This window comes from Marmota flaviventris, chromosome 7 (assembly GCF_047511675.1).
Source record: "Marmota flaviventris isolate mMarFla1 chromosome 7, mMarFla1.hap1, whole genome shotgun sequence".
Taxonomy (NCBI): Eukaryota; Metazoa; Chordata; class Mammalia; order Rodentia; family Sciuridae; genus Marmota; species Marmota flaviventris.
In genome coordinates this window covers 43,764,237-44,052,594 of record NC_092504.1, presented here as the reverse complement: position 1 = coordinate 44,052,594, position 288,358 = coordinate 43,764,237, and the positions used below count along the sequence as shown (strand labels likewise).

Genomic DNA, 288,358 nt, shown 5'->3' with positions numbered 1-288,358 from the left:
GGGACTTTTACTGCGCTAAGCCTAAAGGGGGATTGTTCTGTTCCTGTTGCTTTGTTTCCTGCTTTTGCTACTGTGTTATCTTTTACAGGTACCTGTTAGCCACTGCAGCCCTCTATGGTTAAATGTCAGCAAGCAGAGCTGCTGTGCGTCAGCATGCAAAACCACAGCCTGTCAGCTCTTACACTGCTAAAGTTCTCATTGTTCTCTACCACAGTTCGTCTTCTGGAAGTGAATGGAATGGACAGAACAGTAAACAATACACTGTACATAGTAAGAGCATGAACTAATTCCTAAAATTTGTGGGGTTTTTTGGGGGGGAGGGAGGACATGTGTGTGTCAGGTAGTAAAATACTACTTACTGACAGTCATGACCAATGAGTTTCAAAGCCATCAGCATAAATTAGAAAATCTCAATATTTCTCTCCCTCTCTCATTCTGTCTGTCTGCATGTCTCCCCCTATCTATTCCTCTCTTCCTCCTCCTCTCCCTCCCTCTCTCTTTCCTTTTCCCTTTTTCCCACCTCTTCCTCTCTCCCAGGCTCACCCAAATGCTTTTAATACAAGAAAATCAAAATAGAAGAGCTATCTATTATAAATAGATCTATATAAATTCATGAAAATGTTACCACAGATGGAGCTTAGAAAACTCAAGTAAAGCCAAACCACTAAGCCAAGGGGCTTAGTCTGCTGGTCAGGGCTGGGAACACAGCTTAGGTCAAAGGCCTTCTAAGCTCGTACCCATGCAGCCCCCACCTGAGAACCTCCTGGCTTCTGCTTTTTCTAAATAGAGCTGCTGAGGCTGCAATCCAGGCCACAGATGATTGGGGCTCAGCCATAAAGTAAGTGCCAGGCATTATATTTCATACGTTTCTCTTTTTAATCCTAACAACCACCCTAGAATATCAATTCTATTGAATCCATGGTAAAACTGAGATTAGGGAAGGTATTATTGTTACAGTCTGGGGCCTTTTGAGAAACTGAGGCAGTACAAAGGTCTCCCCCACACCCACACACACTCCATTCCTTAAAACCCTGATTCTAGTGATCAAGCCAGAAAGATTTCAGACATGTTGCTGAGAGTAACAGGCATGAGTTCATAGGAAAGGGGAAAAGGGGATACTCTCAGAGGAGTAGACACACTGTCCCTCTCCTGCACACTAGTTTTATTGGGGGTCCCAAGGAAGTTTTCAGAGATTCCCTAGGTCCACCTCTTGACTTTTGACTGACAGCAGGATGACATAAGGCTTTCAAGTCCCCATTGCCATAACAACTCTAGGTCACTTTGACCATGTTGACTGGTTTTAATTAGAACCTGTTCTTACAGGTTTTATAGTCAGGGGGAATTATCCTTATCTTCCTGATTTCTGGGATCTGGTCTGTGTAAGGATCACAAAAGTCTCCCCCTTCTGGGTAACTTGTGTTCTTATCAACATTTCAGGCCTGCATTTCACCTGCAGATAACAGGTTGTTTGCTGAGGAATGTAACATATCCCGTGGATTTAATCTAGGCAGGGCTGCAGGTAAATTGCTTTTTTAAAAGTGAAAGCATGTGGGGTGGGGGTCGACACAGTGGGCCCAGTTTATAGAACTATTCCCTTAATTTTGTATTCCCACCACTGATGTGTGACTATCCCCTATCGATATAATGTACTCAGGGTCCATGGCCCAAGGAGGAGGTGTTGGAGCCACTTCAAGTCTCCTGACTGAAGCCAGGTGGTTTTCACTATGCTGGATGTCTTAGTTCAGAGCTGGAGATGAGCCTGCAGAAGATCCCCCGGTGCCTGTGGAGGAGATAAAGAAGTGTGGTCAGACTCCAGAGATGAACTGGTCTTGCAGAATTGGCAGGCTTTAGGACAAGGTGGTCAGGCCCTCCGTATCACACTCTCCCCATAGACATGTCTATGACCCTCGCTCCCTGAGGAAAGAGCATGACCTTGGGTGAAGTGGCTCTTTCTGTTGAGGGCAATGGCCAGAGAAGAGCTCAGCTGAGAGTCGTCTGCTGCCAACATTCCCAGGAGCTGGGGGAATGAGCATCATCTCCTCCAGGATACTGGCAAAGTCCTACAGCATCCGCCACACCCACGACACAGTACCCCTTAGGAATCCACTGGGCCTTTACCATCCCAGCTCTCCTGACTCTGCTACTAGCAGAAGAAACGGTTGTCTGTTTGGGCTCCACCACTGGCTGTGTGACCTTGAATTGGAAACTTCATCTCTTGGTGCTTTGGTTTCCTCATCTGAACAGTGAAAACAGTCACCACATCATGGGATTTTTTTCAAGATTAACATAGTTCTTGCACTTGGCAGATGTTTCTTGTTGTTAAGGGGATTGTTGCTATAATTTTACTCTGCTCCCTACTTAACCAGAGGCATAAGAGAATACTTCAAAGTTAGATAGCACAGGACACAGGCTACAGAATTGACCCCAAGAGCACAAATCTACCAGGAGCCTCTGTTCAGGTCTTTGGCCCAATGTTTATTTGGACCTGAAGCTGCTACTGCCACTTCCCTTCACTCACTACCTCTAAGAGTATGATTCCCCACTCTTTAGGGCCCTTCTTTATGAATACTTGAAGCACTACTGGGCTCACTCCAGGACAGCAGGAGCTTAAATAATTCATAAGGGTTGTACCTGCAATTGACAAGAACAAGGCCAATTGCAGGAGAGTCGCTTATTCCTTACACACCATGATGTGTGCTCTGAGAACACAGGCAGCTGGCACGCAACTCAGTAGTGGGGAAAAAAATCTCTAAAAGAGGTGCAAGACAAACATTTAAAGGATGGTTAAGTCCAAAAGGATTATGAAGGAGACAGTCATCAGGATCCTAAAAATAAAAGGATACTATATTTTTAGTCTCCTTTGGAAGTAGTTCCTTTGAGAACCAGAGCTTTCTCGTGTTCAAGAGGACATCTGAACAGAGAATGGTCTTCGTCACATAGAGGCTTGCAGCTTTAATGCTACTACGTGACCCTTGGATGGTGCCTGATGGTATTGGGTAACAGAGATGTTAGACATTCTCTAATGCAGCTAGAAAGCATTGCATTACACAGAGGTCGTGCAACTACACTGGATCCGCGCAGAAGACAAGCTATTGTGGCAGTGACCTTCGTGTCCTTAAAATGCATCCTGTTGGCATAAAGACGAAAATGAGTTTGTTCCGGAGGGACAGTATGCCACATCAGCTAGGACGCCCCAGCCACATAACTACCTGGGCTGCAGTCACTCTGTAGCTCATGAATTCTGAGCTCATCGCCTGCTTTTTTTTACCACAATTACCCACTGTCCAACCAAATGGCATGCTGTCATTTTATTCCCAAAGCCCACATTTTCCCATCCCCACGCCATAGCTCATCCATCTCCCTCTGCCTAAAGCTCCCTCGCCTCCTTCTCATCGGGTACACTCCTCCCCATCCTTTAAGGTCCACTCCGTGTGTCATCTTTTAATGAAAGCTTTTCTGGGCCCATCCTTTCCAAACCAGATATGATTGTTCCATGTACACTTTAATAACCACAGGTCTGAATCTTCCTTGTGGCCGTAATCGTACCCCTGTCTTGACTTAGGTTGTTTTATTTATTTATCAACTCTTATTTTTCCTCCATCCTGTGGGCCTTTTTAAGGCAGAAACTATGTCTTAATCCTATTTGCCCATCTCCTGCAATACCTGGCAGTGTGCCCTGCGTTTGAAAATGTTCAATAAAGGTGGCTGAATTTATCACTAACACTTTCCCTCTGATGGTTGGGGACTCACTATTCATCTCTGTATCATCCCGGTTCCTCCTCTCTCACCCCTGCTCAGAGGAGTCAACCCAGTGACCTCAGAGATCCCTTGAAAATACCAGAAGATCAGAGGTTAGAAATTTGACACTCTTGTTTATAAAAGGGCGCCACCTCTTTGTGTCCCCAAGAGTTATGAGATTCTAGATCTGAAAAGCCCTTTATATGATGTTTGCGTCTGGGGTTGAGTGAACTTCCCAAGGTCACCTATCAAGTTAAGGGCAGACCTAGGACAACAATCTAATGCGAGGATGAGCTCTTTTGTTGTTCAGTTCTGTGGTTAGGGGTAGTGCTAGAGTTTTTCTCTTTTGGGGTCTTGAGCTGACTTATTCCAGGATTGTGATTTTTTTTTAAGCACGAGCCTGAAAATATTAATCTGCCGATACAATAACATTTAGGAGAAACCTCATATTTACTTATAAATTCATTTGTACATCTAGCACACTGTGAGTGTCAATGATGAGTATATCAGATTTCAATACAAATAAGCCTATATTTGCTTGTGACAAAAATTCTCCAGGCCCTGTTGATGCTATCAAGAACATGCAAAGAAAAATGAAGTTCAAGGAGAAACGTTTTGCTGATTTTATTCTCAGTGGAATTCAGCCACAAACCAAAGTCATAGATGAATAATGCTTCAAATGAGGTGAACATAATGAATCAATAACATGACAGCAAATCCTGGGGAATGGATCAGAGTTTTGAAAAAACTTCACTGAAGATTTTCTTCCAGGGAGTTATCTCAGCATCCAAATGCACTTATTATTGGCTCACTGCGATTTCTATGAAGTAGAAACTAAGCAAGACCCTTCCAACTCACTTCCATTTTTCATGTTAGCTATAATCTCACACTCTCCAGAAAAATCTGTGTTCATCGAACTGAATTAAGAGATTTTTGTGCTCTGTGATCTGTCGATTTGATAGCATCCAAAGTTAAGATGACCTTATGCCCTCGGACTATTTGTGGAGGGGTACTTATCAAGTTTGGGTGTCCTTCTGCTCAAGTTGATTATCTCACACAGGTGAGCATGACACTGCTCTATACAAACTTATTCCACCTTGTGAGGTTCAATGCCAAGTGCCTGGTGATTGTATTTGATTATAATGAAGCCACCAGAGGTACTTAACAGCAACTCCCACAGCCCTCCACAGCCAAGGCAAAGTGAATACTTAACACTATTATGTGGTAAATTCAGAACTCCGAACACACAAAGACATTTAAATACAGGCAGGTTTGTCTTTTCAGATCTCTTTAGATAATGAGAGGTCATAGAAAACTCCCTCTAGTTTGGGAATAGAAGAAATTTGATGATGAAATAATATAACTGGCCACAAAAACCTGATGTGATATAAATTCTTGTAGAAATGGGCATTGCTCCCTCAAAGAGGTCATCTTGGGACACTACACATATTCTAACCATGCTGCTTTTTTTTTTTCTTCTTAAAATGGCATCTTTTAAAATTGGTTTCAGGAGCACATTCTGTCAAAACCTTGACCTTAAAGTTTTGGCTTAAATTTTTGGAAACAACCTGTGTCAGGAGATGCTAAGGTGCCCCCCCCCCCCCCGTGTGTCTCTGTCTCCTGGTGTTCACATCCTCATGTGACACCCTTCGCTTGAGTGTGGGTGGCTCTGAAAAGCAGAATATGGCAAAGACGATGGGATGTATGTGAGCACACACACGATGAGGTCACAGAAGACTGTAGCCTGTCTTTCTGGAAGACGCTTTATTCCTGAAACCATCCGCAAAGATCTGAATGCTGCCAACAACTACGTGAGCTCGGAAGTAAACCCTTCCCCAGCCAAGCATTCAGATGAGACCTCAGCACCAGCTGAATTTTGCAAGGTTACAGAGGACCAAAGTAAGCCAGGTGCAAACTCCTGACCCCCAGAAACCATGAGATACCAAGTGTGCACGGTGTTCAGCTGGTAAGTTTGTTGTCCTATTATTACACAGAAATGCCACATTTTGGTCATTCTAGTCCACATTTAGTCATTATCATTTGCAATATTATGTGTAAATTTTTATTTGACCCAAGAAATCATTCTCATCTCTTGTCCTTTTAATTGTCTTTTCCTTGCTTTCCCACCTATTTACCCTTAGCAAAATCAAAAGTTCTTTCAAAAGGGAACCATTTTCAAGTCTGTGTTTTTTATTTTACTAGTTAGACAGGGGATTGCACCTGGAACTTATAGGACATTTATTATGCATCAGACACCACTAAGCACTTTACAAATACTATTTTGTTAATCCACACAACTCTAGAAGTTATGTTCTGTGTTGGTATGATTTCTGTCCCTAAAACAAATGCCTGAGCTAATCAACTTGTAAAAAGAAAAAGGTTCTTTAAGCTCAAAGTTTCACAGGTGCAGTCCACATGTGATTGGCCCTGTTGCCTGGGTGATGCAGCACATCGTGGCAGGGGAAGACGGCAAAGCAAAACACTTACTTCATGGCCAGGGAGCAAAAGAGCAAGAGAGGAAGAGACCATAGTTCCACAAAACCCTTCCAGACCATGCCTCCAGGGACCAAAGACCTCCCTCAGGGCCCCAGCTCTTAAAGTTTCACCCCCTCCCAATAGCATGCAGCTAGAGACCAAGTCTTTAATACATGAGCCTCTGAGGGACACTTAAGATCCAAACTATAGCATGTTCCTATTCTGAAAAGGAAGAGACAGTGTAAAAAAATTTCCCCACAGTGTAAAAGCTCATAAACCATAGAGCTGAAACCACAGTGCAAGCAGAGAGGACCCATCCCATAAGGATGACCACATGTGACTTTAGGACATAGGTAGTCTAATGACCAGATTTTCAGGGACAGGAGCTGGGGCTCTAAGAGTTTAAAAGTAAAGCTATGTCACTTGTTAATGATTGAAGGGAACTAGCAGAGCCAGTCTCTGATTAGCTGTCTGAGTTCCTTTCTACTACAACAGCCCCAGTCAGACGTTGCTCCCAGTGTCAGGCTGAAGTCTCCTGTGGCAGCCTGACAGCCCGAGCATGGCAACACCCAAGAGAAGCTCTAGAAGGTTTAGAAGGACTCCACGTAAACACACTCCAGGGTCCCCTTATGAAAGATGACACTCATGTCCAAGCGATATTTCTGTGTTCATAAAATTAAAACTGTATCATTTTACAGGTACACCTTCTAGGCAGACACAGAAATAAGATATTGAATATAAGGTACATAAACTCTGTGAAACTCGATTTCCTAAACTATAAAATAAAGAGGGTTGGAGAAGATCAATATTTTCTAAAGTATATTCCAGAGAACTCTATTCCCCACAGATGGTTTGAAAAGAGTTCCAGTGGGTGGGGGAGAAAGCATAGGGGATTTTTTTTTTACCCAAATAATTTTATGCTATTTTCCACCCTCTGGGAGGCTCATAGTCCACGTCAGCACATTAGCGACTCTGAGAAAATTCTGCATTAGGGAAGTCTAAGGAGCTCTGCCAAACTAGCGGCTTCAAAACTTGTACAATCCTTTTTTCTGAGAACGCTTACTAATGTCTGCTATGGCTCTAATCTCTACTTGGGAAATTCTGTGAATTTATCTCAAGGTTAATTTTCATTTTACAAGAGGTTAAAAATTAAGTTTGACCTATAAAGTGACTTAGAAGTAGTTTGTTTAAATTATAAAGAACATAGAAGGCGACTGCAAATGTCCCCAAGAGCACACATTTTCTCCAGGCTTCTAATCCATCAAATTTAGTTGCCCATTATCTACTCATTCTTCTCAAGGCACCTTGAGTCGAAAAGTCTGATGAACCCGAGAACATAAAATAACATTTACAGATAATCAACCCATTTCCAGAACACCACCTCACGGTAGTTCCATTTATTCTACCAACTTGCCTCATGTAATCACACATTCACTATAAAGGAAGAGGAAAAGGGCAAATACATTACATTTCTATTATACAAGTAGTCTGTGAAGTTTCCCCCATGTTGTTTCCTTATTTCAGCTAAAATAACCATGTTCAAAGGGTATATTAATCCCATTGACCTTTGCAGAGCTATTTAGAGGGATCTCGCCTTTTTCCATTTTTTCTTTCTTTCCATGTTAAAGTTTTTGGTGGAATTTCCTTGCCCAAGTCAGTTCTGCAATCTATAAAGTGCAGACGATAAAGTGGAGGCTTAATGATTCAGTTCGTTTTCCTTTATCATGTGGCTGCCCACACAGCCGACTCATTATTATCAAATATAACAACAACCAAAAAAAAAGCCTCAGGAAAATCGTGGGTGCTAGTTTCAAGCAGTTCTTTTGATCTATGAGTCATCCTGGCTCCAGTTCCGACTTCAGGCAACTTTTCTTAGGCTTTGTATTTTTTAAGTCTCTGTTTCCCCCTCTACAGAATGGGCTGCTAAGAGCTCCCACCTCATAGAGTTGCTGAGAGGGATATGTAAAATAATGTGCATAAATATCACTCAGTCTGTTTATTCAAAAAAAAAATCCATATGCCTGGAACCCTGTATTTGAAGTATGCTACTACACTTCATTGCTACATACAGTAAAGCTGTATGGTGTCTTCTGTCACGGGATTTCCATAAATGAAGGAACAGAGAAGTGAAGGGATTGGTCAAGGATCCCCCAGCTCATGTGGAGAATCACGGATATTAACTTTCTGAGATTTGATTCTTTGTTCTTTCCTTTGCACTACAGTGATACTCAACAAAATGTGGCATTTGCATTTGCCAAGATACTGAAGCAGGTGCAAAACTTTGAAATAAATGAAAGGAAGGAAGGGAGAGAAAGTGGGGGGAAGATAGGAAGGAAAGGAGGAAGGGAGAGAGAGAAGGAGGGAGGGAGGGAGGGAGGGAACCTTCAGTTAACCCTTGTCTTTAGGCACTGCTGTAAACAAAACCAACTCGTCTGTCCTTCCGACCCACGTCCAGGAACAGTTGCCCCAGAAGCCCTGGATCTCCTCCACTGTCTGGACTTAGCTACCTACCCTGGCAGTGGCCCATCTTCTAGATCAATGTATGTAGCTCTTCCCTGGGCTCCTGTTGCAGGCAGTGATAGAACAAGGATCTTGCACTAGGATGGAAATGAGCATCTGCTTCCCTCAGTGAGAAAGCCTAGATGCCAGGGCGGGGGGTGATTTTAGCTTAATTAAGAAGAAGGCTTAGTGACTGTGAAGTTATTTACCTGGTGCAGGAACAGAAGCTATTCCCAGATCACACCTTGAGTAGCAATGTTCTAGAACATTCTCAGCCCTCTCTCCTCTCTCCTTTGTCGATGGAATGTAACCGTTTTATGTTCATTTCCTGAGTGTTCTGTTCTATCTGTGACCTGAAAAAACTAATTCACGTGAAGGTATTGGTGTTGCTAATAGCTCATGTTTTAACATTTATAGATGAAATATTTATCATTAAATATGATACATGTTCCTTAACCCAGAGATCCTTCCTGTAGTGGGGATTTTAGCTACTATGCAAGGCTGTGAGAAATGTGTATGAAGGGGAACAGATGACACTTCACACTGATGCCAGATGTGAGTGAGTGTGTGTGTGTGTTGCCACATGTGTGGCCCATGAGGTGGTGAGGCATGGCACACAATGTGCAAGTTAAAGACGAGAGTGCCTCTGAGTCTGCCAGTGACAGGCAGGTGCAGTTTCTCTCTCCTCTTGTCCCTATTCATGGTACAAACGAGACTACACTCCTGGGGGCCAAGAGGAATGCCTGGCACATAGTAGGCACTCAGTCAGTTCCCAGCAAGTACCTACTGAGCGCCCATTTTTCCAGGCACTTGTCAGACATCAGCGAATGATGAAGACCCACCCTCCTGGCACCAACACTCCAGTGGGAGGGACATCAACAGGGGGCCATGGAGGGAAGATCCGAGGAGACTTAGGAAGTTCAAGTTGGAGGCAAATGGAGGAATAAAGAATGTGCCATGGGCACTGCGTTTTCTTCTTCTTGGCCACATTCAGCATGTTCCAGAGCCATGATAATTCCGTGGCAGGCCTGAGTTTGGGTAACAAAATTGTTCTAGGAGGGAATTGGGTTATGTTTAAGGAAAAGCTACCATACTGAGATAGACTTCCACGGAAAAGAACAAATTTCATTCCCAGAGTTTTTAAGAAAAAAATAAATAGTTTTTAAAAAAAAGAATGGCAATTGAAATCCATTCCTAACCAGGATCCATGCATGGGTTGAAGGCAGTCTGAGTCCCTGCTGCCACACATAAGCTGAGTGGCCTTGGATGAGTCACTCACTCACCTCTGTCTGCCTCTATGTCCTCAGCTGCAGAAGGAGAAGGACGCATTGGATGGCCTCTCCAGTCCCTTCCAATCCTGTGATCTCAATGACACTGAACTCTTGTGGTCCCCTGAAGTGCTCTACTTCTGTATTTTCATTTTGTTCAAGTGTTTCAATGGAAAAATCAAATGCATCACTTCTTAGAATACAGTGTGATTCTCAAAACTTTTTAGCAATTCTACCCAGTGCTGGGGTCACCATGTCCCGGAGTCTGGGAGAGGAGTAGGGCACAGGGAGCACCACGGTGTCTGCACATAGACAGGAAGCTTTGGGTACATTCCCTGCTGTCACGTGGGACATCACCCTCACTGTCACAGCACAGGTAAGCCAAGCTCTATGCAAGCTAGCTGCTGAAAAGCAGTGTGTAAACCCAATTCAGATCATTTAAGGCATAACATAAATATACTAGAGAAATTGTTATTAAGAGAATCTTTTAGTATCTATTGCAAAGCAAATGAAAACCTCATATTTCATTTTTGTGACATTCTAGGTTTGTATGAATTTATATTATAAAATCACAGTCCATACTTACCAAGGACTCACTCTGTGTTGGGCTCTAAGCCAAAAGCTTCTGTATAGGATCGCACCTAACAACAGCTTCACAAAATCAGAACTGCGATTATCACCGTTTTATGGATGGGAAAACACAGTTCAGAGAGGCTGAGTGATTCACCCAAAGTCACACAGTTAATAGAAAGGAGAACTAGAAGGCAACCCTATAGGAACTGGGCTGAAAGCCCAAGTTCTTCACCGCTCCTCGATACTGCCCTTGAAAACTGAGGCAAGGTCTGCTCTGAGAACCTTCGAAATCCAGCGGCTCACTTAGTCCTGTGCCTTCTATTTCCCACATCCCAGAGTGCCTTTCCCCACTCCTCAGCTACTGGGACTTGCTTCCAGGCCTGAAAAATGACAGACCATTTCCAAGCACTGCTGCTTCTCTCAAAGCCCAAGACTGAGCAGAAATAGACGGAGGAGGCTCAGGACAGAGTGGCCAGAACAGTCCCTTAGGGAGAAAAGGAAGGAAGAGTGAGAGAAAGAAACAGGAAGAGAAAAGAGGCATATGCCTTATTTTTACTTAAATTCAAAAATATGAAGGAGAAACTGGGCACAGGGACGCGACACTTATAATCCCAGCTACTCCGGAGGTGGAGCCAGGGGGAATCACAAGTTCAAGACCAACCTGGGGTAACAATAGCAAGACCCCATCTCGAAAAACAAAAAAAGACAGACATAGGAAAGAGGACCACATGGTTAAATGAGCCCCAGAAGGTAACACCAGGGTCCTCGGGTGAGACCAATCGGAAGCAGTGCAGAACCCACCCCCTTAACCTCCAAGACACCATCATCTTTGGCCTAAACTCCCTCAACAGCATATTAGTTCCCAGTTCAACACATTCCAGTGACTCCTCACTTTATTCAGAGTAAAAACCAGTGTCCCCATGTGGCCTGGTTCCTAATTGCTTTCTAACCTCATATCCTACCACTCTCCTGGGGAAACCCCCACCCACCTGGCTCCTATCACACTGGCTCCCTGGCTAAAGACACCAGGCACACTCCTGCCTCAGGGCCTTTGCACTTACTGTGTCCACGATGGGGGGCGGGGGAGAGGGGGATGCTATTCCCTCAGATATTCCACTGGAAAAATCACTGTCAGTGAGACCTTTTCTGACCACACAAGCTAAAGTTGTGAGTACTTTCCCTGCTGGAGTCTTTCCATGGGGACTTCTTTTTATTTAGTCCATAGCTTGCTCACCACAGCTTAAACAACATCTTTGCACTCAAAAACTGGGAATGGAACCACCATTTGACCCAGCTATCCCATTCCTTGGTCTATACCCAAAGGACTTAAAAACAGCAAACAGGGACACAGCCACATCAATGTTCATAGCAGCACAATTCACAATAGCTAAACTGTGGAGCCAACCTAGATGCCCTTCAGTAGATGAATGGATAAAGAGACTGTGGCATGTATACACAATGGAATATTACTCAGCAATAAAAGAAAACAAAATTATGGCATTTGCAGGTAAATGGATGGAGTTGGAGAATATTATGCTAAGCTAAGTAAGCCCTCCCAAATACCAAAAGCCGAATGTTTTTTCTGATAAGTGGATGCTGATCCATAATGAGAAGGAGGGACATGAGAAGGAGGAACTCTGGATTGGGCAAAGGGGAAGGAGGGAAAGAGAGGGTATGGAGGTAGGTGGTGGAATGAGACGGACATCATTACCCTAGGTACATGTATAATTGCACAAATGGTGTGATTCTACTTTGTGTACAACCAGAGAAAAAATGTGCTCCCTTTGTATACAATGAATCAAAGTGTGTTCTGCTCTCATGTATAACCAATTAGAGCAAATTTAAAAATTTTTTTAAAAGACTGAACCCACACACACAAATAAAAGCATTTGAATTGATTTTTGAACAACATAAAAAACTTCCTTAAGTTTTCTATAGATGAAATGAGACACCCCGTGAGCTAGAGAAGCCCCACCCCCACCCCTGTCCCTGGAGGTATTCAAGCAGATGTCAAGGGACCTTTTGGTAGAGCACTGGAGATTTGAGCACTGGAGATTTGCATGGACTATATTTGTCCAAGCTTCTGCCGACCCTGAAACACCATATTCTAGGAATCAGCTCTAAGTTGGTAAGACACCAGAAACTAGACCTGGGGTCACGTGCCCCATCATCTCTGCCTAGTGAACTGAACACAGGTAGCTTTTGTTTAGGGGAGGATTTTTTGTTTGATTTTCATTTCTAATGTAAGTCTTTTAAACCCCATGAGTCTATTTGGAAACATTTTCTCCTGAATACAAAAAAAAGCACCATACATCTAATTGCAAATGAGAAATTTCAAGACCAGCTAGCGTTATCAAATAACTGTATTATCTGAAAAAAAAATTCATCATCTCACGTAATTTAAATTCTTGCCCTTTGCTCCCTTGTGTATATTTTTGCCTTAAAAAGTCTGCTTAAAATTAGTTCAGTTCTTTCCTTTAGGGTAGATTTTTAAAACAAAAACATGGGAGGATTATAAGGATGTAGAGAATGACTGATCATTGAGATTCCTTTTATAGAGTGTCTTGATTTATATGTGATAAAGTTGTATGGGAAAACCAAAGAGAAGACCAAAGCATGCTCCGAGTATACACAAATCAGTGGTCCACTGCCCTCCAGAGAGGAAAAGACTTTGATTTTTTTTTTTTTTACAGTAATAAAATTGCAAGACCCTAGAGATAGAGACTCGGTCTTATTAAATGTGGGATAAAGTAAGATCCAGATATTTCCTGCACTCCCCTGCCCGAGGCTGGAAGGTGGGGTTCTTAGTTGTTTGAACAGCAGAAAGGGTGGTCAGTTCTCTGCTCCCTGGAGAAAGGCCAACTGGAAACCATCCAGAGCAGAGGTGCTGCTCCCTCGCTGTTTATGACTTGCCTGAGCACAGAGATCAGAGCCCAGGGGAACGTTCAGTTCCAATGCTTTTATTCAACACAGCAAGAACCAGGTTCCTCGACACACACTTTTATAGAAGTCTCTCCTTTCTAAACAAAGAAGGAGCTGTTTGTTTGAAATGTTCCATGGATGTCCCACGTCCTCCTGTTGCTGTGATGTAGCGCCTTCTGGACGGGGATCTACAGGTGCGCCAAGCCCAGGAATAACACTGCCACCTGGGACCCTTGGCTCACCCCATTCCCTGCCTGCCAGTGTGGAACTGTCTCAGGGATTCTCTTTTGTTGTTGTTGTTCTTATTAGTTATCCATGATGTTAGGATGCATTTTGACCTACATTAAGGAGTATAACTTCTGGTTGTACGTGATGTGGAATTGCATTGGCTGTGTATTCACACAGGCACATAGGAAATAAATATCTGATCCAACTATCTTTCCTATTCCCATCTCCTCTCCCGTCCCTTCATTCCCCTTTCTAAGTACTTCTAATCATTTCTACCCACTCCCATTGATTTAGCATCTGCATCTCAGAGAAAACATTTGGCCTTTTGTTCTTTAGGACTGGCTTATTTCACTTAGCATGAGAGTCTCCAGTTCCATACATAAAGTATAACTTAGTCTATCAGGTTCCCACTCTTGTGGTCGTGCATGGTGTGGAGTCACCCTGGTCATGTATACAAATACAAGGCAAGGAAAGTTATGACCAGTTAATTCTACTGTCTTTCCTACTCCCCTCCTGCCTCCCTTCCCTCTGCCACCCTTTGTCTGGTCTAACCTATTTCTATTTCCCTTGTCTGGGGTTAGCATCTGCAAATCAGAAAGAACATTTGGGCTTTTGTTCTTTGGAATTGGCTTATTTCACTTAGCATGAGAGTCTCTAGTTCCATCCATTTACCGGCAAATGCCATAATTTCATTCTTCTTTATGTCTGAGTAATATTTCATTGTGTATATGTACCACATTTTCCTGATCCATTCATCAAAGGCAGCTAGGCTGGTTCCATAGTTTAGCTATTGTGAATGAGCTGCTATAAACATTAATGTGGCTATGTCCCTGTAGTATGCTGATTTTAAGTCCTTTGGGTATATGCCAAAGAGTGTGATAGCTAGGTCAAATGGTGGTTCCATTCCAACTTTTCTGGGGAATCTCCATACTGCTTTCCAGAGTGGTTGCACCTGCTTGCAGTCCCACCATCATTCCTTAAGGGAAGTCCCCATGTCGGTCCAAATGGTGTTCTTCAGTGGTGTCCCTCTTCCTCACGTCATTTCTTTCATGCTGCACACACCCACCTCATCCTCAACGATGAAGCAGTTCTTCATTCTGCAGAACTTTATTATATAAATTGAGCTTAGTGAAGACTTTCCACAGAACACTCGCAGCATCTCTGTGGGTCCAGAACTGTAATCAGTGCAAGGTGAAGACGGGAGTGGGGTGGGGAAAGCAGGTGCCATGGAGCAAGACGTGGAGGTAGCCACGCAGAGCCCAGAGCCAATCATCAGGCAGGAGATTATGACAAGATAAACAGCAACACCATCAGGTGCTTCATGCCATGGAAACAATTGTATTGGACACGATAATTGAGTGATTTAACCTGCACTGAGTCTTGGATAACAGAAGGGAGGAAGAGAGGGGAGGAAGGAAGGGAGCTGGTAAGGTCAGCCCCTGTAGAAACCTGGCCAACGTCAGCTGGACAGACCACGCTCTCTGTCCTGGGGACCTCCCCTCCATGATGTAGCCATAGGGTGCAGAGGGGCCACAAATAACCTCAGGGGATCAAACAGTCCGAATATGTGAATCTCACTTCTATGTCCCCCACTGGACAGTTTAATGCTCAGAAAGCAATCCTCAGAAAACACAAAATTAAAATGCTGCAACTAGGCCACCAAATTCCCCTTTTTCTGCAGAGAATCAAAGACTCTATGAGTGTATTTGTGAGCAGCTTCTCCTTCAAAGGAAAATTTGGTGGGATGGGTACCAGGAATTGAACTCAGGGGCACTTGACCACCGAGCCACATCCTCAGCCCTATTTTGTATTTTATTTTATTTTATTGGTCTCACTGAGTTGCTCAGAGCCTCACTTTGGCTGAGGCTGGCTTTGAACTGGTGATCCTCCAGCCTCAGCATCCCAAGCCGCTGGGATTACAAGTGTGCGCCACCGTGCCTGGCTCAAAGGAAAAATTTTAAGCAGGAAAAAATTAGCAAGAAATTTTGAAAGCAGGTATGAGATAAGGCCCAAAAGGCACAGCCACAGAAAAGTCCAGAAGGGTTGGTGCTCAAATCCCGGAGAGAAGGAACCAAGTCTCCCAGGCTGGTGCAGCCCCATCCCAGGGATGACTCTGACAGTCCCCTCCTGTTATGGGCCTTACAGTCCACCCTGAATGTGACCTTCAGGCCCCAGGAGACAGGCCCTGGCTACATAACTGAGAGCACCCTTGGCCTCATGGTATGACTTGGATATGGCATGAATATTGGACTGAAACCTCATCCCCATTGTTGTGTTACTAAGAGGGTGGAAACTCGATCCCTCTATGGTGTGTAGAAGTGGGACTTGTGGGAGGTGGTCAGGATCAGATAAGGCCATCAGAGTGGAGCTTCCATGATTGAATCCTGGTGGCCTTAGAAGAAGAAGGAGAGAGACTCAAAGAGACATATATGTACCTGCACCCTTGGGACTCTGCCAGCAAGGCTATCACTAGATGTGGCCCCCTGACTTTGTACCTCCAGAACCCTGAGCCACATAAACCTCCTTTCTTTGTAACTCTCCCAGTCTGTGGTATCATGTGTTTCAGCAACAGAAAATGAACCAATACACCATGTAGGTAAGAGCCACCATCCTGCCTGCCTGGAAGGGTTCGAATATTAAAGATAATAAATCAAGGGTTCAGTGTAGAGCCTGGGACAGCAATTACTCAGGTGGTATCTATTATTACCATTGTTAATCATAATAATTTTAATATCACCTTTCCTCTCTATCAAAGCTTATTTCTTTCTTACTTTTTTTTTTCTCTACTTCAATAACTAGAAAGTTACCTACTCAGATCCCCACAGGGCTTTCTTCTCCTGTTAGTGCTCTGGGTCATCCTGGTTTAATCAGTCCTCTTAAAGAATCACCAGCCATTCTTCTGGCTGACATTTTAATCAGGTTTTCCCAAGAATCCCAAAGGAGGGGGGAAATGGAATTGCAATGGAAAAAAAAAATCTACTTTTCTCTATATGCCAGTAAATTATAACTCCGCAGCCACCTCAGAAAAAGAACAAAAGACGCATGCTGGAACATTTTTCTGACTGAGAAAATTGACAAAGCAGTAGAGCGAAATTCTCTGCAATATTGATGGGGGAGAGGGGGGCGGGCAGGGGCAGGGAACAAGGCGGATCTGCAGAGTCGTGTCCTCACAGTCCCTCTAACTCAACACTGAGGGCACTCAGAGGACGCATCCCCTTACAGAGACAGGAAAGGAGAGCACCCTTAATACCCAAAATGGAAGACTTTTTAAGAAAACAATACATACAGGACTTGGTGCTGTGATGCACCTATTATTCGGCTGTTCACAGCATTTGTCCTTGGAAATTCTCTCTGGCCCTGAGCTCAGGTCTCCCCCTTGCAGCATCTTCAACTGGTCCTGAAGATCTCTCCAAAACAGACCTCTGTTCTGAGATCATGGCTCAGTCTGCTGCTACAAAGGAGGACCTGGCACAGCATGAGCCAGACCACGTGGGGTTGCATCTTGGCTCACCACTGAACTACTCTGCACCCTTGGGCAAGTTACTCAGCCTCTCTGAGTCCACAGTCACCTTATTGGTAAGACAGGTACCTATATACCTTCCATTCACGCTGCGTGGGGTTGAAGTGGAGTGGTGTCCGTCAAGAGCTCAGCCCACATTCTGTTGCATAGGACACAACCAATAAATGTCTAGCACTGAGAACAAGAAGTGGGAGGAGACAGGACGGAGGAAACAAGAGTGACTCTGATGTCCTAACTATGCCACCAGCTCCCATCCTCCTCCCCGTCCTCACACCGTGTTCCTTGCACCCATGAATCAGAGCTGGCAGTGGGAACCAACAAGGAGCAATTGCCACACGTGTTAGTTTGCTAGGGCTGCCAAACTAGGTACCATAAACCGGGTGGCTTCAACAGAGGCTGCAAGTCCAAGATCAAGGACTGGCTCCTTCTGGAGGCTATGAGAGACTCTCCCCATGCCTCTCTCCCGTCTTCTGGTCAATCTTTAGTGTTCCCTGGCTGGTAGATGCGCCCCCCCATCGCTGCCTTCATTTTCACATCGCATTCCCCCTGTGTGCACACATCTATGTCCAAATTTCCCCTTTTCATAAGGACACAGGTTATACCGGAGCCAGATCCACCTAAATGGCCTCATCTTAACTGATTACATCTACAACGACTCTATCTCCAAAGAAGGTCAAATTCTGAGGTTCAGGGGTGGGGGACGTGGGAAGGTCTTCAACCCATGAACTAGGGCAGAAGGAACCCCAATTCTAACATAACACCACTTCCTTGCCACGTGACACTGGGCAAGTTACTCAGCCTCTGTGCTTTAGGTTCCTAAGAGCTAGTGTGAGGACCCGGGCAGAGCTGTTGGGACACTCCACACGTCCCCCGGGGCCCTGCCACTGTGGTTCTGGAAGTCCGAATCTTAATACCCTGAGGGCTTTCTGTGGCAGCCCAGTCATTCTGCCTGTGCCATCTGAAGTTCCAGAGAGCTAATAGTCACAGGGAGAGGCCCTCGACCACCAACATCGCACAAGTGGGTATATAAATACCCCAGTCCCCTCACCTCTAGGGTGAGATAGCTCGGAGCTACCTGGTCCACTCTGCAGGGACTACAATCTTAGTCTCCATGTAGCCTTCTGAAGAACCCAAACTAACACCTGGCACTTCCTATTGTGAAGACTAAATAAATTAATATTTAGAATAGAAGCTAGCACATAGTGCTGCCTGAGTGTTGTCTGTTTGTATTCCTAAAGATTAACATCACATCGTAATCAGCATGGTTGGATCAGGATAAAGCATGGGGAGGCTATACTAAGAGCTCAATAAAAGTTAGTTATGGTTTGTATTCATGAATTCTTTCTTTCTTTTTTTTTCCTATGGTGGAGACGGGTCTGCGCATCCCTATGATATTTTTCTCTTCCCCAAGGCCTCTCGCTGTCCCCTCTACTCTCCCCCCTGTGCCTGGTGTGTGTCAATGCTTCCAATTCTGACTGCATACATGAACTTTTAAGCTATTAACATTCACTTTTTGTATTTGGCTCTTTCCAGAAAGGATTTCTGAGGAGGTGGAGGAATAATGTAGGTCTCAGTTTATGTGTCCTGACGAGCACCATGGAAAATAAAACATACAAGCGAAGATTCCAAAGAGCCCAAGATTGGAAGCCCTCATTAACTAACGCTAACTCCCCCTGCCCGAGCAGAGACTGCAGGCTAATAACATTCTGAAATTGCTTAAAAGCAGTTATGGCCACAAAACCGAGGTACAGCAGGAGTCCACTGGGAGCTTTAATAGTATTACACCTGAGTTCTTTGTGTCAGGGAGAGCTCTAGAGACTGTTCATAGGCTGCAGCAAGTTGGGAAAAGCCTCACTCAGCAAATAGCATGCCATTAACCTGGTGTGTGTGGATGGTACCCAGGGAAGCAGTGATTGAGTCAATAAAAAACCAGAGTGGATAAACAGGCCCAGACGAGGGGAGGGGCCTGGGAAACGGCCATCGCCCAAGGAGATTCAAAGCAAGGCCACTTGGAATATGTGGGCTACTTTAGATGCAAGTTTTAGACAATACACATTGAATAAATGGTGACAGTAATATGAAAATGATGTCATTTAATAAAAATACTGAAGTGTATCGGGTGCTTCTTCTATTCACAGCACTGTCCTAAGAACCTTGCCTGAAGTTAACACTCGTTGTATCCTCACAAGGGCCCCATGGGGCAGGCTGCACGATCACCCCTGTTTATCTTGAAGGATACTAAGACATAGAGATTTGTTCATGTATTTCTCATTTAATCTTCACCACCGTGTTCTGAAGGAACGAGCTACCCTGACTTGTCCCCATTTCATAGATAAGAAGACTGAAACCCAGAGAGGTGGATCCTTTGTCCAAGGTCACACACCTAATTAGTACTAAACCAGGGTTCAGAACTGGCCAACTGACCATGGTACCAACATGCTGATTGCTACACAAAATATGTTTAGGTTCACCTCCAAGAATAGCTAGCATGGAATTGGGGCTGTGTATTAATAATAATAGTAAACCTTCTGGAGAGCTCAATATGAGCCAGGAAGCATTTTTCTGCATTTTTAATAATTAGCTCTTCCTTATCACAGATCTTGAGGCAAATGGTATATTAAACCCATTTTACAGAACAAAAGACTGAAGAGAGTTGAAGGCCCAGTTATGGAGTCACTTGGTACACAGTGGAGCCAGAGCACTTGGCTGCAAGCCTCTGGGTGCAGAGCCTGTGTTTCTAACCACTTGAATCAATTCAAATGGTGTTTCAAATGCATGCGGGATAGTGTGGGGATCCACAATGTAAGGACAAAATCAGCAACTGCAGTGAATTCCCTTTAAGCCTCTTCACAGAGGAGTTTTCACATGTCCTGATGTTTCCATTCCAATAAGTTCTTTTGAAACTGTCGGTCTAATCCAGGAGAAGACTTTCTTGTTCCCAAGAAAAAGAAAACACACAAACGGAATGAGGCAAGGACATGGCACATCACACAGCTGTCATCAATGACTGTCAATGCCACCCAGGAGGAACTAGAACCTCAGATCCACCCCTGGATTCCCCCTGCAGTGTAGAGCAGGCCACTGCTTTGCCATCTCTATATGCTGCCATTTTTTCTGTAAGCATTACTATAAGGACAAACTCACATGGAGGTGACACTGGCCTGTTGAAATGATTTTGTTTCGCTCCACAAAAAGTGAATCTACTGGCCACTGCTCACTGCACTGATGGGGGTAAGCACTGCTCGCTCGCTCTGCTGCTAAGAAACCTCCATCTGCTGTATGTGGCACGGAGAGGCAGTAAAAGGTCAAACAAAATACTAGAAAAGATGAGTCTTCTTTTTTGTTAATATTCTAAGTTCCAGGAAGGCTGGCTGGTCCATAGGCCATTGTGCTCCAGCAGTGGCATCTGGCCTGAAGGCAAGGGTTTCGACCGACTGGTGAGGTGGGGCCATAGTGTTGAGACCATCCTATTCAGCTACTCCAGTCCATTCAGCCTGGTAAGATGGAAGTCTTGTGTGGGAAGTGACTAGGGTGTGTAAATCAGAGGAGCATCGCCAGGTCTACTTTAGGGGGAGTCTTGGCTAGATGCACCATCTTGGTATGACCTTCCCATACCACCCTGCCTTGACACCACCTCAACACACATCAGTCACACCATACTGAAATGACAGAGGAACATGACAGCTTGTGTCACCCCACAGGCATTGTGATCAGACAACAGGTTTCACTGACTTTTGTTTCTGTAGAAACTGGCACCTAGCTAATTAAAGAATTCAGAAAATATCCCTTGATTCCAGGCAGTGACCCAGGAGGCAGCTCATCCAGCTAATGTTAAAAACAAAATAAATTGGGGTTTGTTTTCATCATCGTTCATTGAATACTTGCTTCACTGTACTAGATATTTTGATAGGGACAGGCTCCTTTTACACTCACGAGCAACCCTATTGCATTACAGATGAGGATGTGGAGGCTGGGAGAAGTTAAGTAACTTGCCCAAGATCACACAGTTTGTTTATGATCTTAGCTGGGATCTGAAATATTTGATTCCAGCTTCCATGAAATTAAACACTCCCTTCCACATAGCCCTGCATTCCATTTGCCATTGTGGGGCTCCTTCCTCTTCCTCTTACCCAACCCTCTCTCCCGCTTGGTGTTCTCCTTGCTTTCTCTAAGATAAGGAAGAAGGCACAGAGTCTGTGGTCCTGACACTAGGCCTGGTCCCAGCTCTTCTATTTCAGACCACACCAACTGGGCCCTCGTGGGAAATCTTAGTCCTGATGAGGATCTATCCTGGGGGGCTTCAGGGAAGGGTCCCTCTTGTTGGGGTGTATGCTTTGGCTTCAACAAGGCCACCAGCCCACTGACCGGTGGAGCTCGGACAAGCCTCCAACTCTCTGAGACTTCCCTATTTAAAACATGAGGATGATCACTCCTGCCCCACATTTCTTCAGGTTGAATTTCTATGTAGACTGATGAAAGCCAATAAAACAGCGAGAGCTTTGAGCATCAAGAAATACTCTGCCAACGAGAGACGATGGTCTCTGGGTTCCAGCAATTCTGATTTATGAAATGGGAGTCGATGGCTTTTATTCACTTAATTTTTTAAATCTAATAAAGAGAACTGATGGAGTAGGAAGGTAGCTCAGTGGTAGAGTATTTACCTGGCACGTATGTGGCCCTGGGTTCAGTCCTCAGTACTGAGAGACAAAGGAATCAGAACACTTCCTTTCTCTAAGAAAGAGAGAGGGAGATGCAGAGGTAGAGGAGAAAAGATAAAGGGAAGGAGAAACAGAAGAAAAGAAAGAAAGCAGACAGATGGAACACAGGCAAAGAGACAGGGAGGGAAGGACAGACAAAGAAGCAGAGACAAAGACAGAAGGCTAAAGATGAAGCTAGAGGAATAAGAAAGGACCTCAACGCCAAGCACAAGTTTCACTCCTGTTCTGTCAGGTGCAACTTCAAGTAAATGACCTCCAAGACTGGGGTCAAATCTAGTTTTAATGACTCAACTTCTGTCTTCCTCCAACTGGTTGACCTGTGGCTGTCTCTTCCTTGACTGTCACTGTGCTGCACTGTATTACTCACCCCACAGAACTAATCACTGGCGCGTGTCAGCAAAAGGGACTTCTGCTGCCAGTAAAGAAGACATTTTGGTTGCACACACCCACCGGCTGCTTCCACATGGTTTGAGACTAGCATTTTCCCACGCTGGGTCTCCTGGAGCACTTCGCTGCTCAGCATCTTACCCTCCCTGGTACCTCTAGCCCCTGGGTAAAGACTGTTGGTTGCTCACTGAATGGGCTAGATGCGGGACTACTCCAGGTAAACAGACATGAGAGCCCAAAGACCACCCTCAGTGTTCAGAGGAGGTAGGGCCTGTAGAGAAAACCTTTTTATTACATACAACACTTCATTATTTTTCCAAAACCTTTGAAATGCACAATTTTGTCTGTGTGGGGCCTCATATAGGCCAGGCAAGTGCTCTACCACTGAGCTACATCCCCAGCCCCATGAATAACTCTTGACACCAAGTACATTGGGTGTTTTGTTTTGTTTGTGGTGCTGGGAATAGAATCCAGGACCTCACACACATTAGGCAAGTGCTCTACCACTGAGCCACATCATCAGCCCTGTGCTAGTTATCTGTACCAGGCAATTCTCCAACTCTCTGCAGGCACCAACTGGGTGTCCTGATGATTTAATTTTGACAATGACTACCCAGGATTGGTGAAGACCCCACAGGTTAAGAGTTCCATCCCATAAGACCACCCCCACTTCAGATGCCAATTGCCAGACTAGGCCTCCCATTCATCTGAGTGTCTTATTTAAATGGGTTATTCCCGCCCTTGGGCCTGATAATTGGCTAGAACAGCTCATAGAACTCAGAGAAACAGTTTACTTACTAAAGCTGATTCATAATAAAGGCTACAACTCAGAAAAAAAAAAACTGCAGAGCAAGGTATAGGGGAGGAACAGGGAGTTTCCACGCCATCTTTGGGCACACCTACCCCCAGCACCTCCACACTCTCACCAGTCCAGAAATCTCCACACTTCATTGTTGGGGATGTTGTGAAGGCTTCCTTGCAGTCATGATCAATTAATCCTTGACCATTGGTAATCAAGTTAATCTTCAGCTCCTCCCCCCTCCCCTGGCCAGGGAGTAGGGTAAAAAATCCCAACCTCTAATCATACAGTTGGGTCCTCTGGCCCTCATCCTCCAAGAGATACTATGCTAGCATATACTCGGGTTTGGTGGAAAGGAGCGTACCCAATCACTCAGGAAATTCCAAGGGTTTTAGAAGCTTTGTGCCGGGGTCCTGAGATGCAAACAAAATAGATATTTCTTATTTTATTACACTATCCCAATTACCAGCCTGCTATAGGTCCAAGAAATAAACCCACTTCTGAGAAATCACAGTGATGTTCCCTTCTGCTTTTAGGATTAAAGGTAGCCCACATCAGTAATGAGAACATTGGTCCTTAACCCTTGACCACCTGATGACCCTCCCAATAAACACTTAAAATCATGCAGATCATCCAAAGGCTGCTTAATCAAAGCACCCCCACTTATCCTTGCAGATGCCCCTCTTGAGGGCCACATAACTTAGATCTGTCTCTTGCATTACAGTCTCTCTGTCATAAACTTCTGATGCTCACAGCACTCCTGTCATGCTGATAAGAAAGGTAAGCCTCAGAGTAGCCCATGAGGTACTAATTAATACTCAGAGAACATCTATTATTCACCAGGTACTGTCTGAAGGCAGCAAACCGCTTCATGTAATCCTCTGGTCCTACCTGCAAATAATGTGGAAACTGAGATGCGATAGGGTTAGTGGCTCAGGCACGGTCACTTGCTAGCACACAGCCCAGGATGGGACTGGGATTTTGACTCCACATCCAGGTATGTCAGGCAGATCTTCCTACACTCATTCCTAAAAGGTTTTAGACGTAGATTCATCATGAAAGGAAAAGGCTCATAGTGGGTAAAGGAGGTATGTGTTGGACAGCAAAAACTTGAAAAACAAAATACTGGAGTCCTCCATTTGTCTACAACGAGCAATTCCTTTGATTTGGCACTGCCACTCTCTGTGCCCTCAATAAGATGCAAGTGCTGACTGCATCCCTCAGAAGTGCCGGCTACTTACAGAAGAGGTTTCAAGAGAGCCAAAATCTACTTGTAGGAGTATCCTTACCAGGAGCGTCTTGAACAATGAAAATTGCTTTCCTAAGTGAAACTGGACTCGAGTGGTTTGTTCTGCACTGTTACAGTCGTCCAGTTAGTGGAAGTGTTTGTGTAATTTTTTTCAAAGTTCCAAAAACAACCCAAGGAGATAATAAAATACCATCCTCTTTATTGAAGTCTGAGATTCCCTGAAGCTGAAGACTACAGATTGTGGTGTTTGATTGCCCTAAATGAAAATGTTGCAAGATAACGAATCCCCTTGGCTCTAACCTTCAAGGAGAAAACCATGCCCAGAAGCAAGGAGAGGCAGTCAGTCTAATACATTCTCCCTCTGCTAAATTCCAACATTCTGCAAAAATTCTCTCTTCTCCCTACCTACATTAGTGAAGAAAGCAATCAATATGAAAACTCCAGGTTCATCCTAAGGGGACCTCGGTGGCTAAACAAAAACTCCAAACAGTTCAGTTCCCAAACTTAAATAGATGACCCCTTATCCTCTATGTGGTACCCTCTCTAAGTTACATACACATCTTGATGTTCAAAGTTAAAAACTCAATTCTAATAAACCATGGATTGTGTTGTTAGTTTGATGTCAGGCAAGGCCTTTGTAATCACATCTGATTGGAGGGCCTCTGTTTCAGGAATGTTCATGAGGGCTTCTTAGGTTTGAAGTACGCTCTGATAGGATTTTCATCTCCCTACACCACCTAAATACAACAATGATCCTTCATGTCCTTCTTCTTCCTCAAAATCAATTTACTGTCAATGCTTTGGGTTGATTATAACATGGCCTATACTTTCTCCTGAGTTCACCAGAAGAAAACTGTACCAGAATCATAATGAATAGAATTCCTCATTGATCCTGTTCCATTTCCCATCACTGCTATAGGATGTCCTGAGAAAATAGGTAGATGGGAAAAAGTAGATTAATGTGCCTAGGAAACAAATTTGGGGTATAAATCATGGTGAGCATGAAGGATTTGATGAGGACTCTACCTACAAAAATGAAAGTATGAATTCATAGAATGTGTGTATTATGCCTTATACTTACCAAAAGGTAGGAGCTAAACATCTTTAAATATTGTCTTAATATAGAATTATGGTACTTTTTTTTTTCATTTATCCACCCCCCCCCAAAATTGAATGGCAATCCAGTTTACCATTCATCATTTTCCATTTGATTTTAAGGGAATGATTATGAAGAGAGTTGTTTCTGTAAAATTATTCAAAAATTCTTCTATCTTCTTTTTTCGTGGTTAGTCTGAGGTTGGGCAACACCTTTGCCTATCTTCCTCATTGAGGCAGCTTTCCAATTATGGCTACATCCCCGATTCCCCTCAAACTTAGTGTCTTAAAATAACAACACCTATTTTGCTCACAATTGGACGATTTGAGCAGGGCACAGGGGCAAGAGCTCATCTCTGCTCCACTTGTCATCACATGGAGGGGTCAGACTGAGGGCTGGGATAATGTGCCAGTGCATTCACTCATATTGAGACAGTCAGGGACCACCATGGTGGGACAAAGATTGGAACAAAAATGAAATAAACCCTGGGCATCATAAACTATGACCCTCGGTAGCATGGCATATTGCTCCTCCGGCCTGTGTTCTTTTCAGCAGACCTGTTGTGAGGCCCTGATAAAACCACAGAAGCAGAATGTTTGCACAAGAAGAAACTGTCACCAGGGGAAAATGGAAATAAAATCTCCATCTTCACTTGTTCTTAGTCAACTTAAAAATCACTAATTTTGGAGGTCACCGAGCTGAGCAATACATTATTTATTGCCCACTAGCTTTGTTGTGGATAACAACCCTGGTGTGTTGGTTACAAAAATAATGGTTGCCTAGGTTACTTTTCAGGGACTTGAAGGTTGCTTTTGCTGAAAACACTGACTCTTCACTCAGGTCTGCAGACATCAGGCGGGTGATTGGAATGGTATCTCTGTCTTTATATTATGGGAGCCCCCTTTGCTGCCTTAAATTTGGGGGTCAGATTCTGCTCATCCCTGCATGTAGACAAGCTGCTTGCCTGTTGGAGCTGGTATGTGTTTTCTTCTACCCCACAACTGTGCTTCTTCAGCAGCTATGGCAGCCCAAGCATCCCCAGTCCTTCAAACCTACCGTAAGGCCCAGATTGAGCCACAAGGCTCAGTGTTCACACAGGATGAGAGCAACAGCAGCAGCAGCAAGAGCACAGGTTGACCAGGACGGTCCAGTGGTCAAAGTCCTCCCCAGCAAATCAATAAAAACTTGCCTTTCAGGGCTGGGGATGTGGCTCAAGCGGTATCGCGCTCGCCTGGCATGCGTGCGGCCCGGGTTCGATCCTCAGCACCACATACAAACAAAGATGTTGTGTCCGCCAATAACTAAAAGAAATAAATATTAAAAAAAAAAAAAAACTTGCCTTTCCCTTTGTTTGGAGAGCAGCCTGGTCCCTTGATCAGACAGCAGTGCTATCTCCCTTTAGCTGAGGCCCCATTTTCCCACGTTGGCTGATGACCTAGTTAACGCCTTGACTGTGAGCATTCATGCTCACTTGACTTAGCTTTATTTCTATGTCATCAAATCAGAAGTTCCCATCTCAATACGTCTGGCAAGGGAGATATCAACAGCGAGGGGTCCAAACGGCAAGGGCCCTTCATGCTTCTTTCTCTGTCCTGCTCTGATCTCACCACGTGGTCACTCCAGCCTGACAGTTTCAAGGTGCCTGGATTTTTTAACATGGTCACTTGAGGAGGCAGAGCCCTGTCACTTTCTACAACCTAGCCTGTAAAGTCCCACAATATCACCTCTGACACATTCTCTTTAGAAGAAAACCTCTAAAGCCAGTCCATTTTTATTGGTAGAAGAATTAGGCTCATGGAGGTACGTCACAGAACCTAAAACCACCAGAAGCACCTACCACATCATCTCCCTCGTGATTTTTCTCTTCAGGTTGTTAATTGGCTCAGCTTCACCAGATTCATTCACTAGTGGTTCTGTGTATGTTTGGCATGTTGGGCTCATGAGGGCTGGGATTTTTATCTGATGTATTTGGGGGCTTACATGGTAAGTGCTCAATAAATATCTGTTGAAGTAATAACTGATTCAGTATCACTTTAGTTCTCCAACATCTCTGTAGCCACCTTCACGAAATCCAGTGCACTTTACAAAGTCCGCGATTTTACTTTGCAATCAGTTTTTCTTGTCTTTTTATTACATTGTCTGAAGTCAACAACTTGCAGCAATCAACAGGAAACTAGTAAAAAGGATGTTAATGAGACGAGCATAGATAGAAGCTAATTATAACCAAGGAGGAACACTGAAAAGGGGATTCAGACTGTAAGCAGCCACTTCATTTTGGGATGAGTATAATATGAAGCTCGGGTCCCTCGTGAAAGCTTGAAACTTACAAGAGTGCAGATAATGAAGACTTAGATAATAAGGACTCCCAGAATACCTTTGAGCAAATCAACATCTCTCCTAGATTCAACTTTTTTTTTTAGCTATGAAAGGGCAGTATCTCACAAGTTCTAATTTCTTGGTGGTTTTAGAACTGAAAACTTCAGATCAGTGTCATAGATGAGCAGACAGACATTTAACATCCATGATAACAAACTTACAATCCATAATAAATAATGGAAATGTTTAAAATAACTGTTCTCTAAGGATTATTCACTCCATAGCAGATGCTGTGGTAAGGGTATTTGTTATCCCATGTAGTCTCTTGAGATAAGTGTTATTGCTATAATTTGGGTCTGGAATGTTCCCCCAAAGCCCTATGTGTTGAAGGCTTTGTTCCCAAGGCTGTTGGAAGGAGGTGAAAACTTTAGGAGTTATGGCCCAGTTGGACAAAAAGGTCATGGGGCTGTGTCCTTGAAGGGTGCTTCTTGTGCCTGCTCCTTCCTCCTTTCTCTTTATCTGCTTTCTGGCTGTCGAGAGGTGAACAGCTTTGCTCTGCACACCCTCCCCACCGTGATGTCCTCCCTCACCACAGGCCCGGAAGCAATCGAGCCAAGTAACCACGGACTAAAACCTCTGAGACCGTCAGCCAAAATAATCTTCCCCCACTTTAAGTTGTTTTTCTTTGGTATGTTGCCACAGTGACAGGAAGCTAACACACACATTAATATATCTTCAAATGCTCAAATGAATTACAGAATTTCCCCAGGTAATGGGACAGAAACAGGACCAAACTCCAATCTCCTAGGGAGCACAACTGATCTGTGGTGTAGAGTGACTCCATTGAGTCTGGCTATGACACGATGCTGGAACTTGCTGGAACAGGGGACCCATGGAACGGGTTTGTCTCAGGCTTAGCAAAGGACCTTTAATTACAGGAAGGCCTGAAGGACCAAGTGGTAACCCAGCTTCACAGACAGCTTTTCTCTCCTAACAGGCTTCTGGATAACTCTAACTTAGACATCTTTCTTCCCCATGAATCAGAGCACATTTTTTTCCTTGGTGGATAAGTCATTGCTTCCATGTTGTCCTACGATCACACATTTTCAAAGAGCAAGCTAGAAATTAAAGAGAGCAAAAGCCTTTGTCCCTAAAACTGATCTCTAAAGACTGAAAACAATTTACAGACATTATCTAACTCACTGTAACAACAAAGCTGGCATTATTATCCCCCATTTTACTCATGGAGAAACTGAAATAAGAAAATCATGGCTTGACTTTGACACTGAACAGAGGAGCTCTGTTAACTCTGCTACGGGAGCTGCCTGGGGGAGGTCAGGGGAGGTAGATTGGCCATGGCCTAGGCCCGTTTTCAAACTGACTTCATCAAATACATTTTAACATTCTGAAGATAAAAGAGTGGCTTGATGTGCCTGACCCTCCTCGACTAGGGGAGGTCAGCTCTGTAGAGATTTTGTCTTCTTTCTAGATTTGGATTTTGTGAAAGAATTCCTTTTGACAGAGGGATCATCGACTTCTAAAAACTAAAACCTGATAAAACTACTGGCCTGGAGATATTTAGAATACGGCACCTTTAAATTTTACTTAGAAATATTCAATAACTATTCTAGAATCCAAAGCAGTCACGAATGGCAAACCCTGAGCTTCTGGGTGCCCAAAATTGTGCTAAACATCGTGACAGACAAGAGTAGATTTCACCATGATAAGCTTCCGCTTCATTGAGGAGGAAGTTGAGCTTAGAGAGGTTAAGTCCCCTTCCCAAGACCATCGAGCTAGTAAGTGGTAGAACCAGGATAAAACCAGGCATCCTAAACTCCAAGCCCAAGTTGTTACCATGTGTCTATATCAATTTGCAACCTCGATTCACCCTAAAGTCCCTGTAAGAGAAAGACAGAATAAGCAGCTTGTTAGTTGTACTCCTTATAAAGACTCCAGAATAGACCAAAGCCAGAAGCAACACAAAAGAATTTAACTGGACTTTGTCACTAATTCTTGGAAAGGAGCCTCTAAATTTTTGGAATTTCCAGAGTGAGGAGAGGGACTTAGTTATTCATGATGGGCCCTAGTAATATGCTGAAGAGGTGACTCATATTTGTCCCCTGAAGAGGTTAAGCCAATGAAATGACACAGGATGGGGGCTGGTTGTGCCAGAATGACCAAGCACATGATTAGAGGGTTGGGGCTTTGGGTCTCTGGCAAGGGGCTGGTTAGGACAAGTTCAACCTTTTGGGCAATAATTCATAATTCAATAATCCTGTCTATATAATAAACTCTCAAAAATAAAAAATAAAAAACTCTGGACACAGAAGTTTGGGTGAGTCTCCCTGGTTGGCAATACACCAGGTGTTTTGTGTCACATTTGGATGTTGGGAAAGAGGTGCACCTTGACTCTCTGGGGACAAGACACCAAAAGCTTTGCATTTTGGATTTTCCCTGACCTCATGCTCTGCCTCTTTTTTGGGGGGTGGTTCTGGTTTTCAACCTTACTACTATAATACACCTGTAACCATGTCATGATTACAGGTAAAAAAAACATATAATCTTGTAAAAAAGCATCTAAACGTGCTTTTTCACCAAGATGGCACCAAAAGCTAAGAAGGAAGCTCCTGCCCCTTCCAAAGCTAAAGCAAAAGCTTTGAAGGCCAAGAAGGCAGGATTGAAAGGCATCCAGAGTCAGAAGAAGAAGATCTGAAGGTCACCTATCTTCTGGCAGCCCAAGACATTGTGGCTCCAGAGGCAGCCCACATATCCTCAAAGAGCAGCCCTTGAGAAACAAGCTTGACCATTCTGCCATTCCCAGGTTCCCCCTGACCACTGAGGCAGCCATGAAGAAGACTGAAGATGGAAGACACTAACACACTAGTGTTCCTCGTCAATGTCAAGACCAAACACCAGACAAACAGGCTGTAAAGCTCTATGACATTGATGTGGCTGAGGTCAACACCCTGATCAGGCCTGACAGAGTGAAGGCTTCCATTGGACAGGGTCCTGATTATGATGCTTTGGATGTTGCCAACACAATTGGGGTCATGTAAACAGAGTCCAGCTGGCTATTCTAAATACATATTTTTTCAATATAAAAAAACTGTAATCATGAGTATAGCATTTTCCTAAGTTCTATGAATCGTTTTAGTGAATTATTGAAACTGAGGGAGGAGTAAAAATTCCCAAATTGGTCATAAGTGAGCATGACCTTGGAAGCCCCAGCCGATGGCTGGTGTCTGAGACAAGGGCAGTCTCATGGCATGCTGTGCCCTCCACCTGTGAAGTCTGGTCTACATCTGGGGAGTTAGCATCAGAAGCCATTGCACAGGCTATGTGGAGAGCCCTGCGCTCATGTCCACTTGGTTAAAAGGCGTTTTCAGGATTCAGAGCTGACCATCACACAACTTTCATAAAAAATAATTGGACATAACTTTCATCCACTCATAAATGAATACATAACCAGTGTGACTCCACACTATGTACAACCACAAGAATGGGATCCTCATTGGAATGGGTTGTACTCCATGTATGTATAATATGTCAAAATACACTCTACTGTCATGTCTATCTAAAAACAACACATATTACTATACTAGAAAATAGAAATAGATGGAAAATACTAGAAAAAAAGAAATAGATGAAATATAATAAATGTTATTTTAGATTGAAAAAAATACTCCTTTAAGGACCTGTCCTAGTTGGGCTCATCAAAGCAGAGTGCCATAGACTGGATGGCTTATAAACAACAGAAATTTACTGCTCAGAGTTCTGGTAACTGGAAGGTCTAAGTTCATGGTACAATCTGGTATCTGGTGAGGACCTTTTCCTCATAGATGACACCTTCTGTGTGTCTTCATATGTCAGAGAGGGGCTAACTAGCAACCCTAAGCCTCTTACAAGGACCTTAATCCCATTCATGAGGACTCTGTCCTCATGACCTAACCTCCCTCAAACCCCCCACCTCCTGACACCATCATTTTGGAGATTAGATTTCAACCTGTGAATTTGGGGGACACAAACATTTAGTCCAAAACCAGGCTATTGCTTCCACAACTAGGTTTCATTCTCCCAGTTAAGCCCAGGATCGTCCCTTAATCCATCAGGCCCAAGGCATATTCAGGATGAGTGAACCACCATGTCTGCTTTAAGACCCTCAACAGAGAGGTAGCCCTGCCCATGGGCTCTGTGAGTTTTTTCCCCCCAGACTTTTATCCTTTTTCACATCTCTGCTATGTAACAATCTAAGACTTTACCCCTCATTAAAATGTTTATAAAGAAGAAGAACAGTATATAGGTATACTTAACATTCTTTTGCACTATTTTTCAAACCTCCAAGTAACTATGAATCTGAATAGGGCTTTAAAAACACTAAACATATTTATAAAATGAGAAGATAAAGCAAAGATCAGATCAGTCTGTGGCTTGGTGCGGTATTTGAATTCAGCAAAGGAAGAGGTGGAATCTTAGAATCATAGGATTTATGTTACTCTTATAAGGAACTAAGAAGCAAATTTGGGGATCATAAAAGGACCCAGAAACGTAGCTGGGTGACACACTCCTGTAATCCAAGTCTCAGAAGCCTGAGGTGGTATATCACAAGTTCCAGACCAGCCTCAGCAACTTAGGCCTAACCCTAAGAAATTTAGCAAGACCCTGTTTCACAATAGAAAATAACCAGGGCTGGGGACATGGCGCAGTGGTAGAGTACCCCTGGTTTCAATCTCCAGTAATTAGGGATGGTGTAGACAGCACTAGAGATTATCTAGTTCAAAGGCTTCATTTTGAAGGTGAGAAAACTAAAGCCCAGAAAGGTTAAAATGAAACATATTCCACTAAAGTGATAAATTAGAGAATCTAAAGACAGAAAATTCTTGGAATATATTTTATATTTAGAAGTTAAACAGATTAAAAATATTTTTTCCAAAGCCAAAAACTTGAATCAGCATGCTATCTTATTCTCAACATAGTATGAAAATGTCACCGCCTACAATAGAATGACCTTATAATTATGACACTACTTGGTGTGGCAGTCTTCCAGGATCCCAAAAAAAAGGGTCCCAGTATGTATAGCTATGGAAGCCACTCTCTTTCTAGAAGAGTAAAGGAATGATCCTTTGCTCCTGGATCCTCTTCCTAGAGCCTCACAATGTTTCTGGGACTTGTTCCTGAATGATTCTCAGTTCTTCAGTTATATATTGGACGACAGGGAAGCAACTCAAGAAAATAGAAGGGAGACCAGTAGAGGAGAGGAGGAGGACAAAGGAGAAGAAGAAGAGAGGAAAGGAAGGTACAGGGAATAAAACTGACCAAATTATACTTTCTTCTTGTGTGCCTGTATGAACCTGTGATCGTGAATGGATCCCACTGTTATGTATAATTATAATGTGCCAATAAAAAGAAAAAATAAAAATGATAAAATAAAATTGGATGGCATGAAACACAGCTCATTTTAAGTAACAGAAACATTTCTGAAAGAGAGTTTCCATCTTATTTTCATCCAGTAAGGAACTTCACTATTTAAAGAAATTCTAATGTGAATCCTTTTGTGAAGCCAAAAAGACAATCCTTTGCTAATGTAAGTAGCTTCCAATTTTTGTTTTGTAAATTCAGATCTTTGCATGTAGACATTTCTTTCAAATAAGTTTCCCCTGTATTCTGAGCCTTCACTTTCTCTGGGATGGCATGAGAAAAAGACAGACAAGTGTGGTAAACTGCTTAAATATCCTCAGGGAAAAGGAAAAAAGACTTCCTGACTTAGGTAGAGTGGCCCAAAACACAAAAGCTGTATTTCCTTTATCCTGAGTGAGCAAAGCTGTTTTTCAAGATCCAGTCAGAATGTATTGCAGCAAATAGCTCACGAATGTTTAATACATGATCAAGTGCACCTCACACTTCCACCCAAACACCTAATGTATTATTCCAGCAGGCTTTGAGACGAGCATCAATCAACATTGAAGCCACCTCACCCTTCCTCAAGGTGAAAGAACTAAAACAACTGCATTATCTGCGCGACAATCACTCCTGCTTTATTTGGAGCTGCATTCCACTCTGACCATCAGAGAAGCAATGACATAGTTTTACTGCTGCTCTTATTAAATATTATTACTGTGGTGCAAGCTTGACGGTCGAGAGAGGAGACAAAGAAGGCAGCTTCATTGCCCAGAGGAGATCCAGTCATCAGAGGGCCCGCAGCCTGGACAGTACATCAATCTTCGGAATCCAATTCTGACTCTGCTGCGCTGTAGCGGGGACTCTGGTCTTGGTATAAGATGTTAACAGTATCAAGGCAGCTGCGAGCCTGAAAAGTATGTATTTAAGAAGGGACAAAAGGGAGGAATTCAGAGATTAAGAACAGTGTTAAGAATACTAATTGGGATCTTAAAATTAAAAATTAAAAAAAAAAACATGCTGAAGGAGTACATCGGACCGACTGGCCATCCAATATTTTTAAGATGTCAGTCTAGTGGCATTCAGCCTGCCCTGCTCCTGGATTTGAGGAATCCGTATCTCCTTGAGCATGTTCCTGGAGGCTTTCCACAGGCTCCTGTAGAGGAGCCACTGGGTCTCCATCCTTCCTATCCTCAGGCCTTGATGGACAGTGCTGGGACAAGATCAAGGTCAACTGACAGAGGCTCTCACTCACCTGAATTTTGAGCCAGTGAAACAAAGGCAAAAGGGTAGATTAAATGTACTCCCAACAGCAATGTGACCACCACATGCCATAGCCAGATTTATAAGCTTCTTGACTCTGGTTCATGTTCATTTTTCAGACGTGATCCCCTAGCGTCCAATGCATCTTCCATACGTCCCTTCTGTGCCTTAGAATCAAGTTGATCTCATTTACTTGCAACCCAAAACATCATAACTGGTATCCATCCTTATGAGAGTTCCATGAATGTGAGACTGAGACCCAGAATGGGAACATTCTGAGGGAATAAAGTATATTTCCCTTAAAGCTCGTCAACAGTCGAAGTTCCTATTTTATGTCTCATAAAAATATGAGGGAGGCACATAGAAAACAAATGCTTTCTTTCATACATCTATTATTGTCACTATGGATGTGAGATAGTTTTCCACCGTTACTCATTCCCCTGGTTGGGTGAGTCCCCATAGAGAAAATAAAGGGAACTAGCATGACTGGTAATAAGCAGAGTTATTTCATTAACTCCAGACCTACCAACAAGCCCTTAAAACCGAAGGGGGATAGTAAGAAGTCCAACAGGGAATGCAAAGTTTTGAAACTAGAAGAAAAGCAAGCTTTTGCCTTCCATGGCAGAAACCAGCACTGGAGTTAAGAGGTTCCCAAGATGGAGGCTTCAACTATTGTGTCTCTGGAACCTTTAGAAAAACAAGTCTAGCCACTCTTTAGGCCAAGGAGTGAAAATGTTAATCTATGCAGGTTGCAAATGGAGGACTTAAAACAAGGAAAGGAAAGTCAGAGAATCAGAGGGCCTCTTTTCCAGGGAGGGACCATGGAACTACAGAAGGAACTGCCTTCTAGATTCAGGGAAGATATGCCCCAGAACAGAGTGTCCATCCAGTGAAGGAAAGCCCATCCAGACCAAAGGTAATGATAATAAAGCTTGTAATGGTTAATCTGAATTGTCAACTTGAGAGGATAAGGAGATGGGGAAGATGAAGAGGCTTCTGGGTGTGTCGATGAGAGTGTGTCTTGGAATGATTGGCATGTGGGATAGCGAATTGAAGGGAAGACACTCCCTAAGATTGGGCAGCACCGTCAGAGAGGTTGGAGGCTTGGATGGAAGAAGAAGGAGGCTGCCGCAGATGCAAGATCAATTCTCCTTGAATGGGTTCTAAATTGCTGCTGCAACCAACTGGGTTATCAGACTCCAGTTCCTTCACCCTTCCAAAAGCAGACTCTGCCAGTGATTCTCCAGGGAACTTCCAGAAGCCTTCAGTCTCTGACTGGGGCAGCATCATTGATCCCTCTTTTTCTAAGACTTCAGACCCTTGGACTGCACAGCTACTGGTTCCTTCCACTCTCCAGCCTGCAGACAGTCATTGTGGATATCCAGCTTCTGGTCGTGTAAACCTCTCTAATAAATCCCCTTTTTATAATCATACCTCCTATTGGTTCTGTTCCTCTAGAGAATCCTGAGTAATCCAGAGCTCATATCCAGAATTAATGCCTTGGAATTCTCACAATATGGAGACCATCAGCCTTTTTCAGATAATCAGTCCACCCAGAAACAGCAATCCCATCTGTATTGCACATTTTTTTTCACATGTATGTATGCGGGTTTTTCAGCAATTTATGTGGATTGTTTTCCCTTTGTTTTCTTCTAATATGTTCCATCATCTTTATTAAAATAAGAGGAAGGACTGTCTGGGAGAACTACTGTATTCAACTTGACCTTGGCATAAAGGGACAAAAGGAATAAGAAAAATCCTGATCAGTAATTGCTGAGTCTCCAAGACAGAAACACACACACACTCACACACACACACACACACACACACACACACACACACCAGGAGATCTGGGGCAAGTCAATACTCACTGAAACCAGATTGGTTACATGAAAACTGAGCTCACCAATTCCTAGGAAGCAAACAACACAATTATGTTCCCAAGACCCTTCAACAACCCATCTTCAGGATGGTCCATCTTTAAGGACCGCAGAATAGGTCCGACTCCAGAAGACAATAGACAATTAAATAATGTCTTCCTAACTGGACAGTCTAGAGCATTCTGATTAGAAACATGGGCACTAGAGTCAGGCAGATCTGAGTGTGCCGCCTATATGGGTGACCTCAGCAAGTCACTCATACCTAGTGTTATCAGGTCTGGGTAATAACACCCACATGTAGGATCCTTTTGAGTTTAAATAAGGTATGCAGTATGTCAGGCTTTTTGCCCACATCTGGTATAAACAAACATCCACAAAAATAAGAAAAACATATAAATGAGGATGTAGATAAAAAAAATAAGTAAGTCAAGTCACCAATGAGGCAAGTCTGGATATCAATGATATTCAGAAAAGATTTAATCTAATTCCCTCGGGAACACAGCTAGGGAGATGAACTAGGATAGACACACTTCTTAAATATACTTATTTGCAGGTTTGATTTTGAAGAAGCAGGAGCTGCTGCTGCCACTATCCCCATGACAAGCCAGACAGTTGACAGGTACTGGAGGAGACCACAGAGGGCTCCTCCAGGGGAGCAGGGACTCTCTGGCCAGTTTCATGTGGGAAATCAGGAGGACAGACTTTCTTAGGTGATTTTTCTCATTCATTCTGGTTTCTGCTTGGCTAGAAAGAGAACACAAGCTGTTTGTCTCAAATGAACGCTCCAGTAGATAAAACACCAAAAGGGATTTGGGAAACATAACAAAATCAACCGTCTGACAAGAGCACCAAGAAATATTCTTTTAGCAAAGAGAATATTTCATGGTTCTTTCATAACCATGCCTCAGAAGCTCAAGAGCATCTCTTAGACGTCCTTAAATTCTCATTAACGTTCTATCAGCCACTATGTTACCTAACCACTCCTTGAGTCCTTTCATCTGATGTTTCCAATTAATATCTCATTTAGGGCAGTGAGTTTATTCATTTAACTGGCTTTGATTGCTCTGTCTCTATTCTTCTTGACGGTAGCCTTGATTGTGTATATAGCCTGGAACAAGTCCCCCAAGTTATCTATCTTCGTTATTTCCATCTATAAAATGGAAAAATCAAAACAGCTCCTCCTTGGGTTCAGAAATAAAAAGAGATTCCTGGAGTTACGTGTTTCTCTGCCATGAGCTCTATGAAGGAGGAAAGGGGCTTAAAGACAAACAATTGGTTTCCATTTTCTGTGCTAATTCATATAAATCCCACAAGAATCAACAGATGGCATAATGGAAGAGAGAGATGGAAGAGGAAAGGGAAAATCTCAGGATCAAATGGAATTGTAAACCCTTGAACCAGCAAAACTGCATGTGCCCACCCCCAATCACAGGGAGCTAGAACTAGATTACCCACCTTGATGAAAAGATTGCACAATGTGGCTTTTCTACCAGATGGTCACTTACAAATAAAAGTGTTTGGTAGGGTAAACTAAGCATGCTAGAAAAAAAACCCATAGATATGCAGTGTTCTATTATCAAAATAGGAAAATCAATAACAGGCTACGTATATAGCTAGATCACTTGGAAGGTATTGAAATTAAATGAGTTTTTATTGTCATATGTCAAATTGGTTCTAGAGATGAGTTACTTTAATCACTGTTTGTGTCCGTTAGGAGTAATAATCACAAGGAAGATTTGGAGAGCAGAGTTGGTGTTTTGTACAAAGGAAGGAGCTCAGGACAGCACAGTTATGGAGAAATTGTATGCCAGGCAGGACAGAATGAGGAACAGAACAATAAGAGAGATTTTTAATGTAGTCACTTCCACAAAGCCAAAATGAGTCTAGTGTGAAACATTTATATGTAACTGCATCATCTTAGTTTCTTTGGTATTAAATTTTAGAATTTATTGAGAAAATTATAATTAAAAGTAAATATCTCCTAAATAATTTATTACCATCTTATGATGCTCACATTTGTTGACTATGTAAAGAGGCCAGATTTCACTGCTGGAAGAACATATATTACAGCTAAGGTACTTGTTCTATTTGTTATAATGCTGAAAAATGTTTTTAATTAAGCGATATTAATATGAGTGCAAATAGAATTCTTTGGGGCTGCCTCCCTTATAAAGAGGTTTTAAATATTAAATGAAGCAAACTGCAAGCTGCCTTAGTTTGTCCATCTTAAAGATGAAAGTTATATGACCTTGTATCAAGGGAACACAGTGTGGATTAATTAGCTAATTAGATCTTTGTTATAGCCAGTGTTATCAGAGACAAAGTATGCTGTGGCCCTGGCTCAAACTGGCCTTTTTTTAAAATTTTTTCTTCCATCTTTCCCTCTCTCTCTCCCTCCTTCCCTTTCTTAACCCAACTTTAATAAGATATAATTGACAAATATACATAAACAAATTGTGTACATATATGGAATACAACATGATGTTTCAAAATATGGGTTCATTGTTAAACAATTAAATTAAATCCAGCTAATTAGCATATCCATCACCTCACATTGTTATCTTTGGGGGGGGAAGGTAAGGAGAACACTTAAAATCTATGCTCTTAGCAATTTTCAAGAATGAAATACATTAAATATAGTCACTATATTGTACAATAGCCCTCCAAAATTTATTCATCCTGTGTAACTGAACCTGTGTACCTTTGACCAACATTCCCCAGTCCCCCCAACCCCACAGCCCCCCACTGTTTTACTCTCTGCTTCTATGAGTTCAACTCTCCTAGATTCCACAAACAAATAAGGTCATGCAGTATCTGTCTTCCTGTGCCTGTCTTACTTTCAATTAACATAGTATTCTCCAGATTCAATTTGCTGCAAATGTCAAGTTTTTTCTTCTTTTTTTAAGGTGGAATGGGATTGTCATGTCTACATATCGCATTGTATTTACCCATTCATCCACTGATGTACACGTCTGTGATTCCATGTTTGGGCTTATTGAAAATAATGCTACAGTGAACATGGAAGGGCAGATATCTCTTTAAAATACTGATTTTTGTTTCCTTTGCCTGCAAGCCCAGAAGTGGGATTGCCAGAGCATAAGATGGTTCCATTTTTAATTTTTCAAGGAAGCTCTGTATGTACTGTTTTCCATAACAGCGGTACCAGCGTGCCCCATGCTCTCTTTTCTCCACATCCTTGCCCACACTTGTTATCTCTCATCTTCTTTCACCTTATACTTGCCAAAATGGCTACTATTAAAAAGCCAAGTCAATCTCTTTATCTGAAACACCAACGCATTTAAAGTAGTACAAGAGACTTGTCACCAGATCAGAGCGAACAAAGGAGAAAACCTAATTAAACATGTCATATAAGGCCTGGAGAATCAGGGAAACTTGACCTTCTCCGGTATCACAGCTTTGTCAAATCACTTGACCCCTTGGAAGGCTTCCTAATCAGTAAAATTAAAAGAATTAGATTTTAAGGAGTTTACCAGCACTCAAATTCTAAATTTGACACACAATTTTATTTCCTGCAAAAAGCAAACAGATCACTGCCCACATCAGAAAAAGATGCTGTAGAAGATGGAACTACATCATGAGCCACACCAGGATGGGCCAAGGAGCGGTCCCACTCCCACCTGAACTGCCTCCCACTTCCCGATCACCAGCAGGCCCAGGAGACCCAGGAAAATCCTTAGAGTGTGAAATCCTCAAGACGAATCCCTCAAGCTCCGGCACACTGGGTCTCTATGCATGTACCTCCTCATCGATTTCTTCTGGACCTCCCTGACTCCCCTGCTGGTCTCTTCCTGCCAAGAACTGGAGTTGCCCTTCAGTTGAGAACACTCATAAGGACTACTCCTTTCTTTACTCACAAATCACAAATTAGGTTACTCTCATTATTCCTCGAGTTGTTTATCTGTTAATTTACCAGTCTAGAATTTACTGAGCAGCTACTAGTCTTGGCCAAAATGATAAGTACAATAAAGCCAGGTGTTGGTAGGTTTATGGCCAGCAGTGTCTTTTCTGGAATTAACACTGCTCTTCCACTTGCTGTATTGTCTTGAACAAGTATCTTAAATTCTCTGTGTCTTGGTTTTCTCATTTGTAAAATGAGATTGATGACAGTAACTGGCTCAGAGTTTCATGGAGTGACAAATAAGTCAATCCGTGTTAAGTGCTTAGAACAGCACTTGATAAAATATGATAAGCCCTCAAATGAACGTTAATTCTTCTTGCTATCCCAAAAATATCTGAATCAGTCCAAGATCAGCAGTCCCTGTGGCTGAGCTGCTGGTGACATTTGACACAGTACCTTCTATTTAAAACATGATATTTTATGGCTGTGGAGTTGTTTGTCCACTTCAAAGGGCCATTGGGGAATGGATTTGAGGAGCATTTGTCACCGACAGGGATTAGTGAAGCAAGCCGAGTTGCTACCTCTGAGAGCTCCCGGGCAGTCACAGCTACTTTGTCCAAACCTGAGTAGTAGCCAAAGGATAGCAGCAGCCCAGAGAAAAAACCCAGAGGAGGAACTTTTGCCAGGCAGATCCAGGGTGGCCTGAGGATCTGCTCCAGCCCCACCTCTTTGAAGGCTGAAGTCTGCTGCATGTTTATTACAGTAGAAGCATTTGGCAAACCAGATAGTGACAACAGCAGTGGTGGTGGTAGTAACTGTCATGGTAACAGCAGCATTAATGGTAACAGTAATGGTGGTGGTTGACATAATATAGTGATGATAGCAGAGATAGTCCATGGAAATGACAGCGAGAGTAATTTGATCGAGGTAGCAATTTTAGCAACGGTGCAGTCGTAATCAGAGCAGAGGGAGGAGCAAGACCAGGGCAGGGGGAGCGCAATGGTGTACAGCAGTAGCCATTGGAGCAGAACTGCAGGAGCAAGAGTCGCAGGGGTGCCATGGCAAAGCTGCTCCATTCCTACAGCACTGTCGAAAGTACTTCAGAATAGGGATTATTGTAAGTGCCCCTTTTGCAGTAATACCTATAATTCTCTAAATTATTTCAGGTCTGACTGATACTAAGCACGGTTGTCAGTTCCAGCCATGTCTCTTTAAGACCTGGGTCCTCCCATCTCTATCCATCCTGACCTCACTCACCCCACCCCTCCTTCCTTGTGGAAGCTGAAGCAGCCCCAGTACCCCTGCAGCCCTGGACTTTCATTGAGCAATGTGAAACTGCTGGTTTTCTTTCACAAAAGGTGTCAGTCATGGCAAAAAAAAAAAAAAAGAGTAAAGGAAAGGCATTGCCCTCTGATGGCAGTGGCTATAGTGAGCAGAAAAGGGAAGTCCCTCACCTCGCCTGGCCAAGGCAGAGTCGAGGCACCTCCTCAAGGCCCGTCGAACTGCCTGTGTGTGTCTGCCTTCACACACGACACGTTCCTCTCCTTCAATGAAAGAAGAACTCTCTAGAAGAACTCTTCCCAGTAGTGGCTGAGAGTCAGGTATCCTCGGTGCCTATGCCAGTTCCAGCACTAGCTGATGGCTTTCTCTGACTCCATCTCCTCCCCTGTAGCAAAAAGATGGTTAACTCTGTTAGAGCTGTTAGAAGATACTAGAGAAAAGGCACACCAAGACCCTGTCCTCGCACTGGGCCTACATTAAGCCCAAGCTCTATTATTTATGACTATTGCTGTTGTTACTACCATTACTCTTTTTCTTCAACCCATTAATCCATTGTTTTTATTAACACACACCCAGGCTGTTCTTTCAAGGGAAAAAAAAAATCCTCTGTAATTGCTACCCAAAAAACTCAGAAAGTGGAAGTTTGTGTTTGGAGTGTCCAGGAGCCATGGAGCCCTCCAATCCACAAAGATGCTGTATGAGTTTCCTACAGCTACTGTACCAAATAACCACAAACTCAGCAGTTTAAAACAACACAAGGTTGTTAGCTTACAGTTCTGGAATTCAGAAGTCTGAAGTGGGTTTTCAGAAGGCTCTAGGGAAGAAGGTGCTTCCTGATCCCTTCCAGCTTCTAAAGGCTGCCCCCATTTCTGGACTCATGGTGCCTCACCATCCCAAGCTGTGCTTCTGACTCTCCTACCTCCCAAGGCCCATGAGTCCTTGGAATGCGGGCAGTCTCTGGAAACTGAACCATCTTCTCTCCTAAAGCCTCTAATCACTCCTTTTAGAAAATTCCAGAACTGTAAGGCAATGACTATTCTGGGTCCGCCCATATAATCCAAGATAACTGCAAATCCTCAATTGCATCCACAAAGTCCTTTCTGCTGTTCAAGATACACATACTCACAGATTCTACAGATTAGATTGTGGACATCTTTGGGAACCAGGATACTGCTCACCAGAGATGTCATGAAGAACCAGCAGCAGTAAAGACTGAGCTGCCCGTGGTAGAGTTCCCCATTCCTTACTGAGGGTTCATTTCTTAGCCTCTGCCTTCTCCTGATCCTTCATATGTCACCCAACTTCTCTGAGGGTCAGTTTCCACGTGTCCCAAACAGGAATGGCCACACTGCAACCTTCAGGTTGTTTGGGGAATAACTAAGGTACTTGGGTTGTAAAATGCTTAGCAAATTTCAGAATACAATGCCACATAAAAATGAGTAATAATTTAACTGTCTCACGAGTCAATTAATAGACTCAAACTGCTTCGCGATCTTTGGATAAAAGGCATTCTTCTGATGCCAAGTATACACTGATGTTTTGCCTTTATTCTCACTTCTAGCCATACGTCAAACACACCCTCGTGCTCATTTTTCCCTTTTTCAGATAAACTATCTAATTTTCTGCCCCTGTGGTTTTCCTGAATATCTTCTCCCCCCAGGCCTTCCAGTGGGAGAAGTGTAGCTCATTTTCTTCACTGAGTTTTCTGTGGGTGGGTAGATATGGTCTCTTTGACGAGTCTCTTTCTTTCCCTTTGTTCTCAAGCTACAGCTCTTTCTGTCTCTGACTTGGTTTGCGCTGTGTGGTGGTGAGTTTGCCATCTCTCTTTGGAGCCTCATCAAGGGCTGCTCTGGCCTGAGGTGGAGGTTTCTTTCTAGTTCTAAAGTCTCCAGAGAGAATGAAGTCGATGTGCTGGTTCACCTGCCGAGCTAGGAGCTTGGCCTTATCCACACACCATAATATGTTATGCTAGTTACAGGGAGCACACAGCGATTGTACTTCCTTGGACTCCCACATGAAAACGAGAAGAAACCTCTGTGTGTCTGTCAGAATCCCTTCTGATTGCCTGTATTGCTTGCAGGTGGCAGAGAGAGATACCCAACCACACCCAAGGAGGAAAGCACAGATGACTCCATCTTTTGAAGTTGACCTTTCCCCAGAAACCAGGACCTGCACAGAGGCAAACGCTTATTCACTTTAAAAAAAAAAAAAGTTGCATCTCATTTCTTTAATACTTAAAAAGAACAACTGTATTGAGAATACTGCAGCGCTGCTGAATAGGAGAAATAACTTCCAGTGTTCTGTAATTCAGTAGAATAACTGTGGTTGAAAACAATTGTATATTTTAAAATAGAGAGGATTTTGAATGTTCTTAGCACAAAGAAAACATAAATGTTTGAGGTGATGGCTATGCCAGTTACCCGAATCTCATCATTATACATTGTATGTGGATATTGAAATGTCACGTCATACCCCATACTTGTTTATAATTATTATCTGTCAATTAAAAATATTAATAATAAAAGGAATGAACAACAAATATTTTATTTTATTTAAATAAAATGATTATGTAGATGTGTCAGTCACTGTTCAGATATTTCACACCTCGGGGATGTAATATAAGAAAATGGCAACAGACCAGGTGCAGTGGCACACACCTGTAATCCCAGTGGCTCAGGAGGCTGAGGCAGGAAGACCAAGAGTTCAAAGCCAGCTTCAACAACTTAGTGAGGCCCTAAGCAATTCAGCGAGAACCTATCTCTAAATAAAATGCAAAAAGGGCTGGGGATGTGGCTCAGTGGTTAAGCACCCCTGGGTTCAATCTCCAATGCCAAAAAAATAAAATAAAATGGCAACAAAGGTATTGGAAACTCTGGCTACAGGGAAAGTGGCAGGAATTGCAGGCAGCTGCTGTAGCCCTGAGAGGAAGGAAAGCAAAGGGAGGAGCATGCAGCTATCCAGAGCCCATGAGCACACACTTGTTGGAACTGAGAGCCCTGCCATCTGTTGCTGTTGTAAAACAAGTTATCTCCAAACTCGATGGCTTAAAACAACACACATTTAGAACTGCGTAGTTTCTGTGGGTCAGGAGTCTAGCCATGGCTTCCCAGGGTCCTTCCACTTCTTCAGGTGTCTCAGAGGTTACAAGCAAGGTAGGTGTTACTCTGAAGGCTCAAGGGCAGAGGGATACCCTTTCAGGAGCATGCAGCTGTTGGCAGGATGCAGCTCCTTGTGGGCTCTTGGACAGAGTCATCCCTGTTTCTTGCCACATGGTTCTCATGAGCATGACAGCTTGCTTCAACAGAGCATGCAAGCCAAAAAGCATAGAATCTGCTGGCAAGACGGGAGTCAAAACCCTTCCACCCTAGTTCCAGAAGGGCATCCCTCCACACCTCCATATTCTAACGGTGGCGGGTTACTTAAGAACAGGGAATTACACAAGACCATGAACACCAAGAGGTGAGGATCAATGGTGGCATTTGGGAGGCTACTGGCCACAGGTGCTTGGCAGGAACCCAAGTTGCCACGGACGATGCTGGAAGCAGCACAAATGCTGTTGGAGTGCCAGTCACCCATGGCACCAGCCCCTGCTGCCTATATATCGATGACAAATGGCCTTTCCAACCTGTCACCAGTGCTTCCACTGGCAAACAGAAACTGAAGTCCAACTACCAAGGGAGCCAGAAATGCATTTCCTGTTGTGTCCAGCTGCTTGCAATTCCAAAGACAGGAAATGAAGGAGGGAAAAGGACAAACCACAGGCAAAGCTGGCCCAGTGGGAAATGGCCATTTCCAGTTGGTTCTGGACTGTTCTTTTGGAGCCTAACCCATCCCTTCTCAGTCTAATCAGCTCATGCCTAGTACCGCCTGCTCTCTGTGAAGGCCCCACTCACCACCCCTTCATGGGACTCCCGTGGACCCGCTTTCACAGACTACGGCTCCATGTTCCCATCCTTTCCTGTTTCTTGCCTTTTCACTCCCTTCAAAGCTCAGCTGTTCCCTGCCCTTGCCTTCTCGGGGTCTTATCTTTGCCCAGTTAGCACCAGATGACAACAGAGAGCCTTTAAATTGATTCAATTCGACAAAGTCTATGACATAGATGCTCTGTTTCAGACATTATGCTGGATGCCAGGGGTGCAGAGGTAGAAAAGAAACAGTTCCTGCCCTTGAAGAGGATGCAGTTATGCCAGGGACACTGATGTCTGTTACACTGCGTGATAAGTGCTCCAACAGAGGCACATTCTGACAGATTGATTGACAAGCCATCCAGATCTTTCCTCAATTGGCTGCAGGCTATCTGTACTCTTGGTTCTTGCTGGGGGGAAAAAATGCAAGTTTTCTCAGCCATACAATCCTTATCAAATATATTAACAAAAAATAATTTATGGAGGTTCTAAAAGATAAGCAGCCCATTTATTACTGTAGATATTCTGAAATTATGCTTCATGCACAATTCAACCGAAAAAAATCTAAAAAAAAAAAAAAAAAAACTTAATGTGATATAGAACTTTGGTTTCACACCTCGATGGAACTGCTTTATTTCAGCTGTGCTTGGGTTTCTCATCTTAAGTAACATTCAGAAACAGCTCAATGAAATTAAACACGTCCTCCCTACATCATCCATGATCCCAGATTTGGGAAGAGCTTTCTCAGAACAGTTCATTTATTTTTATCTTATGACACACCCAAATCTTACCACTCACTGTTTCCATTTGGGCTTTAGCTCCAGAAACTTAGAGCAAAATGTGTAGCTCTCTCCTTGCAACTGTACACAAGTAGGTGGTGGACATTTATTTTATTGCCCTTGTTTTCCCCCTGAATCCAAGTCCTCTTTATTCTTTTGTTGGTAAGATATTTTGAGTTCTCTGTAGAATAAGGAAGTTTTGTCAATTACAAGTAAATTATACAGGTGTACTTAACGGTGCTATTTCAACTTGAAAGGAAAGATCAAGAAAATCATAGAAAGAAGCAATATTTGGTCTGAGCTTTGGAGAATGACATTTATCCAGTCATAGAAGGTCTTTGCATGTCAGCAAAGACTTGGAGACACAAAAATGCATGTGAGTTTATGCACCAGACATAAAGGAAAGGAGACGTAGCAACTGTACATTTATTTATTATTCATGCATTATCCCTCCAAGTTGGAAGAGGACTTTACCTGTTAAAATGCATCCTTATGCTGATAAGCACTTAAGGAGTAATGCTAATAATAGCAGTTTCCAACAAGAGAGAAAGAACATTTGTTGATCAAATAAACCTTTTTCTGTTTATCCATATTATAGGGGCTTCCTACTCTGTGTTAAGTTGGCTAACCTAGACACTTGGCCATCAAGAATAATAAGATGGGCTCTATATGTATAATTTGTGCTCTATATGTGTAATAAGAATTGTAATGCATTCCTGCCGCAGTCTGGCTGGGGGGTCTGTTTATGTGTTTCCACAGGGAGAACAGCAGCCGATTTGGATTCCAGAAAGATTAACTAAAGCGATTTCTACAGACCAAAACTGATTTAATGAGCCATTCGCAGTTTCACTGTACCGGCCACCAAATGCCGCAGTCTGGCTGGGCACAATCAGGAGCCACTTGTCAAAAGAAACTAACTTTATTTTTAGAACCAAACACGCCAAACAAACAGCCTCTCAGGAAAAATCCTCAGAGCCTCAACTGCCACCACCGGCTTTCCACAAGCCTGTCTCTCCCCCTGGTAGCTTCTTTCCACCTCCCACAATCCTCCTGCTCTTGAGGCCGATTGGCTGGGTCACGTGGGCAGAGCCAAAAAGTCCCCCAATGAGCAGCTCCATGGTCTGAAAGGGCAGGGAAACAGTCCAATGAGCATCACCGCAGAGGAGCCAATCAGCTAGATGTTGCTGGGGCCGCTGTGAGCCAATCATCAGCCGGCAGCTGGATTGCTGGCAGCTGGAAGTTTGCTGGGGCCCCTTCGGCTGTGGCTCTCAACACATTCCACTTTTGTAGTGTATTTTTTAAAATAATAATTTTAAAAAAGAATGATATGAAAGGTCACAGGCCTCTCCCAGAGTGGGAATAGCCAAGGTAAAACCAGAGAGCCAGTTCCCAAAGCCAGTTCACCATCCTCTGCTCTTGCAAAGCCACCTTCTGGCCTGACCAAGGCTGATTTAAAGAAAAGACTATGAGCTGTTGCACATGGAGAGAACACAGTGGCCCTAGTGTTTGGTGCCCATAAGATGTTAGTAGATCACCTGCCCCTCTCCAATCCTCATTTCCCCCTTATAATTTGGATCTCTGAGAGCTGCTGTTTTTAGCTGATCCCATTATTTTATAATCACACCTGCTATTTTGACAATCTGTTACATTCATTAATTTTTACCATCTACAAACCATCTATATACATCATCATAGACTCTCAGTAGCTAGAGATGATTTTAAAAATGAGTAATTCATCATGTTTCAGACAGGAAATTAAGGCTTGAAATGTAGAGGTATGAATAATTTTAGGTACTTGATTTCTTTTTTTCTGGTAGGTATCACAATTATTCAGGCAGCTCAAAATGTCATGTGAAAATGTCAGTCAACACAGTAACAAATCTAGCTTTTAAGTGAGTCCCCACCAAGGCAACATGCAAACAGCAATTTGCTGGAATCAACATGTGAAAAACATAAGGCTATTTGAGGATTTGGGTGATTTCCAGTCTGAAAAGTGGCCTATTTGAGAAGAAAGAATCATCGCCAGGAAGAAATTAACTGAGCAATGGCTTTTGGTCTTGAATAGGTAAATTTCAAGGATTTTAAGGATTGCTTTTTACAAGTACAAAGGAGAAAAATTGGGTTAACTCTGGTGGTGGTTTTACCATTAGTTTTTGGTGTGGTTTGGTTTAGTTTGGTTTTGGTATTGGTCACTTAACCACTGAGCCACATCCCCAGCCCCTTTTTTTATATTTTTATTTATAGACAGAGTCATGCTGAGTTGCTTAGGGCCTTACTAACTTGCTGAGGTTGGCTTTGAACTTGTGATCCTCCTGCCTCAGCCTCCTAAACTGCTGGGATCACAGGTGTACACCACTGTGCCCAACTTATCGTTAGTTTTAACAGAGATCTTTAGGCCAACTTGGGACCCAACATAAAAGAAAGTGCCACGCGGGAACCACAGAGAGTACTGACGATAAAATGTGCCTCTTACCCCCAAAAGAGTCTGGTACTGGCCTAAACAAGCAGCGCTCTAAGTGTGAGCAAGGCGCCAGCCTAGAAAGGTAGGGTGGCATAAGGGAGCCGCAAGATACTAATTATTCTCTGCCCACAAGAAGCAGTGAGGCAAATAGCTATCGTGAAATAAGAATAAAAATGAGCCCTGTCATCAGAGTTCCATCCCTCAGATGCCTGAATTTTTGTATATTATTTTCACAAATCCCACATGGGACAGCACTGATTTCCCACCGCCCCTACGTTCACCAGCCACCTCCAACCACCATCACTAGTAAATCGCTTCCATGGGATCCCATGACCACGCCTTCCTGTATAGGTGTGCAGGTGAGAGGTAGGTCTTCCCCGACTGTGCCCTGTGCCTAAGAGTCATGCGCCTTTCAGTGTGGCCATTGGTGTGTTTGGCTGAGATGACGAATACTTAGAACGTGAATCAGTCACTGACTTTTTTATGCCAATCTTTGTGTGACAAAAATCCAAAAGGAGAGTTTTTACAATAAATAAAAACAAAATGCCAACATTTAGAAGAGTGAAGTAAATGAAGAAAGATTTCACTGAAAAAGAAACAGAATTGTCTTTAACATGTATTAAGGGGTGTTCAAAGTTTCCTACAATGAAAGAAAAACTTTAGAACAATGAAATACTATTTTCCCCCATAAGATTGGAAAGATTAGAAAATGTATATTACATAGTAAGGAAGAGGAAAAAACTAGTAGTTCATTAATTATTGGAGGGAATATAAGTTGTTATAATCTCTTTGTAGGGACTATACTTAAAAGTAATAACTATTAAAATTTTAAATCTATATATACTTCAGCCCTTTAGTCTTCCATGAAGATACTTGTTCTTCAAAAACACTATACATGAGGCCTTGGGATGTGGCTCTGTGGTAGGGAACTTGCCCAGCATGTGTGAAGCCCTGGGTGCCATCCCAGCATCACCAAAAAATTTTTTTAAAAACTATACATGAAAGCAAAAAATCAATTGCAAAGGATATTGATTGCAATATCATCATAACATAAACAGGATATATTACAAATGACAAGCAATATTTGGAGAACACTATGTCCAAGATTCTATACTATTACTAAAAGGGACAGAGTATCTCTCTATGAAAAGATGTCCAAGTTAAGTGAAAAAAAGGCTTAATAGTGTCATGGCAACACTTCATTATTTGTTCCCATTACCAGGTAAGCAAGACCACCTCTAGGGCCCAGAACTCTTTACACAATCAAAGAAACCCACCTTCAGGCAGCCGGTCAAGGCACTATAGGTAATATGAGGATGTCTGATAAGGATTAAAAGGAAAGTCAAATTCCTCAGGCAAGTATCTTAGTGTTCTAAAATTTCTATCTCATTGTGCCAAAAATACACTAAGGTTTGATCTTGCTCAGAAAGAAGAGATGGCTTGTTGGATAGGCCCTAAAACAGTGTCTTGTTTTATAATAAAAAATAAATGAAATGAAATAAAATGTAAAAGTCTTTCTTACTAATTGGTAGAAATATGCAACCAAATACTAACTATCAATAGTTCTTCAATAAATTGAACCAAAGATACAATTTAAATAACCAGTCCTTTTCAAAAAACTTCAACTGTCTTCTCTCATTACTTAATACAATCTTTTTTTTTTCTTCCTGCTTTAAGAAAATGCTTTAACTTTCCTTCACTAAAACTCAGGTATCAAATAGCTTGTCCACAGCTCCCTGGGTGCTAGCTTAGGGCAGCAGCTATCAGAGTTCATTGATTTGCTGCTAGCAAATTGGAAGATTTAATGGTGTGACTTCTGTGTGTTGCTAGTTGATCAGGTCTCACTGGGGTCTCTCCAAATGGGAAAAGAATTGCTTCCTGCTAATCTCAGGCAGCAGCACTGCATTCACCTCCATTTCCTCGCTGATCTTAAACAGAAAGAAGACTGAGAAAGATTATGTTTCATTCCCCCACTGCGTCGACATAAAACCCAATTGCGGTCCCTTTCTGATCAACAAGACGTTACCTTGGCAACTACTTTGTACAGATCTGATTCTCCCCTCTTTGAAACTCATCATTTGTGTAAAAGTTATTTTGCCTCTTAATGACAACAAGGAGATGTTAGCCAGGCTGACTGCTTCCCTGGTACCTCCAAACAAAAGTTGTAAAGCTGGCAGCCCCAGGACCAAATTCAACACTCAGAAATGTTTGGTCCACACAAAACTTTTGGTTTTGTTGATTTTTTATATTTTATTTTATTTATTTATTTTTGGTGTGGTATTGAGGATAGGACTAGGCAAGTACTCAATTACTGAGGCACACCCCAGCCCTTGTTGATTATTTTTTTTGTTAATGTGGGACAACATTTGCAAATCAGAAGATTTGACATAAAAATCTAAATTTCTAGGTCTCTTTAAAATCGTTGAGAACTGAAGTCACAAGGCACACATTCTTGACAACCATCTATAGCTTAGAATTGGTTGCTGCCCTCCACTCAACCTCCTTTTGTTGATTAGACTACCTGGTGGGCATTTGGGCAGTGACTGCAGTTCTCAAATACATGCCATTTTTTAAAAATGAAAATACTTAGAACCAAACAATAGTTGTTTTCAAGCTATTTAAATTTTTAAAGAAGTCTCATTTCTTCAAAATTCAGCAGAATTTCAATTCACCAAGTGTATTCTCAGGTACATAAGATTTTCCAACATTATTTTTAACTCTCAGAAAAGGCAAAGTTAGGGAGGGAAGTGACTCATGTCTTTTGATCAGTTAAGGTGGCAGGAGTGGGGAAATTGGTAGGGAAGAGAGTAGTCCACAAACTTGAGTACGCTTCAGAACTACATAGAGGGATGGCTGAACACCAAATTCTGGATTAGACTTTCAGATTTAGTAGGTTTGGGAAGCAGGTTGTAGGTGTGCTGAGAATTTGCATTTCTAACACTTTACAGTCACACGGAGGCTACTGATCTGAAAACCCCACATGGAGAATCATTGAGTTCTCACTGCATCAAATATATCTGTAAATAGACTGAAGCCAAACACAGCAGAATTTTACATAGACTTTCACAAAACAGCCCATAGTAAGTTTTCTTCCACTCCATGTTTCATAGACCCAAGCTTTTTTGAGTTGATGCTCCTGGTAATCACTAAGAGAACCAAACACAGATGGAAGAAGGGAAAGGTTTAAGAAAGTGGACCACTTTTTTAAAGCTTTAGCACAAATAGAACGCACATCATTTCCACTCACATTTCATTGGTGAGAGTGAGTCACATGACCATATCTAGACACAAAGGATGCTGGGAAATGTAGTCCCTGGCTGGGCAGCTACTTCCCAGTAAAAATTCTATAAGATGGAAGGGAAAAGAGGAAACAAACTTTTATATATATATATATATATATATATATATATATATATATATATATATATATATAGTGTTTTGGGGTTTTTTTTATTGATTGTTCAAAACATTACAAAGCTCTTGACATATCATATTTCATACATTTGATTCAACACACATTTTTGTGGACAACTATCCGTGTCCACATCAGAAGCCATGAGTGTGGCTTACTCTTCAGTGATTTCCTTTCCTTTACAGAAGACCTTCTTCCTTCCTGTTGCCCATCCAAACCCCAATATTCTTCTAGTTATCTTTCAACTACATCAAAATTCTCAATAAAAATGTCAGTCTTTTATCTTAGTATGTAACTAAAATAATTTTTACCAAATAGTTGGTTATTTCCTTGGGAATATTTTTAATAATCATTATAATTTTAAAGAATCAGATTTGTTCTTTTCTAGTTAATCAAAAGAAAAAAATGAACTGAAGGCATTTTGAAAGTTTTGAATAAAAGGCTTACTAGAGTCAAGTATCACATCAGATTTGTTTCCAAAAACTAACAAGTAAATAAGTAATGAAAGACACATAAAATAATTAATATCTCAACACTATAATCTCACTATCCACGTTGTGGTGAATTAATACTGTGTAAAGTCCGCTTTAGCTCCTGGGATCTAAGTGAGCTATAGAGATGGTTTATGGGCTTCTAAAATTAATTAAAATTGAGAGTGTGCAATAATATGAAGAGTGACTCATTTACCATTGCAAGTAACAGAAAACTGACCCATACTAGCTTAAGCAAAAAGGGAATTTATTGTCTCACCTAAGAAGAAAGATTCAGAGGCAGACATGGCCAAATCCTGAGTTCATCCAAGGTCAACAGGAATATTTTTCTACACTTCTTGATTTTGCATCTTAAGAGAATGGCAGCAATGGTTTTAATACCTAAACCTTTTAGGTCTGGCAAATAAAATCGGGAGTCCCTCCATGAAAGAAACATCACTGTGGCTCACTGGATCTGATTGGGCCATATGTTCATCCTTACACTAATCAATGCAGTCAAGAGGAACTAATCATAGGTCTCATGTGTGGAGTCACTTAATCCAAACTGACTATGAGTTCGAAAAAGTGGCTCCTAGAGGGGATTTGGGATACAGTTACTGTTACAGTTTGCATAAGTGTTATGGTTTGGATAAGTGTAACACAAAGGTCCATGTGTTATGGGCTTGGTCCCAGGTAGCACATTGGGAAGCATGGTGAAACCTCCATCATACCGGGCCTAACAGGAAATCTTAGGTCTTTGGAGGCATGCCATCAAGGGGGATTGTGGGACCCCAGTATGGTCCTCTTCTGTTTTGCTTCCTGTCCCTGAGGTGAGGGCTTTGCTCCACTATATGCCTCCACACAATGTGCTTCCTTTGTCAGAGTCCCAAAGCCATAGTCACTCCATCTTGGACTGGAACCTGCAGAAACATGAGTCTTTTCTCTTTGTAATTTAATTGTCTCAGGTATTTCCTTATAGTGATGGAAAACTCACCAACACTGTTACTATTAAGGTTTGAAGAGGATCCATGCCCCACCCTCGTTGAGAGAAAGGCACAGGAACCAAGTAGAGAAGGCTAACCAAGTAGATGTCAGGCTTCAGATCTTTTAACAAAGCTTGCCAATTCTTAAATTAGATGAGCCTACCCTACAACAGACATGCAGACTTCCATGGGAGCCTGGTCCTATAAGATTTAGAGACTGCAGAAACAGAAAATGAGCTCCACAAACTGATAGATGACCAAGAGAAAATAGCAGCTTGCTGAGTCTTCATGCCTGAGCCGTTGATTCAGAAACCAGAGGAGGAGTGATGGGAGGTGAAGAAAAGACAAACAGATATACATAGAGAGTAAAAGGTGGGGTCAGGTGGTTCACCCAATCCCTGATGGGGGAAGACTGACCCAGAGCTAGCTCATCCCATTTATTATACAGGTTTCATCAAAAGGTTATTTGTGGGAAAGTTTCAGCAAAGCAGGCACTCTGAAGGACACAGGACTGGCAAACCAATAGGGTCATCTTGTTTTGCTCAGAAACCTATATCCCTGGGAGTTGCTGTCTGAACTCAAGTCCTCAACTGATAACTCTGGTCTTTGCACAGAGTTTTCTCAGGCTGGCATCACCAGAGAAATTGGATCATCTTGACCTGCACTTTTGCACATCCAGCTCCCAACACAAACACAGCCACAAAAGAGTCAAAGGCCATGATTTGATTTAAATCACCACTCTCCACAGCAGCTGAGTTTAATATGCTCAGCCACTGCACCTAAACTCATGCATAGGTAATCACTTTTCCTCCCTTGGGGAGATAAGAAAAGAGGGCACAGGAAACAGAGGAGCTACAAGTGCTGTGTCATGATGAAGTCCAACACACAAAAATAGAGCTCTGAGGAATGTCTCCTCTCAACATTTAACAGGACAGTATAAGAGTGGTGATAGAAACAACAGATACCCACTACAAATACAAAGTGAGGCTTACTTTAAGACAGATATGGTGGTGCATGCCTGTAATCCCAGCTACTGGGGAGGCTGAGACAGGAGGATCACAAGTTTGAGGCCATCCTAGGCAACTTAGGAAGGCTATGTCTCAAAATGAAATTTTAAAATATGGCTATTGGAATCTAGCTGAGAGGTGGAGTGCTTGCCTTGCATATGTGAAGCCATGGGCTCAATCCCCAATATAAAATAAAGAAGAAAAAGAAAAGGAGACTCATTTTGAAATACATAGAGTAAAACATAGACATCTAAATGGTTATATTCCTCAACCTTTTTAGTTATAAAACTAAGTTAATCCAACCTGCTATGAAGATGCCATGATTCCTTTTAGATATTGGGCTGCATAATGGTTGCTCTTTTCTGATTTAGTATTTTTCTATAGATGAAGAATCACCAAGTGTCGTAGTTCAGGTGGTTATAACACAGTACCAAGGTCCAGGTGGCTCATAAACAACAGAAGCTCATTTCTCATGAATCATGGTGCCATAGTAATTAGTAAGTGGTGGGGGTCCTCTTCCTAGTTGCAGATTGCAAAAGCCTTGTATTCTCATATGGAAAAGGAGGGTAAGCTAGTTCTCTGGACTTTTTATAAGGGCACTAATTAATTCCATTCATGAGGACTCCACCCTCATTATTAGCTCCCAAAGGCTAATGATCAGCTATCATGACACAGTGCTTAGGATTTCAACATAAGGGGGAGGGGGAGGGGACTCAAACATTCAGTCCAGAGCACCAAGTTTAAAAGTATACTTTCTTTTTGTTGATTCCCTGTGATGAAGGAAGAATGAGTAGCTAGAAGAATTCAGTTGCAAGCTAGGGGAAGAGACTCAAACAAGGTAAAGAAGAGATTCATATGAACCTGGACCTGGTTCTGAAATATAAGCTCCATGAAAAGAGGGTCCTTTCTCCCTGCTCACAAATGTATCTTTCCCCAGTGCTTGAATGGGGCCTTTGGCATTATTCTCAATAAACATTTGTAAGATGAACTAGGAGAGATAATTTTTTGAATCAGAAGACAAATCTCTTTGGGGATTATAGTGGCTACAGAAGTACAGAGTCAATTAGGATCTAAAATTTAACTTGACCCTTATTAAAACAACCCTAATTCAGGCTGGTTAAGGGTTATCCCACTGACCTAGAAGAGATCAAGAATTAGGGAACCAAAAATTATCCAAAATGATGAGAACCTTGAGGAATTTAATAATTCCCAGTAATAGCTGTCCATTGACACCACCTGAAAAAAATTTTGAATAACCTCATACCCAGACCCTACTTTTGCAGATTCTGTCCTAGGTATCCATACTTTGCAATAACAATGTAGTAGTCAGCTTTGCATTTACTACAAGAAAATACATGAGGCAACTAACTTTATGAGGAAAAAATACATTTAGCCCACAGTGTTGGAGGTTCAAATTCCAAACAGTGACTCAGGCCTGGGTAGGGCCGCTTCTTCCCTGCATCACCTCAGGGTACAGGATGTCAATGGGGCAGAGCCAGTAACCCAAGGAAGCAGAAAGAGACTGCCAGAGTTGGATCCCACCATGCCTTTCCAGGGCCTGGTCCCCAGTCCTGTGACCTAAGGACCTCCTCATTCACCCACAGAACTTCCCAATACCAACTCTGGAAACCAAGCCTTTATATGTGGGGCTTTGGGAGACACTCATCTAAACTTTTGCAAGGAAAAATGCAAAATTGTAAAGCCCTGGAGGTGGAGGCCCAATCTAATTCACTTTGTCTCCCTAGGGTGCCTAACATACTGCCGATGTTTTGTGACTAGAATCAAATAAAGAAAACAAAATCTCAGACAGATGTACAGGACAAGCCACTTCCTGGTCACCAACGTTCCCTAGAACGCCTGGACAGTCAAGGAGAGGTAGTAGAGTGACACCTTCTACTTGTACCCAAACCTGTTTTATCACCATGTTTGCCAAAGAACCTGGGCTAGATGAGTTGCACTGTCAACCTCAACTAAGACTCTCAAAAAGGCTTTGCCCAACCAGACCACATAAATTTTGTTTTCAGAATGTTTCCTATTGGACCCAACAGTCCCTCGCAGCCCTGGGGCTGGAATGCATTGGGTGGATTTGCGGCCATGGGCACAAACTGCACCTTCCCTTTGCAGAGGCAGAACACTCCACACAGTGGACTCATCCAGCTGAAAAAGCTTTTCTTAAGTGGCCCTTCCAACAGCACTGAGGGGTAGGGGTCCAAGCAATTACCCTCTAAGCTGCATCTCGCAGGAGCCCCTGGCTCTTAGAAGGAGCAACGCGGTTCTGAGCAGCCCCTCCTCCAAGTGTTAACTAACGGCCCCTTAAATGCCTCCGGTAATGGGTCTCTCGGAACTTCCCTTAGGAGGCGATGCCAGGGGCTAATAGACATCGCTGTCAGGGAGGTTTTGATGCTGCTGCGCGCTTACATTTTCTTTTCTGCAGTTTCAGCTCCTTGCTCCTAATTACCTCCCCCTGGATTGCCCCGCGCAGGATCCCATCCTGGCCTGCCTCTCTGACCCAGGTTCATCCTTCGCAACAGCCGCTGAAAATGCAGCCTCAAGCAACCCGACCTTCCTGGGAAAGAAGCCATCAGAGGTAGGCGGACTCCGACTCCAGGACAAGTCCCTGGAGCTGGCCCACTGCCTTGCCTGGGTCTCCTACAGATCACGTTGGGGAGCTCCAGCCTGTCACCACCAACCTCCTGCTCCTCCCGCCTCCTCTACCTGCCTGGACTTTGGGATGTGGCTGTTCCTCCAGCATCTGGGGCCCTGCTGAGAAAGCGGAGCTCTGGTACCACACCAAGGGGCCATGAGATTAATTACTCTCCCTTGCACCAAGGAAAGCGTGAGGGCTGTGCCCCGCAATGCACGTGGAAATGGAGTCCAGTCATCCCCAGAGCTCCAGGCTGCAAACCAGGGGGAGTTCTCACTCAATTCCCTTGCTCCTCCTGTGCCTTTTAACTAACTTTGAAATTCCTCTGGCTGCTGGTGGTGTCTCCGTGCTGTTTCCAAGGGCTGGAGCCCCACACTGATTTATTTGGTAACCATTGCAGGAATTTCAGAAAATGAGAACCAGAGGAGGAAGCAGGCTTGGAGTAATTAAGATGATTTGTTACACATGATTCAGATAGGCACAAAGGGGTACCTGAATGCCCAGAGAATATAAGATCAAAGGAAGGCAATCCCCAAAGTGGGAGCTTGGCTCCAAAGGAAAGCAGGCAGTCTGAAGGTGGCTGCATAACTGACAGATTAAAATACCTCTCCCTATTTTTATCTTCTCCCGGAGATAAAACAGAGGGAGATAATTTTTTTTTTAACTCTCAGCAGTCAGCTTACAGAATAAAAAATTCAAATATGCATGCTGTATTTACAAGTTCACAAGATCTCCCCACCTGAAATAATTTTTCAGGGGAGAGCAGTGCTATTTAAGCTCCAGGAAACCAGTGGAGAGAGTGCATAGTCCTAAGAAAGCACATGCTCTTTTCGAGCTTGTTAGTGGCTCTTAAAAATCCTCTTTGTGATGGGAGCTCCCTAGCCTCCTCCCAGGTGTGGAATGTGAAATCAGGTAGGAGAGGGTCAGAGCCAAGCACATGGGTTTCAGTGAGCGTGAATCCCCAACCACCTTTCAAATCCCCGGATGATATTTTGCTGTGTGTTTCTCTTTCCCAGCGATATTGAACATAAAGGACACACCGTGGTATTATTTTCCTACACTATTGATGCCGCAGAACTTCTTCTCTTTTGCCTCAATAAATACATTCATCTATCATTCCCACTAACTTAGTGGTCCTCAACGAACCTGCAGCACAACATTCCGGCTCCTGGCTATGTCATCCAGAGTTCCTCAGAAGCTCAAGTTCCACTGATTTGGGAACTTGGTGATGTAGGGACAGTCCTAGAACTAGAATCCATGGGTCTGGAAACATGAAAACAGAAGAAGCCTTTGTCACCTCCTTGTTCAGCCCCTTTCTGAAAAGTGACTTCAAGACGGATTCCCCTCCTCAAATAGAATTCTTCCTTCCTGTAAAGAAAACTTGAAGTCTGAGTAATACAGAGAATACAGAGGGGATACTATGGTTGGCATCTACAGCACACCCAAAAGATCAATGACATCCTGATAATCAATTTTTAAATGGAGAAGCTAAGGGTTGGGGAGGGTAAGTCACTTGCGTCTCCTGTCACAGATCTAGCAAGTGAGGGACAGAGGGTTCTCTCTAGTTTCTGTGAATAAATGCCTGATCTCCTTCAATGCCTGAGCCTGCATTTATGCACGACTTCAGAGTTGCTGTGAAGATTAAACCAAGCAATCAAGCACCCAGTAGGAATTGTCTCATGAAATGGACTTCTTGCAGAATCGCGTAGCCTGCATATTTGCGTTGTCTGGGAGACTTTGCCTCTGCTTTGAATAGAGTCTTTATCTAGGGAACTGTTTCTTGGATGCTGACTTTACGCCAGGCCCCTGGAGGCCTACACATCACAGATAGGAATGCGGCAGAGATACTGACCATGATTATGAAGATAAGCAAGTTTAACTTGCACCCCTTTGTTCTGAGCAGAACATCTCTAACATTCCTTCTCCCATCAATCATTTTCAGACATTCAAAAGTCCCCAGCCATTCTCCCATCCTCCAGAAAAGGAGGCCATGATGACTTCTTAGCTGCCAGGGATAGAGACATCAAGGGACTTTTCCCTGAGCCAACTTAAATGGAGTGTTCCTTGTGGTGGGGTGAGAGGGTGTGGACAAAATGGCTGCCCCCACATTGTGCCAGCACTTCTCAGGCTGTGTAGGGTGTACACAGTGTACCTGGGGAGCCTGGGGCATGCAGATGGCCTCAGCAGTTTGGGAGGACCTGAGATTCTGCATTTCTAACAAGCTCCCAGGGGAGGGGCATGCCACTGGTCCTGGTATTACATGGATCTCTTTTTCATTGTAAACTCCTTGATTTTGTATTTGGACAAAGAAATTCTGTAGAGAGTAGAGGCCCTGGCCTCACTGCACTGTTGTGAACCCTGCCAAATTCAGTCACCTGGGAAAGAGACCTTCAGACCCCAGAGAGAAAGCGCCTCATCCTCTGTGGAACTGGCCCTTCTGCAGGTGTCACATGAGTAGTCTCCTAGACATCAGGGACCGGCCAGCTGGAAACGCCATGAACAAGGCAGACATAGGGGGCATCAGCTGACATAGGGAAACTCCTCCCTATGACCCCACCTGCAGGCATTTCTTTTTGACTCAGCTACGAATCCAAGGAATTCAAAGAAGGGTCAAGTGTCCTCTTCATATCTAGCAAGTGGGGGACACTGGGGTCTCTGTAGCATTCATAATGAATCAGTGGCCCTCACCCTGAAACCAGCTTGGTGGGCCTGTTAGAAATCAGCCAGAGACTTTCAAGGGGAAGATAAATCTTGAGGAATAAGAGTTGGATCTTCAAGGTCCCGTGGCTCTTCTTTCAAGAAGTTTCCCCTCCACTGAAAATATGGAGGATCTAGGAAGAGATAACGTTTCTGGTGCCTGGTGTGAACATGGAGCTTAAAAAAAGAAAGAGAGTTAGTTCTCAGAAATCTGGTTCCTCAGTGTTGCTGGTGGACCTGAGTTTGCCAGTGTTCTGGCTAAAGAGTGGGACAACCCAACTTAAGAAAGCACAAAACCAGGCGAGGTGGCGCGTGCCTGTCATCCCAGCTGCACTGGAGACACACAGAAGGATGGAGGGCAGCCTCGGCAGCCTAGAGGGACCCTGTCTCAAAACAGAAAATAAGAAATGGCTGGGGATGTAGCCCAGTAGTAGAGTGCCTCTGGGTTCAATCCTCAGTACAGGGTGGAAAAACAGAGAGAGAGAAGCTGTTAAAAAAAAAAAAGTATAAATGTGGGTTCAGCCAGATACCCTGAGTTAGCACCCCCAACAGAGGAGAGGGCAATGTCCACCGTCCCTGCCTTGAGCCATTGGGATTCCTCAAGGTCATCTCCCTAAATGGAAATCAACTCAAGCCCCGATCCTCCCTAATAGCATAACTATTTAGCACACATTTAGCCAACTATTAATTAATGCCGCCTCCATGGAGAAAGAGGCCATGGTCAGACCAGTCTTTAATGAGCATCCTAGTGCCTGGCCAGACTTTGAGGGAACACACATATTGAGATATTAGTTGAAGCTCAAAAACAATAGATGCCTGCGCCCTCTAAGTAGCTCATGTGTTACAGATCTGACAAGTCTCATTGATTTAAATGGCTAGAGCACTGCTTGGATTTTAATCTCCTTCACCCTTATACCAAGGAGGTCGCTGTTTAAACGCTTTTACTTAATAATGTAAACACCTGTCACACGCCAGGGGCAAAGCTATTAAGGAGAAGGATTATTTAAAGCAACACTCCTGAATACAACATTGCTATTATTGTCTTCTCCTCAGTTGTCAGGGTCTGAGCAGGACCTGCTTTCTTAGGAGCACAAGCAGTGGCCCAGTCACCTAGTGCTCTCCTCCCCATTGAGGTCTGCAGAGCTTTCTCTGCAAACAGGATGGCCATCTGCTCACTGCTGTCATCTGAATGTCCCCAAATATCTGAATTGCCATGACTGTTGTAATCAAAGCTCGTGTCTGCCAAAGTCCCTTGTTAAAATGGAAAGCTGTTTCTGTGAAGGAATAACCTTTATCCTGGTAGCTACAAGACACAGTATTGTCTGCAAGTATTGTCTCATATACCTACAATGATCCTATAAATCAGTGCCATTGTTAACCTCATAACCTGAAGCACAGAATGGTTAAGTAACTTTCTCAAGGACACATAGTATTTTGCAGGAAAAAGATTCAAATCTAGGACTGACTTCAGAGCTTGTAGTTTTAAGCACTGTGCCCTTGCCATATGTCTCTCGCTGCATGTGTGTGTGTGTCATAAGGACCATTAGTTCACTGCCTAACGTTGTCACCTGGCAAGGTGAAAGCCCAGAAGAATGGCACAGAAGAGAGTAAAAGGGGGGGGTGGTGGTGGTGGGGAAGAAACCTACTACACTGCTAGACAGGAAGGGTCTGAGGGTGTGCCCTCGTCCAGGGCTGAAGCCTTGGGAACAGAATATGGGCATCAAGAGGACCAGGAGTTAAGCCAGTCATAATGTTGCATGCTTGTAATCCCAGCATCTTAGGAGGCTGAGGCAGGAGTATTGCGAGTTCAAAGCCAGCCTCAGCAACCTAGGAGCCCTAAGAAACCTATAAAGACCCTTTTTATAAATAAAATATTTAAAAGGGCTGAAGATGTGGCTTTGTGGTTAAGCACCCCTGGGTTCAATCCCAGGTACCAAAAAAAGGTAGGGGGCTGGACCAGGAGTTAGACCCAGAAAGGCACATAAGATGTCAAGCCCAGAGACGTGGGAGCACTGCCCATAACCTCGTTTAGTGGAAAGTGTCTTCTACCTCCTGTTCTCTTCTTTCACTCAAGCTGCATCATGGCCTGTAGCAGGGGACACAAGATGCCAAAGCACAGCCCCTCCCCCACCTTGCCTGCCATGTCTTCTGAATGTCACTGCAACTTTTGGTCTTAGCCAAACCCAGGTCAGCTTGGGCCTTCCACAGCATGCAACCTAATGTCAACTAACCAGCTGTTGGTTACTTCTTTGACCCTAGGGAGGAAGGCACACTCATGGACCCCACATGTCCCAATAGTCACGGTCCTTATCCAAGTTACTGATCAGATATTGGTGTGGTTTATTAAGACCATTCTTCTGGTCTAGGAACATAAGTCAGTGGTAGCATACTTGTCTAGCATGCTCAAGGCCCTAGATTTGATCCTCAGTACCAAAAAAAAAAAAAAAAAAAAAACAAACAAACACTCCTCCTCTATTAGCCTATTTTAATGATGAAAGTCAATCTCTTTGGCTTGGTCTCAGTTCCTTAATTCAAGAGCACTTTAATAAATAAGCCCTTTGTGACAATACAGAACAAGAAGAGAGAAAATGGTTCATTTATTTGACAAATATTTACTCACCATCTTTTCTATACCAGACACTGCCCTTGGTACTCTGGATGAAGTGGAGAATAGGCACTTCACTGTTCCTGCCCATATGGAACTTGCAGTTGCAGGAGAGAAAGAAATAAGTTCAGTCTTTAAGGAAAGAAGCAAAGAGTCAAGGTTGGAAAGGGAAAAAGTCCAGGCAGTGTTTCTCCAAGAGCGGTGCCCAAACCAGCCCAGCATCCCCAAGATGTTGTTAACAACAGCGGCCTTCATGCCTCTTCCTGACCTACTGAATCCAAGACTCTGGTTATGGGCCCCCAGAAATCTGTGTTTCAACAAGGCCTTCCAGATGGTTGTCATCTGTGCTAAGGTTTAAGAACCACTGAGGCAGAAAGTGAGGGTGGACCTACTTCTCGCCATATGCAAAAAATAACAAAATGGATCAAAGACCTAAGTGTAAAGTGCAGAACTATGAAATTACTAGAGGAAAACATGGGAGAGCCCTTCAAGGCACTGGTTTTTTTTAGATAAGACCCCCAAAGTACAAGCAAATAAAGCAAAAAATAAGGGCTATGTCACACTAAGGAACTTGTGCACAGCCAGGAGAACAGAGTGAAGAGAAAACCAGCACAACTCGAGAAACACGTGCAGACTTCATCCAACAAGGGCCTGATTTCCAAGATGAATATGGAACTCGCACAACTCAACAGCAAAAATGTAGAAACAACTCTATTTTTAAATGGGCAAATGCTTTGGGGTAGAATAGACATATCTCAAAAGAGGATATATAAATGGCCAACAAGTACATGAAAAAAACGCTCAGTATCACTAATCATCCAGGAAATGAAAACCAAAACAATGAGATATTATCTCACCCCGGTTACAATGGGCCTAATTGAAAAAAACAAAAAAATACCAAATGCTGGTTCAGATGCAGGGAAGGAAACCCATATACACTGTTAGTGGGAATGCAAATTAGCACAGCCACTATGGAGAACAGTACAGAGGTTCTTCAAAATAGAACTACCATATGATTCAGCTATCCCATGACCCGGTACTCATCCAAAGGAAACGAAATCGATATATCAAAGAGATACCTGCATTCCCATGTTTCTTGTGGCACTATTCACAGTTGCAAAGATATGGAAAAACCAAAGTGTCCATCGACAGATGAGTGGACAAAGACAGTGTGGTGCTATTCAAAGTGGAATATTATTCTGTTGTTAAAAAAGAAGGAAATCCTGTTTGTTTGTTTTTTTGTTTTGGTTTTTTTGTAGCAGCATGGGTGTAACCCAAGGACAATATGTCAAGTTAAATAATCCAGGCACAGAAATACAAATATTGCATGTTTCCACTCATGTGGGACAATTAAAAAGTTAATTTCAATGAAACAGAGAGTAGAAGAGTGGTTACTAGAGGCTAGAGAGGGGAGGGGGATAGAAGGATGTAGTGTAACAGGTTCCAAACTGCAGGAGTAGCTCTCGTGTTCTACCACACAGTGTGATGACTACAGTTTACATCTTATTAGATGTTGATTAAAGAGCTAGAAGAGGTGAATTCAAAGGTTCCCAACACAAAGAAATGATAAAGGTTTAAGGAGCAAAAAATGATAATTATCCCTGATTAGATCATCATGCATTATACTCATATATTAAATTATAACACTGTATTCCATAAATATGTACAGTTATTATGTGACTAAAGTTTTTTAAAAAGAAAGAAAGTGGGGGAGGGGGGCAAGAAGGAGCTTTTTCTTTTTTCTTTTTTTTTTGGTACTGGAGATTGTACCCAAGTCCACCTCTGAGCACATCCCCAGCACTATTTTGTATTTAATTTAGAAACAGGGTCTCACTGAGTTGCTTAGAGCCTCACTTTTGCTGAGGCTGGCTTTGAATGCAAGATCCTCCTGCTCAGCCTCCGCAGCCGCCAGAATTACAGGTATGCGCCACTGTGCCCAACAGGAAGAAGCATCTTTACGTAAAAGATCAGAAGAGGCCTTTCTGATATTCAAACTGAGAACTGAGGAATGAAAAGAGATACATCAAGCAAAGCCAAGAGAAAAACATTCCAGGTACTGGGAAGAACAGGTACAAAATTCCTGAAGTGAAATTTATGGTCCAGGAATAAAAAGGAGAAAAGTTGGCTGGCGCATAGTTGTTGAAGAAGCTATTGCCAACAGAGACCAGATCATGCAAGGACTTATAGACCTCAGTGAGAAGCATGAATTATTAATTCACATAAATGCTCTAATGAAATAAACATGATCCTATGAGAATTTATAACACAAAACCCTGACCTAGATTGAAGGTGAAGGAGGTCTTCCAGAGATATTGATGTTTGAGGTAAGATATGAAGGGCAATACAAATCAACTGAAGGGATAGAGAAGCCATCATGTGCCAAGGCCCTGAGGCAGCAAAGAGCATGACACATCAGGAAATTTGTCAAAGACTTTAAAATGGCAAAAAAATGATTACTAAATGTTCTAATGCATCTTTTATGGTTGTCTGTGCCTTTCATTGTCTTTGACCTATTTTTCAACTATTTCAAGTTGTAGAAAGCTAAGAGTAATGCAAATGATTTTTGTCCTTAGAAATACAAGCTAATTTTTCCTAGTGAAATGCAACTGATTATTGCCTGTAACTATATCTAGTTTTACATGTCTTAACAAATTCAGTTCAGCATTTCCTAATGTGTGTGTGTGTGTGTGTGTGTGTGTGTATGCACACATATTTGAACCAGTTATGTCATCTTATTGGTTCTCTCATTAATCAGTGAGTAAAAAAAAATCTTTGGAAACATGTTCATTTAATATTTTTCTGATGGTTCTTGATTTTACCTTTTCAACAAATTTTCTTTAGCAACTTATACAAGAAATTGCAAACAGGATCGTAATAGTCTGCCAGATAATACAATACCCCCGAGTTAAACTTGAACTCAGACACACAATATTTTTATAAATGTCCCAAATATCAGAAGGACATATTCATACTACAAAGTATTTGTTTTTTAACAGAAACCCAAACTTAGCTAGGCAGCCTGTACTTTTATCTGTTCAATGTGGCAATGCCATAGCATGGTCACGGCTGACTCTGCTCCCAACACAGCCCCAGGCTTGAGAACAGAGGAAAGCACTTTCATTCAGACTTCGACCTCTTCTCAGGGGTTACTTTAATGTATCCTTCCCACACTCCAATGCAAAATTTCATCTTTTGTTTTTCATTTAAAAATCGGCTTAAATCACCCCTGCCATCAAACTGCGGGGAGCCGGTGTCTTCCCAGTGGCTCTCCTTCCACCCTCTGCTACTGCACCACGCAGATGGAGAGGTGTCCGCCAACCCCACCAGCCTGGAAACTGTTGGTTTAGAAGCACAAGCAGTTCCATTGTTTCTATGGAATTGCTGAACTACATGAACAGAACCAAGTGACCAATTTATTTTTTAACCCAACAGACCAATTGGCTTGAGGCATTCAGTACTCTGGGAAAAACCGCTGTCTTATTTCCTACCTGCCTATGAATGGTTTCCCCTCTGCCCCACAGAGTGTGTGAGGAGCCATATAATCTGGGGTCTCTGGAAAAAGGAAAAGAGGGACAAAAAGACAAATTCCATGGAATTCACACTGTAGGAGTTGACATACGTCTCAGAGAAGCTGCCCGCTGTTGTGACCCCTTACCCCTTCCACCAGCTTAAATCGTCTTTCCACCAGTGAGAGTTTGCTGCTTCTGTTTCTTTTTTGACAGCCAAATTTTTTATTTGTTCATTACTTTCCTTTGAAGTTTTCCTTCAAGGACATCCATGGCCTGAGATTATTTGCCATAGTCCTTAACTACGACACAACTGTGACCAATCACTGTATGAGCATGTTAGTCATCCTTCATCACTACAACCAAAATATCTGGCCAGAACAATGTCAAGAAGGAAATGTTCACTGGGGGCTCATGGTTTTAGAGATTTCAGTCCACAGTCAGCCAGTTTCATTCCTCTGTGCCCGAGGTGAGGCAGAAGGGTGTGGCACAGGAAAGTGGCCCAGCTCTTGGCAGTTAAAGAGCAGAGAGAGACAGAGGAAAGGATCAGGGACAATATATTATTCCCAAGGGCATGGCCCCAGTGACCTCCTTCCTCCAACCATGCCCCACCTGTCTATGGTTTCCACCTCCTCACAGTATTCCATTCAAATTATTAATCCATCAAATGAATTAATCCACTGATGAGGTTGGAGCCCTCATGATTCAATCCCTTCCCCAAAGCCCCATCACTGCACTGGGGACCAAGTCTTGGACACATGAACTTTGGGGGGACATTCCAGATTCAAACAATAACAATGGGGTTTTCCCTCTCCGACGATTTTGTAGAGGTCTACCCCTTCCCCTAGATTCTCATTGTCATAAATTGTAATTAGGTTGATTTGGTGCTCAGGGTTATGGTTGGATGCACCACCCAACAAGCTCAGTGCTTTGGCAGCTTTGTGAATTCAAGTGCTAGGCCAAGGTGGACCAGGTGGTCCAGTACCTCTTAATATCCATTACACGGGGCTGGGGTATGGCTCAGCAGTAGAGTGCTTGCCTAGCACATCTGAGATGCTGAGTTTGAACCTTAGCACTACAAAAAAAATAAATAAATAAATAAAAGGTATTGTGTCCAACTACAACTAAAAGAGTTTAAAATATATATATATATCCATTACACCACCCCAAGCAATGCACATAGGTGCACATGGGTGAGGCTGACTCTTGAATACATCTGAACTTCACTCTGCAGCTTTTCCATATTCAAGCCACCCAATAAAATGCAAAACACCTCCATAAAAATGTCCTGATGTCAGTTGACATTTGAGAAGAAATCCACTGCCATGATACAATACACAAGCCAACTATTGGAAGGGAGGCCAAAGAAGTTTGGTAAGAGGTATCGGGGACAGTTAAGAAAGATCCAGTCATTTTAAATTTCAGGTCTGAGGCTATAGTTATCACACCTGCCTTTCCCTATAATGTGAAATGATATCTCCAAAAGGAATTCTTCATGGTACTACATTGTGGATTAGGTGGGCATCCCCCAGAATGGCAAAAGAGAGATGTTTCCATAAATGAAGACACATCCCCAAGGTGGCTCCGATCACCAGCAGAACCTTGATCATACTCTCCTGAGCTCCTCTGACTCTCAGAAGAATTAATACCACTTCCCCAATGCAGGGGGCAAGGAATGGCCTGGCTCATCCTGTAATGTAGAAGCAGGAACCTGGCAGACAGACTCTCTCCAGATTGAACAAATGCTGGGGGGTCCGGGGAAGATCACTGGCCCCAGGAATCATCCCTCCGGCTGTGCGCTCCAACTTTGGCTCCCAATTCTGTAATACTGCTGTTATAAATTGACAGGCACAGCATGTGGTCAAGGAGCCATTACAAGCTCTCTCCAACGAGGTTTCCCCCACCCCAGGGACTTAATTTCTTAAAATGTTGGAGTGATTGTTCCTGTGGAAAGTAGGACAGTCAGTCTCTCTTTGAGCCTACCAGACAAAAGCAAAACTAAACAAACGAAAAAGCAAAGCCTCTGAAGGGCTCGCAGGCGGGCAGGCTTCCTTGCCTGCACCTGCAGGCCCCTCCTCCCTGTACTGTGGCTGCTCCATCTCTCTAAGGAGAGCAGATGGTACCGGGCAGGAGATGGGCTCGGTATTATGTGGCTCCCAGCTCCTCCATCTGAAATCAGGTCTAAGCAGATCTTTTTTCTACTGTGAATTAGAGCCAGTTGTTTAAGGGATGGCTTAGATGTGTGCCAGGAAAGTAAGATTTTAATCCACACTAACACACTCACTGCGGTCTTCTGGAGAGCTCAAAGCACTTTATAACAGAGACAGTGAAGTCTCTGGAAGGCCCTGCTTCAAGAATAGAGGAAAAGATTGCCACAACCAGCTTGCAGAAGGTGACTGTCTAGTCATTGGCAGAGAAGAAATCGCACCCCCTTCGACCTCCACCCCTGATTCCAGGCATCTAATAGCACCAGGTGCTACCATCCAAGGGCACGCATTATGGAAGGGCGAAGAGTCCCCTGAGGCTTAGGAAGGTCTGCAGAGCCCAGTGTAACTTTGGCTGACCCTCCCCAGCACCCAAGTGAAAGCAGTGGCCTGCCCCTATGTGGAAGAGTTGGCTGTCCCATGGAGCTTGGCAGCCAGGTCTGGGAGGGACTCGTCGCCCCCACGGCAACAGCCACAGAATGAAGGCAAAGAGAGAGTTGGATTTCCACAGCAGGAAAGCTCTGAATGCTAAACTCTGCATTTCACAAAAGTCATTTCATTGTCGTCGTAATTACTGAATTGAAATTGCATCTATTTTCAGGTCTCAGGAAGCCATAAAAAGAGAAAAGAGGGATTTTCACGATTTTCACGGTGAGAAATAAGAAATGATAAGGAGAAGAGGGCAGCCCGCAGAGCGGACTCAAGGAGAGAAAGCACAACTGTCGCAGATGCTGGTCAAGGAGTCTGGAAACCATGGAGTAATGGATGCCAGGTGAGTGGACAGGGAGAACAGGAAGGGGGCTGGACACAGAGTTTCAATTCCCATCAGAGGTAAGACCTGAAGGAAGATCCAGGAAGAAATTTTTTACATGGTGGTCCGGGGCAGGATTCTAAAATGAGCACAGAAATCTGAAATCATGCTGTTCTGTGTGCTTTGTGAGCAGGATGGTGATAAATACTCAGGATTCAAGATTTCTTCTGCATTTAAAAATAATAATAATAAAAATACAAAATAGCAATTATAGGAGAAAAGGTAATGATAATCAACCAGCGCACCCATGCCTCCTACAACATCAACAAAGGCTGAGAGAGACAGAGTGACAGAAAAGGAGCGAGTGAGCGAGCAAAGGGGGGGGGGGCTTCTCAATAATTTTTGAAGACTTGCAGAGGTGGACTCCACTCTTGCTTTTAAAAACAAAAACCTTCTAACTAATATCCACTTCTGGCAGTTGTGGAATGACCCCTTGTATAATTGATGTCTGTCTTTGATTGATTGAGGCCTGTTAGGTGCACACACCTAACATTAATACTATCATTTTCACAACAACTCTGAGCATGCAGTATTTCTCCAACTACAAATGAAGAAAGTAAGGTTGTGGCTGTTAAATAAATTGCCCAAGATTACTACAATGAACTGAATGTCTAGTTCCCCCAAATTCATATGTTAAAGACCTAATTTCCAATATGATGTTAATTGAAGGGGAAGTTTTTAGGAAGTAATTAAATCATGGTGGCGGGATCCTCAAAAATGGGGTCAGTGCCCTTATAAGAGACAGGAGAGAAAAGATCTCTGTCCTCTGTGTGAGGATATAGGAAAAAAGGGGTCTCTGCAAACCAGGATATATGTCCTTACCAGGAACCAAATCCACAGCACCTTGACTTTGGACTTCTCAGCCTCTTGGATTATGGGGGGAGGGGGGGCTATGGGATTTTTGTTACAGCAGCTGAACTAAGATTGTCACACACCCACTATGTAATGGATCAATAACTTTACACAAATCTGCATCCCTTCTACTGTCCCAACTACATCCCAGCAGCAACATAACTCTGTCAATCTGGCAATCACAGTAATATTGCCCCACTTGTGTAGCTCACTATAGTTGACAAAGCACTTTTATACCTATCACTCAACATATTGTGTGGAGCAGAAAGTAGCATCTGGAATCCTCAGGCCTCAAATCCCAGATCCTGATACCCAGTATGAGACTCAGCATTACATGTTATTTCTACAAGAAAAAAAAATACTGGTAAAACAACCTTTAAAATAGCAACATATGGTGTCAATGAGGATGCAGGGACATCATCATTCTCTTACACTCTTGCTGAAAATACCACATGGCACAAGCCTTCTGAAGAATAATTTGGTAATAAAAGTTTTCAAAGTTTCACAATATTTCACCCAGTACCTCTGTTTCTGGGACTCTATTTTAAGAAACAGTGAGGAATACACAGAAATATTAATAAAAATTTATGATATTCATTGTAGGACAATGTATAAGAGCAAAAACTTGGAAAGAAACTAAAAGTCTAGATACTCATCAAACTGACCAAATAGATTATAGTAATATTTGTAACTGAATGCCATAATTCATCACATACCATGTTATTAGATAATAATCAAAGTTATGCAGAGAGTTCCTAATACAATTTAAGGGAAAAGGTAAGTCGCAAAATAGTATAAAAAGTGCAACTTCCCAATTTTGCTTTTAAAATGTACCTATGTATAAATGTGATCAAACATAAATGCATTTAATTTTCACAGTGGTTGTCTCTGAATGAAAAAGCTATAGGTGATGCTTAATTTCCTTTATATTTTTCTAAATTTTCTTTACTGAATATATGTCTTTACTAATCATAAAATGTGACTTTTACTTTCTAATATTTTGTACAGAAAAGCCTCCTCACCCATTTCTTCACAAAGGGACCCCAATTTTCCCTTTCATATCCATTCCCCAGCCTCAGATCCAGAGTAGAGCTTAGCCCCAATTTGTACTATTATCATCATCACTCCTAGTGATCTTGAAAAAATAAAGGATCTTCAAGTCCTCTTAAAACATCTGCAAGGTTTCCAAAGATAGCAATCGCGTCCTGGTCATTCTGTACTCCTATCTCAATAAGTATTAATTAATGGCAAATAAATGACCAACATTTAGTCAAGCCAGATCATCACACTTATCACTCAGCCCCTGCTGTTTCAGTAAGCTCAAGACAAACATGACTGCTACATTGCGTAGGACAGCTTTGTTTCCTGGTTTTCAGAGTTTCACTTGATCCCTGCCATCCAGCGATTCATCACATCCACACCTACCCTACGTCACTCAATGAAGACATGATGGTCAAGTTAAAAAGTCCCATGCCATAAAAGCAGACATGTAGAGGGTGCATGGGGGCAGGAAAGATGGTGGAATGAGATGGACATCATTACCCTAGGTACATGTATGACTGCACATAAGGTGTGACCTACGTGGTGTACAACCATAGAAATGTAAAGTTGTGCTGCAATGAATGAAAATGCATTCTGCTGTCATATCTACCTAATTAAAATAAATTAATTAATTTTTAAAAAACAATCACATAGACCAATAATACAGAATAGAAGACACAGAAACAAACCCACACATCTGCAGTCCTCTGATCCTTCACAACGATGCCAGAAATATACCCTGAAGAAAAGACAACTTTTAAAAAAAAAAATTGATGCTGGGAAGACTGGTAATCCATATGTAGAAAAAGGAAACTAGACCCTTATCCCACCCTGCACAAAAATCAACTCAAAATGGATCAAAGACATGGGAATTAGACCAGAAACTCTGCAACCCCCAGGAGAAAACATAGAATCAACACTTCAGCATATAGGCACAGGCAATGACTTTCTCAATAGGACCTCTTAAACCTCAAGAAATAATACTAAGAATTAATAAATGGGATGCCATCAAGTTAAAAAAAAATTCTGCACAGCAAAGGAAACAATTAGGGATGAGAAGAGAGAACCTACAGAATGGGAGAAATCTTTTGCTAGCTACTTTTCTAACAGAGGATTAATATCCAGAATATATCAAATCTCAGAAAACTTAACACCAATAAAACAAATAACCCAATTAAAGCAAATGAATTAAACAGACACTTCTCAAAAGAAGTACAAATGGCCAACAAATATATGAAAAATGCTCCACATCATTAGCAATCAGGTAAATGTAAATCAAAACTACTGAGATTTCATCTCACAGTAATTAGATTGGCAGTCATCAAGAATATAAATAATAATAATTGCTGGAAAGTATGTAGAGAAAAAGGAACAGTTTTATACTTTGGTGGGATTGTACTTTAGTACAACCACTGTGGAAATCAGGATGGAGGTTTCCTTAGAAGAATGAACCACCATAGGACTCATCTATACTACTCCTTAGAAGTCATCCTAAAGAATTAGAGTCATCATGCTATAGTTACATACGTATACCCATGTTTATACCAGCACAATTCACAATTGTGAATTGTGGAATTCACAGCTAATTCCAAACTATGGAACCAGCTTAGGTATCCACCAATGCACAAATGGATAAAGACAATATGGTATATATATATATATATATATATATATATATATATATATATATATATATATATATATAATGTAGTTTTATTCAGCCATTAAAAAAAATGAAATGGGGCTGGGGATGTGGCTCAAGTGGTAGCGTGCCCGCCTGGCATGCGTGTGGCCCGAGTTCGATCCTCAGCACCACATACAAACAAAGATGTTGTATCTGCTGAAAACTAAAAAATAAATATTAAAACTTCTCTCTCTCTCTCTCTCTCTCTCTCTCTCTCTCTCTCTCTAAAACAAAATGAAACAATGTCATTTGCAGGAAAATGGATGGAACTAGAGACCATTATGTTGAACAAAATAAGCCTAACTCAGAAAGTCAAGGGTCATGTGTTTTTTGTTTTTTGTTTTCTCACACGTGGAAGCTAGAGAGGGTGTGGAAATCTCATGAAAATCAAAGGGAGATCAGTAGAGAAAAGGGATCAGAGGTGGGAGGAGAGGGGAAGGGGAAGCGCTGGGGGTGGTACTGGCCAAATGATATTTGTTATATTGTGTGCATGTACGAATATGCAATAACAAACCCCATCATTATGTGCAGCTATAATGCGCCAACAAAAAATGTGGAAAGAAAAAAAGCAATAGAAACACTGAAAAAAAAATTCCATTTCCTCCACCACTTGTGCTATCTCATGCTCAGCCTCACAATGAGCATGTGGCTTCTGATCCAAAGTGTGGTCAGTCATCTGTCCCCTGGACACCATACTTTATATAAAGTAACAATTCAGAATCCCAATAGCCATCCATTCTAGTGAATTACCACAAAGGGCCAGGCCCTGGGAAGACAAAGGGGAACACTCACTGCTGCGTTCCTCTGCCAACCTTTGGCCCCGTGGAGGACAGGAGGATGGCAGAATGCCCAACAGCTCTTATTAGGTGAGCAGATGTGAGCAAACCAAGAAAAGCATGGTCAGGCAGCGACCACCTGCTCACATCACCACTGAAAATCCTCAGACACACTAATGTTACTGCAAGAAATGTACTGCACAGAGACACTTCCACATGTACACAAAAGTATACGAAAATGTCTACTGACCCAGTAGTGTTTTAGAAAAAAAAAATCACAACTTAAATGGCAAGTAACAGGAGACCAGACCTATTATAAAATAGTGTCTAGGTATTTAAAAATAATAGCTAATCCTCACGTAGCTTCATATGACATATACCCCAACTCTACTCGAATTGTGTTACGTGTGTTCACTCATCTAGCTTGCCTAGCATTCTATGAGGTTATTATTATTAACCCCACAGTATAGGTGGAGAAACTGAGGCAGATCACTCAGCTAATACGTAATAGATCCAGGGTTCAGGATGGGGGTGCTGGTACTCCCAAGTGCACACTATTAACAACTCACACAACACCAAAACATACGCAGGACCCAAGTCAGATACGCAGCCAGTCCGATATGTGTCCACCAGCAAGAATGACATCAATTTTAATATACCAATATAGAAAAAAAATACAGTGTATTGTTAAGTAAAAAAAGCAAAGTACAGGACAAACTACACACTGTCATTTTTACTTTTTAAAATCTAGACAGAAATAAACCCACAGACAAAAAACACCTGAAGTGACCAGGCTGATAAGAGGGGTTACCTCTGGGAAAGGAACTGGAAACAGCATTTTTTTTCTTTTTTTTTTTTTGTGTGTGTGTGTGTTTTTATATTTTTTTTTAATTTTTTATTGTTGGTTGTTCAAAACATTACATATTTCTTGATATATCATATTTCACACTTTGATTCAAGTGGGTTATGAACTCCCATAAGAGCATTTTTTTTTAAGAGAGAGGGAGAGAGAGAATTTTTTTAATATTTTAGTTTTCGGCGGACACAACATCCTTGTTTGTATGTGGTGCTGAGGATCGAACCCGGGATGCACGCATGCCAGGTGAGCGCGCTACCGCCTGAGCCACATCCCCAGCCCGGAAAGAGCATTGAGAGGGCAGAGGAAATGGGCACAGCTTGTCTTAGACCCTTCTTTATATTTGAAATTTATGAGCATTTATTCCTTTGGTCATTTTAAAAAGAGAAGAAAATTAATTGAAGGAAAGAAGGAAGGAAGGAAGGAAGGAAGAAAGGAAGGGAGGGAGGGAGGGAGGAAAAAGGAAAAGAAAAATAAAGTTCAGAGAGAGCCCATCAAAAAGCAGATGTGTGGGTAGGACCAGTGCAGAGGATCTAACCTCCAGGATTGGGGCTCTTTCACAAAAATAGAGTCATAAAAGTCACAAGCTAAGCTGAAGGGCTCCAAGTAGAGGTGCTACTCATCATCTACACAACGAGTGATGAGCCTGACTCCAGATCCATCTCGCCCAGCAGTGACGTGGCCTGAGGGGCCATCTGCTTTAGGAGAAAGAGTTCTGTGTTGGGGTCAGAAGGCCCAGCTTTGAATTCCAGTCCTACCTCTCACAAGCAATAAAGCTGTGAGCCAATCATCAGCCGGCAGCTGGAAGTTTGCTGGCGTGTGTGGTTCTAAAAAATAAAACCTTGGGACACTCTGCTTTTTGAGCCTCAGTTTTGTCTTCTATAAAATATAGATAAAAACTTCCTATTTCACAATGCCATTCTGAAATTCAGTGGGATGTGCCAATGCCAACCTTCCAGGCATGTGATTGATGCTGGTTAAAGATGACTCTGTTGGTCACAGAACAAGACCAGCACCCTAATCCATCATTCTTTCCCAAGAAGCTACACTGTCCTCTTTGCCCAGGTCAGTGCATAAATTGGAAGAGGCAAAGTAAGACCTGGTCAAATGAACCACATCCACATGGGGCCACATTCAAACTGCCCATGGACTTGTGCTAATTAGGCCTCAGCCTCATGGTTACCTTGAAGCTTTTTTTTATTATTATTATTTTGGTACTGGGGATTGAACCCAGGGGTGCTTAACCACTGAGTCACATCCCCAGTCTTTTTTTGTTGTTGTTATTTAATTTAGAGACAGGGTCTCACTGAGTTGCTTAGGATCTCACTAATTTGCTGAAGCTGGCTTTGAACTAACTCATGATCCTCCTGCCTCAGCCTCCTAAGCTGCTAGGATTCCAAGTGTATACTGCTGAAGCTTGTTCTTAAAAGGAATGATAGTCACTGGGAATTAATGTAGATAGGAAGCTTAATAATTGTTCTGCTTTAAAATCCTAAGCATATATATCCTAAGCATCCTCCAAAAGTTCATATTTTGAAGACTTGGTCTCCAGCTGGTGGCACTATTGGGAGGTGGTGGAACCTTCAGGAAGTGGGGCCAAGCAACCAATTGCTTGCCAATACAATGTGTTGTGGTTTGGATATGAGGTGTCCCCCAAAAGCTCCTGGTTAATGCAGGAATATTCAGAAATGAAATGATTAGATTATAAGAACTGTCACCTAATTGGAAAAGATTAGAGTACCAGGTGGTACCTTAGGCAGGTACGGTGTGCCTGGAGGAAGTTGGTCACAGGAGGCATGACTTTGGGATTTATATTTTGTCCCTTGTGCTTCCCCTCTCTCTGCTTCATGACTGCCACAATAAGGTAAGCAGCTTTGCTCAGCCACACCCTTCTGCCATGATGCTCTGCCTCACCTCTGCCACACAGCAATGGAGTCAGCCGACCATGAATCAAACCTCTGAAACCATAAGCTCAAAACAAACCTTCCCTCCTCTAAGTTGTTCTGGTCAAGTAAACTTTGGTCACCGTGACATAAGGCTGCCTAACATGCAATGCAAAGAGACGTGATATCTGCAACTCCCAGGTCATGCCCTTAGAAGCAAGCTGTTTTCTCCTACTTTCCCCTTTCCATCTTCCTGCCAGTTGGAAGTTGGTGGTGGGTCATTTTGACCCTAAAGGATATTAGCTGAAGGAAATATAAGGTGTCTACATCCTACACAACCTCAAGAAGCAGAGCCACCTACCACCCCTGGGTCACTCACCAGCTCAGACTTCTATGAGAGGAAGAATTAATCCTCTTATTTTATTAAATCCACTGTTACTTTGTCCTTTGCTATAGCATCTGAGCCACTATCTTAAGCATTGCAACATCTTTTGAATGTATAAATGGCTGTGCCAAGAGTGATACGGTGCTCATTGTTAATTGCATCTGCTGCCTTGAGTTGACAAACCATGTTGTCACACAGGAGTCACCATTTTATTCACCGAACCACAATTTCTGCTTCTGCACATCGCATGGGTAATGCAGCTGCACCTTCAGACGTCTTCACACCAAGCAGACTGGGAGGATTGCTCCCAGCACCCCTCTGGCATAGTTCCTTCTGTCTCTATGCCGAGAGTCCCTGACAGCCTGCTGTCTTTAACACTGAACCTTCCGCAGAGCATCTGAAAGCTTGGCAGATACCAGGTCACAGCCCCTATGATTACTGGCCTGCGTGTGCTCTTTTCCCAGTTCTGACTTGGAGCAAGCAAAGAGACTATCGGTTTCCCTTCCAAATAACCTTCAACCAGGCAAACAAAACATTTGAATTGAAAAGTTTACTGAGGATGCATTGGGTTTTTTTGTTTTGGTTTGTTTCCTTTTTAATACACACACACACATACACACACACACACACACACACACACACAGATACCTGCCACACTCAGGGAAGGAGTGCAGGGGAAAATAAGTAGGAAGCGATATCATCAAGAAACTTACATCCTCCATGTCATTTCTCACCAGACCCTCCCTGCAGTCTACCACCCACTGCCCTAGCATTCCTGCAGTTTCCAAACTGACATGCTCCCCATCCCACACCCTGGGACTTGCCCACTTTACCATCCCCCCACAGTCACCTGTTAGCTCCTACACATCCTCTGGGTCAAAGTTTTAATACCCACCCTGAGTATACCCCCCACTGGATCAAGAGGACAGATTGCATCTGTATTTTTCTGTGTCCCCATCTGGAACATGGGCATCCATGACATAGGAACTGTGTCTCATCTACGTCAATATCTCTGGCACACAGTTGGGTGCCTGGCACCAAAGAGACACAAGAAAAAAATTTTTACTGGATGGAGAAGGCATCCTTCCCCCAACAAATGCCTTCATCATTCTTGCTCTTTGGAGTTCATAAATAGGGTCACTCATGAGAGCACCACACCATGTCTCCCACAATAGCCACACATAGTGTGTTGCAGAAACCAGTGAAGGTCTCAAACCAGACCCTGAAACTTTAGGAACAAACTAGCCCTGATGGATGCTATCATGGGATGAGAAAAACCTGCCCAGCTGAATTGAGCAGGGTCCACATCTGTCAGGTTCGCTTGAAAAGGAATTTATCCCCTTTAGGCAAAGTGTATCCCACCTACTGCTCCGGGGTGGTAGTGGCCCTGTTAAGAGATTTACTCTGACATGTTTAAGATCTATAGAGTCATTTTTGCTGACTGCACTGCACCTAGATGCCGGATGGCTAGGCATGTTTAACAAGCACTGTTCCACTGGGGGGTGGGTTTGCAAATGTGCTACTTTAATGGCTATTCATATTAGCTCTGTGTTCAAAGGTCCCAGGTTATGTCTCCATCTAGTCCGGTGTTTGTTTAGCTCTCCGTGTTAGAATGAGTAATAAGCCCCTTAGCTTTGTGACAAATTATTCTTTAAACGCAAGACCCATCAGCACTCTGCCCTCAAGTTCCTGCTAAGCAGAGAAGATTCCCAGGAGGTAACTCCTCAGCCCCATGGGAGCTTGTAAAATGTAAAATTGGAAGTTGGTGGCAGCATAAAAGAACCCAAAAATAGCTCTTGTGAAAACTCTGCCTCTGTAGTGTAGAACCCATTTCTGCTAGAGCTGGATGGACCTTCCATGGGTCCCAGGTCCCTCCCACTGAGGTTAGCGGGAGGTAGGATGAGATGTAGATTTAGCGCTTGCAGTTAACTTGCAAACACCAAATTTGGATACAAGTAATTCTTTATTCTTGTTTTGCTTTGGTTTTTTTTTAATTCCACACCTCTGAAAAGACAGAAATAGATCAAATATTCTTACTCTCGTTTAGCAATGGAGAAAGAAAAGCATAGAGAAATTGCCGGCCTAATGTATGCAGAAGGGATTACCTGGTCAGTCAGAGCAGTGAGGAGTCTAGAACCAAACACACGATGTGATCATGTGCTCATGTGCCTGACCCAGTGCCCGGCACATAGCAAGCAGGAACACTCTAAGCGTTGACTGAGTGAATGAGTGAACCATTCATGAACAAATGCAAGGAACTAAACCAGTGTCTTTCAAATTTGAATAATGTAAGGCCCTCTTTTGGAGAAATAATAGGCTCTTGACCCCAGAGATTGACTCCAAAAATCCCAATTTGAATAATATGGTCATAAGAAATTATATTTTTATTCTTTGAAAATGCCTCTCAGTAGCAATTTTCATGACAAAATAAAATTTCCACTTTTATAACTGATAAGAATGTTTTGCGGTTACTGAAGGAAAAACCCAATTTTAAAAAAATTCTCACTGAATCCAAAACCTCAGGTTCTACCGGCCAGTCCAAATTGAAAAAGAAGAGGAAGAGAGGAAGGAAGGAAGGAAGGAAGGGAGGGAGGGAGGGAGGGAAACAGACTAGATAGCAAGCCCTTGACTGAGGAGACAGAGTGTGTTACACTTAGCTCCTTGACTTGGGGACCTGGGGACCTCTCTCCAGCTACTTGAGGATAATGCTGGTGACATAATCATGCCAACCTCCTATCCTGAAGAGGAAGGGACAATGGGATGGCAGCCAGGGAGGGCCAGCCCCACAGGAGAACTCTGGAGACTTCAGGTTGATGGCAGGGCAGCTAAGCAGAGCTCAAGCCCAGCCGGTGCTCAAGAAGATTCCACAGAGGAAATGGGACCTGGAACAGGAAAAGAACTTGAGGGCCCAGAAGAAAAGCAGGAGAACTTCAGCCACGAAGGAAAGGACGTCTTTTCCTTTCCTGTTGATTTGCCACCTCATCTTCAATTGAATTTGCCAACAAAGGCCCCAAGGTCATGCATGAGAAGTCTGCCCAAACCTTAAAGTCTGGATGAGTTTTTAGTCATGCCCAACCAGGCAGGAATCACTAGAAAGATCTTTGAAAGTCAAGACATCCTAATTCCTCAAAGAAAAAAGCATCCCAGGAAGCTTCAAGAAAATGTCTTCTCTACCACTCTCTCTTTCCTCCCTATTTCTAGTATAAAAACTACCTTGGGCCACCCAGATCCCGTCCTCTCAAAGTATGAAGTTTGCCTTTCAGGCTCTGAAGCTCCCCTATCCATAATTATTATGCCTTAACCTACAGCCCATCAATGAGATCTTGTCTTTTTCATGGTTTTTCCCATATCCAACGGCCAGGCATACCCTAGCATTCAGGAAAAAAAAAAAAAAAAAAAAAAACAGTTCCCCTGTTGCTCTGTCCCTTCTCCCACACCAAAATTTACTCACAAGAAAGCAGCTGATCAATACAGCCACGTTAAGATCTAACTAACACCGCTTAGCGTTGGACTACTCGGGTTACTTTAGCTCCAGTGAAAACAGGATTGGGAGAATTTTCACAAACAGAACTAGGAGAGCACCCAAGGCTACAGAGGACATGTTCCTCCTTTGACGCAAACAGGTGTATCTTATTAAGCTAACTTTGAGGCCAGTTCTTATCAAAAAGATAAAGTGAGATTTGGGCACGCTCAGACAAGGGCAGTAGAGTTGGTCCTGTGATGACAGATACGAACTGCAAAGAGCAGCCTTTAAAAAAGAAAAGAAATAAAAGAAAAACTATAATCTACAGCCTAGGAACACTTATTAAGATGAGATTTAACCAAAGACTATAAAATCTTAAATGGTAGATAATAAGGTCAAGCCAAGTTACTATTTTCAGCCCAGCACAGATGACGAGACAGGAGGACATAAATGGAAATTAAAAGAAAAGAGATTCAGAACAGATCAGAAGGTTAGCAAAAATAATCAATGGCTGAAATGACTTTCTGGACTCATTCACTTGTGCTGAAAATATTGGGTCATTGAAAAAGTAATGAGATGATATTCTTGGGAAATGGAATAGTTAAAATGAATGAGTCCAGATGGATCCAAAGACTTTAATCATTCTAAAGAGAAACACTTGCTGGGCAGCTCTCTCCCAAACCAAGTCGGAATTTCATTCCGGGGAGATTGGTAGGTGTAGGGTAAGAGACCCTCAGTTTTCACATTCTGGGCATCTGCAGCTCTTTCGAAGGTATAATCATGTTTAATACTAAGGAATTTTTATGAATAGTGCCTCCTACAGGATCCTAACAAGAAAAATGGGGTGGGGGGGGGAGAAAAGGCACCCTGGAGTTTATCTCAGCCAGGCTCCCATCAAAGCCAACCTCTCTCCAGTGTTCCCACAAATCATGCATATTCCAATGCATAATTCCAGGACATGACAATCCAGGGGTAACCTAATCTACAGCTCTAATTGTTAGACAGCTACAATTTTTCTGCAGTCTTGCTTCCTACCCTTTCCCCATTGGATCTAGTCATGTCCTTCAGAGCTACACAACGTGGGTCTATTTCTATTTGTATATGGTAACCCCAAAAAGGTTTTTTTTTTTAAATTTGTTCTTTTTAGTTATACGTGTCAATAGAATCTATTTTGATATATTTATACAAACATGGCCTGCCAATGTTTAAAGAAAGCTCACACTAAGCTTTCTCTTTACAACTAAATATTCCCATTTCCTTCATATGATATGATTTCCAGACTCTTCATCTTTCTGACCAGCATCCTTGAAAAGATACTAAATATCCATCATGCACACACACACGTACAAACACACACACACACACACACACACACACACTGGACCAAGTGGAGTGCCTCACCTGGAACCTGATTCCCCAAATACCTTCTTTGATCTAGAAACTGTGACTGTAGGTGCAACCAAATCTTATCAACAATGACTACTCCTCCTCCCAGCCTACAATACACCAAGTGCTGAACTAGCCACTTTACACACAAAATTGCTAATCCTAACCATGGCTCATTTAAATATTTCCATTGTACAGGTGAAAAAAAAATGGAACTTAGAAAGCAAATAACCTGTTCAAGATCACAGAGCTAGGAAATAGCTAAGTGGGGATTAGAGTTCAGCTCCATTTGGCCCCAACACTGTCACCCTTCCCAGAATACCATGCTGTCCAATATTTCCTTAATGATGGTCTCCCTGCTCATTCACCTCTACCTGTGGTGAAATCCCCCTGTCATTTTCGCCTTCACATGTGTTAAAGGTTTGCACCCAGCATGAGAATGATATACTTTACATCATAGTGGCATTCATCTCAAGGCATGCTGGGAGAAAGGGGCTGGACCAGGGCCAGGAGGAGTACAGGACTATGTGAGCAGAGCCACAATTCCAGGATAGGCCATTAGTGGCCCCAACCCTAATCCAAGCAGGTACCCAGACAAGACAGCCCATTTCCGGGAGTCTCAGGAAGACCTGTGGGGAGCAGGCACACAACGTCAGAGGTATGAAATATTGGCTATGAGAATGTCAAGCTAATCCAAGGTTCTACATGGAGTCCTACTCCAACAGAGCCTCATGGCCCCACAAGTGTGTAAGCCATGAGAAGAACAAAGCAGGGATTATCCTGCCTGGCTCAGGCCCCATGATGCAGAAAAGGGTAAAAAAAACAGGAAAAATTATGTACCCAAGAGATAACAGACAGAAGGGAGCTTGGCTTAAACTCTCAGCTCTTCTCCTGTGCAGGCACCAAGTGCTTTAACACTGCACGGTCCAAAGAAAGGGCTGGCCCTTGCCTGGATCCTGGGAGATAACCCGTAAGCCTTTGGAATGCCCTGCCTGAGGAGGACTTGGTATACTGGAGTCAAAGCACAGTGTTTGTGCTATCAATGCCCTATGTGGCCCTGACCATGTTCTATCTGCTTCATCTCTCTGGAGGCAGAAGACTTAGCAGCTAAAATCAGCCACTCTGAGCCCACAAGATTGAGCCCCAGACAGCACTGGAGTACTCCTTCACCTGTGCTCCCAGACATCATCACTGGGGGAGTTAACTGCCGTCCACGAGATACACTGTGGGTGTAGCAACTGGAAGGTCATGGCTGATTTCTCCTGGAATCCATCTATATGCTTTCTTCCTTTAACTGAGAGCATAACCGTCTTTCTGCATTCTGTGAGTCCTTTCAATGAATCAACCTTGGGAACCCCATACACACCTCCCAACAGCAGTCTTGGGAGGGGTTCGCTGTGACCAGCAACCTCGCTGGAGAACCTGTGGATTATTTCTCAACCACTTCGTGTGTGGCCGTATGGAACCCTCGTACAACACACCCGCTGGCCCCTCACTGGTTCCAGATCTGCCTGTAGAGAATAGGATTGTCACTTGGAACAGCTGGGATGGATCTAAGACAACAGCAAAAATTCACACAGACCTCCCCCATGTGGTATCCATTTAAATGAGCGGGGTTTTTTAAATAAGTTTGTTGGCAAGATCTGTGGTTCTAATTGTGAAAGTGATACATATTCATTGTCAAAATTCTGGAAAACATAACAAAATATAGAAAAAAGAAAACAGTTCATTGGAATCTCACCACCCAAAGGTGAGCATGGCTAATATTGTGCTACAGTTCGGGCTAGTCAATTTCTTTTTCATGAATATGTAGCTGTGTCCCTGATGGAGACAGAATTTGATAATTTTTTTTTGTTAGCAAGAAAATCTGCAAGTTAAAAGTCGCCAGCCACTTTCATGTCTAACAAGTCATCTTGGGACACATTTTTTTTTTTTCCGTTCTGGAAACAATCATATAGGCAGTTTCTTTTAGTTTTGCAGATTTAAAACAGAGGCACCCAGCATCCAGAAGCGAGAATATTGGTCATGGGATAATGTTTTGTTTTGTTTTGTTCTGTTTTGTCTTTAACAAAGGCTGCCCATCTCTTCCCCCTGGTACCAAAGCCATATGTCTCTGAGAAGTGGGGGCCCAAAGGTCTCCTGGGTGGAAAGAAATCAAGAGCCCCTAACTACATTTTATTAAGTTTACTGGTTTTCAGCCCTCTCTGATGAGCTCAGCTGATCTTGTGCAGGAACCTGGGTTAGTGAATCATCAGTGTTGGGGAGATGTTTTAGACACAGCACATTGCTGAAACTAGAACCTTCCACCATAGCAGCAGCACCTGGGGACAATTAAAAAAAAAAAATGTGTACAAAGGCAAACTAAGAAGCTGAAACAATGGGAACCCAGGACATTGTTGGCACAAAACAGTGAGAAGAAATCTCTTCCAGGCCCGCTGAGAACTATCCTCTGAACCCAGACAGTGATAGTTCATTGGAAACATGTGACCATATCTTATACCCCAAGCAGATAAAGCAGAAGACCTAAACTTCACAAACATACAATCTGCAACAAAATCGGATTACACTGCATGATGCTGTATGTTTTTCCCTACTTAACAGTATATACCAAGCATTTCCAATGACATTAAACATACTTGAAAACATAATAGAAAATAATAACAGCTAATGCTCATGCAGTATTTAGGTAGTGTTTAACCACGTGACATAGTATTATTAATACTATAATCTAGAGAAAGAAACTGAGGCCCAAAGAGATTATGTTAAATGTCCAACAACATGTCCTTCACCCAAGTTGAGGTTTACTAGTGCTTGAAGCCAAGCAGTATGACTTTAGTATTAATGTTCTCAATTTTGTAAACACAGGGTACTTAATCATTGTCCCATAGTTAGGTATTTTATTTTTCTCATTTTTTTTCACTGTTAAAACTATGTGGTGATAAATATCCTTATGCATAACATTTTGAAAGTCAATTAAATTTTTAACCTAAATGTAGAATTTCACATTTGTTTAATTCGATCACTTTTAATTAAATCACTTTTAATTTAGACCTGTGAAGTTTTGTTGGATCTTGATTCTGCAGTTCATATTTTTCACTCTCTCCCCCCACCCTCCAGCTGTGTCATTCAGACTTAATTGGCCTGTACTCCTCAAACAAATCCTCTAAGGTTTGATCTGACAAGACAAGGTCCTATGGCTTGCTTAGCATCGCTCTCACCAGCTCATCTTACTTACTCTCTTTCAATGCATGGCCAGAGTCTTCCAGTTTCTCAACCACAAGGCCTTTGAACATTCTGTTCCCTCTCCTACAATCCCCTCCCCTGACCTGGTGAACTTCAAGCAGTACTACACTCCTCAGATTCTTTGTTATATAGTCTCAAACTGCATTCTTCCCTTCCAAGTGGAAAATTTACACAACGGGTCATGAAAATGTTTGCTTAATAGCTGTCTCCCTAGCTCACTAACAGATTCCATGACAATTAGGACCCATGCCTATTTTCTCACCATGCTATCCCAGTACCAGCATTACTCTGGACTCACAGTGAAACATCCAATAAATATTTGCTGAATGAGTGGACGCATGCATGAATGGATATAACACCCTATCACACAGAACTAGAACCACTGACACTCTGTGTTGATGTGTGCATCAGGCTCCTTGAGGGTAGTGTTCCAAATAGTTAAGATGTAAGACTTGCCCCTCAATCTATTTTCAGATCAGCTCTCCATATTTTAACCAGAACATTCTTTTCAATTTACCAGTCCCAAAATGTCAACAGAAGACTCTAATGGGCCCATGGCTGAGTTTTTAGTCTTTGGTCAGGCCTCCTGCCTTGGCCAGGGCTAACAAAAGGGGCTCTGGCTAGGTGGTCAAGCATGAATCCCTCAGCAGGGATGGGAACACAATGGTGATTAGGTTCAGGGATGGCATTTTTAAGAAGCACTTAGGTAAGAACACTTTTTTTTTTTTTTTTAAGCTTGGGGAAGGCTTGAGAGAGAAGCCCCAGCTGGATGGAACTGAAGAACTGTTATTTAAAACTTCGCTTGATGGAAGACATTACTATTCTTCTCACCATGGCTACTTTCTAAGCACTATTTCCTAGCAGCCCTTATTAGCCTGGCAAAGCGAAGAAATGAGTCTGTTGCTCAAAAGAGAATCTTGGACTGGAGATTAAAAGGCAATTACGGATTTGTGATGGGTGGGGTAGTCAGAGGAGGGCGGTGGGTTTCCTCTCCACTGACACAAAGCAGTTCAAGAAGGCAGCGCGCGGGTAGAGTGGAAAAGTGGGTTGAGGAAGTTGGCCAACCAAGAGCTTGCAAGTGGGGGTTTTGAGAGGAGTGGACGGTCCTAGAGGGATGGATCCTCTAAGACTTAGGGTCTTAGAGGTTTCACCCAGTTGAGGTTTACTAGAAAAGACATTTAAAAGCTGATGGAAATAAGCCAGAGATGGGAAACAGAAGAAAAAAGAAAATGGGTGAAGTGAGATCTCTATGGGCTTGAAGTCCAGAGAACCATGAAAAATCCCAGAGTTCAGAAGAGGAAATGTCACCGCCACAGGCAGCCTGGGGTCCCAAGGTCGTGCGTAGGACGCGGACCGCGCAAGACCCGCCCGCCGCCTTCCTGGGTCAGCTGCCAGCGCAGCGCGTGACGACTGTGCCCCCTACCGGCGACAGCCAGCATCACAGGGCACTCGGAGCCCCTTTCCGCGGGATCCAGGGAGCAAAAGCGGCGGGCTGATTGGGGGGTCTCCGAAGAAAACAACGGTCACCGCACAAAAGGAGCCTGGGGAGGAAGTCATTTGGATGGGTGCGGTTATTCTCCTCTGACCTTCTCTTTGGTGAAGGGGAAAAATTAAAAGTCAAGTAAACTGTCTAGCAACGGTTACGCCTGTACCCACAAAAACACCCAAGTCTGAGTCAGCCCCATGCTGTGGATTCAGACCTGCTGTGACCTGCCAGGCGCAGACCAAATGTAGACGGTTCGGCGTCGCAGGCACCCGGGAAGCGCCAGGACCGGAGCTCTCTGCTGAGCTCCGGGGCGGGGGAGGGAAACAAAAAGTGAGGTTGGAGCTAAAGAGGAGGCATTGGCTGCACAATGCTGCCATCTAGCGGAAAGGCCCGGGAATGCTCTACCTGTCGGTCGCTTTCCGGAGCAGCCAGGCCTGACTGAAGAGCACAGGCCATCTCAAACTAGGCTCTGCAATAGCCGTGGTGGCTCAGACCTAGCGAATTACTGGCTGACGTAGCAACTCAGGATGTGTTGTTGATATGTTTGGGGGTTCTGAACATTGATTTTGGATTATTTTCCCCATCTGTAAACATTAAAGAAGCTTCTAGAAAAGACGTTACCTCGGACAAATGAATTGAAGTCTCCAATAAGCTAAAAACAAAGAGCAGACCAATCTCTGGAGTCTGGAGTACAGAGGTGGGGGCAGGGCCCATGGTCACACTTGGCTTCACAGAAGACAGAAGTGCATGGAAATAGGGTTCAGGTCTTAACTCTGTTAGCTTCTCTGGACTCAATTTCTTTATTGATAATATCACAATAAATTTAGCTTTACAGGAATACTTTGAGGATCAGATAGACTAATACTTGAAAAGCTTGGAGAAGTTTGAAGGTACATGTATCACTAGATGTGATCAAGTGTGACCTCTTGTTCCAATCAGAGGTGACAAAGCAAGATGGCCAGCCCTCTTTCAAGTTTCTGGTATTGAGGGGAGAACCTGAGTATCTTGAGTCCATTTCTCAGATACTGTTTCAATAAAACCTGACCTTCCTGAATGTTACTCTCATGCCATACCCAAGGATGCTGTGAGGCAATTAAATCACTTTAATTAGAAACTAACCTCTGTCCTTGGAGAACAGCTACTAGAGAATGATGAGGGCATTTGATTTTGGAGTTGTGTTTGATGAACTGATAGGTGTGTCAATTTTATTTTTAACAGTTAAGCAGATCATAAGCTAGATATTTTTGCAGTGAGCATGATCCTCCCCATCTTACTAGGTTTTAGTCAGCTTTTTCACTGCTGTGACCAAAAGACCTGACAAGAACAACTTTAGAGGAGAAAAAGTTTGTGGGGGCTCAGTTTCAGAGACAGAGTTCCCTAGACAGCCTACTCTATTCCTCAAGGCTCTAAAGAGACAGAATATCATGACAGAAAGTAGCTCAGAACCCTAAAGGCACGCCCCCAATGACCCACCTCCTCCAGCCACACCTACCTGCCTTCAGTTACCACTCAGTTAATCCCTATCAGGGCTTTAATTCACTGGTTGGGTTAAGGCTCTCATAACCCAATCATTTCACCTCTAAACCTTCTTGCATTGTCGCACACATGAGATTCACTGGGGCAACTAAGATCTAAACCATAACATAGTGTTTTAAGGACAACTTAAGACAAATCAAATTTAACAGCGTCATTGAGCAAAGGAATGATTTATGAACTGGGCAGCGCTCAAAATTAGTCAGGGTTCCAAGAGCTCTTGTCAGCCAATGTGAGCAATGAGCTTATACATACTGAACATAGAAGCTAAATTGAGACATCATCTGATTGGCTACAGCTAGGCAGCTGCCTTATTTGAGCACAGTGAGATGAGTTGGCCATCTGTGATTGGCTGACTGCATATGTCAATGATAAAGAGACAACCCAACTTTAAAATGGGCAAAGAACTCTGAATGAGATTCCTCCAAAGAGGATTAACAAATGTCCAATAAGTGTATGAAAAGATGTTCAGCATCATTAGCCACAATAATATAGCATTTCACGCGATCTAAGAATGCTGTAATTTTTTTTAAAAGCAGATATTAATAGCAAATGCTGGCAAGGATGTGCAGAAACTGGACTTCTCCTACACTGCTGATGAAAATGTAAAATGGTGTTGCTGCTTTGACCCCTGAGGTAAAACTGGTAAGGCCTAGGGGGACATTTTTCCATTCTGGATCAGACTTAGAGTATAGACCAGGCAGGGTCACTACTTGCCATGTGGACCTAAGAGGGTGACCAAATTGTGGAAGATGATCCAGTGGACCAGACTCTGTGGGGAAGGCCAGAACCGAAGGGAATATGAGGGTATCTAGACCAGCCTCTAGATATTTCCATATCCTTCACCACACAACCATGCCCTCCATGCAATAGCTACACAATTTTTCAGTATATAAACTGTTTATTTACTGTCTATAGTAGTCAGAGTTCTCCAGGGAAACAGGAATTATAGAAGATAAACAGATAGTAGATATATAGAAATATACATACATACATACATGAGAGACAAATTTATTATGCAGAATTATCTCACATGATTGTGGAGGCTGAGAAATCCTAAGATCTTCAGTGGACAAACTCAGGCCCAGGAAAGTTAATAATGTAGTTCTGGTCCAAGGGCAGAAGACTAATGTCCCAGTTTGAACAGTTCGGCCTCTGAAGTTCTCTCTTACTCATTCTTTTTGTTCTCTTCAGGCCTTCAACTGATCAGATGAAGAACACAGTTATCTAATACATCTGCTTTGTGCAGTCTACCAATTCAAACTGATATTTCATCCAAAAGAACCCTCACAGATACATTTAGAAAATGTTTAATCAAATACACAGGGCGCCCCATAGCCCAATCAAGCTGACATATAAGAATCACCATCACTGAGAAGAATGGTAAAGGAGGTACTGAGAAATGAAATTGACCAAAAATTTTGTTACTTACATATACAAATACATCGCAATGGATCCCACTATTATGTATAATTATAATGTACCAATAAAAAAGAGTAATAAAATTATCAACCTGCACAGTATCCATTGCTCCTACCAAACTACAAATTCCCTCAAGACCACTACTACTTTCTTGATCCCAGACCATCATAAAGAAGATGCTACATAAATATTTGTTGAATGAATGAGGCATGATCCTTAGGAGGCTTCTTCATTGGGGTTAAACTGCAAGTCTCCTGTGAGTACCCAATTATGACTATGCTCACATGAGTGTTAAATAACTCTTATGCTGGGAAGTACCTCTTAAATTTCAAGGTCCAAAGCAGGTGACCTACCTAGTCCCCACCAGGAACAATAAATCAAATGAAGAAGCAGACACCAAAAATAGAGTAAAGGTATTCAGGAACTTAAGTGAACCTAGAGTCATTCTTTGGAAATACCATGCAAATCATGTGAATATTTTAAATTTTCTAAGAGCCATAATTTTAAAAGTAAGAAGAAGCGAATGAAAATATTTCATCACATATTTTATATTGTTAGAAATATGTGATTGCTAAATATAATTCTTACTTAATATATCCAAAATTTTATTTCAACATATACTCAACATAAAAATCATTGATACTTGCCTTCTTTTTTCATCCTAAGCTTTTGAAATTCACACCACACATCTCTGTTGCAGGAGCCACATTCCAAGTGCTCAGTAGCTACAAGTGGCTAGTGGTCCTCACAGTCTGGAGAACAGCAGCATTGTCCTGATTACTTGCCAAGAAGGACAAGTGGCATCCCCTGAAGCCCTGATTACTGAATGGCACTGATCTGAGATTCCATGGGATTAAGTGTCTTTGTCCCCACATTTTCTCTAATTTGAGAAATGTCAGAACCAGGGTCTCCAAGTACTTGAAGACTACAGAGCCAGGTGAAAGTGAGACTTCAGCATCTGCCCTGCTATTTACAATGGTGAGACCTTGGGCAAGCCACTCAATCTCTCCAAGAGCAGGCGTCCTCACAAATCGAATGGAGAATTGTTGGGAAATCGTCTCAGAGCACAATAAAACCCTGTACTACTCATTTGTTACACAGGGCACTTCAGGATTCCAAGCTGAACTCATCAGACATGGAACTCCAAGAGGGTCCTGCTATTAGCTTTTCTGCAGAATGACTGAGCCTTTAAATGGGGTTTAAAAAGGATTTTTTCTAGGTCCTCCTGAATCCCATGAAGGAAGCTAGACCATGGAGGCCACCATACAATAGATTTTATGTTTATCATGTGTTGAGGGGTCTGACAAGGTTTTTTCCAGTCCCTGACATAGACTTCTAGGTCAGCCAGACACAAGAGATTCCACATAGAGCAAACAGATTACCAGGACACAGAATCCATGGTGTTAATTGTAAGAGGGAAGATACTCTGGTCTGTGACAGGATCGAGAGAGGGAGCCATTTCTGGCTTCTGGTCTTCATATCACTGTTCTTTGTTTCTCCAGTGTCTGTTGCAGCTTGTGTCTGGGGCTTTCGACATGATAGGTCACTAGAGTTAGAAATCCTGTGTTCTGTCAACATTCTCCAGTTTATATTCATTGCCTTAAGACTAGACAAGGTTTTAGGAAAGGAAAAAGATTAGAAAAACAAGAACAAGGTATAGCAGCACCAATACAAATAGATCAAGGAACAGACAGACATGGGTTGGATTTTCAGAAAGGGCCACTGAGACAATAAAAATTACTTGGAAATCAGAAAGACCAGTATGGGTTCCTCAGTGGCCCCTGACTAAAGAAAAGATACAAGCAGCCCATGACCTGGTCAAACAACAATTAGCAGAAGGACATATACAACCTTCTGTATCTCCCCATAATACTCCCATTTTTGTCATCAAAAAGAAATCTGGTAAATGGAGATTATTGCAAGATTTAAGAGCCATTAATAATGAGATGGTTATTATGGGACCTGCTCAATCAGGGATTCCTCAGTTGTCTGCTTTGCCAAAAAACTGGTATGTTTTAGTTATAGATATTAAAGATTGTTTTTTTTCAATTCCAATTCATCCTGAGGATAGTCCACGTTTTGCATTTACTATCCCTGCACTGAATCATGAAGGTCCTGATCAGAGATATGAATGGAAAGTACTCCCTCAAGGGATGGCTAACAGCCCAACTATGTGTCAAATTTATGTTAACAAAGTAATCCATCCACTTAGAAATCAAAATCCTGAACTACAAATATTTCACTATATGGATGATGTATTATTAGCACACAAAGATAAAAACACATTGCTAGAATGTTATGCCACACTTACAAACTTATTAAAAAATTATAATCTAGAGATAGCAATAGATAAAGTACAATTAAATTTTCCAATTAATTATTTAGGAGTTCTATTATCCTCAACCATGGTCCGTCCACCAAAAATTCAAATACGAGTAGATCAACTCAAATCACTTAATGACTTTCAAAAGTTATTAGGAGACATAAATTGGATAAGGCCTTATTTAGGTATACCAACAGGAGAGTTGGGACCTTTATTTGATATCCTAAAAGGTCCATCAGATCCAAATTCACCCCGAATGTTAACGCCTGAAGCAAGAAAGGCATTAAAAATCATTGAAACATATATGGAAAATATGCATTTGGATAGAATTGATATAAGTTTGCCTTTATTATTTATTGTACTACCAACAAAAAATATTCCTACAGGAGTATTTTGGCAAGAAGGTCCATTATTATGGATACATTTATCTTATTCTCCTAACACTATTCTTACTAGGTATCCTGAGGCTGTAGGACAATTAATACTCAAAGGAATAAAAGCAGCAAAGGGAGTGTTTGGAATTTCTCCCAATAAAATTATTACTCCATATACTATGAATCAAATTGATGAGTTAGCTAATGAGTTAAATACTTGGGCAATAATCATGTGCAAATCTAATGTTTCATTTGATAACCACTTACCATCTAATCCTTTATTGTCTTTTTGGTCATTGCATCCTGTAATTTTTCCAAAAATGACAAGAAAAACACCTATCATGAATGCTCCAAATATATTCACTGATGGGTCAAATAATGGTACAGCAGCAGTAGTTACCCCTGATCAAACTTTTACATTTTTAGTACCCAAACAATCAGCTCAAAAGGTAGAGCTTAATGCAGTTTTACAAGCTTTTGTGATGTTTAAAGATTCTGTATTTAATTTATTTTCTGATAGTCAGTATGTAGTTAATGCTATAGTATCTCTTGAAGATGCTGGTAGGATTTCCCCTTCTTCTACTGTTTTCTCTTTGCTTTCCACTATACAAAGTCTAATCTGGGACAGAAAAGATCCATTCTTTATAGGACATATCAGGGCACATACAGGATTGCCTGGAGCCCTTAGTTTGGGCAATGATTTAGCAGATAAAACTACACATGACATACATATTTTCTCTACACTAGAAGAAGCTATAAATTTTCATAAAAAGTTCCATGTCAATGCTAATACTTTACAAAAGCGCTTTAAAATAACTAAGGAACAAGCTAGACAAATAATAAAACAATGTCAAAATTGTGTGACCTTTTTACCACAAGTTAATCTTGGAGTCAATCCTAGAGGATTGATACCTAACCATATTTGGCATATGGACGTCACACACTTGCCAGAATTTGGAAAATTAAAATATTTGCATGTTACAGTTGATACTTCTTCTGGATTTTTGATGGGCTCCCTTCATGCCGGAGAAAAAACTAAAGATGTTATAGCTCATTGCTTACAAAATTTTGCCACTGTGGGTGTTCCAAAACAGTTAAAAACAGATAATGCCCCTGGTTATACTTCTACCTCTTTTAAACAATTTTGCTCAACATTTGGCATTACTCATATAACAGGAATCCCATACAATCCACAGGGACAAGGCATAGTTGAAAGAGCTCATCAAACTATTAAAATGTACTTATTAAAGCAAAAAGAAGGAATTGGGAAGGGGTATATATTCCCCAAAGATAAACTTAAAATAACCCTTTTTACTCTAAACTTTTTAAATTTGGATTCATCAGGACTTAGTGCTGCGGAAAGGCATATGTGTCCAAAAAATGTGCATAAGCCCAAGGTACTTTGGAAGGATATTCTAACAGGACAATGGAAAGGTCCTGACCAAGTAATTGTCTGGAGTCGAGGGTCTGTTTGTGTGTTTCCACAGGGAGAACAGCAGCCGATTTGGATTCCAGAGAGATTAACCAAGGTCCTGACCCAGTGATTGTCTGGAGTCGGGGGTCTGTTTATGTGTTTCCACAGGGAGAACAGCAGCCAATTTGGATTCCAGAAAGATTAACTAAAGCGATTTCTACAGACCAAAAAGAAGATGATTTGGCTCAAATCCATAACAACTGATATCCAAAACTCCAGTTTGGCTATTCTTACATCTGCAACAGAACCAGGATGCTTTTTTCAATATCTATTTTATTATTGCCCTTTGCCATATCATGAAGTTCTATTTTGTTTTTTGAGCTCATACAGACCTAGGTTAATGTTTTGCTGATCAGTTCTATTTTTTGACTATAGAGTTTTTAAACATTGCAATGGAGATTTCACCTGTAAAAAGTTATAAGGCCTTTACTATAATGTTATGTGTTGTATGTATTATATTATGTGTGCACACTTGTGTTTTGTGTTATATGTTTGAATGTATGCATATCCATATATCATATATGATGAGCGCTCATGATAAAATGGATCCAAATATTTTTTTTCACGTGATTTATATGGTTTAATTTAAATTGGGTAAACAACTGTTGAGGATTGTTTTAATATGTAAACAAAAAAGAAGGTTAACAGATCTGTTTGTTTACTTTCACCTTTCCTTTTCATTATATTTAATAATTCTCTTAAAGATAATGTAAATTGTTAAGAAAATTGTTTTCTTTTAGTGCCTTCTGTAATGTTACATAATTTTTTCTTTAGCCATTATTGCCAGAATTCCTATCTTCATCCCAGTGCTGGTGAAGTCAAAGATAAAACCAATCTACAGCTTCTACAATAGCCATCACTGAACTGCTTGCAGAACTTGCCTGGACACATTGTGAGCTCACCTGTATGCATTGTGAACTATCTGTTGGTGCAGCAACTTGTGGTAGTGTTGGGGTATTTTTGCTGATGATGTCATTGGTGGTACAATTTTTCCAAAAGGAGCCGTCAATTGGCTTGGTGTATCTTCCTCCCTTCTGCTTGTCATGATCGTCCAGCTAAAATTTGGGGGCCAACAGAGGTGAGGCAAAGAACCTCACCCCCCCCCGCTGGTACAAAGACCTCTCCACAGGTGTGGCTGTATACTGGACCGGTAGTCAGTGACGGGTAAGATCCAATTGCAGTGGTACCAACCTAAGGTACTATTGGACAACCTAAGGCAGGCACGGTCCCTAAGCCACATGCTTGTTGTTTAAACAGAGAGGGGGAGATGTTGAGAGCCACAGCCGAAGGGGCCCCAGCAAACTTCCAGCTGCCGGCTGATGATTGGCTCACAGCGGCCCCAGCAACATCTAGCTGATTGGCTCCTCTGTGGTGATGCTCATTGGGCTGTTTCCCTGCCCTTTCAGACCACGGAGCTGCTCATTGGGGGACTTTTTTGGCTCCGCCCACGTGACCCAGCCAATCGGCCTCAAGAGCAGGAGGATTGTGGGAGGTGGAGAGAAGCTTGTGTGGGAGAGAGAGGCTTGTGGAAAGCCGGTGGTGGCAGTTGAGGCTCTGAGGGTTTTTCCTGAGAGGCTGTTTTGTTTGGCGTGTGTGGTTCTAAAAATAAAGTTAGTTTCTTTTGACAAGTGGCTCCTGATTGTGCCGAGCCAGACTGCGGCAATGAAATATCTGCATGAGATGAAAATGATGCACACCCTTGGTCTCTCTGTCATTTTTTAATATCTCATTATTCATAGACATACATACCAGGACACCTATAGATTCTGGCATCTCCATGGAATCAGTCATATGAGGAAGACACTCACAAACTCATTTGGGGCCCTTACGGTTGCTTTAGATCCTCTGCCCATGGTCTGGTTTCCTGCCGCCTACTAAATTTCAAATTTTCTTTTAAGAGCAGTGTTAAGGTTTGGATCTGGAATTGACCCCCAAAAAAATCACATTTTGAAATCATGGTCCCCAGGACAGCAAAGTCCAAAAGTGGGGCTTTTAGGCAAAGATTGGATGATGAGAGCTGTAACATCATCAGTGGATTAATCCACTGAATGAATTAATCATCTGAATGGATTATTGGGTAGTAACTGTAGGCAGATGAGCATGGCTAGAAGTAGGTCACTGAGGACATAGCCTTGGGGACTATAGCTGTTCCCTGGCTTCTTGCACACACACTTCGCGCATGCCTCCCCCTCCCTCCCCCGCCCCCCCCCCTTCCTGGTTGCCATGACCTGAGCAGCTTTCCTTCACCATACCCTTCCGCCACAACATTCTCCCTTAACCTCAGGCCAAAAGCAATAATCAGCCAAACATGGACTAAACATCTGAAACCATGAGCCTAAAATAAACTTTTCCTCCTCTAAGTGGTTCTAGCCAGGTATTTGATCACGGCAATGATAAACTGACTAACCCAAGCAGCTTCTGAATGCCATAAGCATTTAGAAATCTACTGTGTTTTTGTCTTCTGTAATTTGTACATTGGTTTCCCTGGCACTAACCCCTCCCAAGTGTTATCAAATCCATGTCCCCATTCATGATCTGTCAGCCTCCATCTCTCAAAAGTTAACAAAGGAAGAAGAGACTAGCCCACATGGCTCTTTGGGCTGCCCATAATGTTCTTGGAAATCTGTTAGTGATGCATGTGAAGCCTCGTCTCCTATTGTTGGTACCAGCTGGCAGGCACGGGCTGACAATGCATTTACCAGCATCTGTTTTATTCTGTGGAATAAAGCCTGACTGTTTTCTTCTCTCTACCAACGTAAAGAGGAGTTATGGGTAACTCGTGGAGTATCTGTATGAGATGAAAATCTGTAAAATGCTTCCTGCCGAAATGGGACTGTTAGAAACAGCAGCTGAACAGGCATCACCTCTAGGGCCCTGTGGAGTGGTGACAAGCTCTCAGCACTGAGCTGAGCCGCAAGAGAAGAAGTCAGACAGAGAGTGGAAAGAAGGTGGAGAAAAAGTTAAAACAAAAGGATAGTTCTGTGACAGGGAGGAGACATGCTGCTGAAGGCCTGTGTGATAGACATGAGGATGAGCCACCCAGACTGTCCTTTTCGAAGGGCCCCGTGTCCAGTTGCAGGATTGTGGCCAGCAGATGGTCTCCAGATATCAGCTTAGCTCTGCCTCTGCTGCTGAGCTGCAGAGCTGCCTCACTCAAGAGCTTGCCCTTCCTGGTGCAGTCATGGTGACAGAGAGATAGAGATAAAGGACTGACCATCTCAGGCTTCCCAGGGACAACTCAAACAGGCAACACTCTATGGGGCTCCTCGGATTGGCCCCAACTTTACATGACCTGCACTGTAGCTCAACTTGCCCCTTTTCTCAGTTCTATTTCCTCCTCTTTCTGTTCACAGGAGCTGAGCCCTAGTAAAGTCTTGCACTTGTACCCCAAACTCCATCTCAGCATCAACTTCCAAAAACCCAAGCTTCGATGTCCTAGATTTGATTATACTGGATACTTGACATATATCACTTCTTTTAGTCTGCACTAGTATGTGATTTAGATATGGTAGAGATGATAGAGACAATGGTGGAGGTAGACATAGGAATAGACAGAGAATTAGTCCTGACTTAGACCATTCTCGTTGCTAAACAGAATACCTGAGAGTGGGTAATTTATAGAAAAGAAATTTATTTATCCTGGTCCTGGAGGCTGTGATGACCAAGATTCAGAGGCTGTCATTGTCGAGGGTGTCTTTGCTTATGGGGACTTTATGCAGAGTCCAGAGACCATGCAAGATATCATAGGGCAAGACAGAGCAAGTATGCTAAAGAGAGCTTGCTTTTATAACAAATGGTCCTGTGATGACCAATTAATCTCAAGTGGATAAATTCACACGAGAAGGCAGGACTCTCGTGACCCTGTCCCCTCCCAAAGGTCCCACCTCCAGTTACCATTAATATATGACCAACATGTGAATTCTAGGGAAAAAACATTCCAATCTAAAATAAGTCCCCTTTTACAACTGAGGAAACCAAGGCTCTAGGGGTTTAGTGCCTTGGCCTTGGGTTCCAGGGTAGCAGAACCAAGTATGAACTCAGCCAATGAAGCACAGTGTGTGCAATGCCCTTTCTCCTGCACCCTACCCCCTGGGGTGACTGATCAAAAGACCCTCCAAATGGACTGCCAGTGACCTGGAGGGTACCAGAAAGTCAAGGAGTGAATTCCTCTAGAGAACAACAAAGATGGAGGAGAAACAGTATGGTCACCTTCTGGTGAGATTTCAAGTTTTTTTGGAAGATCCCCAGCACCGAAAATATTCCTTCTACCTGGCCAATTGCTGACTATAATCCCTTGCCTTCTAAAATTAGAGAGAAAGTTCATTTATAAATACTAAGAAGAGTGTCATATTCCGCGGGCGGGTGTCAGGGCTCCTTTCTGAGCTTTTCCTATCAACCAGCCTCTGTCTGAACTCCCTATACCTAGGCTGCCTCAGTTACCTCCTGATAAACCAGCTCCTTGGGAGTGATGAAGTGTGTTTATATTTTGCAGACAATTCAAAAGGGGAGGAGGTTTAGCCCGAGAGCCAGGCTCCAGATTGGGAGGATATATTAAGGCGGTGACCTCAACACTTTCTGTCACTTGGTAGATTTGCATGTACAAGGCCAGCACCCCCAAAGCTGTTTATTTCTTCCTAGTTATGTTGCCCATAATTGGGATAAAGTAGATAATAGTCCTTTAGTAATTGTCTAGTGATAAAAATAGCAATTCTTTACACGGGCATGGTTAACACAGATATTTTCTAAAAGCCAAAATTGAATTCCTCATTAAGCAGTATCATTAAGTACTAGACTGTAAAAATATAATACACAGTTAAGGTTAAGTTTTTAATAAAAAAAATAAAGTTATTTGAAATCTAATTTCACTGGGCCCTTCATAAAGTGTGTGATGGAGGTTTGGTTTCCCTTGGGCTGGTAGAACATCACCCTGACTCTCACCCTGGAACACTAGCAAGGTGCTTTCGTGAGCATTGGGGTGTCACCAGCCATCATGTTTGCAAGTTTGAACCCTCTAGCCAGTGAAAGGATCCAGAATGTGCCACCCCAAAATATGCCCCCTTGTCCTAAAGGTTATTTTGAGCTGGACAGGGAGAGGAACATCAGGACAAGTTGGCATAAATAAGAGGCCTCATGAAAACTACTTAGCTTCATCATCACTGGGCACTTCCCAGCTCCTTCCTTATTATTCTTCCTCCCTTAAAGCCCAAGCCTCTCTTCCTTTGTTAATACTCTAGCCCTGGAGTCTAACCACTTGTTGTTCAGCTTCCCCCTCCCCCCCTCCCCCTCCCCTCCCCCTCCTCCCCCTCCCCCCTCCCCTCCCCCTCCTCCCCCTCCCCCCTCCCCCCTCCCCCCTCCCCTCCCCCTCCCTTCCCCCCTCCCCCTCCCCTCCCCCTCCCCCTCCTCCCCCTCCCCCCTCCCCTTCCTCCTCCTCCTCCTCCTCCTCCTCCTCCTCCTCCTCCTCCTCCTCCTCCTCCTCCTCCTCCTCCTCCTCCTCCTCCTCTTCTTCTTCTTCTTCTTCTTCTTCTTCTTCTTCTTCTTCAACAAACTCCCATACACCTAAAATATTCATATAACTGTGCTGGGGGTATAGCTCAGTGGAACAGCACTTGCCTAGAATGCGTGAGGCCCTTTAGTTCACTCCCCAGCTCCACAGGAAGAAAAAAATTAATGAAATAGTTTGTTCTTTTTCCTCCTGTTAGTCATCTACTGTTAGCTTAATATGCAGATATCCCAGGCACTAAATCTAAGAGGGTAGAGGAAAAGTTTTACAGGCACCTCTTTTTCCAAGTCATAGAGTCTTTTACTTATTGTTGGCAGTGACCCTCTGTCATGGGGCTCAGGAGTCACTCTGCCTAACAGTGAAGACTCTCCTTGTTCTCTGCTTCAGAAGAAAACTCTTTGAAGGATCTGGTTCCTGAAAGAGAACCCCACAACCCCCTGGTGCATTGCTTCTCTAGGAGCGGAAACCCCTCTCTAGGAGACCCTGTGGAGAAAGCACCAAGAGCTTAGGTTCTTTCCCGATCCTGCTCCATGACCTTGGCAATAACAAATCTGGATCTCTGTTTCCTCACTGAGAGAAGTGAGAGGAGGGAAGGGGCAGGGGAGGAAGAGGGCAGAGAGGGAAGCAGAGACAGCCAGGGAAAGAGCCAGAAGAGTTGATTCTGGCCCCAGTTGCTCTGATGGAGAGACTCTCAGAGTATCTTGCTAACTTCGAGAAACTGAAAATAAAATTTGCATTTAGTCATTTCCATAGCAACCTTAACAAAACCATTAAGATGCTTTTGTTCTTTAATACATCTGTTCTTTTTTTTAAAGGTACTACCTTTCTTTCTCAGCTATGAATCTAATCTTATCTAAAGATAACCCTTAAAAGCCATTCAGTGTTACATAATTATAGTTCTAACCAACAATGCAAAGCATGTCATTTAAGTGTTCCCACCTAATTGATCCTCTATAGCAACTCTCCTGCAGACCCACTCTCAGGATGGAACTAAACCTAAGCATATGAAACCACAGGAAGGAATCTGCCTCCACAGTGCTCCGCCCACCTGTACTGATTTCACATCCTATGCATTGACCCTACTTCCACAAATAGCTGCCAACTTCAAATTGTGAGCAATCCTGCCCACTCTCAGCCCATGTCATTCTGATGTAACAGCCAGCTTCTAGATTTGGCCATTAAAATCCTGTGAGGCCCTAGATACTAACTGGTTTAGAGATGAGTACATGTCCCATCAAAGCCAATGAGACACTGTCTGAAATTTATGGGGCATGAACACGGGATATTCCTCATGGAAGAGGACCTGAAGTCATGAAGCCTAAAGCTCCACAGTTGTTTCAGTACCAGGAAGAGGACCAAAGAAATGGAGCCACCAAAGAGGAAGTAAAGCTGACAGGCCAGGAGAGAGAAACCAGAGTCAGACAACATGGTTTCTGAGCCTGTATTCAGCCACGCCTGAAACCAGGAACCCTCTGGACCTTTCAAATCAAGACCCGTTAACTTTCCTTTCTCAACTCTGAGTTGACTTTCCTCTCACTAACCCCCAAAATACTTAAAGGGTACAGAGTACAAATTGCTGCAGCTTTTAGTTGGCAACTGGTCAGTGTCTATAAAAACTTTTTTCATGTGCATAACTCGTGTTCTAGAAATCCTACTTCCAGAAATATATTCTTCAGAAATAACTCTCACAATTATGGAAATATATGCATACAATCAAGAAGTCCATTAAAGTATTGTTTGTCACAGCGAAGGATTGGAAACAACCTAATGTCATTCAAGAGAGAAATGGATTAATAAATCATGCTACATCAGTAACATGGGATATTAAGAAATATCCCGTCTGACATAAAAAAAGTCAGATTCCTATTAAAAGTAAAAATAATCAGCTTCAAACTATATTTCTAATACTATATCTGATGTAGTAGGGATGAATGCATGAATTGAAAAGGTCTGAAAGAATCAAATCATCACCAGAGGTCATTTCTCTGAAATGGGATGAAGGAATGTAACTTGTAAATCATTTTTATATTGTCGAATTTTTTACTTCAACCATAAATTACTTTGACAATTAACAAAACCCAAAAAAGAACAAAAAAGACAAAATGCTACAATACCTTTGAGTAGTGCTTGAAGCCGTAAGCCTGCGATTAGTGCCACTGAGTGTCAGGCTGCATGCCAGACACTGGGAATGCAAAGACAAACGGTGGGGCAAAGACAATCCCAGGAAGTGTACCCGGGCCATAAGGTCACTGTGCCCTGACTTCAGATTTTGAAGCGTTAGCCATGATGGCTCACAGAATTCACTGATCTCTTTATTTATCTATTTTTCAAATTAGTATATTATAGATACACATAAAGGTGACACTTAGTATGGTATATTCATAGGACGGTTTGGTCAGTTTCATTCCACCGTTTTTCCCTTCTCCATCAGTCCTCCCTCCCCATTGAGCCCCTTTCTCAACTGCACTAATCTCTCTTCTATTTTCATGGGATTCCTACCTACTCATTCCTCATACTCCCTTTATTTCTTTTTTTTTTTTCTTTCTTTCTTTCTTTTTTTTTTTTTTTTTTGGTCTAGCTTCTGCATGTGAGAGAAAACAGTTGACCCTTGACTTTCTGGGTCTGACTTTGCCTCAGTCTGGCTGGGCACAAAATAACCGAGCTGCCAGGAGACACTTCTAGGTTCAAAACAGGAACAAACTTTATTTGCAAACTCCACCAGCACACTCCCCAGGAACTCTCCCGAACGCCACCCACGCGGCTCCTCCAGGAACACACCACACACCAACCAGAACTCCCACCACCGGAACTTCACCAACCAATATGAACTCTTCAGGAATCCCTGCGAGAGCTCAACCAGAAATCAAACCTCAACAGGAACTCTGGGAGAACTCAAAAGTCATCATCTTAATGGCTCGCTGGTGTCACCTCTCAACCACTACTTCTGGCAAAAATGCCACGCGTCATCCCGACTCGGCTGTGGCCCTCAACAGACTTATTTCGTTTAGAATGATGTTCTCCAGTTTCAACCATTTACCAGCAAATACCATCACTTAATTCTTCTTTAGGGCTTAGTAAAACTCCATTGGGTACATACACCACACACCATATTTTCCTTATCCATTCATGTGTTGATAGGCATCTGGGCTATTCTATAACTTGGCTATTGTGAATTGCACTGTTATAAACATGGATGTGTCTGTACCTCTATAGTATGCTGATTTACTTTTAGATACATAACATGGTGTAGGATAGCTGGGTCATATGGGAATTCACCAATTTCTTAAAAGTGAAATCATGGATTTTAGTACAATGTGGGGTCAATTTAGTGCCACCAAGTTACCATTAATGCTATCAGGAAAAGTTTTTGGTTTCCTTTCATATAACTTAACTAGTCTTGCATGAGCTCCTAAAAACCCCAGAGGTGCGTGGTTATGAGATTGCTGGCAAGGCCAATTGTTGGCATAGATTTGAACCCCAACAGCACCATAAATGATACTTTCACTGAGACTAGCAAGTGAGCTTTTGCTTGGAAGAGCATCTCCAATCAATGGGACTACCTGTGCTGGGCTGAGCACCCTCTAAAAATTGACCTGAGACCACCAACTCACATCCCAGATACCTTGAAACACCACTTGTGAGGCAAGAGTGTGCAGTGGACTCCAGGGAACGCTGGATCCATTCCCACAATGAGGAGGCCACAGCACCCCATACTAGTGCCATTCCAGAACAACCCAGTTTGCATAAAGTGTGTGACATCCAGCACTTTCTTGATTATTTATCCAGTCATTTGTTTAATTATGGTCTTTTCACTCAATGCAAATGCAAGAGGAGGACTCTGTTTCTCTTTATATCCCCATGTCTAGCACAAGGCCTGACCCATAACAGGGGCTCAATGGGCATTGTTGAATGCACCAACTAGTTCTTTAGAAAAACAAACTTTTACTGTGAGATGAACAGTGTTTTCACTTTCCTTCTCAGCTGTACTATAAGACTAAGAATTACAGATTAAGGAAGAAGCAAAGGAGATGGTGTTGTAGAAGCTTCAAGAAGCATGGTTTAGAGAACTACACAAATGTTGGCCATCATCATTACCACAGTCCTGAACAGTGCTCAGGAAACTGGTTCATTACTGAGAAATGGCCCTCTTTATATTCCCAACTTGGCTGATATTAAAAAAAAATAGGGAGCAGTTATCACTTCAATAGATGGATTAAAGTATATTTGTGCTTTGGGGGGTATGTGTTTGTTTGGAGTACTAGGGATTGGATCCAGAGGTGCCTTACCACTGAGCTACATCTCCAGCTCTTTTTATTTTGTATTTTGAGTCAGGAGCTCACTTAGTTGCTAAGGCTGGCTTCGAACTTGCAATCCTCCTGCCTCAGCTTCCCAAGTCACTGGGATTACAGGCATGTGCCACCATGCCTAGCTGTGTTTATGCTTTTTAGAAACCTACATCATTTTATTAATTTATAAAAATTCAGAGCAAAACACAATCCTAATAATAGACTCAAAGACCTTAGAACTAGAAGGGACCTCAGGTCAATATTCTGTCTTTCTCCTTACAGAAACAAAAACTAAAGACCTAAGAGGTAAAGTGACTTGGCTAGTGTTGCACAACTAATTCTTCAAAGATCCAAGACAAGATTCTTTGTCTCCTGGAAGGCTCTTTTCCTCTACATCATGCTAGGTCTGAAATTCTGATTGTACCAGTCATTGTTAATGACTGGTGTCTGGCTTTTCATTGTAAAGTCAATACCCCCAGTGCTAAAGTTAAATTAACATTGCATTCAGTGTCAATGATAACAAGTTAAGCTGTTTCAAGCTAACAAAATTAGCCTTTCTTTCCTTTTCTTTTTTTTCCTTTCCCTTCCCTCCACTCTCCTTCCCTTCCCTCACAAACTCACATTTGTCCCATACACCCCAATGCAAAATGGCCGTTCCGAAAACTCTAGCAACTAAATGCCAGCAGAGCCAAGCCCTGATCTCAGCTACAGTAGCACACAGTCAAAAATGCTGTGCATTCAAGTCACCAAAGGTATGATTTCTGCCTGAGAATGTCCGATAACAGAAATGAATAATGGTTCTTTACCTGAAAATACATATTGATTGTTGGCTGTGAACTTCACCATGGATAATGCTGAAGTCACCATCCTTCAAATGCATGTGAATTGGAGTTGCTGTTGCCTGATCTTTGCAGGATGATTTGCAGCAAGAGACAAGACAAGGCAGGAGAAATGTCTCCATCCAGTTCAAGCTGGACGTTCTCCAGCTAATATTCCATCCTGGATTATTTGATCTTCACACCTAAGGTCCCAGTTTATAGTACACAAAGGACAGAATGATTGCCAGCATTTGACTAAGATGAAGGCACCTCCTTGCTCTTTAATCTTGCACAGAACTGAATCCTTCAAAGATCACCCCATCATCCCAGGCCCGAATAGCTTGAGTCTCTGATGACTCATCCTACCCAGGATGTACTCCCTTTCTGCTTGCTGTGAATGGCATTACATGGAAAGCAGCACATATACCAGGTGTCATCGTCTCTCCACAACCAGACTAAGCTTTTTCCTAGCTCCTAAAATGTAGCAATGATTGTCTTTTTCACTTTCTGATGCTTAAAGCATTAAGCATTATTACCTAATTTGACAATGAGAATATTCTTAAATCCTGCAGGCAGAAGGTGGTTGGTTGGTTGTTGGTTAACAGTGGAAGAGAACAGTCTACCTGAGAATTGACTTTGTGCTACCCTAAAGCCCTAGCAACAGGACATTAAGTCTGGTGACCTCAGAAATTCTAAGTATGAAGCTTCTTACAGGGTAGAATTCAAGGTGCACCTAGAAGTTTCTGATAGCCACAAACACTTCCCCAGCATCCAATTTGAATACCTAAAATGTCACCCTTAAAGATTTGTTTCAATCGAGCTCAGCTTGGGATCTCTAAATAGCCCTCACAAAATCCATACAGAAAATTCTATAGAACCACTGAGAGGGCTAGATATTACCTCCACCTTAGCAGAGATGATGTCTCCAGGGTTGTCGGGCAATGAGCACAAGGCTTCAAGAAAAACAGAACCAGATGAGGGAGAGAACAGGAGAGTCACAAAAGAGAAGGAAGGGCAAAACAGGGGCCACATTCCCAGTTGGCCCAGAATGGGCTCGAGGAGAACACCAATCCAGGTGAGAAGAGAAACTGGTCCCAGAGAAGCATCCAAGAACACAAGTGGTACAATTCCACACCATGTTCCTAGAAGCAAAATCCATTTTTCCTGCCTTTTCAGTCCCAGAACTCACATCATCAGTGCCACCAGGAGCCTGATCAGGGAAACATAAAGACACTTGAGGCATGGAGGACTTGAGAGAAGAAATGTACCACTCAACCTCATTGAGTGTCATTAAAAAGATCTTTAATGCTTTATATAGTCAAGCAAGACAAATCAGCCGACTTCACCTTCTTTTATTTTTTTTAAATTATAAAATATTACCGTTAGACCTGCACACACAAAAAAAATTCCCCTTGGATGTACCAATGCTTTATCATTGTCATCAGCTTGTGCTTTGTCTAATGACTTAATCATCTTTCTTCCTCCAACTTAATCATCTTTCCCCTTCTCCCAAGTTACAGCAGAGTCGATATCCTTGTGCTCAATGGATTCTTAGACCTCAAGCATAATCCTGGCCTCTTCTCTTCTCAAGAAGGTTTCTACTGACAAATTCTACTCTAAATGGATCCTATCATCACCCAGACATCCCATACTCTCTACCTTTTTTTCTGGTTTGCCTTACGTAACTTCTATAGATAAAGGTGATACTGTGCCTTCCCTTTCCCATCTCCACGTGTATCTATTTTACTCCCTACAAGTTCTAGTACTACTTTCCTCTGACTCTAATGGACTTGCTCCTCAGCCTTCCAGCTGTGTCTGAAGTAGGACACCATAGTGGTAAGACCACAGCAGGCAGATCTGAGTGTCTGTATAAGTCAGCTTGACATCACTATAATGAAATACCTGAGGCATGGGTTACTTATGAAGAAAAGAGAAATTTGTTTTGGCTCATGGTTCTGGAGGTTTCAGTCCAAGATCAGCCAGCCCCATTGGTGTGGGCCTCTGGTGAGGGTGGCATATCGTGGTGGGAGCACAGATTGGAGCATGTGCACACTCACAAGCCGGGAGGCAGAGAGGATGAGCAGCGTTCAGCCGTCCCTTAGGGTATGCCCCTGAAGACCCAAGGACTTCCCACTAGGCCTTTTAAAGGCCTATAGCACCCCCCATAGCACCACCCTGGGACCAAGACTTTAACATATAGACCTTTGGGGACACTCCCCATACTCAAACCATAGCAGTGTCCTTCCCAGATCCCCCACTTTCCATCTGATCTATATAATGCTGTGTGCAGTTGACAACATAATGGGATTCTGCACAGAGAACCAATGGGGCTTTTCTCTCTCCCACCTTCAAGGATAGGAGCCATGACCCCAAACATCTTTGAATCAATCTCTAGTGCTATGAGATGTGCCTGGAAATAGGATCCATGTTTATGAAACAAACATGCACAGAAATAACTGAAGATAATATGCAAGGTAACATTGGACCACCAGGGAGGTAGAGGCCAGAGGAAGGAAGTGTCAAGAAATCCCAGGAAGTCAAAATGGACAAGAGGGAATGGTTAAGGAGGGAGGAACAGTAATCACTGTGGGAAAAAAGGCAAGAAACAGACATTGCTAGAGCAAGGGACTCTGACATTTGGTTCTGTAGGCCCTTTGAAAGAGGGATACTTCATTTTTTGTTTTGTTTTGTTTTTTTAAGGAATGGATTCTACCGTATTCATATGGACATTTTTAGTCATAAAATGTTTCTTAAGTCAATTCTCTCTCTTATCAATAAAGCAGCAAAAGGGGCTGGGGTCGTGGCTCAGTGGGAGAGCGCTCACCTAGCACATGTGAGACACTGGGTTTGATCCTCAGCACCATATAAAAATAAATAAGTAAAATAAAGGTATCGTGTCCATCTACAACTAAAAAGAATTTTTTTAAATTTTTTAGTAAGCAGTAAAAAAGCCAGGCACAGTGGTTCAAGCCTATAATCCCAGCAATTTAGGAGGCTGAGGCAGGAGGATTGTAAATTCAAAGCCAGCCTCAGCAACTTAGCAAGGCCCTAAACAACTTAGCAAGACCCTATTTATAAGTAAAATATAATAAGGGCTGGAGATGAGGCTCAGTGGTAAAGAACCTCTGGGTTCAATTCCCCAGTACCAAAAAAAAAAAAAAAAGCAACAAGAATTTTCAAATTCAAATTATTTGGGTTAGGTGCAAGGAGAAGAGAAGGAGTAAATTGGAGGAGGGGTTAATCATCTGAAAGAACATCACAGAAATGCATCAGGCATGGAATTCCAGAAATTGAAGGCATTTCTCCATGGGTCCAAACAGGAAGGAATGCGTTTCCAAAGGGGAGTTTTCTTCCAACCCTTTCAAAAGAAATTCAAGGAGAAACTGCCATTATTATAGCCTTTCATGTTTAAAATCATATAGAATTTTATACTCCAAAAAGTTTGTGAAGTATTTATTTTGGTGAAAAAGACTATCACCCAAAAGAACTCATACATGATTTGGAACTAGAAGTTCACAATCATTTCAACTGAAGATGGTTGATCAATTCTCTGGGTAATAAGGAATTCCCTCTCACAGGACAAAAGGGAGGTTTTAGCCTCTGGAGAGCTCTGAGATAGTACCTAAAGCATCAACCACAAGTTTCAAACACCAGAAAGCTTTTAGCAGAAGCATCATGGAAGAGGCTAATGTGGTGGTAAAGCTGCTATTAAGAGAGGCCAGCAGCTAGTCCCTGTCTGCTTGGAAAGATCACCCTGTGCTTTCTGACATGCCTCTGGAAATCAATGAATGTTAAATACTATATTTACCATGTTTTCAAACCTAATATACTCCAAAAGTGGGCTCATGTAATTTTAGAATTTTCTTCTTCTTTTCTTTTTTTTTGGTACCAGGATTGAACTCAGGGCCACTCCACCATTGAACCACATCTCCAGCCCTTTTTTGTGTTTTATTTAAAGACAAGGGCTCACTGAGTTGCTTAACACTTCACTAAGTTGCTGAGACTGGCTTTGAACGCAAATCCTCCTGCCTCAGCCTCCTGTGCCACTGGGATTACAGGTGTGAACCACCGTACTCGGCTAATATTGTCTTCTTTACAAGCTAATTAAAACTGGGTATTTTATAGTAAATCTCAACCCAGACTGGCTTTAAAAACATCCAAAGCCTAAAAGAAACCACTGAAAAGTAATTTACATATTTACAAAATTCTTCTGATGAGAGTGGGAAGAGGTCTTTGATGGCATGATGCTTGGGAAAATATCATTAAAATCTTTATGGGTCTTTTGTGGTCCTGGGGATCATACCCAGAGTCTGGTGCATGTGCTCTACCACTGAGCTTCCTGCCCAGACAAAATTTTTGTTTTGGTATTTCTCTCTCAGTTTGAGCAGCTCCAAACAAAATTCCATCCTTGGATCTGGAGACCATCATGCTAAGTGAAGTAAGCCAAACACAAAAATCTAAAGGTCAAATGTTCTCTCTGATATGCAGATGCTAACACACAATGGAGGTGGGGGGATAAAAGTTCATTGGATAAGCCAAAGGGGAATGAAGGGCCCAGAGGGGGAATAGGAATAGGAAAGACAGTGGAACAAATTGGACATCACTTTCTTATGTTCATATATGAATACATGACCAATATAACTCCACATCATGCACAACCACAAGAATGGGATCCTAATTAGGATAAGTTATATTCCATGTATGAAAATGTACTAGTGAGCCCTCATGAACAGACAGGAACTACCACAAACATGGCATTGACTCTCCTTGTTGCTGCATCTACAATATCCACCATCCTCTTATACTACTTTATTTTTCTTCAAAGTGTTTATCCTACCTGCCACGATATTATGGACTTGATTTTTTTTTAATAATAATTTGTTTTTAAAAACACTCCTTCCTTCTTCTCCCTCCTTCCCCGGCAGCCTGCTGTGGGATTTGTTCTGTTTTTCCAATTTCTCTTGGCTCTTTTGACTAAAAAAAAAAAAAATCAGCCCAGTCTCTCTTTCTTGCAGTTTATAGCCTCACATTTTCTCAATTAACATAGCAAAAATGAAATCCTATCTTCCTTAGAAAGCTGTGATTATGTAAACATTAATACTTTTCAATGTTATAGATTCCATATTTGTACTTTCTAAGTTTTTTAATGAACACACACAAATTTTCAATCAGATAAAAAAGTCATATGTCCTTTTTTCAATAAAATAAAATACAAAGCATCTTTAAAATGTGCTTTAAAACATTAAGTACAAATTTTAAAATCTGGATACCAGATGTCAGAATTTTATAAACAAGTACAATTTTAATAAAAAAAATATATTGCACACTAAATCAGGGCTAATAATTTTATAAGTTGTTCAGAAAATGGATTTTTAATAGCAATTACCATAATTTCATAAAAGGAGGAAAATACTGAGACAACTCTAAAAGTAAGGTAGGCTACGGATATAGCTTAGTGGTACAGCACCTGTCTAGCATGTGCGAGGCCCTGGGTTCCATTTCCAGCACCAAAAGAAAAATAAATAGGCAAACATAATCTCATAATAAAACAAAATGATTTACATAGAATAAATTTGACTTTCAAAATCTCACTTAATTGTGCTTATGTTTACTTCTACCAATCACCATCTAGGACTATGAACTTCACTAGGGACAGGTGCCACCCTGAATACTGGCTTCGAGAATCACCAGCTTCTGGGCAGTCAAAAAGCCAAGAATGGAATGAGAGTAGTCCAGGGAATACAGAGAGATGAAGGTTAGGAGTCTTCGGACAATGACCCAGTAGAACAGTGGTGTTCAAATCACTCCATCAAAGATGCTCCAAAAGAGCTACAAGGACTGGGGAAAAGATCAGAGGGTGAGCACAAATCAGGAGGAGGCAGGAGGGGAGAGCAGGTAAGTACTAGGAATGAGGTTGATCAAACTATGCTGTGTGCACGTATGAGTACAGCATAATGAATCCCTCTATTATGCATGATTATAACATGCCAATAAAAAAATTTTAATAAAAAATAAAGAGCTGAATCCCAAGAAAACAAAGGCCAAATCCTCTCTCTGATATGCAGATGCTAATACATGATAAGGGGGTGAGGGAAGAACAGAAGTACTTTGAATTAGACAAAGGAGAATGAAGGGAAGGGAGAGGGGATGGGAATAGGAAAGACAGTAGAATGAGTCGGACATCACTTTCCTATGTTCATATATGAATTCAGGACCAGTGTAAATCCACATCATGTACAACCACAAAAATGGGAAGCTATATTTCATATATGCATAATATGTCAAAATACATTCTACTGACATGTATAACTAAAAAGAAAAAATTTTTAAAAAATTTAAATGAAACAAAATAAATAAAGCTCTGAGGATATGGGTCCCTGAGTTCTTACTACAACCAGAGGGGCCCTACTCTTATTCAACATTATAATGGAATTCCACATAGTCAGCCTCGTTTGAGGCACATAGATACTCTAGACTAGCTGATAGTTTGTGCCAATTCTTTAAATATTGATTCAACATCATTTAGTGAGAGTGCAGAGAAACCAACCGACTTCTATTGACAAGAATTATATGTCTCTTTCTTTATGTGCAGAACAAGAGATAATTGCATACACCTATCATTAGCATAGTTTTTAACTTATTTGTAATTGTCTTTCGTTTCACTGATTTCCCATTATTCCTAACTACAAAGCACCATTCGCTCAGTCTCAGTCTCTCAGCGTCAATGTGCCTTACGTGGCTTTTTTTCAGTGTGCTTTCTTTGTGTTTGCTTTTGTCTCTCTGTTAACAAAACATTCTCTCTTTTCTGAAATGTGTATTCTTATTTAAGATGTTCAAGACTTTCCAAATCACATACATTTGAGGAGACCAATTAAAAGATTTTAAATTTATATGATAAAATAAACCATTTGTTCTGAGTAAGCAGGACTATGATGCACTGTGGGGTTTCAGAATTTCAGCTGACTGCAACTGCCAACCTCAGGCTGCAGTCGCTGGCTTGCTGGGGTTGGGGCAGACTGAACCGCATGCCTGCTGGAGTCATCAAACATTCAGATAAAATTGGCCGCCACCATCAGAGAGCATTCTGTTTTTGTTTCTTTTTCCACATAAAGGCCTTACTTCATTAGGGCTAGAAATGCTATATATTTTGATGCTTTTGAAAATAATAGCAGGTGGAAACCTGAGCTTAAAAGCACCATAGTTCTGAGTTATTCCAACATCCCTTATGGTCACCTCCCTAGGAGTAGCTCAGATGACCTGCTGCTTAACCAGACCTACAAAATTCACTTGTCTAAGGATTTGACTTTCATGTAAAATCTAAAGACCACAAAAGAATAAGCATGTGCATCAGAGACCACCAGAGGGTTACAATACATAGTTGTAAAATGAAGAGTGTCTTTGAAGTCTCACATAGTTATTGACTACCAACCTATTTCTCTGATGATACATCATCCAGCCCAAACTGATAGCAGTTGCTTTGCTTTTGAAGGTCAGCTTTGATTTCGGCCAGACAGAGAAAGGAAAGGGGAAGTGAAGGGAGGGGAGACACCAGGTGATGACTGACAGTATATCCTCTCTTCACCCCATCCCCAAGCAAGTACAAAGAGATCAGACTCATCCCTGTCCTCTACCATTTCCCCATTATCGGTAGGAAAAGCGTTCCCTTGCAATTTATGGGCCCCAGAGCAGTCCCTTTCCTCTTCCCCTCACCAATCTGTACCCAATTTTTTTGCATATGGACATAGCTCATTTAGTGTGCTGCGGAGAAGCCCAGCTCCACAGGGCAGCTGGCAGCACACGCACACGGACGGGAGATCCGGGCCGGCAGGACTTGGCATTCCCTGAAACGCCCTCAGAAGCTCATCCAACAATCCACCCCTCTGAATGCAGGAGGTGTGGAGATAATGACTATTTCCTGAATATCACGCTGTTTAAACAGCCCTGCTGTGGTGTTTGGAGAAATTCAGGATGTTTTTGCATCCCAGGTGCTGCTGGAGCTGCCTCGCTAAGCTAAATACCCCACACAGGCGCTGAGAACAGGTGGTGGCTGGCCAGATTGCTGGCAGCCAGGGCGGTGGTTGTTTTTCTTGTTCCAGCAGTTGGCAGAGGAATGCAGGCTTCAGTGCAATCAGTAGCTTTCCATCCTCAAAAAAAGGAATGTGTTTTCCCTGACACCAGAGCAGGAAGACACTCCACACTGCTCCTGAGCCCTCTCTGAGACAGATCAAAGTCCAACACCATTCCTCAGAAACTTCCTCAGTTTATCCCTGGTTTTAAGCACTCTGGCATGCAAAACTCAAGACTCCCTCAAGCTAGCTCCAGAGGGTGTGTGTGAGAGAGAGAGAAAGAGAGATCAAAAGAACACAAGGGAAAAAATAACTCTGAGACTCAAAAGAACGAGAAATCAACCAAGAATCTCCTGGGGCTCTCTAAAAAATCTCTCAAGATCTCTCAAGAATGCAACTCCTCCATCTCTAGTTTCTTCATGATCTCAGCCCCCTCACCAACTATTTTCCTATTCGTTGGGCTTGGCCCTCATCCCACTAGCCTCTGTCACCTTCTTGGAATGGCCCCTTCCTCCTTTGATGAAATCAGTTCCAACTATACTCTATCAAATGCCTCTATTCACCCATGGCCTTGTTAACCTGGAAATGTTCTTCCATATTTACTTGTTCATTTCACACTCTAACATAAGCTCCATGGGAGTAGGACTGTGTCTTGTAGGTCACCACCACCAGGGGCCCCAGAACACACAAAACAGATGTCAGCACTTAGTAAATGCATGATCCTTCACACCCAGTGCCCTCTACTAGGAAATGTCTGTGCTTTTTTGGTTGGAATTTCCAAGACAGGTCATCTGACTGGTTCTCTAGCCAACAAATGGATTTGTGTCTTTAGCTTCAGCAATTGTCCTCAGTCCAGTCCGCCAGGTCATAGGCTGCCCTTTCTAAGAATTATTGGTGGCTCTGAGTCTTTCTAGGGATTTAAAGATAAAGAAGACTCTGAAGCATGTCTCAGAGTGGACTCAGCAGTCTTTGCAGCTACCTCCTCCTACACATGTGTGGGCCACATACCCACTACCCCATTTTCGTGTGGACCCCTCTCCATCAAGACATCTGGCTCATGTTGGACTGAATTGTGAAATAGGCTATAACACCTGTAGACTGATGGTGTAGATGGCACAAGGTGGGGGTGAGCCTTTCTGGAAGAAAGAGAACAGCATGAGGCAAGACCTGGAAGCAGGGAATCCCTCATACTGCTCTTTTCAGAATTCAGTCCAGTCTTCACTCCCTGTCCAGATTCTGTCATTTTGAATTGGTCATTCCTTTCCCTAAATTCAGGGACCACCTTATCTGGGGACTCACTCTAGGCTTCTTTTTTAGAAAAAGCTAAGAATCAGACAATAAAATGCCACACAAAGATGCTAGCAGTGAGAACCCAAAGTTTTATTCACAGTAAGGCAGAGTTAAAGCACAACATCTGTGCCAGGTGCAAGAGGCATGTGGAGCAGGCTCACATGGAGAAGGCAGGCTCTTGGGGAAGACCAAGAGGTGTGCCATGCAGCACAGGACAACAGAATGACAAAATGAGAGTGATGAGGACAGACTTGGCCCACCCAGCAACCAGGAGAAACCAACTCTACTTCAATACAAACTGTTTCTAAAGTTTACCTAAGGCCAGTGGTTCTGTCTGGGCTGTGTGTTAACATTACCTAGGGTACTTTTGAAAAATATTCATGTCCTTGGAGGAAATACAGATCCATTTTGAAAAGTAGAAGAAGCCAATCTTTAAAGACTCTATACTGTATGACTCCAACTCTATGAAGTTCTAGGAACCGCAAAAGTATCAGTCGTTGACAAGGGTTAGTGGGGAAAGAGGGTAAATAGAGTGCAGAGGGTTTTTCAATGTAGTGAAACTACTCTGTATGATGCTATCATGGTGACACATGTCATCATGCACTTGTCCAAACCCACAAAGTGTCTGTCCAACACCAAGAGTGAACCCTGATATAAAAATGGACTCCAGGTGATATGCCAACGCAGGCTCATCGATTATAACAAACGTACCCCTCTGGTGAAAGATGTTGATGATGGGGTACTTTATGCTTAATCTAGCTGTGAACTGCTCTATAAATATATCTCCATGTCCAGAGCCCACCTCAGGATTGTGACTAAATTGCTCTGGGATGGGGGACTCAGGCACTGAGAACTATATCACTGAAGCTATATCAAAATGCATAGCATAAGAGAAAGATGAGGGCCTGGGTCCCAAAGCAGCCCAAGGGCAAATCCCAACTATACCATTTCCCAACCTGGCCATCTTCTGAGAGTCATTTAAAATCTCTGAGCCCTGGTGGGCTGGAGGTGTAGCTCAGTGGTAGGGCTCTTGCTTCGCCTGTGCAAAGCCCTAAGTTCAATCCCCAGCACCTCACTAAATAAATAATTCTCTGAGCCTTTCATTTCCAAACAAGTCATGTGTTAACAATTCCTGCCTTGCACAAATATTGTAAGTATTAGGGAAAATATGGAGGAAAATAGTAACTTGGCAGGCAGATATAACTACACTCCTCTGAAAACTAACAGACTCCAGACTTTTCATCAAGGCAATAGCTCCTTAATAAGTGTCATTCATGTCAGCAACTTTAGACCAGGAGGTAGTGAATCTGCAACTGATATAGAAGTCAGTAGCTGCACTTGAATGAGAATGCTGCATCCGCAGAAAGTTACGGGTGGCAAAGGCACTGTAGACACATCACGTGAGTGTGGGGTCAGGCACTTTTCAAGCATCTTTGTATGAGAGAAAAACTATCATCATGCTCAAAAGACAAGGAGAAATATCTTTCCAATTTTTTTATTAGCAAAATAATAGTATCCAGTTTCCAAATCCCTTAAACAAATGCTCCTCAGCTTTTTCACTGAACTTGACCCTCTTCCCACCCAAAACTGGAACTAAATCAAAAATGCAATGGTATCAAGATGAGAATTTGCAATTTGGCTTAACTTAAGTCAAGTTTGTGTGAAAGATTAAATGTGTTGCAGTCAGAGTCTGAACCACCAAAGAGAAAAACAGCAAATTTTAATTAGGATAATTATTTGACAACTTAATTTAGACTGTGGAAATGTTGATGAGCCTGAGTCCCTAGTTTAAAAATAGAAGATGTGTGAAAAAATCCTAAGGTGGGAATCAACAGACGAAATTAATATAAAATATTGCAAGACAAACAAAAATACATATTTATAGTAACATAAGTATATTCAGGACCCTAATTCACCAATGGACCTGTTGACTTTTCTCAGCCATACATTACCTGGCATTTGTTCATTATCTTGATAATAACAGTTACCAAACTACAGCCCATGGGCCAAACATAGCCCACTGCCTGTTTTATTACCCATAAATAAAAGTATTATTAGAAGGAAGCCTAATCTGATTGTTTATGTATCATCAATAGCTGCTTGGATTTTCCAAAAGCAGGGTTGTGTAGTTGTGAGAGGATGGCCCAAAAGTTGAAAATATTTATTATCTGACCCTTTACAAAAATTTTGCCAAGTCCTACACTATAGAAACATGGCATAATATCATTTCTCTACCATAAATACTTAAGCTAAACCTGATAGCATGCGTAAAAATGTATCTAAATATGTGTTTGAAGATGTATGCTTTATATAAAGTACATGGAATCACAAGACCGTGTTTATTATTTGTTACTTACCATTTGAGAAAAATTACTAAGTAAAAATAGCTTATACTACTGTCTATTTTTATATAGATAAGAGTTACACTGAAAGTAAAGATTTCATTTCAGTCTTTATTAGCAGTCACTTGATGGTTAGTTATTTTCACAAACCCGAGAAACCTGGAAAAGAAATACAAGTCATATTATTTCTGTATTAGTTATTCCACATATTAAATGTAAAAGGAAATGGAACTGGCATGTTTAATTCAACTCAGCACTTTCTAACAGAGATGAAATAGTGTCAATTACATGCACTGCAGTTGTTTTAAAGCAAACTGAAACATAAAATATACTCAATTTAATTAAAGCATAAAAATGAAATGAGGTATCAATAGTAAAATAGTGAGAACAGCAGTATTGGTGTGGTAATCTTATTTATGCATCTCGATTTACTGCGTTCAAAATTGTGTGGGTTTTAAACAGTCATTAATGGGAATCCAGTTAAAATAGAGCAACAAAGGAGGGGGAAAAAAAACAATTTAAATAAGTGACATTTTTCTTTTTTGCTTTTAGCCATCTCCTAGAGAAGGGGCTATTAAATTTTTAAATCAGTTTTTAATCAAAGTTTAGTGGTACAATATTTAATTGAAAACAACAGCAGATGTTCTTTATCAAAACATCTTTCATAATGGTTGAATCAAGGTCTGAGGAGTTATTTAATGAGTTAACTGTTGGCCTGTGAATGCAGCAGCAATTTCATATATATTTGTGACTTTAAAAAACACAGGTTTGGGATTGGCTGGGTTCTGTTGGCCATTTTCTTCTTCTCCTACTGTTCATTGTGTGGTCCACACAAAGATGAGTGTTTCAAATACTGAACAGGTTTTTGGCTCAAATTAGACCCAAGGATGAAGAAGATAAGCAACAGAAAGCCTACCAGTGGGAAATGTATAGAGAAATCACTCATTCACTCATTCATTCATTCATGATCACTTAAGATGAGTGCCAGAGATACAGCCATGCTAAATCAGTGTTTTAAGTGAGTCGCTATTCTTGAGATGTCACTGCCTGGTGGTTGGATATGGTGCAGTAAAGCTAAGATGGAGAATGTACCAAGGGGGTGCCAGACCTGAGGGCCGGACAGGACTCTTCCAATAAACAGAGGTGTCTGCTCTGAGACCTGAAGGTGAGCAAGGATGCTCTGGGAGCCAAAGCAGATTGTCTTTGCCCTTTGGGAAAGGTTTTTGCTTCCTATCGGCCCTGGATGATTTTTAAATAGACCTCAAAGAGAGAGAGAACAGGATAACCATATTCCAAATGAGCTTTGTCATAGGGTTTATTTTCTCTCCTAGACTAAAAGCCCCTAGGGAAAGAGAAGAGACTTGGCAAAGGCAGAATATGGCCAGCCATGTGGATGGATTGGGAAAGGCTGGAAACAGGAATTTGATGGGCTCCAAATAAGGAAGAGAGGGAGGGAGGGAGGGAGACCCAGTTCCAGAAGTGGGCGAGCACAGCCTGGCATGTGGACGTGTATTGGAGGACATGACTGGAGACAAGTGCCCACAGTCCAAGCGTCAGTCAAACGCAGGCAGCCCAGCAAGAGGAGCTGGCTTCCTGAGCAGACGCTTCGCAGACCAGGCAGGCATCCACAAGTGTGGGAGTGGCGTCAGGCGGGATTCCAGGCTTGGCCTGGGTTCACAAGCAAGATTCCCAGAAGGGAAACAGGCAAAGGAGGCAGGGTTCCGGTGGTAAAGAAAACAGGGCCTTAGGATGAGGTAAATGCTCAGTTTCTCCAGGGAATGCCACACAGAAGAAAAGGCACATGAGAACTCTAGAGAGGCTAGCTCTTCCAGGGACCGGAAGTCATTCAGCTGGGCAGATCAGGGAGGTCCACTGGGAATCCAGCCATGCGACCAGAGGATAGGTTTTTTAACCCCTTTATTTTAAAAACTGTAAGAAGCCTGGATTTATCTGGATATTGTCAAACCCAAACAAAAATATAATCAAGAAATTTTCGGGGGGAATAAAACACAGTAAGATTTCACACATTCACTTGGCTCAAGACAGACCTGGAAACAGGTTTGCTTTGAACTCCAATAAGCTTCAAAAAACTAATGGTATAGAATGTGACCAAAAAATATTAGCAAGATAGTTTCTGAGAGGCACAAGAAGCTGGAAAGTGTCATTTTTCCACAGTAAGTCCATTTCCTAGATTTAAGAGTGTTCAGAACTTCACTTCATGGCCAAAGAGGTAAAAGGTTTTCCCAGACAGGTGTCATTGCCGCCACATAGCCCCTCCTGAAACCTCTGCAAAAGACCTCACAGAATACCTCTGTGGTCTACGTCCCATCTGTTCAGTCCTCCATTAGACGCCCCCTCCAATCCCCTGGCTATACACTAACCTGCCCCATAAATTCCTAAAACCAAGCCACACACAGGACTCTAGAGATTACACTGAGCCCCCAAGGAATAATTAGTTCATTCAGTTCATTCCTCTTGGAGCTGTATCTTCTCTCCTCCTTCTTGAATACCTCATCCTCAAATCACCTTGCCTACAGTAAGGAAGCTACTGGGCAACCTGCCCACCCCTGAAGACCTTGACATTGAAGCCAATTAGCATCTCTATGGAGGCTTCACGTGGGCTTTCCGGACCAAAGATTAAGTGCCATGAGGACAAAATGTCACCTCTGAACCTTGGAGAAAGTTTAAAGATGTTGCCTCTTCAATAAAACATAATGCATCCCAATGACCTGTGAGAATGCCAGTGAACACGTATCAAAAAGAAGAGGGGCTTAAAATTCTCCAACATTCCCTTTACTCTGGCATGTCAGCATTTCTCTTTCAAAGCAAGCGTTTTAGTAACCAGTGCTATGAGAAGGCAGTGCTGAGGCAGGTAGGTTGGCATTAAGGAATGGAGCTGAAGTGTGATGGTGTGAGAGTTGTCAGAGTCAAAATGGAGACACTTCCAGTAGCACAGAGGAAGGGGACAAAGGGGAGGCAGGCTGGGAGAGAAAGAGGCAGCACTGGGGACTGAAATGGGGCAAATTACATTTCATGCATGTCTGTGTCAAAATGAGCCCCACTGTTATATACAATTACTATGCACAAAAAAATATGCTATTTTTAAAAAATGGAGTCACTCGTGTGAAGTCCTAACAAAATTAATTAATTGATTGATTGATTAATCGAAGAAAGCTGATTGTGAAAGAGAAGATCTCATGATTAATGAGAACTGTCACCAAAGACTGCCAGAAGCACAGTCTTACACAAAGGCTATTGCAAACTTACACACACACACACACACATACACACAAATACTTCTGCAAGGACATCTGCCCAACAACTAACTGTTTATTCTTGGACTGACGCCACCCTATTATTGTTCCTTGTAGCCAAGGATTATTGTTTCAAAATATCTTATGTAATCCTCCTCACTTGGCCTTTAATACTTCCCCCTGCCTTAGCCTCCTTGAACAACTCATGGTGTTCACTGCAGAGCTCCCCTGTTCCCAAGTAGACGTCATTACTCTTTAGAGAGCCTCCCTCTGCTTGTTATTTAGGATGACAATAGCTATGGACTGTGACAATGCCGGAATTAGCTTGTTATTCACCTAAGAGGCTGACACACCAGCCAGGTAGCTACACCTCAGAAGCCGATAAAGTAACATCTGTGTCATTCTCCTATCAGTGAATCTTTTTTTAAAGGTGAATCTTTAGCATCAGTTAAATAAATGTTACTATTGCAGCACTTTAACAAGCTTTGAAACAAACGGCATTGGTGAAGGAATGCTGTGACTCAACATCTCACCCTCCCAGCTGATCCTCTGCTCAGAAGGGACAGAATCAATGCTTTCTAGATAAACACCTTCACAAACTTGCAAAGGCATATGAGAAAACCCTTCTTGGGCACATTTCACTCACAGTTAAGTTTGTGACTGAACCACTGAAATATTTTATTCATCCTGATTTGATGTTCTGCCAGGCTTCTTACAATGATAAGAACATTTTTTTTTAATGTTTTATTTTTCTATTTGGCCAAGGTGAATTACAGAATCCAGCAACTGGGAGATTAATACAGGGCACTGCCTCACTTACCACCAAATGATCACATCCTTCCCCCATAACAAAAGAAGGATGGAATCTAATTATGGAATAGCCCAGTCACATTTTTTTTAACTTGTTGTCACAAAAAAGAAATGCTTTCCAATTTATTTGATAGGGGAATGAGAAAGTGAAATCTGTGCTAATTCAAAGTTAAAGTGTAAAATAATGAATTTTAAGCCAGGAAATGAAGCTCTCAGAGGTTTAACAGCCTCACATGATATATGCAGTATAGTGAAGGTTAGAGTTTAGAATCTAAATTTTCTTTGCAACTGTGTATATTTGGAAGTTAGCTATTATGCAGTGACCTTCTGAAATCCTCCTGGTGTGAAAGGCTGTCATATAATGAAGCAGAATACAAGGCAGACCACACGCACACACAAAAATCTTCCTTGATGATCCCTAAGAGTTCTTCAGGTATTTCTGTGCCGTTGATGTCTTAGGATCAGGGCTCATGGCATGCTCCAGTGTCACTTAGCTCTAAATGACCTCTAGAGAGTCCTTCAAGTCCTCTAATATTGAATTTTATAGGCTATTAATGCCTTTTCAATTATATCATTAGCTATTTCCCAGCATGGCAGTAGCTCTTTTAAAAGAGCAGATATAGAATACTGATAAGAAATCAGCTTCTGTCCTTTATTACGCAATGAGAATTTATCATTGAGGGACTTTAGGAACAGGGAGAGAACAAACATCCAGGGCTTACTCTGCCCTGCCATGTCTCTACAACAATGTGATATGATCTCTAGGGAGGTCCTCTCTCTTCCCACTTCAGAATTGTATCAAGGGACAGACTTGATTTTTTTTTTAATTAAAAAAAGAGTACAAAAGTCAGGCTTGACATCTCCCCCCAGCACAAACTGGCTTTAGCAGCTCTCTCCCCCAGCCCCCAAGATAAGAAATTTCAGGGTTCTGTTGACTCCTTCTCACAGCCAGTGACCTTTTAAGGTCTGCATATTCAACTTTCTTAAAATCCCTTCTCCATGTCTTCTCCTTTGTTTAGGGTGTTCTATTTATTGACCAGGGCAATCCGTGCCTATTGGCCCAGCGTAATTAGGAACAGTTCCCCCTCCACTCACAAAACTGTCTAGGTATGGACAACACATGAGATGGTCTCTGCCTACATTCCCACTGCTGTTACTTGCTTCAGGTTTGCACTGATTCCTGCCTGGGTGGTGCTGGAGGTTGGCAGGTCTAGCTGCCCAGCTAATATTCCCTTTTTTTTTTTTTTTTCCATTTACTTTTAAACTTTATAATTATGTATCAATTCTTTTTTATGACCATTGCTTCTTTTATTTTTTTATTTGTAAAGTTTAAGGATTTGGGTGGGGAGAGGGGTAATAGGGAATTGAGTGTCGATTCTGTATTCAATACAGTGCTGGCACAAGGTGGTGCATCCCTGTATGGTGGTGCCATTTGTATAGCACACAAGGGCACCGGGCCCAGGGAATGAGTGAGCCTGTAATTCAACCCTCTATCCACCATGTTTTCTGGTGCAGGTGAGGTCCACTTCCCAGCAGGAAGAAGAGGCTTTTTCCTTGCACGAAAGCACAGCCTGCTTGCCAAGTCTTGAACCCTCTGTGTGGCATCTGCCCAGTGGAGGTGCTTTTTGCTAACTCCCATAGAGGTACTGCACAAGCTGTGAAAATTACCCTTCTTCTTCAAATCTTTCCCTATCTGAATTCATTCCCCTCTTACTTCTGTGATGACCTTCCTACACCACAAACCTCATCTTGCCTCTCCCCTGAATCCCTCCATAGCTCATTCTCCTCTATTAAGACCCAGTCCAAAGTCCTAGGCATGGTGTGCAAGACCCTTGAACACAGGGCCTTTGCCCTTCCTCAGGCACTGTTTATCTGGGCTGAGATGATCACCACACCCACCCACCACAATCTCCTAATCACTGTTGATGAGGATGAGGATGATGATGATGAAGGACACAGGGAGGAAAAAATGAAATGATGATAAAGATGACATGTAACTAGTAAATACTATAACAGACCATTAAACACAACATCTTCCTTGCCTAAAAAAAAATGGCACTAGGAACCACAATCCAAAACTACAGGTGCTGTGTGTCCTTACATTCTAAAAACAGCCATCAAGAATTGGACCCAAACTGGGCATGGTAGTGCCTGCCCCACTTGGGAGGCTGAGGCAGGAGGTTGGAAGTTTGAGGCTAGCCTCAGCAACTTAGCAAGACCCTAAGCAACTTAGTCTCAAAACAAAAAATAAAAAGGGCTGGGGATGTAGCTCAGTGGTAAAACACCCCTGGGTTCAATACCCAGTACCAAAAAAGAAGAAGAGGAAGAGGGGAAAGAAGAAAAAGAATTAGACTGGAATATCCCTAGTGCTACATGTCCCTGTCACAATCAACCCCAGCCCACACACTACACACACACACACACACACACACACACACACTCATCAAGAAGGATGCTCATGATGTACAAGGACTCATCAGTGTGCTATGGGTTGGGGTGGGGCAATGATGAGCTGACTTAGGATAGAATACTGAAACTGGAGGGCAGATTTCTCATGTGCCCTTCAGTCAAAGATCACCGGGAACACACCCAAAGTTGAACAAGTCAAGTTTATTACTCATAGCCAGGGAGAATGGATACCATATTGAACCATGGGGTTTCTCTGAAAAAAAAATATTAGAAAAAAAAAAACTGTTACAGTATTTTTTACTTTGGCTGAGTAATTTGGGGGAAGGTCTGAGGAAGCAGTAGATTGCCGTGGATTGGAAGCAGTCAAAGATCAAAGACAAGAATGGTGGTGCATGCCTGTAATCCCAACAACCCAGGAGGCCAAAGCAGGAAGATCAGAAGTTCAAGGCCAGCCTCAGCAACTTAGCAAAATCCTCAGCAAGTTAGTGAGACCCTGTCTCAAAATTTTAAAAAAATTAAAAAGGACTGGGGATGTAGCTCTGTGGTAAAGTGCCCCTAGGTTCAATCCTCCAGTGCAAAAGAAAGATGAAAGAAAGAAAGAAAGAAAGAGGGAGGGAGGGAGGGAGGGAGGGAAAGAAAGACAATTCCATGACTGCCATCTGCAGATTTGCTTTGTACAGTTTCAGATACCGCAGTCAACCAAAGTCTAAAAATATGAAATGGAAATTCCAGAAATAAACAAGTCATAAGGTTTACTATAGCATATAGTTACAATTATTCTATTTTATTAATATTACTATTATCTTACTGTGCCTAACTTATAAATTAAACTTTATTGTCAGTAAGTATATATAGGAAAAAACATGGTATATGTAGGGTTTGGTACTAACTGAGGATTCCGGCATCCACTGAGGGTCCTGGAGTGCATCCCCTGTGGTTAAAGGGATAACCATTACTCTTACGTAGAGGGAAGGCAGAATGGAACAAAATACAGCTGTACCTGACAAAGCCACAGCCTTATGTGGGAAGGGAAGCAGGTACTTGGTGTTTGGTGGTGGCACAGTGACCTTGTCTAAACTAGATGTTCTGTGAGATTGTTCATGTCCAACAGGCAAACAGCATGGCTTAGCTGTAAGCATCAGATGCATTTGCAATAACACTGAGACCTAGCTGTTAATGTCAGGTCAGTTTTCAGTAGCACTGTGGTCCAGCTGTGAGATTGGATCAGTTCCTGGACATCAGGGGCTGCTTTTGTCCTTTCCCATGTACAGGGAACTGTGCAGTAAAGTAGTTCCAAAAGATCCTTCAAGGAATCGACACCTGAACCCTACAAGAGGGTTAGTCTTTGGAGATCAGCTTCACACCAATTACCCACAACAAGTCAGATGAACCAGAAGAACAACAACAACAACCAATAGCGTGTAAGTGTCACTTCCTTTCCTCCCCAGTCCTCCTAGGCCCTAACTTTGAAATTAGGCAAGGGAAGATGGGATGAAGTGGGGAGAAAGAACAGGCTCTTTATAGCTCCCTAAAGTCACTAGGCTGGCAGGTTAGGAGGTGGGTATATTAGTTGCTTAGTGATGCTATAACAAAATACCACAGACTGAGTGGCTTAAACATCAGAAATTTATTTTGACACAGTTCAGAAGGCTAGAAATCCAAACTCGAGGTGCAGCAGGTTTGGTTCCCCTGAGGATTCTCTCCTTGGCCTTCAGATGACTGCCTTCTCATGGTGTCTTCACTGGCCCTTCCTCTGGGTGCACATCTTAACGACCTCCTCTCTTCTTTAAGAGTCTTCAATATGACACCAGTCATATTGGACTAGGGCCCCACCCTGATGACCTCATTTTAACTTGATTATCCCTTCAAAACTCTGTGTCCAAATGTAGTCATATATTGAGGTACTGGGGATTAGGACTTCAAAGATGAATTTAGGGAGTGAGGGACACAATTCAACCCACAACAGGTATCTTCATATTTTCTATTTCTTCTTGAGTCAGAATCAGTGATTTGTGCATGCACAAAGGATGACCATATGAACAGGCAGCAAGAGGGCAACCATGTGCAAGCCAAGGAGAGAAACCTAGAATAGATCTGTCCCTAGGGCCCTCCAAGGAAACTAACAACTGCCAGCACCTTGGTTTTGGACTTCTAGCCTCCAGAACTGTGAGAAAATAAAGTTCTGTCATTCAAGCCACCCAAACTGTAGTATTTCATATACAGACTCATAACTGTAGTAGTTCATATGTGAATACAGGCTCATAAGAGATTAAATCAATAACCAAAACCTTCCCACAGAGGAAAGTCCACAACCAGATGGCATTGCTGGTGAAATCTACCAAACATTTAAAGAAGAATTAATACTAATTTTTCACAATCTCTTCCCAAAATGAAAACAAAGGAAACATTTCCTAACTCATTGTATAGGCCTTACCCTGATATCAACATCAAAGACACGTCAAGAAACTAGAGACCAGTATTTCCTATGCATATAGATACAAAAATCATCAACAAAATACCAGCAAATCAAATTCAGAAACATACAAAAAGGATTATACACTATAATCAAGTGAGATTTATCCAAGGAATGCAAGTTGGGTATAATATTCAAAATAAATTAATGAGATATGCTATATCAATAGAATAAAATGCATTTTTAGTGATCATCTCAATAAGTCAGAAAAGGCATTTGACAAAACTCCACCCTTCATGATAAAAACACTCATCAAACCGCAGATAGAAAAGTATTTCCTCAACCTGATAAAACCAACTGTGAAAACTCTACACTCAACCTCATACTCAGTGGAGAAAGACTAAACTTTCCCCTATAAGGTTGAGACCAGGACAAGGATGTCCATACTTACTGCTTCTATTTAACATAGTACTAGAGGAGCTAACCAGAGTAATTAAGCAAGAAAAAGAAATAAAAAGGCACCAAATTAAACAGGAAGTTCCGGGTTTCTGTTCTCTACTAAAAGGCTCAGGGTTTACTCCAGTTGAACTGGGCTAACTGGGCTGCACAAAATAACTACACAAGAGACACAAATACCTTTTTCTTTGGGGTTGCTGTGAAGGCTCCTCTGACCTTAAGGGTCCGCAGGAAGAGAGAGAGCGCGAGAGCACGCGCTGACCCCTTTTATTGAGGAGAAGCTATTCAAATGAGGCAAGGGGTCAGGTTTCAGGGGGCTGAGTATATTCATGATGTCCACTGTCAGCAGGTTGACTGACACCTGGGTAGGCCACACCCAAGGGCACAGTAAGAGAAAGGGTCACACACAAGGCACATGGAAGATTCTATCCTAAACAGGGCAAGGGGTTATATTACAAAGGAACACGTGAGCAGAGCTCCACCCATGGGGCTGTAGCAAGACACACCCATGCACAAGACACCAACCCTCGAACCCAAGAAGGGTGGGAAAAGCTCTGCCACATTTCTGTGACTGAGCGCCTCAGCACCCAGCCAGAGAGTGTGACTTAGTCACGTATAAGGTTGGTCTCCCACAAGGAAGAAATAAAACCATATCTATTTACAGATGACAGAATCCCGTCTCTACCTCCAGGCTCTTCATCTCACCAAAACTAAAGTTGAGTATGTGACAACATATTCTTTCCTTTAAGAAAGATGTTGTCAGATTTCTCTTTAATTTCCCTTTTCCTCCTCTTTCTCCTTTCTCTAGATAACTACTTCTCTTTCTGTTTTCAAGTCCTCCAGCTTAACTGACACTATCAGAGACTAGGTAAAGGGAACCTTGCTTGACTGCTGCTTTTGCTTACTGCACAGTGAGGGCTTGACTGTTCTACAACCTTGAATTTTCATTCCTGGCTCCAATGCATGCTTTAGCACACCATGCAGGACAGTAGTGATAGGTTCAGCTGCCCTCAGAGCCTGTTCACCTGCCCTGCACACACAGGCAACTTGTAAAGCCTGAGGGCTTCATCCAGCTGCCAGTATAAGCACCTTGATTTGGCATCTTTCCATCCTACTCAACTCACACTCATTCCAGTCCCAAGAGGAATGTCCTGATGTGACCACTCAGATAAACTACTTGTTCTGGAATCCTTGTCTCAAGGGCTGCTTCTGGAGAACCTAAAACTATGTCAGATAATTATAGTAAATGTGAAACCAATTTAGTGGATCCTGACTGTTGAATTAATAAAACTGAAATAAAATAGTTAACAAGGTACTCTCTGCAATTGTTTCAATTAGGACTGTTATCTCTTACTTTGAGACAAAGGCAAGAATATTTAGGAAAACTCCTCTAAAGACTTTTCATTTGTTGTTGTTGTTGTTGTTTTTGTTTTATTTTGTTTTGCCACCAGGGATTGAACCCAGAAGTGCTTAACCACTGAGCCACATTCCCAGCCCTTTTTCTTTCTTTCTTTTTTTTTAATTTTTTTTTTTTTTTTAGACATGGTCTCACTAAGTTATCTAGGACCTTGCTGAGTTGCTGAGCGGGCTTTGAACTTGCAATCCTCCTGCCTCAGCCTCCTGAGCCACTGGGATTACAGGCATGCCCCCATTATGTCCAGACCATTGTTTTTTAAACAATGTAATGTCAACATATGACCTTTTTCAAAAGGTGCCAGTTTTCCAGAATACACTAAATAGAAGACAAAAAGCAGAATCAGGTTTTCTAGATAGAAAGGTGTTTGTCCCCACCCCCACCCCCCAATTTTGTGATTAATTTTCAAAAAACTTTACAATAATAATCCCAGGATGACTATCAGAGTGAGTTCTATACATTGCTGATGGCATTGTGAAACAAATTTGTCTTCTCACTTTCGGTTAGCAAACCTACATATCCTTGGATTTATGCCAAGAAAAAAAGGATACAAAAAAACTAACATGTGACAAGCAGAATGATGTCCTCTACAATGTTATAGATTCAATTTAAAAATGAAAACTACTTCAAAATCTGCAGAGAAGGGGTTCTAAAGGCCAATATTCTTGAAAAGCCTTAAAGTTGAGTTTGCAGAGCACTTCACAGAAAGATTAAAGAATCATTCAGGTCTAACCCCTCATGAGAATGCTGGAGAAAACTGGGGGTGCTTTAGGTGCTTCAGTGGCGCCTCCCCTGATGAGCTGGGCTCCCTAGTACCCCAGCTCAGAGAAGTTTGAGGAGGTCCAACATAATGTAGTATGAATTTAAGACATGACACACCTCTCATGGATTCCAGCATCAGATTTAAAACTTAACATAAGACAGTAGAATGAATGGGACATAACTTTCCTATGTTCATATATGAATACATGCCCAGTATAACTCCACGTCATGTACAACCACAAGAATAGGAAGTCATACTTTATATTTCAAAATCCATCCTACTGTCATGTATAACTAACAAGAATAAATTTTTTTTGGAAAAAAAAAAAACAAAACTAAGAAAGTATAGGGTTTTGTGCAGTATGAGAGGTGGACGACTCTAAAGAGCCTAAAAGAAAAGTAGTGGGCAAAGATTTGTCCTTTCAGCTTATGACCCAAGACCACAGTGAGGATACAAAATCGGCATTTTCTTCTTCTTCTTAATGGCTCGTTCTTAAAAGAGCTTCCCACGCCGCAGAATAATCAACACTCAGGCAACCCAGGACGATGGAGAATTTATTAGATCCTAGGTCATCTCAAAGTTTTCGTTGTAGTTTAAAAGTGTAACTATCTGGACCAGGAAGGTGAGGCACCAGAGGGCGAGGGAGCCATTCGCTCTGAACCGCCAGCACAGAAGGGCTGGGGAGGCCCCGAGGGGACGGCGGATGGGGACTGAGCGGGAGCCAGCGGGGTGCTGCGGCCGAAGCTGAAGCCCTGCTGGGCAGACTGGAGACCGAGCGCCGCCCGGGCCTGCGCGGACGCTGGGGGCGACGCCAGCACCCGCCGAGCACCCCACCGCGCCCCGCCAGCAGGAGCGCGCGCTGGCCCCACGGGCCGGGAGGGGCGGGGCGGGGTTCCCGCGGTCCGGCCGAGCGGGCGGGGCGGCGGGTTTAAGGCGCCGGACGGCCAGACCCGGCTCACTCGAGCTCCCGCCGCCGCCACCCCGCCATGGAGCGGCCGCCGCTGCGCGCTCTGCTCCTCGGCGCAGCCGGGCTGCTGCTCCTGCTCCTGCCCCTCTCCTCTTCCTCCTCTTCGGACGCCTGCGGCCCCTGCGAGCCGGCCACCTGCCCGCCCCTGCCCCCGCGGGGCTGCCCGCTGGGCGAGACCCGCGACGCGTGCGGATGCTGCCCGGTGTGCGCCCGCGGCGAGGGCGAGCCGTGCGGGGGCGGTGGCGCCGGCAGGGGGCACTGCGCGCCGGGCATGGAGTGCGTGAAGAGCCGCAAGAGGCGGAAGGGTAAAGCCGGGGCAGCAGCCGGCGGCCCGGCAGTGAGCGGCGTGTGCGTGTGCAAGAGCCGCTACCCGGTGTGCGGCAGCGACGGCACCACCTACTCCAGCGGGTGCCAGCTGCGCGCCGCCAGCCTGAGGGCCGAGAGCCGCGGGGAGACGGCCATCACCCAGGTCAGCAAGGGCACCTGCGAGCAAGGTGGGCACGAGCGCTTTCCTCGCCTACCCGGTGCGCGCGGGCTGACCAGACCCGGCGCCCGGCTGGTACCCATGACTCCTCTGGAGGGCATCCCTGGAGAAAGAAGGGAGGGGAGGAGTTGGCAGCCGCGGGATGCCAGGAGCCTTGGGCGACGCCTCCCTTCTCTTTTTTTGGTGGTTTTGAATTTAGTGCATGAGCCAAGAAAATGAGAACTCCCAGTACCGGGTGTATATATAGAAAAGATTTTCCGAGACCTCAGGCTCCTGCATCCCAAAAGCTCTCCAACTCTTACCAACAGCTGGCAAGTCCATTAGCAAGAGCTGGCCCCACTCTTTTGGGAACCCATTTTCTTGTCATTCTTTCTTGGCTGGGGTGTGTAAAGAAGTGACATGGAGAAAGGAGAGGGAGTTTGACAAATTTGAAAGTAAGGACTTTCAGAAAGTTGTTTGTTTCCCCCTTAATTGGCTACATTGTAAGAAGTTTTTAATGGGATTTCATATTTTTAATGTTCACTTACTGGAATTTATCAATTTTCAAACAGTAATCTGGCTGACTAATTATCATATGGGCAAAAATAAAACAAACTCTTTGAAGAAACTTTTTATGATGTAATTTATATTGTGAAGCTTATGACAATTTTTTTCATGATTTGTCCCCAGCATGCACTACATTCAGCAGAAATATTTCTGAGATTATGTTTGTTTATTTTATTCCACACAAGCTCAAGATTGCCATAAATGAAGTGGGAGAAATAAAGTCCGGACTTGCAAAAATAAATAAATAAAAGAACAGATTTTAACTCTAATGCCTGAAATAACATTTTCCATGGGCAGTAGTTTCAAGGGAAAGTTAGAAGTCCAATGGTTGGCAGCTCCTCTCCTGGTCCCAGCCAAGGTAGAAAAGGGAGGGGAGACTATTCTACTGAGATCACAGAAACCAGTTGCTTCTTTAATGCAGTTCATACTTTCTCCAAAATTTCCGAGTAATATTTCTTTCCTTAGAGTTTTTTCCAGAAGTCCATATATACTAATAGGTTGTATATCATTAATTTCAAAGTTTACTGTCGAAAGTCTTAAATCTGTAACTTATTGTTAACTATTTATAGTATTATCACCTTAAGCTTAGATATCACGACCTGTAATAATCTATATATGTTTCTCACTGAAACAGCCATTCTTTCTTTGGATCTCATTTGTCATTTACATCATGAAAATTAAAATGTACATCATTGAAGAATTCATTTCAAATATTGAGATTTTCTTATAAACATTCCCAGGGAAATTTTCCCCCCAGAGTCTTTCAAAATGACTGATACTTTCCTTAGAGATGAAGATTGGCCTGGTGATTCTTCAAATGTGATTTTCTAGTTTGTAGCTAGTTTTATCCCTTTCTCTCCTGTTACTTACTTCTCTCAATAGTCACTTAGGATATGGTAAAATATTGAGACTAAGGGTCAAGCAGAACCAGTCTTCCTCATTACTCTGGACACTCCATTCCTTGGTACTTCTCTAGACTGCAAACCCCTTGAAGGTACAAACCTGACTTTTCTTTATGTTTGGGAAAATGTTAGGAGAAATAGCATCTAAAACTATAAATCTTGACATAAGCTAGCCTTTCTTCTCAACCTCAACTAAGAGGTACCAGGTCTGATTCCTGAGAGGGAAAATGCCCAGAGAAAACAGAAGAGGAATACCAGGTCCATCAGGGCACTTTTCCCAGCAGAGATGGAAAGGGTGAAAACCAAGTCTCCTGATGTATTATTTCTCCTGGACTCATGCATGTGTTTTGACAATTATAGAAACAAATGGGACAGAGTACCCTTTATTTTTGTACCAAAGCATAGGAAATGCATTTTCTAGCTTTCTCTAGTCATTTCTGTCCTCAAAAGAAACTTGAATAATGCTTGAGTACTGAAGGTGAAGAGGCATTGTGGAACTTAGCCTCAATGATCTGGTTCAGTCTGCGCTCTGTTCTTTTGTCCTTATTTAATGAACAGTTAGATACAGTCCATATCATGCTATGTGCTGTGGTGCACAGAACAAATCTCATCTTGTTGATCAAAAATAAATAAATAGGTAGATAAATAAAAGGTCACATAAAGGCTAGGGGTGTAGCTCAATGGTAGAACACTTGCCTAGCACAGGCCCTGGGTTCAATCCCCAGCACTGCCAAGAATAATATTGATGATGATGATAATGATGATGATGATGATGATGATGATGATGATTAGATAGAAAGTATGAGTACAAGTTGAGTACAAGTTGCAAACTCCCAGAGCACTTTCCCTGAAACCCTGGAGCCACTCCCAATCTTTACTGAGACCACTTCACTCACCCTCTTAGAGAGATCTTGTTCAGCTTATTTTCTGCTTCTCTGCAAAAGAAGGCAAAGCTATCTGCTTGGAAATCTGACAGATTATGAGCTAATAATCCCAAATCTGAGAACTGTCATCATGGATTTAGTGACATCACATCTTTTTGAGGCTCCTGCAAAGCTGGGTAATTGGAAAGTGGAACTTGACAGTTCTGTTTAATAAAATAAGTTAATAAAGAGAAGCAGAGGTGTATAATGAAATCTCGATGTTGGAAGAGAACCTGGTATTCCTTTATTCCAATTCCTAGTTACCCCTTTTATTGGTGATCCTTTTAAGTCAGGTCCTTGGCAATCCTATTTTGGTCACTATGATACTGCTGGATACTGTTCCCTCTTCTCCCTCAGAGGAATCAGTCATTCTTAAGATTCTTCCTTCTCAGTGCATTTAAGACCAAGTTCAGACTGCCCACCAGGGAGGGTCAGGAGGCTCTGCATGGTGTGACTCGGTCTGCTGTTTTGGCCTCTTCTCTCCAAAGTCCTTGAGGCTGTAGCCACAGCACATGGTTTCTGCTGTTCTGTTTTCAAGGCATCCTATTTCTTTGGCCTCCCACCTCTGTAGATGTTGTTCTTTTGCCTGGAATGCATAATCACTCTCCCTGGCTTATCTTTTCACCCTTTGAACTCTTATCTGCCCTTCAAGGACCTTTCCACTTTCTCTGTGAAGCACCCTGACTCTCCCCTGCCCCACCATGATGTTCTTGTTCTCCTAGCAGTGTTCAGCACAACCATACTCCCTGGGTGTGGAGCTTAAGCTACCACTTACAAAGGATAGCCTTGAGCAACTTGCCCAGGAGTTTCTACACTTGTAAAATGGGGATGAGCACATACTTAATTAGAGTTGGTGTGAGGATTAAATGGCACAAAGATTATCCATAGAAAGCACTTGATGGATATTAATCGTACTCATTATTCAACCAGAAAGTAAGCTCCAAGAGGGAAGAGAGTTTTGTTCCCTCTTATCCCCATGGGGATAAGTGCCTGGCGTGTAATACACACACTTCAGGTGAATGAATGAATGAGCTTGTGAATGGGCCAGCACTCTTCTAGTCTCAGGGTCAGCAGCCTTGAATAAAATAGACAAAGCTTTAGATAGAAACAAGTAGACAGATATTTTCCCATCATCGAAGATGCTGTGAAAGAATTTAAAACAGGGAAGTGGGGAAGAGGCTTGAGATGAAAAAGCAGTATTCATTGAGGTTAGCAGAGCCATGCCAAAATGCCAAGAACATGGGTGAGGACTTCAGAAAGGGACCAGCAAGACCACGGACCTTAGAGGAGAACAAGCCCCTCTGGTATAGACCTTCCCCACTCTCCAAAGGGCTCCCTGACTGTCTCTCTTCCCCACTGGACTGTGAGCATCACAAAAGAGGGACTCTATCTTATAATTCCTTACACATACAACAGCTGGCTAATAGTTAGGCATTTTGTAAATATTTGTTGATTAAACAAAGGAGTCTTCTTAAGAAAGTGCCTTACCATGTGGAGTTCCAAAATTAAATTGTTTATGGTCTGTTTTATCTTGGGGGACGTCAAGTCAGAGCTAAACTCAATCCCACCATGAAAACAGTCAGGGGTCCCAGAAGAGGGGATCCAAAGCTGTGGAGGAAGAGCCAGGAATGACTTCAAGGAAGAGTGATGTCCAGACTGAGGCAGGGACAGAATGAATTGGCTGGAGAAGTGGTGCTACTCTGGAGGTTGGCATGGAGTTATAATAAAGAGGAAAAGAAAATGTGGCACATATACACAATGGAATACTATTCATCCTTTAATAAGAAGGAAGTCCTGTCATTTGTAATGACATGGATGAACCTGGAAGATATAAGTGAAATAAGCCTGCCACAGAAAAACAGATGCCACATGATCTCACTTATATGTGAAACCCCAAAAAGTCCAAATCATAGGAGATAGTGAAATGGTAGTTATCAGAAGCTGAGTTGGGGTTGGGGAGATGTTGGTTAAAGGACACCAAATTTCAATTAGGAGAAAAAGTCCAAGAGATCTGTGGCACATCATGGTGACTATAATTAATAATATACTGAATCTCAAAAGCTGCTAAGACAGTTGATGTTAAATGTTCTCACCATGCACAAAAAAAAAAAAAAAAGTGTTTATGAGAGGGAACTGGTATGCTACATAGCCTGCTTCAGCCATTTCACAGTGCCCACATACATCAAAACGTCATGTTGTATACCATAAATACATACAGTTTTACTTGTCAGTTAAAAATAAAGGTTTTTAAAAAGATGGGAGATAAGCAGAGCATTGTAAGCAGAAGGAACAGCCTGTGGTTCCCCAGAGCCGCCTCACAGCAGGAGGGCAGAGGTGGCTGCAGAACACTGCACAGAGTCAGTGAGGGTGGACCTTCCAGCCACTAGGGTATGGAGACCCCAGCACCAGGGCAGTGGGAGCCACCAAGTGATATAATTGGATTTGTGCCTTTAGGAAACCTCTTGTCCACCCTTAAGGGATCGGGAAGGGCCAAGACTGCAGAGATTCCCACCCGGAGCTGTCACCATAACCCAGTAGAGAGGTCTAGGTTCCTTCTTGACAAGACCTTCAGTGTTTCTCTCAGGTCTCAGACGCATGGCAAGTACAGGTCCTTGTTCATTTCAGGAGATAGATTCTTTCCCCCCTCTGACCCCCCACTATTCAGATCAACAAAGGGGGGACATATTCCTAAGAGTCTGCCCCAGCACAGTAAAATGTTTTTGAAACTTTTCTGACCTCACTTGCCCATCTTGAGCATAGAAACTTCTAGAATGGTAAATGACTCACCTGTTCCTTATTATCACTTTACCCAGATTTTTTCCCCACATTTTCTTACTGATGCATTGTAGTTGCAGGTATGATGGGATTTGTTGTTACATATTCGTACATGCACTCAATGTAACAATATAAATTGGCCAATATCACCCCTTTCCTCCCTGCTTCCCACCACTTGGTCCCTTCCCTGTACCGATCTCCCTTTGATTTTCATGAGATCCACTCCCACCTTTGTTTTCCTTTTTCCTCTCTAGTTTCCACATGTAAGATGAAACAGACGACCCTTGACCTTCTGAGTTTGACATATTTTGCTTCACATGATGGTCTCTACTTCCATCCATTTTCCTGCAAATGCTATATAATTTCATTTTAATTTATGGCTAAATAAAACTCCATTGTGTATCTATACCACATTTTCTTTATCCATTCACTCATTGGTGGGCACCTAGGCTGGTTCCATAGTTTGGCTCTTGTGAATTGTGCTGCTGTCAACATGTTACCCAGTTTTAATCTCCACATTGTAGGGAAGATTTGAGAACCTGAAGAAGCTTTAGAAAAGAAGAAAATGGGCAGTCTTGAGGCAGGGTCCTAAAGGACCAGATCCTTTTAGAGAAAAGTAGTCCAAAGAATGAATGAATGTTCCTTCATTGTTTAGAAATTAGTTCTTGAATTACCATTCTTCAGGGAACTAGAATTTTAAAGTCTGGAATTAAATAGACCCCAAAAGCACATTTGAATTATACACCAGGAAGAACTTTTTAGTAAAAACTGTCAAATACTTCAACAGGGTCATGTGGGAGTCAGCAGAATCTCAGCAGAAGAGCTGAGAAATAACCTGTGGGGGACGGGGAGGGAAGCAAGAGGATTTTTAAACTTGGAGTCTTCTGCACTGTACTGGGTGACAAAGCGGAGCATTTTCTGACATCTTTAACTGTGATTCCCCTCCTGTCCCTAGAGCCTGCCCTCAGGGTCCACTGCAGCCTTGCCTTCTAGAAGAAACTGCCTTATAAGGCTCTCTTTTGGATAGTTCAATGACAAAACACCCTTGGGTGATGTCCAAGGCCAGACGGCCTTCCTCACTCTAGATTCCTCCTCCCAGTGGATAAGATCGGGACGCTTCCTTCCCCCTCAGCTACCCCACACATCTGACCTCAGCTGTGCTTTTAACTATAGAACAAACAACATTTTGTTCTTCATAATGGTAGAAAGGGAAACCTGAGTTATTGTTTTTTTTTTTTTTTAAAAAAACTATTAAGCCAGGGGATATATGAATGCAATTTTCTTTTGTAATTTAGGAGTGTCACAGTTAGAAAGCTTTGAAAGGGAAGGAGACTTAAGTGTACTTTTAAATTAATGCACCTGTTTATTTTATTAAAGATTTCCTTGTACTGTGTATGGGTGGAGGACACTAGAAATGTCCATGAAAATCTTCCTAAGCAGGTTCTACATGGATTTTCCAGGTCAAGCAAGGCCACCCTCTCCACACTCCACCCCCAGGCCTTGGAGAGAATGTGGGTTTATCATGAGCAGAAAGCAGAGTTGATAAAGTATTGGGGGGGGGGGGGAACTGTTTATTTTTTACTTAAAATTTATGTGTTAAAGAGCGGAACTCTGTTTTATCCCCAAAGTTAGATTAATGGCAAATAATGTATCCTTTGAACAAGCATAATTTGTTGAACTGCCTTTTCCATTCTATTAAGGAAGGCAGGGCGAGGTTAATTAGAAACAGCTGGAGCTAACAGCCCTGTCCCTTCAATGTCCCCACCAGGAACAGAGGGTTACCCGGGAATGTCCAGGAAACCCAGGGAGGGGACCCTGTTCCCCAAAGCAGGCCAAGGCTGCAGAGAAGTTTTGCTTCTGAAAAATAAGAAGGTTCAGACCAGATAAAACAGACCTAGTAACCCAGTGTTGACAAAGCCCCATTTATAGAAGATGAAGTTACCCACGGTAAGTGCTGAGAAGGCCAAGGGCAAGCCAACAGGTTCAAAGAAGACTTGACCACTACGAAAAAACACTGCTCACAACTTCAGGAAAATATTTGTAATAAATGAAGAGGAATGTAGTCTGCCCGCAAAAGATCATTGCCAAGGTCAAATCATACAACAGATAGGAAAGCACTGTTCAAACCATAGGGCAACAGATACCTGTGAACTCCTCAGGGGCAAGGACTCTGTCTGCATTGTCTGCCTTGCAGTGACAATGGTAGCTGACATAGTGCTTTACAGTGCTTTAGAGTTTGCTCTGATAGATGGTCCTGTACTTCCTGTGCACAACAACCCTGGAAGGTAAGAGGAATGTATCCCAGTGTCCAGAGATGGAAACTACAAGTCAGCCGTCACACAGCCAGTATATACACTTCTGGAACTTGAATCTCAGTTTTTTGACAGCCTTGCTGTTCTGTGTGTTACAGAGACCAGTAGAATTGGCTCTCTGTCATGTTTTTCTCTTTATGAATCTGAAATCACTTCAAAATAAAATTTTGTTTTTAAAAAAAGTAATTCAGCCAGGCGTGGTGGTGCACACCTATAATCCCAGCAACTTGGATGACTGAGGCAGGAAGATCACAAGTTCAAAGCCAGACTCAGCAACTTAACAAGACCCTAAGCAACTTAGCAAGATCCTGTCTCAACATAAAAAATATAAGGAGGGCTGGGGACATGGCTCAGTGGTTAAGCACCCTTAGGTTCAATCCCTGATACATACACACACAAAAAAAGTAATTCCAAAGTCAAACCCTTAGATATGGAAAAGTTTTGGAAATACCTTTATGAATTTATTTTGCACTTTTTTTCTCATGAATTGACAAGGGTGATATGATACCTTCATGTCTAAATAGGTCTAAAAAAAGCTCTTGCACTGAACATAAAATGGAAACCCTGTACAAGAACAAAATTTAAGTCAGTTTAATTGACTTTGTGTACACATTGGTACACCTTATAACAATTGTCATGCTATGTTCAGTGGAGGACAGTATTTCTTAAATGAATGAATGTGTCCCATGGAGGTGGTGGATGTGGTCTGACTTCTTCATACAGGTCCCTTCTTCATGCAGTCTAACATCAGGCCTTCTGGGGCCATACTGGAAACTGGTGCCCACCTCCACAATTGCAATTAGGAAGCACATAAAGGATCAGTGTGCTGGGGCCGATAATAAGTATTAGGCTCCTCCTGGAGCCTAATACTTCTGTGTGCTCTTTGATCATTTGCGGGGCCTTTCCATTAGCTCTTAGCTGTGGAGGAGAGAAATCGCTAGCTGTTCACATGCGGGAAGTATTCACTTTCACCAAGGTTTTAACCCTGAGTATTGACCTTGACCCCTGATCCCAGCACTGCTCTAGGTCAGGCCAACAGGTTCGAAGAAGACATGCTTTCCCAGCTTTAATGTTTACTAAGGTGTAGTAAACATGGTAAGGTATAGACTATGGTAGGGCTTCTCTCTTGAAGGAATTTGAATTTTTAGTAATTGAAACACCCTCTTGTTTGTTGTTGTTGTTGTTGTTGGCCACATGAAAACTTGCAGAAGAAAAATCCATGTAGGGATCTGAGAATTCAGTTAAGGATAATACATTTTGACTTTCTGGGAGGGAAAAAAGAAGAGCACTTTAATGGCCTAACAGGCAGAGATGCAGCTGACTGCAATCACCCTGTCCTTTCATGGCATTTTGCTTGAAGAAGGGACTTGACAGGGGCTTGTCTTTTCCCCTGAGTGAAAAAGGTTCAAAGGCATTTCATTTGCATCACCTTAGATTAGCAGGCCAGTGGTCAAGTGGCAGGACTGGGAAAGCTTTAGATCTGACATCTGCTCTGTTCTCCTCTGGCTTGACCCCCAAGCAAGGAAGAGAAAATTATCAAGAAATAGATCTCCTGGAACTGGCAGAAGGTTTTGAAAGAGACCACACAAAAATGAGGCTTCAGGATTCTGTCAGGGTAGCCCGAGCCTGCAGGATGCAATGCCCGTTCCTTCTCCATGGGATCTTTCAGAACTTTCTGCTCAGGGATCCAAAAGTGAATTTCAATGTCTGCTTCAGCAATTACATAGCAACCTTGGCTTCCAAAGGACCCACCTCAGGAAGCCATCCAGCTTTTGATGGAGAATGAAATGCACACACAGCACCACTGCTCTGAGTTAGACACGAGGGATCCATGCAGTGTGGCTGCTTATTAGAGATGCTCAGCCCAGCTGGAGAGGGCAGCTGGGGCAGAGATCAAGACGCTGCCAAATATTTGACAGGCCAGGGCTTCAGGTCCTCTCTGCCCAGGTGTACCTCAGATCAGAGGCTCAGAGCAGGAGGGAAAAGTTGATCTGACTTGGCTCTTTCTGCACCACAGAGCCTCTGGTTCACTAGGAGATAACTGGCAGGGCAGGACAGGCCTTTCCAGAACAGTCATGATGAGGTAAAGTTAGCAGCCCCCTTCTTCACTCCTGCCTCCTGATGCGTCCTCATCTGAGGCCTCTTTCTCTTTGCCCATCCTGCCTAACCTGTCATTGCACGCTGCAGCTTTTTCTGATCTGGCTGAGCTCAAAGAAATCTGGTGTTCTTTCTCCACCCCCCTAACCTTTGTTAGGTACAGAGCTGAACCAGCAGCTGTATAAATGGCAAGTTCTGCTCAATGCAAACCCTCACTCCATCCTCAGACTCATGAGCTGCACCTGACATGTCCCCATCTGAGCACAAATAAACAAAAACTTGACGTGCTCCCTCTGAAAGGTAGCCAACTCAGTCCATGTCATCCAGGAAAGGTGGCTGTCCCTTTTCTTGACACTATATTAGGATGAAGTTTTTTCACATATCTTGGTTTGATCCACTCCACACAGCAGCCCAAATCTATTGCCCCACTCAGGACAAGCCTAAAGGATGTCTATCCTATGGTGACCTTGGGCTGGATGGTTCGCCAAGGCTGATCCCAGCCCATCCCTACCAACTGCCTTCACTTTTGCGGTGTGTTGGGTCCACCAGCTACCAAGACTTAGCTGCTATATGTGAGGAAATAGAGCACAGTTGTTCCAGATGTACAGTTTGAAGACAAATCACCTGGGTTAAATCCCCATTCTGCCACTTAACTATTTGTATGACCTTAACTATAGTTTTCTTATCTGCAAAGCTGGTATAATAATAATGTCCGCTGCTTAGAGTTGTTGAGAAGCATGATAATTCATGAACAACATTGGGACCTGGTATTTAGAAAGGTCTCATTAAATTCTGTTTCATTTCCATTTTTATAATTAGCACTATAAAACCAAGTATGAGTTAGTTTATAAATACCTTTACTTTGATGTGTTTATGTCTTACTTCAACCAATCCAAACACAGTATTGCCTCGTGTGTCTCCTGGTTGGAGCTAAAGTCTGTGTTTAGGTCTATGAAAAACAATTGCAGGTAATGTTCTTATAAATAAATTCCTGGAACCCTCCACCTTGCTCTGCAAGGATTCTAGGGCAAGAAGTTCTACCCTGTCTCCTGGGAGATCCCAGGGCACAGCACAGTCTATTGGGATCTATCCAGGATGCTGAACAGACAGTGTGTTTTGCTTTGCAGCATAGAATATTTTCATCTCCAGGCTTAATGTCACATATGCTATTTTCTAATAGTACCTTTTAGAGGTGTTCAGATACAGAGGTCACTCACATTCAGTAATTATTGTCCTATCTCTATCCTGCATATTCTATCAGTATTTTGTACATTGGAAATGATCAGTCATTTTTTGGTTGGTTAGTACATTTAAAACAAAGTATTGGCTCCAAAGAGAAATGTGAATCAAAATCATAGTTTGGAGAAAGAAGAATATAATTAGTACCCAGTAGGGACATGTTAAGTATTATCTTTGGCTGGTGGAGTCTTATTGATGGAAAAAATAATTTCTTTGCTGCAATCCATGTGTCTGTTCTTTGGCTTACATGTGTAGCCTCAGCTTAGCAGGAACTCATTTTAAAAATCAAAACACTTAACTATAATGGGCAAATTTAGACTCAGGAGGTACCCACTTAGGTTGGCTTTTTGCATCTGAGAGATGATAATGTTCACCTCTCAGTATTGGATGGAGAGTAAAAGAAATGAGGGCACGGAGAGCAGGTTCAAGAAAACGAATTAATTTTCAGATCTACCAGCATCAGCAAGTTTGAGTGAAATTGACAGAACATTGGGACTAACAACTCTCCACTCACAAGGCACTCCATCATCCTTTACAGCAGTGTTTCTCCACCTTGGCTGTACATCAGAATCACCAGGGGAGTTTTACAAAATGCTAATGCCCAGTTCCACTCAGCATTCTGATTTAATCAAACTGGATGTGACCTGGGCGGCAGGATTTCTGACACTTTCCTGATGATTTAATGTCCTACCCAGGTACAGAACTACTGTTTAAAAAGAATTTCCAGGGACTCTGGGGGTGTCACATTCCTTAGGGATTTTTCTAATAATGATGGGGCAATGTTTGCCCAGGTTATTCAACATCTAGTACTTTGCAGCAGGAAGACTTTTCAGAATATTGAGTTCACCTAAAGCTCAGGAAATAATGCCAAGAATTAATAAGTGTGACAGCATCAAATTAAAAAGCTTTAGCACGGCAAAGGAAACAGTGTGAAAAGAGAGCCTGCAGAATGGGAGAAAATCTTTGCTAGTTAATATTTTGACAAAGGATGAATATCCAGAATATATAAAGAACTCAAAAATCTTACCACCAAAACAAACAATACAAAACAAATAACCAAGTCAGTAAACGAGCAAATGAACTAAACAGACACTGTTCAGAAGTACAAATGGCCAACAAATATATGAAAAACTGTTCAATATCTTTAGCAATTAGGAAAATGTAAATCAAAACTATACGGAGATTTCCACTCATTCCAGTTAGAATGGCATCCATCAAGAATACAAATAACAATAAACACTGGCGAGAATGTGTGCGGAAAGGAACACTTTTATACTGTTGTGTTGCAAATAAGTACAACCACTACAGAAATCAGTATGGAAGTTCCTCAAAAAACCAGGAATGGAACCATCATATGACCCAGCTATGGCCAGGCATAGTGCTGCATCCTGGCGACTCTGGAGGCTGAGGCAGGAGGATCACAAGTTCAAAGACAATCTCAGCAATTTAGCGAGGCCCTAAGCAACTTAGCAAAACCCTGCTTCAAATAAAAACTAAAAAAATAAAAAGGGCTGGGGATATGGCTCAGTAGTTAAGCACCCCTGGCTTCAATCCCCTGTACCAAAAACAAACAAATAAATAAAATTTAAGACAGAATACTATGACAATACATGCATATCCCTGTGTGTGCCAGCACAATTTACAATAGCCAAATTATAGAACCAATCTAAGTGTTTTTCAGTGGATGAATGGATAAAGAAAATGTGTTATATATAAAGAATGAAGGGTTTTTTTGTTTGTTTGTTTGTTTGTTTTTTTGGAGGGAACCTGGAATTGAACTCAGTGGGTGCTCAGGCACTGAGCCACATCCCCAGGCCTATTTTGTATTTATTTAGAGACAAGATCTCACTGAGTTGCTTAGTGGTTTGCTAAATTGCTGAGGCTGGCTTTGAACTAGCAATCCTCTGCCTCTGCCTCCCGAGCTGCTGGGGTTACAGGTTTATGCCACTGTGCCCAGCTCACAATGAAGTTTTATTCAGCCATAAAGCAGACTGAAAAAATATGTCATTTGCTGGTAAATGGATGAAACTGGAGAACACCATGTTGAGTGAAATAAGCCAAAGTCAGAGGTCATATATTTTCTCATGTGAAAAAGAGAGAAAAAAAGGACTAAAAAAAAGAAGGGATAGCTCATGGAAATAGAAGGGAGATCAATAAAACAGAGGAAGGGGACCAAAGGGAGGGAAGTGGGGAAGAAAAAGGTAAACAGGGATGAAATGGACCGAATTGTACTGTTCCCTTGTCTGCATGTACAAATGTAACAGTGAATCCCACTGTTGTGTATAATTATGATGCACCAATAAAAAGGGAAAAAAGAATATGAACTCCACCACCCAAAGTGGATGCCCTGGAACATAGGATGGCTTCGTGTCAGGCAGGCAGTGTGATGACCTGGCTACTTTTTTTTTTTTTTAAGGTACTGGTGATTGAATCCAGGGGCACTTAACCACTGAGCCACATCCCCAGTTCTTTTTAGTTTTTTTATTTTGAGACAGGGTTTTGCTAAATTGCCTAGGGCCTCACTAAGTTGCTGAGGCTGGTCTCAAACTTGTGGTTCTCCTGCCTCAGCCTCCCAATTTGCTGGGATTATAAGCGTGCACCCCCATGCCTGGCTCTAGTCTGGCTACCTCTTAACTCCTTGGCCATTTTAGAGATCTTACCTACATCAGGCAAAATAAAAGTATGTTTACATCTATCAGTATTGTTGGTATTTTTAAATTTTGAAAAAACACAGCACTTTGAGAAAAGTATTTACCTAAAGCCACATGATCCATTCTTTCAGTTATTTCTCCAGAGCACACATTCCTTGAGCCTAGTGTCTTTATCTGTTGTTCACCACTAAATCCCCAGTGTCAAACAGTCCCTGAGCCTGGGAGGTATTTAATGCACACTTTTTGAGTAAATAAATGAACAGTTAAAGGTGTACTTATTATGTGCCTCCTTGGAACCTTCACACTGATAGGAGGCCACCTTTCTCTGTCACCTTTCTGGAATCCTAATAGGATGAAGATGCTCTGTTCAGCTTATAGGTCCCTTAACCTAAAGGAGAATCTTTTAGCACTCAACTGAGACCTTTCTTATTGGCATTTTCTCAAATTCTCCCTCACACTTACTTTCTACAGCCAAAAAACTCTGAAGAGGGGTGCATTGGCACACACCTGTAATGTCAGTGACTCGGGAGGCTGATACAGGAGGATCACAAGTTCAAGACCAGCCTCAGCAACTTAGCAAAGCTCTAAGCAACTTAGTGAGACCCTGACTCAAAATTTAAAAAACTAGGGATGCGGTTTTTTGTTGTTTTTTTTTAATATTTATTTCTTAGTTTTTCGGTGAACACAACATCTTTGTTTGTATGTGGTGCTGAGGATCGAACCTGGGCCGCACGCATGCCAGGCGATCGTGCTACCGCTTGAGCCACATCCCCAGCCCCTAGGGATGCGGTTTAATGGTGCAACACCCATGGGTTAAATTCTCAGTACAAAAAAACCAAACAAACCTCTGAGACTGAGAGTGATGTTCCATTCAATTTTATCATTCCCGAGTATTTCCCAGGCAGTGTGTATGATGTTCTACCACAGCCACAGGCCGTGTCAGGTTGGGAAATTTACCTAACCTCCCTGTGCACCAGTTTTCTCAAAGTGGTACCAGCCTCACTGGCAGATTTGGGAAATATATAAGTTAACTTTTTTTAAATGCTTACCATAGTGTTTAGGCCACCACTGGCCTTCAGTAAAAGTTAGTCTAGTCTGTTTTCCCTTTCAGTTAAATAGCAGTGGAGGAAACACAAGTATGGTACATTCTTGTTATCTGCGGTAGTTATATTCTGGAAGTCTCTGTGAGCGCTGAATTAACAAACACTGAACCACGGCTCCTGGGGTGATACAGTTAGAATCCCAGGGTGATACAGTTAGAATCCTCTGACCACAATTTCATCAACCTGTGGTACATAACTTTGTTTCGTGTGTGTTTCTGTTTAAAGACACCTCATTTAATATATGTTAGGATTCTCATTAACATTGAACTCACAGCCAGCAGCACCATATGAGGCTTATCAGACACATTCTCTGTAAGGCACATCACAGCCTTCTTGTTCCTGGGGACAAGACAGCACTTCAGCACAGCACTTGGAGGCCATTCTAAACAGCTAAATTGACAACAGAAAGCAAATACACACAAAATAAGTGGCACTAAATTGATTGCAAAAGGGACACCTGTTTACAATGAGACCTGAAGTCAGGAGGCAAAATGGCACCTCAACTGGAAACTGCACTATGAGTGACTCGAATTTCTCACCACTTTGGATGTCTTGCAAATGATCTGATATGGGGTTTGCAAATAAGTGTTAGCAAGTGGGAGAATTGCAAATGTAGAACCTGCCAATGAGGATTGACTGGGTTTGGATAGGGCCAGGGGATCCACAGCCAGCATTAGGGAACTTCCTAAGCTTGAAGGCAGAACCCATGTGTGGACTGTGCTTCCTGGGTCTGCCCCAAGACATACGACATTGTTCTGGGCACAGTGCAGGTCTTCAGGGAATAATTCATGGATCGACTCTTGCTTCAACTTAAAAACACATATGCTATTCCTGTTTGGGCTAGCCCATTACAAACCTTTTTTGCCCTTCACCTCCTGCAAACAGGACTCCCGGGGCATTTCATGGGTGGCCGTAGGGAAGGTTCGTGGGAGGACGCCCTGCTGCTTTCCCTCCCCAGCCTTCACCCCAGCTAGCTGAGGAAACAAGGTTACCGTGGATTTCAATACAAGTGAAAAATTCTCAGAGTTCCCCTTCATTCCCATCAAGTGCCTGCTGCTTGCAAAGCTGTGCTGGGTCCATAAGGAAATTTAATCTGATGAAAAGATAGTGGTTCCTTCTAAGTGGTTCCTTAGAATCCGGTGGTCCATGTGTGTGATCTGTGAAGTGTGAAAAGGCAAAACGGGCCATTGCTCCTGGGTAAGTCAGGTCAAGAGAAGGGCTCAGGAGCAAAGGACGGACAGTTAAAATACACACGCATGCAGCTCTCAATCCTTTATTTTTAATCACTGGAAGCATATTTTCTGTGCGATTTCTACTGAAAGAGAAAAAATGAACAAAGGTACTTTCACAGTTGTGGCCTATGAATACATTATGATGTGATTACAGATTGTAGGAGCTTATAAATAATGTAACTCTGGCTGGATGTCAGTGAATTAGTTATTACTTCGCCCAAAGTGACATTCTAGAATGGAGATGAGTGAATCTTAGGTTTGTTTGCTCCAAATTGAACTCAGAAGAGAAATATTGTTCCAAAGGAATCTTACAGCCATGTTTAATAACCTCAATATCTGCTAAGAAAAAAAAAATTCACAGTTGAATTCATGTCTTGCTACCTAGTTCCCTAGCAAAGGAGTAAAAGCAAAATTTTCAGTAGGTGCAGTGACCTATTGAGATGATGAGGATACCATATTCCAGTTAGGGATCCACAATTCATTGTCAAATGTTTCACATTTTGTACAAACCATGATGAATTTTCAATTCTAGACTTAAATATCCATGTTCATTTAATTTCAGCTGCCATGGGCCTTCTGTGTGTCCTGGGAATGTAAGCTAATCTAATTTCACATTTTTTTTTAGTTACAGTTGGACACAAAACTTTTATTTTATTTATTTTTATGTTGCTGAGGATTGAACCCAGCGCCTTGCACATGCTAGGCGAGTGCTCTACCGCTGAGCCATAGCCACAGCCCCTGTAATTTCACTTTTATAACTAATTGTTCCCACCTGATGAAAGGAAAATAGATTTTTATAAGTATTATTCCTAATTCTGCATATTTTAAGTGAACCATAGTTTACTCATGTTTTTCTCTGTCATAAATAAACTTTCTACTCACATCTTTAGACCTAAAGTTCTTTCCTCTAAGTGTCTCTTTAGAATAAGTTGTAAATGAGAATTACTCATTCAAAGATACAAATGTTTCTAAAATTTTTGAAGTGTATTGACACTGGTAATTCCAGTTTAAAAAACAATTTAAACACATTTTTCCATAAAAGCAAAAGGCTAAAAGCAAAACTTCCAATGCACAACAGAAATTACCTTTCAATTATGATCAGATTTGTTTTGAGAGTGACTATCATCAATAGAGACTGTTGATGGTTGTACCTGCATCCCAGTTCCTATTTATAAAATTGCAGCTACTGGTCAGAAGTCCAAGAGTCCTGCCAAGTTATCTAGTTTGCATGTAAGGTTGCCAGGCACTGGCAGTTTCTATCTTAAATCATGTAGAGCTCTTCCAGCAAAAGCAGAAAGAAAGATACCTATTTGCTGTAATACTTTTCTTTTGTTAGAATCAAATTTGGCCAATCAAATATTTAAAAATAATAGGAAGATGGAAAGAATATTCCTTTGTGCATAATTGGATTGAGGTAAAAAAAAAAAAAAAAAAAAAACTGCATCCCTAGATCCCTAGTAGGATAGTTGAAAATATCTGTATGTCAGCAGCCACATATGTGAAATGTAAACAGTAAAAATTGAGTGAAGCTGGACGCGATGGTGCACGCCTATAATCCCAGCAGTTTGGGAGGCTGAGGCAGGAGGATCACAAGTTCAGCAACTTAGCGAGAACCTAAGCAACTCAGTGAGGTCCTCTCTCTAAATACAATATAAAAAAGAGGTGGGCATGTGTCTCAGGGGTTAAGCCCCCTGGGTTCAATCCCTGGTACCAAAAAAAAAGAAAAGAAAACTGAGTGAAATTTGGAGATCTCTTTGATGTTACTTATGGAAGGGAAAAAAAGTCTTTACTATTCTATTTAATTACAATGCATGGTATACAGTAGTCTTCTTATCCTTGGTTTTGCTTTCCAAGATTTCAGTAACCTGCAGTCAATTATAGTTTCAAAATACTAAGTGGAAAATTCCAGAAGTAAACAATTTATAAGCTTTAAATAGCTCTTATTACAGAATATTGTCATACTTCTTGTATCAGTCATCTCTTGCTATAAATTATAATCTAAACTTTTTCATAATTATGTATGTATAAGAAAAAGCATAGAATATACATAGGGTTTGGCACTATCCCGTTTCAAGCACCCCCAGGAGATCTTGGAACATAGCTCCCACAGATAAGAGGGGGACTACCCCACACCCATGATTCTCAGCATCTCTTTAACTACTAGTTCTGTGCATATCACCAAGACCATGGTTGACCACTGTGTCATCTATTTGTGAATGGTACTGTTACCCTTCACCTCTCAGGGAGAGCCTGTGCACTGCTCGATTATTAAAACCATCAAAGAATCTCTTTGCAACACTTTACCCCACACGTGCTTGGAGCCCTCCTTCAGTCCTCAAAGAGGCTGGGAAAGCCTTGCTTCTCTCTCTTTCTCAAGGGCTTTCACTTCCAGCATATTCAGCAACAATGGTCCTTAGGCAGGCAGCTATCCCTGTTCCTACAGTAAACAGTGCTGAGAATGTATTTACAAAATAGAGAAGCTGCATGTGATTTGGGAGTAGAAGTTTTCTCATATTTGAAGGAGAGAGAATACAACAGCACAATGTGGTTTATAAGAATTTTCACATACATGCGTAGACATATCACCTTTTTAATTCTTAGAAGAACCTATGGGGAAGTATTGCCCCACATTATAAATTAGGCTACCAGGGCTGAGTGTGTTTGAGTGCCCATGCAGAGCTCCTGATTACTTGTGTTCCAGTGTAGCTGGAATAGCAAACTGGTGTACGCACAGGCACGCACACATACCCACACCTCAACCCACAGGAAGCTAAACGTGGTGTCAGAGCAGTTGAACATAACAGATGATTCACTCATTCATTCATTCACAACTCTTAGTCTGTGCATTTCCGTTTCCATTCCTAACCTTGTATCTTCCTTTAGATTTCTTGTACGGTTAATATTCTGCATTTCCACAACCTCTAATTACTCTGATTCTAGTGTGTAGAAATACATAGGCTTATGCTTGTTTTGTTAAATCATGTGTGTGGTTTTAAAGAAAAATGTCCAGAGAATCCACAGCTGTTGTTTTAGTCAATTAAAATAACTTATTTCCACCTTTTGGCCATGGCAGTTTTCTAATATAGCATGATAAATTTATTCCCCAAGTTCCCATGGTCAGCCTGCCTAATTGCAGGTGATCCAACTCCTAATGAGTGCACACTGCCTGGGTCTGTTAGTTTTGCAAAACTAAAATAAATAACCAGTGTATCGTTTCATTCCCTGAGAAAAATGCAAAATAAATTAGAATAGGTAATCAGATAAATCACCACTTTCGCTTGCATTTTCTAAAAATAAAACCTACATCACTGAAGAGCATAAGAACTCTGTGAAGAACAAATTACGTTTTCAATCAGCTCAAATAAAATTGAGTCCTCTGGGGAGATGGGCTCTTTGTGTGTATGGGCACGTGTGCACAAGCATATTTCAGCTCTACAGAATAAGAATGGGACCACTGAGTGCTTAAAAACAGCAGGGTGTATCATAAGAACTGGAAGGCCTAACTTCATACACTGCCAGAGAAAGCAGAAAGTAGTAGATTTCTCATGGAAGCATGACATTTATCTCAGACTCAAGAAATTCTTAGGAGAATGAAGTGAAGGAATATTTCATGACAATTTTCTGAATCAGTTGTATGATGATATTTTGGTTCATCAATGCTTTTTAGGTATATAAGTATGTAACCTGATGTAAAGGTACTGTATATTTTACTCGATATATATAAGGAGATGATTGCATTTGGGAAAGGGGAAGAAAATAAGGATGGCCAAAAAGAGCAGTAGCTGGTTTATTCATAAGGAATATGTTTGGCACAAATAAAATGAAACCTGGTTCCAGTGGCTTGTCCCAAAGGGGGTTTATTTGCTTGCAGAGCAGCAGTTCAGGAGTGGATAGCCACTGGTATGGGTTTAACTGCTCAGCAATGCCCTCAGGGACCTGGTTCTTTCTGTCTTTTTGCTTTACAATCTTTTGCATGTTGATTTTTGTCTTCCTTTCATGGTTGCAAGAAGGCTGCTGTGTGTCCAATCATCAAGCCCTCAGTAGAGACAAAGGGATGGTGAAAAGGGAAATGCCAGCCATGCATCCCATTCTATCTGGTGAGAAAATGTTTCTCAGAAACCCCCTACTCTGCAATTTTCTGCCCATTCTCGTTGGCCAGGGAAAGGTCACTTGGCAAGACAGAGAACAGGGGTGGCGAGGACTGGGGTGGTATCTGCCTATCTCGTATCTCCCTAGCTGGAGGATAGTTCCTCTTTTTAGTATTCCATTTCAGACAGAGTTGCTGAAGGTGAATTGAAAGGGTGACTAGATGTTTAGTGTTTAGAGACCACAGACCCCACCAGACGTCAGTGAACTACAACCATTCACTTTTGAAAACCAGGTGATCGATTAGGTCATGGTGGGTGAGGGGGTTGGTAAAAAGTTTTGTAGCAAAATACATCATTCCCAAAATTCAGTGGGAAAAAGTCCAATCCAAAAGATGTCAGAGATCTGCCTAGACAGTGTTCTCAAAGGAATGACATTTCACTCTTCAACAGTTTTCTTCACCAAAATGATGGCTAACAGTTTGCCATGAAAAAAAAGTGGTTCACTTTCATATGTGGAAAGAGATAATTTTTTAAAATAACCTAAGGCCTGGAGACGTAGCTCCGTGACAAGTACTTGTCTAGCGGGCTTGAGGCCTTGGGTTCGATCCCCAGCACCACACCCCCCCCCCAAAAAAAAAAAAAACCTCAAGCTTTTGTGGACACAAGTTGTGAAAATGCTTAGAAAATAGCATACTTTGATTCTCCCATATCTTATAAACTTTCATTCATCCTCCGACCTAAGTATGGTGACTACTGTAGTGTTTTCTGTTTATTTAAAGCATATATATTGCACAGATTAATGTTGAGGAGAGTATGGGGTTCAAACCACCACTCCCCAACCCAGTGATTGCATGATCTTGGGAAAATTACTTCTGTGAACCTCAGCTTTGTCATCTGTAAATTAGGGTTAATATTTCTACCCAAAGGGTTGGTGACAGTATTAACTGATAAGAGACTTCAAACATGGTCCCTGGCACTTGGTGGGATCTCTCAGTCTGGTCATTGACTTTATCATTAGTAGTGGCTAATGCTTCTGGGACTGCCCCCAAATGTGCCCTGGTACTGTTAGCTTCATTCTTCCCTCCTCCTGCAGCTACCCAGAGACATGGAGACACGAATGAAGGCAGAAACTGAGAGTGGTAGCAGTGACTTGGGGGACTGTGTAGAGAAAATGAGGGCTGTTCTTGCCCAAGCGAGTCCTGAACTTCTATGTTTTTGTGTATTTGTACTCTACATCCTGCCTTCTTCCAACATGGGATTTGAGCAGTTCATGTCACCACACTCTTCAAATTATAGCAACAACATTGCCAAAAGCACTAACTTGGAAGGGTCTGAGCATAGATTAAGAGTGATCAGGAGCACATGACTTAAACTCTCCTCCCTTCCCTTCCTTCACCTGTGAAATGGAGCCATCAGGGCCTGCATTAAAGGGTCAGGATTAGGGTTATAGAAGAAGTAATGGATGTGAAAACCTTAGAGACTATAAACCCTGTGTGAACGCAGTCCTTATTCCTTTTGACTTTGCCAATTATGAGAGCAACCACTCTCCATATGCTCGTTTCATTGGCCACATTCTGTACGTCATATCAAACATTTACTTTTAAGTAGATCACCCAGGGTACATCTGGGCCACCCCCTCCCTTCAAATCACTACAGCAAGTAGAACCCAGGACCCTCATCACCTTAGCCTGAATCAAACAATTAGTAAGGAAATCTGCTACAACGTGTTTATATGTAGCAAACTATAAAGTACTTGAACGGCAGCATCCATTTGAGCTAGTCTGTTCCTCTCCTGCCCTTCATTAGCTGGGTAACAAGAGCTGGCAGCCTTCTCCCATCTGGAAGCTCCTGTGGCACACTGACCTGGAAGGTATACCAATGGCAACCTTTATGTTACCCACCAATCACTTCAGTGAGTACAAGAAACCATCCTATCACCTGCCAAAGTCATAGGAATTAAAAATGTCTCATTCCTCACTTAGGTATGGGGGCTGTTTCCTGTGAGTCCGGTGCCACATGGGCACTGTGGGGCACAGAAGACACACTCCAGTCTCTGGAGAAGTCCAGTTTAATAGAGTTGTAGCAGCCACAGTTTGTCCATCTCCCTCAATTGAGTTCCCTCATAAAAACAGGGCCACTAGAAGCGTGATTGCCAGCATGGGGAAAGCAGGGGTGGGAGTTGCTTAATGAGTCTAGAGTTTCAGTTTTGCAAGATGAAAAGATTTCTGGAGATCAGTTGTACAAGAATGTGAATATACAGGAGCTTCTCAACTTACAGCTGGGTCACATCCTGGTGAATATAACATTACGTGTATTTATACACACACACACACACACACATAAGCATATATATGTGTATATATGTATGTACATAAACATTACGAAATATATATATATATATATATATATATATATATATATATATATATCCTTTGTACTAATATATCATCTATACTGGTATAGGGGAATTTAATCCAGGGGTGGATTGTCACTGGGCTACATCTCCAGCTTTTTTCCTTTTTTCTTTTATTTTTTTTAAATTTTGAGACAAGCTTTCACTAAGTTGCTGAGGGCCTTGCTAAATTGCCCAGGCTGGCCTTCAACTTGCAATCCTCCTGCCTCCATCTCCTGAGTTGCTAGGATTACAAAAAAGTAAAACTAATAAGAGAGTTACTCTGATAACTGAGAAATCATAAAGGAAAATATTGACACACTTAGCTACATTAATTTGTGTGTGTGTGTGTAGTGCTAGGGATTGAACCCAGGGCCTCAAGCATGATAAATAAGAGCTCTACCACTGAGCTACATCCCCTCCAAGCTACATTGAATTTTAAAGCTTTTATACTCATTCATTCATCCACTCATTAAGCAATTGTTTTATTGAGAACATACCATGTGCTTGGCACTGTTCTTTTTTTTTTTTTTTTTTTTTTTTTTGTACCAGGGATTGAACCCAAGGGCACTGAAACATTGAGCCATATCTCCAGCCATTTTTTGTTTTATTTAGAGACAAGGTCTCACTGAATTGCTTAGTGTCTCGCTAAGTTGCTAAGGCTGGGTTTGAACTCACAGTCCTGCTGCCTCAGTCTCCTGAGTTGCTGAGATTGTAGGCATGTGACACTAGACCTGGCTGGGCACAGTTCGTGATGCTGGGGATACAGCAGTGTATGTACCAAGTAGCCTCGCTGCTCTCATGGAGCTTATATGCTAAATGGCAAAACTGAAAGACAGTGCTAGCCTGGAGAAATTTGCAAAATGTGTGGTAAACAGAGTAAATATCTGTAATGAACAGAGCTCATATAAATTGACAAATAACACAATAGGAAAGTGAGGAAAAAATATAAACAATGAATAAAAAGAGGAGCAACTTCAAATGGCCAATAAACGTGTGAAGAGTTGCTCAGCCTCACAGATAGTCCCAGAATGCAATTAGAACAACAGTAATCGACAATGTGTCCCCCTTCAGCTTGGCCTAATTTTGGAAAACGACTAACTCCCACTGCTGGGAACTGTATGAGAAAATGAGAACCCTCAGCCTCTACTGTCACGACTATGAATTCCTAACGAGCTTTGTGAAAGTCATCTAGCATTCTCATACCCTTTGACCCAGCAATCTCACTTCTTGGAACCTATCACAGAAACAGAAGCATTACTACATAAGGACTTGTATGCAAGAATATTTATTTCATTATAGTCTGTATATAGAAAAAAATGGAAACATCCTGAATGTTCTTAAAGAAGTATATCCATGTTATAGAACATTTTGCAGCTATTAAAAATGAATCTGGCCTACATGCATTGACCTAATAAGATCAACATATGATATAGTTATTGTTCAGTGAGAAAAAGGCAATTTGCAGGGTAATATGTTTAACATTCTTCATTTTAAAAGAAAGAAAATGGAAAAAAAATGTGTGCATATATAGTTATATAAGTTATCAGTGGTAGGATTATCATGGAATCAAAATAGGAAATTTTCTGCCATTTTACATACTTTTATATTGTTTGAATCACTACAATGAGCACGTACTTTTGTATATTTTTAATACCAAGAAAATTTTTTAAAGAATACATTCCCATTACATCATTGCTATTCCCCACATAACGTGATAAATGCTGCTAAAAATATGAAAGAATTTTCTCTACCTCCTTTATTTTAAAAATACTTTTTTAGTTGTTGATAGACCTTTATTTTATTTATTCATATGCAGTGCTGAAAATTGAACCCAGTGCCTCACACATGCCAGACAAGTGTGCTAGCACCAAGCCCCAGCCCCAGCTCTATCTCCTTTTAATTGCCAGCAGGTTAATTAAAAAGTAGAGTGTAGCCCAGCATAGTGGTGCACGTCTGTAATCCCAGTGGCTCAAGAGGCTATGGCAGGAGGATCAAGAGTTCAAAGCCAGCCTCAGCAAAAGCAAGGCGCTAAGCAACTCAGTGAGACCCTGTCTCTAAATAAAACACAAAACAGGGCTGGGAATGTGGCTCAGTGGATAAGAGCCTCTGGGGTCAATCCCTGGTTAAAAAAAAAAAATAAGAGTATAGTCTCGTGGGTCTAGAATGATTCTGGAGTGATGTTTTAGTTCACCGTTAACCTTCCTCAGCCCACTTCCCTTATGTTCTGTCAGTCTAGGAAGCTTCACACATGACAGCTCTTCTGGACACCAGAAGAGTTTCTCTCACACCTCATTTTGAGACCCATACTGATGTGGAGAGGAAAATTCTAGAACATTCTTTGCAAACTCAGGCTTACTCTCAGGAAAGTCTGTGACTGATATCTCCTGGGCTGAAACTTACACCTATTACCTCCACTTCAGATACCAAGACAAAGAATCCAAAAGGATTCCAGACCCCCAAAGGACCTCCTAGATCACTGCTTCAATCTTCCCATTTTAATGATGAAATAACTGAGAACCAAGTGAATATAGTGAGAATTGAAGCCAAAGCCCACTCACCCAACTGCCAGCCAGTGCCCTTCTGATGCTCTTGCCTAACTCTCTGACACACCAGCGTCACCTCATTGGCTCGACATAAAGATTCTTTTACACTCCATCCACAGTCTGTTGGATGCAAACTACTTACATAGAAACCCCAAGTGAACTAATTTATCAATGTCAAAGGACCAGGAAGGCAAAGTGATTTGATTACAACCCCCCAAAAGGAGCTTTTCGGAGCAGGGATAAAACTCTGCATAGTCCCTTGTTTTGTGCTGAGGACCTGGAACTTCCAACTTTTCCCTCTCTGGATCCAGGCTTCAAAGTCCCACAGAATTAGAGACTAAGAGGCATCCCCCTGCCACCCGGAAGCCAAGGTCTTCATCAGCTTCTGCTTTTATTTCAGCTCAGGGAAAATCCCTGGGTGGTAGTTGACACTTCCAGCCAATTGGTTTCTGCACAAGGTCCAAGCATTCCTCATGGCCCGATCAGAGGGTCACACCACACACCAAGAAGGATGTGACTAACAAAGAATGTGACTTCAGAGTCTCCACAAGTCCAGACAGCTTCTGATAAACATTTAAACACAGGTCAGGAATGTTTTCCTTTCTGAGGGGAAAATATGTGGTCTATGGTGTGAGTGGGAGCGGGGAGAAGGGAATTAATCTAAACATCAGCTTCCTCCCTTCATAATTCTTAAGCATCTGAGCAGCAATCATTTTTAATACCTTGCCAACTTTCATATTTAGAGCCCAGAACTGAGTAGGGCTCAAAGAGAAGAAGACTAGGAGCTGTGAACAGCAGGCAATTCCAAAGTGATTACCAACGAAGTTCAAAACTAATGTGGAGGGCGGTGGTTTCCCAGCCCAAGGTCAGGAATTTTCCAGAAGGTATCCACTCAAGGTCTACTTTAAGTACCCACGTTGGGATTCTCACTTCCTGTTCTGACAAAAGGGGGAAGCCCTGTAGAGGAAATGGGCCTTGAATTCCAGGAGAGGAAAGGTGAGATGGATCAGATGGCATCTCCCAGCATCCTCAACCATCCAGGGGATTCCTGGAACATTGGCCGGGGAAAGGAGGAGGGATTGAAGGGTAGGGAGTTAACATTGACATACCCTTGACAGGAAAAGAATGCAGCAGATAGTTCTTGTAACCAAAAGCACGTTCCTTAGTGCACTGCTCTGACGAATGTCGTTTAGCACTTTCCTCCGGGTTGTCTGTCTGGTTTGTCTTCTCACATTTCCTGAACCTGAGTGTGTTGAGGGGAAGGAGTTATAGGTAAGGCTGTCATTCCCTCAGATCAATGCTAAATAAAAAGTAAGGAAAATAAGTGTCACTCAGAAATCTTCCCATAAATGACAGGGGTGGGAGGGTCAGTATTGATAAGGTTTTGATATTAATACTTCATGTATCTAAAATTGAGATTCTTTTGAACATGTCATTTGTGTCAACCATTACCACATAGCCTGGAGCACTCAGGACAAATGTGGGTAGAATGGAGTAAGTAATGTCAGGTGTTCTTCCTTGAATCTTAGGCAGGTAGAGAAATGATCTTATTTTGAAACCAGAAGGATTCCCATACTCGGTTTTGGATGTTTGTGTTAGGCAGATTTCCATCAGTGTGACAAATGCTTGAGATAACCAACTTTTAAAGAAAAAGGATTTCTTTTGACTCACGGTTATGAAGGGTTCAGTCCACGTTAGGTTGGGCCCATTGCTTATGGGTCTGTGGTGGAGAAACACATAAAAGGAACAAAGCCACTCACCTTATGGTTAGGATATCAAGAAGAAAAAGAAAAAAGGAAGAGGAAGGTGGTGGAGTTCCATTACATCATTCAAGGGCACACCCCCATTGACTGGAAGAACTCTTAAAGTTTGTACAACCTCCCAATAGTACCACAAGCTGGAGACCAAGCCTGTAACACATGAGCTTTTGGGGAACCCTTAAGATCCAAACTATAGCAACATTTCTTGCTTTTGCCACTGAGATAAGGTGTGGTATTTTGAAAATCTGGTCTTCAGAAAGCACATTCTCTTTGTTTGTTGGTTCTTTCATTCTTGTAGTCACTCATTCATTCAGGTGTCCACCAAGCCCTATGGTGGACTCTGAGGGCGTGGAAAAGGCCATGTCAAAGGACCATAACTCAGAAAACTAGCCAGGTACAATGGCCCATACCTATAATCCAGGCAACTTGGGGAGGCTGAGCAAGAGCTCTATCACTAAGCTACATCCCCAGTTGACTGGCAAGGCTGAGACAGGAGGATCACAAGTTCAAAACCAGCCTCAGCAACTTAAAAAAAAAACTCTGTTGCAAAATAAAAAGGGCTGGATATGTAGCTCAGTAATAGAGCACCCCAGTTCAATCCCCAGAACCACAAGGGGGATAAAAGAGAGAGAAAACTCTGGGAATCCTAGTCAAGATGGATGTTTTAGGGTCATACCTACCCTGGAATCCTGGCCTGCTGCTGCTGAGCTCCATGAGTCTGTATAAGTTATTCAAACTCTCAGAGTTTCCAATTCCTCATCTGTAAAATGTGGCTAATAATATCTCATTGGATTCTTATGAATATGAAACTGAGACACCCTATGGAAGAGCTTGCACTTTGCCTGGGAGATAGTCAGCTCAGTAATTGGCAGTAGAAGCAATGTTCTAATGGTGGTGGTAAGGGCAATGGTCATTCTTATTATTAAAAATTATTATTATTAATGAGAAAAATAACAATGATAAAGGTAAATGAGATGCTGTTAGAGGTCAGCAGCAGGGAGATTTTCTGGGTGGAAGGCACCTATGAATATTTCACACTGAACTTGCTAGCTCCTTCCCTGAGCTCTTTTGTTTATTATTATTTTTTAATTACATCTTAGTGGAGAAATTGGGAAGTTCCCCTTCCTTTTGCACTTAGTTTCTATTTCATCCCTGAAGATTGAAGCTTCAGTACAGAATTCATCTGAAGCTGCATCCCAGCATTTACATTGGCCTTGAAGTGCCAGAGTAATTATTCTGTCAATTATTTGACTTTTTGCAGTACGCCTACCTTGAAGAACCTGGCAAAGGAGGAACTTGTTAATGTGTAACATGGAGATAAGCAAGGCTCTGCTCTTTTTTTATTATTATTCTTTTTTCATGGCTGTTCAACTGGAAAACTGAAATGGTTCTATTTGCATCTCATCAAGCAGTGTTGAAAGGTGGGGGAGAAAGGGCTTTTGCTAATGAAGTACATGGGAAATTTTAGCAACACTAAATGCAATGAATCACCTGCAATTTGTAGTTTAAAAGAAAAAAAGAAATCACAAGACAATGTAAAGCTGCTTGAAGAAATGATGATATTTAAAAAGAAGACAGCGAAGAGGACTGCTTTTGAGTTGAGAGGAGTAGATAGGGATTGCTTTTGTGGGTGGAGTGAATGCTACTAGCTTGCATAGACAGCGCCTCATTTGCATAGACACAATGGAAGGCATTTACCATCAGCCCTAGAGAATCTCATCCAGAACACTCAAAAAATGAGCACCTGCAGCAGGAGGCATTAAATAAGGCCAGGACGATAGGTGACCCCAAAGCAGGAACCAGCTCTGCCCAAGTAGCAGCTCCCATGTTGACAGAGGTGGGTGGTGGCCGGGCTGGTCCTCTCCACCCTAACAGCTGGACTGGGAACTTTCCATTGTCAAAAGGACCTCCTAGTTATCATCCAAGCGCATTTCTGAAATGTCTGACTGTGCTGGGAGCTCCAGCCCTCCCTGGACTCAGTCTGCATTGAAAGCAAAGATCAAAAGATCATGGTAGAGCCATATATTTTTAAAACCCTAAGCCCACAAGTGAATGAGAAATACATATTTATATCTCTGGCCCATCAAAGGTAAGGGTGTCTTGTGAAAGATGAGGAAGAGGAATCAATAAGTGGGAATGAAGCTCTTAAAATTGGAGCTAGAGGAACAGCATGGAAGGCTGAGATGGAAAGCAAACACTGGATCTTTTACCACTTTCCCATCAGCTACAAGGAGTTTACTTGTCCGTTATTTAGTTGTTGAGGCAGAATTTAAGGTCGCCTACGAGATATAATGGCACAGTGGTTAGGATCCGGGATTCTAGAACCACACTGCTAAGTTTTTCATCCCAGTTATGTCTTGTGGCTTTGGGCAAGTTACTCAACCTCTCTGTGCTTCAGTTTTCTCCTCGGTGAAAAGGGAGGCAGCCCCAACCCCACAGGGTTATTGAGAAGGATGAATTGGTTACACACGTGAGTGCCCATAGTGAGCAATCAGGGAACAGGTTTTGCATTTGGTTTCGTTAGGTGGGCACTGGTGGGGATGGGAGCAGGAGTCAGCTGAGGGTGGAAAAAGTAACATGGAACAGGATAATAGAATAGGATGGCTTATAGGGACCGTGAATGTCATCTAGTCCAGCCTCCCCTCACCAGGGAAACAAATCCTGTGGCATTTTTAAATAATTCTTTTTGAAATCATAAGGAACAGTGGCTGTTTATTGAGTGCTCCCTGGGTGCCAGGTAGCATGGGAAGCCCTGTGCTTGCATTGAAAATCACCCGCAAAACCAAGTGCTGTCATTACCTTGTTTTATAAATGAATAAACTGAGGCTCCAAATGGTAAGTAGCTTGCCCTGGGTCACCTGGATTTGAACCCAGATCTCTTTGAGTCCAGAGATTTTTATTAACATGTCACATCTTTGCCTTTGCATTCCATTCTCTATTACATTCCTAAAGACAAAAGCGTCAGTGCAGAATTCAGCTGAAGGACAGGTACACAATATTTGCACTGGATCTGCACTGCCAGAGTGATTGTTCTGTCAATTATTTGCCCTTTTAATGTGTACTTGCCTTGAGGAATCTGTGCAAAGGAAGGACTATGTTAATCCTTTTATTTTTTATTTTGAAGCATGGTCTTGCTAAATTGCCAAGACTGGCCTCAAACTTGAGATCCTCCTGCCCAGCCTCCCTAACAGCTGGGATTACACGGGTTTGCCACCACACCTAAGAAAGTCTGCATTTTACTTTTCTTTCTTTTTTGAGAAGGGTTCTCATCAAGCAAATATATAAAACCTATCATATCAGTATGGGCCTTATTCTTCTTTTATTTCTTTCATTCAGATCCAGAACACCATATTTTGAAAACTATTTTAATCCTGTTGATCTTGAATAAATCATTTTCCAATACTAATGAGGTTAGCTGTTTAAAAGTAATCATAATAACATTAAGTAATTTTTAAAATCATCTTTAGAATCAACCCATCACTTGATTTGATTTGATTGAAATTGTGAATAAATGAAAGATGAAAGATACATCCCTGATAACTCTCTTCTTTCACTCATGTCACCACTGCATTGGGTCCATCTTGAATAGACCCAGTGCTACAAGACTGGTCAGGTCAGAACCTCATGTGTTCACACAACGCAGACCAAGACGGCTGGCTTCTCAGCCTCATTGAAGTCAGGGAGGTTCCACAGTTAAACATGAAGCAAAGTGACAAGTGGAATCCAAGGAAAGAACTCCCCCAACTGTTTCAGAGTGGTCCATGGTAGAGACTTCATGCCATGGTATTGGTTGCATTTCATTATATTGGGTCTAATAAAGAGATCTGTGATGGACTACATGTTTGTTTACCCAAAATTTATATTTTCAAGCCTTACTCCCCGGTGTGATGATATTCATGTGGGGCCCTTAAAAGATGATTAGATCATGAGGGTGGAGCCTTCATGATTGGGATTAGTACCCTTATAAGAGGAGACACAGAGAAACGATGTCTCTCTGTACCATATGCAGACACAGCAATAAGGCAGCAGTAAGCTAAGAAGCAGGCCTTTACCAGAACCCAGCTATGATGGTGGCCTGATCTTGGACTTCCCACCACTTGCCTGAATGAGAAATAAGTTTCTTTTTTTTTTTTTTTAAGTTTTTAAGTTTTTTAAGTTTTCAATTTTTTAAGTTTGTCAAGTGTCTGGTATTTATTACAACCGCTCAGGCTGAAAGACAAGGTCCTCAATATTCAAGATCTTTCTATGATATTTCTGAATTCTCAGATAGAAAGAAATTTCACAAATAAAGAGCTGTTTCTTCTTTTCAAGATAGAGCCCATTTGAAGTTATGTGTACAACAATTCCATGTTCCAAACAGACAAACATGAGAGGAAAGGGAGATTTTTAAAGTCAGATATTGAAACATTCAGGTAGTTTCATTATGACCTGCCTCATAGAATATTCCGCCTGTGTCCGCCCTTTTTTTCACATGTGAAAATTATTGGGACTTGATTTTCTTGCTTGTCAGTTCTCTCGAGCTTTTTTAGCTGCTGCATTGACCTTTTCTCTCCTTTAGAGACATTTGGTTATTTTTTTTTTTAAATGTATTTGCTTCACTGAAGCTTAGTGTGCTTTTTTATGGTTTTATAGTTACCTTGCAGAAATCTCGTTAAGAAAGCACTTTAATATATTACTTGGCAACCAGACATCTGACAATGTTCTAGTTCATTAGTTAGGAAACCTCCCTGAGCTTGGAGGAATAGACATTCCTCTGTGAATGGGGAAGCTTGGGTCCCTCCTGCAGGGTCCAGGATTTATTTTCATGCATTTTAGGGAAGGAGAAGGAAGTATCCTGCACCTGGCAAAATAAAAATAACACTGATTAAGAAACCAATGAAACATCCTTGAAAAAGAAACGCACTTTGGTGACTATTATTATATTATATCTCCTGAGTCCTTTAAAGAAGGTGTTCGTATTAGAACACGGGTCTCCTTTCCTGGGCAAGAGGTTAGTTAAGCAGCGTCACACCAGATCACAGATTACATTCGGATGATCCTAATAAGGATAGACTCTTCAAAGCTATATTCATTTTACCGTGAATAAATGGATTCAGGTCTTATTCGTGGCTCTTTAATTTTCAACTTTGAATTTGCAAACTATCAAATTCCTTCAAAGCTGTGGTGTGCAGCGAAGGCTCTGAGTAATAGGATTGCTTATTTCTAAAGGAAGATGCCCCTCAGCAAAAGCACTAGGCTTTGAAATGTAATCAGTCAAGGGTCTGATGGGCCTGGATTTCCCCACATGAGGCTGTTTTTTTTTTTGTTGATTTCCAACCAGATTTAATATCTCTCCCACAAAACCCAACTCTACCCTGAGGGTACCTAGTGCATTTGAAGTAAACATAATGCTGAATTGTTTTAACACAGATTATGCCAAATGAAGTATAATTTAAATTCTTGAAGCATGACAGTACTTGGGTATTGGTGGGTTTTTTGTTTGTTGTTGGTTTTTCTTAAAACAAGCAAACTGCCCAGAGCGGGGGCGGGGGTGTTTTAAAAGAACTCAGTTGTTAGGGTGGTATACATAGGACCCAAGGCAAGGGGTCTATAAAGAAAGGACCTTCGTCCAACTCTAAGAGGTAGAAGAAAAGGCGGAGCAGAGTTTGGCAGAGTGACTTTAGCTCCTGATGTGAGTCTGGAGAGCCAGTGGGCGCCTCCTATGGACAGGAATGAAGAGTGGGACTGCGTGAGTTACTTACAGACTCACCTGAAAAAGAAGCAGAACCCAAGCGCCAGTTATGGCTTATTTTTATTTTTTAACACCTTCAGAGGCAGGAAGGAGAGAGGAAGGGAGCATGACTTAGCTCCTTTTAGCTAATAATAAAAATATCACTGACTGGGTAAATTACAAAGCAAAGAGGGTCAAGGTCAAGGGGCCACATTTGGCGATGAAGTTCTTGCTGGCTATGTCCCAATGCACAGGGCACATGGAGAAAGAGAGCACCTGAGAGACCTGGACACATTGGCTTTTATAGTAGATCCGCTCTCCTGACGACCCATTAACCCACTAATCCATTAATCACAGGAGTGGGATGAACCCATTCATGAGGGCAGAGCCCTTGTCACCTCTTAAAAGTCCCACCTGGTCCTGCTTCTTAATATCTCATAATGGAGATTAAATTTCAACCCAAGTTTCAGAGCAAATCATATTCAAACCATAAGAGAAGAGGGGGAAAAACAATAAAATGATTTTGCTCTGGAGTAGAGATGTATTTTTCAAAGAGGAAACAGAAAGAGCAGTTTGGAGACTTGCTTTCTCCTGCCAGGACAGCTGCTGTGTGGGCTGCCTGAGCTGCTGGCCTTGGGCAAGTTACCAGGCCTTCGGTTCTGCCTTTTCCTCACCTTTGTGCAATGGAGATCACCACAGCTCCCAGCAACTCCCCAGGGCTCTGCTGAGGGCTGATGCCTACCCAGGTGCTGTGTAATTGTGGAAGCTTAGGAGAATATCCTTGGATATTGGGCAGCCTAGGTCTGACCTCGTGAACCACAGACCCTGGTAATCTTAGGCAGTTCTGGGACAGTCTTACAACCACCTCCCTTCCTGGAGCCAGAATTTGTAATCCTCTGTGGGAAAAATGCTACTGAAGACAAATGCTCCAAAGCAGACCAAATATTTTGAAAGCAGGTGTGGACCTGCTGTCTTTCTTGGCCAGGTCTGCCCCAGCGTACCAATGTGACTCCCAGGGACCTGCTGTGAGACTGACCAAGGCCAGCCCCTCTGCTGGGCTAAGTACAGGGACTGGGGCCAGGGACCTAATGTTTCCACACATGCTGTTGGAGGACCTCATCCTCACAGTGACCACCCAGGGAGAAATAAAGAGACACCATCTTTCCTTCTGTGCTACAGCTTGGCCAGTGCTGGGGAGCCAGGGCTGCTTAGTCTATACCTAAGGAACTGAGAAAAAGCTACAGTGCCAGATTGAAAGCAAAGGTTGGTCAGCACAGAAGAAGAAGAGAAATGGACATGCTAGATATGCAGGCCCCTAGTTGGCCTCCTGCTGATGGATCCTCTCCTTACACCAGCAGGATGTTCCTGATGTGATGACACATGAGTGCTCAATGGCAGCACAGAATGGAGTGTTTGACTAGAATCAGCTTTCCAGAGGCTGTAGCAGGAGAAACATTCTTTGTGAATACCAAGCTAGTCCTTCATACCCCAAATATATCAAAAACGGTGCCTTCAGTAAGATCTAGAAGAAAAATGCTTTGATGGGTGACATTTTGGGCCAAAATATACTCATGCTGTACCATATAGCAATTCACACACACAGACCCTTGTAACTTCATTAATCTGGGGGCCAGGTATGTTCAAAGCAGGAAAAATAGGAGTAGACAATTAACATGTACAAAGAGACCCCATCCTCAAATGAACTGCCTTTTTAATTAGCAGCTTAATTTCTATAAATGCATTGATATTTCTGTCATGCATTGAAATGAGTGTGTTGTACCATCCAACATTGCCGCATGAGACTATTCCCATTAGTCAATCAAATTGGGAAAATACCCTAAGTCTCCCCAGCATCCAGTGCTTATCACCTCTTCTCCCAAATTGTGAACTGGCTGTTTTCTAGACATTCAAAAGAGAAAAGCAAAGGTTTTCTTATATAAGGTTTTGGTTTTGTCTTTTGCATGTATGATTCGAGAACAATTATGGTTCAGCCCTACAGTAAGAGATTGAAAATGCGACATCATTATAAATGTGGCCTGGAGTGCCCACCTCATTTAACTGGAGAATAATACAGAGGAGTGATTTGGGACTGACTTCTCCCCATAAACTAATCTTTTTAAAGGGCTTGCACTTTTTTCTGTCCCCAAAGCAATTTGTTAAATGTGATTTTTTGGCAGGAAATATACTTTTTTTGATTTGTTAGCCATAATGGAAATGCATAGATAAACAGAATCTGTGTTAACATAATGAGACAACCTGATTTTTTTTTTTCTTGAGTTAGAGGGTTGGGGAGGCAGGCTAAAGGAAACAGAAAAAGTTCATCAAACAGGAAATGAGCTCTTTGGCTTTATTTTTATTCCATCCCCTCATTAAAAATTACCTTTCCTCCCCCCCCCTTTTTTTTTTTTTTTTTTGGCAGATGGGGGGTTACCAAGGATTGAACTCAGGGGCTCTAGGCCACTGAGCCACTTCCCCAGCCCTATTTTCTATTTTATTTAGAGACAGGGTCTCACTGAGTTACTTAGAGCTTTGCTTTTGCTGAGCTGAACTCACTATCTTCCTGCCTCAGCCTCCTGAGCTGCTGGGATTATAGGTGTGGGCCACCGCACTCAGCCTTTTCTTTTTGAGGAAAGACTTATTTTGGTTCATGGTTTCAGTCCATAGTCAGGCAACTCCATTACTCCGGGCCTGAGGTGAGGCAGAGCATCATGGCAGAAGGTCATGGCAGAGGAGAAAGCCTCTCAACTCATGGAGCCAGGAAGGAAGGAAAGAGAGAGCAAAATTACTTTCTTAATAAGACATTGTAGTATAATGAGTACAATCAACATTCTGAGGGGGAAATGGGAAAAAAAAAAAAAAGATCATGCTCTGGAAGGACTTCTAGATGAGAGAAAGACTCTCACCCAATATTCCTCTAGAAAAGCTATGGAGAAGGGTGCTAAGGGGTCCTGGCCAAGGGAGGGCCTTCTGTTTTTGTTTTATTGTGAGGGATCATAAACAGCCTGGAAAGATAGATGTGTCAATACTGTTGTCCCTCAGCATCCACAGGGAATTTTTTCCAGGATACCCCACAGATTACAAAATCATAGGTGCTCAAGTCCCTTATATAAAATGATGTTGTATTTGAATATAACCTATGCATATTCTCCCACATTCTAGAAATTATCTCTAGATGGCTTTTAATACCTTATACACTGTAAATGTTCTGTGAATAGTTGGTATACTGTATTGTTTAGGATTGACAAGGAGAAAAGTCTGTACATGTTCAATACTGATACAATTTTTTCCCCAAATATTTTCGATCTTCAGTTGGTGGATTGGTGCATGCAGATCTGTAATGCAGAACACAGAAAATCAACTCTAATTCAAAGCTCCCACTATGTGCTGATGCATGACTTGGCCTAAATTCTCTCTGCTTATTTGTTGTCTTTATTCTTCTCTGGGCTCCTTCCAGTCCCACAAATGGTTCAAGACCCCAAGTGGGCAGTCAAGCTTCCCTGACAATTTGGATGTCAATTTACTGGGAAAGTCTGGATGTCGGAGTGAGAGTCTGTTTTGAAACAATACAAGGGACAGGCATAAGATCTCCCTCCTCCTGACTGCTGGAAACAGCCAGGGGCAGGCCTGGGAGTGGAGGCCCATGGAGTTGATCCATCCTCCAGCTCAGATCCCCCTCTAACATCCACAGAAGGGGCTCAGAGCTCTTCTCAAGTCTTGGTCTAAAAGACTTCCTTATAGCGTTTCTCTCACATCCTTCAGAAGGGCCTGCACCCAGAGTGGTCATCAGGAGCTTCCCAGATTCAGCCTTTTTTTCCCCTGGTATTTGACATTGAACCCAGGTATACTCTACCACTGAGCTACATCCCTAATCCCACCCCCCCTTTTTTTTGCCAGGGTAGGGGCAGGGGACAGGATCTTACTAAATTGACCAGGCTGGCCTCAAACTTGAAATCCTGCCTCAGCCTCCCAAATTGCTGGGATTACAGATGCATAACACCCAGAATTCTGTTTTAATGTAAAAAAAACAAGTAGCATATTAAGGAATGAGTGAATGACAGTATGCTCCAGCTACCCATCAACTCTCAAGGTATTCATATATTTCTAAATTTAAGCATAACTTGACTTTATAATATCCTTGTCTTTATGATATCCAGAGTTCCTTTCACTTCTCCTGGTGCCTTCCACTAATCCCGTTCCTGGTTTGCTAAATGGCAATGACAATTATATACATGACAGTGAAGGTCTCCTGTTCCATTTCCCATTTTCCATATGTTCTTTCCTTCTTTCTGTGAATGTCAGTGTGTTCTCCATTTCTCCCAAGGCACTGAAGTCTTCTTTATTTTCCTCTGTCCTTACTGATGTAACTCAAGGCCCCTCTTATCTGTGCATTAGCTCATTGCTGGCTTCTCTGGCCTTGATCCCTTGGTGTTTGTGTCCACACATCTTTGCTATATGGAGATATAGATAGTGAACTGGTGACATCCGTCTTTTATTTGGGATTTTGCTATGTAAATGCTTTTTTTTTTTTTTAACGTCCACTTCTTTTGAAACTTCAAGTATCTCCGGATCAGTGATTCCAAAATTCTTGGAATTGTTCACATTCTCTCTTTCTTTGGTTTGTGTGACATCCACTTTCTTCCATACCCTGCCAGTTCTCCTAGAAGAAGAGGAACATTTGGCTTTGAGAGAGTTTTGAGACACTATAACACTGTCAGAGAAGGATGGGGAGTTGCAAAAAAGAAATCTCTGGTTTGAATTTTGGAATAAGGTCATTTTAGTATCACTCATTTTTTTCTTTATTGTGGTTAAAAAAAAAAAAAAAACCATAACAGAAGTCTACTCTTGACACATTTTGAAGTGTGCAGCACAAAACTGTTGGACAGCAGATCTCTAGAACTTTCCATCTTGCATGACTAGAACTCTGTACCTATTGAATAGAAACACCCATGTCCCCATCTCCCCTGCCTGGCAGCCACCATTCTGTTTTCTGCTTCTATAACTTTGACTACTTTAGATAACCTCCTATGTGTGGAATTTTGCAGTATTTGCCCTTCTGTGGGTGGCTTATTTCCCTTAGCATAATGTCCTTCAGGTTCATCTGTGTTACAGCATGGCAGGTTAATTTCACTTACTATTCCATAAATGTAAATACAAGACTAACAAGGTCAGGGAGTGCCCTGTGTTCTTTATAGGCTGTTTAAAGTTACAAATGCTCACAGTAAAGACTTTTCCTTTGGGGAGATTGAAGAGATACAAGTTTTAGTTATTTTTTGCACCTTGAGGAAGGTAATGTAACAGATTCTAAGATGACAGGTACAAAGGACACACAGAGAAAAGCCCTTGGAAATAGATATGATCATCATTTCATTGCAGACATCTCCTTGCAGGCAAGTCATAATCATAACTGTCCCAAACCAATAAGTATCCATCCGTGAGGACCTTGTATAAATGTGTGCTGTTGGTTCCTTATTTTGTTTTGTTTTAGTTTTTAGTTTTTACCCTAATCCTTGGGGGGGAGGACTTTATGACCAAAAAGAGACAATAAAAAGTCATTGTTATCCTAAGACAGGTTATGATTGCCAATTAAAGTAGAATACTTGCTAATGATAGGGGAAGTATAAGGAAGTTGTAATTGTATTGGTTACTTAGTGTCACATAATAAATTAACCCAAATATTCATAGCCAAAACAACAATAAATATTTATTATCTTACATAGTTTCTTCTGAGGGTTGGAAATTTGGGAGTAGCCTAGCTTCGTCATTCTGGTTTGGGCTGTCTCAAGAGGTTGCAATTGAGATGTCAGCAGAGCCTTTGGTCTTCCAAACTGGCTCATTCCAGATGACTGTTGACATGAGGATGTGGTTCCTCATCACAGACTTTCCTTTGTGCTGTTTGAGCATCCTAACAACATGGCGGCTGACTTCACTCAGAGCTAGTGATCCAAGAGAAAGCAAGAAGGGGGCTGCAGTGCCTTTTATGACCCAGTCTCAGAAGTCACACATCATCATCTCAACACATTCTATTCAACTAAGTCACTAGAATAAGTCACTAAGTTCAGTCCACACTTACTTAAGAAAAAATGGCAGGGAGGGGGGATTGATAAAGGGATGGGAGATCAGATCCAAAGGGATGAATAGGACTTGGACCAGATACTGTAGTGATGCTGGGCAACAAAGGAAGAGAGGGAGAGTAAGTAAACTCACATCTATGGTTGGTGGAGGGAATAGGGAGCAGAGGCAGGAAGTAAGGGGAACAACTGGCCGTCCAACACTGATCAGTCTTCTGGGAGCTAGGACAATGGAGCAGAGACAGAAATTAGGAAAAGATCCAGCAGTCCCACATCTGGGTATTTATTCAAAAGCTTTGAAATCAGTATATCAAGGAGATTTCTGCACTTTTATTCATTGCAGCACAATTCACAAAAGCCAAGTCAAGGAATTGACCTAAGTTTTCAGCAGTGAATGAACGAATAAAGAAAATGTGGTCTATATCCAGGTGTGGTGGCACATGCCTGTAATCCCAGTGACTCAGGAGGCTGAGGCAGGAGGATCACTATTTCAAAGCCAGCCTCAGCCACTATTGTGGTCCTAAGCAACTTAGCAAGACCCTGGGCACCTAAAAAAAAAAAAAAAATGAGTGTCTCAGTGGTTAGGTGCCCCTGGGTTCAATTCCTGGAAAAATTTTTTTTTAAATGTGGTATATGTACACCTGGAATACTATTCAGGCTTTAAAAAGAAAGTTTATCAGTTGAGACAACAGAGATGGAATAGGAGAACATACAAAGTGAAATAAGCCAGGCACAGAAAGATGAATATAGCCTGTTCTTACATGTGGAATCAAAAACAATTGAACTCAAAGAAGAAAAGAATGGTGGTTACTAGTTGTTTGGCAGGGTGCTGTGGAATGGGGAGACAATGGTTAAAGAATATAAGCCTCAATTAGGAGGAATAAGTTGTTTTTTTTTTTTTTTTTTTACTCTTAGTATATTGCACAACTATATGGCAAATAATAATGTATTTGATTTCGCATCCCTAAGAAACTAAATTTCAAATGTTCTTGTCACAGGAAAGCAGAGAGCTGAAACTCCAAACCTCGGTTCTTATGTTCCAACGAAAGAAAATTTAAAGTCAGACACCAAAAGTCACACAAGAGAACTTTATTAGAAGTGAAAGTGAGGTGGAAATAAAGTAAAAGAAGAGTGAGGCTTAAGCAAAAAGCACCCTCAAGGAAGAGAGTGGGCCTCTCCAAGCAGAGAATGACAGAGGAGACAATGCTGTCCCCAGTTTTGTCACTGTTTGATGTTTACCAGGGGAACCTTCCGTACTCTGCCAATCAGGTGTTCAACTCCTCATTCACATTAGGTGGTGGATTTTTGACCTTCCTTGGTCCTCTCCGGAACTGTCACAGTAGCCATCCTGTTTAGCGGAACTTCATTGACAAGTCAATCCCATGTTAATGTGGGCACTGGGGTCAATTGCTGGTCAGAGGTTACCTTAGTGCGCCTGCACTCCTAAAGGAATCTTCCTTCCCAGACCATTAGACCCTTATAGCCATTATTCCTAGCTTTATGTCAACATCAATGGACCCTGTCAAGACTTAGTCCCATTAATCCTTTTCTCTTGACATATTTCCCAATTAGCTCCTTTTACTACTGTTTATCTTCTACAAATTAACAACCACCCTTTGCTTTCTCATCTACTTTGGAAGTGGCTTTAAAGAAAGGCCCTAAAGTAATTTAAAGAACACTTGTGACCTTGCCTACACTTCACTGCTCATTGTTAGCTACTACCTAACATTCTCACCACAAAAAAAAAAAAAAATAGTATTGGGGTGATGGGTATGTTCGTTGCCTTGGCGTGATTATTCCACATTGTACATAAATCACAATGTCATCTTGTGTCCCATAAATATATACAACTATCATTTTTCAGTTTACAGTTAAAACACACACCGGAAGGGAGTAAATCATTGAAAGATATGTCAGAGATTTCCTGAGACCCAGGGCCTGCCAGAAAGTGATATGATGGGTCAGTGACTTTGACCTAGGAGCAGGGGTGGATGCTCCAGACCAGTCCAACCACCATCTACTATTGCAAAACTGAACTGTGACGTGAGGTCCTCTTCTCCACCAAAATGCTGCTCCAGCTCCCAGGAGAACTGGCTAGGAACCCAGAGCCACATGTGCACGAGGAGGAGGAGCTGGCCTCTCTCGTGCTGGCCTCTGCAGCTGCCCCGGGGGAAGGGTGCCTGTTGGCACTTTCAGTACTCTGCCTTTGAGAGTGAGCCCTGTCTCTCCCCATGGTGGAGAGAGACTCCGGGAATGGCATCTGTGTTTTCTCCAGGGCCCCTTTCCAAAACCAAGACTTTTGTTTGCTTCCTAGGATTGCCCTCCTAACCTCCATAGCCTGAGTTTATTTGTCTTAATGGATGAATCAGAGTCCCAAACCCATCTCCCCTGCTCCAGCTCTCTTAGCAGAGAACACAGGAAGATAGGTTTTTGCTTATTATGTGTTTTGGGGGGAATTTTTTTTCTTTGTTTTTCTGTTTCAAACACAGGCCCTGGGTGAACCAGCACCTGGGACCATAATGAGCATGTGTGGGCTGTCACATGGGGAGTCCTATCCAGTACTGTTTGTGATGTTCCAGAATTCCAGAGGAGGCTGCAGTTTCCCAATCCAAGACTCAAGGGAACTGGGGAAATTACTTGCCGAGAGCCAGTCTTATCTGATTTGTCCATGTCTCATTCATGCAAATTGGAAATATTCCCACAACAAAACTGTCTGCTGACCATCTGCTCAGGAAATGTAGCTGTGGGTGTATAATGGCTTGTCTCAGCACCTTTCTAATCTCCCAGCTCTGCCCTGGTTAGAGGTTTCCAGCTGATACACAACAGAGTAAGTCTTCACTTTGTTATTAATCAAGTGCAAGGAGATGAATTCGTATAGTTCTAGTTCCTTTTCTGCCCTTATCTTGGAATGAGATTAGGCAAATATATAATCCATCAGGCCTCATCTATAAAATGAATGGACAGGAAGGATCTTAGGGCCCTTCTAAGTCTAAAGTTTATTGGCTATGTGATGATTTTAAAATGTGCAAGAATTAACAGGGAAGGATTTATTTCCTAGAAGAGGGGAATCTGTACATGCTTTCTTGTCACCCAGCCACTTGGGAAGTTCTGACCCTTAGTGAGAGATTTCCTTCTACTTTATGGAATCAGCAATTCTTTCTTCATGTTGGGAAACAGATTGCAACTTGATGTTCCTCACTTAAAACTGCATATAACTGTATATTACAACTGGGGCTTAGTGCCTTGCTAATTTTTTCTTTTAAATCCATCTTTTCCAATATAAATGACTTCTCATCAATGTAAGCTTGCACCTCTGCATTATTAAATAGTTTCCCCAAACTTCACTTTGATCCCCCCCCAAAAAAAGTCTGATTACTGAGCTCCAATTCCTGTATCTTATAAATTAACTAATAAAAGAGTATTTTGGTACAGAGCTAGACTTAATCTTTGTCTCCTGGGATTAAACTAAACTCTTAAATGGAATGGCTGCTTCCTTTAAATAGATTTTAAAATGTGATCTATGTTAGTATAAATTGTAAAATATAGACTTAGTAACTCTGGCCATTTTATTATTATAGTTAGGTAGCTGACTCAGGAACCTAGGAGGGTGTACCCAAACATGGACTTATTTGTAGCTACAAACAGCTGAGGACCAATTTTTAAATAGGTCACAGTTAATCAAACTAGCACTTGGGAAAGGTTAACATAGAGATTTTGATTAATTGTGGCCCGTTTCACCAAACTACTCAGCAATTTGTTGATCACCCATTCAGTGCTGGGCACTGGGACACAGAAAAGAACTAGGGAGAATCAACTGTCCACCCCTTACCAGAATTTATCTAATGGAGTAGGCAGACAGTTATAATGTACTATGAGAATGCTAGGCTAAGAATAAATGTGAAAAGCCAGATAAGAACCAGGAAGGAGCTGGGTACGATGATACATGCCTATAATCCTAGCTGCTCAGGAAGCTGAGGTAGGAGGATTGTGAGTTTGAAAGAGTTGAGGATGTGACTTTGTGGTTGAACACCTTTGGGTTCAATCCCTGGGACAAAAAAACAAAAAACAAGGAAGGAGGCTTCCATTCTAAATGGGGGTGAGGCACACAGGACCCAGGAATGGAAGGGCAATAAGAAAGAATAACAGGAGGTATGTGATGTGGTGGCACACACCTGTAATCCCAGCGGCTCAGGAGGCTAAGGCAAGAGGATCGGTAGTTCAAAGCCAGCCTCAGCAACTTAGCGAGGCCCTGAGCAACTCAGACCCTGTCTCCAAATAAAATATATATATAAAAAAAAAAAAAAAGAGGAGGGGCTGGTGATGTGGCTCAGTGGTTAAGTGCCCCTGGGTTTAATCCCTGGTACCAAAAAAAAAAAAAAAAGGAGTCATGGGAAGTTTGTCAAACAAAAAGCTAACTAAGATGATATCTGAAAGATACCTAGAAACTAACCAGATGAAAAGAGGGTGGAGTGGGAAATGGGAGAGTGTTCTAGAAGGACTGGCAGATGCAAAGTCTAGGGAAAGCAGGACACATTTGAGGAGCCACAGGAAGTTTAGAGTTCAGAAGAGACATGGCAAGAACAGAGGCTGAGAGAATACTCAGAACCAGATCTTATTCATTCAGGGTTTATAGTTGAGTAAATAAATGTCTTTATTCCAAACACTTATATCCTTCCTGGTAGTTGTAAAGTTTTTCTCAAGATGAAGATGTAAACCTAACACATATCTAATGCCAGAGAGAAAACATGCTCACTAATATGAGAGTTCTCTAAGTGTTAACATTGACTTTTAAAGTTTTCATAGGATTTCTGCCACCGAAGGTGATTTCTATGAATACAGCACCTTCTCAATGATTGGCAAGACAAAATGCAAAGCATGTTTTCAAATAATGATTTTCACTCTAAACATTAAATGAAAACATTAAAAGTCAATAAAAAGGGCTGGAGTTCACAGATTTTTTTATTATTATTATTCTAAGTTGTGGGTGGGACTCAAACCATTTGATAGAGGAAAAATCTGCCCAGCATTCAGTGGAAGGAGGATGTTTCTCACTTATCTAGGTTGCAAGTCCAAACTGCTTATCCAGAACCAATAAACACCTGTGAAACATTTCAAACCAAAGTGGAAATGATAAACCACAACCCCACTATGACTCCTGCAATTACGAGACCTTTTCTCCCAAAATATACTAATATCTTTGTTCTCCCTGCTGCATCCTGATAACTTGTGAACATAACCAATCTCTTTGGCTTGACATTGAAAACCTCTGCCATCGAGTCTAGCCTCTAATTCTCAAGAGTCCATTTTCTTCCCCAAACGCCCAAACACCTCATTCTCTAATGAAACAGAAAAAGAGAAAACATCACGTCCGTACCAGACTGTGCAGAGAAGCCCCAAAGTTATGTAGGGAAAGTTCTAGGTTCGGAATCTGAAAACCTGGACATGTGTCCCAGCCACACCACTTGAAATCTGTGTGACCTCATATAAGACACCTGACCTTGTTGAAACTCAGTTGCTCTGTCTGTCTTGCTTATCTCACAAGATTGCAGTTACCTCTCTGTGGCATATAAATCCCCTGACAAAATAAAGTATTATTATACCTATCACACATGGCACCCCAGCCTCTTCACATCTTTGTACATACTGATATGTCTTTATCTACCCCTACCCACACCGATCTTTAATTATTATTATTATTATTATTTTTTTTTTTTTTTTTTTTTTTTTTTTTTTTTTTTTATTGAAGTAGGGTCTCACTAAATTCCTGAGGCTGACTTTGAACTTGGCAGTCTTCCTCCCTCAGCCTGTGGAGTCTCTGGGATTACAGGTGTGTGCCCCTGCATCCAGCTACCATCTTTAACTTTTGAGAGCCCTCTCCTTTCCATAAACTTAGTTCTAACCTACTCAGTAGAAATATTTTTTATATTTATATTTATATTGTAGGGCCAGTCACACTCTATCCACATTATCATTGCTGACAGACTTGTCTGTCTGTACTTCCTGGAATGCAAATCCCGGGTAGGAGTCCAACCCCTTCACCTCTCTATCCCTCATGTCACCCTACACAGCACTTCATTCCTAGTGGCCTTGAATGAATTCATCCATTTCATGTTTTTACCTGAAGTTTATTTTAGTTGGCATTATTGTGAACCTTCTTCTACTTTGATACCATTTTTCCATTGGAGTGTTCTCTTAAAGAATAAATTCAGGGGCTGGAGTTGTGCCTCAGCGGTAGAGGGCTGGCCTAGCACCTCACAAAAATAAATAAATAAAATAAAGATATTGTGTCCAGTTGAAACTAAAAAATAAATATTAAAAAAAGAATAAATTCAACTAGGCAGTGGTAGAAGATGATGTTCTAAATATAGGGATGGATATATTTTTTAAAATATTTATTTAGTTGTAGATGAACATACAGTATCTTTATTTATTTTTTGTGGTGCTGAGGATCGAACCCAGTACCTCACACATTCGAGGCAAGCACTTTACCACTGAGCTACAGCCCCAGCCCCTAGGGATGGATATTGAAGTTGATGGTGTTTATGACTTTTTTTCCCCTTATATCCTTTAATTATTATGAAATCAATCTCTGGAGAGTCCATGCTTACATCTGATAATCATGACATTCTAGAAAGATCCGTTCTTTAATCATCTTCTGAGCATGTTACATGCTATTTGGGGATGGCTCCCTGGTGCTGCCACTATGGAACATTTATGAAGTCATTGTTCCTCATCTTTACTGTATAGGTTCAAATGCTGTTTGCTTATTCAAAAAAAAAAAAAATCAGAAAAGAATTACCCAGTTTCAAGGTGAATGTTCTCTCTAGTCCTTACAGAGGTCAAGCTCCCAGAGATATGTGGGCAGAAATTTGGAGGCAGATTGAGTGACTGGCCAACATCATTCCATCCCAAGGGCCTTGTTCTTATTTTCTCTATTTGCGTTTATTTTGTGTTTTCTCCTCTTCAAATATCAGTTCAACTCATTTGCAGGCTCAGAGGCCATTATCCTTTCCCATGGACTGGATAAGCAATCTGTACTGCTTTTCCACTTCCTCCCCTTGTTCCTGAGCAGCTGAAGCTGGTGAGCAGCATGCCCCTGACGTCTGAAGCCCGCCAGCTTAGCCGAGTTCAGAGATCCAATTCATCATCTTTGAGCCCCTGATTCCTAAAAGGATCACACACTTTGCTAACGAGACTCCCTGAGAACGAACCCAAAAGGCAAAGACGGGGAAGGCGGATGTAGCAGCCTCAAGGCCAATTTCAGTAGTATTGAGGACATGTGCTTCGCTGTCTTCGTAAAAGAGTTGCCTACTTTTATGTGTGGCTGCTCTGAAAAGACACCATGTTCCCTTTTTGAGGAGGGAATTATTTTCCCCTACCTAAAAAGAACTAAATCTTCAAGGTTGGAGCTGATGATTGCTCTGGAAGGAAAACTGTGCAGGAAAAGGCTGATTCTACCAGGCTCAGCTGACCTTGGGGGCTCCCCCTGAACTTGGGTGCTTCCACAGCCCTTGGGATCCTTGGCACGTAGTCGTTCCCAGTCCTTGTGAAATGCAGTACCCCTGCCTTTAAACCCAGTCTTCTATAGAACAATGAAAACCCCTTTCTTTGTTTCTCCTACACTGTGACAGGAATTAACAACTCAAGTAAGACAAAACTCCAAGAAAGCAAGCACCATTAAATACAGAAAAACAAAAACTGACTACAAATAGCCAAAGTACCAGTGCAACAATTTCTGGTCCTTTAAATACCAACAAGAGCAGCAAAGAATGTTTCCCTGCTCCCAAGATCCCTTAGTCCAGGGTAACCATGCCCCAGGTGTGTTGGCATATCTTTACTTTACCTGGCCCCCATTTCTGATGGCTCCCACCCAACAAGATGGGTTCTGTGTTGTTCCCAGCCCAATGAGAGCAAGTGTGTCTTGCCTCCCTAAGTGACAAATACAAAGTACATGCGAAGTCCACCAGTTCCCAGTTAGGTAGGTCCTACCACACATGATCAGAGAAACATACCTATTTCCCTGATTGTCAGAGCAGTAATATTTGGCCCTTCTGAGCTTCATTGAACAACTAGCTCTTCCAAGCACAGACGTGCTCACATCTAGCACTTTCTATAGTATGAGATTCCTCTCAGGAGTCAGAAAAACTGTCTTGTAGTTGTACTGGGGCACCCTGTAAGGTCACAGAGGCACCCAAAGCAAGCATACAGGAGCATTCCTCATAAGTATCCAGGACACACAAGAATTGGCCCACAAGAGAAAAAAGAGGGCTGTTCTGTTCCAGGTCGAGCCTTAGGACAAGAGTAAAAATTATAGAAAATGGGAGAAGAAATACCAAATCTTATCAGGAAGCTGGGAGAGAAATCTGAAAACACTCAGCAAAGAGGAGATAAACAAAGGATGTGACTTGGGGCACATAACTGAGAGATTTGGGGTCTATGGACATCACAAAAGGGTACAGAAAATAACCAGAGGGGACAGGCTGGGAGGGGAAATACATGGAGAACAGGGGGAGCTCAGTTATGCGGGGCTGATTCATGTCTGGAGTTGTCTGCCAAGGAGGCAGGCGGCTGTAACCATGAAAGTGCTGAATGAAATCAAGGCTGGGCTAGAGGGTAAAACATCTCCAAGTACCAAGGCCACATGCCGGGCAGCAGCCAACTTGCCCTAGGCTGTCCGTGGAAGCCTAGGGGGCCTTGCTCACACAGGTCCCTCATCTCATCCTGCCCCTGGCCCCCTCAAAGCCAGATACAATGTGTCCTCATAGAGGTGACCTGACAAGAAATGAGCAAAGACGGGGTCCCCAGGGAGCATGGTTTTAAATTGCACCCACAGATTTAAGAGGTAGAACCACCTCTCTGTTGTACCTGGCCTCCCACCACCTCCAAACACCCAGGGCCCTTATTTCTCCAAATCACTCCTCTCCTCCTCTCTAACTTTCCACTTGCCTGTCTTCCTCACCATCTGAGTATGTCCTGCCCTAAAGCCATGTTCTAATTGTGTGCTTCTACCTGGGAGTTTTTTAACTCCCAGTGCCAGACCCGACACCCACAGAGACTCTGGGCAGGTGGCCCAGCCTTGGGTGTTTTTTAAACACACCCAGGTGAGTCCAGTGTGCGGCCAAGATTGGCAGCCCTGGTTAAGATCCTGCAGGAAGCTGGCCGGGTATCTGGAACTTCTCTTGAGGGCTCCATGTGCCCAGCTGTATTTTCTGCAGACAACCCTTTGCAAGGTCTTTTCCAAGCCAGAGCCCAAGCAAGCCTCTGGTAAGTCCTCATCTGAGATAATACTGCACTGTCATACCCCTCAGACTGCTTCCAGAGATGCCAGTCTGACATGGAGAATTTGCCACGAATCTCATACTTGGGCAGAAAGTGGTGCCCAGGGTTTTTCTACTAGTTCTCAGCAGAGGAACTTCAGTCTTCTACTAAACACCCAGGTGTTTTTCTCCTTGGTACTCCAGGAATTCAGGCCTCAGCCTTCTTGAGTTTTCTACTAAGTTTAGCAAGTCCAACCCTCCCAAAGTTGAAGACTACTTGGGAGTCCTGTACATTCCTCTCCCCAGGGGCCCGGTGTTAAGAATGTCTATTTCTAACCAGACTGCAGCCCTTGTTGGCCAATCCAGAGCCTGTGCCTGGAGACGAAGCTCTGAGGATGGATGAGCCTCCAGCCTCAGGAAAACATCCTCCTGAAAGCCTGCTCATTTCCCCCAGGCCTGGGGATGCCAGGGAAAACAGGCATGGGCACGGACTCAGACGCAGCATCCTGGGGCACTCATCATCTAGGCTTCTAGGAATCCAAGAGTCAGGTGGGCCCTTCCAGTGGTCTAGCAATAAGTACCCTCCTGTAGAAATATCCCATCCCAATTTAGTGCTTGTGGAACAGAAAAAAAAAAAAAAGTGACCAGAAATTTTAATATGTTGGATTTAAGGTGAGTCATAGTCCAGACAGAACAGGCCCAGGATTGGCAGAAAAAAAGCATTTCCAAGGCTACATTACCATGAAGAAGAAACACCCTGGTAACTAGGGAGTGCCCCTTCAGGAAAGCACTCTATATAAAGTTAATTCTTCCATATACTCCAACCAAGGAAAATCTAGCCTGCTAATTTAACTTGTGTGGACATTTGTCAGTCTGGTAATACAATGATAGTTTAGGTATTCCAACATCTGTGGAGCTCTCCTCAATAAATTGGCCCATCCCTTGGTATTGCTGGCACAGGCCTGTGTTAGCTCATCTGCTACACCCCTCCCAGTGAGTTTAGCACCTTAGGCACTGAACAGTTTACCACATGCAGGGTCCCTCCAAGGATGACGCAAGACCACATGTGCCAGAATCACCTGTGGGTGGTAAACGTATCCTGCGTTCAGGCCTGTAATCAGTACCCCACTTTTTCTCATACTAGATCCATCAAAAGAAGGGGAAAGATACAAAAATGTCATCCACTGAGATTTTTCTTGCAAGCAACAAATTGTAAGAAGCAGCTTTTGTTTATATCCTGTGGTTAGTTCAAACCTCTGGTGATAATTTTGAAAGATTGCAAGATTTACTCTCTGAAGAAAGACATCTGAAAACTGTCCTCTAAGGAGACTTTCAGCATTGAAGACTGGAGCCAGAATGGGATGTCTCACTAGTGCGGAGGCAACCAGGAGTCAGGCAGGAAATGCACTTCACCATGTCCGCGTACGCGGTCACCAGGGCTGCGCCATAATGGATATCCTGTCCTCGGGAAGACCACCCAGCAATGGGAGGCTGGAGGCTGAGCCCGACCTTAGTGACCCACTTCTCTGCCTTATCCAGGCCAGAGTGGGATGGGCTGAGTGGTCAGCGGCAAGTTGAGGGAGTTCCCTTGGGAAAGGGAGAGCAAAGCTGTCTTCCTTCCACAAGAGGGAACCCACGTGGCCTTCCCAGGGATACCATGGAAGCCACACAGTTTGCACCACTGGTCTCTCTGTGAGTCCCCCCTCCCCTCCCCATGGAATCCAACCAATCCTCATTGCTAGGGGATCCCTAGAGTTCAGCAGAGCCAACCCCAAGTCGGTCCTTCCCCCTCCATTCCAGCACCTTTTTCAGATCCCTGCTTCTGTTCCTGGTGTGGCAGTGTCCTCTAAGCTGTTAGGCCCACAACCTTGAACTTATTCCTGTGTCCCCACATCCAGCTGGCTCCTGGACAGGGTCAGTTCTTTCTAAATACTCTCTCATCTCCCTTTCCTCTAGTTCCCATCACTACGACCTTGATTTAGGCCTTAAAATCCCCACCCTGTCCCAATCCTGTGGCAAAGACATCCAAACTCATCTCCTGAAATGCCACCTGGGAAATGTCACGTCCACATTCAGAGATGCACTGGAATTCTGAAATAAACAACAAAAAAGCTCGTTTAGGGAATTTTACCCCATGCCAAGTACTGTGCTAATTGCTATATCTTGTTTGATCCTTCTGATAATCTAATTTCTTAGATATCGTTAACCTATTTCACAGATGAATATACTGAGAGAAGTAAAATCAACTTGGACAATATTGCATGACTCAGAAATGGTAGAACAGAATTCCTGATTCCAAAGTCCATACTCCAAAGTGGCCATAGTCTATCGTCTCCCCAACAATTTTTGTTAATAGTCTAAATGTGCTGACTTTCCACCACCCAAACCAAATAGATTTTTTCCCAGAGACACTTTATTTAGGAAAGTAGGTACACATTCAAGGAGGAATGCAAATACAGATAATCTCAAGGGAGAGACATCTTTTGGGATAATATACACATTCAAGGGAGAAGGCAGGCTAGCTCCAGAGAGAGACAGCCCCCAATAATTTATTTCTCCAGAAGATGAAGCAGTTGTGTATACTTTTGCCCCAGACAATGTCTGGCAGTATCCTATTATTATAAACTGTTGATTCTTCATTCAGACTAAAGTGTAAATGACTAGTAGTGGTTCCTATAACCATATGAATTTTGAATCTCTGAATTGAATCTGGCCTATACTGCTTAAGATTTAGTACTTTCTTCTCTTCTCCTTGTTGTTCTCTGAGACAGTGCTAGATTCCCATACAAGGTTCAGCTGCTACATCACACCATGTCTGGAAGTTTCCAAAATGACTTGCCTTGGCAGATGACTCTGCTCTTTAATTAGCTGTACAGTTGCTGCTTCCCTTTATTTAATATCAGGAAGTTTCTACTTGGTTCATCCCCTTCCCCCTCCTGGCCATAGTGCCTTCCTACTATTCTTTTCCCATTTTATACTTTTGTTTGGGCCTTTCCCCTTCAATGAGTTATCGGAATCCCATCTCAATCGAGGGACATTTGCCAAATTATCTGAACTCCTTAGCTCCATATGTGGCATCTGAAATCTTCCTTAAACCCCTCTTCCCCTTATTTGGTAAGAATGCACACACTCTGTATGAACTATTCCAAGGCCGAACACCATTAAGAGTCAAGTTGAGTGTGGTTTGCAAATCTACCCTAACTTGGAGAAGTCCTGCCCTCAGCTATGTCAGCCATGTTCATAAGTTTTCTGTGAGCACCACAATATGAAAAATAGAACCCAGCATGGCACAAGATCCTTTCTTTTTGGTGAGAGGATAATTGATGAGTCTTTCTCCCCAACACACCTCCCTTCACCGTGGGATTTGCTTTGTGTGATAGATGCTCAAATACACTTGCATCCTCTAGAATGTTGGTTGGTAGGTGGGTAGCAGCCAAGAAGCACTGCTTATGGAAAGAGAAAGTCAAGTGGAAGATTAAGTAAAATCATGATAAATAATCCCCATGCTGATAAATAAGACGTAGCTATAACACCAGTTTGGTTAGATAACTTGGCTGGCACACTGGTGTATTTACAAGATGGTAGCTATCTTCTTAGCTCTGTTTGACTAACCGTGTTTTTTGGAAGTTGCTGATGTGTTTACCTGTTGCATGAAGTCTGGGCTCTCCCTCCTTCCAGCTCCTGGCTCAGTTCTGACTCCATCAGAACACTGGTGTCCTTAACCAGCCTGGCAGCAATAACATCAGGGAACAATGATGCACTAAGCTGTATGGAACAAACTCCGAACCCGGAGCAGAAATAAGTGGGAACTGGGACATTAAATTGTGAAAGAAAGATGAAACTTTAATTTTAAAACCTCAAATAAAGAAAATGGAATAGGCAAGAGATAAGAGGAGGGAGGACACAGTCCAAGGAGGCAAGTACATCAGTATAAGCAAAGGTTCTGGAAATGGTTATGAGCATGTAATGATGGATGGAATATCAGGAACAGAGAGAGATCTTGAGTGGAAATGAGAGTTTTTAGATTTAAAAAATTACAGATGATGGGGGCTGGGGCTGGGGCTCAGTGGTAGAACATTTGCCTAGCACATGTGAGGCACTGGGTTTCATCAGCACCACATAAAAATAAAATAAAGGTATTGTGTTCATCTACAATTAAAATTTTTTTAAAAATTAGAGATTATAGAGGAAGTGAGAAAAGTAATAAAACAAAACATATATAGCTGAATATGATATTGAAGTATAAACATTACGTTTGGGGAGAATTTTATTTTTAACCACTTCCTAGGCTCTGTGGACTATATTCAGCTTCAAAACATGACTTCTCCTGACATCTTCTATCTAGCTCTTCTAGATTAAAATATTGGCTAAGTAGGTAACTGGTTATTTCTTTGTAAGTTCTGCTTTCTCATCTCTTGGAAATGAATTTTGTTCCGAGTCACACACCTTGCACCTGGTAGATGAAGAGACACATTGGACTCAAGACTCCAGAGCTAGGCAGTGGAACCTCAGAACCTTATGGATGTCGGTCAAGACAGCCGGCAGCTGTACTCTGAGACATTCATGATAGGTGCATTCACTCCCAGACTCAAGACCAGCCCTGGTCTGGTTTCTTAATCTGTAAAAATGACTAAAGTATTTGTCTAAGCGTCTAGGATTTGGCAAGAGTCCAGAGCCAAGCATTCTCTCCCCAGAGAGTTCTGTCTCTTTTTTAATAGTAGCCTGATGGAGACATCTCAGGTCATGGCAGGCAAGTGCTTTGTGCTCTACATAAGACTAGGAAATTGTTCACATATGTTGTTAGCATTATCCCTCCCTGTTCCTATTATAGGATAACGAACTTTAACTCTGTCCTCGCTATTACAACTTTATATGAAATCAACTTGAATGAATTGCTGGCCAAATTCAAGGTCTTCCATTTTAAGGTCTTTTTCTCATGTCATTTGTGTGTTTTGTGAGAACTCCCCTTCTTAGCCTCTTCAGAACCAAGTTGAAATATTCCAAATTTAAATCCATGCTTCTGCAATTCTGCTTTTGCTATATCTTTAGTGATTTCTCAGGATATAGTATACCTAGATTAATGTTGAATGTTTCTAAAGAAATCTGGTAGTCTGTGGGTCAGTTATCTAGAACATAATTAAAAGGGGCTAGGAGGAGGATGAAGACTTGGTGGAGATTCCATAAGAGGCCTCTGTCTACATCTAGGTAGCATTAAGGTGTCGCTGACTCATGAAATTGAATTTTAGTTTCCTTCCAAACTTAAACCTTTCTTCTTACAACTTCATTTAGGATCTGGCTGCCTTACTTTATATCATTTTTTTTCTTTCTTCTCCTCCTCCACTTCCTCCCTCTCCTCTTTATTCTTCTTTCCCTTCATTGAATAATTACAAAGAAAAGCCTATGTAAGAGTATTGAGTAAGAGTTATCAAAAATAGGGGAACAAGAAAATGGGCTTGGAAGATAGACACTGACTTTGGGGAATAATTAGAAGGTTGAGAAATGACTGAATGAGGATTAAATGGGTTGTGTAAGGTAAGAGAATAAAACAGAGTAGCCTCTTACGGAGGTAGTCATGTGAAACAGAAAACTCCAGATGGGTTTGACGTGGGGAAACCTAGGGCAGATGTTCCTTGCACCAGCCAGCACTATGGGCAGTGTGGTTGCTTTCTGCAGATGTCTGGGTGAGTAGGCGACAGAGAGGGACAGTGGACAGAATTCTACGGACAGGATGTTTTCTAGACAGATGTTTGAGCAGACTAAAGTCCTTAATGGAAAAAGGCAAGAATAAATAAATAATTGGACCTAACTTTGTGTCTGTCCCTATACATTTAAGAAATCCCGTGACTTGTTTTAATTGGAATCCAAACAGTGAGCCTGATTTAGATGGCAGTGTCATAACTCTTGGTCTGGCCTCAATTCAGTAATCAATTTTGAAGTTTTGTGTGAGAAAATCAGCTCAGAGTGAATTAAAAATGTCTTTATCTTTAAAAACAGAAATAAATTCTGGATCTATTGCAGCCATCTTGAAAGACAGGCTCTCACTGAGTTGCTTAATGCCTCACATTTGCTGGGGCTGGCTTTGAACTTATGATCCTCCTGCCTCAGCCTCCTGGCTGCTGGGATTACAGGTGTGCGCCATTGTACCCAGCTAAAATATATATTTTTTAAAAGGTCTGGGTTGTGGCTCTGTGGTTAAGCATCCCCCATGATATGAAGTAAGGCAACCAAATCCCACCCCCCCAGTTCAGTCCCCAATCCTAAATTTTAAAAAAAGAAAGAAAGAAAAAGAGTAGAAAGGGTGAGAAGTTGTTTGGTTGTTCGTTAAAGAGTTATAGAGCTGAGTGCTCCCCTTAAGTAAAACAGAACCTTCCGGAATTGTACTGTGGGACCGACAGGCAGTTCAAGAGAATGGTTAGCAGTAAAGTTGCTTTCCAGTGGGATTCATGGTGATGGGCTTTGGAGTCGAGGTGCAGCACTGTGGTGGCTTCATAGCAGCCGATGGCACTCTTACCTTCTTCCACACATGACTTGTCCTCTTGGAGTTCCTGTGGGTCACCATGAAGCCTCTCCCTCCCTCCCCGAGGCATACATCACTCAGCTCTCTGTAATGCTGCCGTGTTCTGCTTTTATCAAGAGTCCCCCCCATTCCCTCCACTCATGCCCAGGGAATTTCCAGACCAGGTGGGCAGCAGAGAGACAGGGAGAACCCAGGAGGGAGATGCCAAGTATCAGCTCAGAACAAAGTGAGTGCCAGGCTGCTGCAGATCCCTGTCACACAGTCAAGTTGAGACCAACCCGCCTCTACCGACTCTGTGAGGTCTATTGATCACTCCAGTATTTGCCTGATCATCCATTGATATGACCTCCCTTTGCAAGAGGGTACGTATCAAAACCTAAAGGCCATTTTATAGTTCAGCACTTTTCAGTTTAGAAATTGTTCAGTTTAGAAACTTCTCACTGTGCTATGGAGCCCAACCTTTGTTCAAGAATATTTGAAATAGCCAACATTCCCTCCTCTGCCCTTCTACCATCACCCCACAGGAGATAGAAAATAATGCTGATTTTTTTTATGGTATAGGACTCTGGCATAATTCTAGACCTAACCTGGTAGTAAGATGGACAAGTTACTTTATGTTTTTAGAATAGTCTAACTGTTGACTTAAGCCCATTTACCTAAATTTTATATGATTCCAAGGGTTGGGAGAGAAAAAAGGGACCTCACAATCTGGTTTGTCCTGATCTTGAACCCCCTGGAATGGCTCTTATTCAAAGTATTCCTGGGTTCAAATGTTTTTTTAAAAAAATTCTTGCTTCCCTTGAATGTTCTGATTCTTGACATAATAGGAGGGTTGGAGAGAGATAGAAATAATAGGTCTGCTCTCTCTTTAGTGCTTCAATTTTAGCATAATTAATTCTTACATTATACTATGGTTGCTGGTGCAAGAAGAGATGCACAGACCAATGGAACAGAATAGAGTGCAGAAACAGACCCACACACATATGGTCAATGGATTTACCACAAAGGCATTAGCAATTCATCAGGAAAAGGATGGTTTTTAAATAAATGGTGCTGAAGCAATTAAATGCCTACCTCATAGAAATTAATTCAAGAGGAACCAAAAACCTAAATGTAGAAAAGAACTTATGTGCAAGGTTTTGTAGAAGAAAATAGGACTAGGCAAGGTTTTTAAACGGGATACAAAAAGCACAAACCAAGAGGGAAAAAACGTGATAACGTGATCTGTATTAAAATGAAGAACATTCACTTAAAAATTATTCCATGGAGCTGGGCATAGTGGTTCACGCCTGTAATCCCAGGGGCTTGGGAGGCTGAGGCAGGAGGATCACAAGTTCAAAGCCAACTTCAGCAAAATCGAGGTGCTAAGCAATTCAGTGAGACATGTCTCTAAATAAAATACAAAATAGGGCTAGGGATATGGCTCAGTGGTTGAGTGCCCCTGAATTCAATCCCTAGTACCAAAAAAAAAAAAAATTTTTTTTCATGAGAAAATCCGTGGCCTGTGTTCAAGGTCTCTGACAGCGTGCCAGGCTGGCGCTCTTCCCTGTGCACCCTAGAGGCTGCCCCTGACCATGACTGAGAGCTCTGCTGCCACTAGGGAGACCAACACAGGTTAAAACAAGTGGGACTTTGCAAGGTGAAGCAAAACCTCACAGCAAAACCGCCTTGCATTCCTTGTGTGGTTTTGAGATGTGAGAGGAAGCTTTGTTCCTGAGCCCCTCCAAATCTCTGAACACTGGTGTATTCTTCCCAGAACAATCCCTGGAGATCCCCTGAGCTTTGAGGTCAGGCTGCCAAGTCTGTGTGGGAAGGAGGACCGAGCAGCAGGGGGCCCTCAGAGACGTGGGTGAAAGTAGTTCAAAGTCCAGCCAGATCCGGTTATGTGGTGTCCAGGCCCTTGGGGATCCCAGGACCCTGGAGGAAGCCCAGGAGAGGGTGTGGCCCAGCCCTTGGTTCTGTATTGTGCCTTCAGACTCGGAAACATCTGAGACTGAGCCAGAAAAATACATAAATAGAGCACAGCTATGCCCCCAAATCCACCATTGCAACAGAAGAGCCAAGACCCCGCGTCAAGATATATGCTTCCTATTCAGACCTATGGTTTGAAGGGAAGGAAGCACAAAATATATTTAGAGCTTTCAAACTTTGATTGTTTTGCGCATTCTTACAAAGGGGGAAAAAGAAGAAAAATATCCTGAGGGATTTTAAGAAAAAAAAAAAACTTCTAATACTTTAGATGAGTGGGAAAATCTTTCTGGGGTCATTTCCTTTCTGTTTCGAGAAATTAATATGTACTGGAAATAGCCTGTTGCAAAAGGGGAGACTTCATGTCCTTTGAATGCTGATTATGCCAGAAAACTTTCCAGCCCTGAAGGGGAGGTTGTCCTTTCCCAGGACCCTGATGCAGAATGACCTTGCAGTTAGATATTTGACTAGACTAGAAGACCCCGGGGCTGCCAAGATAAGAAATTTAGAAGGAATAATTAACTCATTCATTCGAGAAACAGTGTAGAGCACAGAGGAGGGGCCACAAGGGGCTCTTTCTGAGTCTATGTCCTCTCCCCTGTGGACCGTTCCAAGTCTCTTGGATGGTCCCTCGTGGCTGGATGCTGGTGCTCAGAATTAACATAAGTGCAATAGTAATTACCACTAAAGATAAGTGCATGTTTCCCCCCCCCCAAGATGTTGGGGCAGCTGGCCCCTCCAGGGGAGGAAGCAGTAGTAAGCACACACTCTTTCAATATCATCTGTTTGCTCCAAAAGTGCGTGTGTCAGGGCTGAACCAGAAATCAGCCAGTGTATATGGGCATATATACCACAGGATTAAAGTTCTGAGCCATTCCTATGATATCTTATTTAGGCATCCATCTCCCCTCAATTGATTAGAGCAAGAGTCGGTAAATTTCTTCAGTGAAGGGTTAGATCACCGGTATTTTAGGCCACCAGGTCTCAGATGTAACTGCTGACCCCTGCCATGGTGGCACAAATGGTCATGGATATGTCCAGTAACACTTTATTTTACAGACACCAAAACCATTTTTACATGCCATGAAATATTAACCTTCCTTTAATTTTTTTTCCAACCATTTAAAAAGCGCAAGGACCTTAACTTACAAACTATAAAGATACAATACCGGGCTGAGGGGGGTGGTGGGCAGATTTGGCTTAGGGACCACACTTTGCCAACTCTGTGACCAGAGAGACAAGTCAGTGGTAAAAGGATGCACAGTGTGGGTGTTGACCTGAGTAAGCCTCCCTGAGGAGAGCTATGGAAGTGAGGGCTGGCTTCCAGAATTAAGGGCATAGGAAAGTGTCATTCTGGCCTCCTTCAGAAGGTGCTGACTCCATTCAAGCCATACCTTCAAGATGACCCCACTCACTGTGTCCCCTACCAGAGACCTGGACACTGAGAACTCTGGGAATGAGCCCTCTCCTTGGGGTTCTGGTCACAATAGGCAGTCACTGTTCTTTACAAATTGTATTGGAAGAAAGACCCTCTATCATCTTGCTTGATGAAGACCCTCCTCCCAGTCCCCCAGGGCACCCAGCACTCCCCACTTTCTCTTCATCTTGACCTGATTTCCTTGTACCTGTCAATCTTAGACCTTCAGCTTCTTGAGTCAGGGGCTGGGTGTTCAGCATACTTTGAAATTACCTCTTAGATTTTTTTTTCTTTGACTACCCAAAGGGCGGTTGGTTGTTTATCCCCCTCCCTGAAATAGAAATACTGATAAACAAACAAAAGAAAACATTAAATTTTTGAAACTAAAATTAATGGAAAAATCCCAGATAATGCAAAACAGCTGGTAAATTAAAACTCATTTAAGCACAGTTTGGGAAAGAACAGATTTTTCTTCCTAATTGTTTTTGTTGGTTTGCTTGTTAAGATTCCTGCATTCCCAAAGTGGAGACTCAAATCAGACTGGTGTCAGGAAGAAGCCAGACTAGTCTTTGAAATTCATTTCAAATATCCTCAGAGGGGACAGCTTCATAAACATTAAGTATTTAGTTCCTAGGATGCCAAATAATGTTCAGAGCTATTAAAAATTGGTTTGGCTTTGTGCCCTCTCTTGTAGGTCCTTCCATTGTGACGCCACCCAAGGACATCTGGAATGTCACTGGTGCCCAGGTGTACTTGAGCTGTGAGGTCATCGGAATCCCAACCCCTGTTCTCATCTGGAACAAGGTCAGTGGCACAGATTTCTGGAAGATCCTAGGGTAACAAGCTTATCTCACACTGCCCAGGTACCATAGCCATGTGAAATCCTCTACAGGCCCATTCCCTGCTATTTCTTCAGAGTGCAGAACACAGCAGCCTGAGACAGCTCCCCTGGATCTAGCGAATATTTTACTGACCTCCACAACAGGCCCTGCCCTACTTTTGCTAGGGACCCTGAGATGTTAGAGTCTGTAAACAAGTCTGGATGGCGCCTAGCAAAATGCCAGAGGGAGTGGTTTGTGAAGTAACACCAGCGAGCCTTTAAGTGTGGAGATTCCTTATTGGTTGACTGATGTATCTAGTTTATGCTAATTAGATAAGCTGTGTGGAATGTATAAATACTGCTCCTGTCCTGCAATAAACGGCTCCTACTCCTGCTGTATCAACGTACACAAGTTGTTCGTCACCCCCCGGTTATTTTGCTGCAGCCGGACTGCAGCACTGAGAAACCAGAAAAACAACAACACTGAACACCTTGACCCACCCCGTCTGTGTGTATGTGTGTGTTTGCACGCAGGGGAGACTGCAGCATAATGGTTAAGAGTGTGAATTCCTCTCTTTCTGCCCAAAAGTGGATCCCCCAACTATTTGCCAAAGCATCAGTCTCCTCACTTAAGACTGAAATCCCCAACTTTTGACTCCTTTGGATCCTGTCTGCTGAGAGAACTTGTTCACATTCTATAAGGAGGAGGTCGGGGGTCTGGCTAAGAAGTTAAAGGAAGCTTTGTGAGCCTGCATTATTCTTAACAGATTCCCACGTGCTGGAAAATAGGATGAGTAAATGTTAAGGACATGGGAGTGGGTGGAAGGAGTGAGGTGCAATGTATCCCTCCAGGTGCCATGGCCCCAGGGTCTTGTTAGAGACAGGAGAGTCTATTCCAGAACAGAGCATTTAAAAAAGAACAAGGGAAGAACATCAAAGGAAAGATTTTCTCCTGTTTGAATTTTGCTGAATGCTACTTGCAAGTGGAAAACCATGATATTATTTTAACAAATAAGCTTTAAAACGACTTTCCAAATGGAAAAATAAAGAATGAGAGTTCTTCCGCCAGGTCAGCCGGGTTCTTTGTAAGCCAGGGTTTCTCAGCCTCAGCACTATTGCAATTTGGGGACAGATAATTCTTTGTTGTGGGGGCTGCCTGTGCTTAGGAAGATGTTTAGCAGCATCCCTGACCTGAACCCACTAAATATCAATAGCACCCTCCCCCTGTCCTCAAGTGACAATTAAAAATATCTCCTTTGGGGCTGGGGATGTGGTTCAAGTGGTAGCGCGCTCGCCTAGCATGTGTGAGGCACTGGATTCGATTCTCAGACCCACATAAGTAAAATATATTGTCCACCTAAAACGAAAAAATAAATATTTAAAAACAAAAATCTCCTAACATTGCCAAATGTACCCTGAGGGAAAAACTTCACTCCAGATTGAAAAACGCTATTGTGGGCTGGGGGTGTTAGCTCAGTGCTTCCCTAGCATGTGTGAGGCCCTGGGTTCCACCTCTGGTACCACAGCCAGGCGGGACAAAACCCAGAGGAAAGAAAGGGTTTGCCCTGCTGCAATGCAAAAATCCCTCTGTAAGCGTTTGAACAGGTCGGGTCACCTGCCAGCCTCTGGCGCCCCCACGTGGCCACAAGAATGTGGCCACTGAGAAAGCACCTGGTTTGAGTAGAGTCCCAGTAGAAATAACAGAAAATGCCTGAGGCTGAGGGGTGGGTAGTCAACACCAGCTGTACTACACTGCCCTTTACAGCTGAAACTCCTGTTTTAGGAAGCAATGAAATTTAACCTCAATTTAAAAAAAAATCTGTTTTTAAAAGGAGGGTATTAAGAGAAGAAACGCAGCCCCAATGTGTTCCTTTGCCTCTACTGCACAAGCTGCCGACATTCCTCATTACTTATTTGGATCTCATTGGTTTGCCCTGTGGGTGGAGAGGTGGATTCCCAGTGTCCAAGGAATTCCCATAAAAAGCTCTGTTGCAGTTTTCTATAGCTCCCTAGGGATAGTTACACAAGAGAAACCAGAGTGCCCAAGTATCCTGGGGCATAGAATCCTATTGCCAAATCTTGTCAGAGAGAAATGTCTTCAGTCCTTGCTCTGCCATGCCCCAGCTATCATGCACACGTACCAGGGAACAATTTGCCTTGGAACTGTATGGGACAGATCTATGGAGAGGGCCGAGTGAAGGGAAGGGAAGGAGTCAAGGTAGACGGAAAAACACACAAAATACGTTTTCTCAGATCTTGCTAGAAAGGAGCAAAAGCCCAACCATAACGCTCCACTGATTTCCTTTGCCTTCATGATGTGAGGTCACTTGCATGACCTAAAGCAAAGGCTTTCAAACTGCAGACCATGACTCACATTAGTGAGTCCTGGAATTGGTGCAGGGATCACAACCAGCATTTTCTTATTAAAAAAAAAAAAAGAGTACAGAAAATATGTTAGGGCATATTAAGGTATTTTTTGGTAAAACTTTCATGTATCCCAAATGACCAGGTGAAAAGTACTTCTTCTTTAGGCCATGGCAAAAAATGAGGAGGTCACTGACCTAGATAATCAAACAGGCATTTGTTTCTCTCCGCTCTCCTGAAACCAGGCCATGAAGAATACAGACAGATTTAAGATCATATATTATTTCAAATCCAATTTAAGCACAGAACCCTTTGGATAGAAGTGAACGTTAGAATCCTTACTTGTTAAACAATGCACCTGACTCAGAGAAGGCAGTGTTCTTTGTGACTCAAGGATTTAGCAGCAGCAGTACTAGGGGACACAAATGACTTCTCTCTAAGTCACAGAAGGCTGCAGCAGCAATTTTTGTGGGGGTCCCAGCCCGGTGAGTGGGCTGTTTTGATAATTCCTGCCATTAACCATTCTGCACCTTCTCAGCAAACCCATGAGCAATATTTTTAAATGGGGACATTAACTGAAATAGCCATATATGACCAGACTTCTCTGTAAGTCTGAGATAATGCAATGAAGTTTAACTTCTTCCAGACATGGAGGTTTCTAAGAGGCTGTCCATTTAATTCTTTTCCTGTCTGGACATTTCTTTAGATTATGGCTTGAATGGCCTCTAAGAATGTTTTTTTAAATTAAATACAGTGATAATGATAAGAGGGGAAATATCCAAAGATATATAAAGAAATATTTCATAATCCCTCCTCTGCCCACCCCTGAAATAAATACCCAATGTGAACTGCCCTGGTTTGTGTCCTTCTCTTCCCCTTTTCAAACATACAAAAACATACCCCCTAGCGTGAGCGGTAAAATGAAAACAGTCTGCTAATAGATTCGTTTGGATTTGCTTTTCTCTAATAAATACTTCATGGACATCCCTTAAGCCTTCTTCTCAGTAGCTATAATATTCCACAGATAGAGGGGCCATGATTTATTAAACCATTCCTGTATTGTTTTCATTGTTTCCTTTTTTTTTTTTTACATCTTAAGCAATGCTCCCTTAACATCTTAGTACACATCTCCTATACACTACTGCTTCCATTTCCTTAGGGTAGATGCCCCCAAAGCTACAGGACTAGGTCAAACTACCTGTCTTAATAGACATTGTCCAATTACTATCTAAGGATGGCAGTAAGTCACTCTCACCAGCGGGGGGGGGGGGTGCCATTTCCCTGCAGCCACCCAGAACTGAATAACTCCCTTTTCAGTTGGGTTAATACATCTCATTATTGCTTTCATCTTCTTGACTACATTAAGAAGATTTTCACGTCTGGGTTTTCTCATCTCTGAACCGCCCTCTCATTTGCCTTTTGCCCACTTTATATTGAAGTGTTCCTTATTACAATCAGCCTGTGGCTTTTTTAAATTTAAGATGTTGACCCTTGATCATGTATTACAAATTTTTTTTTCCCAGACAGTCGTTTCATCTTTTATTCGTTTACAGTGACTAGGGATTTGAATGTTTTAACAGAGATGCACATTCTATTTCATCATAAAACTCTTCTGAAGATTTGCCAAAAAGCAAATATGTTCTATAATACATAAATGTCCTTTAAAGTTTCCCAGAAATCGGCAAACTCTTGAAATCTTTTAACCTACAACAATCAGACTAACCTATTCTTATTTTATAAACACTGGAACTTTGTCTTATTTATTGCTCATTACAATAATAGGATTCAGGAAGACTTTGTTGTAACTAAAGTACAACCAGAAAGGCTGAAATAACTTCATGGGTCAGCCTCCCATGGTGATTGACAAGGCAGTCTCTCCTGCCTGCCCTTCAACATTAAGACTCTGAGCCACTTCCAGCCTACTGAATATCTTCAGAATTGTCTTAGAAACCACATTTCTCAGGCTGCATCATTTTTTAAGTAGAAAAAATACATATTTGTCAGCATTTAAGCTCTACTTACTCAAGTAAGGGAGAGTTTGCCACATAAAAATTCCAGGCATTTCCATGTTTTCTACATGGTGTATAACTTTTTATAATGTGTTAATTAAAATACATTATGAGTCCTGTTAAATATTGTGTTGAACAAGAACAATTTCTCCATGCATAGTGGATTGGGTTAATTAGCACAAAATGCTTTTTACTAAGCGCTACATGATCTAAGGATCAACCACTCAGTTGCTAAGATCCAGTATATATCTGTGCTGAAGTGTTTTTGTTTTGGTCACACACAAAACCTTTATACGAGTACTTGCTTTGGCAGCACATATACTAAAATTGGAAGGATACAGAGATTAGTATGGCCCCTGTGCAAAGATGACATGCAAATTCATGAAGCATTCCTTATTTTTTTTTACCAGTTAATAGAAAAGATGAATATGTTTTTTTTTTATTTTAATATTTATTTTTTTAGTTTTCGGCAGACACATCTTTGTTTGTATGTGGTGCTGAGGATCGAACCCAGGCCGCACGCATGCCAGGCGAGCGCACTACCGCTTGAGCCACATCCCCAGCCCCATGTTTTTTATCTTCACTTTCCCAAAGCATTAAAATATATTTTTCAAAAGCAAATCCCCTCCCAATTTTTTATGTTTCTGGGATTTCATAAATAAAAGCCAGAGATACTACTTTTAACCATGAATCAAATTAATACTTATCCCAAAATATTAAGAATCATTATTAACGTGTGTGTTGTGTTGCGTGTGCTGGGGACCAAACCCTGGTCCTTGCACATGCTAAGCAAGCACAGTATACTACTGAGCTATACTGTCGGCTCCAAGACCTTTTTTTTTTTTTTTTGTAGTTGTAGATGGACAGCATGCCTTTATTTTGTTTCATTTTCATGTGGTGCTAAAGATCAAACCCAGTGCCTCACACATGCTAGGCAAGTGCTCTGCCACTGAGCTACAGCCTCAGTCCCAGACCCAAGACCATTTTTAAGTAACTATTTCAAAAACTGCTATTTCTACCAGCTATTTGGAAAACTGAAGGCAAAACATTCCAGTTATCTGTTTTGTCTTTATAGCATTCATGAGAGAAAGATATTGAATTATCTGGTTTTTTTCGAATGGTGGCAATGTGGGGAACTTCCATTTAAAAAAAAAAAATTAACTGGCTTTGGCATAGAAGAAAATTAAAAGGAAACTACCTTTCTGATGTTGTAAATCCTTCCTAATTACAAAGATACTAACAGTAAACATTCACTTGGTTCTTAAAAGAGGCCTAGGATAGAATGAACAAACATTACTTCCTGTACCTTTTTTTAAAAAACTTAAAAACTCTGAGTTTCTAAGGAGTACACATGGAGGGATTACAAGTAAATTTCTTCTGTGTATTTTCCAAAGCTTATATAATAAACTTTTAAGATGAAGGGGAAAGGACGATATTCATTAAACCAACTGAATTTCCTCTTAACTCATCTTCTGAATCCCATCATGACATGCACAGAAATAGGCAGCAAGTTTTGCCATAAGAGAACAAGGATAGCGGCATGTATTTGACAGGTCTTTTTGACCTCAGGTCTTCTGTAAATCATTTGATGAATACTTAGCCCTCAGAACAAAGTAATAGAACTAGCTTTGGACTCTAGCTAGTATTTATCCATTCATTAGGCTGTTACAGGAACAGCCCCAAGGACCCCAAGCATCAAACTAGCACTAGATGACTGTCAGTCTAACATGGCCTGTTAGGCAAGAAAGGCCCAGTACTGAGGAGCAGAATTTCTAAGGGCCTGGGTGAGTGATAGCAGCCAGTGGCAGGAAAGGCTGGCCTCGTACATTCTCCAAGCGTGTAGAGAAGCACATTATTTTTGTTTAAAACATGCTGCTTACAGGGGAATAGAGGAATTAAGAGGACTTCTGTTTTACAAGTATTTGGGTAAAGGGAACTTGTAGGTAAAGTGCTGGGTTTAACCCAATGAGAATGTCTGATGACCACCAAGAGCAATTTTGGAAATGTAGCCATTTCCAAGTTGATGTTTTGATGCAGACAGCTGACTTTCCTTGTGTTTTTGCAGGTACAAAGGGGTCAGTATGGAGTTCAAAGGACAGAACTCTTGCCTGGTGACCGGGACAACCTGGCCATTCAGACCCGGGGTGGCCCAGAAAAGCATGAAGTAACTGGCTGGGTGCTGGTGAGTACCAAGAGCTGGCAAGAATTTTGTTCTTAGGATTAGACACTCACAGCCCTGGTAAATGTACCCAGTGTCCTGCCAGCCTGAAAAGTACTTCCTCTTCCACATCTCTGGAACAGCCTGACCAAGGAGTCGGTCACTGGTCCCATTTCAAAGGGAACTAAATAAAAGAAGAGTTGAAGTTGACTGGATGTTTTAGAAACAACCAATGAATTAATAAGAACTCAAAAAAATTTTTCCTAAAAGTTCAAATCAAAATTCTTATGGGAAACTAAATGACCCAAGCATTATTTTAATTGAGTAGTGACTAATGAATATTTTAGTTTACATTTGATATTCAGATACTACTTAGAAATATCAAGGTTTCCCTAACATTGGTATGTGCACCTATCTAGTTTTTAACTTCAACAATATTTCAAAAGTTGCCCATGACATTTCCTCAGAGTATGAATCCTCTCAACAGACCATAAGTCTTCCAGCACAGGACTTGCACTACTTCTAATAGTATCTTTACTAAAATTCTTTGGTCATCTTAGGAAACTATGATATAATGGAAGCTACTAAAAGGAAAAAAAAAAAAAGCCACCACAGAAGAACTAAAGATCCTTTTTCTCCCCACAGGTATCTCCCCTAAGTAAGGAAGATGCTGGAGAATATGAGTGCCATGCATCCAATTCCCAAGGACAGGCTTCTGCATCAGCAAAAATTACAGTGGTTGATGCTTTACATGAAATACCAGTGAAAAAAGGTATATAATCAATCTCACAGCCACTTGAAAGAATAACTAGTGATTTGCTTAATAAACAGAACCAAGAATCAAAGCATCGAACATATCATTAGGGGACTGGGACTATAGCTCAAGGTAAAGTGCTTGCCTGACAAGTGTGAGGCACTAGGTTGGATCCTAGGCAGCACATAAAAATAAATATACTGTGTGTTCATCTACAACTAAATAAATATTTTTTTTAAAAAAACTATTAATAAAAATTCAGTAAAGTCAGGAATCCCCAAGGGCATTAAATATGCCATTAAAATGTAGAATACGTGGTTCCAAGAGTATTTGGATGGTTGATGAAGGCCAATATTATGACTTAGAAGCTTTCACCTTATCTTCAAGTAGAGTCAAAACTCAAACCTGACTGGAATTGCTTGTATTTCCCATAATCTTTTCTATCCACATGGCATTTATTTTTTAATGAGAGCTGGACCACGAAGTTAAGTTCCTTAACCTTGTTGGACCTCAACATGGTGTTTGTGAAATGTGCTCTTCCAGGCCTATAATAAGGTCCTCTTTTTTACATGGATCAATATAGCAGAACTGCCTTCCACATCTAACGTTGTATAGCTAAAATTCCCAGGAGGACCTCAGCATATCATTTATACTATTACCCAATATATCCCTTATCCCAAGGTAGAGATGGAGTCTTGCTATGTTGCCCAGGCTGGCCTTGAACTCCAGATTCAAGAGATCTTCCTGCCAAAGCCTCCAAAGTAACTGGGACAACAAGTGCAAATCACCATGCCTAACCCTTTATTTATGCATTTTAGCATCTTTATTTATTTGGAAACACTGAACTAAATGCTAATTAGAAAGTCAACCATGTCCATACATGCAACTAATTTTTATCTTTTTATCTTTTTAACAGGTGAAGGTGCTGAACTATAAACCTAAAAAAAATATTACTCAACAAGAGCTAAAAGTAGTCACAAATAACTACAACCCTGTTCTTGCCTAGTAACAAGTTTCTCTAATCCAATTCACTAATGCTTTAGTTATAGTCACTTGTTTTAACACAGGATACCAATTAAAGACAACACATCAAGACTATCTACAAAACTTTATTGTCTATTTACAGAAGAAAAACATGCATATCATTAAACAAAACAAATAAAATGCTTTCTATCGCAACTCAATACATTGTCATTTTTTAAAGCCATATCATAGAAGTAAAACAGGTTTTTTTTGTTGTTGTTTTTTGTACTGTGGATAAAACCCAGGGGTGCTCCAACATTGAGCTACATCCTCAGTCTTTTTATTCATTTATTTATTTGTAGATAGATACGGTCTAGCTAAATTGTTGAGGCTGGCCTTGAACTTGCCATCCTCCTGCCTCAGCCTCCCACATTGCTGTGATTACAGTCCTGCACCACTGTGCCCAGCAAGACATGGACATTTACAACAATGTGGTTGAGAATCCTTTAAAAGATTTAAACACTCATCATTCGAGGTGCAATACTCATAGACATAAGTTCCTGAAACAACAGCTTGCACGCATAAGGCATTCGCACCAAAGAAATCTGAAAAGAAAAAATAAATAGTAATTAGCAGACTGTATGCAAGTGACCCCATTTCTCTACCCGAGAAACAGGTTAAGGATTTGGTACTGTAGATGGCAAGTGAATGAGCAGCACTGAAGTGACCACCTATCCTGCCACCTTGCTTCATGGTGCTCCTTCCTCCTAGCAGGCTGTTTTGTTTCTTGCTATGTTGCCCAGGCTGGCCTTGAACTGTGTTGTTTTGTAGCTTTTTTGCCAGGCACAATTTGTATTCACCTCCTTGAACGGTTTAAGAAAAATTCATTGTTTAAAATTCCTATGCAAGGCCTTATTATTTCAAAGACATGAACAACTTGGATAGATTATATCAAACTTCAGCTGATTTGGAAAAATCTAAATATTTTTCCTTCTAAAACTAGGCATCTCTCATTCTGCTATCATGTATAACTAATTGGAACAAATTTAAAAAAAAAAAAACTAGGCATCTCACAGAGGTATGTTACCAAAATTGTGAAAAGGAAAACCTGTCCCACCACACTCAATCTGCCTGGATAAACAGCCTTACATGATTATATCCTTAAAAAAATGATCAGGGGCTGGGGTTGTAGCTCAGCCATAGAGCGCTCGCCTAGCCCATATGAGGCCCTGGGTTTAATCCTCTGCACCACATATAAATAAAAAAAAAATAAAGATATTGTGTCCACCTACAATTAAAATTTTTTTTTTAAAAAGCCCACAATCTGAGTTCCTTTCCTTAAAAAGAAAAAAAGATCAAGTCTATACACACCTGGGTTTTATTGCGGCAGCCCCTGCATTCATATGTATGGGTCCTGGTGTTAGCAATTGCCATTATTCCACAAAGATTGCAAACATGAACCTGATATGGATCTGATGCCTCAAACAATCTTTCTCTTAAAAACTGGGCTGCACCATGGGCAATCTGACAATCTCGTTCCATTTCTCCAAAACGCAGGCCACCATCACTATTGAGGGGAAAACATCAGATTATTTTGTGCTTATCTTTAATTATAAACACCACCTTGACTAACAGCAAAGGTTAAGAATGATATTAGTAAACAAAGAGAATCCAGCTTTAATTTATACATCCTAGTGTTATGGTTTAGATGTGGTGTCCCCAAAAAACTCTTGTGTGAGACAGTGCAAGAAGGTTCAAAGGAGAAATGACTGGGTTGTAAGAGTCTTAACCCATCAGTGAATTAATCCCCTAAACAGGGATTAACTAAATGGTAACTGAAGTGGTAGGGTGTGGCTCAAGGAGGTGGGAATTAGGGCATGGCTTTGGGGTATATATTTGTATCTGGCAAGTGGAGATCTCTCTCTCTTTGCTCCTGATCACCAAGCAGGCTAATTCCCTCTGCCACACTCTTCCACCATGATGTTCTGCATTACCTTGAGCCCCAAGAAATGGAGCCAGCCTTCTATGGACTAAGACCTCTGAAACCCTGAGCTCTCAAATAAACTCTTCCTCCTTTACAATTGTTCTGGTCAGATCTTGTAGTCACAGCAGCAAAATAGCCAACTAAAACACCTAGCATTCTCTCTGCCTGGTAGGAGAGAAAGAAGCCTAACAACATTTGATGTTCATTAAAAGGTACCCAAATGGAAGATAACATTAGATCTCAAGTATAGCATATAATTTTCCTCATAAAATACAAAGTGTATAGGCTCATCATGTTATCATTTAACTTTCTAGAATTCAACTGTATATTCAAAAGTGAATTAAAAAGTCAATCTAAACAAAGCAGCTTCTCAATGAATGAGTCTCCCAGGAAGGAAAACCTGAAATAAAAGCAATGTTGGCAACTGTAATAGAAAAACAGGTTTCCCCAACACAGAAATGAAACACATTGTACAAGTGGATGATGGCAATTTTCATAACATAAAATACATAAAATAAAACCAATGGGTTTATTATAGTATTACAAAAATAAAAAAGTTCCTGCTGAGCCAGGTGTGGTGGTGCACACCTGTAATCCCAGTAGTTCGGGAGGCTGAGGCAGGAGAACCAGGAATTCAAAGCCAGCCTCAGCAATTTAGCAAGAAGCTTAAGCAACTCAGTGAGATCCTGTCTCTAAGTAAAATACAAAATAGGGCTGGAGATGTGGCTCAGTGGTTGAATGCCCCTGAGTTCAATCCCTGGTACCCCACCCCCCCAAAAAAGGTTCTCCTGATAGGCAGAATCACAGCCTCTGGGACAAGAGTCCCCTGAGTTTCTTTAAAAAAAAAAAAAAGTCATTGTTCAACTTTGGAAAATGCTAAACAACCTTTACCCTGCCTTTACCATAAGAACTACATAACAGGTAACTAGTTAAAGAAAAATGAGAAGTAGTCCAGCTAATGAAGAAGGAATGATAAAAATTAGAATCTCATCAGTTTGCAATCCCTTTTTCATCAAGGGTTTAAGGCAATGATCATCAGTAGCTACTAAAATCATAAAAAGAAAGGCAACCAGACATTGGAAGTACATAATACCACCTAAGAGGTATTACTGTAGAAATCTCAAGCCTGAGGCCAGGCATGGTAGCACATGCCTGTAATTCCAGGAATTTGAGACACTGAGACAGGAAATTACAAGTTCAAGGTCAGCCTCAGCAATTTAGTGAGACCCTGTCTCAAAATAACTTAGGGGTATAGCTCAGTGGTACTGCACACTAAGTTCAATCCTCAGTACATTAAAAACAAACAAACAAACAAAACCTCAAACCCTAAATATCAAACTTTTTGATCAAATTAGCTATTTATTTAAAAAAAAACACAGCCCTGAGATGTAATCAGCAAAATCCAGACTAGTTAAAAAATCTCCAAAATAGTCCCATTTCTTCAATAACCTAGAAGAAGAAAAGGATGGAGGTCAACTTATAGATTTATTTTTTTTCTTTAAAGAACTTAAGAAACATCAATTTCAGGGCTAGAATTGGGCTCAGTGGTAGCACTTGCCTAGCTGTGAGACACTGGGTTCAAGTCTTGGCACCACATAAATATTTTAAGGATCCACTGACAACTAAAAAATAAAAAAAGAAACATCAATTGCAAAACATGACCTTATTTGCATCCTGATTAAAAACCAACAAACAGTTTAAAGAATTATGTAATAATTACAAATTTGAACTCTTGAGTATTTAATAATATTAAAAAGGTTTTGTGGGCTGGGATTGTGACTCAGTGGCAGAGAGGTTGCCTCACAAGTATGTGGCATTGGGTTCAATCCTCAGCACCACCTAAAAATAAATAAATAAAATAAAGGTATTGTGTCCATCTACAACTAAAAAAATATTTTTAAAAAGGTATTGTGGTTAGGGTCTTTTTAAAATATACTAATCTTTTAAAGCAGAGTCTCTCAAAGTATGCTCGGTAGACCGCCTGAGGGTCAAAAGTATTTCTATAATACTACCAACAAGTACTATTTGCCTATTTCACTGTGTTCACATTTGCACTGCTGATGTAAAAGTGAATAAAAACCAGTGACACCTTAGCACAAATCAAGGCAAATACAACTATACCAGAAGTTGTATAGTTGTATTTGCACTCTAAGTAAAGGTCAGTTTTACTTAAGAAAATCTTTTTTTTTTTTTTTTGTAGTGCTAAGTATTTAAACAAGGGCCTCACGCATTCTAGGCAAGCACTCTACCAACTGAGCTACATTCTCAGCCCAAGAATGTCCTTAATGAAATAGTAGAAATGATTATCAAACCTGACCCTTTTTAATATTCCAAACAAAAAGGAAGTCCTCAAAAAGCACATCTGCTATATAATGAAGATGGCTGTCTTGGCAGAAAAGCACTTGCACAATTCTGAACAAGTCACTTCTCTCATAGAGCATACTTTTTCTACCTGAAAGCCAGCTGACACCAACCATGTTATCATCAACATTCACACAAACAATGTTAATTCAAACTTAGATATCTGGCAGACAAAGAAATGAAAGAAAATGAACAAAGTGAACTTTTCACTCCAAGAATAACAATTTTGAGCATCTGTTGAAAATCATGATTAAAAATTTGACCTAAGCAAAAAAAAAAAAAAAATCAGAATTTTGGAAAACCACCCACAACCACAGGCTTCATACTTCTCAGTGAAGGCTTTTCTAAATGACATCAGCGGTGATATTAACAAATGCAATTCTTTGACACACACACATGTGTGTAATGAAATGTGTCAACATTTGAAATTCTGTATACCTCAATGAACCAATATTTTCCAAATGACCAATCATGATGCTTCAATACATTTGGAAAATAACTGCAGGGCTGGGGCTGAAGCTCAGTAGTAGAGCAGCACTTGCTTCACACTAGGGATTTAACCCAGAGGCACTCTACAATGAGCCCTATCCCTTATTTTTATAAATTTGTTATAGCTCTTTTTGTTTTTAAAATTGTGAAAGCTGGCCTTGAACTTGCAATCCTCCTGCCTCAGCCTCCAAGTCCCTGGAATTACAGGTATGTACCACCATACCTGGTCCAGTTTTAATTTCTAACATAATAAGTATTAATATATACCTGACTTGAATGAACAAAAGCTCTCTAGGGTCACAGGATCAAGAAATTTGAGAACTACTCTTTTATAAATATATCTGAAATATTTTTTAAAAAATTATATGATGTCTGGGCCTAGTTGAAAAATAATCATGAGTTATTCCAAGTGGGGAGATGGATTTGGTTATAAAATTGGTCATGAGTTGATAACTAGAAGTGGGGTGACAGGAACATTGGCATTTATTATACAATGATCCCTATTCTTACATGTTTGACATTTTTCAAATAAACAACTAATTAATAACAAAGATGATGAAGAAGTGCTCTTACCGAGATCTCCCCTCCATGGGCTGTCTATTTAGGATCTGAATAGGTCCCCTAGCACGAGAATGAATTTTGTCATCCACCATATGTTTCAAACGCTGGTAGTAAGTCGGGCCAATAAAAATTTGTGATGTGATTTTTCGACCAGTGAACCCATTGTAGAGGACCTGAAACAGACAGATTTTTGAAGCACAGAATTAAATATATTAAACAAGTTCAAAGGACATATGTACATGTACTATATAATTCCATTTGTAAAATCAAAACTAATGTATAATGTTAGCAGTCAAGAGAGTGGCTAGCTTGCAGTGTGGGTGGGAGATAGTGACTGGAAGGGAGCTTCTAGGCATAAAACAATCATTTTCCTTTCTAGATCCTGACATTAGTCATGCAGGTGTGTTTGTTTTGTGAAAATTCATCAAGCTGTCCATTTATGATTTGTTTACATATTTGAAAATATGTACTATACTTCAATAAAAACTTTGATTTTTAAGAATAAAACTACACACATACAAAAAAAGAATACACATAACAAATTACTACAGTAATAGAAAATATACCTCATTTCCTCTGAGATGGTAGCCATAATCAGACAAAAGATTAGAAATCTTCTGTACATTAACAGCATCATTAAATGGAGTAGCATCACCAATTTCACCCTTGTTAGCTGATACCTTTGAAATAAAAGTATTGAAAATGATACTTCACACCAATTAAAAAAGAAATCTTAATAAAAATGCTGCTTCCATTTTGTTTCCCCTTAGAAGTTATACATTAATAAAAATGCATTCAACTATAAAAACTCTTTCTGTAGTAAGGAAAATTTAGGACTTAAAAGCTGTAAAATATCAAGACTCATTTTATTAATATCTTCCACAAAATATTCATAACAAATCAATTAATCTAAAGAGGAAAAACTCAAATTATAAGCCTTCAAATACAAATCTACCCATGGGCTAATGTATAAAAAGATAGACTCCCAAATACTTTTGCTGGCTCAAGGAAAATGACATCATTCATGTATAAGCCTATAGCCGTTCTATCTTATTAAGACACTTAACATTAGAAAACCTCCACGGAAAGATAGATGCACAGCTGAAAATATAGCTATAAAATTACTTAGTTCACAATGAACTAACTACCAATAAATTAATTCTTCCATCTGTAGAAAAGAACCAGTTAATAAGATAACCATCTTTGTAGATAGAAGTTAACGTGTCTTAAAAAATTCTTTCTTAGCCATAATTTTGCAAATTAAAAAAAAAAAAAGAAAGTGGAGGAAGGCAGAATTGTAAATAATTTGAAAGCAAGAAAATAAGTATATAGCTTTAAACAAAGTGTCCTGGCTCAAATATAAGAGAAATAATCTATCATCATTTTGAAAAAAATCATCATTGTACAACCTGTATTTTTCAAGACAATCTCTTACCTTCCCTTGAAGACATTCAATCAAGTGACCAATAGTCATACGAGAGGGAATGGCATGGGGATTTATGATGATATCAGGGGTAATACCTTCACAGGTAAAAGGCATATCCTATAAAGAAAATATTTTCAGTAAAAAAACTTAAAAGAAACTGAAAATCTTACTTTTATTTTCAAAACCAAAACTGACATCGTCCCCAAATTTTGCATGTCCTAAATCTGTTCAAGGTGTTATGTTCACATTCAACACTAAAATTTAAGATTTAAAGAAGATTGTGAGAAGTACTGCCCATAAAAGAATAAACTACACTATGTTTAAAAAAAAAAAAAAAACAACTGTGATTTAATAAAATGTTCAACAAAACTTTGGGTTAGGAGTGAGTGAGATCAAAGATACCTACCTCTTGTCTATACTGAATACCACAGGTACCCTTCTGACCATGTCGACTAGCAAATTTGTCTCCAATTTGTGGAATTCTAACAGAGCGTACCTAAATTCACATAAAAATAGGTGAAGTGAAGTTGGTTTATTTCCTAAAACCAGTTACACAGAATGAATAAATTATACTCACCCTTATTTTACAAAACTTATATCCTTCCTGGTTGAGAGTTACCATAACCTGATCCACAATGCCTGTCTCGCTGGTTCTAAGGAAAGTGCTACAGTCTCTCTTGGTATAGCGTCTATTGGTACTCTCCAATTCATCTTCATTTTCAGGCAAGGTGACTGTTTTGCCTATAATAACATCATCTCCAGATACACGAACTCCTGGAGCTATCAAACCGTCGTCATCCAGCTTGTCATAAATGGCATGCCTCATACCTGTGAGAAAACAGACATAGAATTTTCTGAAATGATATTCCCATACAGAAAAGTAATGAAAACGTCCCACAATCCCCAACAAAGATTAAAATTCACACACATCAACAAGTTCTAAGTCAGTGGGAAGTTCACAGAAATCTCTACCATCACAAATCACGTTTAGTAATAAGTACTTATTGCAAATATTACAAACTATGCTGAATTCTGTAATGCCTCATTTTTAAAATAAAGTCTGTAAGGAAAAAGAACACTGGACTGAGCAGATGGTCCCATGACAGACATCTATTGAGTGGCTTTGGGTAAGTGTGTGTGTTGCCATCTCCACATCATATGAGACAAAGAAAATCTGTGTCCTCTGCACATGTCTTCTCACAGAATGATGAATTCCATCTTGTGCTGTCTTAACTCCACTGAACATCAATTCACTACCACATAAAACACCCAATGGAAATGAAGTAACAGGAACAAACCTAAGGAAATGGAATGTTTACCTTTATGCAATGCCTATGAGAAGTCAAAATTGTAGAAGACACCACATCCCCCTGGGAACATCCCATCTATCCCACTGTATAAGTAGTTTTTACATATCTATGAAAATAAATAACAACTAGAAAGTAAATTTGAGTTTTCCATTAGAAACAGCAAATATTTGATATGTTCTCATTTATTTTTTAAATGTTTACAAATATTACAGTCACACCACAGTCTGGGAGAGAAAAGGAGAGCTCCCATGAAAATGTACAAACTGAAAAACAAGTATAAATACAGAACAGTGAGAACAGGGCTACAAGGTACAGCCCATGAATTACGTAGCCTCTTTGATTTTTAAATTTCCTCCCCTTGCAGGACGACCATGAGGGAAAGTCTATAATAGGAACATTTCTTGAAGGTGCAAAGAGTTTGGGCAAATACATCATGAATTCTAAGAATAACATGAAAACACATTCCCTTATTACAAAATAAGGGGGGCAAGGGGCACAACCTGGCAAAATTACTTAAGAAAACTACAATAAACAATTTAAATGTCAGTATCACTTACCTTGGCATGTTTCACGTGTAGGCTTCTCAAAAACCTCTTCTTGATCAAATCCTTTTTTAGACTCCTGTTCTTTGTATGAGCGATAGAAAACAGACCTAAAAACACATGGTTTGAAAGATAACTCCCATTTTTCTATTAAGTAAAAGGACTTGGAATATACTAACAATTTTTCATTTAATTGATATTTGGGAGATTATCTAAGCCATGGATCTAGGGACAAGAGTAACTGCACTAAGGATCAAAGTTCAATCTTAAATGGGCTACACACATGTAGCATTTGACTCAAAATCTTAACCACCTGGAAACACAAGTGGGACAAGGAAGGACTCACGGTCACTGAGACCAAACTCCTACCCAATACAAGAGAATTCCCTTCATAATAAACCTGAGAGCTTGTCACCCAGGGTCTGCTTAGACATTTCCAGTAACAAGTTTTCATAGTAAGTCATAATGTTCACCCTCTGAAACTACACAGGAGTGGAGGAGGGGAAAAACCCACCTTCCCCTCTAAAGTCTCTATTTTTTAAATAACCTTCATAGGCCATAGATTAGAGATCAATAATTTTGTCAATAAAACCACCGAAGTGAAGTATAACAGAAAACATAGTGAAAGAAAAAACACTTAGCATTTTAACAGTACTTACTGATGAGTTCTAATATTATGAGTTTTGTTTTGTTTTTTTAATTTATTTTTGGTACCAGGGATTGAAGCCAGAGGTGATTAATCACTGAACCACATTCCCAGCCCTTTTCAGTTTTTTATTTTGAGATAGGGCCTTGCTAAGTTGCTGAAGCCAGCTTGCAATCCTCCTGCCTCAGTCTCCCAGGTTGCCTGGATTACAGGCATAAGCCAACATGTTTGGCTCATTTCTTCTTTGTATGTTTCTATATTATCTAAATGCAAATGTGTATTTGCTTACAAAAGAAAAGACCCAACCAAAATATTAACATCTGAAAATTCAGAGGGACACAAGCAGCAGTATCCTCAGCTATCTGGACCATCAATCAGGCCTTTTGCTTTTGGGAGCAGGGCATAGTCAAACCTATTTTAACTATTTTTTATTTTTTTAAAAAATAATATTTCCACTGTATATCTGTTTTGACAAATTTTATAAGAAGCTGACCTGAAAAAGCCTCGGTCTACAGCTGAACGATTCATGATAACGGAGTCTTCTTGATTATATCCAGTGTATGATGCAATGGCCACAATTGAGTTGATACCTACCATGAATTTAAAAGGATTTATTAAATCATTATCCAGGGGGCAAAGAAAAAGAGCCCTTTCTTTTAAATCCATTTTACTCAATCATATTTGCCATAAATGCTTTGGGTGTTTTTAATCATGGCAATTGTCAGTCTACTCTTCCTTGATTAAGAGTCTGTGAGATAACTACTCTGCTGGCTAAATGTTTCATACAAGCAAATCCTAAGCCTGACATTCCCAATGTATCCACTTTTATAATCAATAATTATGCACACAAGTTGCCTCATAATTATAATACCTCCCTAAGTCAAGTTCTATGATCTGCTCATAGCAACTCTATGCTTCAAACAAGGTGCTACTGAGAAGCTACCTAAATAATTTATCTATGATCCCAAAGTTAATAAGGCAATAAGCTCAAGCCCCAGCTCCTTGCCTCCTGATTTCCAGTCTTAAGTTTGAAACTGGTACTACCCTGCTCCTCTCCCTATCCCACCGAAAAAATGGCACTGTATTTCCCACCACAAAGCATTTCTTGTTTGCTTCCCCAAAAACGACTTTGATAAATTTATAGATAAAGTAACAAGTATTAAAGAGAGAAGACCTAGTCCCCAGGAACCAGGCACTGGGAAGGGTGGGGTAGAAAGAAAGAAAAGACAAAACAAACCCCAAACACCACACCACTATAAAACAGTAAACTGCAATATTAGAAACAAAACACAATTAACACTGAATGTGAGTGGGTTTTTAATAAACATAACTGACATACATCAATCAATATGCGAATCACCAGATTTTCTAAGAATTAAAATTCACTCAAATCTGAACATATAGTTAACACAGCAACACAATTTATACTTATAATTTGTACTCCACATTTGAAACTACAGAATACAAAGAACTAAAATTTAAATGACTGAATATTTTGGCTGTATGAATAAATCATTAATATTTGCCTCCTTAAAGTTAAATTCAATTTTTAAAAAACATTCATTTACTCTTTTTTTGTTCCAAGTACTGGTGATTGAACCTAGCCCTATCATTAAGTCTCATTAAGTTGCCCAGGCTGGCCTTAACTATCAATCCTCTTGACTCATCCTCCTGAGTCACTGTATTAATGGGGTATACCGCACTTGGCTCATTTACTCCTTTACGTGTACAATAGGGGAGCAACAATTCTAACAAGTAGAGAGGTACAGATAAGGGGTGGCAGGAACTAGAGACACAAAACATAGTCACTTACTCTACAGGGTAAGTGGGTTCATAATGTAGCCATGCAGCTGGTGTCAGGTATGGCCAGGGCCAAGAATTCAACCAAGATGGGGTTATATAAATAGACTGAGCAAATATATTGAGAACAAAGAGAGCTAGGAGTCTCATGATCAGGGAATGGAATTCTACAATAAACTTCACTGTTGGAATGGGATAGGAATACTGGGATGAACCGATGGTTAATATACAGACATAAATTGCCAGCACAAAACAAAAAACAGACACAAGTATCTAAGTGTGCATATGTATATGTTTAGCTCTATCAGCTGAAAAGAATTACAAAGAATGATTTTTAATTAGCAATGAGCACACCTACCACCCACATTCTGGTTTCTAAATACTATCTTCCACCAAAAAGAGAAATGGCTGAGTCTAGGTTTACGAGAAGAAAAGCACAAGATAAGGCAAAATGTAAAGAAGTGCTGAAACAATGATACGGACCTATCAGAAGTCATCTTGAAGCCAGGCATGGTGGTACATGGAAATTGAGGCAGGAGGATTGCAAGATCAAAGTCAGTCTAGGCAACTTAGTGAGATGCTGTCTCAAAATTAAAAATTTTAAAAAAAACTGGGGAGGTGGCCAGGCATAGAATACCCCTGGGTTCAATCTCCAGTATCCTGAAGGGGGCAAAAAAGAATTCTTAAAGATGATCCTACTGGCTTAAATCTGGAACAATGTGAATATCAAAGTAAGGAATGATAGAATTGCAAGCCACCATTTGGCAGCAATCATCATCTGACAAAGAACATTTATATGATCTCAAACTATCTCCCACAAAAGACTTATAACTTACTAATAAGTACAAAACACAATTAACAAGTAAAGAAACCTGACAGTCACTGGGATTGCTGACTACCTGGGTGTCAATGTTGACCTGATGGACTAAGGACAATGTCCTTGTTTTTAAGAAACATACCCTAAAGAATTAAAGATTCATATGGCTTCTACAACTTACTTTTACATGGTTCAGGAAAAGAGAGAAAAGGAAGAAAATGATAAGGCAAACATGACAAAATGTTAACTAAGAAATCTGGATAAAGATTATTAAGAATTGGATGCAATGGCACATGCCCACAATTCCAGTGACTCAGGAGGTTGAGACAAGAGGAACCCAAGTTGGAGGCTAGCCTGGGCAACTTAGAGAGACCTTGTCTCAAAATTATAAAAAAGGCTGGGGATGTAGTTCAGTGGTACAGGACCCCTGGGTTCAATCCCCAGTACCTTAAAAAAAAAAAAAAAAAAAAAACAGGTATGTAGGAGTTCTTTGGACTAGTCTTACAAGTTATCCATAGATTTGAGATTATTCATAATAAGGCTTTTTTTAAAAAAGATACCATGATGAAAGCATGAATAAAAGAACTGATGGCCAGGCTGAAGACTCCACCAGCCATGTCTCACCACTTTACATTAGTAACCTAAGAAAGAACATTTTCTTTCAAATCCAACCATACATTATATTTCTCTTATCTAGCTAAAAGAAACTGTATTTTCTAATAAAAGCACTGGAAGCAAAGCCCAGAGATATGAGCCTATTGCAGAAAGCCTAATGGATTTTATTAGACAAGAGTAACCCCTTGTGGAAGATTTCGAAAATAAATAATTTTAACATGAAAATCTGCTATCAGATTGTCAGAGTTCCTTTTTGAGTTAATAATTTAAAGCCACTAAAGACAAAGTTTACTAATAATATTGACAATAAAAGTTACCCAATTCAAAGCCAAATTTCTGTTAACACAATAAGATAAAGTGCCAAGAATTATTTACACAGCCTCCCCTAATATTCAACATTCTCATCCTTCAGATTTTTCTGTACCATTTTGCCTATTGTCCAGGCTGAGACTCTCCTACAAACTCCTGATTCTGCTTATTAGCTACTTCTTAGCTTCTTTCCCAATTTCTTCTCTTGGTGCCTAAAGTTCTGTATGTTTCTAGCTTTTTTATCATTCTAAATTCTCCCTAGGCAACTTCATATTAATCTATAATTATTTTTAATATAAGAAACTTCACATAGTAGAGTTGACCTTCCTTAAATAACACTGCAACTTGCTATTGGAAGATCACTTCTTATAGCAACTCGAAATCAATATAAACTAAACAGAATTAATGTCAAACACCTCTTCCTCCTTTTATCATGATCTCAATCTTGGTTTTTTGTTTGTTTCTTTGTTTTTCTTTTTGAAATGAAGAAATCAAATCCAGGGTTTCATGCATGGAATCTACCATCAAGCTACATCCCAAGTTCCCAATCTTTTTAAAATAAAAGCACCTCTCCTTGATCACCCAAGCCATAAACACCAAGATATTTCCAATTTCAGTCTTCCCTCTCTTCATCACTCCATATCCAACCAATCATCAAGTTTTATCAAATGTATTGCAAATAGTGTCTCATTCATCATTCTTTTTCATTTCTTCAGAACTTACCAATTCATACTTGGACTACTGAAAAAAACCTTTAAATAATCTGCCTGCTAATGCACTTACACTGCTGTCAAAATAATAGGTCCTAAAACAAATTTCTAATCCTATTTGCTTCCCTGCTCAAAAATGTTGGTCATTCTCAAAATAAAATCCAACCTGCTCTGACTTTCTCCACATGTTCAGACCAAGCTTTACCTCTATATATTTACATTCCAGCCACACTAAACTGAAAGGATCTCTAACTATTCCCACCTTTGTGTATCTCGGCCCTTGCTCAAAACTGTCTCTCAATTTCAAATACCCACTTTACCAGCATTACTCCAATCTAAAATGCCACCATTCCATGAAATTGGCTCTACACTTTCAACTGGAATCAATGATTTTTATCACTCTGTGCTTCCAAAGGACTTTGTAAGTCTAGAAGTTTCCACACATCCACCTTCTTACTACATTCATGCTTTCCATCACATTATAAATTCCATGAGACTAGATACTGTGCCATATGCATTTTTTAACCCTCACAAGAACCCAGTAAAGTGCTATAAGCATTGCAAGATCATAAAAAATGTAAAAAAAACTGAACATACCTGCTGGCAACTCTCTAAATCGAAGATATTCCATAGACCGTGTAGTCACAAGCGGTTTTTGAGGATAATAAAGAACATGGGCCAATGTGTCCATACGTACATGGAAGTTGGTGATATACACTCCCATAGCCTGCTTACCCATAGCAGACTGGTATGTGTTTCTAGGGGACTAAGAGAAGAAATGAAAAGTTGAATCAATGAAAATTTAATCTCTAAAGGAAAAGATACTAACCATAAATCAGGAAATAATTGGCAGAAAAAGTTCCTGGAAGACAAGTGATCACTACTTGGAATAATCAATCATGGCCCATAACAATGAAACACAATAGCAAGCATGTCAAACTACTGATTCTATAGGCGTTCACAAGCTTTTCATTAAAAGTATTTTCTCTTAAGATTACACACTAACCTCTAATTTTTATAATTTTCCCCAATTTCTCGCAAATCAGAAAAAAAGCTACCAACCTGGTTATGGTCAGGAAAGGGAATAATAGATGCACAAACACCAAGAATCATTGATGGATGAATCTCACAATGGGTATATGTGGAACAATAAGCGACTTCTTTCTCCTGTAAATCATCTGGGGTCATTGCAAGCATCACTGTTTCTTCTTCTAGAGTATCTATATATTCTACCACCCCGCTGGCCACAAGATCCTGCCAACTAAAAAAGAATTCAGTTTCCTTAGTTCTTGAAATATTTTAACTAATAAGGCTTCCATAAAAAGTATTCCTATATTTATATGTACTGCTGTCGAAAAGTTCTAATATAGATACAAGATTGTTAATAATGAAAAAAGTAAGCTACTGAACAATACTATAAATTATTGTCCCATAACTATTATTAGTTTGTTTTGTGTTGAAGATACTGTACTTGTAGGGCAGGGATAAATATATAATATACAAAATAAGATCTGGTAAAATACATGTACCCAACTGTTACTAGTATTTAGTTATGAAGAGGAGAGGGGCTTTAACATTTTTTAATTTTTAAATTTTATATGTTGTTTATATGTTGTTTAAATTTTTTAAAATTAAGACTGTACATTTACATATTACTAAAAATTTGTTTAAAGAAAGTTCATCTTGGGGCTGGAGTTGTGGCTCAGTGTTAGAGCATTTGCCTGGCATGTGTGAGGCCCTGGGTTCAATCCTCAGCACTATATATATATATATATATATATATATATATATATATATTATGTAAAGAAAAAAGTTCACCTTAAAAAGTTGTGCTGCAATTGTGTACAATGCATCAAAATGCATTCTGCTGTAATATATACCTAATTAAAATAAATTATTTTTTTAAAGTTCATCTTTTAATTAAATTTCTATTATTCACATAATTATGTGTTGTTATATACATTATATTTGTTATTTTTAGAATTTGATTTTAACACATCACAAAAACTTACATACTTAAACACAATCCTATAAATCCCATGCGTTATAAAAATATATACTGGAATTAGGGGTGATGGGTGCACAAACTTGGGAACATACTATACACTTTCAAAAAATGGTTAATTTAAAATATGTGAATTCTAGCTCAATTTTTGAATGCACACATTTTTCTACTTGTTTTTTACCTGTAGTTGTTATATTCTCTCTCTTTCAATTGGTCAATATGTCTCTTCTTTAAAAGTAGCTTTTGTTTTTCCACAATCAGAAGTGGTCTACAAATACGGCCTGCATCGGTATAGATCCGAATCTCCCTCTCTCGAATATCTCTGATCATAGAAACCTATACATGAAAAGATAAAAACAATCTCATGAACTTTTACTTTCTCTATATCATAACAACTTAGCTAAAAATAAATAGTTCCAGTCAGGTACAATGGTGTACACTCATTGTACCAGACTCAGGAGGTTTAAGATGGGAAGATCACTTGAGCCCAGGAATTCAAGACCAGCCTGGACAACACAGTAAGGACCCCTCTCAAAAATAAAATAAAAAGATCTGGTATGGGGCATACACCTGTAATCCCAGCAACTTGGGAGGCTGAGGCAGGAGGATCACAAGTTTGAGGTTAGCTGCAGGAACTTATCAAGACTCAAAACAAAAAGGATTGAGGATGCAGCTCAGTGGTAAAGTACCCCTGGGTTCAATACCCAGTACTATAAAAATAATAACAACAGTAATAATAATAAACAACATCTACTCAATTTCTGAAGCAACCAAGTATTAATAAAATGGACAAAACTTAGTTACCAATGTTCAATCTACTAAAAACCTTGGTATAATTTAAAATTCTGTAAGTGAAAAATCCTAATATTGGTTAGGATTATTATTTCCATTCATTTCTATTTTACTTTTTTAATGCGACTACTAAAAATTTTAACCTGCATATGTGGATCACATTCTTTTTTTTTTTTTTTGGCCGGGGCAGGGGGTGCCAGGGATTGAACCCAGGGGTGCTTAACCACAACTACAGCACTTATTTTTTATTTTGAGACAGGATTTCACTAAGTTGCTTGAGGCCTCACTAAATTGCTGAGGCTGGGTTTTGAACTTGTGATCTTTCTGCCTCGGCCTCCTAAGCGTCTGGAATTACAGAGGTGTGCCACCACTCCTGGCTCACATTCTATTTCTATTGGACATGAAAGTATACAAACTATATTCTTTCAATTCTGCAATAAAACATATGCATTAATAAAAGTAATGCAAAATATAAAGTCAAAAAGGAAACAAATAATAATTTCCAATGAATTATCTAGATCTCATATATAATCTTGGAAGTTGATTAATAAATGAATTGCTAATGAATTAGAAAACTGAAGAACAGATTAGTGTTTCCCCACAAAAAGACCTTTAAGGGATTGGAGATATAGCTCAGTGATACAGCACTTGCCAAGCAAACACAAGGCCCTGGGTTCAATCCCTAGTACTATCAACCCCTTTAAAAAGTAAATCACATTTGAATCCTTTTACTAAAGAAAGGACTGAGTTTATTTAAGAAAGAGAAATATTTGAGTTAATTTAAAAAACATAGTAAGTAACAAAAGTTTGATCAAAAACTCCAAGTTCAGGGGCTGGGGTTGTGGCTCAGTGGTAGAGCACTTGCCTAAAATGTGAGGCCCTGGGTTTGATCCTCAGCACCACATAAAGTAAGTTAAAAATCCGTTGGCAACTAAAAAATATTAAAAACAAATAAATAAACACCAAGTTCTTCTCTAAAATTAAAGGGTAAAAAGCCAAGAAGTAAAAAACATTTATATTCTTAGCCCATTTCCTATTCATAGAAAGCAATCTGAGAAGAATCATTATTTGTGAGCAGAAATACCATGAATGACATTCTGAAATTCAAGAAAAGATAGTGCTTTTAAACACGATTTAATAGGATGACATAAACACAGCTTTCCTCCTCAAAGGTCAGTATTCTGAGGTCCAAGTGAAAGAGGCATTTTTTAGTAGGTCTAGAGACAACTACTGGCAAGAAAGCCTACCTAACAGGTGCAACAAGTTAGAAATGATATCATACGGAACTCTAGTCATCACAAAATATGAAAGAAAAGAAAAAGCATTAAACACCTAGAAAATAACACAATTCTCCCATTTAGGAGTCTCCCAACATAGAAAACATAAAGACTCAGAAAAAAAGGGGGGTATAATCAATAATCACTGACAAATTTTTCCATCACGAAAAATATAATCAGTTTTGGTTCTAGGTCCTTCTCTGAGCCTTGCCTGCCTTGGTGAGGCATTCTGTTCCTCTCTTTAAGCTGTAAATATGCCTGAGTCAAATCCCAGGGCCTGCCTAATGCAGAAGACCTGCAGTAACTCAATACTCTTCTCTGCTTTGCTAGGTGTAATGGAAGCCAGCTACTGGCTAAGCATGTTACATTTTTTTTCCAAACCCACTTTCATCTGCACAGGCCCCAATGTATGGTATAAGCATTCTGTCAGAAGTACTTAGGTAAAATACATTATATATAGTATTAGAACAGACAGTAGGTTTGGAAGAATAAAAAGTCTAAGAAATATCCCCAAATAGTATATACTAAAAGACCTATTTGGGGAAGTAATGAAGTTCATACTATATTTTAATGACTGAAAAAAAGAAAAAAAAAAAAAAAAACCCATCCTGATCCCAAATCACTTCAACATCCACCTAAATATAAGAGAATCTATTAAAAATGCATCACAATTCATGATGAATCTCTGGATTCAGACAAAGGATAAGTCAGAGATAAATATTTCCATTTTTAAAAGTAGTCTCAGCTTTAGGAAAAAATCTCCTACAAGTTTTTTTAATATATAATTTGAGTTTAAAATATAACAATGATTTCAAGTTCATGTCAAAATTTTTAGGAACATGTATTTAAAGATTAAAGCAAGCAATACCTTAAATATACTTCACGCTTCAAGAAAATCTAGCTCAAAGAAAGATGCCAATATAAAAAAAAAATTCTCTATTCTTATGCCTTGTCTAAAAATCTTAGAGACCCATGCTCTCTTAGCTAATTAAAGATTCTTACTTCAGGGGCTAGACTTGTTTCCCAGTGATAAAGCACTTGCTGAGCATGCACAAGACCCTGGGTTGGATCCCCAGCCCAACAACAATAAAAATTCTTACTTCAGACACAATGATGTCCATCTGACGCCGTAATTTCCTTAGGGTGTTCATAAGTTGTTCAGGATCTTTATGTATTCCAACCCAGCAGCCATTAACAAAAATCTTAGTCGCACTAAAATGAAAAGCCAAAAAGCATTTTGCACTTATCAATCATTTACTAAGTTATAACTAAAGAGTAAAAATTTTATTTAAAAAGAAAACTCCATCTATACACACTCAGCAATAGCTGCAGGAGAAATTTCTTCTAAATTTTCCATACTCCATTCTTCTAAAAATTCCAGAATTGGAGAAGGTTGAGATCCAACTGAAATATAAGCCATCAGTGCTAAATTCTTCACAAGTCCTACAGCATGGCCCTAAGGAACAAATCAAGTAATTACTCACATTGATTTTACGTATCTATACAAATTCTTTTCTATACACATTTTTTCTTCAACTTGATTTCAAGATTTACTTTCTAAGAACAAAATGGTTAATAATATCTTAGGTCTAAACCACAATGTATAATTTAATACAAAATTACTTCTTAATTATGTCCTATATAATCACCAGCAGGCTTTTTGATCTGAATATAAATTATAATATATTACCTCTGGGGTCTCAGCAGGACAAACCATTCCCCACAACGTATTATGCAACTGTCTTGGTTTTGCTAGCTTGCCATCTCTACCAATAGGAGAATTTAAACGGCGCAGATGAGAAAGAGTAGATGCAAAAGTCAGGCGGTTTAATACCTAGGAGAAAAATAACGTCATTAAAGTTTGGGCATCTCTGTGATGTGTTTATCTTTAAGTGGTGCTATGATTGAATCCAGTGCTTCACACATGTTAGGCAAGTACTCTGCCACTGAGCTACAGCCCCAACCCCATATAAGACATTTTAAGCAAGATAAATAAGATAATATTTAGTGAGGGAAAAAACAAGCAATTCAAGCCAAATATACCTCTAAATAAATTACCCCTCACCCAGCCCTAAAAAAACCCAAACCTCATCCCTCTTCCTAAGTCTCCTATCATGGTTAATGTCATCACTACCTAACTTTGATCTCCCAACCTAGAAATCTTAAAATAATTTTTGTCTCTAAGTTATTCTTTCTACACATCAAACATTATGTTGTTGATTCTATCTCCTTCCACACATCGATAAATATAGCCTGTAAATTCAATCTTCAAATTTTCTAAAATATCTAGCCCTCTCATCCCAATGTTACAGTAGTACCTTGGATCAGCTTTTACCTCACATGTATATATCCCTGCCTTGTTGCCTCCAATCTACCCTCCTCAGTTTCCAGAATTACTACAACTGTGTCCATATTATTCACCTGCTTAAATTATTAAACAGGCTGACCTGGCTTCAGAAGAGCAAAATATTAAAGGCCTTCTTAATGAAGACCCAAACACTTTTCCCTACCAGTCTCCCAACATTCCTGTACTCCACTGACATTGCCACATACTTTCACCTCCTTGCCCTGGACCATGCTACTGCCACAGAATGGAATGCACTTCTCTACTGTTTTGTCTGATGAACTGTTACCACCTCTAAAAAGCCATCGACTCAGAAGAACTCTCATCCGGGAAGAACTCTTCTCTTTACTATACACTATGGAACTTTCCATCATTCAACTAGTCAACCACAAAGTCTTATAAAAGCTACTTCCTAAAAATTTCTCAAATTTGATCCCATTATCCATCTCTACAAAACTGCTCATTGAGGCCCTAATAACTTCTTATTCAGGTTGTTACAATAATCTTCCTGACAACAACCTTGTCCTTCTTATATCATTTCTCCATACTGCCAATTACTATGAATGTGTCTAAAAAACAAAAATAACCATGCCACTCCCCCTCTACAATGTTTCCAACCCCCCTTTCCAACTCCACCTAACCATTTTAATTTGAAAATCTTGAATTGCTCCAGCTCCAACACACATACCCTTTTTATGGCTCCATTCTTCTGTTCAGGATATTAAGAGTTTTCTGCAGTTTTTCTGTGAGAGGCTGGTTCCACCCTCCTCTCCACCAACTGTGCTTTAAGATTCAGTCCAGATATTATCTCCTAAACTTCTTTTCACCCTCTAAGGCTATGATAAAGCCTTTCTCTAGCATTCTTACCCAGCAGGTGTGCAGGTCTCTTATTATGATACTGTACCATCTATCTACAAGTATAGTAATAAATGACTAAAGATCAGAAATCTTTGTATGTCTACAATGTAGCAGAACCTATATAACTCTACATCATGTACAACCAGACGAATAAGAAATTATATTCCATTTATGTATGATATGTCAAAATGTATTCTACTGTCAGGTATAACTAATTAGAACAAATTAAAAAAATATATTAAAGAAAATAAAATGTTGGGCTGGGGATGTGGCTCAAGCGGTAGCGCGCTCGCCTGGCATGCGTGCGGCCCGGGTTCTATCCTCAGCACCACATACAAACAAAGATGTTGTGTCCGCCGAAAACTAAAAAATAAATATTAAAAAATTCTCTCTCTCTCTCTCTCTCTCTCTCTCTCTCTAAAATAAATAAATAAATAAAATAAAATGTAGCAGAGTACCTGGCACATCAGAAGGCCCAATAACAATTCACTGAACTGACTTTGCAGTGTGGCATCTCTTATCATACTAAAGCTCAGAGTATAGGAGCTATATATAAATGAATATTACTCTGCTAAATGCTGATGAACTCCCTGAGAGTTGGTTTGGAGTCTCATTCAAGTTGTGAACCCAGCATCAAAAACATCAAGTATACCAAAAAAATCCTTAATGAATTAAAAAGAACTAAAAATTTAACTTTGCTATCAGCTGTATCCTAGAATTTCACACAGCATCTAGGGTTTAGGAACTTGAATTTGTTATCTGTATGCCAAATCAATCAGGTAATAACAATATTGGCTAGTTTTGTTTTGTTTTTAAGATTCTGAAACCAGCAATTTTATTTATTTATTTTTTGCTACATTTCTAGCCTGATTTCATTATTCATAGTCTTGCTTCTTTATAAATATTTTAAACTTTGACAATATTGGCTAGTTTTAAAGAGAGTGGGGAGATCCACCTCAAAAGCCCATAAAGCCCATAAATACATCACAGGTTTAAAATCTCACAGGAAAAGACAATAAATATGGCATCATGGTGCAGGCCTATAACTGCAGCAACTTGGGAGGCTGAGACAGGAGGTTCTCAAGTTCGAGGCCAGCCTTGGCAATTTCACAAAACCCTGTCTCAAAATAAAAAAGGGTGCTGGGTGCAGTTGCACATGCCTGTAATCATAGGGACTTGGGAGGCTGAAGCAGGGGGATCCCAAACTCCAGACCAGCCTCCTCAATGTAGCATGGCCGTATCTCAAAAAAAAACAAATAAATAAATAAAAAGTGCTTGGAATATAGCTCAGCACCCTGAGCTCCATCTCCAGTTAGCAAAAACAAACAAACAAAAAAAAGTAAAGCAAATATAAAAAATTATTTAAAAAAATAAAAATGTCAGGCTGGGGCATTTTTATTTTTTTTAAATAAATGGTAGAGTGCTTGACTTGCACATGTGAGGCACTGAGTTCTATCCTCAGCACCACAGGAAAATAACAAATAAATAAAAGGTTTCAAAAAATAATAATAAAAATAAAAATACCTAATGACCCTTTTAAAAGCTTTTCCCTAATATTTCACCTGAGATTAGCTACTGCATTCACATTAAAAACTCAGAAGTATCATGCATTTTCTAACAAATGAAGGGAATATCTACTTATTCTCTGGATTAACTTCTAAAATGGAACTTTTAATTATTTTTATATTTTGGAGTTTTTTAAATACATAAAGACTTTGCTAACACATACTGTCTGACTTCCCGTGTAGCCACTCTTATTAACTATCTTGAGTTTCTAAACTGTAAGCCAAAAACTTAAGTTCCTCTTTGTTATGCTAATAGTTAATTTTAAAAATTTATTTGCATAATTTAAAACCCCCAGTGATTTCAATTTGAGAACAAAATAAAAAGCAAAATAACCTGCATTAAATAAATTAAAGAAACTACTAGTCCTATAACATTTTTCCTATGAATCCTACAGTCATAGTTGATACCCTTACCTGAGATACTCCAGCTCTGGCTTGATGAGCTTTCTTTTGGTCACCCCAGTTTCCAGTAGCTAAAGAATATTTTAAGCCATCAGATATTATCCGCGTTTTAATCGCCAACTCCAAGTTAAAGTCCTTTCCTCGATCAATAAACTTCTGTGCATAGATTCGTACTTCTTTCAGTAAATTCTTAAACATACTGCCAAATAAAATGGTATTGTTTTAAACATGTAAATGTCCACAACATGCACTCTTAATAAAGATAATACTGCCCACAAGGGGGCAAAAATGATTGTGGCAGGGCACACATACAAAAAACAAAACAAAACAAAAAACCCCACACATATACTATATATTCATATGTGGCAGACAAAGCAAATAGGAAAATGTGCCAAAATAGTATCATGGGACAATAATATAAAAGGCTGAAAAACACTAATCTATAACACACTAATAAAACATGCAAAATACTAATGTTAATAAAAACTAAAATTTAAACCAGGTATGGTGGCGCATGCCTGTAATCCCACCAACCTGGGAGGCTAATACAGGAGGATCACAAATTCAAGGCCAACCTCAGCAATTTAACAAGGCTCTGAGCAACCTAGTGAGACTGTCTCAAAATAAAGAATTAAAAGGGCTGGGGATAAAGCTCAATGGTAAAGATCCCCTGGGTTTAATCCCTACCTAGTACAAAAAAAATAGAAGCAGCAGCAGCTGGGCACAGTCACCCACGCCTGTAATCCCAGTAGCTCTGGAGGCTGAAGTAAGAGGATCACAAGTTCAAGGCCAGCCTCAGTAACTACCGAGATAAAAATAAAAAGAACTAGGGATGTAGTTCAGTAGTAAAGTGACCCTGGGTTCAATCCTCAGTATACAAAAATAATAATAATAAAAATAAACAAACATAAACAAGAAATACACTCACTGTGCTCACAAATATTATTCCCAGACATGAACTTAACTAAATCTGAGCAAGTAGCAAAGAGAACATAGAAAACACAGAAGTACATAATACAATACCAAGATGGCTTAGCAACTCCAAGTGTATGACTAATCTACGGTCAATCTCCCTACTCAGAGTATAGGAGCTATATATCTTACCCTCTAAATAAGAATGCAAGTAGTGGCCCAGCAAGATCCAATCTTTTGTTTCCATAGTGATCTCTGTCATCTAGTTCTCTTCTACCCAAAGCTGCCAGAAGTAACCTATGAACCATATATCTAAAAAAAAAAAGAAGTGAAAAACACTTGGTTTTGGTTTCTTCCCCAAAATATTTATCAAAAACATCATTCTTTACAATTTTAGCTTTAAGAAAAACACTATCTCAACTATATCTTGGTATAGAACTTAAAACAATAAAATTTAACATACCCCAAGAAATATGCTTTCTTGGTCTCACAAAAATCACTAACACCAACATGAGGAAGCATTTCTTTTTGTAAAACTTCTTTTGCATACTTAATTCTTTTCTCTTTAGTAACGCCAGGCTTTGCTCCTCTTGAACCAATGAAATTTAATGCAACATTCTGTTCTTGAATGACAAAAGCTTCATCAAGAGAAGGTTTAACCTGTCAAATAATTATTATAAAAATTATTTTCAAATTCATATTTTCACCTCAAAAGGAGTCAGCTGTCATTTAACTTAATAACATGCCAAATATTCCTATAAACCTAATTAAATACATATGTGTTTTAGAAAATCAAGGAATTATAAAATCTTAGAACTAGAAGAACCACCTCAAAGATCTAGAGATCTCGAACAAAATCCATTCATCAGTACAGGCAATTTTACTTTCTAGAAAAATAAATTTTACTTTCTAGAAAAATAAAAATACATTTTACTTTCTAGAAAAATAAAAATATAAATTTTGTTTTGTTTTTACAGGTTAATAATCAATGGCAAATAATAATAATAATAATAATAATAATAATAAAAGTTCCTTCCAGATATCAAAAATATTTAAAGAAGTTCTGAATCCAATAAAAATCTACTGAGCTACAAATAAATAAATGTGTCAACTGTTTTCAATCTTGGTATTAATCACAAGTATTGGGATTGAACCCAAAGACCTCACATATGCTAGGCAAGTGTTCTACCTGTGCCTAAATTGAATCTAATCATGAAGAAATATGTCAATTCCAAATGAGGGCAATTCTACATTAAAAAAAAAAAAAAAAGGCCTAGGGCTGGGGTTATGGCTCAATGGCAGAGCGCTTGCCTAGCACGTGTGAGGCACTAGGTTCGATCCTCAGACCACATAAAAATAAAAGTATTGTGTCTATCTACAAATTAAAAAACAAAAAAAAAATTTTTTTAAATGACCTACCTTCTCTTCAAATTTAAGTGTTCTAAAAGACAGAGAGTGCTAGTGTGGTGGCTCAGTGGAAGAGCACTTGCCTAGCATATGTGAAGCACTGGGTTTGATTCTCAGCACCGCATATTAATAAATAAAATAAAGGTCCATTGACAACTAAAAAAATATTGTAAAAAAAAAAGACAAAGAGAGGCAGACGAAAATTTAAGAGAGACATAGAAAAACAAAATGCAAAAGGGCACAGTGATCCATGCATGTCATCCCAGCAACTGGGGAGACTGATGCAGGAGGATCACAAGTTCAAGGCCAGCCTTGGTAACTTATCGAGGCCCTCAGCAACTTAGTAAGATTCTATCTCAAAATAAAAAATAAAAAGGGCTGGGGATATAGCTCAGTAGTAGAGCACCCTGGATTAAATCCCTAGTACCAAAACAAATAAATAAAAAAATGCAATGAATGATAATCTAAGAAAAAAAAAATGCTACTAAGGATATTACTGGGGCTGGGGTTTTGACTCAGCAGTAGAGTGCTTGCCTAGCACATTCAAGGCGCTGGGTTCGATCCTCAGCACCACATAAAAATAAATTGATAAAATAAAGGGTATTGTGTCCAACTACACTAAAAAAAAAATTTTTTTTTAAAGATATTATTGGACCTGGTGGGGCACCTTGTAATCCCAATGACTCAGGAGGCTGAGGCAGGAGGATTTCATTTTCCAGGCCATCCTGGGCAACTTCACAAGACTGTCTCAAAATATAAAAACAAATATGGGAGTTCGGGATATGGCTCAGTGGTAGAACACTTGCCTAGCATGCTCAAGGCCCTGAGTTTGATCCCTAACACTGCATACGTGCATGCACATACACACACACACAAATGGGGCTTTGGCTCAGTGGTACAATGCCCCTAAGTTTAATCCCCAGTACAAGAGGGAAAAAACAAGATATTATGGGAACAATTAGTAAATATCTAAGATTTCATTTCACCCCAGTCAGAATGGCAATCATCAAGCATACAGGCAACACATCATGTACAACCAAAAAAATGAAAAGTTGTGCTGCAATTGTGTACAAAATGCATTCTGTTGTCATATATACCTAATTAAAATAAATAAATTAACTTAAAAGAAAAAGAATAAGTGTTGGCGAAGATGTGGGGGAAAAGGTATTCATACACTGCTGATGGGACTGAAAATTGGTGCAACCACTATGGAAAGCAGTATGGAGATTCCTCAGAAAACTTGGAAGAGAACCACCATTTGATCCAACCATCCCACTCCTTGATTTATACCTAAACGACTTAAAATCAGCATACTACAGTGATGCAGCCACTTCAATGCTTATTGCAGCTCAATTCACAATAGCTAAACTATGGAACCAACCTAGGTGTCCTTCAATAGATCAATGGAAAAGAAAATGTGGTATATATATTCAATTAAATATTATTCAGCTTTAAAGAAGAATGAAATTATGGCATTTGCCATAAATGGATGGAGTTGGAGAATACCAAGCTAAGCAAAATAAGCTAATCCCAAAAAACCAAAGCCCAATGTTTTATCTGATATGCAGATCTAATTCACAGTGGGCGAGGGCAGTAGGGAAGAATAAAATTACCTTAGATTAGGTAGAGGGGACTGAAGGGAGGCAAGGGGAGGAGATATGGGGATAAGAAGGATAGTAGAATGAAACAAACATTATTACCTCATGACCAATGTGATTCTACAACATGTACAATCAGAAAAAATGAGAAATCATCTATGTATAATATATCAAAGTGCATAAATGCATTCTACTGTCATATATAACAAAACAAATATAAAATTTATAAAAAGATCTACATATTAATAGTATTACATCTACATTAAATTTCTTGATTTTAGTAATTATACTATGATTATGTAAGTGAACACCTTGGTTCTTAGGAAATAGACGTTGAAGTGTTGGGAGTAAAGAGGCCTGTTAACTTACTCTCAACTGATTCAAAAAAAAAAAAAAAGTAATGTAAATACATAAACAGAACAATAAAGCAAATGTGGTCAAGTTAACAACTGAATCTGAATGAAGAATACACTGAGTTCTCAGTACTATTCTAGCAATTTTTCTATAAGTTAGAAATTCCTGCAAAACAAAAAAAGTGGGATTTTTTCCCTCAAAATAAAAGTTTTGTTTTTTTTAAAAGGTATCAACTATTCATTTTTCCTTTTTACTAAATTAAACAAGACTAGTGTGTGCTTTTATAATTTTCTTTACTGCTTTCTTCATGGGGCTGCCATTGAACTTTTGACTGTCTCTACTCTTCATGTCTATTTTATACTGAACTGTCAGGAGAGAGGCCTAGACAGGAAAGGTGGCTTTCACTACATGAGATTTGTTTTTTTTGTTGTTGCTGTTGCTGTTGTTTTTGTTTTGATTTTTTTTTTTAATTTATTTTTTAGTTTTAGGTGGACACAACATCTTTATTTTATTTTATGTGGTGCTGAGGATTGAACTCAGCACTCCGTGCACGCTAGGCAGGCACTCTACCACTGAGCCACAACCCCAGCCCTATACATGAGATTTGTAACAGCCAAAAAAATACTTCTCACTACAGCTTTCTGCTGTTTGGAGGTTTTGGAACCGGGGATGAAATCCAGGGGTGCTTAACCACTGGGCCACATCCCCACCCTTTTTTTTTTTTTTGAGAGAGAGAGAGAATATTTTAATATTTATCTTTTAGTTATCAGCAGACACAACATCTTTGTTTGTATGTGGTGCTGAGGATCGAACCCGGGCCGCACACATGCCAGGCAAGTGCTCTACCGCTTGAGCCACATCCCCAGCCCCCACCACCCTTTTAAAAAAAATCTTTTTCTATGTTTTTCTAGTTGTAGTTGGACACAATAGCTTTATTTTATTTATCTATTTATATGTGGTGCTGAGGATCAAAAGCAGCACCTCACACGTGCTAGGTGAGCGCTCCACGGCAGAACCACAACTCCAGCCCCCCCACCCTTTTTTATATTTTACTTAAAGACAGGGTGTCACTGAGTTGCTAAGTGCCTCACTAAATTGCTGAGGCTGGCTTTGAACTCATGATCCTCCTGCCTCAGCCTCCCAAGTCACTTGGATTACGAACATGCGACACCACACCTGGCTTGAATTTTTATCAGATACTATGAATACATTCTGTTTTCACATTACCATTTCCATCATTTCTGGATCTTCAAAATCATAAATAATATGTTCTAGGATATCTCTATCAGACACAAAACCTAATGCTCTAAACACAATAATGATGGGAACTTCTTGCTTGATATACGGTAGAGTTGCCACGATGCGCTGACCAATAGCACTCTTTTTTGCACCCTAGAAAAATAAAACACTATTAGAACACAAATATACAAGAGCTCAGAAATAAAAAAGCACCCAAAAAAACATTTAAATTTCAGCTACTCAGAAAGCTGAGGCAGAAAGTTTATAAGTTTGAGGCCAGCCCTAGCAAAGTCCAGACCAGTCTCAGCAACTTAGTGAAACCCTGTCTCAAAATCAAAAATAAAAAGGGGTAAGCTCAGTGGTAAAGCACCTCAGAGTTCAATCCTCAGTACCACCAAAAAACAAAAAAATGGAGACAGCAAGCAAACCATTTACTTTCATGTATTTCAAAAAAACCATGTCTCCCCATAATCTGAGGACCTCCTATGACTGCTTTCCAAAACCACTGAAATAAGTTGACTAATTTTATGGACAGCCTGGTCATTTAAACCATATAGAACTTCCATTCTCTTCCGCCAGCCTGTCAAGATTCCCTAAGAATTAACCAAATACCACATTTGAAAATGATATTTTGGCTGCCAAAGAATATAAATACAACTGATACCTTTCTGTCCCCTCCATCTTGGGGTCTGGGGAGGACTTTGGAAGAAAGAAAAAGACGAGGGGTAAAAGCACGGACATGAATAAACAAACACAGAAAAGGCTAAGTACATAATAAAAGCTAAATATTAGATCAGAGTTGTTCTGTGAGGTATCTCCTTATTTGAATAATGCTTCAAAATTAACAGACTCTTACATTTAAGCTTCTTATTTCCAGCTTCTTCCTCTTTAATTTTATGCACATACAAAAACAAAGTAAGTGATTAGCCTACACTGGCATAGCTGGCTGCTTGGTTTAGTCATAATTCTCCACTTTAAATTCACCTTACCTTCTCTTGGCCTCACAACCCTACATTTTGTCCAGAGTTGCCAACATAATATGCTTAATAAATTTTATTCATATCTTGGTCCTCTCCAAAATCCTAGCCAATTATTCCCATGTACGTGACAATCACCTGAGGACCTTTTTCCAACTACTTATACCTAGCCCCTATTCCACCACTGCCACCATCCCCATCATTTGGTCAAGGGGCGGGGGTGTCGAATCTTTTATACTTCAGAGTCTTAAGACTATTGATGTGAACTTTTAATTAAGAACCACTAATTCAAATTATCTACTCATCAACTGCTATTCAATCTATTCCATTCAGCTCGGACAAAGGCTATCTTCTAGTCTAACATGGTAGCACATGCCCACAATCCTAGCGGGTGAGAAGAGAGCAAGTCTGAGGCTCGTCTTGGCAACTTAGCAAGACTGTCTCAAAATAAAAAAGAGCAGAGATGTGAAATGCACAAAACTATGTTATATGAATTTATGAATAAGTCAAAATGAACCTCACTATATGTATAACTATAATGCACTAATATAACTTTTTAAATTAAAAAAAAAAAAAAAAGAAAAGAAAGAAAGAAAAAAACTGGGCATGTAGCTAGTAGTAGAGCATTCCTGGGTACATTCCCAAGTACCACAAAGAATATCAAAAATTTATGATAGGATGCTGCTTCTCTAAGTAAGTTATAAAAGACTGGTTCCATCTTGCTTTTACTCTCTAGGTCTTCTGCCAGCCCCTCTTCCCATACCAAGGATTACGTGGGAGGTCTACCACATCCTTAGCACCACCCCTTTCTTTTTTTTTTTTTTTTTTTGAGACAAGGTCTTGCTAAGTTTCTCAGGCTGGCCTCAAATTTATGATCTTCCTGCCTCAACCTCCGAAGCTGGTGGAATTACACACAAATGCCTAGTTCTATATGCTTTTTGTGCTTGCTCGCTATGAAGAAGAAAGTTTTCTTATTGTCAGCTACTGAATGGAGAGGCCCACATGACAAGAAACTGACAGAAGCTTCCGACCAACAGCCAGCAAAGACCTGAAACTGTACAATGGCCAGTAAAGAACTGCATCCTGCCAACAATTATGTGACTAAGCCTTGAAATGTCTGTAGCCTAGGCAAATACCTAATGAGAGAGACTCAGCCAGAGGACCCAGTTAAGCTGCACCCAGATTCCTGACCCACAGATACTACATGATGATAAGTGTTGCTGCTAGGGGAATCTGTTACATGACAATATAATAATATCTAACATGTAACACCAATAATATGTTCCCGAGAAGCTTTTTTTGACTAAGAATTCCATCTGATAAATTATGAAACAAGGCACAAAGGAATAAACAAAAACAACACACCATATCCCAGACCTTACCTGCCCTCCTCTTGCCAGCATGCTAACCCATATAGTACTGGTAGGTCGGGAAGAATTCTCCAGACATGACCTACACTCTCCTGTGTAGGCATATTTAGAATCCTTTTTGGCAAACACATAAACTGTGTTTGTTGCCATTTTCTCTTGGGCAATCAGAACCTATATGGGCAATAAGGAAGTTACAACCATGAAACCCAAAAGGTCTTTGACATATGAAAAGTAAAATGTGCACCTTAATTTAACTTGATCATAAAGGCTCACAGAGAAACATCAATTCTTGAACTTTACAAACTCCATTTTGCATAAATGCTTCATAGAAATATATCATTTTAACCTCTACTTTCTGGTTACCTTGTATGAAAGTCGACTTTTTAACTTCAACTTTAATGATTTAAATTTAACTATCATTTTGTAATGTTTTAAAATAATGTTACTATACCTTTTCAGATCCATTAATAATAAAATAGCCACCAGGATCCAAAGGGCATTCATTTAACTCACAAAGATCACGATCTGTTAAGCCATTCAATAGGCAGTAAGTTGAACGCAACATAATTGGAATTTTTCCTATAAAAGTTTTCTGATGCTGAGTCTGAAGTTGTTCTTCACCTTCTTTAATGACTGTTTTTGTTATGTCAACATAAAGTGGAGCAGAATACCTTTGAAAATAGAAATGGGTCACAGCTGAGCAATAGTAAGGTATTTGCTAAAATGCAAATCCTCAACTGGTTTCTATTTCAGTATCAGTTGATTACAAGGAAAAAAATCTTTCTTACGTGAGATTTCTTAATCTGGCCTCATTTGGCATCATTGGTGAAGGAGCACCATCTCTTTCCCAATGGGTAGGCTTGGAGAGGTAAATTTGTTCAAACTTTAACAAATACCTTGGCTGAAATTAAACAAGAAACATGAAAAAGGTAAATAATTTTTACCATAAACATTTTAATTATTCCATTTTAACTGACATTAATATTTTAAGTAAAATTAGCTCTTCAAACTGGCAAAATTAATCTATTTTATTGATATGAGGACTCTTCAAAGTCAACAAACTATATGTATATAGTTTTATACCTAATTGCTTTCTTAAGGCAGAAAAAAAATGATTTAATATGCCATAGGTAAATAAAAAGTATACACAGGTTTTTTTGACTAATATAAACTAGTATGAGGGGCTGGGGATGTGGCTCAAGCGGTAGCACGCTCGCCTGGCATGCGTGCGGCCCGGGTTCGATCCTCAGCACCACATACAAACAAAGACGTTGTGTCCGCCGAGAACTGAAAAATAAATATTAAAAAAAAAAAAAAAAAAACTAGTATGAATTTTATTAATGACCTATACAGTTTCATGCCCTCTCTTTGGTTAGGATCAAAAGTACAAAATGACCAGAGAACAAAAATAAATTGACATTTTGAATGGTGTTCAAATCTAATCAATAGAATATTAGAAAAAAATAAATCTAACTCTTCCATTAAACATACCTAAAAAAAAAAAAAAAAAGCCGGGCACAGTGGCACACATCTATAGGCCCAGCAACTCAGGAAGCTGAGATAGGAGGATGGCAGCCTCAGCAACTTAGCAGGACCCTGTCTCAAATGTTTTTAAATTTTTTAAAAGCCTGGGGATATAGCTCAGTGGTAAAGCACGCCTGGGTTAACTCCCCAGTACCAAATACACACACACACACACACACACACACCAAAAAAATCTTAATCATTCTTATTCTATATAAAGTATTGAGCACTTCCAATCCTGGCTGACTATAAGCTCAGTCGACAACAAAATACAAACAAAAAAGTTCTCTTGGGCTGGGGTTGTAGCTTAATGGTAGAGCGCTTTCCTCACATGTGTGAGGGCCCTGGGTTCGGTCCCCAGCACCACATAAAAATAAACGAATAAAATAAAGATATTATGTCCATCTACAACTAAAAATTTAAAAATTATTTTAAAAAAGTTCTCATTTAACATCTGCTGCCTAATTAAACAAGATCCAAGAATATAACTTTTCAGAGAGAAACAGATAATGGATTTCTCTCTACATCAAATCTCATAGAAGATGGGACTAAGCAGACACTTTCCTAAGGAAAAATTATTGATACTCAAGCCTTACAAACTGGAATAGGTAAAGGGAAAAAAGAATTGGCAGGAGTACTGAACCAAGGGGAAGAAACCCTCCATCCATCACTCCTATTATCACTCTAGTTTAGGAAATCATCTTAGAGTATTCTAAGATTTTCATTTGCTTCCAGCCTCTTTCCCTTCTAAGTAAATACCATTTCCAAAGTGACCTTTCTTAAGTTATAATACTTTTTGCATATTCTCTGACAACCTTTCAACAATCCCTCATATCATCCAAAACCTCTGATGACTCCATCTTATCTTCCAATAAGATCAAAAACAGAAACTGTACTGTGCAGTAGTACACACCTATGATCCCAGCTACTTGAGAAGCTGAGGCAGAAAGACTACCTGGGCAACTCACTAAGGCCCTATCTCAAAATGAAATAAAAAAGGACTGGGAATATAGCTTAGTGGTAGAGGACTTGCCTCACCACAGATGAGGCCATGGGTTCAATCCCCAGTATTATTGGGGGAGAGGGATAAACTAAAATTCATAGGTTGATGAACCTTTATTTTATTTATTTGTATATGGTGCTGAGAACCCAGTGCCTCATGCATGCTAGGCAAGCACTCTACCACTGAGCCACAACCCCAGCCCTAAAATTCACAGGTTGATTGCTGATCCCCATCCCCTTCACAAACTAAAGTATTTTCTTGTGGAAATGCCTTAGCATCTTTCTCCTCTGCTCTTCTTTTCTAAGCTCTGATAAGTAAGCTTTACAAATTGCTTCTACTGGCACTTTGAATACACTGTTACACTATTATCTCTCTACTTATGCATAAACCATGAAGAAAAAAATGACTGAGATAAAAAAGAAACCTTATGTTCCTTTTTCCATCACAGTCCCTGAAAAGCCAATTACTTTTACTCTTAAAAGCAAAATTCTGTGTAGCATGTCAAATTAGAATGAGAACAAACCAGCCCTTTAAATAAAAGCTATGGAGAAATATGACTGAAATGGCTGGAAATAACAACCTTTGGCACTAACTCACTCTACCTCACTTTGCTTTACAGTTTTCCTTGTCAATCAAAGCCCAACAATTATCCCACAGCTGCCTCTCTACTTTCCTAAATCTGGGTCATTATTTGGCCATTATTTACTTGGTCATTATTATAAATCAGTCATTATTTGGATTTCTTTACAATCATTATGTAAAACTAAACTTATAAATTCAACAATGTTATAATTTTAACAATGCTTAAAACATGCACATATGTGAATAAAACTTAAGTTTTGATGCTTTTCCTTTGTCTTTTGTTTGTACTTTGAGAAGGGTCTACTTACGTTACCCAAGCTGGGCTCAAACTGGAAATACTCCAGCCTCAGCCTCTGAAGTAACTAGGATTACAGACAGGCACCCCCACACTCAGCTTGTGATTTTCCTTTTTCAAATCTCATACTGTTATAATAATGCATCCCATGCAATTAGAAAAAAAAAAAAAAATCAAGAAAAAGTCCTCCTAACACTTTTTCTTATCTAGGTGAAGTGGCACATGCCTATAATCTTAGCTACTTGGAAAACTAAGGCAGGATGGTTACAAGTTTGAACTCAGGGCCTTGTGCATGTGAGGCAAGCACTCTACCAACCGAGCTATATCCCTGGCCCAAGAAGTAGGATTATTTAAAACAATTATTTCTGGCTTGCTTCTCTTAGTTGTTCATCTTTGAGTCCCTTCTTCCCAACTATTAAATACCCACCATCTGAATAAGGATTAGGATTTTTATTTACTTACAAAAACATATCTCTAGTAAGAATAAATCAGAAGTTGACTGAAGATGCTGTTAAGTACACTGCTAAAAATTCTTACTGACTTTTAACCTTTAAGCCAAGTGCTGAAATTTCAAAATATCATCTATCCATGTAACTTTATTAGAATAACTATCTTACCGGTTCTTCAACTTCTCCACTAGCATGCTGAGCTTCAGCTTGTAGGTCAATAGGTGGAGCATCTTCCACAATTCTTTGAACAGACATCTGAATAAACTCATCAAAAGAATCCAACTGTTGTCTGACCAAGCCTTTTTCATCAAAATAAGAACTAGGAAAATATTGAAGTCCAAAATCAGTTTCAACTTGGTTTGTTTCCTAGCACATTTCTCCATTCTCATTATAATTCAATTCAAACACTCATAAGTACCAGCCACTATATGCCAACCACTAAACAAGATATCATGAGGTACCTAAAAAAAATGAATAATGTCACAGCAGTAAGTATTTTATAGACAAATTTTATTCAACCTTTTTGAAACATTTCTTGAAAAAAGTTTCAAAATAAAATGGAGAGTGAAAAATAATAATAAAAATTTTAAGGGCTGAGGATATGGCTCAGTGGTAGAGTACTTGCCTGGCATGAATGAGGCCCTGGTTTCGATTTTCAGCACCACAAAAATAAATTTTAAAAATTTTAATTTGAGTAAGAGGGAGCAGGGTGATATCAACAACTAAAATAGGGGCTGGGATGGTGGTACATGCCAGCAATCCCAGTGGCTGGGGAGGCTGAGGCAGGAGGATCCTGAGTTCAAAGCTAGCCTCAGCAACTCAGTGAGGTCCTAAGCAACTTAGAGAGACCCTGTCTCTAAATACAAAAAAGGGCTGGGAATGTGTTCAGTGGTTAGGCGCCCCTGGGTTCAGTCCCCAGTACAAAAACAAAAAATTAAAATAGGGAATGTGTGAGACATGAATTTTAGTTTAAAAATCATTAGTTCTGGGGTTAAGCGGTATTGCTTGATAGAATATGTGTAGAATATGTACATACAAGGTCCTGGGTTAGAACCCCAGCACTAAAACAATAACAAAAACAAAGATCATTGTTCTCTTTAGAATATGTTAGTATGTTAAATGTTAAGTCATTTAAGTGAAAATACTCAACAATGACTGGTATTAAAAATGAAGAATGCGAGAGAGATAAGTTAGTAGTACAGATAAGAGTAATTACAAGGTGAAGTCCTAGAGAAGTATGAACCTTATTGTTCACAAGGAACAGTCAGGCACTTTTTCAGTAGAGGGATAGGGAAAAAAAACACATAATAAGACAGAAAGACATAAAAATGCAAGAGAAATGTCAGCAGAACACTCCCCACTACCACCCAGGAAAGCTGCACAGAGAGGCTAGAGAGCTCTGAGATGGAGCATAACCCTAAGAACTGGATTGCCTCATCATCCCTCAGAAGAAGTACCCCACCACCACGTCTCAACTCCCCCGCCTTGTAACCCCTCCTTAGCCTCTACTCCCCTCTTCCTAGTAATTCTTTACTGATTCTCTTGGCTCCACACGTGAATTTTCTGATATGACAGCTCAACTAATCACCAGCCTCCCACTGTGGCATCATCAAATCACCTCACAGGTCAGTGACAGGCCTACAAAATAGGTGCCTTTGTAACAAGGTCTCAGCCTGATCCAATCAATTATGACCACCAATATTAAAAGTTAGGTCCTATGGTAGAGAATAAAGCATACAACCACCCTGTATAAAGCAACCTGAAGAATTACTTGGGCATTTTCTTTTCACTTTTTTTTTTTAAAGAGAGAGAGAGAGAGAGAGAATTTTAATATTTATTTATTTATTTGTTTGTTTGTTTATTTTGGCGGACACAACATCTTTGTTTGTATGTGGTGCTGAGGATCGAACCCAGGCCGCATGCACACCAGGTTAGCGCGCTACCACTTGAGCCACATCCCCAGCCCTTCTTTTCACTTTTTAAGAGAGGCTAGTGATTGGGACATTTTCTTTCAGCACAGACTGTTGGGATAGCAGGACAAGGAAATTTCTCAACTATTTGGGACACCTACTGATATGTAAAAATCACATGGAAAGCATTGCCTAATATAAATAACAATGGTTGCTATGGAGAATTTAAGATAAAAAATCTTCATGAAACCACAGAAATGTTTCATTACTTCAGGACACTAATCATAACTACTTTTGCTAAAATCTTTATAACAGTTCTTCATTAAAATGCTGTTCTGTCGGGTTGTAAATGTAGCAGTAGAGCAAACATTTGTCTAGTACATATACAGCCTTGGATTTGATCTCTAGCACCCTCCTCACCAACACACACAACAATCTTCAACTAGCCAGGTGCAGTGACATGCACCTGTAAGTCCCAACTACATGGGAGGCTGAGACAGGAGCATCACTTGAGCCCCTGGAGTTTTAGGTCAAACTAGGCAAACAGAAAGATCCTGTCTTTTTTTTTTTGGAGGGTGGGGGATACTGGGGATTGAACTTAGGGGCACTCAATCACTAAGCCACATCCCCAGTCTTATTTTCTATTTTATTTAGAGACAGTGCCTCACTGAGTTGCTTAGCACCTCGCTTTTGCTGAGGCTGGCTTTGAATCTGCGATCCTCCTGCCTCAGCCTCTGGAGTTGCTGGGATTATAGGCATGCACCACCACACCTGGCAAGACCCCATCTCTTTTTTATTAAAAAATAAATAAATAAATAACAAGCATAGCAGCACATGCCTATAATCCCAGCTACTCAGGAGGTTGAGACAAGAAGCTAACCTCAGTTTGAGGCTAACCTCACCACTCAGTGAGACCCTGTCTCAAAATAAAAAGGGGTGGGGTACAGCTCAGTGGTAAATTGTTTTCCTTGTATGTACAAGGACATAGGCTGAATCCCAGTACTTAAATAAAACAAAACAAAACAAAACTCACTTGATGTTAAAAAGTCAAACAAAATTCCATTTGACAATAGAAAAGTATCTACAGTCAAAAATTTTAAATGAAATAATTTCTTTTAACAAATGATAAATGCTGTGACTATTCACAATACAGTACATTATCCTTAAGCAATCTCCTACATATATTGAAAATAACATTTTTTGCTTAAGATAAAAATACTTTTTCTAACAAAACAAGAAAGATATTCATTTATATTCCAAATGCAAATAGCAGACTGTCAGAAACATGTATTCTTTGAAAAGGGTGTGGTAACCAAAAGAATATACACTCTGGACTGACAGGGCTTATACAAAGTAAATGTCAATTTGCTGATCAAAGAGAAGGGTCATAAGAAATTAACATTATAAACTAAAGGAATAGTACTTAATTCAGGATGCTACTTTACCACTTACAAGTTACATTTTTTACTATGTAAGGTTTTTGTTTGTTTTGGTGTTGGGGCACCAAACCAAGGGTCTCCTGCAGGCCAGGCAAGTGCTCTACTACTGAGCTATCCCATATATAAGCTTTTTACTTAATTTAAATACATTTCAGTTACACTTAAATGGGAATTAAGGTTGATATGTAACCCATTTAACTTTACCCACTTAACAATAATGTGAAAAGTTGGATGTGGTGGTGTTTGCCTGTAATCGTAGCCCTCTCAGAAAGGAGGACCCCAAATTCGAGGTCAGCCTCAACAACTTAGTGAGGCCTGCCTCAGCAATGTAATGAGGCCCTAAGACACTTAGCTAGACCCTATCTCAAAATAAAAAATAAATAAAATGGACTGGGGATGTGGCTTAGTAGTTAAGCGCTCCTGGGTTCAATCCCTAGCACCAAAAAAAAAAAAAAAGAAAATCATGGAATCAAGTGAACATCACAGTATGGAACAAAAGTATCTTTTGCTACATGACACTAAAAGAGAATATCACTTCTGCCAAAAGTAAGTAATCTTCTAAATCTAGTTCCAAGGAAGCACTGAGGTGGTGGTGGGGGGGGGGGGGGAGGGGAATATTCTATACAATTACCAGGGGGTTCAGATGTGGATCAGTGATAGAAAAAATGCCTGCATGCATGAGGCAATAGGTTTAAACCATAGCACCACTAAAAAAATAAAAAATAAAAAAAAAAAAAGGACAAAAAGTAATTGACCTATATGTTTAAAAACTGTCAAGGTCAAAAAAATTGAGATAGAGACAGATTGAGAAACTGTTCCAGATTAAAGGACACAGAATAAGAAGCCACAAAAACAAAACACAATATGTGGTCCTAGAATGGACCCAGAATCAGATAAAGAAAAAGTTTTTAAAATTTTTCTATAAACTTCAGTAGGACAACTAGCAAAATTTGGGCAGTCTACAACTAAAGAAAATTATTACACCAATACTGATTCAATCCCTGTGTTGTGATCATGGGAAAGATTGTTCTTATGTCTGTAACTTATAAATGTTTCAGAAAAAAAATATGTACAGAGGAAAAAGAGACCAAGAAAATGTGATATAAAGGTAACATTTACAGAATCCAGTGAAGTGCATAATTGAATTCCTTATGTGACTTTTCTTTTAAGTCTGAAATACTTAAAAAATAAGTTAAAGGCTGGGGTTGTGGCTCAGTGGTAGAGTGCTCGCCTAGCATGCTTGAGGCACTGAGTTCGATCCTCAGCACCACATCAATGTAAAATAAAGATATTGTATCCACTTAAAATTTAAAAAATAAATATTAAAAAAAAAATAAGTTAATAAAAACTCTTTCACAACATATTCATAGAGAACATCTACCTATTAGGAATAGAAAAAGCAGAAAAATCCCCTGCTTTATAGTGCCTTTTAAAGCTTATTCAGTTTTGTCTAAAAAATTTACCTGATTACAATCCAGCATGCTTCTTGCCATAAATCTGGGGTGATTTCATCATCATCCTCATCATATTGCATATCTACAAAAACAAAAATATTATATGCAATAATATACCACTAGCTTACACCTTAAGCAAACTTAAAGTCAGCTCAGTAAAAAGCAATATTTACCCCATTTTCCTAAAATTTCATCTAATTACATAACAGAATAATACGACTATGTCACATATTCTTCCCATATACAAAGAAATTTTGTTACAAATTTCAATGTTATTTTGCATGAATTTGTAAGTTTTTCATCTTCTCAAGAAAGTCCACAAAATTTTAATTTATAGCTTATGATAATGATAAGTAGAAGAAAGCTCAGACATAGTCCTCTAACCAACAAGGTCCTCAGAGAATGAAGCAGATCAGGCTAAGAGGATAGAACTAGAAAAAGGTTCCAATATCTTTGCAACACCCTAAGGATGGTCTATTACAGCAACATTTCATACACATACAGGTACGACAGACTATATTTTCCAAAGATGACCACAACCACATTTCTCATTCCACCTGCACTTCCATGATGTGATCTACTATCAAGATACAGTGGTCTATGTATCCTCTCCTTGAATCAGAGTGAATTTTCAACTCTTCTGTAATAAGAGAATGCAACTAGAGCAATGCTGCATGACTTCAGAAGTCACATCAGAAAAAGCAATACAGTTTTCATCTTGTTTGCAAAAACAAATGGAGCCCTGAACTGCCATTAAAAAGTATTACTACTCTAAGGCTTCTATCCTGTGAGGAAGTTCAAACAAGAAGAAGCCACTTATAAGAGCAATCCTAGTCTTTGAGTTCTCCTAGTCTGCCAGACATGTGAATAAACCATCCAGATCCTGTACACACACACAGACTATCAAGTCAACACTAAGGACTTGGCATCTTCCCTGTTGAACCACCAACACTGTGGGGCAGAGACAAGTCACGCCTAATGCCCTGTTCAAATTCCAGATTCACAGATTCCAAAAACAGTAATTTTTAAGCAAGTTTTGGGGGTAGTTATACAGCCAATAGTAATTTAAACAACAGGCACCGGAAAAATCATTATGCACTGGTCCTCAAGTATTAGTCCCATTTTCTTCTATAAAAGAATAAGTGTGCTATACTTTGGGATTTTATTCTGATTTATACATACAGTCTACAAAATTTATAAGCTTTAGATTAAAATTCTGATACATATCCACCCGGGTGCACGGGCACCCGCCCCAATCCCAGTAGTTCAGGAAGTTGAAGCAGGAGGATCTCGAGTTCAAAGCCAGCCTCAGCAATTTAGCAAGGCCCTAAGCAACTCAGCAAGACCCTGTCTCTAATAAAAAATATAAAAATGGGGATGTGGCTTGGTGATTACACCCCTTTGGGTTCAATCCCTGGTACCAAAAAAAAAATAATAATAATAATTGATACATCGACAAAATAAAACTTAAAAAAAAAAAATACTAATCCTTATGCATGAAGGGGAAGGAGGTGAGGTTAAGAAAGACAGTTATAAAAAATAACAGAGATTTCTAGCTTTGATAAGAGATTAAAGGTTAATATCACTGCCATATAGAAGTATATTCAAAGACAGAATAAAGAGGAAATGAAGAGGAAGGTTTTAGATATATCTGAGATCATATAGCCCTTTAAATATTTTCCATAGGTAACTAGATACAAATATGAAGCTCAAATAAAAGTTTCATGTCATAAACAAAGTCGAAATCTTGAACAAATGGTTGAGAAAATAAGGGGAATTTTCATAAGGAAAAGACTGAAGACAAGATATTAGGGAATACCTCTGTTTAACAGTCATGTGAAGGAAAATGAACCCATGAGGGAGATTCATGTATTAATTTATCTATTAAATTAATCATCAAATATTTGAGCATGAGCATCTACTATGGCCCAAGCATTAGAGACACCACCCTCAACAAGATAAATATAGCTGTATCCTTGGGGAGATTATGACTTATTGGGGAAATACAGACAAAGTGAAATCAATAAAGCCCAAATGATGTGGACATTTCTAACCAGGTCTGAAGAAGTCAGGGAAGACATCTCAAAAGCTGAGCTAGCTGGGTGTGGTAGCAGCCCTTGCCTGTAAGCTAGCCACTCGGAGGCAGAGGCAGGAGGACCACAAATTCAAGGCCTGCCTAAGCAACTTAGTGATATCCTAAGCAAATTAATGAGACCCTGTCTCAAAAAATGAAAAGGGGCCAGGCACAGGGACACATGCCTGTAATTCCAGCAGCTCAGGAAGCTGAAGCAGGAGGATCACAGGTTCGAAGGTAGCCTCAGCAACTTAGTAAAGCCCTGTCTCTAAAAAAATATATATAAAAAAGGGGTGGGGATGTGGCTCACTGGTTAAGCAACCCTGGGTTCAATCTCTGGTACCAAAAAAAGAAAAGAAAAACAAAAGAGATGGCTCTGTGGTAAAGCAATTCTGGGTTCAATCCCCATCACCACCAATGTATGAAGGGGGGAAAAAAAAAAAGCTGAGCTAAACACAGACCTCATGTCATGAATAGAACAGTAAATTAGGCAAAAATGAGATTGTGAAGGTAAGGAGTAAAGAAAGAAGTATTTCAAGCAGTAAAAAAAGCTTGTGCAAAAGACTCCATAATGAAAGACGTATGGCATATTCATGGAAAGAAGGCCACTGAAGCAGGAGAGTGAAGTTAGAAGGGGAGTGAGACAAATTTGGTTTACACCAACAGAGGTTTGAGAGACCACTCTAAGATTTGAATAGGGGTATGGCTAGATCAGATGTCACTTCTGAAAGATCACTATGCCCAGTGTGCAGAGTAGCTTGGAGAAGACCAGAAGAACACAAATCAGGAGTGTTCTTGCCAAGAGCTGGTGGTAGCATGAACAAGAATGTGGCAATGGGGACAAAGAGAAGTGACTCAGATATGACATATTTAGAAGACTCTGATCATCAAAACCTGATGGTTAATTAGATACAAGAGCAACAAACAGGAATTAAAACTGATTCCCAAGGAGTTGAGAGCAGTTATGTGTGCCTCTAATCCCAGTGATTCAGGAGGCTAAGTCAGGAGGATCACTTAAGGACAGGAATTTGGGGCCAGATTCTCTAAAAACTAAAATACAATGCCAAGGCTTCTGGCTTCCACAACCAGAAATAAGAGGGTAGTACCATTCACCGAAATGGAGGACACAGAAGGCAAAGGCTTTGGAAGGAGACTGGATAAAAGAACAGTGAACTCAGTTTAGGCAGTGATGAGTTTAAAGAGCCTGGGTGACATCCCAGATGTCTAATAGTAGTTAGTATGCAGAATATCTGAATTGGGAATACATATCCAAAAGACACACACATACAGGCAGTAACTGAAGTCATAAAAGAATGGATAAGATCACCCAGGAAGAATGTGAATAATAAAAGAGAATGAGAAGGAAAGTCAAACAGGTAAGAAGAATCAAGTGAAAGTGATGTAGAAGAAGAGATGAATGAATTTCCAGGAGGAAGTCTGTCAACAATGTTGGATACCACATAGTTATAGATAAGACTTTTTAAATGACACTTTAAATGCCCATCTGATTTATCAACTAAGAAGTCATAAGTAATCTAGTAAGAGTTGTTTAAAGGTAGCAGCACCAGAAGAATCAGACTAGCATGGGTTAAGGAGACCCTGAAAGATGGAAATTGGAAATAAGGCAAAGCTTGGCTGCGATGAGAAAAACAAAATATTGGAAGAAAAATCAAACAACAAAAAGAGTTTAACTTGTTTTCCTACAAACAAGTGAGATTTGACATTTTCACATAGAAAGAAGCCAGGTTGAAAAGAAGCAGGTGAAAACTGATAAGGATATACCTAATAAAGATTTTGGAGGAAGGTCTGCACAAATCAAAGGTAGACTCACTGCTGTAGTAGCTTTGATAAACTTACTTTCCACAGGATTACTAAACACTGCTGAGAATGTAAATTAGTACAATGTAAATTAGTACTATAATGGTCACATGGCACCATCTAAAAATGTTTTTAACACACATATCATTCAACCTGACAATTCTATTATCTAGGAATCTATCCTACAAACATTTGAGCAAAATGATTATGTACAAGATAATTCACTACAGTACTGATTATTAATATCCTTCAATAAGAGACTACTTAAGTTATGGTACATCCATACACACTCAATAGCTTTGGGGTGATGAGAATACTCTATGTAGTAATAGGAAAACCCCTACTCATATTACAAAAACCAAAGTGCTGAAAAGTGTGCCTGTTACTTTTTTGTTTGTAAAAAGGGGAAAAATAGAACCCAATTTATATTTGCTTAAATATGCATAAAAAAACAAAGAAGTTAAACTGTTTTTTTTTTTTTTTTTTTTATGGCACTGGGATTGAACCCAAGGCCTCATCCACACTAAGTAAGTGCTCTACCACTGAGCTACATCCCTAAGCCATAAAATAAATGTCAAGAATCTGAGAATAGAACAAGCCAAGCATATAATTATTCTATTCTATTCTATTCACCTATAATCCCAGCCACTAGCAAGGCTGAGATAAGGAGGATTGAGAGTTCAAACCCAGCCTCAGCCTTGCAACTTAGCAAGGCCCTAAGCAACTCAGTGAGACGCTGTCTCTAATATGAAAAAAGGGCTGGGGATGTAGCTCAGTAGTTAAGTGCCCCTGGGTTCAATCCCTGGTACCAAAAAAAAAATCTAAAAACAGTATCACCTGTGGAGAGGGTTCAAACTGGGCAGTTGGAAAACAAAAATGAGACCTGATACTTTTCAACACTCTTATTTTCCAGCTTGTGAGTGATGAGAATATATTACCCACTCAAAAAAGTAAGCTATAAAAAAACTTCTCTTGAATTTTTCTTCCACTGAGATAGTAGTTAAAAAGTAGAGAATATAAGATTTCTGGACAAAAGCTATAAATGAGACTGAGATGTTTCAGCAACTTCAAAAGTTTAAGTTTTTGCTTCTATTTTCTTTATGAGGTGGCTAAGAGAATGAGAAATGTGAGAGGCGGACAGAGAATTGGGAGCTTAAAAGAGAAAAAAAAAATCTGAAATAATAGAAGTGGAGAAGGGAGAGGGAACTTTAAAAATACATTCAAAGACAGGTGTGGTGGTGCACTCCACTAAGCCCAGTGACACAAGAGGCTGAGGCAGGAAGATCTCAAGTTCAAAGCCAGCCTCAGCAAGTTAGTGAGGCCCCAGACAACTTTATGAGACCCTGCCTCAAAATAAAAAACGGCTGGGGACTTGGCTCAATGACTAAACCATGGACACCATCCCAGGTACCAAAAGGAAGAAAAAAAAAATACATTAGGCATGACTAAGAATAACATATGTGAAAAGTAAAAAGATAAACTGGCCCTGTTCAGCGGAATACATATAACCTGAGAACTATGTTATCCTGTGGGAGATTTAAAGGCCATCTTTTAAAGCAATTTACTTAAAGACTAATAGATAAGAAGGAAAGCCAAACTAGACCAACCCTCCCCCTCCAAAATCCTTTGTCCCCGCTGTATTTCCAGAGCCTAATACAATGTGAGGCATAAGACTGGTACTCAAAAATCCAGCTATTCAATAAATCGACTGCGACCTTAAACTGAAAGGCGGAGGGGAGCTCCTTCAAGTTCAAATATGAAAGGTGATATCAGATTGGACAGAAGGAGACAGTGGAGAGAACCAGAACGAACACGACTGGAAACATGAACACACGTTCCCTGACCCTGCGCCTCCCGCAAGCCCAGCTTGGTTCCGGGCCTGAGGTGTGTGGGGAACACGACAAGGGGCTGCCTGCGACGGACGAGGGAGAGAGCCTCAAAACTCCCTCCACCTAGTACCCCCCGCTTCCCTTTTTAAATGAGTCGCCGCGAAATGTGTTTTGAGTGTTCACCTACCCTCGTCTGCGTCATACATATTGGCAGAAGGCTTTGGAGCTCCTAACCCGAGAAATCAAAGATAGGCGCAGGACAGCCACCAGTACCCGCAGCGAGAAGCGAAGTAATTTCCGTCTCCGGAATTCCCAGAATGCTCTGCGTGCCGCAGCAAAGGCCGCCCGCAAACGCCAACGTGAGATTTGCGCCTGCGCGGACAATAGGGTAAAGTTTACCCGGGGAGAGTTGCTGGCGCGCAAATTGTGTTAAGAGGATAGCTTGTTTAGGCCAAGAGTTGGTTGCTGCCGGTCAAAGCTTTCGGTCTGTTTTGTTTTTCACTGTAGTTGTAGAAACAATGACACCCGAAAAACAATCAGTGTATTAATGAAAGGTTTTGGTTGTGGACGTGAGTCCGCAGCATTCTATGCCAATTTTCTGCACTTCTAAAGACAAAATGTGATTTATTAAGGAGACTTGTGGCACATCGTGCTTGACGGTATCTTCTCCACTTTAAGTGGGCTCTAAGGCCTCAGAGTTTCATCGCGAGAACTCACGGGGTTTTACGCGTGGTGGACAATTCCCAAGTACCCCCGGGCTTGGGTCTCGGGTTTCGCGCGGGTCTGGAACCCTGGGACGCGCCTGCGCTCGTGGCTCCGCCCCGCTCTTCGTGGCGCCCTTCCCCATGCTGCCCATAAGCCTGGCGGGTAGGCTGCTGTGGCGCTTCCTGCAGGGATTGTCGCCCGCCGTAACGCGCCATGGCCTCCGGGATCCGATCCTGGAGAGGAGATGCGCAGCTGCCTTCTTCCAGTACCCATCCCTCCTGGGACGTGGGCTTCCTCGTGGCCCCTCGGCCACTGGGAACTACGAAAAAACCACTGACACGGAGGAGCATTTTGTGTTCCCGGAATATGTCCCGAAGCCCCCGGGGGCACCGAGTCCCGAGGAGCAGTTGCGTAAACTGCTGCAGCTGCAGCAGGAGAAAGAACGACAACAGGATCAGCGGAAGGAGGAACGACTCCAGCAGAAGGTACGGGCCGGCCGCCGCCCGCGCCCGATCGTAGAACTCCCGGATCCGACGGTGCCTCCTAGCGGCCTGAACTGCACGGGCTGCGGGGCAGAGCTGCACTGCCAGGACCCCGGCATGCCCGGCTACCTCCCCAGCGAGAAGTTCTCCAGCGCGGCCCAGGCGGACAGCGGACCTGTGCGGCTCGTGTGCCAGCGCTGCTGGCTGCTGGTGCACCACCGGCGCGCCCTGCGCGTGCAGGTGAGCCGCGAACAGTACTTGGAACTGGTGAGCGCCGCGCTGCGGCGGCCTGGGCCAGCCCTGGTGTTGTACATGGTAGACCTGCTCGACTTGCCCGACGCCCTGCTGTCCGACTTGCCCAAGCTGGTGGGTGCCAAGCAGCTCATCGTGCTGGGGAACAAAGTGGACCTGCTCCCTCAGGATTCTCCCGGCTACCGGCAGCGACTCCGAAACAGGCTGTGGGACGACTGCATCCGTGCCGGACTCCTGCCGGCCCCTGGCCACCGAGGACCACAGCAGTCCAGCGAGGACAAGCCAGGGGACGCGGAGAATTCGAATCCGTCGGCCTGGTCGCGCACGGTGGTCAGGGACGTAAGGCTGATCAGTGCCAAGACTGGCTATGGAATTGAAGAATTGATCTCCGCACTTCAGCGCTCCTGGCGTTACCGTGGCAATGTCTACCTGGTGGGCGCCACCAACTCTGGCAAGTCCACTCTTTTTAACACACTCCTGGAGTCTGATTACTGCACCGCAAAGGGCACCGAGGCCATCGACAGGGCCACCATCTCCCCTTGGCCAGGTGAGGCTTAGGAGGCTCGCATGCTGAGAAATTGGACTTCTGGTCGTGGCACAGGCACCTACTGTTTCTTTGCTTAACGACCAAGTTAGACTGCATGGAGGCTTCCATTTAAAAATCCTCTCATACTTTGTTACACCCCTCTTCTGTATCACCTTACTGCGTCGAAATTAAGTATATGTTGTTTTAAAACAGAAAACACACCAGGGAACAAACAAAGCAAAGTTCCCACTGTCTTGGAGATTTCCCTTCCAGTTTATTTTCTTTGTATGTTTTTCTTGAAAATTGTGCTTCTTTTTTTTTTTTTTTTAACTCTGTGAACCACTCTCCACCCCTCAGTGTTACTGTTCACATCCTGAATTTATTCTTGACACCATTATACAATACATACATAACATCTGAATAATTCGTTAATGCAATATGGTGTTTGGCTTTGTTTTGTGACTTTAAGAAACTTCTGTGATGGGAAACTGATTTCTTCTATGACCCTCTTCATTATTTAAGTTCACAAAACTAACTTCCCCATTTGTTCCCTTGAAACCAGGGTTTAACTGCATTTGGTTAGAGCTTTTTGTTTTGTTTTGGTTTTTTGTTTTTGTTTTTTGCTTTTTTGTTTTGATACCAGAGATTGAACCCAAGGGTGCTTTACCACTGAACCACGTCCCTTTATTTTTTATTTTGAAACTGGGTCTCACTAAGTTGCTAAGGCTGGCTTTAGCAAGTAGTAGAGTCCTTGTCTCTAAAGGGTCTCTTTTCCAGAAGAAGGAAATTTCCTTCTGCCTTGGCCTTCCAGAGGGTTGTGATTACAAGCATGTGCCACCATGCCTTTCCTGGCCCACTGTTCTCTATCTTGCACTTTCAGTTGAAATATACTCAGAACTCTCTACAGCCGTATCATTTTGAATGTACCAAATCTCATCTGACTTATACTCAGAATTGTTTTTGTACTGGATAGCCGTATGGAAATGGGAATAATCAGGTTCCAGATTTTGGATTCAAATCTGGGTTAGCCTTTGAGCCCATCTTTAAGACGATTTCCTCATTTAAAGTGACAATAATCTTATAGAGGATTGTCATGGAGGTTGAGGGAGATGAATCACAGCCAACATAATGTAGATCCTAAGAAATGTTCATTTTCCTCCCCTTGATCCCTTTTCTGAAAACACTATTCTTTGGTATTTCAGGTACCACATTAAACCTTCTGAAGTTTCCTATTTGCAACCCAACTCCTTATAGAATGTTTGAAAGACAAAAAAGACTTAAAAGTGATGCAAATAAAGCTGAAGAAGATCTTAGTGAACAAGAACAAAATCAACTTAATCGCTTTAAAACGCATGGTTATGTAGTTGGTAAGTGCCCTATTTGGGAAAACCCTTGTTGATTCTCTGTTAAAATTCTTTGTTGAGACCTACAATACAGCTGTCTTAAGCTAGCCAGTTTCTGTGGGTAGAGACTTACTTCCTTCTTCTGGAACAGACCCTTTAGAGGCAAGGGCTTTGCTATTTGGAAACCCACACCAGTACAAGTGGTAATGCTCATTGATTCTGTGCAGCAGCTTTACATTAGGTTATCCTTTTCTCCTTGGTAACTTTTTCAGCCTGGCTTTAGTAAAAACTGAATTCCAATGCCATCTGCCTGAGTGTGCACAGCTAGCCTCGCACTTTTATCATTTTAAAAGTCTGACTCTCATTACCTTTGTGGGGAGTTCCACACAGGTATTGTTGCAGTCTTACTTCCATACCCTATAGTTAGTCTGAGTGACTTGTTTGAGAAAAACATAAAAATTGTCTGGAAATCAAAAGCATTAAAGGAGCAACTGATAACCTCAATATCATTCATTTTAGGAAGAGTTGGAAGAACATTCTTATATTCAAAAGAACAAAAGAAAGAAGATACTTTTGAGTTTGATGTTGATTCACTTGCCTTTGACATGGGAAATGAACCTGTCATGGTTGTGGAGAAATCCACCAAACGGATAGAATTGACTCCTCAAGATGTGAAAGATGCCCACTGGTTTTATGACACCCCTGGAATTACAAAAGAAAATTGCGTACGTTTTTGGTTTCTTTTAGAAACATTTACTTTCAATTGCAGAAGTACTGTCTTAATTGGTAGAAAGCAAGAAAGGTGCTATACTTCCACTTTAGATTTAGTTCTGATTCATTCATAAAGCAGTTAGGAGGCAAATCTATATGTCATCAAATCTCTACTTTTTTGGTAGACTTCACTGAAGACAATCTACTTGATTATATTTATGATGGTAGTTGTTAGCTTAATTAGATGTTTACAGGATCCTAGATTTTGAGGTTGGAAGAAATCATAAATACCACTGCAGTCCAGCTCCCTATTCCATATTTGAATTCCCTATATAACATATCCATCACAAGGATATCCAACTTGAACTAAAGTAGGGAGTGATTCACTATTAGGTGAAGCAGTAACCCATTTGGTCTTGGACCCAATGTTTGTATTGTACTCAACAGTTTCCCTATAACTTGTACTCATTGTTCCTCAAAACTGTATGGAATCAACATAATACTTATTTCCCTTGAAATATGTTAAATTGTAAGTCCTGTCAAATGAACATAGTTTAATTTTTTTCCACTTTTTTTGTTTTTATTAGATGAGCATAATTTAGAATAGAATTAAGTGAACCTGTCTTGCCTTTAGGCCTCTTTTTTTTAATATTTATTTTTTAGTTGTAAGTGGACACAATATCTTTTTTTTTTTTTTAAGTGCAATTGGCCCTTTATTTAAAGAGAGAGAGAGAATTTTTTTTTTAATATTTCAGTTTTCGGCGGACACAACATCTTTGTTTGTATGTGGTGCTGAGGATCGAACCCAGGCCACACGCATGCCAGGCAAGCACGCTACCGCTTGAGCCACATCCCCAGCCCACAATATCTTTATTTTAATGTGGTGCTGACAATCCAGTGCCTCGCACGTGCCAGGCGAGCACTGTACCACTGAGCTACAACCCCAGCCCCTAGGCCTCTTTTTAATCCAAATGCAGCATCTTATGGGTAACTTCCATTTTGTCTTAATTAAATTCTTTGATTTTGTCTTAATTATTTTGTTCTGTAACAGACCTATTGAATCTCACAACTTTTTATTATTTGCAGTTTTGATCTTTATCCAAGTCATTGGCTCAAGTGGGCATCTGGGATACAGCCTCACAACAGTTGTATTAATCTCTTCCTTTGAGTCTGGCTACTGCCAGTTTTTAATTATCCTAATTATCTCATACCTCCCTGTGAAACAATACCGGTTTCTTAGGTACTTTCCTTTACCTTATCAGGTTCAGTTACTATTTCATTCTCAGAATCATATACTCTTTGGTGTACCACATCATAAACATCAGTTTAACATTTATTGCTCTCCTAGAGTAATCACTCATGCTCAGTCTTTTCTGAGTAACTGGACTGCTTTCCAATGATGTTCTATTACTGTAACTTCACCAACTAATTATTTCCTTTCACACTCATTTAGGTCAAGATAATCATTACTTTAGTCATGTACCCTCATGTGAAACAGTTGAGTCAGAAAGTCAAGGATTTGCAAAATATTCTAGCTAGCAGAATTAAGTCCCTCGGGTTTTTTTAATATAAAAATCTGTCAGATAGCCAGATGCAGTGGTACAAACCTATAATCCCAGAAGCTTAAGAGGCTGAGAGATAAGAGGGTCACAAGTTCAAGACCAACCTCAGCAACTCAGACCCTGTCTCAAATTAAAAAATAAAAAAGGACTGGGATGTTTTTTTATTTCCTGGGCACTGGATATTGAAGCTAGAGACTCACATGCTAGGAAGCACTCTACCACTAAGCAATATCCCCAGACCTTTTTATTTCCTTTTTTTTTTTTTTTTAAGAGAGAGAGAATTTTTTTAATATTTATTTTTTAGTTTTCGGTGGACACAACATCTTTATTTTATTTGTATGTGGTGCTGAGGATCGAACCCAGTGCCTCACGCATGCCAGGCGAGCCTGTTACCACTTGAGCCACATCCCCAACCCAGACCTTTTTATTTCTTGAGACAGGGTGTCACTAAGTTGCTAAGAACCAAATTCACAAGATTTTGTTTTGTTTGGGGTGGGATGGGGCGGGGCGGGGGGATTGAACCCAGGGGCACTTATCCACTGAGCAACATCTCTAGCCCTTTTTTATTATTTATTTTGAGATGGGGTCTCATTAAGTTGCTTAGAGCCTTGCTAAGTTGCTGAGGCTGGCTTTGAACTTGTGATCCTCCTGACTCAGCCTCCTAAACTGCATGAATCACTATACCCAGCTGAATTAACAAGATTATTTGCCATTTATACCCTTTTTTTCTTCCTGTGCTAAGGATTGAACCCAGGGCCTCATGTGTTAAGTAGGCAGGTATTCTTTCACTTGCCTATACCCCCAGCCCTCTTTTCTCTTTTAATCTGATTTTTACCTCTTAAATTTTATCAGAATCTTATACTTCCTATTTTTCCTCTTCTATTTTCTCTAGTCTTTAAGAAATCATTTTTAAAGACTTGGTGAATCTTTATTCACCAAGCTGTAATCCCAACTACTTGGGAAGTTGAGGCAGGAAGATAGAAAGTTCGAGGCCAACGCAGGCAATTTAAGTGAGGCTCTGTCTCAGAAAGAGATCTGGGGATGCAGCTTAGCTATAGAATACTGCCTAGCATGCATTAGTCTCTGGGTTTAATACCCAGTACTGCCAAAAAAGAAATCTGTATTCTTATATAAGCCAGAGGAATCATAACTTTTTCTCAGTTTGTGCTGAATATTCAGGGGAAATGAGGATATTGAAGTCCAGAATTTAGAAAGTTCTTCAAACTCTTGACCTCTGATGCATACATGTTTAACCACTAGGACATGAGGTTGCAGTCTATTAATTTAAGCTGGAAACTACTGTTCTCCAGAAGACCTGAGCATATGTTTTCTCCCATGGTATTGATCCCGAAACATTTTCAAGTTCATACCAATTTTAACATTGTAGCATAGTGATGACATAGAAAAATATCATATACCTATGAAGTTATTTTGCCACTGCCCAAGACTCAGTTTTGAAATGAGTATAACCACCAGTAAATTGAGATTAATTTAGACAGAATTTATATGTGACTAACTGACATAATTTGGTTTATTTTGAAGTCTAGTATTTTCTCATCACTTTTTATAAATGAATCTCAAAATACCATATTTTCAGTAAAAGTAATTCTCTATTAAACTTGCCATTTGCTTCACAGATTTTAAATCTTCTAACAGAAAAAGAAGTAAACATTGTTCTACCAACACATTCCATTATTCCAAGAACTTTTGTGCTTAAACCAGGAATGGTTCTATTTTTGGGTGCTATAGGCCGCATAGATTTCCTGCAGGTAAGAAAAATCTGTACCATTAAAAACTACTAGGTATTAGGATGTACTTTAAAGAAGCATTAACATTATGAATAAGGCTGTCAAAATGTTTATATAACTAAGTCATGATTTTATATGTTTGGAAATTTCCATAAAAGCTTGGGAGAAAGGGGGAAAAAAAAAAGGAATACTGGGTCTTAAAAACCTTATCATCAAAGGGATATTGAATGCTCTATAAAACTTAGCATTTAAGACCAGATACTGAGCCAGGAGCTGTGGTGCACGCCTGTAATCCCAGCAGCTTGGGAGGCTGAGGCAGGAAGATCACTAGTTCGAAGCCAGCCTCAGCAAAAGTGAGGTACTAAGCAACTCACTGAGACCCTCTCTCTAATAAAAATATAAAATAGGGCTGGGGATGTGGCTCAGTGGTCAAGTGCCCCTGCATTCAATCCCCAATACCAAAAAAGAAAAAAAAAAGATGAAATACTATCCCTTTCCTGTGCTCTTGTTTCACAAGGAAATCATAAGATTAGACCTCTTGATCCAGAGCTAGTATGCATTGAAGTAATTCAGCACTTCTTTATATCCCAGATATTATCTTTTTTTATATGTTCTTTTTGCTTGGTATTCATCTGTATAATACCATTTTGGGGATTTTAGAGCATCTGTAGAATCATTCTTCATTTTGCCGAAGTGAAAAGAAGAAAGGAAAACAAAACATAGATATGTCCACCAACATGCAACTTACAAGTACATTGTTATAGTACATTCCTTGGGTTTTGTGTTTTATCATTCTTTGTTGGAAATTTTAGTCTTACACATCTAGAACCCTTGTATATTTCATTAAGGCCCATAGATTTTTAATATTTTATACCTAACTTCAATAGTATCAACAAGTCTGCAAAAGTCCTAGTCTTATGATTTACATGAATTGTAAAATGCACTCCTTCCATATTGTGCTCCCTTTTTTTTTTGATATTTATATAATTTGATTACAGCTGCTATTATTACCCATTCTTATGAAGAGTTTTCTCCTTTTTTACTATACCTTGTAATCAAGTTTTTCATTGGGTAAAATAATTTCTCTCCTCCTTTCTTAAGGGAAATCAGTCCGCTTGGTTTACAGTTGTGGCTTCCAACTTCCTTCCTGTGCATATTACTTCCTTGGACAGGGCAGATGCTTTGTATCAGAAGCATGCAGGTCATACATTACTCCAGGTGAGTCAACTGGCTTGACGATTGCACAGTTAGAGCTGGTACACCTTTGATGGTCCTACCACCCTGCCAAGAAAGCCTGTATTAGACTGGGATTGTGACTCATAGAAGTAGATCGCTCACCTAACATGCATGAGGCACTGGGTTTGATCCTTAGCACCAAATAAAAATAAAAAGAATAAATGTATTGTGTCTTCCTACAACTAAAAAATAAATAAATATTTAAAAAAAAAAAAAAAAGAAAGAAAGAAAGCCTGTATTGGACAAAACTATCTGTTACATATCAGCTAGCTAACCTTTCACCTCATTCTCTCTGAGGATTCTGGGTATAAAGCAAAAGGGGCTCTAAATGAAAAAGAAGTGATTTCTAGAAAAGCCACAGAGCTGTATTTAGACTACAGTGTCCAAAATGGTAGCCACACTAGCCACATATACATATGCCTACCTAAATTTAAACACATTAGTTAAAATCAAATAAAATTTAAAATATGGTTACTTAGTCACACTAGCCATCTTTCAAGTGCCCAGTAGTCACATCATTGCATAGTTATACTAGACAATGCTGAGTGGAGAGAAATTACGGATTTTGTCACAAATAGGAGATGCTACTGACATCCAGTGGTGAGACCACAGATGATGCTAAACATCCTGTAGTGCACTGCAGATCCCCTCACAATAAAGATGATCTGGTTGCCAGACATAGAAGTTCAAGACCAGCCTCAGGAACTTAGCAAGCCCCTGTTTCAAAATAAAAATTAAAAAATAAAAAGGTAAGCCTGGCACAGTAGGCACATGCCCATGATCCAAGCAGCACGGGAGGCTGAGAAAGGAGGATCCCAAGTTGAAAGCCAGTCTCAGCAAAAGTGAGGCACTAAGCAACACAGTGAGACCCTGTCTCTAAATAAATAACAACAACAAAAAGAAAATAGGGCCAGGGGCTAGGGATGTGGCTCAAGCTGTGGCATGCTCGCCTGGCATGAATGCGGCCCGGGTTCGATCCTCAACACCACATACAAACAAAGATGTTGTGTCCGCCAAAAAGTTAAAAATATATATATATATATAAAAAAAAATAGGGCCAGGGATGTAGCTCAGTGGTTGAGTGCCCCTGAGTTCAGTACCCAGTACCCAAAAAAAAAACAAAAACAAGAAATTAAAAGGTAAAATTTTGACTAAAGAGTAAAAAAAGAAAAAGGGAAAAAGCTGGGGATGTAGTTCAGTGTTAAAGCACCCCTGGGTTTAATCCCCAGTACCAAAAAATACATATACTCATAAATAAATAAAAGGGCTAGGGATTAAGTTTACAGTAGAGTGCCCCTGGGTTCAGTCCCCATTCTCAATCTCTCAATCTCAGACACCAATTTTAGCTTATTGCTCCTCTTCTTTCCCGCTATCCTAGCTCCTTTTTTTTTTTTTTTTTTTTTGGCCTATATATGCATTAAAATTGTTTTCATCTATTTAAAAAAAAAAACTGAGGAGTGTCTTGCTCACTCCTTCTCTTTACAGACCTGCTTGTTGCTGGCTCCCCGTGCCCCACCCCTGAAGTAGTCCCCATTTGGCCCTTACCATGCCATTGAAATAGTTCTTAAAATTCACCAAAGCCCATTTGCCTGAATGGGACTGTTTTCAGCTCTTTTACAAGATATACCATATTTATGATTGGATAGTATATGTTGTATATTGGTTGTATTTTTGGAAGCTGGGCACAGTGGCACACACTGTAATCTTAGCAATTCTTGAGGCTGAGACAGGAACATAACAAGTTTCAGGCCAGCCTCAGAAATTTAGTGATACCCTCCATAATTTAGCAAGACCCTATCTCATATAAAAAGGACTGAGGATACAGAGTGCCCCTGAGTTCAATCCTCAGTACAGGGGGCGAAAAAAAATTTATCAGAGCCAGATGCTTTGGGTTGAGCTGCAGACACAACCCTACATTAGACACTTTTTATAAAGCAAATTTAGTAGTCTTACTGACTTGAGTGTATTTTTTGACATGTGCCTTATTTTAAGGAATACATGCCAGTAGCCAGGGTCATGACTCAATGATAGAGCACTTGAGGCCCTGGGTTCAGTTCCCAGTACCAAAAAAAAAGGAATACATGTCAATTTATTTAGATAATGTGACCTATTCTGAAAATAACTTTATACTTTTCACAAATGCCTTGTATGCTTTATTTCCTTTTTTTTTAATACTGAGAATTTAACCCAGGGCACTTTATTGCTTAGCCACATCCCCAGCACGTTTTTTTTTTTTTTGCTTGTTTGTTTGTTTTTAGTACCACTAAATAAATAAATAATAAATATGAAACAGATTAAAGGCTTAATCCCAAAACTGTCATTCCACCACTAAGCTGCATCCCCAGCCCTTTTCATATTTCATTTGAGACCAGGTCTCCCTAAATTACCTAGGCTGGCCTGAAACTTTGTGATCTCCCTGCCTCAGCCTCCTGAACTGCTAGGACTATGGCATGTGTCACTGTACCCAGCAAAAGGATTCCATTTTTGATCCTGTACACAATTATCAGTGATTTATGTAATATTACAGTTGCAGGGAATTTAATTTGTAGTAGAGACATCTTCATTATATTTCAATGGAAGGTTCCAATGGGTGGAGAAGAACGAATGGCAGAATTTCCTCCTCTTATTGCTGAAGACATAACATTAGAAGAAGGACTTGGGGGATCTGAAGCAGTGGCTGACATCAAGTTTTCCTCTGCAGGTAATTTTACACCAAGTACTTCTCTCCCTTCCACCCCCATGCTTGGAATTGAATCCAGGGCCTTATATATGCTAGGCAAGCGCTCTACCACTGAGCTGCAGCCACAACCCTACACTAGACACTTTTTATAAAGCAAATTAAGTAGTTTTACTGACTTGAGTTTATTTTTAGACATGTGCCCTATTTTAAGGAGTACATGCTAGTAGCCAGGGATATAAATGCTCAATGGTAGAGCACTTGAGGCCCTGGGTTCAATTCCCAGTACCCAAAAAAAGGAATACATGCCAGTTTTTTTTTTTTAGATAATGTGACCTATTCTGAAAATAACTTTTATGTTTTTTACAAATGCATTGTATGCTTTACTTTTTTTTTTTTTTTTTTTTTTGGTGCCAGGGATTAAACCCAGGGTGCTTAACCACTGAGCCACATCTCTAGTCCTTTTTATATTTTTTTAGAGACAAGGTCTCACTGAGTTGCTAAGTGCCTCACTAATCTGCTGAGGCTGGCTTTGAACTTGCACGCCTGCCTAGGCCTCCCAAGTTGCTGGGATTACAGGTGTGTGCCACTGTGCCCAGCCACATCCCCACCCAACACTTTTTACACTTTCTTTTGAGAAAGTGTCTCACTGAATTGTTGAGATTAACCTCTGCGACTTGTGATCTTCCTGCCTCAGGCGACCGTGGCTCTTAACTTTTTGAGACAGGGTCTCACTAAATTGCTGAGGCTGACCTTGAACTTGCAATCCTCCTGCCTCAAGAATCCCAAGTCGGGGCTGGGGATGTGGCTCAAGCCGTAGTGCACTCGCCTGGCATGTGTGCGGCCTGGGTTCGATCCTCAGCACCACATACAAACAAAGATGTTGTGTCTGCCGAGAATTAAAAAATAAATATTGAAAAAAATTCTCTAAAAAAAAAAAAGAATCCCAAGTCACTGGGATTACAGGTGTGCACCACTGCACCTGGCTCCATGTTTCTTAACAAGGTAGTTGCTAACAGCATTTTGTGTTCTGTCCCATGCTTCGTAGGTTGGGTTGCAGTAACACCTCATTTTAAGGACAGATTACATCTCCGAGGCTACACACCTCAAGGAACAGTTCTGACTGTCCGGCCTCCTCTCTTGCCATATATTGTTAACATCAAAGGAGAGCGCATCAAGAGAAGTGTAGCCTATAAAACCAAGAAGCTTCCTTCTCTTGTGTCCAATCTGCAAAAGAAGAAAAAAGCAACAAATGTATGACATGGACCTGGGTTCACACTGGATATTAACTATATTCCACATGGTAATATACATTAATTTATATTAAATATGGCTATAATAAAGTCCCTCATGCTGTCATCCTTCCTGAAAACCTTAGGTTTTTTGACTTTTTAAAACTATTCATCACTGGGCTGAACTATTGATAATATATTGAGCCTATATAACAAATTGGTTTTTTGCAGTTTATTTATATGTATGTACCTGTGACCTAAATATATATAAAAAGAATTAATAAGTTCAAATTTTTATTGAGACCAGATTTCATTTATTTTATTTGGAGTCTATAGTTGATAGGGCAGTAAGGAGTCAGCATATGAAAAAATGGCCAAAAGTCCTTCTCCAAAATACTTCGGCTGTACTCCATGTAATCAGTCATCCAAGGATCCATCTGGTGGAAATTTACCTGGCTTCCATCTCTGTCCAAGGAGGCCATTCAAGTTGTCATCCTTTCCCAGCAAGTGTGAAGAGAGGCTAAGAGTGGGCAACAGGCAGCTTCCCTAATTAATTAAAAGGAGAAAGAAAAGCAGAATGGTGAACAGCTCACAGTCCTTTGGTCAGCCATCATGTGGCTACAAGGAAGCTGGGAAATGGGAGCCATTTTGGGTTTTATCAAGAGAAGAAGGAGAAAATGAACTGGAAGACAAATAGAAATTTACCTTGCACAGTTTGAAAGTGCCTGAAAATCTTAAAAGGATTCAGGCTTTATATTTCTAGCATCTAAGGTTAGTTCAACAAATAAGAGAAAATTTTAACCACTTATTAACATTTGCCTGTGTGTAGCTGAGAAACATTACATCAGTCAGAAGTCTTTACTTTTTGTTATTCTCTGTAAGTAGTACTGTAAATGCATCAGGTGACATAGCGTATGTTGAAATAAAGGCCAGTGGAATGATAAGCTGGGCTGAAATGCTGTTAAATCCATGAACTTCCTAATAGACCTATTCTCGACCATGGTCACACAGGTGATGGAAGCTGGGTTCCCCTGTGTGGAGTGGGCTAGCTGAAAAATACTGTGAAAAATCACACAACCCAGAAAACAGTTTTAAGGGGTGGGGTGGGGGGTGCAGAAAAGCTCTTTGACCTTAGGGGTCGAGCTTCCACGCTGGAAAGAAAGAGTGCCTGTGTTCTGCTTTAGTTATATGGGAGAATTTCAGAGACTTTCTACAGAATGTTATTGGCCAATTAAGGTAGGGGGTGAGCTGTCTAGTTCCCAATGGGCCACACCCAACTTCGGAGATAGGAGCCAGTCTTCCTAGCCAAGCGAAGAGTTTAAGTCGAGTGTATTGTGTAATCCATTTGGCGGGGGAGGGTGCACAAAATAGCTCGCAATGCCAGACCAAAATCTCCTTGGCTCAAGGCCCCATGAAGATGCTAAATAGCTCAGGAGTGGCCTCCCACAACCTGTGTTCTCTCCCACCACATGGGAGCCCTATGAATTTCACACTTATGTCTTCTCCCCATCCCTTAACCTCCCTCCCACCAAGTCCCTTAGACTAAATAGAATGGAGTACTTCAGATGCAAGACGTAACTTGTACATTTTACTTTCATGGTGTTTCAAAAGGAGCTACACCGGTATCTGGAAGAAGGTGGTTCTTCACAAAAAAACTGCATTTTAGTAGGTCTGGCATCCCTTGTCCCCAGAAACTAAACACCAGTAGCCACTCCCCCAGACCCCTCAGTTACACCCCAAAAGTACCCCCAACATTTCTAAATACACCTGTAGAGGGCAGTAACTTCCCAAGATGAAAAAAAAAAATGCTTGATTTCTAGTGGGTTTTTTTTATCTTGGGGAGAATGCAACACCATGACTTTTTTTTTTTAGGTTTTATTTTATTTTTAATGGACATAGTAATTGTGTATATTTATGGTATGCAATGTAATATTTCAAAATATACATTGTAGAATGATTAAATCAAAGCAATTAGCCTTTCACCTCAATTATTCATTTCTTTGTGGTAAGAACAATTAAAATCCTTTTAGCTATTTAGTAAAAACACATGATACATTGCAACCCCTTGCCCCTGCTCCTGGCAGCCACCACTCTAGTCTCTTACTTCTGTGAGTTTGACTTTTTTAAGTTCCACATATAAGTGAGATCATATGGTCCTTGTTTCTCTGTGCCTAGTTTACTTTGCATAATATCTTCTAGGTTTATCCACATATTGAAAATGACAAACTTCCTAATTAAAACACATTCTTAGCCAGGTGCACAGTATGGCACACCTGTAATTCCAGCAGCTCAGGAGGCTGAGGCAGGAGGATCACAAGTTCAAAGCCAATCTCAGCAATTTAGCAAGGTCCTAAGCAACTTAATGAGACTGTCTCAAAATAAAAAAGCTGGGGATGTGGCTCAGTGGTTAAGCACCCTTGGTTTCAGCCCCTGCTATCCAAAAAATAAAACATGTTTTTGAACTCATGAATCTAAGAAGAAATAAAACATATATAGTGACAATGCATGATTTAAAAATAATAATAAACATGGCACATCTGTAATTCCAGCAACTCAAGAGGCTGAGCCAGGAAGATCACAAGATAGAGGCCAGCCTCTGCAATCTAACAAGCTCTAAGTGACTTAGACCCCATCTCAAAATAAAAAATTTTTAAAAAGGGGATATAGCTCAGTGGTAGTGCACCCTGAGTTCAATCCCCAGTACCAAAAATATTTTTTAATAAAATTTTTGGAAGAATGATATAAATCAATACAGATGTAGCTAAAAGTATATATTGATAATCTTGTCAGTTTAATTTTTTTTTTTTAAAGAGAGAATTTTTTTTAGTATTTATTTTTTAGTTTTCGGCGGACACAACATCTTTTTATGTGGTGCTGAGGATCAAACCCGGGCCGCACGCATGCCAGGCGAGCGCGCTACCGCTTGAGCCACATCCCCAGCCCAGTTTAAATTTTTTTAAAGGAAAAACTGAAAGAGTTAGTTGGGTGTGGTGATGCATGTCTGTAATTTAGAGGAGGCTGAAGCAGGAGGATTGCAAGTTTGAGACCAGTTTCAGCAACTTAGTGAGGCTCTAAGCAACTGAGTGAAATCCTGTCTCAAAATAGAAACATAAAAACGTGGGGAAGGAGTTGGAGATGTGGCTCAGTGGTAAAGCATCCCTGGGTTTAATCTCCATTACCAAAAAAAAATAGTGAGACCTTGTCTCAAAATAAAAAGGGCTAGGGCTAGGGCTCAGATGGTACAGCATACCTTGGTTCAATCCCCAGTACCAAATATATATATTTATCATTAACTTGGCATTTGCAGAGGAACTGAGTTTAAAAACTTATTGCCCTGACAACTTGTGAATATTAATTTTAGAAAACAGAACATGCCCTCTTTTTACTCTTCTCTCTAGTCTAATAGATTTTAGGCTTTTGGACTAATAAAGATTTTTTTAAATGTTCATATTATCAGGAGTCTAAAATTCAAAAGTTTTGTTTCATAAAGCATGACCTAGGCATATCTAAATTATTCCCAGGCAACTTGCTAGTGGTTTGAAACAGTGCAATTTACTAAGTTCCAATTTCATTATTTTCATCTCCTTGGATTTTTGTCTTTTCATCTGTAAAATGAGTTACACTAGATTTTTTTCTGAAGGTTTACTCCTAACCTCTTATGAGTCTAAAAACAGGAGAGGAAACCAGCAAAGGATGGTTACAATGCCTCAGACAAAAAAAAAAAAAGATACTCCATGCCTAGACTTGGTGGAGAGGTGGAGGGCTTCTACTAAGATCTGGAATTAATTAACTCCATATTCCTTCAACCCAGTGAAGCCTAATTGCCCCACAGTGGATCTTGCTTTGACAAGTTTCTGTTACTGTGTTAATTCCTGAGCTTTTGTTAGTTACTGATACTTCCTTAATCCATTCATCTGAGAATGGAGATTTCTCTTAATCACTTATACTATGCAGGGTGCAGGAGTTAGTGAGCGGTGGTGGCCAGGCAAGGAAGGGAAATTAATGGTAAGGTATCAGGACAACCCCTCACATCCACAGAACAAAGAGCTGTACAGTGGCATACATGGTAAATTCACAAGTTCCAGGCCAACCTGGGCAACTTACTGAGACCTTGTCTCAAAATAAATAAATAAAGAAGGGCTGTGGATGTGGCTTAATGGTAGAGTTCAATCCCCAGTACCACACACATACACCATACTGGGCATGGTGACAAGCCTGTAATCCCCAGCAACTCAGGAGGCTGAAGTAGGAGAACTGCAAGTTTAGGGCCAGCATCCAAGACTCTGTCTCAAAATTTAAAAAAGGACTGAGGAACATAGTTCAGTGGTAGTGTGACCCTTGGTCCAATCCCTAGTATGGGGGCAGGGTAGGGAATAAGAGCAGAAAAGATCTAAAACAGTTTTTACTAAAAAGTTTACCAAATTCTGTAGCCTAATGGTACATGTCACCTCTTTTGTTTTGATGAAGTAAAATATGCACCATCAAAGGGCTTTTTTTTTTTTTTTGGCAGGGGAGGGGGGTGGGAACAGGGATTGAACTCCGGGGTACATCCCCAGCCCTATTTTGTATTTTACTTAGTGACAGGGTCTCCCTGAGTTGCTTAGCACCTCACTTTTGCTGAGGCTGGCATGTGTCACCATGCCTGGCTCAAAGGGCTTTTTAACTCCTATGTGACATTAGGGTCATTAAGCTTTTTATTTTGAAAAGAGACCTAATCTCTCTACTTTTCCCTTCTCTAATAAAACTAAAATAACAGCATCTCCATCAAACTAGAGTTGTAGACATTTTCTATTTTTATTCACCCTAAATACCAAGCTCTACAACCACCAGGGTTGTACTGTGTAGTTTCCAGAGTATGAATTTGTTACTTGAGATACTCACTTCCCTGACAACCAAGGAGAAGTGCAGCACAGATGCAATCTTTTTTTTTTCCTCTTTTTTTAACTTGTTCTTTTTAGAAATACATGATAATAGAGTGTATTTTTTAATACTTTTTAGTTGTTAATGGACTTTTATTTTGTTTTATACATGGTGCTGAGAATCGAACCCAGTGCCTCACACATGCTAGGCAAGCACTCTATCACTGAGCTACACCCCAGCCCCCAGTGGACTGTATTTTGACATAACAGATGCAATCTCTTTTGTGTGTTTCCTGATCAAACACTTCTCACAAAATGGAGAATGGAGGCTGGTTTCCTGCAGATGACTAACTTGGAGCTCCAGCCGTGTCCCCCGTGACAGAGTTGTTATTGCTCGCTGAGTAGGCACCCAGTGCTCAAGCCGAGGCCAGCCATTCCGTAGACAGCCTCTGATCATTTACCCTGGCTTCCCGCCCACTTGGCTCTGTGTTGTGGAGCAATAGAATCATTTCCATTCTTTCTTGGGCTGTTCCATTTTCTCTTGGCTGCTTTCCTCTTCCCAGGGGGATTGTTTTCTCTCAACTGTCAAAGAATAATGCTTAAACATTAAAAACAAGACTTCAGACTCATGTAAATCAAATAAATAGCACCTCTGCCTGCTCTTGATGTCTCTCCCTCATGTTATGTGCCCCACTAATGCCCTGGAGTGGGAGGAAAATGGTGTGACATTACTATTTTAACATCATGTTGGAATGTGCCTCACCTTTCTTTCCACGTCAAAGAGCACTGTTAGTTGTGGCCAGCCTGGGTAACATGGTGAGACCCTGTCCCTTAACTCTCAAAAAGAAAGTTTAGCCAGGTATGGTGTCTTGCACCTGTAATCCCAGCCACAAGGGAAGCTAAGGTAAGAGACTTTATCTAAAAAAAAAAGTTTCATGATCTAAATACTCCTAAATATATACAAATCATCTTCAAAACATCCCCTGCTCCAATTCCCAGGTTCCTGTTTTTCAAAAGCTGCCTTTTACTTCCCAAATAGTTCTCAGAACTTAACCTTCTGGGTAGTCAGTTTAGTGAAAGAATTTTTTTGGCCTTAATGTTCTCACTGGTAAATGCAATAGTAGGTATGAAGTTTAATCACAGACGTGGTGGGAAACTCTGGCCAGTAGCTGTGGTGAATCTGAGAAAACCGAGGCCCTAAAAAATAAGCAGGATGCACTAGAGAGCACATCATCACATGTCAGGGGATTTTGGAAATGAAAGACTGCTAAGATCCTGCCTAACCTTTCAATAAGCCCCTGGAAAACTGCAGGCATTCAATGCATGAATGAATGAATTAGTAGAGTGAAGGGATTTGGGGTTGGTTGGTTGGTTTTTGCCTTCCCTGGAAAGCAGCCAAAGAGAAGATTTAAATTTGCTTAGTAGCATTTACACTAAACCCTTCTAGAGTTTCTTCCTATCCTGCAGAAAGGCAGAATCTCATAGAAATTGTATTTCAGGCCAGGAGAAGTGGCACACACGTGTAATCCCAGTGACCTGGGAGACCGAGACAAGAAGATCACAAGTTTGAGGCCAGCCTCAGCAACTTAGCTATAACCTATCTCAAACTAAAAAAGGGGGGAAGGGTTGGGGCTGGAGGTTGGAGTGTAGCCTGGGGCTGTAGCTCAGTGGCAGAGCACTTGCCTGGAATGTGTGAGGCACTGGGTTCAATCCTTAGCACCACATAAAAATAAATAAATAAATATAAATAAATAAATAAATATATATATATATATATATATATATGATTTTTTTATACTACCTATGATTTTTAAAAAAGGACTAGGGGGGCTGGGGTTGTGGCTCAGTGGTAGAATGCTCACCTAGTGTGCGTGAGGCACTGGGTTCAATCCTCAGCACCACATAAAAATAAAATAAAGACATTGTGTCCACCTAAAACTAAAAATATATTTTTTTAAAAAAGGACTGGAGATATAGTTCAGTGATAAAAGACCCCTGAAGTTCAATCCTCCTTACCCCAAACAAGTTTTTATTTTTTTTAAAGTTTACTTGTATTTTATCTATAGTGACATATTTTTTTTAGAGAGAGAGAGAATTTTAATATTTATTTTTTAGTTTTCGGCGGACACAACATCTTTGTTTGTATGTGGTGCTGAGGATCGAACCCGGGCCGCACGCATGCCAGGCAAGCGCACTACCGCTTGAGCCACATCCCCAGCCCAAACAAGTTTTTAAATAAAAATAATTTTAAAAGTAATAGTTCAGGCTACTCATAATTACTCTCATAAGATATCCACACACTCTTTGTACCCCTTTATGTTCTTATAACAGCATATGATATGTGCCTGACGCTTTTAATAAGTGCTTTACATATTATATATTCTGAGTCCTTACAACTACATGCAAGAGATACTATTACTACTTGCATTTATAAACAAGGAAACTAAGCCACAAGTAACTTGCCCAGGAACACACAATAAATAAGTAATGGCTTTGTGATTCAAACAAACCCACACAGTCTTGTTCCAGTATCCATGTGGGAAGTTTTGGTTTGTACCAGGGATTGAACCCAGGAGTGCTCATCCACGGAGCCCCATCCCCAGCCTTTTTTTTAATATTTATTTTTTAGTTATAGGTGGACACAATGTCTTTATTTTACTTTATGTGGTGCTTAGGTGCCTCACGCAGGCTAGGCGAGTGCTCTACCTCTGAACTGCAACCTCAGCACCCCCAGCCCTTTTTTTGAGGCAAGGTCTTGCTAAGTTGCTTAGGGCCTCACTAAATTGCTGAAGCTAGCCTTGAACTTGCAATCCTCCTGCCTCAGTCTCCAGTCACTGGAATCACAAGTGTGCACCACCACAACCAGCTCCATCTGGGATTATTTTTACTTACACAGTAAAACAGCCTTTTTTCCTTTTCATGTGTAGTTCTATGGATTTTAACATATGCATGGATTTGTTGACCATAATTAGAAGACTGCTCAGTCACATCAGCACAATTTTTCCTTTTGATTGTAAAACCCATCACAAGTCTAAAGATGAGAACTCTGAATGTAGGAAGGAAACATCACCACCTCAGAGAAAAGAAACCCATTTTGAAACATCCAAAGGAAATGATAAAATTTCCTTAGAAATTCTGTTCCTAGCCGGGCATGATGGCACATGCTAGTAATACCAATGACTCAAGAGGCTGAGGCAAGATGACTACAAGTTCAAGGCTAGCCTCAAAATTTAAAAAACAAAGTGTGGGATGTGTGCTGGGAATACAGCTCTGATAAGGTGTCCCTGGGTTCAATCCCCAGTACAAAAAAAAAAAAAAAAAGAAAAAGAAAAGAAATTATTACTACCATTTAATTCTCTTTTGAATCCCACCATATACAATTCCACCCTGAACATATTTCTCTGAGCTCTCTCTCTCTCTCTGTGAGATGTGCTGCACCCTTGCCATCTGACTTCAGCAATGCTGTCCAAACCTAAAGGAGTGTCCCAGCACGATTTCCATTCTGTCTCACCACCTCAGACAGCTTCCTATTGCCTTTGCTTCCCTGGCTGCCTGGGAAACTCACATTGCTAGTGAGCTTGCCAAGTACCACGGACAGATCACAGCATGAGTGGAGATCCTGACCCACAATTCTAATCAAGAAAAGAATAAATTAGATACACTGGGATGGAATGCAAACATCCAAATTATACCGCTAAACTATCATAGAAGAGAGACTGTAATACTTGTCCTATTAGTGTTATTAGAATTGGAGGAACTGTAGCTCTTTTTGACTTGCAAATCAATCCCTTCAAACACCAAACTGTTAATTTGGCTGTGAACTTGTTTAAATGACCCTGCCCTTTCTACTTGTATAGCACTCATACCATTTCCTGTTCCTTATAACATCTTACTTTTACTAAAAGGGGGTTCTTAGTTGCCTAATTAAAAGCTGTTATCACCAGTTTTTCTCAGCATTTGGCATATGGCCTAAAAAGATTCCTTTTTTCCTTAAACTGTATTGTGAACATGAAGGCAAATTAGAGAAATGGGAATCGCTTTCCTTCGAAATACTAGATAAAAGATGTATTTTTTTATTGAGACTCTAAAGAAATGTCTTTTTTTATTGGATAAATCAAGCTTTATGTAAAGCTAATTCTAAGAAACGTGTTAAAAATTTTCAGCTTAAGAACTTGGACAAGAGGCTGTTCAACAAAGGAGAACAATGTGTAACTGTCCATTTACCCATTAACTCCCCCGTTGGGCATGGGGTAAGCCACTTCTAGGTACAGTTGCTCATTTGTTAATTGAAAAATTTTATTAATGGAATTTGAGGACACGATTACATTTATGCCCGTAACTATTGCTTAATAACAAACCACCCAAAACTTAGTAACTTTGAGCATTTATTTATCCCATTCTATATTTTGTCAATTTAGTTTGGGATCAGCTCAGTGGTTCTGCCCTACAGGACATGCAGGCTGACCTCATTCACTGGAGCTTTGACTGAGATGGATCCAACAGCTGGCAAAGCCAGGCCTCTTCCCTCTGGTGGCTCTCTACCTAGGGTCTCATCAAGTAGGCTCCTTCAGGCTTGTTCACAAGTGTTAAGAAAGAACACCAGAATAGAGGCTACAATCCCTCAGGAGGCTGAAAAAATCACTCAGCACCAGTTCTACCACATTCTATTGGTCAAAACAAGTCCCAGATTCAAGCCAAATGTAAGGGCTGCAAAGAATTTATGGATTTTTTTGGGGGGAGGGAGGTTACCAGGAATTGAACTCAGGGGCACTCGACCACTGAGCCACATCCCCAGCCCTGTTTTTTATTTTATTAGAGACAGGGTCTCACTGAGTTGCCTATCACCTCGCTAAATTGCTGAGGCTGGCTTTGAACTTGTGATCTCTGCCTCCAGAGCCACTGGGATTACAGGCGTGCGCCATCGTGCCCAGCGATTTTTAAAATTTTTTTTAGTTGTCAATGGACCTTTATTTTATTTATTTGTATGCAGTGCTGAGAATCAAACCCAGTGCTTCACATATGCTACGTAAACGCTCTACCACTGAGCCACAACCCCAGCCCAAATTTGTGGATTTTTTAATCCACCGTGAAATTTCAGTGCGTTGATGACTTTGGGGATAATACAGTCTAAAATTGCAATTTTTTTGTTTGTTGGTTTTGGTGATACTGGGGATTAAGCCCAGGATCTATCTATCCCTGCTACATTCCCAGACCTTTTTATTTTTTGATACAGGGTCTTGCTAGATTGTGGAGGCTGGCCTCAAACTTGGGATCCTCAGCCTTGGCCTCCCAAGTAGCTGGGATTACACGCGTGTGCCAACATGCCAACATGCGCCAACCAGAATAGAGGCTACAATCTATTCTTATGACCTATATAAAAGAATGCAAGGTATACCTATCAAATAAGTTTAATGATATTCTAAATTTACCTCATATAGCTGCTGTATGTTGTGGACTTATTTCATCGTAAATCCTGTTGGTATATTTTGTGTTTAACTATACTTTGGTAGTTTTCAATAAAAAAAAAAAAAAAAAGCAGCTCTCAGATTTATCCTAGGCTATCTCTATCCCCTGCCCTCCCTGGCAAGGCAAGCAGTGCTTCTACTAGCAGAAAGGAAGCCAGCTATCTTGAATTCTCTGAGGTGGGGAGGGTAACAATACCCAAATGAAGAAACTTTCTATCTCAAAGCAGTATCCTGTGCTCTCCAAGAAGGAAAGGGAGTTAGGATAGAATTCAAGAAGAGGGCTGAGGCCTTATGGCTGAAAGTAATTTCAGAACCCTTGTCACACGGGCAATCTACAGTTGTTTGGGGTTTTTGTTTGGTAGTACTAGGATTTGACCAAGGGGCACTCTACCACTAAGCTGTATCCCCAGCTCTTTATGCTGAGACAGATTCTTGCTAAATTGTCCAGAATGGCCTCAAACCCTCCTGCCTCAGCCTTATGACTACCTGGGATCACAAAGTGCATGCCACCACGCCAACAACCAGCACTTCTCATTTCTGTCCCTTCCCCACGCCCTCTCATCCTGCAGGGCACAGTGGGCTCAGAGGGAGAAGCGGGAAGCCGCATGAGTCACTGAGGAGGTAGGTCTCTGTCCCTAACCCAGGCTTCAACTCAGGGTTTTACTAGAAGCTTTAATTCTGGGATGTTTAGACTCGATCAATTATTGAAAATCTAAAAGCAACAATTTGAACAATCCCGCCAGTTAGTGTGAAAACTCACCAAAATGAACATTTTTGTGGTAGTAAGTTGCAAAGAGAAAGAAAGTTTTAAAAGCTTTATGAATTCATTTCATTAGACATTACAGATTACATTACATTCAATGAAAGTGACCAAATATTCTGGCAGGATTTAAAATGCAAGGAGACTGGGGCATAACAGCCTCAGATTTCCTAGGCTCTTAACTGCAAAGTACATTTCACACATACAAGAGCACAGCCTAGGGCTGGTGATATAGCTCAGTTGGTAGAGTGCTTGCCCTGCATGCACAAGGCCCTGGGTTCCACCCTCAGCAAAACACACACAAAAAAAAAAAAAAAAGAGGGAGCGAGCAAGTGGGCGGAGCCTAAGGGAACTCCAGAATGATCCCATCCTCTGGAGTTCACCAACTTGGGAAACCATAGCCCTGAGATAGAGGTCTACACCCTCTGATCTCATCGAATGCCTGGGCTGAGCTGGGCTGCCTGCTAGCAAGCCATCTGCTGACCAGAGATGGAACTCCGGCCAAAATCAGCTCAGAATTCAGTGTTGTGAGCACACATACTGCACTTGAGAAACACCAAAAAGATGTCCAATGAAGAGAAAATGTTTATTACTATTATTGCCATCGGTGTAATGACTGCTGTGACTGCAGAGCAGAGACAGGATGTGGGAGGACAGCACAAAGAGCAGCTTACATCTAAAAGATTTTTTGTTTTGTTTTTGGGAACCAGGGATTGATCTCAGGGGCATTTGACCACATCTCCAGCCCCTTTTTGCATTTTATTTAGACAGGGTCTCACTAACTTGCTTATTGTCTCACTTTTGTTGAGGCTGGCTTTGAACTCTCCATCCTCCTTCCTCAAACTCCCAAGCTGCTGGGATTACAGGTGTGTGCCACCAAGCCCAGCAACTTTTATAGTTTTATTTTCCTGCAGTATTGGAGATTGAACCCAAGGGTCCTCTACCACTAAGCTACATCCCCAGCCCATTTTTATTTTTATTTTTTTTTTAATTTGAGATAGGATCTTGCTGACCTCAAGCTTTTAATCTTCCTACCTCAGCCTCCTGAGTAGCTAGGTTTATAGGCAGGTACCACTGTGCCTGGCCATTTTTTAAAAGTTTACAAATGAAGTGAAATTCAATTCCAACCAAGATGACGAATCATTTGGGATGTATTGCTCCCCTGATCCCCTTCTACCCTGTCCTGCTGCTTAGAGAAGGTAGTCCATTGTGTTCTCACCACTCCAGTAGATTCCAGGAAAGTGGGAGATAAGGACCTCCAACAATAAGTGGACCAAACAGGACAATTTGAGAGGCTTACAAATCAGGAGAATTACAGGGCCCAACAGCATTTTCAAACAAATCCAAACCTTTGAACTGTGACACATTCTTACAACCTTAAAGAGCTAGCCACATAACATAGTGGCTTAAAGTTCCAGTTTATTCTATATCAGATCTGCATAAATTGAATCAGGGGACTTTTAACCCAGTTCACTTTTATCTCAAGGAAGTGAAATTAATCTGGCTTGCACTGATAAACTCCTGTCTTTAGTAAACATAAACTGGTAGCTAGATATTATGATAAAGGGACCAAGGTAAGACAAACTCCTTGGTAACTCATCATTGTCGTTGCCAAGAAACATTAAGCATACCAAATATATACATCTGTGCAAAACAACTTTGACACTGTAGGACCTGGGTACTATTGGCAAATTTCTAACTTTAAAAACACAAGCCCAGCTGAGCATAGTGGTGCATACCTGTAATCCCAGAAGCTCAGGAGTGTGAAGCAGGAGGATCACTTGTTTGAGGGCAGCCTCCATAACTTAGTGAGGTCCTAAGCTACTTAGGGAGACCATGTCTCAAATAAAAAAGAGCCAGGGATGTGGCTGAATGGTAAAGTGCCCTTGGGTTCAAGGCTCAATCCCCATTACAAAAGAAAAAGAATGCAAGTAGAGGAGGACATGGTGGTACAGACTTTTGATACCAACTTTGTGGGAGGCTGAAGCAGGAGGATCACAAGTTTGAGGCTAGCCTCAGCAACTTTAAAATTCCTTGTCTCAGAAAATAAAAAAGGCTGGGGATGTAGTTCATCGATAAAGAGAATCCTTGGGTTCAATCCCCAATTCTACCAAGACAAGAAACCCAAGCATAAACAAACTTAGTCTTGAGGCTAAAAACAAATTACTTCTGGGTTGTCAGTTTTGGTAATGAGAATGCCTCTATAATAATAATAGACATTAAAGTTATTTGGGCTGGGGTTGTAACTCAGTGTTGGCCTCACATGAATGAGACCCTGAGTTCAATCTCATTAACTGCAAAGAGAAGACACAAATAAATGAAACAATTAGGATATTATTCCTCAAGATCACCTCTTCAGTTGACAGAATCTTGGCCACTGATAAATTTCTATTTTCACTTATCCCATAAGACCTCCCATCAAGTTTCCATAAATTAAAAAAATTTATAGTACTGTCATGACTTAAACAGAAGTTTGATTTACATGGGTTTCAATATATTGTTATAAATGGGGCCCTTCAGAGTATTAACAGACTGTAAGTTACCCCAATCAGGGAACTACAAAGGGCACCCACGACCAATCAGTGGCTAAATTAGGTAAAGGCAAATGACCATTGCTGATCATAACACATGAATCCAGCTAACAATCTCAAGTCTACACCAACATTCAGTAGTAAAATAAGGGGGGAAAAGGGAACATTCTTGACAGAATATGAGCTAATATACAGGGTATTTTAACAGTAATAATTGATTCAAACAAAAATCAACAGATGTTACAAACACTGGTTTTGAAGAATAAGATAGTTTTAATGTGTCTTCCCATAGAATGTCGATTATATAGAAAAACAGAGCAGAGAAATCTGGCAGAAAACATCTTAATTAAATGAAAAAAGTTAACATAATCAGGCTGGCTAGAGATATAGCTGTGTGGTGGAACAGACACACTAAGGAGGCCCTGGTTCCATCTAAAAGTAAGACAGCAAGGTGACTCACACCTGTAGTCCCAGTTGACTCTGAAGGATGAGGCAAAATAAAATGATCACCAAGTGTGAGGCCAGCCTCAGCAATTTAGCCAGGCCCTGTCTCAAAATAACAATAAATAGGTTTAGACATAGCTCAGTGGTAGAGAGCACTCCTGGGTTCAATCCTCAGTATAAACAAATAAATATGTAATTCTAGTGTAGCAGGTAAAGCATGAATGTATAGTCCATGTAAAAACAGGGTAAGGATCTGAGGACACAGCAAAGGACCAGAGGAAGACTCTGGTAACAACTTTTGTACATTAAACATAAATTAATGACTTAAAAAATATTTTAAAAAATAACACAGATTACCAAATCAGACTATCAATAGCATTTACATATTAAAAATAAACTTGCCACATATCCCAGTCAGGTATAAACTTCTATTTCCCTTGTCATAGATTCTACTATTCCAATAAAAATTAATGCTTTAGAAATTCATTGTGGGACTAGGGATGTGGCTCAGTGGGACAGCACTTGCCTAGCTAGCATGCACAAGGTCCTGGGTTCAATCCCTAGCATTGGGAGGGAAAAAAAGGCAGTTCATGGTGCTGTTAACTGTACATATCTGTAATTCCAGCAACTTTAGAGGCTGGGACAGGATGATTCCAAGTCCCAGGCCAGCCTGCTAAATTTAGACCCTGTCTCAAAATTTAAATTTTTTCTTTTTTGCTATTAAGGACTCATGGGTGAGGGTGGGGTATGACAGTGAGTAACTCACCAATCCAAATATCAAGTATCTCTTTGCTCATGATTCAGGACTCTCAAGACTACTCACAGCATCAAAACAAAATACCATCACATTGCCTTGTTGCTTTGCATAGCCAGGGTTTCCTCAACTCACTCTCCCCTCTCTGGACTGCACAAACAAAAACGCCTAATGCCTTAACCTATAGCCTGGACTGTTTCTTTCCACTTCAGGGTAAGCAGAGTCTAAGATGATGATGTATCACCAACCCTGGGGTTTCATTCTTTTTTTAAAAAAATATTTTTAGTGTAGATGGACACAATACCTTTATTTTTTGTAGTGCTGAGGATCAAACACAGCACCTCACATGTTCTAGGCAAGGCTTTACCACTGAGTTATAACCCAGCCCGTTCATTTCCTTTTATACATCAAAATGTACTAATCCCAGGCCTGCCACTGAAGAAATATGAACATTTAAACTGTATCCTTACCTGAAGTAGGAAGTGATTACTATGTAAAACCAGTGAATTTTTTTTTTGGTTTCTTCCCTACCTCCACTTCCCAAAATACAGCACATCTGACTACAGGTGTTAGACTGCTACCCACAGCACTGTTACTCCACACAATAAAGATTGAATGACCTTTCTACCTACAGCCCTTTCTATCTACAATTTTATCAGTTATATTAAGTTCAATTTCCTTGACTCTTATACCAATAATAAACAAAGGCATCATGCTTTTTAAAACTTTATTTCAACATAACTATGCTTACAGAAATACACTCACATTGGTTAATAGAATGCAATTTAAGTTTTAACTTATCCTACACAATTTCAACCAAAAACTTGGTACATGGTTTAAGATTTTAAAAAGAATTTGCAATCTGGCTTATTTTTATCTATTACAAATGTATATAAAAGATCCACCATCAAATGCTGCTAAAGAAAGCAGCAAGAACCTTGAGAAATATACCTTTGGTTTGCCTCAGAAAAATAACACGTATTGCACTGTAAAAGTTTATAAAATTGGTGCAACAAAACATTGTTGTTATGTTACAATGCCAGTTCAGAAAGTTCAGTAACTAATGGATGCAGAAGGGGATGGGAGGGTGCCTATGTACACATGTGGTACTGTAAAAGCTATCTGATTTAATTAATATAGTATGTAGATTATAAATCTACACAAACCAAGATTCAGATAATTTCTTAAATCTGAATTAACACTATCAGCTCACTTCATCTGCTGAGGTCAACAATTGAACTTGACACACTGGCTTTAAGTTTTTTTGATATATGCAAAGTAAATTTCCTCCCCCAGCTTTTCAGTCCAGAAGTGACAGTACTACAGGCAAGGTATTCCTTCCATCTTCAACATTCATGGGGTGACATGTGATGAGGTTAACTGGGGTTTTAATTTGTATCAGCATGCAATGCAAACGGCCCCCAGAGTCAATGACCACATGCCGTTATAAGTGACTACTCTAAAAAATAAAATGGCCCTTCTTGGAAGACTAGAGCAAAACATCCAGCTACAGTTATAAGAAGCCTTATCAAAACAATTTTAGCTCCTTATGAATGACACCTCAATAAAAATAAAAGTAGCCCCCGAATAAGAAGCAGCTCTGATAAAGAGGAAAATATAACTTAAATATATTGGAAACCAATGGGAATACAGGTTCAAAAATAATTAGATTTTCATGACTACCTAGGATTAGGCTTATAATGCATTCTAGTACTTCAAGTTTACCACTAGTTACTAAATACCAATTTACAAATAACATGTTTATTGTTCCTTTATCAAAAGAGAAAGTTCTACCTTCAATTCTATTGTGGGGAGGGCACTAGAAAATACAAAGATTCAAACAGTTCCATGCAAATATCACATTTTTCAAATGGAAGAACTCCCAACTGGACCAGAAGTTCCAATTACTAATATATTTTTCATTGAAACAATTTTTAAAAAGTACAAATACATGGCATTAAGGTTCAGGACCTAATATAGGCCTGATAATCAAGTCCTTGTTTTCTGGAAGAAAGGCCTCAAGTCCCAATAAATTTCCAGTAACAATGTTTTACACATCAACTTAATAAGGGGTTTTAATTTCCTTCATATTTTTGTCTTCAGCATTCTAGTCTTAAAGGCTAGATTAGAAATTAGTTCAATTCCCCAGAAGGCAAATTTCTTTCCTTTACAGTATGAAAGAATCCAGAAAGACCTCTTCCCCAAGCAGATTCCCAATCTCTAATCTGTGCTTAAAATGAATCTTTTTCAATATAATGTAAAAGGTAACTTAGGTAAAATGTGCTCATTAACATTAAAAACTAGTTGTTAGGAAGACTTAACTAGCTGTATAATTTAAGGTTTAAAACATAAATATTTGCAGCTTGATCTCCTGCTGACAATGATTGTCGGAGCCTATAATTCAACATTTATAAATTCCCATTCATACACGCCAAACACACCGTTATCACACAACTTACTCATGTCTTGAGAGAATCTTCTTAAAATTCTTTGGCCTCCCAGTCAATTCCAAGTTTGAGCAACTTTTAACTCAAACTTCACTCTCAGATTAACAAGTTTTCCACCCATACATTAATGCTTGTCCTAATCTTTCATGTTGTACTGCCAAAATCTGAAACCTACCTCAAAGAGATAACCAGGTAAAAGAAAATTATCAAAATATTCATGAAGGGGGTTATTTCAAAAATAGAACATGGGAGGCTGGAATTCAAGATTCCCTATTGGGATCACACTTTATTTTACTGAAATGAACTCCTAACGTTAATACAAATCCTATGTTGGATTCTTTCATACTCTCTGGCAAATGGCCAAAGAACCTATAGAACAGTTTTGGAGTACACACCCTTTTTCATACAAAGTGCCCCTATAGGCACATCAGGATAGCTGCAATTCACTTGAGGCCTCACCTGTAGAAGAGGCTGTCATAGGGACAGCCAGGACACCCACTAGTTTGTGGAGATCCCTGAGAAAGTATGATTTTTAAAATCTGGACTGTACTGAAGTTCACCAGCTTTCTTCGCTGTATTCACAGGAAGCTGCAGCTGACTTGCCAGAACTCATGCCATCTCTCATTCTAGATTTGCTGTATAATAGCTATGGCTTTGGAATCTCACAAGTGATGTCCCATACAACTTGAAGGAATGATTGCGTCTCCTAATTCTAGGTTTGCAATTTCCAAATCTCAGTTACAATTCTTTATTCAGCTAAGTAGCCACATGGACACCAACCATTTAAGAGAAAAGGTTCTCCCCAAAGATAACATTACAGTTAAGAAGTAACTGTACCATAACAGGCAAAAAAAAATTAAAAAATAATGTAACTGATGGTTGGTATTTGAGATTAAAATGTGTTTTAAAAATAAAAACCTCTTGGTTTATTTATTGCAAAATCAAGAAAGAGAGCTGTGAATTTACTATATTCTTTCAAAATAAATAACTTAATGTGAAATACAGATTCTGGCATAGGTATAAGATATGAAAATCATAATGAATGGATTGAACCTGCATGTTTCATTTGCTCACAAACTTGCACACACTATTATTCTGCAAAAAAGACAATTGCAGCAAAGAAAATAAAAACTGCCCTTTTGCAAACAAGCCTAAAAATATTCCTCTGATGAGGCCAAAATAAACATGCATATATATGTATAAAGTGTTACTGCTCAACACAAATGCTATTTCTAGAAAAATATAACTGCATAGGTTAAAAAAAAACAACAAAAAACAAAAACAATGTGCAACATCTTAAGCCATTAAAGCACCAAAATAAAAAAAAAATTTAAAAAACACCAAAATCACTGTTTTTATGACAATTAACACAAAATATTGATCAAAACTCAGCAAGTAAATACCTGGACTGATACAATGTCCACTGTTGGGCTAATTTTTCTTCAATTTAAATGTCTTTTTTTCATCTCTAAAGAAATCTTAAAGTGCTAACTTTATATAAAGCAGGCAAATTGTTCAAGTAATTTGCTATTAAGCCAATTTTTATAGAGCTAAATAAAAAAGGAAAAGTAAACTAAAGTGATAGAAGACAGACACGGAGGAAAACAATGTCAAGTTGTAAATGGACAAAGCAACAGAATGCTATTATATCATCATGGCCTTCTCATTTCAATTGAACATATAAGCTAAATAGATTTAGGTATCTGCTGTTTTTTTTAGTACACTAAACTCCCTTGGATTTGCTAAAATTTATACAACAATCAACAGGTATATATGAAGTCCTAAGGAAAAGGATGCCTCTTAAAAATCAATACTCGACACTAATTAAAGCAATCTTAAAAGGTTTTTCTACTATTATAAATGAATATAAAAATTAATAGCTCTTACAAACCAAGAACTGGAACCTTGTCCCAATCTTTAATTACTCCTGCCCTTTAGCTGCTTTTTCAAGGAAATACACATTAACCAAATGGCGATTGAGGTGTTTGCTGTAATCTTTTTCTTTCCTAAAAGAACGATCACAGAAGATGCAAACAAAATCTCCCTCAGTCCCTTTGCCTGCCAAGGCTTCTTTTGCATCTTTTGTACTAGCTTCTTGTGGAACTGGACGAGCCCCATGCAATCCAGAATCATCACTACCCTCTGACATGTTGTCACTTAGGTCACTTCCGTCATGACTGTGGATACCTTCATCTTCATCAATTTCCTGAGACTCATTTACTGCCACAGTAACAGGAGGTGAAGCCAGCACAGTTTGGGACACTGCTTCATGTTCGCCTATTGGTGGGGGAAGAAGCAATGGTGAAACTGGTTCTCCAACTGCTGAGTCTTTATCAGGGAGATTCTCTGCTGGGTTATGATCAGTATCCATTTCCACTTCACAAAGCATAGCTGAGTCAGTCTGATGCTTATCAGCTAAAGTTTCACCCCCTGGCATATTCAACTTTTGTCCAGAAGATGAAACACTAGTACTAGATTCCTTGGTACAGGAATCGGCTACACTCTTCTCTGCTTCTTCTGTTCCTACTTTCAGAAAAGGGTCTTCTTTGTTTCCTTCACCTTCTGAGAGTAATTTTTGGTCTTCTGACTCCTCCTCTCTTAAGTCTTCCTTTGGCAGTGGTGTTGATGATGCCAAAAGTTCCTGTGTGCTTTTATTTTCCTTTAGAATCTGGCTATCTTTAACAGGCACTAAGCCTACTTCAATAAGGACTTGCTCCTTACGTGTCATTTCACTCTGCATATTGGACCTTTCCTTTCTGTTATCTTTTCGGGGAGAAGTCTTTTTGGGAATTGGCTCATTGTGAAGAGGAGGATCTATGGGAGGAGACAGCTCCATCTGAGCAGGCTCCTTCTGAACAACTTCCATCTGAACAGACTCCATGTTAACAGGCCCCATCTGAACAGGTTCCATGGGTAGAGGCAACTCTATCTGCAGAGGCCCCTTCTGAACATCCTCTGTAAGAGGAGATTCCATAGGAGAGGGCAGCTCCATCTCAGCAGGCTCCTTCTGAACCTCTTCCATATGAGCAGACTCCACAGGAGGGGGCAGCTCCACGTGAGAAGGCCCCTTGTGAACAACCTCCTCCATGTGGACAGTCTCCATAGGAGGGATCAGCTCCATGTGAGCAGACTCCTGGTGAACCACTTCCACCTGAGCAGGCTGTACTTGAACAAGCCCCTTCTGAACCACCTCCATGTGAGCAGGCTCTACTTGAACAGGCCCCTTCTGAACCACCTCCATGTGAGCAGGCTCTACCTGAACAGGTTCCATGGGTAGAGGCAACTCTATCTGCAGGGGCCCCTTCTGAACATCTTGAACAGGCCCCTTCTGACTAGTCTCCTTTTGAACAGGTTCCTTCTGAGAGGTGTCTTTCTGAGAAGGCTTGCTGCTTTTTTTACTTTGTTTATTTTTTAGGGTTTTCTTCCTTGTATTTTTTTTCACGCAGGTATTTTGTTTTTTATTCTCCTCCACTTTGTTATCACCCTTTGGTACTTCCTGACTATTTTTGGATTTACCTTCTATCTTCCTTTTCTTTTTTGTCATAGATTCCTCATCATTCACAGGATCATGCTTGGAATGGGCTTCAATTTCCATCTTCCTTTTGCTTTTCTTGGCTTTACAGGATTTTTCTGAATTATTTCTTGTATGCACATCCATGTCTTTAGCTTCTGTTGCTGACTTGCGAGTTCTGGTAGTGACCTGAATCATTGAAACATTGCTACAAGGTTTTTTCTCTTTTGAAACATTATCTTTTTTCTCCACTTTTACAGACTTCTCATTTTTCTTTCCAGCTACATCCCCTTTTATTTTCGTTTGCTCTGTTTCTGTTTTTTCATTGGTAGTACTGTTATCAAGTAAGTCAGCCTCTCGCTTTTTGGTTTTCTTTAATTTCACTTTTGACACATCCATTGTTTTATTAGGACAAGTAGGATGCTTAGATTTGAAATGATACTGTAGATTACACTTTTTGGAAGCTGCATAGTCGCATACAGGGCAATTAAACTGCCGTGGGTTCACATGTAGCTCTACATGTTTTTTGAAGTTGCTTCTATCTGCTGTTTTGTAGTCACAGTGGGGGCAATTAAGAGGTTTAGGCCCATTGTGAACCTGTCTTGCATGGCGAGTTACTTCATGTTGATTAGAGGCCACATAACTGCATTGATCACATTTAAATGGCTTCTCACCTAAAGATAAATAAGAGATGTTAGAAGACAGATTAAAACAAATTCAAGATTTAAATATGCTCATAAGAAATTATACATATAAAATAATCACAAACACTATTGAAAAGAATGTATCATGCACCTTGCATTTACTGTATTTATTTGTATAGCTTTTCTCTATCCCTTGACACTGATTCTCAAACCAATAGAGGAATAAATTATCTGTCCACCATCATCTTCAAAAAATGTTCCATAAAGCTGGGCACAATGGCACATGCCTATAATCTCACTGACTTAGAGGCTGAGACAGAAGAATCTTAAGTTCAACTTAAGTGAAGGGCTCAGCACCTTGGTGAGACCCGAGCTGGTGAGGTAGTTCAATGGTTAAGTACCCTGGGTTCAATCCCCAATACCCCACCCCTCAAAAAAGTTCCATAAAGTTAAGGCTCTGAAGCACCATTAAACAACTGAGATTCATCAAGAAATGGAATTACTAGAAAAAACTCAACTGAGGGGTGGATGTTAATTTTGAGGCAATGTCACTCAAGAGAAAATAATTCTAAACTTTTTTGTTAAGGGAAAACAAATGTATACGGAGTCCATTATAAAATCCCCACACATTTCTAAGATATATCTTGGGAGAAATATCTTTTACTCTGGAAAACACTCCCAGTCCCTAAGTACAAAGGTTTTAAAATTCTGCTGTAGCCTAACATAAAGAGGAAAAGGTTTTCTCTTGAAATTTAAACCTTTTGTTCATTACGGCAAGAGCTCAGTAAGTTTTACTCAACATGCTTTCTAATGCCAAAGCTGCTATTTTAAAGTAAAAATATAGCTAAAGTAATTATTCAGAAAACTTCTGTGATTTTTTCCCTCTCTCACCTTTTCTAAAAATGGGCACTTAAAACTAGATACACGAGAAGCCGAGAAGCCGCATACAAATAGATACTGTAACACAAGCAAACAGTCATAATCACAGATACATACAAAACCAGAACCACCCCCATAACCCAAATTAAAGGCATAAGAATAACACATTCTACCTGAATACATACCCATCTAGATCACTTTCTAGTAAATATTATCAAATGGTATCCATACCCCACTGGTCCAATGGAATGCATAGTAGAGAAATGGAAATTAACATTTATGAAAATTCATCTCTCAAACATTCTCAAATTCATATCAATCTTATAAGTTTTTCATAAAGCAAAAATTCAGAAATATAGCAAAACCATGTAGATGTTAAGCTTTCCATGATTAGAAAATTATTATATAATACTAAATGACAAAAACACACTTCTCCAGGTATGTCAGATTAGATATGTCACTAATTAGACAACTCTTTTTAATGTCAGAATAATGTGGTTTCCACAACATGCTACTCTATAGTTGACCCTACAGGGTTGACTCCAATGAATGATCTAAATGGAGACAACATTTCCTTAACATATGTAGATACAGTTAGGTCAGGTGGGGCATGCCTGAAATCCCACCCACTCTGTAATCCCACCCACCCGAATGGCTGATGCAAGAAGATACTGGGTTTGAGGCCAGCCTAGGCAATTTAACAAGACCCCGTCTAAATAATTAAAAAAAAAAAAAAAAAAAAAAAATTGCTGGGGATGAATCTCAGTGGTACAGCACTTGCCTAGCTAGCATACATGTCTGGTTCCATCCCCAGGACATCACAAAAGAGGGAAGGGTTGTTTTCTTGGTTTTATTTTGGTACTGGAAATTAAACCAGGGGTACTCTACCAGAGCAACATCCCCAGCCCCCCCTTTTTTTAAAAAAAAAAAAAAAAGGTGAAGGGCTGGGGATGTGGCTCAAGCGGTAGCATGCTCGCCTGGCATGCGTGCGGCCCGGGTTCGATCCTCAGCACCACATACAAACAAAGATGCTGTGTCTGCCGAGAACTAAAAAATAAATATTAAAAAATTCTCTCTCTCTCTCTCTCTTTAAAAAAAAAAAAAAAGGTGAAGTGTAGCTCAGTGATGGATCACCCCTGGGTTAAAACCCCTAGTATCACAAAAAAGAAAAGCAAGCAAAATACCAAACATCTGGTAAATTCAAATATATTTGTTTCATGCAAAGATACTAACTCAGCAGGTACACAAGACACCATAAACAGGCAGCAGAAAGCTAATATGGCCTCCTAGGTTAATACTGAAGATTATAATTATAAAATGTAAACTATATAGCCAGATGCAGTGGTACACACCTATAATCCCAGCAGCTCAGGAGGCTGTTTTAGGAGGATCACGAGTTCAAAACCAGCCTGAGCAACTTAATAAGGCCCTAAGCAATTTAGCAAGACCCTTTTCTTAGGCTAAGGTTGTGACTCAGTGGTAGAGTGCTCGCCTAGCATGCATGAGGTACTGAGTTCGATCCTCAGCACCACATAAAAACAAAATAATGTGTCCACCTAAAACAAAAGATACATAAATAAATAAATAAATAAATATTTTTTAAAAAGAGCCTTATCCCAAAAATGGGTTGGGGTGGGGCGTGGTGGCACATTCCTATAATCCCAGTAGCTTAGGAGGCTGAAGCAGGAGGAAGGTGAGTTCAAAGCCAGCCCCAGCAAAAGCCAGGCACTAAGCAACTCAGTGAGACCTCTCTAAATAAAATACAAAATACGGCTGAGGATATAGTGGCTCAGTGACCAAGTGCCCCAAGTTCAATCCCCAGTAAGCCCCTACCCTGCCCAAAATGGGTTGGGGATGTGGCTCAGTGGTTAAGCACCTAAGTTCAATTCCTATACAAAAAATAAATAAATAAAATAAAGTGATCAGCCCTCTATATCTAAAGGTTTTGTATCCATGAATTTAAACAATTCCATATTTAAAGTATATAAGAAAAAGATTATGGGGGGCTGGGGATGTGGCTCAAGCGGTAGCGCGCTCGCCTGGCATGCGTGCAGCCCAGGTTCGATCCTCAGCACCGCATACAAACAAAGATGTTGTGTCCGCAGAAAACTAAAAAATAAGTAAATATAAAATTAAAAAAAAAGAAAAAGATTATGTATTTACTGAGTAGGTAGACTTTTTCCTGTCATTATTTCCTAAACAATAAAATATACTATCAATTTTAAAAAGACACCATAAACATTTAATTTTTTATACAAAAAGGACACAAGTGTCATCATCCTAACCCTGACCCTTCATCACAATGGGTCCACTAGATGTGGCTACAGATTAAACACATCCCAAGGTAGATATCAAGCATTTAATTTTCAATTTACAAGTAATACAAAGAAGCTGAACGCAGTGATAGACGATGCCCCTGTAATCCCAGGAACTTCAGAACCTAAGGAAAGAGGATTGCAATTTTGAGGCCAGCCTCAGCAACTTAAAGAGACTCTGTCTCAAAAATTGAAAAGGGGTGGGGATGCAGCTCACTGGTAGAGGGATTTTAAGTTAAAAAAAAAAAAAGAGGGACAGAAGAAAAGCAAAATGACATCATGAGAAAGCAATCAGACATCTAGAAGGGAAGACATTCCACAGGAAAAATGGCCATATTTCTTCAATGCCTTAATATTGCCTTCTATAAGATGAGAACAGTAGAACTTTACAACATAATAATATTTATAAAGCTAAGATGAATTAACCTATATAAAGCACTTAAACATTTTATGTGTTGGCTAGAGTACAGTTATCCACATGACACAATGTCTACCATTAACCAAGCCTGATATTAAATCCAAGTTACCCTTGGAGAATGAAGTCAGGAAGTGTTCAGAAGTAATAAAACAAAAATTTTGATTAAGGGGCACAACCCGATAGCTCAGATTTAGAACTCAGATGTAGGGGTACATGCTTGTAATCCCAGCTATTTGGGAGGCTGAAGGGGGCCAATCATGACAATGTGGCAAGACTCTGCCTCAAAATAAAAAATAAAACAGACTAGGGTTGTAGGTCAGTGGTAAAGCATTCCTGACTTCATCCCCCAGTACTACAACAACAACAAAAAACAAAAAATCCTCCTAGAAAAATAAGCATATAGAAAAAATATATATATATATTCAGTTTCAGGAGTCCCACCCACAGAATCCAGATTAACAATCCCCATTTAAAGCCAGACACAGTGGTGCATGCCTGTAATCCCAGCAATTTGGGAGGCTGAGGCAGGAGGATCTCAAGTTCAAGAGCAGCCTCAAAAACTTAGCAAGACCCTGACTCAAAATAAAAAAATAAAAAGGGCTGGAGATGTAGCTCACTAATAAAAAAGCACCCCTGGATTCAATCCACAGACTAAAAATTAAGCAAATAAGCAAGCAAGCTGGGCATAGTGAAAAAAAAACCTACAATCCCAGAGACTCAGGAGGGTGAGTCAGGAGGACCCTAGAGGATCACAAGTTTTGAGGCCAGCCTGGGCAACTTTTGATACCGTCTCAAAATAAATAAAGCTGGGCATGGTGGTGCCTATAGCTTCAGAGGTTAACACAGGGGATTGTAAGTTTGAGGTAAGCCTCAGCAACTTAGCAAAACCCTGTCTAAAAATTTAAAAAAAGGGCTGGGGATGTACTGTAGCTCAATGCAAAGCACCCCTAGGATCAATTCCCAATACTAAAAATGATAATAAAAAGAACTTCTTTATAATAGTACTTTCTAACAAAAATAACATCAGCTTACTGAAAATGGTGGGAAAGTTCCCATTTTCTACCAACCTGAATGAGTACGCATATGTCTAGTTAGATGAGTCTTCTGAGAACTTGAATAAGGACAAAGTTCACATTTATATGGGCGTTCTCCTGCAAAACAATAACGAACAGTTTTTAAATATAACAAAATAAGTCAAATACATTGTCACTAACAATGTAACAATATTCACTACTGACCACTATATAATAAAGACTTTTTTCCTCTTATTTCTAGCAGAACCTCAACTTATCAAACATCAGAAATATAAATGGTTCATTTTAGAATTTACTATATATATATATATATATATATATATATATATATATATATTTTAACTTTGCTGACAAACAATACTGTTGGCTTTCTGAATTCTTATAGCCCTTTGCAATTTTTAGTGAATATATATATCCCACCCCCCATACCACTGAGTCACATCCCCAGCCCTTTTTGTCTTATTTTGAGACAGAGTCTTGCTAAATTGCTGAGGCTGGCCTCAAAATTCCAATATACTCCTGTCTCAGTCTCCTAAATCACTGGGATTACAGGTATGAGCCACCACACCTGGCACAATGTCAAATATTATTACATTAAAAATTAAACTATTATCTGGCTAATGTATCAAGAAATATTTAACAAGAATTATTCTTCTGCCAGGTATGGTGGCACACACCTATAATCCCAGCAACTACAGAGGCTGAGGCAGGAGGACTGCAGGTGCAAGGCCAGCCTCAGCAACTTAGTGAGGCCCTAAGCAATTCATTGAGATCCTGTTTCAATATAGAAAATAAAGAGGGGTGGGGATGTGGCTCAATAGTTGAGTGCCCCTGGGTTCAATAGCATGGTGGCGCATGTCTGAAATCCGAGAGTCTCAGGAGGCTGGTGAAGGAGGATAGTAAGTTCAAGGTAACCTCAGCAACTCAAAGAGAACCTGCCCCCCAAAATAAATAAATAAATAAATAGATAGATAGATAGCTGGGAGTGTAGCTTGGTGGTAGAGCAAATACATTGTCATTAACAATGTAACAATATTCACTACTGACCACTATATAACAAAGACTTTTTTCCTCCTCTTTTCTAGCAATTGAACCTAGGGTTCATTTCCCAGCACCAAAAACAAAAAGAAAAAAATTCTACTCAAATATTCTGATGCTACTAGTTGGGTACTTTTTCTGATCCTTATAAATGATGAATCTACCATTTGAAATCACTGGCTTAAAAAAATAATATTTAAGTGAGGATGAGCTTGCTTTAAACTAAAAATGCATGTGGTGATCGTTACATTTATAACACAGCTATGTCACCAATTCTGAAAGAAATTATAAAGTCTGAGAACGGAAGTTAAGAGCCCAGTGACTTATTATTAAAGAACTTAATACTTGCTGGGTGCAGTGGCACACACCTGTAATCCCACAATTTGGGAGGCTGATGCAGGAGGATCACAAATTCCAGGCCAGCCTCAGCAACTTAGCAAGCCCTAAAGCAACATAGTGAGACTTTATCCCAAAACAACAGCCAAAAAACCCCCACAACAATGGGCTGGGGATATGGCTCAGTGGTTACACACTCTTGCATTCAATCCCCAGTACCAATAATAATAGTAATTTAATACTCCCTGCACATGGTGGCCCATGCCTGTAATCCCAGCTATTCAGAGGACTAAGGCAGAATGACTGAGTCAAGTCTAGCCTTGAGCAACTTAGTGAGAGCCCACCTCAAAATAAAATAAAGTGGGCTGGGATTGCAGATCAGAGGTAGAGAATTACCTAACATGTGCAAGGCCTTGCGATCAATCCGCAACACAGGGAGGAGGGTGGGGAATGTGGGCTATTCAGGGCAGTGGCCCACACCTGTGATCCCAGTGTTTCAGGAGGCTAAGGTACAAGGATCTCAAGTTTGAGACCAGCCTCAGCAATGTAATGAAACCCTGGGCAATTTAGCAATACCCAGCCTTAAAATAATTAGGACTGGGAATATAGCTTAGTGATAAAAATGTGCCTGGATTCAATCCCCAGTATAAAGAAAAATTGTTTTCATTTTTAGCCTCAGGATAATAATTATAATCTTAGGCAAATTACTTAGGAGCCCAATTTCCAGTTTCCTCATCTATAAAAATATCAGAAGCTTCATTCCCATTATAGTGGTGTTTTTTGATTGTTTCTTTGCATTCTTGGGGATTGAACCTAGGGGCACTCCACCACTGGGCTGCATCGCCAGCCCTTCCTAGGCAGGTTCTCACTAAATTGCTGAGGCTGGCCTAAAACTTGTGAGCGATCCTCTTGCCTCAGCATCCCAAGTTCCTGGGATTACATGTACCAACCAGCAAAGCTATTTTGAGAATTTGGATATTACATGTAAAGCATTTAACACTGTACTTCGCACATGTGAAGCCCTAAATAACTATCCGTTATTGAGCCTGTGAGGCACAGTTCAGTGTTTGAGTACTTCCTTAGTATGCAGAGGCCCTGGGTTCCATCCCCAGAATGGGGGGAGGGGGATATCAGTTATTAACTTTGCCTACACAACAAAAACAGGTCAAGGAAAAGATGGCATGAAACTAAAAATGGAAATGGTCAAAAAACATGTTCCTAGTGACCATTCCATTGTAATTAGCTGGTAGGCTGGAGAATACATGGGTGGATGCTTAAGAGGGGTGGGTGGACTGACTACTGCAGAGATGATGAACAGAACCTTTGGTTATCAATCCACAATGGTTCATTATCAATGCCCCTGGGGTACTTGTCTACCTAAATGAGATGGCTAGAACTCTCATCTGAAGGAAAGAAGCAATGCCCACTTCATCCTAATGAGTTTCTCATTTGCACTGGAGCTCCTAATCCCTTCCAGCGCTTCCCAATCCCCTGGATTCTCTCTTTGCTCCTTTACTTCTATAAGCAATACATATTCACTTATTGATCATCCACTCAATAAACAGGCCAGAAGCCACAGGTCATGGGCGCTTTTGCCTGTGTGCATGGGGGGGCCTGTGTGCATTTTCAGATATGGAAACCGAAGCTCAGAAACAAGCAAGCAGCCTATATGCCGCACAGATGGACTCACTATTTTCCCTAAGCCCAAAATGGGCCGAGGACCATCAGGCTTCCACACCTAAGCTGTGCTGCAAAATGCCAGGCCCCCACATGGAGGACCCCATAAGGTGGAAACAGTCATCTCTCGCCAGAACTTCCCATCAAGGTCTCCACAACTGACTACCCCACACCCCATCCCCCTACAGCTCTTGATTCCAGGGAAGAATTAAGACAGTTTAAAGAATGTTAATGTATTTCTACATAGATATATAAATAGCCAAAGCATGTGAAGAAATGCATATCATCAATATAAAAGATAGATATCCAAGTGCAATGGCACATACCTATAACCCCAGCAACCAAGGAGGCTGAGGCAGGAGGAGCACACGTTAGAGGCCAGCCTCTGCTACCTAGCCAGGCCCTGGCCCTTGGCATGTTACTAAGACCCTGTCTCAAAATAAAAAAATAAAAAGGGCTGTGGATATGGCTCTGTGGTAAAGTGCCGCTAGGTTAAATCCCCAACGCCAAAAACAAATGAAAAAAAAAAAAAAATCGCAAAAATGAAGATTTCATTCTTACAAGAATAGGTTATAACCAGAAATACAAAAATTTGGGTTTTTTTCCCCCCCCCCCCCCGATAGTACCAGGGATAGAACTCAGGGGAGCTCTATTGTGGAGCTACATCCTCAGTCCTTTTTTTTTTTTTTTTTAACAGATACATTTTCTTTATACCTTTTATTTATTTATTTATTTTTATGTGCTGCTGAGGATTGAACCCAGTGCCTCAACATACTAGGCAAGCGCTCTACACCAAGATATAATCCCAGCCCCTGGTTTTTTTTCCCCTTTTTGATAAAATAGGGTTTCCTTTAAAAAACTGTCCAGACTGGCCTAGAAATTGTGATCCTCCTGCCTCAGTCTCCTGAGTTGCTGGGATTAGGAGTACACCACCAAACCTAGGTTAACATTACTGGAGAGTTTTAGGATATAGAGAAATTGGAGATCTCATTCACTGCAAGGCCATTTTGGAAAACAGCTTGGCAGTTCCTGAAAGGTTAAATGCCAACAAAAACAAATGCCATGTACTCTTATAATAAACAGGCTGGGAATGTAACTCAGTGGTACAGCATAAGCTAAGAATGTGCATGCTAAGACTATTCCTCTCCAGTACTGTTTAAAAAAAAAAAAAAAAAATTAAAAATAGTCGAGAGCTATGTTGCACACCTATAATCCCAGCACTCCAGAGGCTGAGGCAGGAAGATTCCAGTTGGAGGTCAACCTGGGCAACTTTAAAAAGGGATGGGGATATAGCTTAGTGGCAAAGCATCCTTGGGTTCAATCCTCAGTACCAAAGTGTAGTAGTAGTAGTAGTAATAATACAGACAATAGAGTTGTGAAGTAGCTTTGCGACACATGCATTGGCCACAGGTTCAATTCCCTATAATGATTTTTTGAAAAAAGAAAAAAGATTTAAAAGTAAATTATTATCCTCAAGTGATCTTTCATGTTAATCTATAAATATGTTTTCTTTTTCTGTTACCTTTGTTTTGAATTACATGTTTTTTTAAATATTTACATCCCAAACAGTTCCCTAAATTACTGAGGTTGGCCTCAAATTTGCAATACTCCCCTGCCAAGAGGCTGGGATTATAAACTTGCACCACCCCACCCCCAGCTTTTTTTTTTTCCTACTGGGCACTGAACCTAGGGGCACTTTACCACAGAGCTACAGCACCAGCCCCCCTCACTTTTTTGGGGTGATAGGGTCTTGCTAAATTGCCCAGGCTGGCCTTGTATTTGCAATGCTCCTGGCTTCAAGCCTCCCAAATCACTAGTACTTTTAAGTCATTTCTTTTTTTTTTTTTTTTTGTGGTGCTGGGGATTGAACCCAGGGCCTTGTGTGTGTGAGGCAAGCACTCTACCAACTGAGCTATATCCCCAGCCCCTAAGTCATTTCTAATATAGAAGAATATGGAAAATGTACAATTGCACAAACTAAACATAACGCTTCTAGAGCTAGGCATGGTGGGACATACCTATAATCCCAGTGAACCCAAAGCAAGGCTGAGGCAGGAGGATTTCTAGTTTGCAGTCAGACTCAGCAAGTTAGTAAGGCCCTAGGCAACTTAATGAGACCCTGTCTCAAAATAAAAATAAGGGCTGGGGATGTGGCTCAGTGGTTAAGTGCCTCTAAGCCAATCAACAGTACCAAAAAACCAACAACAAAAGCCTACTTTTTTAGAAAGCTTAGTTAAGCACTGATTTTTCAGTCACACACACGGAACAAATAAGTTACCTTTTAAGTTAGAACTTGTAAACTGGTTAAATATCATAAAATTCAATTCCCAGTACAACCCCCGCTCAAAAAAAAAGCAAAATTAACAGTTTTCATGTAAGAGGTCAGTTTAAACAAAAAGTAATCCCTAGTTGCCCTCCCCACCACAATGATAATTACCTGTAGAATAATGAGATTTCTGACCTTCTATATGACCTCAGGCACAGCATTCAAATCTATGATTTTCACTATAAACATGACTATTACCATATAGTGTTCCCCAATGGAATGTTCAAGATTAGCATAGGAAAAAGGGCCCAACCGCGTGCACTCAGTGAGAATGGTATAAATTCATTAAGTCAATCTGAGAACTAGGCTACCTAATAGTACAGAGGAAATAAATGATTCCAGCACTCATTTTCTCTCTACTCTAGATGAATTTTTTTATAAACATATTTTGAGAATGATACATTTCATACAATATACTCAGAATTTATATAATCAAACCATTATCCTTTAATTTATGTATTAAACTAAAAAAAATGTAAAAAAGAAAGAAAAGTAAAATAAAAAAAGAAAAGTACCATGGAGGAGGAGATGACAATGAAAGTAAACATGAGGGGAGGGGAAAATCACTTTTCTCCTTTTGTAGGACTTTTGAACCCAGGGAGACTCTACCACCTCACTAAGACCCCGGAGTCATTTTATTTTTGAGACAAGAGTTTCACTGAAATGCTAAGGCTGAAAAAAAAATAATTAATTAATTAATTAAATTGATGAGTTTGGCCTCCAACTTGGGATCCTGGTCTCAGTCTTCCCAGTCACTGGAATTATAGACTCATGCCACAAACTGCCAGGAAAAAAAAAAAAAATGTAAGGCAAGATGTTCCAGTGACTCAGGAAGCTGAGACAAGAGGATCCCAGGTTTGAAGGCCAACCTTAGTTACTAAAAGTGACACTGTCTCACTCAAATGGGCGCGGAGGTGGGGGCGGGGAGACCAAGGGTGTGCTTCAGTTGTAGAGCCCACTGGGTTAAATCTCCAGGATCCCCCTACAGAAACTGAAGTTAAGTCAGGTGCAGTGGTGCCTTGCTATAATCACAACTATTAGAAGGGTGAGGCAGGAGGATGACAAGTTGGAAGCCAGTCTCAGCAATTTAGAAGACCCTATTTCAGAAAAGAAATTAAAAGGACTGGAAATGTAGCACAGTGGTAAAACCCCTGACTCAATCCTCAGAACTGCACCTCCCTCAAAAAAAAAAAAAAAAAACATAAAGAGGGGAAACCGTTACAGATAGATGATATAGTACATGCATAAAATACAGTAATTACAAATTAGTCATCATGGCTGCGGACGAGGACCTGGGTTCAATCCCCAGTACTGCCAAAACAAAAAACAAGAAACACACACCAACAGCAAAACTTCCTGTTCTCTCCTTATTCATTTTTTTGCCTGTCTAAAACTGCTCTTACATCAACAAAGTTAAATTTGCTGTTTTATATTTTTATATTTTAAAAATATGTATTTAAAAATTTATATTTTTAGCTTTTAGGGGAAATTGTCAAAATTGTTTGGTAACCCAGCTTCTCTAAGGTTAGTCATTACCTGTGGGATCAACATTATCAGTTTTTGCTTGTTCTTTTAAGAAGGGTCTTGCTACGTTGCCCTGGCTGACCTGAAACTTCTCTGGCTTCAATGATCCTCCCTCCTGAGTAGCTTGGACTATAGGTGCACTCTATAGATAAACAATCTTAAATTAGAATCTGAAGTTCCAGAAAAACTGTTAAATGAATATGAAGTACTTATGAATGAAGTATATACAGTATTTGGGTTTAAAGGTGAGGGGCTGGGGATGTAGCTCAGTGGTTCAGTGCTTGCTCAGCTAATATGAGGGCCTGAGTTCAATTCCCAGTACTACAAAAAGATTGATTGTAGATGAGGTTAGTTTAGTCTAACCCTTTGTCTAATACATACTGGTAAGTGATGAATGGGGTAAGATTCCCAAATAACTTCCCTCCCCTATAGTATGTATTTTTGTATTGTTTGAACTTCGCATTTATTCATTCATTCATTCATGGTACTGGGGATCGAACCTAGGTGTGCTTAACCACTGAGCCACATCCCCAGTCTTTAATTTTTATTTTATTTTTGTGGTGCTGAGGATTGAACTCAAGGGCTTGTGCATGCGAGGTAAGCACTCTACCAACTGAGCTATAGCCCCAGCCCTTAATTTTTATTTTGAGACAGGGTCTCACCAAGTTGCACAGGGCCTCACTCACCACTGGCCTCGAACTTGCAATACTCCTGTCTCAGCCTCCCAAGTTGCTAGTATTACAGGTGGACACCACCACACCCAGCTGAACTTTACTTTTGAATGGAATGGTTACAAAGCATGGTGACATCACAAGTTACAACAAATTTCAAAGACTGGAAAATTTTTCCTGGACTACATTTTAAAGCTTTCAACACATCTGCTGGGGCCTGGAAATCTTTGAGGTCCTTCTTGCAATGGAATTTCTGTGGCTTTTGTTATTGGTACTGGGGACTGAACCCAGGGTGCTCTACAAATGAGTTAATCTCCAGCCCTTTTTTCCTTTTTGTGAGGCAGGGTTTCTATGTTGCAGAAGCTGGCCTAGAATTTAAGAGTCTCCTGCCTCAGCCTCCAGAGTCCCAGAATTACTGTACGAGTCACCCACCATCATGGCATCCACAGCCCTTATTTTGGCACAGGGGCTGGCTAAATTGCCCAGGCTGGCCTAGAAATTGCAACCCTCCTGCCTCAGCCTTCAGAGGAATTACTAGCAAGTACCACTGGGCACATGGAATTGTAATTGTAATGGAATTTCACCTGCAAGTTTTAATTAAACCCCATTTTACCTATGGGATTCTGTTATGTGGGGTGCTAACCCTTACAAAGGAAACCTGATATAGACAACACAGCACAGCCCCTTTTCATCTCTTATCCAAAGAGTACAATACTAGGTTACTCTTTATCCATTTTGTTCAGACCAGTCAACAGGCCTCAAAACTAATAACTTTTACCAAGAAAACATAACAGAAATGTAAAAGTTAAACAACAAAAAGAAAAGGGAAGGAAAGAATGTGAAAATTAACTACCAATAGTGAAAGACATTTTTTTAATGTCATTTTTTAAAAAATGGAGACCCCACAGTCATCTGGTGCACACCTATAATCTCAGTAGCTCACGAGGCTGAGGCAGGAGAATCACAAGTTTAAAGTCAGCCTCAGCAATTTAGTGAGGCCCTAAGCATTTTATCGAGATTGTTTAAAAAAAATAAAAAGGGCTGGGAATGTGGCTCAGTGGTTAAGCCTCTGTGTTCAATAGCCAGTATTAAAAAACATGAAAAGGACAAGGCATGTAGCTTACTGGTAAACACCCCTGGTTCAATCCTCAGTACAAAAAAAAAAAAAAAAAGAAGTGAATAATTTGAGCCAGCCTATAATCTCAACTACCTGAAGAGTTGGCAGGAGGATTCCAAGTTTGAGGCATGGGCAAATTAGCAAAACTTTTTCTCAAAATAAAAAGGGTGTTGGGGATGCAGTTCAGTGCATGTGTGAGGCCCCAAATTCAATACCCTGTACAAGGGAGGGAGGGAGAGAATAGAAAACAGAGGGCAGGAAGGAGAATAATCAACAGAGTTGGAGAGAAATGGGAAGTGACTGCTAAAGATGAGGTTTTTTTTCTGATTTAAAAAAAAAAAAAAAGAAAGAAGTCCTAAAACTAACTATTTTAGGTGATGGATGCACAACTCTGAATACACTAAAACCTGTTGAATTCAACTCTCTACCGTATTATATTAATTCAGGTTATTAGTGAATATATTCCAAAAAGTCACCACTTAAAAAAAAAACTCAAACATGCCAAATGTGACAATAGTGAAAACCATTGAGAGCAGATAATGGGTACATGCTTCTTAGCATTTTCTTTAGTTCTGAGGAGTCTGAAATGTTTTTCTTTTGGGGGGCTGGAAATTGAATCCAGGGATGTTTTAATCATTGAGCTACATCCCCAGTTGCTTTTGTTTTTTTGAGACACAGTCTTGTTAAGTTAACAAGGAGACTGGCCTTGAACTGTAATCCTCCAGCCTCAGCCTCCCAAGTAGCTGGGATTACAGGCGTGTGGCCACTCCCCTGACAACTTTTCATATTTTTAAGAAAGTTCAACACTTCTTAGTGCTAGGGATCAAATCCAGGACCTCAAGCATACCAAGTAAGCACGTGCTATACCTAGTTACACCGGTGGCTGGGAAGATAACATCAGAGATTTAACCCAAGAGTACCCCACCACTGAATACACTCCCAGCCCATTTTATTTTTTAATTTTAAGACTGGGTCCAAGTTGTCCAGCTGGTCTGTAACTTGCCATCCTCCACCCTTAGCCTCCCCAGTCACTGGTGATTATAGGAATGCACCACTACCCCTGGAGAACCTCCTCAATTCTTGATAGAGTTGTACTTAGGGACTAGAAATGTTC

At 40.9% G+C, this 288,358-nt stretch overlaps 4 protein-coding genes, 1 non-coding gene and 1 pseudogene across 8 annotated transcripts in view; 4 read left to right on the top strand and 2 right to left on the bottom strand.

The window, feature by feature from the left end:
• The first annotated feature begins 30,387 nt into the window (after positions 1-30,387).
• LOC114093133 (large ribosomal subunit protein uL23-like) lies at positions 30,388-30,844 on the top strand (annotated as a pseudogene).
• A 97,045-nt stretch (positions 30,845-127,889) lies between these two features.
• Positions 127,890-195,194, top strand: Igfbp7 (insulin like growth factor binding protein 7). Its single transcript, XM_027937779.2, has 5 exons — positions 127,890-128,412; positions 186,600-186,709; positions 193,164-193,280; positions 193,902-194,028; positions 194,927-195,194. The coding sequence occupies exons 1-5, from the start codon at positions 127,938-127,940 to the stop codon at positions 194,944-194,946; spliced, it is 849 nt and encodes a 282-aa protein (XP_027793580.1). The 5' UTR covers positions 127,890-127,937; the 3' UTR covers positions 194,947-195,194.
• LOC114101010 (U6 spliceosomal RNA) lies at positions 191,396-191,499 on the top strand. The gene has a single exon (XR_003584202.1). It is a non-coding gene; the product is annotated as a U6 spliceosomal RNA (small nuclear RNA).
• On the bottom strand, positions 195,100-240,329 carry Polr2b (RNA polymerase II subunit B). The gene is made up of 25 exons (XM_027938042.3): positions 240,208-240,329; positions 234,309-234,381; positions 229,665-229,815; positions 226,432-226,544; positions 226,095-226,314; positions 225,656-225,814; positions 223,285-223,449; positions 219,162-219,358; positions 218,891-219,010; positions 217,799-217,985; positions 214,308-214,451; positions 213,934-214,073; positions 213,718-213,829; positions 210,730-210,884; positions 209,606-209,804; positions 209,141-209,309; positions 204,786-204,882; positions 203,662-203,756; positions 202,372-202,622; positions 202,201-202,290; positions 201,804-201,911; positions 200,935-201,048; positions 200,381-200,541; positions 196,345-196,540; positions 195,100-195,578 (listed from the first exon to the last, which is right to left on the bottom strand). The coding sequence occupies exons 1-25, from the start codon at positions 240,224-240,226 to the stop codon at positions 195,489-195,491; spliced, it is 3,525 nt and encodes a 1,174-aa protein (XP_027793843.1). The 5' UTR covers positions 240,227-240,329; the 3' UTR covers positions 195,100-195,488.
• Positions 240,330-240,443: 114 nt separating this feature from the next.
• On the top strand, positions 240,444-253,438 carry Noa1 (nitric oxide associated 1). Of its 2 annotated transcripts, XM_027940372.2 has the most exons (7): positions 240,778-242,006; positions 243,188-243,352; positions 243,848-244,053; positions 247,239-247,370; positions 248,451-248,567; positions 251,166-251,286; positions 252,311-253,438. In XM_027940372.2, exons 1-7 carry the CDS (start codon positions 240,866-240,868, stop codon positions 252,520-252,522), a joined length of 2,094 nt encoding a protein of 697 aa, XP_027796173.2. In that variant the 5' UTR covers positions 240,778-240,865; the 3' UTR covers positions 252,523-253,438. The 2 variants fall into 2 exon arrangements, with proteins under 2 accessions (XP_027796180.2, XP_027796173.2); XM_027940379.3 differs by lacking the exon at positions 252,311-253,438 and having other exon boundaries at positions 240,444-242,006; positions 251,113-251,197.
• Positions 253,439-267,820: 14,382 nt separating this feature from the next.
• Positions 267,821-288,358, bottom strand: part of Rest (RE1 silencing transcription factor) — a 25,644-nt gene continuing 5,106 nt past the window's right edge. For all 3 annotated transcript variants that reach the window (XM_027937344.2, XM_071614311.1, XM_071614310.1), the window contains exons 3-4: positions 278,589-278,672; positions 267,821-273,939 (exon numbers count right to left, since the gene is read on the bottom strand). In XM_027937344.2, coding sequence (XP_027793145.2) covers positions 271,676-273,939; positions 278,589-278,672 — 2,348 coding nt within the window. In that variant the 3' untranslated portion in view covers positions 267,821-271,675. The remainder of the gene's footprint in view (positions 273,940-278,588; positions 278,673-288,358) is intronic.

Excerpts from the sequence above, each read along its gene's own strand:
- Igfbp7 (XM_027937779.2), top strand. The coding sequence starts at position 127,938 with ATGGAGCGGCCGCCGCTGCGCGCTCTGCTCCTCGGCGCAGCCGGGCTG. Across the intron at positions 128,413-186,599 it reads CAAGGGCACCTGCGAGCAAG|GTCCTTCCATTGTGACGCCA; the intron begins GTGGGCACGAGC and ends CCTCTCTTGTAG. Across the intron at positions 193,281-193,901 it reads AAGTAACTGGCTGGGTGCTG|GTATCTCCCCTAAGTAAGGA; the intron begins GTGAGTACCAAG and ends TTCTCCCCACAG.
- Polr2b (XM_027938042.3), bottom strand. Across the intron at positions 217,986-218,890 it reads CTTGCATTCTTATTTAGAGG|TATGTTTAAGAATTTACTGA; the intron begins GTAAGATATATA and ends TTTATTTGGCAG. Across the intron at positions 210,885-213,717 it reads TGGACATCATTGTGTCTGAA|GTTTCTATGATCAGAGATAT; the intron begins GTAAGAATTTTT and ends TTTCATGTATAG.
- Noa1 (XM_027940372.2), top strand. The coding sequence starts at position 240,866 with ATGCTGCCCATAAGCCTGGCGGGTAGGCTGCTGTGGCGCTTCCTGCAG. Across the intron at positions 248,568-251,165 it reads CAGGTCATACATTACTCCAG|GTTCCAATGGGTGGAGAAGA; the intron begins GTGAGTCAACTG and ends TTTCAATGGAAG. Across the intron at positions 251,287-252,310 it reads CATCAAGTTTTCCTCTGCAG|GTTGGGTTGCAGTAACACCT; the intron begins GTAATTTTACAC and ends CATGCTTCGTAG.